This window comes from Pezoporus occidentalis, unplaced genomic scaffold (assembly GCF_034315485.1).
Source record: "Pezoporus occidentalis ecotype Australia unplaced genomic scaffold, CSIRO_AGI_Poc_V1 ctg84, whole genome shotgun sequence".
Taxonomy (NCBI): domain Eukaryota; kingdom Metazoa; phylum Chordata; class Aves; order Psittaciformes; family Psittacidae; genus Pezoporus; species Pezoporus occidentalis.
The window spans coordinates 1230891-1519248 of record NW_026916203.1 but is presented as its reverse complement, the minus strand read 5'-3'; the positions used below and the strand labels follow the sequence as shown (position 1 = coordinate 1519248).

At 38.4% G+C, this 288358-nt stretch overlaps 1 protein-coding gene across 4 annotated transcripts; it reads left to right on the top strand.

Annotated features, from left to right (window-relative positions):
* Positions 1-75741: 75741 nt before the first annotated feature.
* Positions 75742-189524, top strand: MAN2A1 (mannosidase alpha class 2A member 1). Of its 4 annotated transcripts, none has more exons than XM_062604229.1 (22): positions 75742-76234; positions 86624-86884; positions 97436-97580; positions 99897-100068; positions 101721-101848; positions 103328-103501; positions 105811-105997; positions 110777-110954; positions 114850-115052; positions 119481-119666; positions 121035-121149; positions 124133-124200; positions 140154-140319; positions 142338-142568; positions 142681-142803; positions 147778-147892; positions 151933-152066; positions 153123-153264; positions 158458-158591; positions 179021-179215; positions 185529-185639; positions 186556-189524. In XM_062604229.1, the coding sequence occupies exons 1-22, from the start codon at positions 76100-76102 to the stop codon at positions 186706-186708; spliced, it is 3456 nt and encodes a 1151-aa protein (XP_062460213.1). In that variant the 5' UTR covers positions 75742-76099; the 3' UTR covers positions 186709-189524. The 4 variants fall into 4 exon arrangements, with proteins under 4 accessions (XP_062460213.1, XP_062460214.1, XP_062460215.1 ...); XM_062604231.1 differs by lacking the exon at positions 75742-76234 and adding an exon at positions 87514-87856 and having other exon boundaries at positions 86804-86884; XM_062604230.1 differs by lacking the exon at positions 86624-86884.
* The last annotated feature ends 98834 nt before the right edge of the window (positions 189525-288358 follow it).

Here is a 288358-nt window from a genome sequence, read left to right as displayed (position 1 = left end):
AGATTATGAAAAATATGCAGAACCTAGACAAAAGAATATATAAACCACATGGAGTTCTGCCATAATTTAGCTATGTTACAGAAAGAGTTGTGCACTATTTAGGCCTTCAGAAGATAAAAGAGGAAATATAGTAATAATGCTTTAAATTTAGACTTCTGACTACTTTCACACAGAGTTGCAGGAAGATCAATTGGTTTCTTTGTTAATTTTATTTCTGTGTGTCTGTCATACCAGTCCATCAGCATACTCCAAAAATCTGTAGGAATGAAAGTTGGAGAGTGTATTGGTTATCTTTCAAATGGTATTTCTTTTGTTCCACCATCAAGCCAGACCATAAGCCTATAGATAGCTTGTTATTTATGTGTTTCAAATGTCTATGATATTTAACCAAATTGAATGTGTTGAAAAAAAAATTCAGTAAACAAACTGACTTTGTAACCCTGCTATATTCAAAAGGTTATGTTAACTTTGAAGATAAGCTGAGATATACTTTTGCTATGTTGTGTTACAGAGGTACCCTGACAAGCTTTGTATAAACCAGCTTGGGTATCTGAAACAGGGTAGCTAAAGCAAAGCTTCATATGTTTAACCTTGCCTTCAAAAAGGCTGTTTAAAGTGTACTGTGGTATTACTATACTTGTGGTATACTAAACTGTTCTTTTAGTTAAAGGAGATTTTTTTTTAATTAATTTTTTTCTCCTTGAGCCATTTGCTGCAGGAGTACTTGTTTTTTCTTTGAAAGCAACTGACACTACTGTCAGAGCATTGCAGTTCCAATGAAAATGGACTATTTAAAATTTTAATGCATATAAAGGACAGTTGACTTGGTTATAAAGCAGCCTGGTATATGAAAAAAAGGTTTTTTTTTACTCCAGAGGCCAAATGTTGTCTAAGAACTCTATGAAATAGAATCATAGAATCACAGAATAGTTGGGGTTGGAAAGGACCTTAAGATCATCTAGTCCAACCCCCTGGCCATGGGCAAATACTGTTATGTTTTGTCATATTTCCTTCATGTCTTGCATCTTACATTCCTCTGTAATAGTCTTTCAGAAAAGAAATACAAATTACATCTGGTATATTGCAAGTACTTTAGAAAAAGTGATGCAAATTATGATGTATTTAAAAAAAAACCAACAAAAACCCCCCAAAAACAACTATGTAAATTGCCCATAAGTGCATACAAATGCAAGTGCTAGCCTATATCCCAAACAAGCTTATTCAGCACCCCAGCTGCCAGTGGGACAATGGTTAAAATTCAAACAAGAAGCTTCAATTAAAAATATGATGCTCCCTAGTTGAACTGTTTTGCCCTACCCCTATGCTTCACAGCAGGACATCTCTCTGGAATTTTCATCTGCTCTCTTGTCTGGCTTCTCTTTATATAAAATCAGTCTTTCCTTGCTCCCTCAAAGGCAGGTTGCAGAAATAGTAATCACTTTCCAAAGCAGTGGGTCAGATCTCTCCATTAATATTATTCCATCCAAACCCAGTATAAAACAGAGCAAAAGTTAAACCTACTCAGAATTACCTGTTTTGCCACCTGTCTCAAGTAAGCCCACTATACACTGGTGCTGACCTGTGAAGGACTGTGTTCATGCAGGATCACCGTAAAAGAAGGAGCCTTACAGCTCTGTTTTGCGTAGATAGAATTTCTATGTATTTAGACATGAGGGATTAACAATACCTAGCTACATTTTTCAAAGTTTGCTGACTGGGTCAGCTTTTCACTTTATGTTGTTGCCTGTAGTCTGCATTTCCAGTATTCCAGTAGTAAAGGAAAAAAAAAAAAAAATTTGTGTATTTTGGCAGGGGAACAGGAAGACTACAGAAACCATACTTGAATTTACACTGCTCACAACAGAATGTAACAGCAATATTCACAAACATTCACACCCAAGTAACAGTAGCATTTCTTTACACCTTTGGTGTTCCTCAGCTCTTGCAAGGGATCTCTGCTGGAATTTCTATTAACCACTTTTCCTCTACACTTGGATTGCCTGTCAGCTGCTGCCGGCTCCATGGTACATTTAAGAGAGAAATTTGACATTTGAACTAGTAGCTATGGTTGCAGGCAATCTGCTTTGTTCTTGGTCTAAAGGAGCCACAAATTAAGATAGCATTACAGCATCTGGATAAGCATTGCCTTTCTGTATATGGAACATCCATCTTTATTGTGACCACATTTACTGGTTCCTGAACACATTGCAAATTTGCATAGATCAAGTGAGTCAGTAGAAGACACATTATACTTTCTGTTTCGGGAAAATCTTTACTTTCCTCATCTGCTTGAGGATTACAATTTTATTCTTTGCACTCATCTCTTTTCAGTACCATAGAGATGCTTTATTTTTACACAAATTAATACCTTGAAACAATTCATCTGAGGGGTGTTTCCTTATAACAAACACTGGGTCTGAGTGTTTCTAACTTTAGAGATCTGTTTCAATCCAAATATGGGATATGCATCACTGAGAGGAGCAAACTAGAATAGCAGTAAAGTATCATGTAATACTCCCATGATGGCTTTAAAATTGGTACTAATGAGAAAGGAACTGTTTATCATTTTGATCTTTCTTTGAAAGACACATGTACAGTCTATTAACTGTGCATTACACCATATAGTTTAATGAGCAAATAGTATGTTGCTCCTTAAATCACTACAAGATGTGAGATATTTTTATTAAACTTTTTTTTTTAAAAAAAGGTATGTGCAGTCCTTGCTTTATATTGCACCAGTACTCTAAAGAGAATAAAGCATTAGTTCCAGTGGAAATGAACAGAAAATGGGAAGCAAACATCTTCTAAGCATGCTTTAGTACCAGGGTGATGTGAACCATAAATTTCAGTAAGTGCTTCTTCTCTCCTGAAACTGACCCTTGAAAATAGATCCCTCATGCCTGTTGCTAGGAGGAAATGGCTAGAAGATGGGTACATTAAAAATTTTCTTGTTCCTCCTCTCCAGTACTTGCTGTTATACTTCCATTGTTAATTTCTGAAAATGTCCTGTCCTTATCCTTAAATTAATTATACCCACTACATCAACAAGAATTATAGCCTGTTGATACCTCAGAAATGATGCTGTTATGGGAGACAGGAAACTTAATATTTTGGTGGATTCAGCCTGTGCTACACATACAGGAGAATTTGAATGCACCTCCCAACAGAGTTACATTAATAAATTATACTGTAGCCATTGAACTATCTGACTTAACAAACCTGATTCTGTATTTAGTCTTTTGTCTTGGTCTGTGTTGGTCTGGTCATTCCTGTTTGGATTTCTGTAACCTGTAACAGGTCCTCTTCCTGTGAGCAATGCGTACGATACCCTTCAGAGCATTTTGGCAAAGAATGTAAGGTACATCAAGTAATTTTGGATAAAATAGCATACTGTTTAGTATTAATGTGTTTACTCTGCAGCAGATTTACAGAACTCCTAAGTCTACTCTGAATTTACTTGAATGAAAAGTTAATAAAAGAAGTAATCTCCTATGTAAACAAACTCCAGATTACCAAGTGGGAAAACAGCAGCTTTATTTCACTAGTGTTTATCCAGATTGGTCTACATATTATACTCAAGATTATTAAGAATTATTCATAGAGTCATCATTGTATGTCATGCTGGTAATGAGCTTAATCTGGAAAGATTTGTGAAAATGCAGTCATTCCCATACCCACCTTGTTATCCTTAATTTGAATTGCAGCCATTAGTGAAGTCTTAGGCAATATAAAACCTGAAGTGACATCAACTGATCATATGGAACAGTAGGCACCAAATTGTGCCAAGAAGGTAATTCATTAAATTTTACAGGAAAGCAAAACTCACCAAGGGGTGTATTTGTCTGTTTCTGTGCACAGTCTGCTGAAGATGAAAAACCAACTGCTTGATGGGTGTTTATTCCTTTGTCCAGCCTACCCACTGAGCTGGTAATTGTTCTTGCTTTTATCTAATCATTATAAGACAAAAGCCAATCCTTTTTCTGCTTTCCTCCTTCACACATCACACATAAGAAAATTTCTGTGTTCTGAATACAGTTTTAATTTCCCCTTGTCCTTCACAATTAATTGTAAATGTTTTATATATACAGTAATTAATACTCCTCAAGAAATAACAGTGTTTTTATGATGCAGTTGTACTGATCTCCTATCCCGTCCTCACAGGCATAGGTCTGAGCAAAAATACCTGGAAGATGAAGAAAAATCATGTGTGTTCAAAGTGTGTCAGATATTCAGGAAGGTATTAAAGAATAAATAGCTAATTCTTTACTTCCTTCAAATAAAGCAAGTTGATTATAGAAATAACACTGAAAAGCAATAATGACAGCTCATTTTAGATTCATAACTGTGAGACATTTAATAAAACATGATTTTATAATCACAAGGCTTGAATTTCAAGAAAGCCTAAATCCTATTGAGAGACTGAAATCCTATTTAGAGAGACTAAATCCCATTGAATTTCCCTTTTAAAATTGTATTTCTGGAGTCATTCAGTACGGACATTATTTATAAACCATTCTGAGTATATAAACTTCATGTAACTTTCTAGTGGAATATGTATACCTGAGTGAAATGAATATATTACAAATTCTTCAAAGCAAAGGAAGTTCCTTTGCTCTGCATCTATACAGAGCTCAGTAGTACGAGGACTCCCAAGCCCATTACACAAACATAGTAACAGCAATAGCAGCACCATTAATATTGTAGTCCATAAGGTAAATTGTATTTCTTTTTATTTTTGTATCTTACATTTTATAAAATACCAGATACTGCATTTTTCAAATATATTAGGCAAAGGGTTTACTAGTAGTAGCTGCAGTATATAGGATATAGTAGTATATATTCCTATATATGGAATTAGAATACAACAGATTACTTCTCCATTTAAATAGAAGAATGCATATATACCAGAAAACAACACAGGTATACTCTGGCAATTCAGAAAAAAAAAAAACAGCTCAGGAGAAAAATTATGCGGAACCGAGTTCTGAGTATTATGAATTTGAATGATCATGTTCTGAAAACATTGATTCAAAACGTCCATGCTTGAAGAATGTATTCATTTTTGGTTTCTCCTTGTAAAACCAGAAATGGTTAAAAGACATGGAGTATTAGGAGTATGTTAGCGATCAATATAGAGATGTGAAATGAGAGAAAAATAGAAGTTCAGGAGAAAAAGGAAGAAAGAAGAAAGGGAGGAGTGAGAAAAGCAAAAAGGAAAGAAATTCAATATGATGAATGTTGACTGTTCAGTAAAGAAAGAAAGCAAAGCCAACCCACCAGTATTTATGATAAAGATTTCTGTCTGAAGTTGCTTTTGGACTATTTCTGTCAGCAGTGTCTTATCCTTAAAATATCCTTCCTAGCCGTAGAAATCTTGCAGATTGTTACTGCCAGAATTTTAAAACATCTCTCAGGTTTGTGTCTTACTAGTAATCATTACTCCTCCCACAGAAGACTAGTATTTTCTTTAGCTTACATAGAATCTTATAAGCATCAAAATTTGATTAATCCTCTTTAATTGTTTGTGTATGAAAGGTACTGAAAAAGCATTTCCAAATTCTGTTAATAAATCATCACAATAATACCCTCTCCCCATGAAATCATGCTTGAATTCATATTAATAATATTCAAAATTTCCTTGGTACATCTATATTAAAAGTAAATAAATTAATACGTTAATGGAAGTAATCAGTTTTAAAGTAGAATTATAAACAATTTGTGATATATCTAGAATGTCTACCAAACCCGAACAACAGAATCAAAAGCCAAAATTAAATGACTCATGCAGAAATGCTGAGAAACAACAAAGCAGCCAACACCCAGAAGAGAATACAGGGAAACCACATGGCTTGAAACAAAAGGAAAAAAAAACTGGGTAATGGAAGGCATGCTATGCAGAACAAGCAAATGGGAACAGTAATGTACAGAAATTACTGAAATAGGATATTAAATACAAGAAAAGGATCAATGAAGCAGGCAGAAAAATGGGCTCAATTAAGTGCATAGTAATAATAATGAAATGGAATAAGGAAATGGAAGAACAGTATGGCTGAATCAAATGTGTTTCACAGAATCCCACTGTTCCACTGTTTTTGCTTTGACACTTCTTTAACACAAACAGGTTTTTGTCTAGGGGTGTGATCTTAGGTATAAGGCTAAGAAAGCAAAACCTTTGCACCTGATACCCTTCTGTGAAAAGACAATATAGAAGACTCATTCTGAGAGCATCCACTTCATGTGAAGTGCAGTATTTTTACATAGGCATCTTTCAAATTGCTTCCTATTGAAAATGCAGTCGAAGTATCTGTTTGACAAGACAGAAGGGTATGAAGGAACCTGTAGAATAGTAGAAGGAGGTCACTACAGAGCTGTTGGAAGAAGCAGAGTGCCACTAGTCTGTTTTCAACAGCAGTTTCGTTTCCAAACAGACTCCTAGTAAAAGGTGGTCAAGCGTATTTCTCACCATCCCAGACTGCAGAGAAATTTGCAGACTCCAGCAAAATCATCAGACTACAGCTGAATGATGGCTGTACAAGGAGTATGGAAGTAACTGAATAGACCCTGAAAGTTTCCAAGTATTGGTATGAAAATGATGAACTGATTAATTACAGCAACTTTAATGGCTTTAAGAGATCAAGAAGATGCAGGGCAAGAAACAGGTGAAAAAAAACAAAAATTTCAATCAATGATAAAAGAGCTACTTAATCTAGTGAAAGTTTTACACATAAGTCCCCATTTCTACAGCTCAAGTAGAAGATTGTCCAGGATTTTTAAAATCAAATTCTAACTTTTGTAGCTATTTCATGAATAATGGAATACTGAATAAATAATGAATAAAAGTAACGATGTTAGAACCAGTGGCAGTATAGATCTGCGAAGTCTATGTTTATTAACATACTGGTGTAGAATGATAAAAACGCCAGCACCCTGTGATTTATCTCTTCCTTAAAAAGGTACCTCACATGAATCAGAATGATTCACATGAGTCAGAAAATGAAGACATGAGTACTGGTAAAACAGATGTTAAAATCCTGAAGACAAGAAGGAAGGAAAGAGGAAGCTTTTGTCTCATTGCAGTTTTGCTTCTCTGAAGGTTACTTTGAAGGAAAAGCAAACCAGATGTGTCAGATCACATGGGCATTTCTGACAGTAAAATTACAGAAAATACGGAAATTCTGACGGCTACTGAAAACAACAACAACAACAAAAGGGTCAAGGTGTTTGCACCTGCTGTAAAGATAAAAGTAGCTGTTCAGGCATGGTCTGAGGACAGAAGCCTGCATCTAAGGAAGGGGGAGCAGCATTTAGACAGCTCGAGAGTATAGAGTTCCCACCAGAGACCAACTGTGAATGGGAGAAGTGGAGCCATCTTCACAAATCACCAGATTTCAGGCAGAACCATAGGACCTTGCTTTTCTTACCCCATAACCACATCTTAGCATCACCTTTTGCCCAGCCATCTCCTAGGTACTTGAGAAGTGATCTATGATCCACTCTGGTCCCTGTCAATAATGGAGAAATTAATTCAGCTTTGTTTTCTTTTAGAAGGCGTAACCATACAGAGGACACAGTAGGCATAGTTTGTTTCAACTCTAGGACTGCAGATATCATCTTGTAACTGCACATGCAAATAGAGCATTACATCAATCCATTGTCACAAAGTGCTAGATACGCTGCTATTGTGGTTATACCTAGCTTTAATAAGAATCAAGCCCACATAGTACAAGTCTGTGTTGACACTAGCAAAGCCAATGAAAACAGAAAATGGTGGAATGGAAAAGCTGTTCATTATTGGACACATTAGTGGAACTAATTTAATGTTGAAATTTCTGTCACTTCATTTTAATTCTAGTTGCTTGCTATTAATGGAGATTTAATTTATTGTAACAAACCTCGAGGACCTTTTCATTCAACTTAACCAAATCTGTCACGTACAATCCCTGTGTTTTGTGAAAATGCAATATTTTTCACTAATATCAAACAATCCAAATGCTTTGTTACTTCAAGTAGGTACCATGTATCACTCGGCTGTTCAGTTTATAATGCAGGCTTATTACCATAGTCATTATTGTGAGTTATGGAAGTTGCCTGGCTGGCCTTCATTAACCATCTGGCACTTAAACACTGATTTGTGTTTATATATAATGTTAATCTTACAAAAGCACCTGAACATCCACTGGAAACACGGATTTAATCTTCTCAGTAATTTTGCAAGATCTCAATGTTTATTCCAAAACCATAGTTTGCTTTACTTTCATTTTTTTTTTTTTTTTTTTTCTACATGGATATCATGCAAACGCATGCATGCAATAACACTCCCACTGCCTGTTCAATAATGTGGTTTTAATTTGTTTAGCCAGTGGCTGTTTTAGTGAAGCCTTGACCAGGATCAGCTTTTCAGACCATGCTTTTCACAAAGTACTAGTTTTTGGTGCAAGACTTTACAGCTTGGCTTTACTGCTTTAGGTAAGTTTCCAAATTTCTTGTATAAGTTGCTTCTGAAACAGTCAGGAAAATATATTTTGAAAATAAAAATATTTCAGCAACTCCATTGTAGTGCCCACAATACACTAGAGTCTAGTTTTAAAGGATCTGAAGGAGAAGTAATGCGGGTTGAACATAGCTCCTTTTTCCTTTTGAATTCTGTAAAATTGTTCTTCATTCTAGGTCTTGATCATTCATAATTTTTAGTAGAAACAAAATAATTTGTAATCACTGCACTATCATTATCAAATATATTAAATCATCAGGGTATCCAAACACCCATTTGAAACATTTCAAAGGTAACTTATGAATACTGTATTATGTTAATAGCTTGAAAACTGTAATGTCAGAATCACTCTCTAAAAGTCTTGGGAAATGTATTAATCTCAAATTACAATGTCTGCATCTGCATCTTCAGCAAAGTCTCCATTTTTCTCAGTTGTACATTTCTTCAAATTATTTGCCTGAGCCTTCTTTTTTCATAAGCTTTTCCAGCTGAACAGTTGCTGTATCTAACTCACAGCCTTTGCTGTGCTCCTGTGCCATTAAGAAAATTCACCCTATCATTGACAATGTATACAATTCCCCAAGACCAGCAAAGTCCCGTACGATGACGCTCAGAGATGAATCGCTTGTTCCTTAAGTTTTCCACAAAAAAAGCACTGTGAATAGGTTCTGTGTGTCTAAGAAAAGTCACTGATCCATTTAACCCCTTTGCAGTGCTAGCTGGTGAACTGAGATACTGGAGTCCTGTGGTAGATTTCTACACCTAAACTGGGACTTAGTGTGTGTGGAGCTAGGATTTTGATCTTAACTCGCTACCTGATCCTAGATGAACCTGGTACTGCCCTTTGCAGACAGATCCAGGCAAATTTTTAGACTGTGTTTCAGAGCACTCATGTTGTTCTGAAATGAGCTATAGTGTTTCCTTCTGTTTTCATATTTGGTTCTGTTCTCCCATCAAGAAAATATAAACACACTTTTTATGCCTTTCTGAAGAGTCTGCTGTGTATAAGCAAACTTATGGTTAGAAGAGTAGGCAGGTGGGAAAGTTGCTGAAGCAGTGCCACTGTGCAGGAGAAAACAAAAGAGGATATGTGCCATCTTGTGAAATACATAGTTGGAGGCCTTAGATTCACCATGCCTCCACGTGTTTTCCTCCAACATATTTTTTATCATGCTGTACATATTGTCATGGATGAAGTCATAGGGTAAGCTCTCAGTGGCACATACTATTCTGTTCCTGAGGCTGTGCTTGGAAAAAAGCCCTATTAAGAGCTTTTGAAGACGGGCTTTTGGCCTGCTTGGGAACTGATAGTAGCAGAAGGTGATGTCTCCAAAGGACACGATCACATTTGCTTAACTTCAGCAAAGCTTGTAGACCAGCTGTGGATGTTACCATGAGCAATTTGTTGCCTGTTTGCCCTCTGTTGTCCTACGTGCCATTCAGGACATTCATGATTAATGTCAGCTGGATTCTGTCCTCCATTCTTGGGCTAAGCAGCTAATCCAGCTTTTACGTGGCTGCATTACTAGCAGTAAGGGGGTTTCTTCTTTCTGTCTGCAAACTTCCCTCCCTCACACCTGTGGGAGGCATGTGATTTTAGAGCAGATTGCTATCCAACAGGAATGAAGCTACCAGTGTAATAGCCTAGTTACAATGCTGTCTCAAAAAGCAGTAATACAATAGTAAAACATAGTATAGAGGAAAATTAGATAAAATTATTTATTGTCCAGGTTTAAAGGAGGTAAGGTCTACTCTTCTGCGTTTCCCCTGAACCATGTTATCAGGTAGATATATTGGCCATTCTTCTGCTGGGAACATACAATTTATTTAGAAAGTTCCTGATTATTTTGGCCTGGGCTTATAAGTTGAACAATAGCTATTCAAATATAAGACTGACATATTCATATTATCAGTATTATCAGTAAGGCTGACAATAAACTAATCTTAATATATTTTAGTTGTATATTGCAAACAGACTACAAAAGCATCCTTTTAAATTTAATTACTATTGAGATGCTGCATTAATAATCTCAGCAGGTATGCCCTATTAATTGGCACCATTAAGCAAGTAACATTATGTAAGGGTAAGTGGTAAGACCTGTGAGAATTTGTGAGCAAACTCTTGGTTGTCTGACACCTGGTAAACTTGTCTAGGATTCTGAGTACCTCAGCAAGGTATAATATTGACCATCCAGACCAAAACTGAACAGGAGTTTGTTCCTAATAAGTATGAGAGGGAGAAAGCACTCTACAAAACATGTGTGAGGTGTTAACAGTTTGGGAATAAAGCTCTGTGTGTTTTTCAGTTATCAGATTGACAAAATACAAGACCTAGTATTTAATCTCCTTCAAAAAAAAAAAAAAAGTAAAAGAAAGCGAATACACTAGAAACAATTTCTTTGTGCAGGCACCTGCTTCCTCTGAGGGACTTTCCACTGTCTTTTGTACGGACAGTGCTTTCTGTACCAAAGCTGTTGAGCAGGGAGGTGCTGCTGCTGACCCTGGGCTGTAGAGCTGCTGGTAATATTTCCCTCCCTGGCTCTGCTCTCAGGCCCTGCTCCAGCTGCCTGCCTCTGACCTCCATGAGGAGGTCCAAGCAGGTGGGTGGATTGAGACTTTGAGGCTTGTATTTCATGTCCTACTGAGCTTTCTCCGTAGAAGAGAGAACTAGCCTAATTCCTTATTTAAATAACATAATTTTAACTAATGCTTTCATTACCTCCTTTCTCATTTTAAGTTCCCACTTGTTAAATTCTACTGACAGTAGGAATAGCACAAAGAGCGTTCTTTCCAGATTCTCTGTTTGTACGACAATTATTTAAATTAAGGCTGTATATGACCAGTTCATTGCAAAAGACAGAATAGATTTCCATTCATTATAACACCTAATAATTTTTGAGCAATTTTCATTACTTGTCAGCCCTTGTTCTGCCTTCAGAATCTTAGAAGTCAACACTTCAGAAAAAGGATTTCTGCTCTTTGCTATACTAATACATACAATTAAGCTTAGAGGCTAATAGGTCTTCAGATTGTGGTGGCATTTGATTAGCTATGCTATTCTTTTGGGTAAGTTGCCAGACTGATAGAAGCATGATGATAGAAATGAGAAAATTGGTTGCTTAAATGAAACTGTGCTTCTCCATCTTGTATTATTATCATCAGTGGTAGTAATAGTTGTGGAATAGAAGGAGTAAACATTGTAGGAGTAGCTGTATTTAATAACAATAGAAAAAAAATCAGTTTTTATGTAATCAATGTGTACTGAGATGTGCTTTCAAAGCAGCACATAAGCTGGTTTGAAATGAGGATTTCCACAATGCTGTTGTCTGTTTCTCTTAAATCAAGACCCTTTACTTCTTAAGTCTTCTGAAATATAGCATGGGTTTTTATACAATCAGAACTGAACGATTAATTTAAGCACCTTTGAAACATGAATTACCATTTAGAGTAAATAACTGCCAAAGAATTAAGCCCCTCATGTAGGTATATACAGAACTTTTCAATTACATTTTATAGTGCCTACTGCAAACCATTTTGTTCTACCAGAAAATCACATTCGTTTCTGAATTGTACTGTCACTTTTATTGATCTTTATTGCTTTAGTCACTGCTGCCATAGACTCTCTACCTTATTCAATAAAATATATCAGTGTAGTCTTCCCTTTGAAAGAAGACGTTTTATTTTGTCAGAGGTTAAGGCTGTCTTTGTATTTGTTGTTACTGCTGCTGTAAAACTTGCCTATTTGAAGACTGACCAGTTGTTCACATATTTGATCTGAAGCAATATGCATACATTTTCCAGAAATTGTTGTTATTGCATGGATAAACTTCAAATTTATTTCACTATTATTCTGTGCAGCTGCACATTGTGATTAGGTGGCAGAAGCCAGTAATCACTGGCTCAACACTGCCATGTTTTGAAATATCTCTTTTTGGAAGTATTTGTGAGAGCCATTACAGCAGACATTTTTGGGGAGATAGTTTTCAATAGGTGCCTTAGTCATTGCCTTGATTGTGGTTTTGTACAATGTGTTGTGTGCTGTCTTCAGCCTGCAAGGTCCTGGACAATGGCTATTTATTTTGAATCCTTTATGTATACCATGTCCTCTGGAGGACAGCAGTATTACCAGTGCTGAGTGAAATTTGCCTTTGCATAATTACGTATGTGTTTTTTTTAGATAACACTTGTTCTGCTTAATCTTGCACTGCTTGCCAACTTGAGGTGAAAGTATAGTTAAGGCAGAGTGTTATGGTGCACAGTCTCTGTGCTGGCTCTGCAGACTTCCCAGTGAGTCAGAAAAGGTGTCTGTCAGTGTTTTAAAATCTGGTCTTGGCATTATCATGGCATCAGTAGCTTTTTCTCATGTTCCAAATGAACATCAAACTGTTAAAAGTCAGGAGATCAGCTTCTGTCTCCATCTGTGGACAAAACTGATAATAAATCAACTAAGAATTGCATTGTTTTGCAGAACGCGGACTCTACAGTCTGGCCAGGTTGGCTGTAGGAAATAGTTTCATTTGAATTACAGGTAAATAGTCATCACAGCAAGAATATATATCAAAATTTGCACTGCTTTTCTTTGCTTTTATCTGTTGAATGGAATATATATATATGTATGTAGTAATCAATTTTTAATCTAGTATTCCTTTCATGTTTAGGAATGCAGTATGATTGTAGCAGGCATTATTATCTTCCCTCTTTTTTATTCCTTCTTTTTTGGACATTTTGCAAATTGCATACATATATATCATGTACTTCATCCTTATACAAGTTTTTAATGAAATACAGAGCCAGCTCAAACTAAATTGCATCAGAAAACTTTCTGTAATTACATAGCATATTTAAATACGACATACATTATAAAATAAATGACTCCCCTTGCAGTTCAGTAGATTGTACTGGCCTTTAGGTTTCATTTACAATGGTCCAGAACATTGGTAATTAACTTATGAAGCCAGTCCATGAGTATATACAGTTGGAAGTATCTGCTATCTTGAGGAGGCAGATTTAAAGGGAAGAGAGCACAGAAAAGGACACATTCATTTTTCTCTCATTTTGATAGCCAAAATATCTAAGGAGATTGCTTTTGTATATGGAAAAACACCCTTAAGAAAGGCTGCCATATGGATACTGAATAGTTGAGAAAAGACATCCAGCGATGCTTCATTTTAAAATATTAATAATTTTTTCCTGCCACTGCTAGTTCATAGTGGTAACATGAGAAACCACTTTTTAAAGCTTCATATAAACTTTTGAAGTTTAGCATACATTTCTTGATTTTTTCTTCTTTGTATCTGGAAATGTTATGGGTGCCAACATCCTATTGCTCCCCTGCCTCCCATCGCCTCTCTTGCACAACAGATCTATCTAAAAGCCAGATTCTGCAAGGTACAGAATATGACGGACAGCCACCAACAAAATAGTTAAACGTGCTTGGCTGTCAATGAAGCCAGTAGGATTTCAATGTATTTAAGCCCTTTGCCAAGAAGGGAACTTTGCAGAAATAGGCCTCGCATCATTGTTAAAGAGTTCATTCCAACTCCTTCTATTTATTCAAGAAGTTTTATTTATTCACTCCATTGTCTACCCTCCTGCAAAAAAAGTCATTAAAACTTGCTTTAAGTGCTTGTTCCAAGTAATGATATGAGCTCTGGGGACAATAAAAACAGGAGCCACACATATTAGCCACTCTAGAAAGCATAAGTGCTAATTAGAAAACTTTGCAACTTTGACTGAAAATGGTGTAAACCAAATTAAAAAAAGAGAAATTGCTACTGAATGGGGGCATTTTTTGTGTGGATAGCTGTCAGTGCATCCAAAATAGATGAACAAATGGTGATGATGCTCACTTCTTCACTGAATATGGAGCAGATTGGATTCCAGTGCTAGTACTAGGACGAAAACAGTAGGATTATTTGTTGAAAAATTTCCATCCAGACTGAAACCATAGATTTAGAGAAAAGAAAGATGTAGGCGTGGGAGAAGCTCTGGTTACCAATGACCCAGGGAAAACAGCTCACTGAATATGAGTGTGGAAGATAATCTTCTTCACAAGGGAAAGTTGAACAGTAATTTATTCCCCACAGGTTGGAAAGAAAATACTACTGGAATACACGATCGTCCTGGGCCAGTGAACTACAACAGTGAACCCAGTGAATCAATATAGTCTAGAAAATAAAGTATTCTAATTTTATTGGACTGAAAATTTACCGAGTTGGTAGAGCCAATGATGCATTAAAGTTTTTCCCCAAAGCCCTCACCAGCTAATTACTCACCCTTATCAAAGCCCTGCTACCAAAGACCTCTCTCATCCCTTGTCTTCAAGAACTAATGGCAATCACAACTTTTCCCCTGTTAATAATGCAGTTTACTCTTTTATGTAAGCAAGGGTTTTTTTTCTCTCTTTTTGTTGTCTTCTGATTTTATAAGTGGTTGAAAATTATTTTTTTTAAGTCCTAGCAGTTGTTCCCAGCCTGAAAAGAAGCCTATTGTTTCTCTTTTAGATTTGAAAAATAGGTTGTATGTCTGATAGTCTGTTTTTTCCCAACTGCATCAGTTAGTATAATATGTGATGTAACCTCTCCCAGCAATCCTTTTCTCATTCTGGTCCACAGGAACTTCAAAATCCATTCAAGTACACTTGCTGAATTATGGGTACTGTGCCTGTAAGACACAGATGGACACGTGAACTGTTTGTTTGTAAAATTATTGCTGTACCTAACAGCAGTCAATCACTGGGCGGACACTGTCTAGATTGACAGATGAAAAAGCTTAAAAAATTTATGGGGACATTAATATTGTCATAGGCAGCAACAGGCTGTCAGTTTACTGTGTTTGGAGAACACACTCCTTAAAATTGGCCAACCTGAGAATCATAAAGCCATTTGACCATGTAAGCCATAGATAAACCACTGCAACCAGATTTTTTATCGGTCACAAATTTGTCATAAAACACGCAGATCTTATATGTGGTTCATCAATACAGTATTATTTGTATGTAATTTATGTTTTTAAGAATCCTATGTAATGCAAAAGCTTGTAACTTAATTATTTTTTAAAAATACAATATTACAAAGCTTGCACTTCATGTATTTTAAAACAAAACCTGAAACCAAAAAATATATAAATATAAAAAAATATTTTTTTCTGTAAAACAAGAAGTAAGGGTTAAAAAAGTATAGATTTAAATATGGCCTCCCTGTTGTACCTAAATACATTTTATAACTCTTCAGGGCTCCTCCATTTAATAGCCAACAGGCTAGATATGTACAGTTTTCTGTAGAAGTAGCTTATTACAGGAGTTATTTCTCCTGTTACAAACTACATAAAGTCATGGCCACAGGTGTTTTTTTTCTGCTCCTATTCTATTGGTCGATTCCTGAAAGCACTTACTCCACAATGTTTTAATTCTGTAGTAATTAAAAAGAAAGCAGAGATTCTGCTAAAAGCTAAGTTTCTTTTTATTTTCTTCTGTTAATCATAATCTGAACAGCAGTACACTTAATGGCACACTGAAAGCCTGTTGGCTAAGAGTTCCTGTTCGGCACTGTATTTTAATGTCAGCCTGTATGAGTACTTTTCCATGAATCTGCACAGAACTCAAATATTTGCACATGCAAATTTAGTAAATCTAGTAGCTGCCTAAACAAACATGAGCACACTATTGAAACTTCCCATGAGCTCTTTTAGAAAATCTGCCATACAAATCTGATTCAAGGTCTAATTTTATCTGACAAAATACTCAAAGTCCATTAAAACCAAAAAACAACACTGTTTTTATGCTTATTCAAAGGCTGTTTTGGTAGGCCTTGGTAAGTATTTTCCATTCTACTATTTATTATGCATTTATAATTCCATGTTTATTTATTTATTACATATATGTATTATTTTGAGTGAATCATACATTACTGTCTCACTGATATCTGGCCCTACTCCAGTATCCCTGCATGTAGCATTGCCCTTTTCCCACCCCCACCTCTGATCTCTGTATCCCTCTTTTCCAGCCGCCGTGAACCTTCCTGTCCTACACTTTCATTCTCTTTCGACAAGATACACCTCTGTGGAAAGCTTTTTATTCTCCTTCCATCTGCAGAAGGGAAGAGAGGAAATAGCGTAGTAGTTCAGGACTGCACCTGTCTTTTAGTGAAAATATTTACTTCTTTTGTTCCACTTCTCCCCTCTGCTCTCCTCTCTTTATTCCTGCCAACCCCTCCCTTCTGCCGTAGGGCGGAAACTACACTAACCAGGTTTTTTGTTTTTTTTTTTTTTTTTTTGTTGTTGTTGTTTGTTTATCTGTGGGAACATGTGATCTCTGTCAGTGAAGAAGCTGCATACTTTTAAAAGCTTTGGGCACAAGGAAGAAGAGAAGAAAATAACATCACGTTACTGATTGACCAATATGCATCATTGTTTAGGCTCATAGCCAAAGCCACTTAGTCCTATTACTCAAATACTGGAGCTTCAGAAGCACTCTGTGGAAAACTGCTGTATTCAAAACCAGTGAGACCTGCAAGACTTGTGTGCCAGTGTGTGGTCTGAATGGATGAACAGCACAGATTCTGCATGTTAAAGGTGACATGATATTTTATGTACTGCAGACTGACAACATCGCTGTAACAAGGAACAACACATTTTTAATATCCTACAATTCTTCAAGGCTGATATCCCTGACTATCCCATCCAGTGACTCTCTGTGTGTGTCACATAACGAGTTTTCTTTCCGGTAGATAGAAAACCTTGCCATTATGAGAAATGAATTCCTGGCAATTGGGTAATAACTACTTCCTACACTAATTTGCTGGCATCCATGTCCATGGAACAAGTTTCTTGCTGGTGTGGGCACACCATGGGAACACAGAGGGGAAGAGGAAGATGGTGCTTTACATGTGCATCTGCGTGTGTGTGCAGACATACCTGACTGTGTCTACAAGGACTGTTTGGGTCACTAGAAAATCCTCTCATGCTCAAATTCTATAAAACACAGCTTTTTTTTTTGTCTATGAAACGTGCAGTAGCCAACAAGGCATGATACTAGATACAATCATCAGCCATAGAATTGTCTGATTTTTGTATTTTCTGAAGAGGTTATTTAATCATTGAGGTGTTTCCTGTTTGTATAGAAGTATTTTCTCAAAAAATGCTACAGTGTGCTTTTTATTCTTTTCTGCAGTTATATTTGTAGACAATAATACTAGAAATCTATTCAAGTAAGGATGAAGACTACTTTGTGTTAGACAGTTCTCCACTAGTCATCAAGTCCTCTATTTATGCCATGAATGGCCCCACTAGGGCTTTGAATAGCTCTACTAACATTTGAAGCGTCTCAGTGAATGTTGCATGTTACAGATTCACAATGGTATTTTGAATCGCTACGCTTCAGTCTCTGATGAAAATTAATCTTTTTTACCACAAAGGTAATTAAGCTTTCTTGTAACGATTTTCAAATGTGATTGGAAAGAAGACAAGACTAACAAGTGTATCTGAAGTTAAAAAAAATTGTTACAATATGGCTGAATTTTTCCTCCTTAGCTTCTGATTTGCTGATAGAAAAGTAACTTGCTTTCATGAAATATATCATGCACTATTTTAATAAAAATGTGAAACATCCAGCTATGTATGTATATTCATACTTATGTATTCTATAAAACATATTTCTTGAGTGCTCATAAAAACTGAGGGAAATATGACTTCATGAATCTTAGATGATAATCAGCCAGGGCTTTTTTTTTTGTGATTTCTAATTATTTTAATAGGTAATTTATCGAAAGAATTATTTTGAACAAAAGCTTTTTACAAATATTATGATACACATTTCCAATAGTAATATATAAAAGCATATAGATGCATAGCTGTGCATGTTCGCATATGAATGTGCATACATGTGTGAAGACAGAGTAATATCAATGCACACGTATAAATGGGTCTGCAGTGCCCATTCACACTCAAGTGTTTTGGCTGCTCTGTCAACAGTAATGTGGTCTGACTTCTTGGTTTGGATACTTGCTTAATCAAATCATTTGCTTCTAGTTTACAGAAAATACATTGAAAATAACTTCAGAAATAATCTTAGAAGCTTCTTAGGACCTGAATAATTTTATACTCATATTTTAGAACATGACCCTGAAAAACTTTTATATCTTGAAGTCCACTGAAGGCTTGAATGATAAATATACCGCACCTTGGAGACAGAAAAGCTGTGAATTTTTCAAATGCTTTGGCACAAAGTGATTTGTCAGAAACAATAAAGGACTTAAATAAGTCATCCAACATGAAGTAATTGCTCTCTAGGTGAACTTCTCTAAAAATCACATGAAGTCTGTGCTAAATTAATCCAATAGATTTCAAGTACATAATGTTACAGGTGAATATGACCTCGTGAATGTAAAGCTATGATTTCCCCTAAACTCACAATCTAGAGATTCTTAGTGGCAGTTTTGAAGCTCAGGCTCTTTCAGCACTGTTTCTAGTGGTTACCTGTGTACATATGTAAGAAAAAAACTTCAGGAAACAAAAAAAACTTTCCTTGATAGGAGGAAAAATGTCATGCATTATTTTTTATGTTATTTTATAACAGTTTTTTAAAAGTCAGTTCAAGAGTGCTGTTTAATTATGTTGAATTTGAACAAATTTGCTTTTATTTCCTACATGTCAAGTGCTTGATTCTGCACGAGAAGAGCACATCATGCCCTGAAAGATCCTGCCACCCTGACCTGCAAAGAACTGGATGCAAGGACCTCTTCTTGGGAGTTATCACTGCACAGTTGCCCTGCTCTTGTTTTGTCCCTAGACATCTGAGTCTAGGATGTAGGACAGGAGACAGGGTTAAATGGGCAGGATATTTTGTCTAATTCGTTATGTCTGCTTTCATTTTATGTTCTCCTAATCCATTTGAACTTAGCCCAGATAGCACGTAGCTCTTCAGAGAGACAGCTGCATTTATTCCATCTGGGGACTTGCTGAAGACAGTTTTAACTGAAATCACTGCAAGGAAAAGCAGTAATAGACCAACTGATCTCCTTACCCTGTCACTCCTCCATAGGCTTCCTCAAAATTGCATGTATAATGTCTTACAGAGGCTGTATCCTTTTGAGGATCTTAGTGGGAGCCATACTAGAGAAAGTTTTCTACTCATGATTTCAATTAGTAGACTGTCTCTAAATCACAACGGTCCAGTTGGATATATGCCGCTAACTGCTGAAGCTCTTCCAAAAGAGTACCCCTATTTCTTTACTCCATACTCATAGATACATAATTATACTTTTGAAAACATTTGCCTGATGTTGGCTACTATAAGTGATTACCTTTATTTGCTTACAATCACTTTCAGAAGCCCCCCCATCATGAATTCGTGACTGTAGGCATAATACAAGCTTCTGATATTTTTGCTTTGCTGCACAGAACTACACTGGCCAGGAAATGTCAAGTCATCATAGCTGCTTGTGCATTAAGGTACTGCTCATTGTGAAGAGAACCACTGATCTGAGCATATTATGCATAAAAATAGAACTGTAAATTTTCTTCTTAAGATTATTAATAATATATATATGTAAAGATTTTACTCTCTGATCTGCTTCATAAATTAGCTGAAATGATACTAATGTTGCAGAAATTGTAAACACAAATTAAAAGCATGCTTTTGGCTTTGATAAGATGCTAGAGGGAGGAGGATAATTGTTTGTATTCTTGTCCAGGTAACAGAAATAAACCATTCTTAACTGTCAGGCAGAACTATGATTAAAAGTGTTGGTCAGTCTTGAAGTCTGTCAACAAAAGATGTATGTACAAAAGCATACAAAATACAGTTTTGCAAAATAAGTAACAGAAGATGTCACATGCTAAGTAGGCATTTGATCACAAATGCATACTAGGTAGGTATTGATTTGTGTGATGAGGGCTATAATTCATGTCCAATTTTGCCATAAGTATCTGGTTGTCTACCTGCTGAAAACTGATTGTTTAGTATTATTTCAGAAACAAAAATCTTTTCCCATGAAAACATACATTTAAAGGTTTCTCAACTTTCCACTGTCTACTCACCATTTCTGTGGAAATTTCTCATGACTACAGGATATAGTACACTCGATCTTTAAAATTAACCTTGTAGTTTTGCCAAAAAAGGAAAGAACAGGTGATGCTGGAAACAGAGGGACTGGCTCTAGGATTAAGGTCATGTCTGCCCAGTATGTTCCTACTGATATGCCTAAAGACCCTTCAGTCCTGTGGAGATAGCATGAGGGCTGTAATCTCCACATGATGGACATAACAGATGACAGTACTTTCAAGAATATGGTTGAATCCTTTTTATATATCTTTCATGTGTCCCTCTGTAACTCAAATAACGACAGCTAAGAGACAGGCTTTGTGAAACAGATTTTTACAAAAAGCAGGAAAAATGATTCTGTGGGTTTTTCTTTTTAATATCTTAATCAGGCCATGGCTGATTCTTACAAGCATGGCCCCTTGCAGATTTCACATCCAGGCTACTCCAGCACTCTACTGGTGTGCAACAATCTGATTAAACTATCTGTTAGAAAATAACTATCAGCTCAGTGGCTACAACTACTTTCATTGCTCAGGTCAAGAAAAGTACTGAATATATTTGGGAAATGTAAATAACATGCCCTACTTGAAACACTTCCATTAACACAGAAGCTCCACCAGGCACAAAAGCAACAAGAAATACTTGACAGTCAATTCCATAGCAGAGGAGGACTGAAAAAACTACTGAAACTTTTTCTATGCAAGTCTGAGGACTTTGCATCTCAAAAGTTATGCATTCTTACACTTAAATAGTAGCTACTGTCCCAACTTAGTCTTTTATTAACCAGTGAAGAGAAACCAGGCATGCATAAAATACTTAATGTTTGGACCCTGCAACTTGAAAGGCTTATTGCTTCTTACCAGGTATCTCTGTCTCGCTCTCACTGCATTGGGAAGTTCAAGTGTCTCCTAAAAAGTCTAAAATCTGTTTGTGAAGGCCAGAATTTCTACACATAGTGCAACATTTCCATTACATTTCTACATGGAATTTGTTGCCAAGCAATATACCACCTTCTGGTGTACTTTTCTAGTGGACTTTTACAGGAAAAATGCTAAGAATAAGCTCAAGCCTTACCATTATTCATCTTTAAAACACCTGGAGTCTGCAAAAGCTGTAACCCCCATGTTTGGGATATTTGTGATCCTAAAAGGAAACATATCTTCCAGTGTGTTTACTTAGAAGAAATAACTGTGAACTCAAATCGCCTCTGACAAAAACCCTCCTGAAATTAAAGTGAAAGCACAGCAGTTCGATCATATTAGCATTTCAAACCGAAAAGAAGTCTGCTAAGGACTATCAAAGCCTTATGCCATGTAGGTGGAAATATTTTAGTATGCAGATGGTCTACAGTATTTGGCTTGCTATTACAGGGAAAACAGGTAGTTACATAATGATATCTTACATAAACATGTTTCTTTTTGATGATTTACAGTTGTTTTCCTGTTTTCTTTCACTGTTACACGTCAGTTGAAAAGTACATTTGAGCAACTGGTCATTTCAGTCAAAGAGTAAATTCTGCCCTACTAAATGAAGCATTTATTACTCAGAAAATCTTTTCTGAATCTGTTTAAAAATGAAAAAGCTGTTATATTGTGTCTCAAAAGCTGCTTATTACGGTTATAAAACCTGAACTCCAAAAGCACAGTATGCCTCAATCTAAAAGCTAGTTAACTGTAAGCTCTAACCAGGCATACGTACAACCCCCTTCCTGTAGCAGCTAACTGTAATCCACTACTTGACATGGAATATACAATGCAGATGTCTCCATAATGCACTAACTGATGATGATAAATGATGAAATGCTAGCCATTAACAGGTTGGCATAATAAAAATTTGGGTATAACGAAGGTGTCTGCTTCTCTGTAATTCTAAGCAGTCTTGGGAAGATATTTTATTTTGAAGCTGTATTTATATTTCCTCCATATTGAATAATGATAGGTTCCATGCTAAAAGGATATCACATGCATTGTTGTCATTCTTTGATGTGAAGGGCAAAGTTTTGTTAAAAAAAAAAAAGGAAAAAGAAAAAAGCGTGGGTTTTAATTTTCCAAAGGACAAAATACAAACTGCTTGTAACACAATTCTGTGACTTTTGTGGTTTTAGTTCTGGTAGGAAAGAAGTCTTTGTACATCAGAAGTTCTTGTCCTTTGCTACAGTACTTAGCTAAGAACTCTTACAAAGCTAGGGTTTCTGTCATTGGTGGTGCACAGCAGAAAGAAAGAAATAGAATAATATGTTTTAGCCATCAATGGGAAATGTTCTGAGAACAATGCAACACAATCAAATTCTAGTTCTTACTGAAAACATTGAACCAGACTTTTTGAGCCACTTGGCTCTAGTTTGGAATAAGAACCACACTCTCTGGTGAGAGAAGCAGGGTGCTGAGTGGGTAGGCTAATGAAATATTAATTTAGAAAGTTTTTTTTCCAAAGAAAGAGGCAAGAACAAAAGAAAAAGTGAATCATTAATTCCACCATCACTAAACCTACAGCTATGACACTTCCTTTGTAGAGATTATTTCAGATTAATACACATGTTCCTTTTCCTTCCAGCTCCATAGGTAGTTTATGGAGCTGCAACATAGGATACAGAGGGACACTTACAGTATTCACAAGAAGTATCTCCCACATGTGAAGAAAATCTTCATGTAGTACTTGCTGTAGAAGGCAGGGTGATTTTATTGAGGAGACCTGAAGCTTTTCAGATGACATATTTTATGAAGCACGTGCTCTGCAGCACCTGATGTGAGAGAGCAGAGGTGAGAGAGCACAAGATTTCAGCCTGCCTCTGGAGATGCGTGTTGCCATTTAATTTATTCTCCCACTTCCAGAGACAGGGGTGTGAAATGCAGTATCTTCCTGATATTCACCAGATCACAGTATTTTGAAAATTAAACACAGCAGATTTTCCCATTTTGAATCAGATCTTTCTCACAATAATAATAATAATTATTGAGGGTCGTTACTATTATTTGTAAGTATGCCATTTCTGCTTCTTCATCTGACTTCCTGTTTGTGACAGTCATGATCTCTTTACACTACTTGTCTGAAGTCATATCTTTCCTGTTATCTGCTGAACATCTGTTTTCCTTTAGACATTCAAATTTGCCTATGATTGTCCTTTGGTTTACTGTGCACACACTGGTATGTAGTACATACCTTTCCATTCTTTTAGCATAAAGAAGAAAGTCATGAGCACACTTATTGGTTTAGTGCTGTTGTGTAATGTTTTATAATACTATGGAGCTGTTTACTGCAGCATTTGACAGAAAATCAGGTTTTTATGATTCACTGTCATAGTTTGTCGTGTGTCCCATCCCCCCCCCCCTTCACTACAATAATAACTCACTAATTTGGATTATCTGTAATTTATTTTCTGTTATTTCAGTGTACTGGGTTACTTTGTACATACATATAATTCCTTTAACAACTTTTTTTAGTTTCTCTGCTGCAGGCAGCTCTTAAAAATGCCATTAAAAACCCCCGAAAATCCTTATCCAGTAAAGGCTTTGAAATTCAGATATGGATTTTTCCATAAGACATGTTCACTCAGGCATGATTGACAAAATGTAACAATTCAATTTATTTTTGTATAATGACATTCGTACAAGATTTTGTGAAATGCTTCTGAAAGACAAGTAATAACAAGATAAAACCTTGCAGAACTGACAACAGTGTCTTTGGTGCATACAGAAAGTGACAACAAAGTGGTGATTAGAAAAGATTAGAAAGAAATAAATAAAACATAAAATTATATAAAAATATAAAATTATAAATTAAAATATAAAAGAGAGAGGTAAGTATTTTGTAATTGAGTCAAAAGACTAATACTCATATCAGAGGAAGTAACAAAACTGGAGAAGGTGAGTCTGGTCTGTATTGCCTGAATACGAACAGACAGGTAAGGAAGAGATTCAATAAGGGAAAGTGACAAACGGCAAAACTGTGAGAAAGCACAAAGGCAAGAGTACTTCTATATAGTCATGGGAGAATCAAAAGGAGACCAGGATGACGGAAGTAGAAGTAGTTGACTCTCAATTAGCAGGGGCAGGATGGGGGAAATCTAAGGGGAAATTTTGTACATGAGAAGGGGGAACTTGCCTTTGTTGTGGTAAAGGCTGGAAGTTCCCAGTGGTGCACCGCTGTTGCCTGAAGAAGAAGGACCTGGCTTCGGTATTACGAATTCTTTAAATGTAGGGATTAATATCTTGGCTGGATTAAGACAGAAACTTGAAATATCACATAACCCTGTAATAACAAAGGACAGTGGTTCTCAAAGCAACTGTGTTCAAGCATTCAGGACTGGAAGAAGAAAGGGGGAGCCAGAGAGACATTCATAGCCATAATCTGCATAGGGAACTCTGAGAAATTCTTGTAGATTAGCAAAACAGAGATAGTTTGCTATTTTTCACCTGGATTCTCAATGTATCTAATTTTCCTATATTTTCTCTTTACTGACTGTTGTGGTCTGCACTATATTGACTGAAAATACCAGAGGAGCTCTGGCTGACAGCTGTCAGGTAGCAAATGCTGAAATTCCTCTTATTCCTTCTCCTTAACTTCACAGAGCACCAGGCCAATTTACTTGTCCCTCCAGTAACATCTGTGGCCATCTTCTCTAAGAAAAGACAATAAGAGGTGAACATAAAGCTCTGTCTCCAGATGCATGAGCAGTTTTTAGTCACCCGCCCAGTGACTCTGCTGACCAAAGGGTCAGAGTTTGCTGGGGCTGAGCTGGTTGCTGTTACACATCATACTTAACATGCAGAACAACTCTTGTCTGTGCTGTCCAGGTGTTCCAGGGCCTGGGCAGTGATGAAACAGCACACATTGCACTGCACCCCTACTGTAATAGCAGAGGAAAAAAAAAAAAAACACAACAAAACAAAAGCAGAAATAGGTAGCAGCATAGCAAGAATAGATTTTAAGGCTTGTGAGAGCAAGTAATGAAAAAGGAATCCTTAAAACTCAGGAGAAATGAGTGTTAGAAGAGAAGAAGAAACATCATCAGTGGTCAAGGTGGAAGGTACAGATGTTAAAGAGCAGGACTTTCAGAGCTGGGAGAGCTGACCTGGCTCTAGAGACAGAGTGATGAAGGAGCTGGACAATGGATGTTTGGGAGGAACAGGAGGAAGAAGTGAAGGTGAAAGATTTGTACATTGTTTTGTGTAGAACCCATTGTGAAGAAAGAGGATTGCCATTTCTTCGTTCTGTTCAGTTTATGTATCTAGAATATTGGTACTGGTGCTCCACAGATCTTATATGTCTTCTTTTTGGTATGTGGGTTTTCTTTTCAAAACAGTGTGTGTGTTTTCTGAGCTGTTCTTCAGTAGGGTTTTTGAATGTATATGCATATTTATGTCTTCACTTTCCTGAAACTACTGTGGCTTGCTATGCAAGATACTTGGAATCCATACTGAAATTCAGCCTATCCATTTCAGAAGACTGAATTTGTCAAATTGGAATTACATGAATTCACAAAACAGACAAAACCAAGCATTCTTTGTAAAAATAACCCTAGAGTATAATGGAATTGTTGATTACAGTTTAGATCTCATGTAACATACCCTTAAAGTTTGTGTGCAATATTTTGCACATATAACAGCATTGCAGAACTAGATTATAATCTCTTTAATTACACAAATACTTCCATTGATTTATGTGAGATGCTTCATATAAATAACCATTAAAAAAAATTATGTCTATTCTCCATGCTCACATTCTAGCTTGTAATTTTATAAAGTTACAGTAGTGCAAAGTGCTTGCTATTAAATCCTTACTGTCAAATGAAAATGAGGAGAAGGTTTATTGTACTGAGCAAATTGCAGTGCATGCAGACTAATAAAAATATGACTTACTGGGTTCCATGTCATGTGTGTAGAAGAGCAGGGAGAATTTCTGCAATTCGGGGGGGGGGGGGGGGGGGGGGGGAGTGTCTCTGTTAGGAACAAGTTTATGAGCCCTTATGAGATGGAAAAGTACATGAGTTATGGTCTTCTCTCAAAGCACTGCTATTTGCAGCATTAAAAAGGGCCAGCTTCCCCAACTGCATGATTTTCATACCTTACAGTCCTCAGTGTTGAGGAGAAAGAAAAGACTGCAAAGATGCCATTGAATGGAGACCTGTACAGACTGGAAGAAATGGCCAACAGGAACCTCATGAAATGAAACAATTCAGTGCAAAGTCTTGCATCTGTGAAGGAATAATCTCATGCAGCATACAAGGCTGTCAGCATGTTGGGCTGTATTGATAGAAGCATGGACAGTAGATGGAGGGAAATCAATACCCCTCCTACTCAGCACTCTTAAGATCAGTAGGTACTGCATCCAGATATGGGGCACCAAATGCATAAAGACACTGATCAGCTGCAGTGAAACTGGTCTTGTTCGGCCTCAAGAAGAGAAAGTTTTTGGGGAGACCAAATAAAAATCTTGAAGAGATTACTGAGAAAATGGAGCCAGAATCTTCACAACATATGACAGGAGGATGAGAGTCCATGGACACAAATAGCAACAACATAGGTTCAGACTTCATAAAAGGAAAATACACATTTTCCTCATGAGGACAGTCAAGCAGTGGCACAGGTTGTCCAGAGAGGTTGTGCAGAATTCATGCTCATTTTCAAGACCCAAGGTTTTCAAGACCCAACTGGATGAAGCGCTGAGCAACTTGGTCTGACCTCAAAACACAGCCTGCTGTGAGCAGGGGATTGGACTGGGGGTCTCCTGAACTCTCTTCCAGCCTGCTTTTTTTTGTTTGTTTTTTACTTTGTGATTCTTCATGGTTCCCAAGTGGTCATTGCACCACTAATGATGGTAGTTGGACAGGATATGTACCTGCATCCTGGGGAATACCTCTGAGAGACATTAGCTGTTCTTCCTTGTTCACTTTATGCTACAAGGAAGGATGTGGAATACCCAGCAGCTCACTGCACCATTTGTCGTGTCTGTTAGCCCTGGTATGAGAGACATCAATGCATTAACATCCACAGTCTTGCTATGCTTGTGCTATGGTTTATAGCACAAAATGAGAAAAAAACTGTAGCAGTCAAGGTGGAAAGCCTTGTGTATTTCCTGTCCTTACAATGTGATGTTAGAGGGAAGAATGCTTACTGCTACCAGAATTAAGGAGATTGAACTTTGTTCCTCAGCCTAAGAAATGTATAAAAAAGGAGTACATGACTGGGGAAAAGATCATAAGCCTGGGACCTATGTGCACTCAGCACCCAAGCCTGTGAAACTTTCACCAGCAATACAAAAGGGCTTTGTGTCCCCTCTTCCTTTTACCCTGATTATACTATAGTTAGGATGTTTGATTTTTTCACGGCTCCTTTTTATCATGGTCTCGTCTAACTCGTGTAGGTCCACTCAGTGTTTCAAAGTGTATTACTTGACCTACCAAATATTTCTTAGCTCTAGGAGTCAAATGTTACATGAACTTTTTTGGGTACATATTTGTCTTTGGGTCCATAACTGGTGTACGTAAGCCTTCTGTCCTGAAGTGAAGGCATTCATTACCACTGTATAGAAATGTTACAGAGGCATGTACTCCTCTGTAAAGCTCTACAATACCCTTCTATCATTTGAGTGTTGGTAGTTCTGGAGAGGTAGCAGTCTTATGAGTTTTAAATATTCACTGAGCAGGTACATACCTCTCAAAACTCTTGGATTCTGTATTTTCAGGCATAGGTAACCTCTTTTTATGCTGTGTGAAGGGAGGCCCAAGGACACCCAGAGCTCAGCATGTCCTTCAGTGAACATGGCTGGCTGAGCAGTACAGACATGAGTGGCCTGGACCAACTGGGTACCAGGGCTATGGAATATACACAGCCACCAGAGTTTTGTCTTGCGAGAAAGGATCATGATAAAACACCTAAAAAGAGTTGCAGTATTCATGCAGCCAGGAGCTAACAAAGTCAAAGAAGTGACTCTGATAAGCCTATGGTAAGCCTCAGATGCACAGTTAAGGAGCTCTTAATCAATTCAGTGGCAGCAGCTATTGCAGTGGGGCTGCTTGGAAGAACACATACTCTCTGCTTGCTATCTGCTGTGCTAGCCAAATTCCCATTCTGACTAATAGATTACATTCACTATAACATTTTATTAACAAAAAGTCTTGCTCTATGCAGTCTTCAAAACTGGACAAAACATAAGCAGGTATAAATAAAAATACGCTTTCTAGCATTTTTAGAATACTGGAGAACAGTTTGGCAGTGTAATAGTAGGCACAGTGAGAAACCTATTAACAAATTCTGATCAATTTTGTCCTTTTGAGTTAAATGTGGTTCTTGCTCCAGTGGAGCCTTTCCTAGAAAGAAGTTTATGCAACATACTATTCCAGAAAAGTTATATTGAAGTGAACAGAAAATTATTTAGCAGTAATATAGTTCCTTAATGATTTTTATTTAAAAATTGGAATAATCAGTTTAAGGAAAATCTCTTCCCATTTTCTTTTATTATAGTTAATGGCTAAGTTAGATCTGCTATTCAGTAATTTTAAATAATAAGTCTAAAGACCACTACATGAATACAATTATATAGAAAGAACTGATTTTGCACCTCGTCCTGCTTTAATAATCTTTGTCAAGTGAACAGAATAATTTTTGCCATTTATGTTTCTTATTACAGTATTTGTCATTAGAATGAGGCATCAGGAAGCATTTAGACTGTCTCACATTTTATAAAATAGTGTGCCATACTGTTGTGACCTTTTTAATATTCTGCATTTTCCTCTTTTCCTTGGTGTTGCTCTCTTTGTCTGCGTATCTTCTTTATACTATGACAGGAAGCATAAACTTACAGACAAAGTATGAAGAAGCAAAGGGAACAAACCAGTATGTCACATGAAAATAATTCAAAGGTGAGTATTTGATGCTCTGTGGCCTTGCAAGCTGTAGACCTTGCATCAAAATAAGGTTGCAGATATTTCAACAGCACTGATACAACAATACTGTGCTGCACAGTGCTGCGAGAACATGCCGTAATTACCAGGCAGGACTTACTGCCAAAAGACATGGAAGATACACAGAAGTTTTGGACTTCCCTACAGGTATCAAGTATACATCACAGTTATAAAACTGTTACAAACAAACATAATTGGAAAGGTTAACAAAAATCTCTTTATTTGAGGTTTAAACTAGTAGATGGCTATGAAACATCAGGAGGTAATTTATCTCACGTTGGCTTAGTAGGAATCTCTTTTGCATTGCAATACCTAGTGCTTGCCAGTCTTGGAGGCAGTATTACATATTTGAGCTGCAGTTTTTATCTCACTCATATGGCTAACAGGAAAATAGCCTGTAATTATGGTTCAGTCAAACTACATGAAGTCATGGTCCACCCATGACACTGTTAAGAGGAAAAAGAACTGAACAAGCAATGTATTTAATTATATAATTGCTAACAACATCTCTTTAATTTATATGTAATTTCAAATGCCACCTGAAACAGACAACATGATTGATGACTGCTTGTCTCACTTATCCTTTCCTTCACAGTTGGATGATGATGGAAAAATGGTTGCAGAGATCACAAGAATAGTTAATATGATTTAAAGCTTCCCGATTAAAGACAAATATTAGCTGACTGACAGCAAGATGCTCTAGCAAATCCTGAACACTTTCATCCACTGTTTAGTCTCTGAATGTTCTTTCCCTACAACATGGATATATCACAAGAGGTACAGACTTAATATTTCAAAGGAAATACAAATATCTCACACTTTAGCCAACATCGCCAAGGTATTTGTCAGAACAAAGCAATAACAAAACACCTGCTCTACTGGTCTAGACTAGATGACTGTCTGTGCTTTGTGTCAGACTCACAACAGGAAGGCACTAAACTGAATACTGTTTGCGTCTGATTCAGCCTGGAAAATCTTGCAGCTGACACAATAAACCCATTTCATCATATTCCTCTTGCTGGCTGCTCTGATAGTTTACTTAAATAAGTTATTAGAATTGGCTTCCAAATCCTAAGTCTTACGAGTCTGGATCACAAGTTTCACACAGCAGTAGAAAGACATATGCAAACCTCAGAGTGACCAGGTAACTGACGACCGGTCCTAAAAGGCATGTGAGATTGGGTACAAGATAAAAAGTCTAATAGAAACAGGGAAACTATAAAATATATGTAGTGCTGAGAAATACTGAGAGTGTTGCTCTGTTATAGGAGCAGCACACGGAAAATGGCAGGATCATAGTCAATGGTGCATGCATGGACAAGACTGGTGGACAGAAGGGAGGACAAGATCACACATTCCTTTTCATAGGAGGAAATGGAGGCAGGAGCAGGGAAGACTGCTGAGTACCTTGCTCCATGCCTCCCCTCCTTGCATAGAAAGAGCTTGTATTTCTCTTAAAATAGAAGTTTTTATATACCTATATTAATCCTCCTTCCACCTCTGATGAATCCCCTCTAATTTTCCAATATCCTGTTTGATATTAAATGATATAAATGAAACTAGACTAAGTAACTACCATTTTGTTAATTTAAATTAAATTAATACATTTTTTAAAGAATAATTCAAAGCTAAATGCAAAAGCATGATAGTCTTCAGGTCTGAAACTACTATAGACCTGATAATATATTTTAATAGATCAAGTTATGTGCTAACTTCTTTAGATATGAAAATTAAAGGCTGCATAAATATATACAGAACCAGAAAACTGGAAAACATTTAATTTTTTAAGTAAGCTCTAGCTTTGTGAGTATGTCCTAGTGTAATATCTTAGTTTAGCTTTATCATTTTCAGTATTTCCAGTGCATCAAATCTGTATATGTTTTACACAAAAAAAATCAAATATTTTTCAATCTTCATGTGCAGAAAATATTTTGATGTAGTAAACTATTTCAGGGTGGTTGTTTTGTTTTGGGTTTGGTTTTTTTTTTTTTCATTAAAAGCAGTTATTCAAAAGCCTGGAATCTGAAGAATCCAGAATTCTCTTTTTCTTTTTCCAGATGATGTATGAAAAATAGGGTGTCTGTGCTATCACTGCAAGGGCACTCTGCTGACTCTTGTTCAGTTTGCCCACCAACACCTCCACCTCTTTTTCTGCAGATCTGCTCCCTAGCCAGCCAGTCCCCTGCACATATTGTTGCATTGGGCTATTATATCCAAAGTGTAAAACTTGGCGTTTCTTTCTTGATCTTCATGAACATCCCTTTGACTCTCACGACCTACAGTCTGTTTAGCAAAATACTATAGGTGACTGTATAGGAAGTCAAGATAAATGAGATCTGTGACAGAAGCAAATCAGGTTTGTAAAGCACAAGTTCCCCTTCATAAATCCATACTGTCTGTGCCCAACAACTTTTCTGTCCTTCCCATGCTTTGAAATGGACTCCAGAATGAGCTACCACATAAGGACACCCATGTACTAAGGTGAATTTGACTGTCCTGTACTTTTTCAGATTTTCCTGCTTGCCTTTTGATGTGTTTTAACATTTCTTTTTCCCAGTTATTAATCCTTTTTCAATCTTTTGTTTTAAAAATGTATCAATTTCCACAGTCTTTCCTTAGACTAATTCAAAATACTTTTTTTTTACATTTCAGTTGGATTCCTATTTTAATCCAAATACAGTTTGACCCAAACTTAGAATAAATAACTGAATGCAACTAAAAAAAAAAATAAATTATAAATATTAAAATCTAATAAACATGGATGAATTGTTGAACACTGTCTAGAATAATGAAAAGAAAAAATTAATAATGCTAATAAATATATATGAAACTGTAGAATTATTTATTGAAATAATTATAGATACAAGGTGTTACAATGTTCAGCAAAGAAAGCAACCAAATAAATGTAAAGGTTCCATGTTTTAATGATTCTGTAAGTCAATGGGAATGGACAACTATTCAGGAAAAAATACTAAAAGTACAAATGCAGAACTTGGTTAAATAAAAATTTGTTTCTTGTTATCAATCTGCTTACAAGAAATTATTTATTTTTTTTCATTTACCACCAGTACTCCAAACATCTGCCCCAATCTTTTTAGCAGAATCTAATTTCCCTATAGTTCTCCTTATTGCCACTTCTTATATTTGTTTGTATCTTTTTAATTCACTATCTGCAGCTTTTTGTTGTTGTGCAGTGGAGAGTAATGCCCATGTGCCTGTTAGTATATATAATTTAGACTTTATACATACAAGTAGCTCTTTTTTTACCCTTCAGCGTGCATTACTCCTGTATTTATCATCACTGAATTCCCTCTGTCATTTCCAGCTGCTGTGCCTTTCCCATGACCTCCTGGGAAACTCCTTGTGTTTGGGATTTTTTGTTTTGTTTTGTTTTTTTTTGTTTTTTTCCCCTAACATAATTAATGTAATTACCTTGCTCTCTGTATACTAAACAAGGATTTAATATAGACCTTCTTTTTATCTTTCTGTTATGATAAAGTGTATCCTTTCATATTTTTTGCTTATCTTTTTCCTTCCTAGCTTTTGCCCAAGGCAGTAACTTGTCTTCTATGTTTCTATCTCCTCATTTTCTTTAATATGTGCTTGTGAGAGTCTTTGTTAATTTACTTGAAAAAAGTTAATTATATTACCTGGCTTCTTTTTTATTAATTTTTAAAACATTTCTGTGGTTGCAATAGATTACTGAAAAATCTCTGCCAGTATTGGATTAATTGGTAATGCTCCAGCAATTCTGATTCTTTTTTAGAAGTATATTAAAGCTGTTTACCTGGTGGTTATATGCTATGTACATATGCATGAGCATGATTTTTTATATCTTGAGCAAAAAATTAACTTCACTGCTACCATTAATTCATATTTATTCATATATCTGAGATAAAAATGACTCATCACTATTCCTTTATAGGGAAATTTTGCTTGGGATCATGATCAGTCTATGAATTTTAGCACCAGTGGTTTATGTAGATCATGCTCTGGGAAGGGTTGTGACGGCCTGATCCTATGTTCCTGCCTGTATGGTCTGGTCAACCTGCTGCACTAGCCTTGGTAGTGACCCAGAGGAATTACTCGCATAAGTGCTAATTTTTTTACAACACACTTTCAGGTTTTCTAAAATTTTAGATCTACTATATTTTAACTAAATTATAAAATGTAGAGCAATACTGCTACAAAGATTTTTAAAGATAATATTGCAATAATTTATAATCAGAATCTGATATGGGCATGTTACTTGGCCTGTCTAATAATTCCAGATGAATGTGGGTCCTAACTTTAGACAACTATATACTGTCAAATTGGTATAAATTTATATATACTTATATACATACAAAATCAGTTCTTCTGTAAAAGCTCACAAAATTTTAAATAATACATAAGGCCAAAGTGTTTATTATTTTTGCATCCTTTCATTTAGCCAAAACTAGCTACATGTCAAAAATGACAAAACTTATATGGACCAGATACTCATCATTAGGATAGGCTTTTCTGTCTATAAAAATAAAATAACATGGTCTTATTTCTCCTACATCTAGGAAACAGGTTGCTAGTTGCTGTTGCTGTTCCTATGTTCTGATGAGTGCTAACATGGTATCTATTTTTAGAATACTAGCCTTTAAGTAATCATTTTGTGAGTAGACAGCACTTCAGGTAAATCGAAAACTAAATACCAAGTGCTAATAGGCAGATATTATATGTAATGTATATGTCAAACTGATAACTGGCAGGGCAACAACATAACAGCATGCATAACCATTGAATATCAGTCATCCTCTGAACTGTGTAGAATTTAATTGTTTCTTTTAAAGACATAATATCAATTCTGAGATCTACTATGATTAGAAACTCATTAACTGATATTTGAAACATCTACTTTATTGACTTAAAGGTTTGTTTAGCATGTATTTGTCTTTTAATATGTGTAAGTTCTTTGGTTCTTCTTAAATGTGGCCCTAGTAGGGCAATCAGTTATGCAAATCAGATATTTCTTTGATGTTATCTTTTTTTTTTTTTTCATATTGAATGTACCTGAAATCTCTTTTCCCTGAACATAGTATAGGCAAACAGCCACACAAGAAAAAACCAATCTCCACAGTCTTCCCTTCATGCTTGCTTTTGTTGCCTACCTCATGCTCATGAGCATTCAGACAATCAATATCCGTAGAAAGGGTCACTTTATGTATTTTCTAGGTGGGAGCTTATCTTTATACCAATATAACTAGAATGACATTGTGACATCATGTGAGACTAAGTTTTATGCAGCTTCAGCTTGCAGCACATGTGGCTTCACCTGAACACTACTCCCTGAATTGCTTTGGCTGTAATTCTCCCCAGGCATTCCCAATCACATGCTGTACATGTCGTCAGGTTTCCCATACGACCTAGTGGTTATCACTAAATAGAAAGGCATTTTTGCTTTTTCTGCTATAATTCAATCTACCCATAAGCTATATCCAGCTCTGTGACTAATAGTAGCAATTAACGTTTTCCTATATAAAAGTGGCATGCCACATGACTTTATGTACATTTTACGTACATGATTTTATGCTGAGACAGCTGACCTCTTAAAAAAAAAAATCCAAGATTCTGTCCAGATTGGCTCCTGAAAATATAGTAAAAGGAGTGTATCTTTTGACGGTCACGTATTCCTTCAGCTTTACTGAATACTTAGCATGCAGGTACAAATGCCAGTCAGCCTAAAGCAGGATTATTGTGACTTGCTCACTCAGGTCAAGAACAGACAAGAGTGAGATGGGCCAAACTAGGAACTCCTGCAACTAGATTTACCCGTGCCTTTGTAAAATGATCGCTGAGAAAGGAACTACACCAAATTCCTAACTGGCACAATTACACAAAGGAGAACAGAAACTCTGCAAGGGAGCTTGAAGGTCCCTAATCCTCATCAGTGAACTTTTAAAATAGTGCAGCATTCCCCATGCCATGTGTCTGCTAAGAATGATTTCCCCATTTCTCATTATGTATGAATGCCAGTGCACTCTGCAGCTCCAGTGCACAGTTGATTAATAAGGTCAGAATTAGAAACTGAGAGCTTTCCTTTTCTTAGCATCTACTGCAGTTTTCCCTCAACAGGATTTTCTTTGTAGATTTTCTATGATCTAAAAAATAGAACTTACTGGAACAGAATTTATACATTCTATCATGTGATGCCCTGAATACTGTGTGGTATTCTACAGTGTTTTACAAGTATTATATGTTAGGTTTTTAATAGGTTACATTAAAATCTCATGAACAGCATAAAATATTTTTGCAAAATATATTACTTGTCTGAGGAGTCCTTCTTTTTTTTTTTTTTTAAGTAGATAATTACTGTATATTCAGACACCATTTTGGTTTGTTTCAGATGAATTAAGTCTTGGCTTTATCTGATTTATGAATAAAGCCACTCAATGTCTTTCAAGTGTCACAATGCTATTAAATCCAGTGCGACTGAATTTCTCTTCCATACAGTGATTAAAGCTGTGATTTTCAAATCAATTCCAAATTATTTTAGCTGGTTACAACATACACAACCTTCTTCCCACTACTGCAGCCAACCATATACATGTACAGCTAGCTAACCCTTTATCCAATTGTATTTTTATAAGTCTATTTTACAAGCGTATTACCAGGTATTCAATAGCTTTTCCAAACAGGATCCTGTGCAAGGGTTACAAATGTGGGGAGGGGAGTAGGGTAGTGAGTTTTTGCTTGGTTGGTTGGTTTTGGGGTATTTATTTCGGTTTGGGTTTGTTCTGGTTTTTTTTTTGGTTTTGTTTTTGTTTTTTAAATTCCTCCTGGTTTGCTTTGAGATTATGCAGTTTTTATTTCTGTGACATTAGCTATAGCAATTGGTCTGACACTTCCAGTTGTTTTATCTTCAACCACCTAAGATTTTTAGTTTGAAAAACTTCATGGAAAACAAACAGAAAACTGTAATGTTCACCATCAACCTGGCACATAAAAGGAAGGAAAGATATATGAAGCTTCTCAGGGTCCATTTGGACTGAAGCACTCCTGCTGGATGTACCAGCAACTCCCTCTGGTTTAGTTTTGTCCACAGATCTGATACTGATGTGTTCTTGTCTTGTCATCCAGGTCACTGACGAAGCTGTTGAACAACAGAGATCTCAGTACAGGTGCCTGGCTAAATAGGTATTCCAGCCAGATGTCAAACTATTGATTAGTTGACTGTGATTCTAGTTGTCCAGAATTACAGTCCATCTAACAGTGTGTTTGTCCTGCCTATCTCAGCTCAGCTTCCAAATGAGAATGCTATGGAAAGCAGAGTACAACGCCTTACTAATTTCAAGCTATTTTACATCCACCACCCTCTCCTTATCCACATAGGCAGTCATTTCATTGTAGAAAGCAGTCAGGCTGATCAAGTTCGATTTTCCTTCAGAAAGTCCATACTGACTTTTTCAGATTAATTTCTTGCCACTGCCAAACTAAATTCACAGGATATATCTTTTTGCAGAAACAGTGACTCAAGAAGACATTTGCAGATGACCAAGTCAGCTTTCAGTTTCTGACAGATAAAAATAGAACCCACTTTGCAATGAAAAACTGCTGTATCAGCTGTATATCAGCTGTTCCCACATATAAGAGTTGCTGCCATAGTTTGGAAGCTGGCCATGGAGACTGGCTACTGAACCTTGCAACTGATCTTTGGGCTGTATGGGGACACACTACAGTAATAATACAGCAAAATAAGTGCTAGTCAAAGCAGTCAAATCACCATGTACTTAAAGTAATAAACTGGTAGGAGTGAGCTGCAAGGACAATTTACTAAAACTGTATCTTGCACAAACACTGTTGCACAGCTTTGGATATGGGCCTCTGTTCAACTCCTTGAATAATTTTCTTCGCTACTTCATTTATTATGGCTTTAAAGTACATAATTCATTTTAATGCTTTCTATATGCTATAGGCACAGCTATATATTCCCTGGTTGTCTCTAAAATTAAGTAGTTAAACCAGGTCATCTACAGTTCTTATTAAAGTAAAACATATGGGAACAAGAAATAGTTTTACACTATCACTGTCTTACAGGCTTTCAGGTTGATATGCAATATTAGAGCAAAAGGGGCATGGTGGAGAACATATTCTGCATTATAACAGAACATTCCTCACGGCATGCGAGCTATCATTTTCTGTAACTGCAATGAGAATATCTCTAGATTTTCAGAATAGCAGGAGAACAGACCTCTGTGCTGTTGAATAATCCAGTCCAGGTTTCCAATATACTTACATCTTGTCTGCAGAATTTGACATAGATTAGTTTAGCAGAAAAGGGTAAGACAGAGCGCTGTTTCTGAAATTACGCACCAAGTTAAACAAAACACTGGGTAAAAATCCTTTCCACATTGAAAGACACATTATATGTATATGGACCAAGAGTTCTCTGGTTATCAACAGCTTCTTTTGATGATGCTAAGAAAATACTTTCTTCATTTTGGCTTGTTCATATAGTTCAGTCCAAAGGCTAGTTTCATAATTATGAAGCTACAGTGAATTTAAGAAGCAGATAAGACTTCTTTTTTCCACTTTCCTCACCTACATGATGAAAGGGTGAAAAGATAGGACTTGCTCATTTTAAAAAACTTCACGGGAATATTAATTCCTTCAATCTACTATCTGTATGTAATAATTTGTTTTCATTATATCAGATCAAAATGAAAACTATTAGCATATTAGATATCTATATTATTTAGATTACTTAAAGATATCTTTCCAATCATGTACAAAATTATTTATAGTATTGCTTCAATGTTTGGGTTTTTTTGTTGTTTTGTTTGTTTGTTTCATTGTGTTTTCTTTTTAATTCCATTTCATTTTCTGCATTCTATAATTTGTACAGATAGAGACATAGCCAAAGAAAAGTTGAAAACTCTTTCTCAGGAAAGTAGAGGAGAATGATTATCTAATAATAAAAGAACACTTAAATGTTCTTTTATCTTCAGATAAAATTTATTTTAAATTGTACAGGTGCTTAGACAAATATTACAGATCCTTCTGGAAAGCAAAAAATGTCATACTTACTATAAATTCTGTATTTGTCATAAACAAGCTGTACAACAGTTTTACTATCTAATGAGAATCAACCTTCCTTTGTGAAAGTAACTAAAAATTACTCATAAAAACCAAGGTAATAATGCAAAATAAACCATTAAAGCAAAATTTCCTGCTTACTGATTTAAATTATGATTGAAATTACGTAAGTTCCTCCACCCTGCTTCCTTCCCTGTCAGATTCTGCTATTGCCATTATAAGTATGGGGAGTAATAAGTGCTCAAAGAAAATGGTTTTTCTCCTGGAGTAGACACATATTGAAGATATTTTTTGCTTTCAGAAGTGAACTCTTAAACAGAGTAAGGTAAAGGCCAGGAGTACAGAGTAACTTGGATGTGTTACAACTCCTGCTCTTTTTCTGTCTATGTCACTTTGTCAAACAGTTGAAAAGACACTGAGCAATGATGAAATTTCACCATTTCTTTCTGTTATTTTCCTTTTTGCCTTTGTTGTTCATTTCAGTCAAACTTTTTGCTGTTTATTAAGATGACTTACATTTTGGCTGACAGCTCTATCCTGCTCTTCAAAAGAAGGCTAGGTTCTCCTCTGGTATTACAGATATTCATAAAATATTCTACTCTGTGGAAAATTCAAAGGCTATTTTTCTTTTCTGTTGCAAGCAGTCTACTAAACTTTCCCATTCACAAGCTGATCAGATCACTTCAAAGGAGATTATGACTGCATTTGCCAGAATTAAACTCACCTTGGATGTACTTTTCATTCCAGGCAGATCTCAGCTTTCCTTCAGGGTAAACATGTTGTCCTGACTTCTATTCAGCAAACAGATACTGGTACAATTTTTTACCTTGCAGTGGCTAATGACTTACAGAACAATGTAAATGGGCTAAATCAAAGTGCAGACTTTTTAATAGTTTGGGTCTTTTTTTTTGTGCAGATGCACAGCATGGTGGACAACAACATCTCTAGGAACTAGCATCATTAAGCACATATTGCTCAGAGAGCTGGACGCATTTCAGGTACTAGTAATTAATTATTCAGATTTGGGACAAAAAAGAAGGAGACATTTTCCAAAGAATGTCTGAGAAGGGAAGAGTTGCAAATACCACAGGCTCCGGTTAAGTGGAGACACTGGGAGATGTAGCAGTTCCCAAAAAAGCTCTGGAAATCACATTGGCTGGGATCTTCATGTCCCCAGTCTGACATATACCCTCTGCAGTCCAGTCCCAGGATATACTTGAATGAATCTTTTGCTTTGGATCAGATGTGAATCTGATCAACTACGTGATCAACTACGTTGAGGTGAATCTCCCGTGCATCCCCACCTGCTCCAATTCATTCAGTCAGCTGATGGGAGCTAGCCCAGCTAGAGCCGCAGCCGGCACGCTTCAGCGACCGCGAGGGTCAACGGAGATGAGGAAAATCAGAGGGGATAGCGCAGAGACATCGCGGCTCCCGACATCTCCCGATCCCCCAAGCCCCAGCAGCCCTTGCGAGAGAGCGGCTGACGTGGCGGGGGGCGTTCCCACGGTGACGGCGACCACCCGCCTGCCCCTTGCCTCGGAAGAGCCTCAGGGAAGGCAGCGGCTGCCCACCGGGAGCAGGGAGGAGCGAGCAGGTCGTGTTGCTGACCCTGTTGCTGGTGTCCCAGGCTGCTGACCAATGTGGTCGCCTCCAGAAGGAGAGCTTGCAGTAAGGTGACTGCAGCAACTCAGACAGAGACCCCGTCCCAAACCGTGGCTGTTCAGGTCTCTGGGTGCAGGGAGTGCCAGAGCCTGCTGCTGCCGGGGGAGGAAGGACAGCATTCCACCTGCGTGAGGTGTGAGCAGGTAGAAGATCTGCTTAGCCTGGTGGCAAGACTTAAGGAGGAGGTTGAGACGCTGAGGACCATCAGGGAGTGTGAAAGGGAGATCGACTGGTGGAGTAACTCCCTGGCGTGCCAGTCGGAACGGTTCCAGGGAGATACCCCCAAAAGGGGAAGGACCCCCTGCCCTCTCACACAGAGGGGGATGGCCCAAGACAGCCCCTGCCCTGTAGCTGTTGCACAGAGGTAGGGGACCAAAAAGACGACGAGGGTTGGAAGCGAGTTCCAGTTCAGCATTGTGGGAAACCCTCCCCCCTTCCTGCCCTGCTTCCCCAGGTGTCCCTCCGTAATAGGTTCGAGGCCCTGGATCTTGAAGGAGAGGTAGATGAGAATGTGGGGCAAGGCCAGCCCACAAGGCCACATAGGAAAAGGCGATCGACTTCTCACCTCAAGACTGCCTCTGATAAGAAAGAAAGAAAGAAGGGTCATTGTAGTAGGGGATTCCCTTCTGAGAGGAACAGAGGGCTCGATATGCAGAGTTGACACTCATCATAGGGAAGTGTGTAGTCTGCCTGGAGCCTGGATAAGGGATATCACTGGGGCGCTCCCCAACCTGGTGCACCCGACAGACTACTACCCGCTGATGATCTTCCAGACAGGTGAGGGGGAAGCTGCTTCCCGCAGTCTGAGGGGGATGAAGAAAGACTGCAGGGCCTTGGGGCAGATGGTGAAAGAGTCTGGGGCTCAAGTGATCTTCTCCTCACTCCTTCCATCTTCCACTGATGATGTGGGAAGGAATAGGAAGATTCAGTCCATAAACGACTGGCTTCGAGACTGGTGCTACAGGCAGGGCTTTGGATTCTTTGATAACAGCTGGTTTTATAGGGCACCAGTCTGGACAATGACAAGTGGGAAAGGTTTATCTCACAGAGGCAAAAGGATGCTGGGGCACGAATTAGCAGGGCTCATTTGGAGAGCTTTAAACTAGATTCGAAGGGGGATGGGGTTGTAGCTGGGCTTGCCCCAGTGGGACAGCACTCCAGAACTGATGAAGACTGGGAGGCCTCCTATAATCCTAGGGTGAAATCGGTGTGCTCAGCTCGCTCCCTGGAATGTCTGTACACCAATGCGTGCAGCATGGGAAATAAGCAGGAGGAGTTGGAAACCTGTGTTAAGTCAGGAGACTGTGATCTGGTGGCAATTACAGAGACTTGGTGGGACAGCTCACATGACTGGAATATAGTCATGGAGGGCTATGTCCTTTTCAGGAAAGACAGGCCAGCCAGGAGGGGTGGTGGGGTTGCTCTTTATGTGCGGGAGCAGCTACAATGCACCGAGTTCTGTCCAGGGACAGATGACGAGCGAGTTGAGTCTGGGTGAGAATTAAGGGGCAGGCTGGCAGGGGCAATACTGTTGTGGGTGTCTTACAGGCCACCAGATCAGGGTGAGGAAGTTGACAAGGCCTTCTACATGCAGCTGAGGCCATGGTCATCGTGGGGGATTTTAACTTCCCTGATGTTTGCTGGAAGGACCACTCAGCAACCCAGCCACAGTCCAGGAGGTTCCTCCAGTGTATGGATGATAAATTCCTCCTGCAAATGGTGGATGAGCCAACCAGGAGAGGAGCGCTGCTGGATCTCATCCTCACTAACAAGGAGGGTCTGGTCAAAGCAGTAAGGGTTGAGGGCTGCCTTGGTTGCAGCGACCACGAGATGGTGGAATTCAGGATCTTGTGTAGTAGGACTAGTAGAATAGCAAGTAGAATTGATTGCAACCCTGGACTTTAGCAGGGCAAACTTTGGCCTTTTCAAGTAATTGCTAGGGGAAATCCCATGGGCAAGGCTGTTTGAAGGTAAAGGGGCCCAAGATAGTTGGTTGGCATTCAAAGATTGCTTTTTCCGAGCCCAAGATCGGAGCATCCCGACACGTAGGAAGTCAAGGAAGAGGGCCAGGAGACCTGCGTGGCTAAATAGGGAATTGCTGGGTATGCTCAAGTGGAAGAGGAGAGTTTACAGGTCATGGAAGGAGGGGCTGGCCACTTGGGAGGAATATAAGGCTGCTGCTAGAGGATGTAGGAAGGCAGCTAGGATGACTAAGGCCTCCTTAGAATTAAACCTGGTGAGAAGGGTCAAGGACAGCAAAAAGAGCTTTTTCAAATACATGGCAGATAAAACTAACACCAGAGGCAATGTAGGCCCACTGATGAAAGGGATGGGTGCCCTGGTGACAGAAGATACAGAGATGGCAGAGTTACTGAATGCCTTCTTTGTCTCTGTCTACTCCGCTGCAGGCAGTCCTGAAGAGCCCTGTACCCCTGAGACCTTAGATGAAGTCAGGTCGACGGAGCGGTTTGCCTTAGTCGATGAGGAATGGGTTAGAGATCAGTTGAGCAATCTGGACATCCATAAATCCATGGGTCCAGATGGGATGCACCCGCGGGTGCTGAGGGAACTGGGGGAAGTCATTGCTAGACCACTCTCCATCATCTTTACCAAGTCTTGGGAAACGGGAGAGGTGCCTGAGGACTGGAGGAAAGCAAATGTCACTCCGGTCTTCAAAAAGGGCAAGAAGGAGGACCCGGGTACCTATAGACCGGTCAGCCTCACCTCCATCCCTGGGAAAGTGATGGAACACCTTATCCTTGGTGCCATCTTAAGGCGTATCAAGAATAAGAGGGTTATGAGGGGCAGTCAACATGGCTTCACCAAGGGGAAATCATGCTTGACCAATCTCTTAGCCTTTTATGAGGAAATAACACGGTGGATGGATGATGGCAGAGCGGTGGATGTGGTCTACCTTGACTTCAGCAAAGCATTTGACACAGTCTCCCACAGCATCCTCACGGCTAAATTGAGGAAGTGTGGACTGGATGATCAGGTAGTGAGGTGGACTGCGAACTGGCTGAAGGAGAGAAGCCAGAGAGTTGTAGTCTATGGGGCTGAGTCTAGTTGGAGGCCTGTAACTAGTCGAGTGCCTCAAGGGTCAGTACTGGGACCGGTATTATTTAATATATTCATCAACGATTTAGATGAGGGAATTGAGTGTACTATCAGCAAGTTTGCTGATGACACTAAGCTGGGAGGAGTGGCTGACACGCCAGAAGGCTGTGCTGCCATCCAGCGAGACCTGGACAGGCTGGAGAGTTGGGCAGGGAATAACTTGATGAAATATAACAAGGGAAAGTGTAGAGTCCTGCATCTGGGCAGGAACAACCCCAGGTTCCAGTATAGGTTGGGAAACGACCTGTTAGAGAGCAGTGTAGGGGAGAGGGACCTGGGGGTCCTAGTGGACGACAGGATGACCATGAGCCAACACTGTGCCCTTGTGGCCAAGAAGGCCAATGGCATCCTGGGGTGTATTAGAAGGGGGGTGGTTAGTAGGTCGAGAGAGGTCCTCCTTCCCCTCTCCTCTGCCCTGGTGAGACCCCATCTGGAATATTGTGTCCAGTTCTGGGCCCCTCAGTTCAAGAAGGACAGGGAGCTGCTGGAGAGAGTCCAGCGCAGGGCAACGAAGATGATTAAGGGAGTGGAGCACCTCCCTTATGAGGAAAGACTGAGGGAGCTGGGTCTCTATAGTTTAGAGAAGAGGAGACTGAGGGGTGACCTTATTAGTGTATATAAATATATAAAGGGGGAGTGTCACGAGGATGGAGCCAGGCTCTACTCAGTGGCAAACAATGATAGGACAAGGGGTAATGGGTACAAACTGGAACACAAGAGGTTCCACTTAAACTTGAGAAGAAACTTCTCAGTGAGGGTGACGGAACACTGGAACAGGCTGCCCAGGGAGGTTGTGGAGTCTCCTTCCCTGGAGACATTCAAAACTCGCCTGGACACATTCCTGTGTAACATTATCTAGGTGTTCCTGCTCCGGCAGGGGGATTGGACTAGATGATCTTTTGAGGTCCCTTCCAATCTCTAGCATACTGTGATACTGTGATTCGTGGAGGGCACATGCTTCTTTCAGATGATGCTAAACCAGAAAGGTAGCTCAGGGTAGCAGCTTTGGTACTGCAAGACTATCAGGCACTAAGACCAGTTCTGGTCTGAAGTAAACCCCCTCTGAAATGCCTGTAGCACAGGCGCCAGGCAGTGTGGCATATGACCCTCTCCAACTTCCCCTTCCATTTCACAAATACCAGTGGGTATTTGATCTCAGATGACTTTTCAGAGATGTTTTACTTTTCCCCCGCATTAATTAAGTACATGTTGCAGCAGGCATTTAATTTCTCAGAGTAAATGTACTATACAGTTTATTAACTGTGTGCTATTTGGCCATTTTGCGTTTAGCTAGCTATTTCTTTACTGGACTAGAGACTCATTAAAAGCCTTCACTGTAGTTAGGGAATGGTGCTAACGAATGACATTTACTTCATACCCACTGGTTTACAATGGTTGATGTGTGACTGTGCAGAAACAAAGTGCAACTGTTAATCTACATCTGTGATATGTTGTGAGTGGTGAGAGCAATTAATGTCATTCCTTTCATTCTAATGTCCAGCCTTATCCTCTCCATTTGACATTTATTTACATCTACCTCACATATGGATTTAAAAAATGATAATGTGTATGTATAACTATTCTAACGTAGCTCCTCTGTAGAGCAAAGAGAAGACTGGAAAATATTTTTCAATTTTCTTAAACATGATAAAGGTCGTGATGCAAATTCTGTGTCACTGACACTCTTGGATGTCATCACATTTACTTTTTTCTCTTAAGTCAAAGGTTGCCAACTACAAAGGACAAGAAGTGCTGATTTAAATTTTAAGCTCTGGTTACATTAAAAATACATCGCCCACCCAAATCGTCATCCACTCCTACATACAGCCATGTAGATTTCATTAGTTTGGCTACAAAATACATCAAAGAAGCACTTGTTTCTATTTGCCCTTTTCTTTTAGTGCCCAGAGGAATTCTTGGTATTTTCATTATGTGCTTAATTCTCCAATTTGTCATGTCCCTTGTGTATCTGATTAGTCAGAATGTTTTAGCTGTACAGTGCTTAGCTGTGAATATTCATTATCAATCTGTTAAACATTTGATTGTGTTGCCATTACGTGTTCAATAGACCCATAGTACAACATAGAAAGCTATTATAAAGCACATTATTCTAGATAAGTCCAACTGAGATAGCAGTACAGGCAGTCCTTGAATCACACTCACTCAAGTTCAGTTATCCGTAACATTATTTTAAATTAATGTTTAAATACAGAATGGGTATTTAGGTGGGCAACCTGATGAACAACTGTTTTAATTTCATTAAATCTGTACATTCAATTGAGAAATATAGCAAAGGGAAATACAAAATAATGATTTATATGGTTTTACTTTTTACAAAGGATTGCTGAAACAATAAATTGCTGTATCCAGTAAGAAGTGTGACATAAAACATAAGAAAGGCACACTGATTTTGCAAGATTACTATATTATGTCTGTTCTGAATTTCAATGTTGTCATATGTTAAAAATCAAACCTGAAAAGTAGATGATTGCTTTATATTGCAGTGTAATACCCTTTTATGTATTTAGAAACAAATGAAACAAATATTTTTTTCCCAGTAGAGAGAGTGGATAAGACTGTTCACAAACATTATGGGTTTTATCTTAATCTTTTGTTTGATTTTATTTGCTTCCACATTTTCAGTTTTCTAGAGCAATTTTCTGGCGTAGAGATAATAGATTTTGCATTGGGGTAATACAATTCAACAGTTTTGTCTCAAATTTTGTATGTAAATTTATTGAATATTATGTTACATTTTATCTAATAGTTCTTCAGTTTTTTCCTAGTAAAAAGTCCTAGTCTCAAATGCTTTGGTTTTAATTTATATAATCAAAAAGATCTGAATACTTCATCATAATATCCATATAAAGAATGCTTAAAAAGAAGTAAAAGCAATTCTGTGAAAGTTATTCATGCACATTCAAAATTAAATCAAGACTGTTTATGAAGAAATCAATTTTTCATGTCTCAAGTTAAAAATCAGACATAATGCATGCATCTGCTGCCATACAATTGAAAAGTTCATGAATGAATAACAGACAGACCTGTGTGTGTTTCCCAAGCAGAAAAAAATTGTGGGGTCATAATCTGATATATTGATATAAATAATATGGTTCAATTCTTTGACCAATTTATCATCCTTATAACTGATTTGATGTGTAAAAATGAACACACCTGTGTACATGGATTTTACCTAAGGCTATGGCATCTAATTAGTAATATCATTAGTAGCTGATTATCTCATTAGTAAATTTTTAAGAAACAAATATACTAGATTTTACTCCATGATATCTCTCTAGATCCAAATTTAGATTTATGTCCTTATTTATGTCAGTATCTATATCCATATCTGTACCTAGCAATCAGGCTGTATATTTCACTGATAGTGTTAATCAGATATTTTTATTAATGAATGTTGTTCACACTTCAAAATATATTAGGTAAAGGGAAGAAGACTAAGTTCTCACTTAAGTTTCTATTTAGTATAGCTGAATTTCAGTGCAGAAAAACTATATTAAAACTTAATTGAGTTAGAGAAATTATTTCATGCTTGTTTTGCATCAGTCACTTAAATACTTTTAATTTAGGCTTATTTTCAGTCTTTCCATTTTCTATGATTAGTCATGTCTTTAGCTAGTATATGTTGACAAAATCGGAAGTGCAGTCAGAATCACAGAATGGTTTGAGTTGGAAGGGACCTTAAGGATCATCCAGTTCCAATCTCCCTGGCACGGGCAGGGACAGCTTTCACTAGACCAGGTAGTTTCAACCCCCATCCAACCTGGCCTTGAACACTGTCACAGGTGGGGCAGCCACAGCTTCTCTGGGCAACCTGTGCCAGAGCCTTACCACTCACAGTAAAGAGCTTCTTCCTTATATCTAACCTGAACTTCCCCTGTTTAAGTTTGAACCCATAACCCCTTGTCCTGTCACTGCAGTCCCTGATGAAGAGTCCCTCTAAGGCATCCTTGTAGACCCCCTACACATATTATCAAATATTTAAGTACTAGATTTTATTTCAAGCAACAACACATGGCATATGTGGGCAATGTATATGCATACCTGAAAAACAGGCAAGTCAGCCTGTTTTTTTTTTATATACAGTAATCTAGTAACATTTTATAAAAGATGTATCATGTGATATGTTGTGTACATTCTTACTCTGTATGTCATATACCAAAATAAGTTACAGTACTTAGCTAATTTACTGAGTGTGTTGATTCCACAGCTTTAGAAATTAGAAGAGATCCTCTCTGAAATGGGCTGACCTGATAATCCTGCTGTGAAATGAAGCTTGGTTAACCAACTGTACATCAGTCATGGAGGTGATGTTTCTGCAGGGTGGTGCTAACACCACCAAAAACTCATGTGTCCTCATGAGGTCCTTGAGGATTTTTAAAAGCGTAGTTAGTTCTCAAAGAGCGTGATGCAAAATTGCATGCATGTATTTAGTCCTGAAGTAGTCGTATGACACCACTAAAACAAAACCAATAAGCAAGAGGGATATTCACTAGAGGTACTTTTTACTTGACTATGTCTCAAGAGTACATTGATTCCATGCTGTATACACTCTCCTTTATCAGGCTGTTTTCTTCTCCGAACAGTATTTCTACAATAAACAGTACTGTAAAAACACCTACTGACAGCCCCTGTTAAGCTCTGCCCAAGTAATCAGCCCTGCAGCCAACATTCATTTCATAGGTTTTATAAACCTGCCCAGAGTGGAAATAAGCACATGATAATAAGCTTGATAGGTGATTGACATCCTGAGTGGCAGCAGAGAGGCTGAGAGGGCAAGGAAACACAGTCATAACGGTAGGCTGCAATTACTGCCATGTCGCTCAAACAGATGTCCTATCTGGTCATGAAGCTGACTGAATCCTTAGATACCATAAACAGCTGCTTTGTGAAGCAGTTAGAAAGAACACCTCAATAGGAGAAGCAACATCTCAGCTGGTCCTAAGTATGAGATCTTGTTCGTAACATTACTGTACAAAGTCACAGATATCACTGGGTACTGGCACTTAGTATTTCTTGCAGAATCTACAAAGACAAAAAAATCTCACACCTATTTCAAAGGTGCATAAAAACGAAATTTGTTAAGAGAGGACAGACAAAAAATCTTAATGACACAGACAATTAAAACTCACTCTCAGAGAGGACAGAATGAATATTTACCACGCCTCACAAAAAAAAAACAACAAAACTTTAAGAATCCCATAAGAAAGCCTGCAAGTCTGAACAGCAGAGAAGCAGAGGTAATAATACTGAAATGCACAAAATAGAAAGAATCGTGAGTTCTTTTAAGTTCAGGACAGAAACATAAGACTTGAGAAACACGCAAAACTAGTGATAGGCAGAGGGCTGGTAGACAAGATTACGGAACAAATTGCTTAAATGCACTAAACTAAATAGTAACAGATTGCTAGGATCAGCTAGTATTGACCCATCAGGTTCCAAAGGGAACACTAGGAATTGCCAGCCAGTGTAATATCCTACTAAAAACTGTCTGCATACCAGAGACTGGAAAGTAGTCAATGTGATGCTAATGTAAAGATTCTAGAGGGGGTCTGGGAAGCCATAGACCTGAACTGTGTTACCTATATGGGACAAAGGAGCAGAAATGCTTTTAAAGAATAAAATTAATTGGCACATCAGATGTTGACACATATCAGACACATTGAGGAAGAGTCAACCCGAATTTGTAGAGAAATCACACCTCACACAATGCTGGGGTTCCTTGAAGGAACCAAAGTTCATAAGGATGCCAAAGTCAAGCACTTAAAGGAAGTAAACTGTTATAAATAAGAAAGTCAGATAACACACAGTTAAAATAGAAAACTAAAGGTCAGAATGCATGTTCAGTTTTCACACATACAGAATAAATGTTTGGATACCCTCCCTTATGCAACACAAGCTTATTTAAACAAAATATTGTTCAGAACAAAAATCTCCATGGTTCAAAAGCGATTAAGAAAATCTGTTAGATATGCTTGTGGTTTGAACTAAATTTTTCTTGGTTTTAGAAATACAAAAAAAAAATATACTGTATCTAAAATTCCTCTCTTCACATGGATAGGACTTCTGATTTTCTATATATATGAAGTGAGTCTACATAGTTCAGGGAAGTGCAGTATATGAAGATCCCTTACCTACTGTTTATACAGCACTTAGAGAATATAAAATACTCAATTGTAAAAGGAAGAAACAAAAAGAAGCTTATAATGATCTTTCACTTACTAAGTTTATGAATTCTTTATCCGCTTCAATCAGTGCTCACCTTTACCTAGCAGTCAAACTCCAAATACAATTAAGGAAAAGTCTTATCTTCCTTGAGCCATCAAAATCACCGACTACATTTTTTGAATGTCTGTGAGGACAGAAGCAGTGTCTGACTTTTAAAAAAAATCTAATTTTTTCTTGAGAACTCATACACAACTACTTCTTAAGATCACTGATATTCTATGCTCTTCAAAGGAAGCAGTAGAGGAAAAGTAAGAACTTATGAAAAAGCAGATTAAAACTTCAGATAATTGGCAAGCTGTTGTCAAGCAGAATCAATCCTTGTCAGCTTGAATTCACTCTTGCTTTCTCACTCTATCCCCTCAAGCATATAAGGGTTAAGACTCAGGCTTAGTGAAAGAAGGAGGAGGTAGTAGCTACAGAAAAGTTTGGGTGGATTCCAGCTACAAACGGCTGCCATCGAGCTCATGGTCTTCTTAAAGAAGACGATTTAGGCAGCACAGTCTGCACTGGTAGTTTAATGTCTCTTCCTGTGCATGCACATGGTGATATGGTCATACTGGGCATTCCCACAACTCTCTCTGAGGAGGGCCATGAAGATGCTCTAAGGACTGGAGCTCCTCTCCTATGGAGACAGGCTGAGAGAGTTGGGTTTGTTCAGCCTAGAGAAGAGAAGGCTTGGGAGACTTCAGAGCAGCTTCCAGTGCCTGAAGGGAGGGAAGAAATCTGGAGAGGGACTTTTTAACAAGGGCCCGTAGGGACAAGACAAAGGGCTTTAACCTGACGAGGGGAGACTGAGATGAGATACTAGGAAAAAAAAAATCTTCTCTGTGAGGGTGGTGAGACACTGGTATAGGTTGCCCAGAGAAGCTGTGGCTGCCCCATTCCTGGCAGTGTTCAAGGCCAGGTTGGAAGGAGTTTGGAGAAACCTGGTCTACTGGAAGGTGTCCCTGCCCATGAAAGGGGGTGTTGAACTAGATGATCTTTAAAGTCCCTTCAACCCTAACCATTCCATGATTGTCTGAAATACCTTTCTTTTTATGCACAACCATAGTCAGCAGCTATAGACTATAGCTCTTGACTGACAGAATCCACAGGACTGATTCTTGAAACTCTGATGATTCTATCAGCCTGCAACAGTTGCTACTTCTGTCATCACAGAGTTTTGCACACCGCAGCAACATCCAACCAAAGGAAAAAAGTGTGGACTTTCTGGGGAACAGCAAACTGCCTGGAATTCAAGGGATCAGGAAACATTCTGCATTTGAGGATTAAAATGTTCTCTCCCTTCTTTTCATCGTCTGTCAAGATGAAAAATCAACAATATTCAACTGTACAATAAAATGATTGAAAAAATGGCTTTCTCACTTTTTTTTTTACTGAGAGAAAATTGAGTATATGAAAAACAACACAAGTGTGGCATGCAATATACTGAGAACAATGAGTTTCACACTCTCTCACTTGTTTGAAGTGCCTGAATCAGCTGCATCAATATTTGAAACAAAAGAAATACTCTGAGCCCTAAATAGGTTATTGCCTATATTTCAAGTCTCAGAAATAAGGATCTGAGGGAAAAATTTTAATCATGTTTAAAGTGATGAATATTGAAAAATGTCTAAATTGTTTGTACAAAGTCAATATCACTCAGGCAAAGCAGCACATAGAAGATTTATGTGACTGTAATAGGAAGTTAATCCTAAATTGATTCAACAAATTACTGCACATAAGAATAAGCTGAATAATTTAAAAAATCAATATGAATAATGTCAGTAACTGGAGAGAACCTGAAGTGTTGCACAGGTTAATGTTTATTGCACATCTATTTAGTGACAATCCTGAAGCAACAGTTGTTGAATTAAAACATGAATATTAGATATTAAGTGTATGAGAGGAGAAAGAGAGTAAGGGAGGCAGATAGTTTCTAAATGAGAACACTGCAATACAGCGCTAATATCCACATACACTTTTGCAGAGTTAATTTGCAAAATTAAAGACCCTAACTACTTTTCATGCTACTTCTGTGCAATAAGAGAGACATTGTAGATACAAACTTAAAAATGTTTCGGTATGTAAGGTCATTTGAATTTAAAAATTATCAGCCTCAATACAAGTACTAACATCACTCCAGTAGCAAAGATGTACAAATATTGATTGATTGATTGACTGATTGATTTAATATCTTTCATTTATTCATTTACTTCTTTTAAAATGTGGCAGTTACTCTTTTACTTTAGAATTCAACTGAAGAATGGAAAAAGGAACAGAATAAGATCTATTTTTAAAATTTATTTAAAAAAAAAGTGCCTTTGTTTCCTGAAAAGATAGTTCTAATGCCTTGAAAAACTAATTTGAGATTGTTTTGGATTTTAGAAAAAATATGAAACCTATGGTTCAATATCATGAAGTGAACTTTGCACTGTGAACTGGGTTCAAACTTCACATTAGCAAATGATTGCTTCTATTTTCTAATATTACTTTAGGACTAGCAAAGGGCCATGAGGGAAGAAGTGCTGTAGCATATACACATACTGACTGACTTAAATAATTTTGGTTGTGGTTTTGGGGTTGTTTTTTTTTGTACTCAAACAGCTATTTCAGGGTTTTTTGTATCTCCTGAACTTAAAAGCTTAAATCTTCTCTGTGCCCTCCAGAGAGAAGGGAAAATCAAGTCAAATCATCATTCCCAGTTTTCTATTATTCTGAAATTTGTATGCACTGTGATGTTAATTTTAGGCAAAAGACAAATAATTAAGAAGCTTTATAATACTTTATGATCGAGCATGCCTTACAAATCCCTGAGAGTGAAAAAAAAGGTGATCCACTGTTGTGCTTGAATTCTTTAATTATGTCACCAATGTAGTAAAGAAAAGTCTACCCCTATTTCCTTAAAGTGTTTGATTCTGTACCTGAGAAAAGTATCATATTCAAGAAAAGTCAGAACACCACACAGAAAGGTAGAACAAAAGATAGGACTGGGAGACACCATAAACATGAATCATTTGATCTGATATGTTCCTTCTGACAACACCCAGCACTCATGTAACTCACTGTTTGATCTCAGGGCACTTTATACATGAGGGGAATTTGGGGTAAAATTTATTCTCAGTGAAGATTTTTTCAACTTTTTTTTTTTTCCTTTCCTAAAGAGCTTACACCAAATAAGGTATTTACAGCCCGAACAGGCCAGTCACCTGAAGAGTGAAATGTTACATCCATTTCTCTGGGAACCTGTCCCCTGCCTAGAAACCTTCTTCTTCCATGGAAACATAGCTCAGTTTGGGATCCATTATTCAAGATGCTCCATACACATGGTGGCACACCATGGAGCTGGCAAAGATATCCATCTTTAATAAAATTTATTTCCCTGAATGTCCATTCATTTTGACCTTCCCGCAGCTTGGCCAATTTCCACTCAATTTTCCCTTTCAGGTCTATCATGCAGAAAAAAAAACAAAACTGTATTGAGTAGGTGGATACAGTAATTTATTTCTTTTTTTTTTGTTTTTAATTGAAGCTTTTGAAATTATTATACAAAAGTTAAAAAATCAGGTTCTCCCACTGGCATGCTGTTATGAAAAGATGGCTTTCTTGCTTCAAAATCATCCTGGAAAGGACATGAATTTATTATTCCTTTACTAAGGCTAGGTTAAAGGTCAAAAAAAGAAAGGAATAAAAAGAAAGAAAGTCACAAACAAGACTGAAATACACCATATGCCCTTTTAAATTAACCACCATAAGGTGCCACCTGAGCAGCTTTATAAAGTGCCTCATTGTACTTCTGTTTTGTGGGATATTTCAGCTGTAAGTGAATTCCATTGCTTTTAATCTATCTTATTAATATTCTTTTATTGCAGGTTTCTTTTTGGACATAAATGACCTTGAAGGGAGTATGCAATTTCAAATGTACCTAAATTTGCCGATAATTCTAAATTGGGTTTCCTCAACATAATTTCTGATCAGTTCCTGATTCTGCGTGCTGCGTGTTTAGCAATGAGGTAAAAGAAATCCACCGTACCCAGCAATAGCTGTTATTTATGTTGTAAACCTTTGGAGTCCTAGTCGTGAACCGGCTCTCAATTTGCCATTCACAAAATAAAAACCTGTGTCAACTAGAAATGACCTATTAAAGAATATTTTATTTACATGTGTACCTTTTGATGACAAAGAAGTTCTGAGGGTAACTCATTTGCTTAACAAACATGATGGTGTGCTGCTGCCATGTAGCCAGTTTGATGTTCCAGGTTGAAGTTACACAAGATAGTTGAAACGATTTAAAAAGGAGGAGATCCTGCTTCCTGCACCTCCTCTTGCTCTTGCATTCCATCTCCATTCTCCCAGCCAGAGGATTTCCCTCCCTGCCTTACTTGGGCTCTGGGCCCTCTCCCAGACTGCTTCAACTCATCAGCCTTGCAGGAAAGTATTTGGTTCACTGTTAGGTTTGTTTTCTCTCAGTTTAGGTAACTGAATCAGCATCATGCAGGGCTGATGACTGCTGGAGGTGGCAGAAGGCAGGTGTGGAGAAGGAGGCTTGCAGCCAGGACCAGGCTGCCTGTGGATGCTCATTCTATTGGCCTGCACCACAGAGTACAACTGTGCTCCTAGCCCCTTGTCCAGCTTCCCTGGGCAAGAGTCTGTGTGCGTCAAAAGAAATGGGTTTTACACAGTGTCAGAGAATACATGGCAATGCTGCATTTCCCGATAATAAAGTAGATCTTTTCTAGAAAAGGGGAGTCAACTATTAGTAATCCTGCTGGGTTGCATACAAGTCAAGTTTAAATTGTCAAGTAAAACAAAACAGTTGACGCACTTCTTTCCATCTATAAAAGAAATACGAAGTCTGCCTTTCCTATCTCCCAGCTTTTCATCCAAGAAAATATTTTCATTTTGTCTAACTTGGGTATTTTTTAATATTATAAACGTTCTGCGTATTTTTAAATATTAGACATGTTCTCTGCCAATCAGTACTTCTTAATTTAATTGGAAGAGTGGCAGGGATTTAAATAAATAGAAATACAAGCTTAGTTTCACTTAAATAATACCTTTAGGTCAGTCTACTTTTAGTTTATAACCAGCCATAATCTTTAAAAGATCAGATGTTATTAATTCTTTTAAATAACATGAATTAAATCCTGTCATATTTCAATTAAATCAAGAAAATAAAGTAAGTCTTTTTGTTTGCTTCTAGTGTGAATTGAAGACATTCTAGAATATTTTGGTTTATTCAGAGGCAATGAAATGTGTTAAAAATAATAAATGAAGAAAATGGATGATTATTTGGAGAAGTATAGGAGCAAACCAAAATGAACTTTTTCTAAAAAAAAAAACCCCAAAAAACCCAAACCAAAAATGAAATAAAAAAAAATCCAAGCAAGTGTTTTTCTTCATGATCTTTGTGTTTTCTTTCTGTATCTTTGTTTTTTGTGTGCTCAATGTGCTCCATCCTTCATACCATTCCATGAGAATTGCTGTTTGTTTGGCTAAGATCAAAAGAATTTATGTCTACATATTGCTCCCCCCCCACTGTAAAACATAATGAATACTACTGACAACATAAGTCTAAAAACAGATTTAAAAATACGTTATATGAAGTCCAAGCAATTCCCGTTTTCCAAATGATACTACAGCTGAAGCACATTCAGGTTCTCACAGAGATTTACTTCATGCATGTGGTTGCCTCAAAAGTTAACGCTAATGGTAGGTAGAAATGTACCTGCAACATTTTTTCTGTCAGGTTTTTGCTGATGGATAGAACACTAGAGGTGAGCAGCTTTTGGTGCATGTGTACAGTGGTAGTGCATTCTTTGATCCAGTCTTGAAAATAACTGACCCAGAACATGGTGTCTAAGGGAATTGACTGTAAGTCTGTACAACAGGAGCACACAAAGCTTTTAACTCTGTTGCTTCATGGAGAAAATTAATGAAAATTGCTTTTTATCCTCAGAGCTGAGCATAACATTTATAGCCCAACCAGTCTGCCTGAAATTGCAGGAGTTTCTGCACCCCCAGAGGCGACTGATGCCCTCAGCTGGGGCAGCCCCCAGCTGCCCCTATGGCAGTCCTGTTCCCCGCCTGTCCCAGAGGAATGACTTTCAGCCCTTGGGAAGCATCCTGGTGCTATCTGTGTGGCCGGCAGAGATGGGAGCATTTTCAGTAATGATTGCCATAAACAGAAAGAAGTAGTAAGGGAGACGTAAAGGGGTGAATTTTTGCAGGGTTTTATAATCTGCCACGTTCAGGATACATTTCTGATTAGTTTTACCAGCACATTGATATTTATTAGATGAACAGGAGACCAGGATGCAGATTTATTGTGGCAGGTGTTTATAACATGAAAATCTAAGTGAAGTCTTCGATAAATTTGTATTTTGCCTGAATGCACAGCTTAGCTAAACTTACCCAATGCCACTTTTCAAGACTGCTACAGTGTCCTATTTTGGGAGGGGGCAGAGTAGAGGAGGACTGGATCATTTGGTATGTGTGCACACTCAGAGACATATAAAAGTGCTTGCCGGAGCTGTTCTTGTTTGCTAGACAAGTACGCTTGGTTGTTTTTACAGCACTAGATGAAATGTAGTGGCAGGACCCTGCAGTGTGCCCTAGCTGGCAGCTAAGGAGGTATCTTTCAGCAGCTGGCCCTTCTCATTCTTCCTCACTGGGAGGCAATGAGTAGAAGAGCTCTCAGACTCTCACTTGTGAAGACCCAGTTTTCATTGATCATAGGAATCCCTGAGCTGAAATTCACCTCTGGGTCTGATGATACTAGCAATGATGTCAGCAACAACTCCTCCATCCAGTGCTGGTGTGATCTCACTGGAAAATGGTACTTGATATGAGAAGAGATTCCTGAAGTGTGGTCAGTCCTTTGATTTCCATGCCTTGCTTATCATTTGGGAGAGTCTTCAGTACCTCCCTCTGAAGATTCGGTTCACCTTCTGGAGATTCAGTTCAGCACAGCTCAGTGCTGACCCTGAACCTTGTCATAGGCCAAATGGAGTTTCTTTAGTATGTCTGTGCATGCTTTGAAACTTTACCACTTCCACTCATCTGGAAACCGCCCAGTAAACAGAGAACTTAGAGCTCAGTATCCTTGATCTTGGCCTTAGGAATGCAAAGGACCTACCTTCCCATGTCCTTCTACGGTCTACAGCTCTGGTCATATCTGTCTTTGAGAAAGTGACTGCTTTGCAGTGGACTACAAATTGATTGATTGATTAACGGCTTGGCTTCGCCAGCAAAGATTTAGGAAGAGCTTTAACCACACCTACTACAAGCACAATGACCAAGGGCAAGTGGGATATGCAAATCTGGTTGGAAAAGGGTGCTTAGTTAATCTGGGAGCGTCCGCCCAGGACTGACATCTCCTGAGCGATCTCAAGCTACCCATGGGCTGGTCCGCCCCCATGCAAGGTTGGATCTGCAGCTTCCCATGCACCTTGCCATCTGCCGTTTCGACCCTTGCCCGTCCATACAGACAAGTGAGAGTGAGCCCTTCCAGCCTGCGCAGTGGATTTGTTAGGTGAGGCACAGCTTGTGCAGAACTGGCCCCACCCTTTACACCTCAGGTTTAACAGCCATGGCCTAGTTAGCTAGGACGGTGACAGCAAAGTCCTCAGGTCGTAGGCTTTGTAAGAGTGTCCTTCTCTGATGGAAGACCTCACAAGGCTAGACGAGCTCCATCAGCCCAGGTTTGAAGATAGGAGTTTTCCTTCTCCTATGAGGAAGGCCTGTCTTCACTAACGAAGATTCAGGAAGGGCTTTAACCCACACATTCTGAGCAAGACTGTCATCTCCTGGGTCAATCTCAAGCGACCGCTATCGCGAGCCCACCGAGGTGCCGGCGGCGCTGTGGTATCACTATGTCTAGGTGGGATTCTGACTTAGAGGCATTCAGTCATAAGCCCGCAGATGGTAGCCCAAGCTGCTAAAGCACAGCCTGCATGATGTGAAATGATAGAAAGAATGTGAGGGACAAAAGACAGTGAAGATCAAAAATGACAAAATGGTACTGTCTTATCTGGAATACTGAAAGGAAACATTCCCTGGAAGTTTCTCAATTATGCCAGCAAATTATTTAGAAAGTGTATTACTAGAAATATGCCAAATCTGTGCCAGAAAAAATAATAAAGTTTATTACCACAGACTACAGCATCCAGCTTCTGGGAAATGTTCCTAAAACTACTGGACATGTCTCAAAGAAAGGGCAAGATAAACCCAACAGGGTACTGAATGATATCAAGGGATATAAAGCAGCTCTGTGGATAACCTAAAGTCTAGTAACACAGGAGCCTCAGACTAATAAGTTACTTTAGTGTACTTTAGATTGCTAATACATTTATGAAAATACAGAGCGGATTAACCAAGGCTATTTTAAAATAATCTCAAATTCACAGTTTTATAATGAGATCTCTACATAAATAGGTAAAAACTAAGCACAAAACATAAATAAGACAAAGGCTAAATCAGAGCACAGGGCTCTGGATGAAGAGGCATCCAACCTTCAGGGAATAGGAAGAAATCGGTATTCTGCCTTTCCAAAAAACCTTCTCTCCTGCAGAACCTTTTCCCCTCAATTGAAGCCTCATACTTGAGGGAGTCAGATCATGATCCAAACAAATTTATAATAAATTCCAGAAATAATGATTCTTTTTTATTAAAGTTAGGGTTTAACAAATGTTTAAGTGTATTTTGTTGTCTCCTCCACATTTCATAGTATTGTAACATTTATGACAACTATAGATATAACAACTGTTGCTTTTGCTATACATCAAAAAATAAGCCACTGACAGGGAAAAGAAAGTGTTAAGCATCGCTGTTCATGTACTCCTAATTGGATCTATCCTAATTTTATACATCTTTTGTTGCTCAATAAGCATTGTTCCATGATTGTTCCATTAGGTTTAAAGAGCATTTCTCTTTCCTATACAGGAAAGACCAGGCCTAACCAGAACAAACTTATACACACGCTAGATGTTTGACTTGGCCTGCATAACTCATAGCTTGTTTAGTGGTAAAGTGGGGCACAGCCAAAGAGAGAACTAGCCAACAAACTGAACAAAGGTCTGAAAAAAATTCCTCAGAAAAGTTCCCATGCTCTTGTTTTCATGTTGAATCAGACCCTAGGAAAAACATGTGGTGCTGAAGATACAACTGACAGAATTGACTTCTAAGAGGGGAAAAAAATTCAGAATACTTTATTTTGTCCTTTACTAGGCTAATTTCTGCATGAGCAAGTTGCTGATCACATCCTCACAGGACTGATGTGCAAAAGGACCCTAGGAATGGTCTCAGTGACTCAAGCTAGACAAATTACTACAGCCAGCATTGACAGTAATGATATATACAAGAGGCTTACTCTAGTAAAATTTTAGATAAACTTTAGATAAACTAGATACTTTTAGTATCCAGTTTAATGTTCTTGATTATTTCCATAACATGAGCACTTATATTAAATACGTCATCACACATTTAAAAAATGACATAATTTATTCTTTAAATGCACCAGGTATTATACAAAATGATAATACAATTCATAAAAACATGAGCAAAAAATGTAGCCTTCTGTTTAAATTCACATAATAAGTATTCAGTTTTTATGTTACCCATAATAAATCCAGTGTGAAGAAAATATATTCAACATCAGCAACACTATAAGGACTGTTAGCAGGAATGTATTGTAAAGAAAACCATAGGTAAATACTTTCCTGTTTTAATTTCATTATTCAGTGGACAAGATCAAAACAGGAAGCAAGGAGTAGTTTTCTATGTTCAGTGGATCAGCTACTCAAACACCTGCATTATTTAGCTCAGACCTACAAGATCATATGGGAGGTTACACCTTTCTCTTATGTCTCAGCCTGTGGAAGTCCAGCTTATTGAGAAGTACTGAATGGGCCTTTCTTCATTATCGACTTTCTTAGTAAATGGTACCTGATAACTGAACAAACAGAACAGATGGGAAAGATAAAGGCAGTTCATTAAGCATGAGCTACAGAATGTAAAAAAGTAACACAAGTTAATGCAGTATGTAAAAATATTATTTATCATGTTATAAAGTTTGTGCATCCAGATAACATCCAAAAGACTAAACTGCAAGCCAGTGCCATTTCTGTTGACCTTTTGAAGCACAGCTTAGTTTTCATAATTCAGAAATACAAAAGCTTAATATCAATAGTGAATTATTGTGCTGCAGTGGAGGTACAGGAATATTGGATTGGGGTTAGTCTCTGAATGCAAATGTGATATAGTTCGTGTCTACAGCCTCTCCAAACCTTTCTTACTATATCAATTTCTCCAAATGACACTTTTGCTGATTCAAAACACCAACCTTTTAGAAAGATAGTTATGCTAATGCATACCTCCTTGGAAATTTTTTTAGGCAATAAGTAAATAGTTAAATAAGCTTGCTTTTAACAGAAGGATTTTTGTCAAGGTAAACTCACTCCCTGCTTAGGTTCATCAGATAATACAGTTTAACTGTCATGCTCCCAGAATGAATGTTTCAAAATGTGAAAAAATTAAGGAAAGTTGTCAGTATCCTAACAGTCCCATCTTTCCCCTTCTGTCAGTAGTTCCACCAGTATTTTTCACCAGCATTTTAAATACCGTATTTTTAATACTGGTGAAAGATTGAGAGAATATTGAAGAATCATATTCTTTTCCCCAGAGATGTTCCTTTTCCAGTGCTGCTTGGATCATATAGTTCAGTCTAAGAAATGCTTGTCTACTGTCTAGGAGGTTTTTACCAGCAGACACAGTGAAGCTAGTATGGTTCTTCTGCTAGGGTGTAATCAGAGCTGACTGCCTTTCCCAGATTCATCAAGCCCTGGGAAAAAAAAGGCTATAGAAAAAGCTACACGGCTTCGGGCAAGGGTGTCCTTGTGTCTTACAGGAGAGTATATGATGCAGTATCCTGTGGGTTGTCTTTTCTCTGTATTCCAGTTGTTACAACATACAGCACAGCTCCACAATATCTGCCACACTACTTCAGCAAAATTCCAAGAAATCCATCTGTTTCTATTCTTTTTAGTGTCATTTATCTTCCTTAACATGTCTTGCTGCGAGTAACATGAATGCTGTATTGATCAGTGGAACTATCTTATACTGAAAGGGTGAGAGGTACTTTTCTATTTGCAGAATGACAGCATCAGAAAAGACAATCAGCATTTTCAGAGTAAGATTTAACACTCACTTCAGCACAGGTTGTGACATGTCTCTTTGGAAGACAGAAAGAAGGCTAAAAATGCCTTACACTTAGGACAGTATTACAGAAAATATCCCTCATGCTACTGTGGCATGATCACATTTCATAACATTTGTGAGGCCCAGAGGACATTCTAGCTCCAAGGCTGATAGTAAGATATTCAGTTTGCCTGCTGACTTCAAGCAATTGAAGATATGCCAATATTTTGCTATGTGGCCGAGGTAAGATTTAAAGGATGCTTTGACAGGACATGAAATTGTATAAAGTAAAAATGTGAAAAGGTATAATTGCTTTGGAAAATGTTGACATCTGTGTGTATCTCAGGGCAGAGCAAATACACTCCTCTTTTCTTGAACTAGAATTGTCAAGAAAATGCTACTTAAAAGGTGAAAGTATTAATATACAAGATTCTCAGTGTATGCAGTATATGTTAAAAGATCATAAGCAAAACATGGGCTGTCACAGCAATTGCTCTGACTAGGCCAATACAAGGACTGGAAGTAATGACTGTAATCACAAAAAAAACAATGTCAAGAAGTAAAAGCCAGACCAAAGGCAAGACAGGAGCATGCCCAGCATACAGTTTAGCAGCCAGTAATCCTACAGATTAATATCACAAGGCAGGTCCTGAGACATCTTGTGGGGCAGACATGAAAAAAGCTGAAGGCAGATCTGTGCAGTAGTCATGACTTGTCAGTTAGGAGCCCCAACAGGGCCCCAGAAAAGGGGCTGCTACATTTATGGTCCCGATGCAAAGATGCATACCGAGTAACACACTAGCAGTGGAACTAGCATGGATATCTATCACTCCTTTAGGCTAAATGGCCACCCTTAATTTCTTACAAAATTTGGTCAGGTTATCAAGATGTGAGAGAATGGCTTCTGCCAGAATGCTATCTGCCATTTAACAATGCACAAAGAGCACAGTTGCTGCTGACAGTATGTTTATTCATAGCAGTTCTTATTATTTTCTGCCAGAGTGAGATTATAGGTATACTTCTAGGAAGACTGAAAACCTGATGAAGAGTTTTACATTACCTGGATAGAAGAGATTTCTTTTTTCTGTATTGTCAAGCCTGCTGATATTTTGATCAATAGTGCACTCTTCACACTTAAGTCTTTCACGCTGAAAGACGCAAGATCTCTTTCAGTACTAAAGATCAGTCTTTCGTACTCAGTTTTATAGTATAACATAACTACTTAGCAAACATCTCTGCAAAATATGTCTCATTTTTGACTGCTATCAAGAATCATGTTATAATGATAGTAAATAATCAAGTTCAAACAAGGAATTGCATACAGCTATCATTTTGAGAAGAAGGTGGAGAAAGGATTTTGGAGAAAATAATGGGTCTAGACTCATGAAGCAGCCACTTCTGCATCACATATACTCAAATTCCTTTTTTACTGTATCCACAGACATTTCGAAACATTTAACTCCTGCTCTCAACAACATCTGCATTTACAGCTTTAACATTCTCTTCCACAAGCACCATTTTAAGGATGTCTTACAGTTCAGATTGGATCACTGGCCATCATCACTAATAGAAGGTACCATGGTTCCAATTTAATGTGTCAGTGGTGAATATTTAAAAAAGCATCTTAATAGGAATATTCAAGTTTATATTATAGCTCCTTAATCTTGGTAAATCCGGTGCACTTCATTCCTCTTTAGTTGGCTGTACTTCTGGACTTCGCTGCCTCCCATTTCAACAAAAAATCCACACTCTTTCTGATACAGTATGTCTACAACAATGTTTTAAGATAATAGAAGATTTTTTTCTAAGCACATAACAGCATAAAAGTGAAGTGGAACATGCACCATTACCAGAAAGCTGTCCTGGGATTTCACAGTCAGGCTTTCAATCACATTTTTGTCCTGTGAAGCATAATTAAAGCATTGGACTAGTGAAGTTTCTTTTGCAGTAATAGCTGTGATGTTGGCTTGCTGGAGGAGAACTGTTTAAACTGCAATATCATTTTGTCTGCTTAGGCACTGCACAAATGCAAATACACTAACAGAGCTCTTACTTTGAGAAACAGGTTTATATTCACTGGTAAATGCGTAAGAATTATTTAGAGAACTGTATGCAAAGAGAGATTGTGCTGAAAGAAGTCGAGTATAATTGATAGATCTCTGTAGTAATGACCAGGCTGACGATAACACTGGGAAATATAATTTAGATTCCATAATCCTTGTGTTAAGACTTCAAGCAAGTGTGCCAACTATGATGAGTAAATTGTTTTGTTTTGTTTTGATCATAGGCAAGCTGTAAGATTACACATTTAAAATAATTCACTTCAGAAATGTAATATAACTGTGACATTTTGTCTTACTGAACAAAGATGGGTCCAGACTAACTGTGATGCAGAAAAAGAACCTATACAGTGACAATAAATTATTTAAAATAACTACTGATAATCTTTTTATCTATTCAGATTTTCTTTTCAACTTGTTGATATTCCTTAAAATATCTCCCTTATACTACACTTGCCATTATCAATATTAAAAAAAATGGAATTGTAAAGATATTCTAAACTATTTGAATGCATAGCTTTCTAATTGCCACAGTTATTGTGGTATACATTATTTTGTGTCTTTGCTAAGATTTACAGATACATATTTAAATATTTCTAGATGCATATGAAGCTCTTTTTGTAACTGACAAGTAAGTTTATTTTACAACACTAAAAATACGTCTATTCCCAAACTATTGTTAGATGAAAAATAATGTTTCAGTTAGAAAATAGTACAAGAGTGACATGCCCTCTGCTTTGTCTAATCACATACAAACCTTCTGTTCAAAAAAAAAAAAAAAAAAGAAAAGAACATGATGGAACATACTAACTTCTACTTATTTTAAGTTCTACTTATTTACAAGGAAAGCACAGTCTTTTTTTTCAGAACTTGGGAATAATCAATTGAAAACTGCTTTGGTCATAGCTCTATTCCATCTGTGGTCAAATATGGCTCAAAGGTTTTATCTTTCAATTTTTTTTTTCTTCCTTTGAAGAAAGACTAGTATTTGGTAGTTGTTGATTCATTTGGATACTGAAAGAAACCTAAGTAAGCCTAAGAGCATGAGACTCTATAGACTTGTAGATGCTACTTAAGTTTGTGTTTTGAACAGTTATTGTTGTCCAGCTATTTTTTTCAATAGAAAAAGTTTAACAGCTTATTTAAGTCAACAAATTAAAGGTGACTGCTCCATGCACCCAACTGTATTAAGACTTTATCTCATCCCTGACCAGAGGCAGCAGTAATACAGCTTCAGAATTTTAGTCTTTTATTGACAGTTAACTCTGAAAACAGTGACAAAATATACGTTTCCCTAAGATTTGTCAGATTTGTCTCTTTTTATTGCAAATTGGATAGTTTCAGAACAAATATTGTACATATCTTTTCAGACACCTGGCATAGGGTCAAGGTTAGGAACTGGCCTTTAAACTGCTAGGTAAAAGGACAAGCAATCTGTTGCTATTTCTTCTACCAGATTTTTGTGGTTTTCAAATGTGTCTTAATTAATTCATTCATTCCATTCCAGAACTTAAGCTATTTTAAGATAGCAAGATTCACTGGACTAGTTTCACTTAGTTTCACTAAGTTCTGTGCATTTTGGAGAGTGTCGTGGTTTAAACCCAGCCAGACCGCTTATTCACTCACTCCCCCTCTTTCTTCCCTCTTTCTTTCCTTCCCCCTACTCCTGGAGGGACAGAGAGGAGAATCAAAAAGAATGCAACCCCCACGGGTTGAGATAAGAACAGTTTAGTAACTAAGGTATAACACAAATCACTACTGCTACCACCAATAATAATAATGATAAAGGGAATAACAAGGGAAGAGAATACAACACCTCAGCACCAGCCAACCGATAACTCGCCCCCCCCAGCCCAGCCAAGCACCGGCTGATACCTCATCCAGCCCCGCAGTCTCTAACCTTTCCAGGTAACTCCCAGTTACATCCTGGGCATGACGTGCTGTGGTATGGAATACCTCTTTGGCTAGTTTGGGTCAGGTGTCCTGTCTCTGCTTCCTCCCGGCTTCACCTCCTCCCTGGCAGAGCATGAGGCTCACAAAGTCCTTGGCCAAACCAAAACATCATTGTTATCAGCTCTGTTTTCAGCCCGAAAGTCAAAACACAGCACTGCACCAGCTACCAAGAAGGAGAAAAATGACTGCTACTGCTGAACCCAGGACAGGTGGTTTCTAAACTGCATAAATGCAAAAATCCTCTGTGATCAGAACAATTCTGTTGTCCAGCATAATAGTCAGCTTCCTTCAACTTATTCTGGATGCCTTCTAATATATCGTGTTTCTTTCAAAGAAATAAGAGAACTCCAGAAATATAATCTTATGTTCTTCCATGATGACAGTTTGAATTCAAATTTCACATTGTTTTCTTTCTTGGCCTTGGAAATCTTGGCTTAAGCTGCCCAGAGAGTACCCTAGCTCCGCAGAGGGCAGGATACATCAGAAGAACAGAATTATCAATAGCTTTTCATTAGTCACAGTAACCAAACAAATCCAGGACCCAGTAACGAATTTTAGTCTTGTGTATTTGACTGTTACACAGAATTCAGACACACACAAAATTCAGATCATTGCACCCCTGGGTTAAACTTGTAAGTAAATTTATCTTTATTGCCAGTTAAACTGCTTTACAATTAAAGGTGTGGTTTAACATTAAGCTTAAACTAATATAAACCTATGTTGTTTTGCTTACGCCATCAAAAGTATTTCTGCAATCAAAGGAAAAGTTGAATTCAGGAACCCAGCTGTCTCAAAACAGATTATTTTTTGTTTCCTTAGGTATCACCTTCATTGCTTTGCCTGGCTGCACTGACCATGCATCATCATGATCTCTAATGCTGCAGCACAAGGTAGGTGATGTGAATTCAGGAATGCACCAAACATCACAACTGACTGTTAGCATTAGTGACTACTTAAGTAAACTTAAACTGTACCATTAAAGGCCTGACTTCCCACTCTGTGTCAGCTGTGATTCACTAAACTTAATTATAACTCTTTTGAAATTATGTAAAGGTTGAAATGCTAGCCCTTAAATATCAGTTAAAATACAGGTTAGCATTAGCACAGTAGAAATAAAATACATGGAAAGAAAGCAGGATGTCTTAAAAAACAGGGAAAGAGAATTGTTCAGTCAAGAAACATATTATCTAGACAAAGATTTGCTGCCTCAGCTTAACAGTGAAATCAATTCTGGAATAAAGCTATACTTTTCCTTGTAAGAAACTTTTTTGAAGCAGTATCCCTAACACCTCTTTTATAGTGACAATGAAAAAGAGGTTCTTCTTGTTAGGTGATAAGAACTTAAAAAACACTAATTCATTAGTATTCCAGATTCACCACTTTTCTTCCTCCTAAATTTAAAACAGGTTGAGAAAATGTTACAACTCCCCCCCCCCCGGGAAGATTGCTTCTATGTTATTAAGTAAATGATAGGGGTAGAAGTGTCCAGCTGGAGACCAGTAACGAAAGGTGTTCCTCAGGGATCGGTGTTGGGACCGGTCTGCCTCAACATCTTTGTCACTGACATGGACAGTGGGATTGAGTGCACCCTCTGCAAGTCTGCCAATGACACCAAGTTGTGTGGTTCAATTGATACTCTGGAGGGAAGGAATGCCATCCAGAGGCACCTCAACACGCTTATGAGGTGGGCTGATGACAACCTTATGAAGTTTAACCATGACAAGTGGAAGGTCCTACACCTGGGTCAAAGCAATCCCCAGCACAGCTGCAGGTTGGGCAGAGAAGAGATTCAGAGCAGCCCTGTGGAGAAGGGCTTGGAGGTGTTGGTCAGTGAGAAAATGAACATGAGCCGGCTTCAGTGTGCGCTTACAGCCCAGAAAGCCAACCGTATCCTGGGCTTCATCAAAAGGAACATGACCAGCAGGTTGAAGGAGGTGATCCTGCCCCTCAACTTTGCTCTCATGAGACCTCACTTGGAGTATTGTGTGCAGTTCTGGTGTCCTCAACATAAAAAGGACATGGAACTGTTGGAACAAGTCCAGAGGAGGGCCACGAGGATGATCAGGGGACTGGAGCACCTCTCGTATGAAGACAGGCTGAGAAAGCTGGGGCTGTTCAGCCTGGAGAAAAGAAGGCTTCGTGGAGACCTCATAGCAGCCTTCCAGTATATCCAGTATATGGAGACCATAGCAGCCTTCCAGTATCTAGCCAGTATGGGGATTGACTCTTCATTAGGGACTGTAGTGATAGGACAAAGCGTAACATGTTAAAACTTAAACAGGGGAAGTTTAGATTGGATATAAGAAGGAAATTCTTTCCTGTTAGGGTGGTGAGGCACTGGAATGGGTTGCGCAGGGAGGTTGTGAATGCTCCATCCCTGGAAGTGTTCAAGACCAGGTTGAACGAAGGCTTTGGGTGATATGGTTTAGTGTGAGGTGTCCCTGCCCATGGCAGGGGGATTGGAACTAGATGATCTTAAGGTACTTTCCAACCCTAACTCTTCTATGATTCTATGATAAGCATAACAGGCAAATTAATCTAGCCTTTATAAATGCAAGAATAAAATGACACTGTGAATTTCTGTATGCAGATCAGACACCTGTATTACTTGTCATCACCACAGAGAGTGCCAATTGAGTCTTGTATCTTGCTGACATTGGCAATGTGGTTATGGAGCAGACATAGTCATGTTGACAAGCATATGACTGCTTGTGATGCAGTCAGCATGCTGTGAAGAAAAAGCTATAGAAGTCACTCCTCCCCTTGTTGCCTCCAACAGAGAGGAGACTGGGAAATATCTTCCCTATCATTCACACATTTTTCCTCACAGCAGAAAGAAAGAGATGAAAGAGCTAAGGAGCTAATTAATAATTAACTGTAGGAATGCACCATCATTAACAGAAAAGCCAAGATACAATGTCAGGATGTTATCACAAACTACTTAGTGATTCCTGTTTAATGTCATTTGACAGATGTCTTAGGACCAGTGGCATTGAGTCTGAGGACCGGTTGCAATATTTGATAGCACACATTTCTATCACCACTAGTTTCCAGTCTTCTGTGCTGTGGTTGTGGAGGGCACTGCATTTATTATTTAATCCTTATATGTCAAAAAACAATATTTTATCAAAAATCTCAGCACTGTTCCTTATTTAATGAGGAAAAAAAAATTCTTTAATAAGAAGACTCCTGTGTCCTCTCTTCTGTAAGTTTTAAAGGTATATCAATCAAATATTACAGAAAAACAGTGGTAACAAAGATGTTAAGAGTCTTACAGAATTAGTAAGAATGGGCAATCATCTAGAAGACAGACATCTGATTAATTCCTAAATGGAGAAGTTTCACAATTAGCTTAACTCCTATTTAAACCTAAATAAGGTTTCCTGAGGGAAGATAAGCCAATAAATGCCACCATTGAGGAAAATGGTGCTTGTCCTGTATTAAATTACAACAAAGTAAAGAAAAGGGAGCAAAATGATAGGAAACTAAGTCTTATTTGTTTTGCTGCCAATAGAAGAGCTTCTCCTTTTCTTCCTGCCTTTCTAATATGCTGTAACTGTAAGACAGCATGTCACAAAATTTTCTTTCATGCGTCTCCCACAGGAACTGTGGGGCCATCCTCACCAGAACTGTATAAATAGTGCTAACATATTTCTTTGTTTTGCTTTCTAAATTGTGCCATGAAGTAGCGTAACCAAGTAGGCAACCTCTCTACAATTTCGGTCATGTTCTGCAAGGTTCATACAAGCTTGTTGCAACATGTTACAGCATGTAAAAATCTTCCCTTTTTTCCCTGGGTTTTTTGGTTGATTAGTTTTTTTTTGTTTGTTTGTTTGTTTTGTTTTGTTTTGTTTTGTTTTTTCAGTTAACACTTCAAAATCCTTTAGAGTTCTTGCACAGGGGTATTGCTGCCCAGGAGGCCTTAGTAAGGCATCGATCGCCTTGCTGACAGTGTTGGATATGGGGCACATCAGTAAAAGCACAAAAATGGACTGGTGGAAGTTCAAAGGTACTTGACATGTAATGGACATTCTTTCTGTTTTCCAGTATATAACAAAATTCTCATCTTGTTCATTTTTTCCCCTACAGTATTTTTGATTAGGCGTCCACTCCTTCATACCGCACACACATTCACTGCAAAAGTTTCTGTTGAAGTCTCAACCAGCTGAGCAGCTGCCACTACCTCCTTCAACACCAAACAGCCCAGGCTGTTTGGCTTTTCCCAGCCAAGGAACACACTCCTCTTCCACGGGGCATGCCTGGGACAGCTGGGGCATACTGTCTATCACTTTGGGAAGTGTAATATTGTTAGCTTTGTGCAGTCAGAATTAACCTTTAGCACATGTGTGAGATACATGCGTGGGCAGCATAAAAGGTAGCTATTTTAGGGTTTCTTAGGGAAATTTAGAAAAGCCAAAAGGGTTAGTTTTGATTAAAGAAATGTAACTGGTGAATCTGTACTCCTGTGATGATTGTTACTCTTTATTCATTTTTGTCTTCTGCTTTTAATAACTTACGGGCTCTTTAGAGTTGGGCTGCCTACACTTTTTTTTTTTTTTTTTTTGGTTGCTTTTTACAGAGGCTCACACATTAAGGACAATTTTTTACAAACTTCTTGCCAATAGTCAATTGCATCAGTCAACAGAAAAAAAGTATTTTTCAAAAGGCGAAGTTGATTTGTAATATTCTTTTCATGTTTTACTTTTCATCTGAATTGAAAAGGGATCAAAGGAAAAAATAAGAACCAGAATACCATCTGAAAATACAGCACACTTTGTGCCTGCAATTTCAAAGCTTTATATTTAAAAGGCAGTAAGCAACAATAGACTTATGGAAATTTTGTTCCACATTGTCAACATTTTTCCAAGAAAAGGAAAATTGCAAATATATGCTGTGATTTAATTAGTTTTCATACCAAACATTAGAAATGTCCAACATTGTTAGGGATGTTTGCATTTGAAGTTACAGTGAGTTACCTGTTCAAATAAAGATTTAGAACTTCTGTAGAAATGAATAGTTATTTTCTGTCAAGCTGGGACATGAAATAACACATTCCCATATAGTCGCATACACTCTGAGGCATTGCTCCAAAGCACAGCAAAATATTCACTACCAAATGTCCTTCTGACTATTGTGGCTGCTTAGGCCATTACTGCATAATGTGAGAGCATTGTAGATGTGCTCAGCTTCTTCCTTATAGCACATGGTTTAAAACTTGTGGATTCAAATCACGTAATTCATAAGAGCATTAGTGATGTTCCATAATCATAAGTTTTTTGCCCCTGTTAAAAGTTCAGAAAGAATGAAACATGTCTCTAATACATTTAATCTTTGTATGAATATAGATGACTGATATTTGACCCATTTTTTGTACTGTAGAGGCTAAGTCATATAGTCAAGGTAATATTTTATAGAAATGTATCACAGCAAAACATAAGCTAAGCTTGGTTTACATTTATTTCTGTTACTAAACTTATAAAACAGACTTTCTGAAGTAGTACTAATTTTACACTTGTAACAGGCCTTTTTAACAAGTATAACATTTGCCGCTCTGATGAACATTTTAATTACTGTTTACTTTTTAATATTTATTAGAAACTAGTTCATTAAAAATCTAAACTGATATTACTCTGTGACTTCTTACAACATATCTGAGACATTGCTTTTTACTTTGATATTACTAATGCAGAACCTTATCTCCACCCATTAGTTTATTCCCCTTAAACTATGTTTGCATTTAAAGATTTGCATTTCCCAGAATGGTTTCCCAGTTGTGAATAACTCTAACAATAACTAGGATAATACCGTATTTTTTTATTAAATACTGCCTTGCTATTATGCTTCCTAGAGATGGCGTTATTACATTTAGGATGCTTGGAGGTGCAGAAAACTGGCTATACCTTGTTTGGAGATGAGATGTAACTCTAGTATTACATGATAACTCTGATCACTGTTTTTATTGAGGATGGAATGACACCAAATGTTTCATTCTACAATGTTCATATTTCCTTTCCTTAGTTCAGCCTATGATTTACTTTTAGCCTATGCTTTTAGCCAGTGTTGCATTGCTTACGATAAAGGCTTTTCTCTCTGTGCTGTACCTTTGCTTTGTGTTGAACACTGAAAGAGTCAACTTTTATTTTGAGAATAAAACATTCACTGTTCATTTTTTCTTGTGTTTTTGTTCTTTTATTAGAAAATGTCCATATAATTACAGACATGAATGAGTACAAGTAAAAACCCGATATCTGATAGCATTCAGCAAAGAAAGCATTCTTTTGCTTTGTAAAAATACATTGATGCATTGTGTAATGGCTAGATACATCATGAACAAACAAGCTTGTCCAACACCAATTTTTTTTTTTTTTGTTATTCAAAACTTTGATTTGAGTGCTTCTTGTTATAGAAATGATTGTTCTGTAATAATTTCAGTAAACTTTCATGTGCTTTTACACCCATTCAGCCAGTTAAGAACATGTGGCTTGTCACAGCTTACTTTCAGACTACTGAAGATATCTTTTTTTGTCATGCCATTCGCATTAAATTAACATTTGTTGTGCCTCTCAAAATCCAGCTGTTCTGACCCAGCCAATCTATGATTAAGGCAAGACTGTTCAGTTCAAGGTTCTCCAACAGAAAAGGGCTTTGTTACAGATGGTGGGAAAACAGGCCATCCATTATGAAAAATTACGTCAGCGTTCAAGGCAAACATCCTTTACACAGCTTAAGACATATGGCTCATGAAAAAGATTGTAAGGGGGTGTCAGCACTTGGTGAAAGGGATCCTGTAGTTCTAACTTGTCCTATAAGAATGTACATCAAAATGTACTACTCATAATTACTATACCTTGCAAGTTCTCCCCATTCTAGTATCATGTATATATGCATGTGCTATTATCTCAGTCATTTTTGTATAATTAAAAAAACACTCACAAAAAGCTTAGTATACAAAGGAACCTCAGAAGAAATAAAAATTTCTGAATAACCACAACTGTTTTTCAATACTCAGTGGAACACACTGAGTTCCATTTCCATTAAGAAATATCTCAGGCAAATGAAAAATATTCTACCCCTCTCTAACATACTCACAAATACAACTACCTATCAAATACCGTATGTTATGGACCTAAGAAACTGTCTCCTTTTCTCATATTGCAACTGTTGCTACAAAGGATGGGACATTAATGTGTAAGCATTTAACTCAAGAATAAAATGAGAAAAACCTGTTTCTTGAAGATGAACTGCAAAGTTTGCCAAATTCTTATATCACTACAAAATTTCTGAGGCTAGTTACAGTTTTCAGATAAGCAACTATCGATGACTTGTCCAATCCAATAGTAATGGTTTTATATCATGACAATAAATTTACAATACCCTGACCAAAATAATTTGTCCCTAAGCACTAAATGCATATTTATGTACATAGAAGTTACATAAATTTTAAAACAGACATAGTATTTCTCAATCTCATTATTTAACATTCATTGACCTGGTGTGGAAACAAACCCTTGCCAGTAAATATTTTTAGATTTTTTTTTTACAATATTATTAATAACAATAATTGTATATTTATGCACTCTTACGAGTAGCATGCAGTTGGAAAATGGTAAACATTAGACCCATACAATATTTCTGTATTTTCTTCCTTGTTTGGATGGTAGATTCCTTCACTTACGGAGTTTACTTGACTGTACAGTTCCTTAACAGCTAGAGATAAGGTTTCTGTAGCCTGTAATAGAAAATGTAATTTAGATAACAGCAGCCTGGTCACTAAGGAAGTAACTATGGAAAACCTAGTTTCCTCTGTTTGCTATTAGAGGCTAGATCCAGAAAAATAATTTGTCATGTAAGGAAGGGATTAGACAAACTTTAGGTGCCCAAATCCAAAACTGAGATCTAAAAGAAAATCTACTCAGCTTAAGACATGTCTGTATTTAAGATGAAACTTCTTCATATGACTACAGATCTGGTACTGCACTTCTGCATAAGTTTGTCTCAGCCACAGTACTCAGGTTCCCATCTAACCCTAAATGGGTAACAAAAACATAGTCACAATACTGAAGGTAAAACAAGAAGATTGCATTCATCACAAAAGGAAATTCTTGACACATAACAATAAAAAAAGTTGGCAACTTTGCCATGTCCACCTTCTATAGTGTATCCTAGAAGACAGAGTACTACATGTATCTAATGCAACAGAACTAAGCCTGTATCTAAACAGGTATTGTCTAATCTTAAGTGTCACCTAAAAAAAATTTGTGACCACAATAATAGGAAGAGTCACACAATCAGAACCTGTGAAAACGACATGTCACAATGTTGCCTACAAAACCCAAATTGGTCCATATATATATATCATGACACAGTTTTATAGAAACCTGTATTTGCCCCCTCAAACAAATACACATCATGATGCAGCTTTAAAGTGCAAGACCAAATACCACTCTGAGTTTGGGCCCTGGTTTCTTCACTGCTTTACTATGATTCTGAAACTACTATGATCCAAAATACAGTTTTATTGTAATCCTAAGTTGTGACCTCTCATGCTACTCCACATACACCACTGAAACAGTGAACCAACAGAAGAACAGTTAATTTCCTTACAGTTCAATGATGTTCTAAGAAATTAGTTTATTAATTACAAACATTACAGTTTTTTTGTGTAAAGGATCCTTGTGAGGGAAGGTCTAAGCTCATTGCTTTCATTGGCCTCAGTTGCAAATACCAGTTCTGCATATTTCTGCAAGTTAAATCACATGTGTCTTGAGAAGGAGCCCAGAAAGCAAAAAATTCATTTCGGCTTTCTGCAGGTATTTCAGTGAATGACTTAGTATCACCCAGAAACCCTCTAACAGCAAGGAGAACAGGGTCTGATGGTCTGTGGCAACATTTGTTCTCCTAGCCACCTGACCACTACTGTCTCTCTGTGGTACTTGCCTCATCCATCAGTTTTTGACTTTTTTTAAGAAGCAAGACAGAAGGTCTGCAGAGGACTGGTTTGTTCATAGTCCTGTTTTTTTCCCTCCAGGCACCCTACTACTCTGTTCAATGAATCAACCAAATATTCCATGAAAAAAAAAGAAAGAACAAAGGCTTTAAGAATCAACCTTAATAATACGTATCCCAAATCCTGAAGCCTTTTTTTGTAATCTAAGTGTTAGTTTACTGTAGATTTAAATATAATTTCCCCCTTAAGAAAAAAGAAATTTGGAAATTACATCTTATGTAGATTATGGCAAATCTGGATTTTTTGATTCACATTAACAGAACAAATTAACTACATTAACAGAACAAATGGTGTAAGAAGCATTGCATTTTCTGTGGGAATCAGCCACTAGAAGGGGAATAGAGTAAATATGAAATGGTGAGATCCTTGAGTGTGCAGCTTTTTGCTGAACAGCACTGTAATGCCAAGTTTTAAAACTCCTGATTAAAAACCCTAGATTCTGTACAGGGCCATCTGCATCTTTCCTGTATTTTGCCTTGCACCAAGTGTTGGCATTCTTTACCCTAACCTACTTCATGTTTTATTCCTAGCTTTTCCTGGTTGACAGTCCCTTTCTGCTCCTACACCAGCCCCCATTTTTTTGTTCTTCCCCAGATTACTTCCTGTATAGTCCCCACTGCTCAGATGATTTTTCAACTGCTCTTTCTCATTCCCCTGTGTTAAAAAAATGAATTAGAAGCAGTCAGTACGTACAGCAGCGCACCACGGATGAGAGGTGGTTTCTCAGCTGTCAGCAATGCCCTCCATAGTAGCTCCTAACGTCCATCCCCAGTAACTGCAGGAGTCCTGCACCACCTTTCCAAGACAGAATTAGACATGTGGAAGTTTTTGCCCAGTGGGAGAAATGGAGGGAGAAGTTACAAATAATCAAGACCTCAAGTAGGCTCTGTAAGATACTGGAACGAGCAGGTTCTGCAAGATACTGGGAAAAGGTCCAAAGATGGAAAATCTTTGCAATGATCTTGGCTCCTGCAACAGTCTACTGTGCTTCATGGGCCGAATTTTTCTGTGTTATTACAGTCTTACCAACTTTTTGGGGGATTTCATGTGAGGAGAAAAGAAAGTAGTGATGCTAACACATACATCCTGACTTCAAGTCGCAGGGGTGTGTCTCAATGACACGCTTTAAGAAAGAAGCACACCAACAGTGGTAAAAGATGCGTTCAGCGTGTTCACAGTAGTAGTCAATGCATCTGAAGTAAGGTATCATGGCACGACCGTTTTCAAACCTGGGCAGATTCAACCTCTGAAAACTAGAAGGGGCTAAATTGCTGTGGAGTGTGAGGCAGACCAAATGGCAGGACCTCTGCCAGCCTGCTACAGCCATGACTTACTCCTGCGGGCATGCTCGGTGCTTCTTGCAAAGCCTATGATTTGTTTGGACACAGAACAGCTAGACCCAAGCTGGGGCCTGACAGCAGCCAGCCACTGCATCTGATGCTGTTAGCGGAGACACAGGGCTGGCACGGAAAGGTGGGATAGGGCTGGTGCAACGGCTCTTTGCCACACGCCACGAGGAGGCTGGGCCTCACTCGGGGCCGGTGGTCTCTTCACACCTCCCGTCTCCTCTCTCCACTCCGCCGCAGGAAACGGCAAGGGCAGGGAAGGCCGGCGGAGGCCCACCTCAGCCCTCTCACCTCCCCCCCGAGCCGCCTCGTGTTTCCCGGCGCAGGCTGCCACACACCGCCCCCAGGCGGAGCGGCGGCAATCTCGGGGAGACCGCTATGCGGCACCTCTGGACAGCAGCCCGCTCCTCGCCGCAGGAAGATGCTGCTAGTCCCGGAGGCGACCACAGCGGCGACCGCGCTCCCCTTAGAACACTGCGGCGGCGCGGTCCCTTTGGGGAGGAAGCGGGGGAGGCGGGGCTGGGCGCCAATGACACGCGCTAGGCACCGCCCCTGAGCCCGGGCGCGGGGCACGGCGGTCCAGTCGGCTGCGGGCCCGGCAGTGGCGTGGGGAGGCTTGTTGGGCGCGCTAGCGGCCCGCGGTGCATTGGGGGCGGCGGCGGCGTGTGCGCGGGTGGGGCAGCCGCGGGAGGAGAACGGGGAGCAAGAAGGAAGCCGGGAGCCGAGGTGCTCGGTCGGCCCCACAGCGCTGCTGGCTCTTGCCGCCGCCACTTCCCTGCTGGGCGTCAGCCTACCCGCGAACCTGATCCGCCGCCGGAAACTCTGTGTTCGTCTCTCGGCGCGGCGGCGAGGTGTCGGCGGCGCGGTGGGGGCAACTTCTCGCACTTCTCCGGAGAAGACTCGGGGCCACTCCGTGCCGTGGGCCGCCGCAGCGGGAGAAGTTCCACCCCCTTCTCCCCCCCTTCCAACCCTCGAGCGCGGAGCGGCCACTGTGGCCCGGGAGCAGCTGGGTCGGGCGGGCGGCCGTGCCGATGAAGCTGAGCCGGCAGTTCACGGTGTTCGGCAGCGCAGTTTTCTGCGTGGTGATCTTCTCCCTCTACCTGATGCTGGACCGCGGCCACTTCGACCACCCGAAGAGCCCGCGGCGGGAGGGCACCTTCCCCAAGGTGGGCAGGGCGTGCTGATGGCGGAGGGGAGGGCGGCGGTGCCGCCGCGGGCGCCCACCCCCCTCTTCGGCGCGGTGCTGCGGGGGGGGGTGTGCCAGGGCTGCTGGGCCTGTGGGGCGGTGGGCGAGCGGTGCCGCCTCTGGGCGGCGCTGCCGCCTGAATGGCCCGGCTTGACCCGGGCGCGGGGCCTCGAGCGAGGGGCTGGCGGGGATTCCGGCGCAGGAGCGGAGCGGGAGAGCGGGGCTTGACGGTGCCGAGGTCGGGTGGGAACTGACGGGGAGTTCGAGGGCAGACCTCAACGGTGGCATCAACAGGTAGACTTGGAGGAACGCTGACTTTATGTTGCGGCGTTCCCTTTTGTTAAGCCTTGCTTTGGGACCGTAACTGGTTGATACCTGACGTCACCCTATGGTTAAACGAAGGAGTTCTTTAGTTTTTCCCTTTCCGTCATCTGTGTGTGGGAGAGAAATTTAAATGCTGTGTATCATGGTAGTGTGCTAATAAGGAATGTTCAACCACGGTGAAAATAAAGTAGTTCCGAGCGCACATGGTATGCTGCGCAGAAGAGCAGAATTCTGCTGTGTATAAATAGCTTTGTTTTCTTATAGTAATAGACCACACACACAGAATTATAGGAAGTAAAATTATGGCTTATCTATGCTTGCACTGTGGTTATTTTTGGGGAAGCAAAACAAATGAAACTGTCTTTAGTACAGCAGTGAGACTTCAGGTAAATGAAAGAACGCAAAAGGCTGACATTAAAAGTCACAGTGATCTCTCTGATAGAATCACTATTTTTTGTCGTTTAAATCAAAAGTAATAGTTTATATCCTTTTGTTAACAGTAAAGATTAAAACCTTGCTTAAATGTAAAGAAAGAATGCAGATCTGTTTTGCCTTTATTCCTTCAAGTTACAGTTCAGAGGTTAGCCACTAGTTTTTGCAGGAACTAAGACAATGGGAAACAAGCGCAGAAGAAGAAAGCAAGACAAGGCTGCCGGCAGCAGCTGTGCCTGTTCAGTATGTCGCTCTAGCAGAAGGGTAGTGGCATGTGTTACGCGCGTAACAGCTAAGTGCTGCTTTGGTGATATGGGCAGTATCTTATTTGAGGAAATTACTTCCTGTGTCTTTATGCCACCAGTTGAGCTTAATCCAGGTGAAGTACAGAACAGGAAAGCGATACGTGGGTAAGCGTTCTTTTTTTTTTTTTTTTAGTGTGTGTGAATTTGTTTTTGGTTTTGCATTTTGTTTTGGGTTTGTTTTTTTTTTTAAATGTTCGATTTTGATTTGAAATACTTGTGTGAACAGGGAAGATTTATTAGACATGTTTTGTCTTCTACTCTCAGTGTCTGCAGTTGAAATTCTGTTTGTGTCCTCAATGTAACACTGCTCTGCTGTGTAACACGGTTTTATCCCTTGTGACCAAGGGTTTAGTACCTTAATCTGTTGTTGCACCTTTTCCTCCTATGTGATCTGATCAGCTAGAGATGGTAATTTCTCCTTCCATCCTCTTTCCTCCCCTCAGTGTTCTGGAACAGTCTGTCAGTGTTTTTACTCTTTTTGCCTTTTCCATATCTAAATTTCTTTGAGGTTGCTGACTGTCACTGGAGAATTTTCTGCTTATCGTTGTTTTGGTCCTTCCTTATTGGGTGAACAGTTACCGTTTCCTTCTTTACTGCTTTATTCTTTGAGTAAGTTACAGGTGAAAATGATGTGATTTTTTGTCATTTCCTTCGGCTGCCCATAGGTTAGAAATTTTTTCCACTTCGTTACAACTGGAAAACTCTGACGCCTAGCAAACGCTTTGAGAGCCCTGTTACATAACATCACTTTCGAGCAAATGCAGAAGATGAACTGTGGAATAGAAGCCACCAAAATTTTGAAAAGAAACAGCTTTAATCCTACCTCAGTGACATTGTGTCAGTGTAATGTTGCCACTACACTCGGTGAAGCTAGCTAGTTACAGATGTAGAAACTTCAAGGTGTTTTTGTTTGTGATAAACTACGGCAGCAGTAGATGATCTGTCTGTAAACTTAAGAAGGCATTCTGTTTCCTGATGACAAAAGTCAAAACATTTTTTGCTTAGAAAAAGAAATTGAGACTTTTTCACGTTTTTTTTTCATTGATTCACTTCATAGCTCTTTCTGTTCTGATAGTGTGCTAATTTTTCAGCTTTTTGGTTCCTCTGTGTTGTTCTGGTAACAGCGTATGTCACTTTTCATGTCTTGAAAGTTGCATATCGATTAGTGTCTTCTTCCTGACCTGTGCGGCTTCAGCTAAGCTCAGAGGAAAGAAGTGGGTACCACTGGAAACAGTCTTCTGTTTAATTTGCAAGCATTTATCGATCTAGGATTCTTGTTTATTTCTGCTAGCATTAGTGTTGGAATTTTTCAGCTGACAGTGCCTGCTGGTCTGCGTTCACCTAAAGTGCCATTGTACCTAATACCAGTAGTAAGATAAATGATCAGGACTGCTGCTTCACTTTCACTTCCACTTTTTCTTCTAGACAACAACTTCTCTTTGCATGGTCTTGGGATAGATTGCATCAGATTCAGTCTTGTGAACCTGTCTTCTTCCAGGCTTATCTGTCAGTATAGTCAGGAGCTGTCTTTCTGGAGCTTGCATTCTGGTTTGAGAGTTTGGGTGGTGGTGTTCAAGGTGCCAGCAGAAGTTTCTTGCAGAAATGATTTTTGGACAAGATCTCCTTCCCAAGACAGGTAAATATCCATGGGCAAAACCCTTAATGTACTTTAACCAAATACTTGTAAATAAATGCCTTTCATAGCTCTGCTAAACAGCACTTGTTAGCAGATGTCACCACAGGTGGGGCAGTGGGGACATTGTGTCTTTATAGGTGTTGAATTTGCCAAAGCTGGCAGCAGTAATCAGTTTTATGGTGAATGTTATCCACACCTGTCCATGGTAAGGTAGCATTGTAGCAACTGTAGCAGAGCTTGAGCTGAGGTGATTTATAGCTTTGCTGTCAACTGGTGGTGCATTTAAGTCATCATATTAGAAGATCTGTATGTTGCCATAGAACTGAAATCTCTGTTAATTTGGGGAAGATTAGGTACCCGTAAATTCAAGGAGATCAAGACTTACTGGCCTCTTCTCTGTAATTCCTGCCTGTATCTTTATGGATCCTGCTTGGTTGTCAGGTGTATATTATTCTTACCATGGCCATATCACATGCTCTGTCTTTCTCTCTGAGCCTGTTCCTAGCCGTAGGATGCTTCTGTCTCAAGACAATTCTCGGGTACAATGTATTCCAGTGTCCTGTTTCAGCCTAGGAACAATGTTACGACATTGCACAGGGACAAGCTTGAGGTGGAGGAATAACCTTGAGTCCATTTTTAAATTATTATTTTACTAGTGTCAGTTGTGTAAGAGTCTTCTAGTGGAATATAGTGGAAAATGGCTGAGTATATTGATTTTGTCAGTAATAACACTGAATTCTCGGAGAAATCTTGGGTGACTGCAGAGCAGAGGGAGGTTCAAGAGTGGTGATGAGTCCTATGCAATCTCTTGTGCAGCAGGTGTTGGGTGCAAGTGGTTTGTGGGCTAAATTGATAACTAGTAATTGAGAGCTACTTTCATATCAAGTCTAAAATAGAATCAAGTCCATATGCAGCTCGCCTTGAAGAACCTGTATTACTGCATACAGATGAATACAAATAATAATAAGCCCATATCAATCTATGCTGTATTTTGGACCCAGATTGGGGGGGGGGGAATAATTAGCCTAACACAGCTTTTCTCAACTAATTTTGCATTGACCTATAATAGATCCATAAAACCTGTTCAATGACAGAAACTTGTGGAATATTTCTCTCAGTTCTAAATTGTGCTAGATTCACATGTAAGTATGCATGGTAAACATTAAAAATCCAATTAAAAAAATATGTGGAGGATTAATTTGTAATAGCATCTTGCTTCAGAACTATATGGCCTTTGTGTAGAGAGTTCATTTTTTAGTGAATTTTATGCCTCAGCAAGGCAAAACAGTAACACAATGTGGCATTGTCTGTCACTACCTGATAGGTGATGCTTTGGACATGAGCTCTTTCCTCTAGCCGCTTTTGTGTGGCTTGGTTTACCTTTTAGGGGACGTATGTGCAAGGTTATTTCTAGAATTACATTTTATAAACTCAAGTCTGCCATGATTCTGGTTGATAACTTGAGTGGCACCAAGTGATTGCTCCTTTTTATCTTTGGTCTTTCACTCAAACTGTATTAAAAGGCAAAGTACAAACTTTCATCCTTACAGTTTTTTCTAAACAACTGTTTCTTGAATAAGGTCTCTCGTTCTCATTCTACTCCCCCTCCCCTCCCTGCCTTTGACCATCATTATTACATGAATCTTCTCATTACCTGCTTTAATGGGCTCACTAGTTGCATTACATTGAGGAGAGGTGATCAGGTACAGTTCTTCTAAAAGCAGCTGGCTTGTTCTTTTGTTTCCGGTGTCTTTCAAGGAAAACATTAATTGGCCTGGCTGTATGTGGTATGGCTAAGGCTTCTTTACTGGATTCATGCTTTCAAGGCATCTACATAATGCATCAAATACTTCTGCACAAATGTTACAAGTGGAGATTGTTGCAGTATGGAGTGTTGTTTCATCTGAGCTTGCCAGTAATTTGATAGTAGTGCCACCTGATCAAAGTATGAATCATGGTAGCATGGAGCAGTAACAGTAGGCTATTGGGACCAAATGCGTGGCAGAAACACCAGCAGTTCTCTGAATCTGTGTGTTGAACAAAGGCACCTTGTGAACTTGACTCTGGAGTACTTCTGAGGTACTACTTCCCCTACTGTATGGAAGCACTATTTGCAGTCAGCCCTGAGTCTCCATTAGGTGCCTGTAACTGCAGCGAATCAGCTCATGGTTGGTAATTACCATGCCCCAATTCTGTGTAGTGCAGACCTTGGCTCCCTCCAGTGTCAGTGAGTCTGTTGACTTCCTGTTTTGAAATAGCTCCTGATACCGTGTAAACACATTTTCCAGATAGGTGCTTTGCTGTAGTGAAGTAGTTGCAATCAGTGGCTTACATGTACACATTTTGTTGCGGCATATTCTTGGTAATGGGTGTAGCTTTATGAGTGTGTTTGGGAGCTTTCAGATGTAAGAAGGTGAAAGACTTCTCTTCTGCAGAAGTACTGGAAGCAGCATGATCCAGTATTTAGGAATGTGTATTTTACTCTAAAATGTGAGTAGTGACAGTTAAGGTTGTATGTAAGTTTTAAGTTGTAATTTTCTGACTTCTGATAACCAAAAAATTGTGGACTCAGTGAGTTTTAGTAACATTTTTGAGAATTTTACAGCACAGAAGGTTGAATGTTGAGAGAAGAAATCCACAGACAGAATCATAATTTTCCTGGTTTTGAAACACGTTGACTTATTTAAAAAAAGCCAGCCAAACAAAACCCTATTAACAATAACAGTCTGTTCACAACTGAAAAGCCTTTGACTGTCACAAGAATGATTTTGAGTGCAAGCTAATGAAAGTTTAGGATTTCTTCTGCTGAACTTCTTGTACATTGTAAGGGAGGAGGAACTGTCTCTGTGAACATAATTACAGGTCAGTAACAATTCTTTGTACTTTCTAATGTTCACAGAGTGTATCTGCCTTTGTTACTTGCACATTTTGTGCAAAGTTTTGTCTAAGCAGCAGTCAGGCAGAAGCTAATAACCCCTCCTGCTTTTGCGCTTTAAATCTGAGGCAAAATGTTGAGCAACATGTGTTTTTCGGAGAAGTAGTAACTGCCTGTAAATGAGCACTTCCTCCTGCTACCTATAGTCCATGCCTCAAACTATGTAAACTAAATGTAGAGAGGTTTCCTAGTTTGCTCTTACTTGACCTTTTCTGTGTCTGACACATGATTTTGTTGTTTCAAATTTTGACTTGTTCAGGTAAAACTAAATACTAGCAGAATGCTCGTAATCCTAATGCCATGTAAGCCATGCTTCAGCTTTGTACTGCTAGCCCTTTAAATAAAGATTCAGTACAAGGCAGGGAAGGGAATCAAAAGGAAATGAGCCTGAACATGTCAGCCAGAGAAGTAGTGGATATTTTTCAGATTAATTGACTTTGAACAGGGAGTATTTCTAGTTTTGTCTCCATCTCCCTTTCCTTTCTCTTTGCCTTCAGATCACTGATTGTGGTGTCAAATCAGTCCCTAAAAGCATGCCTTATACTTACGTCTGTAAATTATGTGTAGCTTAAAGCTAGGATAACAGTACATTAAACATTCCCATTTTTCCTGCCTCTGGTAAAACAGAATGTGGAAGCTCCATTGGCATCTTAGAATTGGCTTCTTAGGCTACTCCATCTTTGTAATAGAGCTTCCTTATGTTTTAAGAGACCAGACTTCTGTAGTTCAGCTAATTCAGAAGAATTCCAGTGTTTTCATAAAGTGAGCTAGTTTTGAATGGTACTTTAAAGGTAGGAAGTTTTTGACAAGGTGACTTACGTAATCTTCATCATCACAAATGCACATAAACCTTCTGCCCAGATTAATAAAGGCTTTAAACCTTGACTTGTCCTTTTGACTGGTGCATTGTGTGCTTGACTTTTTGTTCTATGTCCTACCTTGCAATGTAAATACATGCTGATAGAGTGTGTTTAGATATTAAGCTTTGATGCAACATCATGTTGTGGTTTTAACTTTTATCTGCTTGCTTTTTCTGAACAGCAGGTGACCATTTAATTCTACATTTAATAGGTTCTGTTCACTATACAGTGCTTTAACAGTGAACAAAGGGAATGCTTTCTGTTCTTACTGTCTTAGTATGTTGTCATCTTTTTAGAGGCTTGTCTCAGGATTTTAGTGAAGTTAGTATGTGATTTCTGAAGATATACCTGGAAATAGTTATTGACAACACAGGTGCAGAAAAATTACTAAGATGACCACCATTCAGTACAAACAGAAAATAAGACTTTTTGAGTCCAGTTTCCTCACTGCTTACTGCAGTAACTGTAGGCAATGATCTTGACCTAAGTTTCACATTCCCTGGAGTACTCTTCATTGTGGTACTCTGCTTTCTTGATCACAGCTCACTGGTGCACGAGAGCCTCGTATGCAGAACACCTGCTTATCATGTAGGTGAGAAGGAGGCTAGGCTCTGGCTGGTTTTGAACTTGGTGGTTGCTGGCCGAGTCTGGATGCAAATAATCGAGTTCCAGGTGACTGAACCTCATAAGTCTCTAATGTGGGTTTCTCTCTTCTGCCTGCCTGTTTCCATGAGATTTCTTCGTCTGGGGGCCTGTCATACTCCCACTTTGATTATTTGAGCTAGCTGTCTTTTTCCTGGTGATCAGTAGTGGTCTGTTGAAAGTGACTACATTAAGGGAATGAGTGAATATTCAGAGAGCCCTTGCTACAGGTCAGACTGGTGTTGGAAGCAGAGGACAGGCAGAGGGCAGTGGGAAAGCAGGCGGCTTTGGAGTATTTGGGGCATGAAAACTGCTGAAGGGTTCAGACTGAGTGAAACGTAAGAAACTATGTAGCTGGTTCATGTGGTAGCGCCAGGGTGCTCAGTACAGCTAGCAGGTATGGACAGTTTTTGCTCCAAATCCAGATGGGAAGAGGGTCTGCTGATCTTCGCATGGGAAGATTTTATTTGTTAAGTCCAACCCTATGTAACCATGGGGATGGTGAACAGATGCACTGCTCATGTGATGCCATTCTTCTACCAATGCAGCTGTAGCTACTTTTGATACTGTTGGATTTGTCAGTATTTTGCAGTTCCTATAGAAATAGTTCCTTTTCTGTGAAGTAACAGCAATGTTGCTTTTCTTTTTAATAAAATTCTTTTGTGCACACTCTCGTCAACATATAAAAAGGCTCTGCAAAATGAAAGAAAAAGGTTTTATACCAAAACTGTTCTAAATTTTTTAATTGGTGATTCATATAACTTTACATTGCATTTCTTTACCTTAAAACGGGTATGCAGATTAACAGAGCATCATTTAATGATGATTGTTTAGACTAAGATGTACTTAATTGGACAGTGTACCTCACATGTTCTTATGAGTATGAACAATGTTTAAGCCACATACACACTTGGTAACTTTGGTGAACTGTAGTCATGTGCGGTGAAGCAGATAATAATTTGTATAGATGGCAGCTATACTTCAGCTTCATAGGAATCTAAAGGTCAGAGCCTCTATATTGAACAGCCTGAAAAGCCCCAATCAGTATTAGTTTATATATGTTATTTTTAGAGTGAGTAACATAGTAGGCTGTTAGTTTTTGGAGTAGAGAAGCATTTTTTTTTTTTAAAATGTCACAGACAATGAAAGAGAAAATACTAATTTTACACAAATGTATATGCTATCTTTAATGTAGTACTTGGAAGATTTCAGTCTGATTGGTTGTTTTTTTTTGTGCCACCAGGGGGCATGGGACGACAGGTTTTTTTCCTTCTAGTATCCCATCGTCTGCATATTTGTTTCCTTTTGTTTTCAGTTGATCTATTTTATAAGTTTCTAGTATTTGTCTTTAAGATATTGCGATTCTAGGATGTTGGCTCTGCGTCTCAGTTAGCTTAACCTGGTTTTGTTGTCAAAATATATTCATGTCTTTTGGAAAGCAGTAACTGTTTGTGTGTGTTGTATTTTAAAACCTGTTACTGTTTTCAGGATGTATCAATCTAAGAAAAAACCCCAAAGCAGTGGGTTAGCATTTTACACAGAGCAGAAAATGAGGGGTTTAACTTACCAACAGCTTAAAAAAATACTAAAACATATCTTCTGAAGAATTATAAAGAGCTCCCATAAAGATGGAATTACAGGGATGACGATTTAGTAGTATCAAAAAGGTTCTCCTAAAGGCTATTTTATGTGTCTTGGTAAAGAGTATTTTGTTTTTCATTCCCACAGACTTCTGGAATTGAACAGAATTTAGAGAAAAGTGCACATCACAATTTAGAAAGGAGGCTTAATCCTTTGTAAACTACAGCCTAACTACAAAAGTTGGAATTAACTTGGTATTTGAGGAAAGCAGTTTGTCCCTTAAAAGGAAAATGCAAAGCCGTCAAGTGAATTATTGTTAAAGGGGAAAAAATCCTTGTGTACAGATATTGTTTCTAATATTATTCTGTATTACTTAAAAAAATGAAGCATTGGTGCCAGGAAAAAGTTTTTTACTTGTAATTAAAATCGTAGGTCACAGAGTAGGTGTCTACTGAATTCAGCTAGTTGTGTTGAATGTAATGGGTAAAATGTAAATGCCTGAATCCACAGTGGGTTTTGTTGTAGTGACAACTTCCGAAGAAAAACTTAATCGTATATTATATATTTTGGGGTCTGACCACAACTTTAATAATAGGAAGTAGCTGTTTTTTTGTTATCTATCTTCTCTTATTGTTAGGTTGAAGTCATTCTGAGGAAAGAAGTAAATTACTGTTAAGATGAAATATCCCTAAAGCTGTGTTAAATAATCTGGCCTTAGTGATTCTGCAGGAACTAACAAATTCATTTCTAGAAAAAAGCATACCTCAAATAATTTTGAAGGAGTGGCTAGTACATGAGAGGGCAGTAGCATTTCCAGGCATCTTATTCTGCTATGCTCCTTCCAGTATTCTAACAATACTGTGATTAGATGCTATTAAATTGCTTTGTGATATCTGTCTCTCCTTGTAAGTTACTTTGGGAGATAGGATGACTTCTTTCAGTTCACACTGATGTTATTCTGTATCCTTCCTCTTGCAGTGCACACTAGAATCATCTTACAAAATCCTGTTGTTTGGCAGCTGAATATGACCTTCTGACTGAAAGTGCTATTAGTTTGAGCTGTCTTTTACAGGACTGTTTGTAGTAGTGCAGTTTTACAGATTATTAGTATGGCAAGGCTATTAAGGCATATTTTACCTCCAGTAATTTACCTCCAATTTCTCTCTGAATTTCACTGAGAATAAGAAGCTCAGTATTTATTGAGGTACTATTCTACATGTACAGGAAAAAAAAAATTATCCATCCTGTTAATCCCATCATGATGTGACTTCCTCCTAAAAAGTGGCGTTCGCTTTGATGTTTTGATGTGATGATAAATGATCATTTTTTTGCAAATCTGTAAAAGATATGAAAAAGGTTGAAGTTTGCATAATTGCTACTTGAAACAGCATGACCTTTTATGATTATCTTTGTATCAGTGATTAAATATTGTGCTGCAATTTGGAGTTCATAGTGGAGATACAACTTCCGCTGTTTTCCTAAATTCTCAAGGGAAGAGGTTTCATATGTTGGCTCAATTTTTGATTAGTTTGTCTTTACATAAAGTAAAGATTTTTCTGTGTGATCATCTTACTATATTCTTTTAGTTCTATCATGAATTGATCTGAGAAATAATTAAACTTTACTGTGTGTGTTGCTTTTTTTTTTTTTACAGGGTCAGCTTTCAATATTGCAAGAAAAAATAGATCACTTAGAACGCCTGTTGGCAGAAAATAATGAGATTATTTCAAACATACGAGATTCTGTGATCAATCTGAGTGAATCAGTAAAGGATGGGCAAAAAAATCCAGAGGCTATAAACTTCAGTCAAGGATCTGTCTCTGAGCTCTTTCCTTCTGCTTCAGTTTTGCTTGCAGTTGATTCTGAGGATTGTTTGTTTGCTTCAAAAAGTGGAAGTCATGGTTCAGGTGTACAGGTAAGCAGTATGTCATTCTCTCGTCTTCTCCTGAAGTCCTCAGTGTCATTACTTTTTAATTCTGAAAACGTCTGATTACCAGTAAAAGCTTGGTACTGAGTTCCTAATCTAAGATTTAATATAATTATTCAGGTGACTGTTGTGTTTAAAAGGTGTTTTGAAACTGTTCCTTTTTAACTTTTTTAAACTGTCTAGAAATTGAGTAGTGATTATGAAGACCCAATGTTCCAGAAAGTAGTTCTTGAGGAAAAAAAAACCACCAAAAAACCACCCCCCCACCCCCCCCACCCCCCAAAAAAAAACCCAAAAATCCACAACAAAAAAACTCCTAAGAAAGCAGTGATTATTTATACTCAGATTATTGTCCAGTACTATCAGAAGTTCTTTGGAAACAATTTAAAAGTCTCCTTCAGTTTCCCCAGATTGTTCTGTAACTGATGACAGATAAACTGGAAATAGTGGATGGCCTTGATTTAAATAGGTTTTACTAGGCATATGTGTGTAGATGGGTCTTGATGGGGAGCTATAGAATGTTCAAGAATAATTTTTTTAAAAATCTCAGGTACTGTGTTCCCTTTTGAATGCCTTTTCTGTATTTGAGCATTCTTGTGTGTCTGCTGTTTGTATAGGCACTTCGGTCAGAAAGGAGGAACATATACCATGTTAACTGGTTGGCATGAACTGGAGAGGTTGAAGATTTTAAAGTCAGACACTTCAAGTTGGGTTTATTTTGCGTTCTGGTGATGCTTGCAAGTTTATGGACTCTTACATATTCAGTTTTAAATGGAGTATTTCAGGAACACTGAGAATATGGTCTGAAGTTTGTGATCTGTACTGTTTTGGGGAGTTCTGTGGGAGTACTATAAATATTCATAGTACCCTAAAGCAAAGATTAGATTTTGTATTCCAGCTTTCTCATTCTAGAAATGCAGGTATTTCTATTGCAGGAGAAAGACAGTGGACTCAAGCTGAGTAACTACACACATTAGAGCAATTGTAACCTCTGATGTAGCATTCGTAGTGCCTTTAGCTCCTCAGGGATAGGCACCCCCTTAACAGATCTTAAAGAGAAAGTAGGCCTTTTTTGTCCCTGTTTCTAATATACATTAAGACTTCTGTGATAGAAAGTTAAAGCATGTGAAACTATGATTGCGTGTTTTCAAATTACTGTATTGTTAACAGGTATTCTTTATACAGTCTGGTACCATATTAAGTTATGTGCTTTTCTAGGTGCATTAGAAATAAGTTAGAGTAAACGTGAATTATGAATTTTGGGGAAATGCGTTGGCTTAAATTCTTGGGCATGTTAACCTGTTATGAATGGAAAGTTAAAACATGATTGCTTGAAATGTTCTCATTAAAATGTTTAGCTTCACATTTGCAGAATATCAAAACATACACTTACCTACCTAATGGCAGGCTGAAGTAGCTAAACTGCTTTTGGACAATTTACTTTTAAGAGTATATGCATGTGCCTAAAGGTAACAAATGTAGCAGGGTATATTCTTAATACTGTTCCCCTAATCACACGTTCTTTCGTTGCCTTGGGATAGGGAGGGAAGGTGGGCTTGTCTAATGCTTTTCATGTCATTGCATCAGTACCTTGTACTCAGAAGGTTATCCACCATCATCATTAAATCACGTTAATACTGCTTCTGTATACAGTTTCTCATCCTTCAAGCCTGGCCTGCATTTCAGTTACGAAATCTAAGATGTTGACTTCAGTGAAATTCCTGTAATACCACATTACCAAGCTGATCTAAATTACTATATTTGAATACAGTTTTACTATTTAATACTTTGCCAAGCCTGATAAATTAGCTGAGCTTGTAGAATACATTTTCTTCTAGTTTGTTTTTTTTTTTAATTGAGAAGACGAAGAAATTGAATAGATTATTCAGAGCGTTGTTTTTTTAAAATTACTTTTTAAATTCTAAACCAGCTTATAAATGTTAATTATGTGATGTTCATAAATGTTAACTTAAACCCACAGATACGGACCTTACTTTTCCTGTTTGTTTTTTAAGTGCGTGTATGAGTATGAAATGAGACTAGAAAGAAGTAAGAGTTGAGACATAGTGTTCGGATAAAAATCACTTTAGAGATTTTTAAGAGGCTTTACTGAACGAATTATGGGAGTTCATTATAGTCTTTATAGTCAGAAATATTACCAGGACTTGTTACTCAGATTTCTTTATTTTTTTTTTTCATAAACTGGACAAAACAAGTTATTAATAATATGAGACCCAAAAGATACTTAAAGGATGTTTCTTATCAAGAAAACACCACCTTTAGTGGCAGTGTTTGTAAGTAGTTAGGAAATTGTAATAGAGCTGGCTGCTAAAAATAATGCTAAATTGAGAATTGATATAATTCAAATTAAATAGAAGACTAATGTGTACATTTTTCAAAAGATAAATGTGGAGCTAGGTAATTAAACCAACAAAATGAAGAACTCTGGATTAGATATGGTTACGACCTGACACTTTTCTAGGTCAATAGTTCAAGAAGTAACTGGAATTTGTGCTCAAAGAAGATAGAATTCTCAACATTCCTCACGCTGGAAGGTCTTTTAACTGATATAGTGAGATATCTCTTCTCTTGTCCCTTTCAAATACTGAAGCATCTAACATTGTTCTTAGTAATGTTGCTCCTTTAAAAATAAGGCATGAATCAAGGTGGCCTGATGAGGCACAAACTGTGCTTTTATTTTTCCTCTGCAGGGGCTTAGGTTTCACTGGAGTAAATATTGTGATGCTTGCCCAAGAGCTGCATTACTTCAGCAGTTTGAGTCCCTTGGTATAGAGAAAGGATGATCCCATATAGAGAAAAAGACCACTGATAAGTTTTCAGATGTTTTAATTGAACAGCTTTGTAACAACGTGACTGTCTTCTGAAGCAGCCATAATTAAGACAGTCAGCACCCTTTCTGAATTTGTTTGCTATTTTTACAATGTCCTTGCTTATAAGTATTTTATCCTTAGAAATAAAAGGAAAAATACTGGAAAATACTTGTATTTAACCTTTTTATAATTCCAGTAGAAGTTTGAGTCCTTTTTTTTATTCTCCCTGACTGCTTTTGATTAACATTCAAATCACAAAATGTTTGAATGCTTGAGGTTGGGAGGGACCTCTGAAGGTCATCTGGTCTAACTCCTAACTCCTTGCTCAAGAAGGGCCACTTACCCAGTTACCCAGGACCATTCCCAGAAGGCTTTTCAGTATCTCTGAGGATGGAGATTGTACAGCCTCTCTGGGCAACCTATGTCAGTGCTTAGTCACCCTTACGTGGACAGCGTTTCCTGATGTTCAGCAGGAACTTGTGTTAAAACACAGGAAGTTTGTACCCATTGCCTCTTGTATTGTCATTGGGCACTATTGAAAAGAACGTGGCTCCTCCTTCTCTGCACTCTTACTTCAGGTATTTGTGCACATGGATAAGATCCCTGAAAGCCTTCTCTAAGGTAAACAGTTTAAGCTTCCTCAGCCTTTCCTCATGTGAGAGCTGCTCCAGTTTCTTCATCATCTTCGTGAGCCTTTGTTGGCCTTTGTCCAGTGTGTCCATGTCTGTTGTACTGGGGAGCTTGGAGCTGGTCACGGAACTGCAGGTGTGGCTTCATCAGTGTTGAGTAAAGCGGAAGGACTCTTTGCCCTGCTGGTAGCGCTTCTCCTTAATGCAGCCCAGGGTGCCACTGGCTTTCTTTGCTGCAAGGGCAGGTTGTTGTGTGTTACAATGTTCAATTTGGTGTCCACCAGCATTCTGAGGTCCTGTTCTGCCAAGCTGCTTCCCAGCTGGGCAGCCCCCAGCATCTTCTGGTGCTGCAGTACTTTACTCTTTGCCTTGTTGAACTGCCTGAGGTTCCTCTGGACCCCTTTCTCCAGCCTGTTCAAGTCCTGCTGGATGACAGCACAACCCTCTGGTGTATCAGCCTCTCCTTCCAGTTTGGTGTCATCTGCAGACTTGCTGAAGGTGCACTCTGCTGATCATCCAGATCATTAATGAAGATGTTAGACAGTAGCGAACCCATAGCACACCACTGGTTACTAGCCTCCACCTAGACTTCATGCCACTGATCGCCATCCTCTGGGTCTGGCTCTTCAGCTGGTTTTGGTCCATCTCATTGTCAGCTCAGTGCTGAAGGCCTTACAGAAGTTATGGTAGACAATATCCATTGCTTTCTGTTCATCTGCCAGGCCAGTCATTTTGTTATAGAAGTTTCTCAAGTTGGTCAAGCATGACGTGCCCTTGCTGAATCCATGGTGACTACTCCTTTTGACTTTCTTGTCCTTCATGTGCTTGGAATTGGTTTCCAGGGTAAGCTGCTTCCTCACCTTCCTAGGGCTGAAGGTGAAGCTGACCAGGTGTAGTTCCCTGAGTCCTCCTCCTTGCCATTCTTGAAGATAGAAATGTCATTGCTTTCTTCCAGTCCTTGAGCAATTTGCCTAAACATTGTGATTGTTCAAAGATTCTTCAGAGTGGCCTTGGGGTGACATCTGCCAGCTCCCTCAGTACTTGTGGGTGCATCCCATCAGGGCCCATGGTCTTGCACATACATAATGTGCAGTTTGTTTAAGTATTCCCTGACCTGGCCCTTTTCCACCAAGGGCACATCTTCCTTGCTCCAGACTTTTCTCCCTGGGGCCTGGGATTCCTGAAGGCCAGTAAAGACTGAGGTGAAGGAGGCATTAAGTACCTCAGCCTCTTCCTCGTCCTTTGTCGCTGTTACCCTCTGCATCCAAAAAACTTTGGAGATTGTCATTACCTCCTCTTGCTAATACAGTTATAGGAATAGTTTTTGTCTTTCACAATCTGCCAGTGGCCGGATTAAGTTCCGGTCCGGCTTTGGCTCTTCTGATTTTTCTCCCTGCATAACGTCATGACATCCTCCCGAGTTGCCTGTCCTTCTTCTAAAGGTCAGAAACTTTCCTGTTTCTCCTGAGTTCCATCCAGAGTTCTCTGTTCAGTCAGGTCGGTGGCCTTCGCCGCTGGCTCATCTTTGAGCACATGGACATGACCTGCTCTTGCACCTCCAAAATTTCCTTCTTGAAGAATGTCCATCCTTCCTGGACTCCTTTGACCTTCAGGGCTGCCTCCCAAGGGACTCCATCACCTGGTCTCCTAACCAGGCCAAGGTCTGCCCTTTGGAAGTGCAGGGTAGTAGTTCTGATGAGCCCCCTCCTTTGCCAAGAGTTGAAAACTATCATTTTGTCATTGCTATGCCCAAGACAGCTGCCAGCCATCACATCACCAACAGTCCTCTGTGTTTAAAAACAACAGGTCCACTGGGATATCTCCCTTGACTGGTTTACTCACCAGGTGTGTAAGGATGTTATCTTCCACACATTCCAGGAACCTCTTAGACTGTTCCCTCTCTCCGATATTGTATGCCCAGCAGATATCTGGTAAGGTGAAGTCCTCTGTGAGACTTCTCCCAGCTGCTTACAGAGTATTTTGTCTGCCTCTTCATCATGATTGGGTGGTCTGTAAGACTCCCACCATGATATAGAATCATAGAATCATAGAATAGTTAGGGTTGAAAAGGACCTTAAGATCATCAAGTTCCAACCCCCCTGCCATGGGCAGGCACACCTCACACTAAACCATATCACCCACGGCCTCATCCAGCCTGGTCTTGAACACTGCCAGGGGTGGAGCATTCACAACCTCCCTGGGCAACCTATTCCAGTGCCTCACCACCCTAACAGGAAAGAATTTCCTCCTTATATCCAGTCTAAACTTCCCCTGTTGCCTTGTTGACCTTTCCCATGACTCTTACCCATGAACACTCAACCCTTTTATCACTATTGACAAGCTTTAGACAGTAAATATACTCTCCAACATACAGGGCTACCCCATTGCCTCTCCTTCCTTGCTGATCCCTTCTGAAGAGTTTGTAGCCATCTGTTGCAGCATTCCAGTTGTGTGAGTCATCTCACCATGTTTCTGTGATTGCAGTTGCATCATAGTTTTTTGCTTCCAGCTCCTCCTCTGGCTTGTTGCTTATGCTCCCATGTTATTGGTGTAGATGCACTTCAGTTGGACTATTGAGCCTATCCCCTTTTTGGGGGAAAACTGTCACCAAAAGTTGGGAGAATAAAACTCCTTAACACCAACGTAGTATTAAGAAGCAGGCACTTCCTGATTGCAGCACTGGGTGCTAGGTGGAATTTCCACAAATCAGGCACACCGAGTGCCAATTTCATCATTACATTTATACGCAGAAGTTACAAGATAGTACACTCCCAGTTACAATGATCAGTTAGTGATTTACATACAGTTATAATACCTGCAGTGTCGTTCTCTTTTGCTTGTGTGGGGGAAGGGTCTTCTCGATTTGTGAGTGTGTCTTATAATGAAGGCAGTTTACTGCAGGTCACATTAAAAGTAGGTTTTGTTGCCAAGTTGGCTGCCTAGATTTCTACCTTGCCAGGTTGTCAGGTAACTCATCCTATATACAATAGACCCTAAGTGCTTTGGTTATGCTCTAGAGAGTAAGGACTAAGGCTGGCATTTCACAGGGAACAGGGAGTTCAAGCAACACAGCTTCTAATTTCAAGTAACACAGCAACCTGTGCTAACATAGAGGCTAACTTCTTAAATCAAGATGTTTCTATAGATAACTTTCACAATCTGTCATGGTTCAAGCCCAGCCTGTAACTCAGAACCATGCAGCCACTTGCTCACTCCCCCCACTTCTTCCTCCCCCTGTTCCCGGAGGGATGGGGAGGAGAATCAAAAGAGTCTTAACTCCCATGGGTTGAGATAAGAACAGTCCAGTAATTAAGGTATAACACAAACCACTACTGCTAACACCAGTAATAATAATGATAAGGGAAATAACAAGGGAAGAGAATACAACCGCTCACCACCCGCTGACCCATACCCAGCCCGACCTGAGAAGCGACTACCCCTTCTGGGTAACTACCCTCAGTTTATATACTGGGCATGACATGCTGTGGTACGGAATACCTCTATGGCTAGTTTGGGTCAGGTGTCCTGTCTCTGCTTCCTCCCGACTTCCCCTCCTCCCTGGCAGAGCACGAGACTCAGAAAGAACTTGGTCAGAGTAAACATTACTTAGCAACAACTAAAAACATCGGTGTTATCAGGGTTGTTCCCAGGCTGAAAGTCAAAACCACAGCACTGCACCAGCTACTAAGAAGGAGAAAAATGATTGCTACTGCTGAACCCAGGACACAATCAAACACAAAATATAGACATACTCAGTAAAACTAAAGATAATCTGCAACAGAGCCCCTAATTCCCATATGACCATTCTTAGATGCTTCCATGGTTTCTACCATATGAATAACCCTTTGCTGCTGCATGGATCTACATCCCCTAATTCCACTGAGATGGCAGACTGAAGGACCTTGTCAGCACACCCTTAATCAAATGTTGACATGCTGCCCTCTGCTTACCTCTAGGAAGCTTGGTTTTATCCCTTTCTCCCTTCAGATCCACAGGCAGAGCTCCATGCACACTAGCTGCTGTTTTACATAAAGGCCAACGCTAGCTCCTTGTCTTCCTTGCCTGTCTTTTCTTGAGACCTTGTATCCCTCCATTGCAACTGTACAGTCATTGAAGTTAACCCATCCTGTCTTCATGATACTGACAAGATCATAGGCTTTCAACTGCACACAGATCTCTAGCTCATCATGTTTATTCCCCAAGGTATATTCATTAGTGTTCTTCTGAGAGACAGATTCCCAGAAGGGGTTTGGGTGACTTCTCTGTAATTGTGTCTTTTTGGCACTTCCTTGCTTAAATGTGAATGATGGATGTGACCCTGAATAAGCCCCGTTTTGTTAATTTATTTTTTTTATTACTATTATTATTTTTTTAATCCTTTGATGTCACATGACACCTGTCTATCACTTTGTCAAAGGGCTGCTGATAATTCTCTTCTCCCTTTGTTTCTAGCTAAAAGTTCTTCTTAACAGGTGAGCCATCTTGGCCTTATAACTTTGCCCCACTAGTGAGTTGGATCCCATCTCTCGTAAGAAGACACTGGTGTATGGTCATAGAGCTTGTTGCCAACACCAGCTCCAAGGCCAATTATTGACCTATGCTATCAATGTCCGCGTCTCATACCCCTGCCCCTCACTGGTGGGATTGAAGAGGACAGCGCTTAGGCTTCCATGACCTTGATCACTATCCCCAGAGCTCTGTAGTCACTTTCAATGCAGTCTGGGTTGCCCCTGGAGGCATCATTGGAAGTACAACAAGGGGTAGTCGTCAGTGAGTTGGACAAACTTTGATAATTCCTTTACAGTATCCTGGATCCGGGCACCTGGCAGGCAGAAAACCTCTCTAGATGATGGCTTAGGTCATTGAGCCAGTTATTTCAGACAACTCTTGATAAAGATTCCAAGATTTTTCCTGAATTGCAGTTTCCAGCTCTTGAACTCATAAGCATTGGAGCATGGTTTGAGGTAACTGTAAGGTAATAGGTGTTTGAGAAAAAATTATATGTTATGGACTGTAAAAATTAATATCTTGCAGACTGGAGAAAGTTGCTTGTGAAATTCAGGCTCTCTCCAGAAGAAAAACTCATAGGTAATTCCATGAATTGTTGCTTCTTAAACAGATGTTTTAATGGTTGAAATGTCAAAAGAGTTTATCAGTCTTAAGGTCAATCATTGATAGCTGCCAAATTTACAGAGTATGCACTTCATTTTCTTCAGAAGGTTGCATTTCACAGAAAAAAAACAGTTCCTCAAAATAAAATTTTAGAAAAGCAAGAAAATATGGTATTAGGCTGATTTCAGTGTAACTCTTGCTTTGTCCCTTCAAGCTGGGCATACTGAATGCATGTATCTTCAAGTATTTGTATTTTATATTCAACATTATTGTCCAAAGATGGAAGCAATCGTGGTGAAGAAGTGCTGCGATAAGATCTTGTGCAGGCCATAGGTGTCTACTGTATGGACATTGTAGGCCCAGCTGAGGCTGTACTGTTTCTTGGGTTACAGGGCTTGCATTCCCATGTAACATGACTGAATCCTCTTTCTGTCTTTAAGATGAAGGCCTCTTGTGGGTTGATCTTGCTTGGTTGTGAGATGCCAACCCAGCCAGGGTCAACCCACTGTGGTCCTTTATGGCATCTCACCTCGGGCTTGGGGAAGGAGATCAGGACAGTAATTGAGAGTGGTAGTGGGCAAAACATGGAGTGGACTTTGTCAGAGTTAAATAATATGTGGGGATTCTTTTGTTGTTGAAATGAGGTGAAGGGAGAAGAGGTGGAGTTATATCGTTAGTGTAAAATTTCCACTTTTTCAGTGTTAACGTAATTTTTATTTTGGTGTGGATTTTTTTTTTTTTTTTTTTTTTTTGTGGATGTAAGTGGAGTGATGGACAGATCACAACCCCTGTACCCCTGCACTATTTGGGGTAAGGGTACATAGAGAAGTTGGGAACAAAGGAGTGAAGTTGAACTGGCCTAGCAAAGGGGTGGGGAAAAGGTGTTCTAGTTTTGTCTTTGTTACTTCTTGAGCCATATATTTGTTTCAGGTGTCTGTCTTTTTTCTGAAGTTTGCTAGCAAGACAGAAGCCAGATTACTGCTAGAAGATTTTAACTCTTGTGTTGTTCATGTAGTAAATGACTCCTATAGGCTATTTCTGTGAAGGTGAAATGTGTGTTGAAGGTTTGTCAGGTGTGCAGTTGTATTCTGACATGGGTTTAGAACTAAACTGAAGTTTAGTTTAAGTAAGTTCTTCAAACTGTAGTGCCAGTAAAAGGCTTGTCCAGGTAATAGTTCATGTTCATAAAGTTTGCCTTCTTTCCTAAAAGCAGACCAGACCATTACAAAAAAAAAGAACAAAAAAAAAAAAAGGAAAAAAAAAAGAAAAAAGAGAAAGAAAAGTGGGTATATAAACTTTGATCTGAACTCACATGAGAAGGTTGTCTTTGCAGCTATCTGGTGATATCTAAATTTCATAAGAACTTGTTAAAGTAACTGTAAAGTTACGTCTGGCCTTCTTACTTGCATTGACAAGTGAAATACGTCCTCATTGTATAATTAGTGTGCTGGTTCAACAGTAAATATATAAGGAGCTTTGTTATATTAATTGACTGTAGTTCTGAACATTTCTTTCAGTTTCCTTTTGTGAATTTGTCTTTTGCCGCTATCTCTCATGTTGTCTCTTCTTACTGCTTGCTTAGCTTGTCCTTTTCATTCTCACTCCCATATTTAGTGTACTGTGCTATTCTGTATAATTCTCTCCCTACCCTCCTGACCTAGTGCCATTGTGAGTTGTCATAATTTTTGTGACTTAAAGCTTTTATTCCTACCATTTATCTAATCCATTTAGTATCCTGAGAACAGGGCCTGCCAAATGCTCCTCTTCCTCCTAGCTGTGTCTTGGGTGTCATAGTTGTGACTTGAAATGTACTCTCATTCAACAGTTTTCTATTCATTTGACACTTTTCCCTGTGCAATGAACAAGCTGATCCATTTTTAGTGAAAGCAGCTTTAGTTTGTAACAGCAGAACCGTTTTTGTGAATTTGTGTTTAACATTCTTTTCACTCTTTTTTAATTTTTGTTAGATGTTGGATGTCTACGACATTCTTCCTTTTGATAATCCAGATGGCGGTGTGTGGAAACAAGGATTTGATATCACATACAATGAAAATGAGTGGGACAATGAACCACTTCAGGTTTTTGTTGTGCCTCACTCACATAATGACCCAGGTAATATTTTAATTGTACTGATTTGGGTATCTGGAGGCTTTTGAATTAAAAATATGTTGCCATTTTTTGTTAAGATTTTATGTTTTTTCTAAGTATGCTATGTAATATGTTAGATTTAAGTCTAGCAAGGCAGTTAAGTAGATTATAATTGAAGTGCTATTGACTTCAAGTGACAACTGCTACGATAAAAGTTGTACACGTACTTATTTATTAACCAGAGTAGGACTTCTGTATTGATATTGGAAGCTAGTACGGATTTTCATTGTTCATCCTGCTGGTAACCCCGCATGCTACATTAAATATGGTCTGTTCATAGTTTAACTTTTTGGACTCTCATTGATATTTAACCCTCAGCCTGTGCTAAAGAGATGTGCTTTTTGGAAGATGTGAGGGTTTTGGCTGAAATTCTTTCTTTACTGCTTTGTTCATGCCCCCAACATACAGTGAGATAATATGAAGTCTAGATTTAAACTGAAACCTAGGTTTGCTTACATAATTTGCTTTTTGCCTCCCAAGTGGTGGTTTACTGTGTAATAAATAAGATGGAGATGTGTCACTTTATTTTGAAATGACTGTAAAATATACCAAAAAGCAGTGAATCATGCTACTATAGTATACTCCTTCATAGTACACTGACCAGGAGAGGGTAGTGAAGCTGCTTGTTACGGTGGAAAGCCACAATTTGAGTGACTTTAAAATTTACTGCTGTGTATCTCACTAACAATTTAATTTTCTTTGAAGTACTGTGGCTCTGAGTGAAGTAAGATGCAGTCGTTTGAACATAAGTGACTTATTCCATTTATCTAAAGTCTTTGAAGAAAATGATCTCTGGAATGTGAATTGAGTATATTGTCCAGTTGTGACAGCTAAAGCAACAAAATATGAACATAGTAATAGTACTTGGGGGAAAAAATCAGACTACAAACTTTGATCTGCCTTTTTTTAGAAGTGTCTTTAAACCTGTCCATTTATTTACCCTCTGGTTGTTCTTCTGAAAACTTTCCTAGAAATATGTACTCTACAGTCATTTTATTAATCTGAAAACATCCTAAAGGATGTACAGAACTTACAGTTCTCTTGGTTCGTACTAGAAAAAGGTGTGGACTTTACCTCTCTCCCTTCTTTCTGCTGACATCCTCTCTATAACATTTTTCCATCACTTTGGGTTCTTGGTCAGTGCTTAAAAAAAATACAGCCAAACGACAAAAATCCCACCCCAAACTCCCTAAACAAATACAACCCCCAAACAAACAAATTAAATACCCAAACACCCCCAACCACAAAAGAAGGAAAAAATAGCAGCCCCAAATGAAAAAAAAAAATACCCCACAAAAAATCTTTCCCCCCTGAAAAAAAAACAAAAATGGCCAAACCCCGCCACCCTACCACCCCCTCCAACAAAAGTTCTGAGTCACCAGAATTATTAAACTCCTTAGACAAATGAAGCATAGATATTGCTTTACAACAACAGGTAACTTCACCAACCTTTTCCCATTAAGTCTGTGTTATGGAATTTCCTGTACTTTCCCAGTAGGAATATTGTACTTGCCCAGGAAGTGTGTTTGCAATGTGTCTGTCTATCGCTTAATTTTACATCTGAATGATATCTGTTGGTTCACTTGATTCTATTTTGCCCTTTCCAGGACTGTTCTGGGTCTTTTCCAAGCATAGGGTTGTGACCCATAATGAACTTAGCTTCAGAGGTGGATTTTTACTAGTACTGAGGTATCTATCTTGAGGGGGTGTCAGTCATTAAATCTATAGTAAGGTGCTTGTTCTTCCAGTTTGCTGAAAGAATGCTCTGTAGCTGCACCTTCAATACTAAGATTTGAAGAAATCTGAAGTTACAAGAGCTGTCTCATCTTTCTGTTCCAAGTTTTTCCCTGCTTATTTCCAAGAGCTTGCCCAAAGTATTAATCGTGGTGTTACTTCACCTTTGACAGCTGAATTTCTTACTGATGTCTAGTTTTGGTTCCTAAAGTGTTCCTCCTTAATATCTGCTTCATGTCTTTACTATAAAATTAGATCTGTCCTTCCACGAGCAGCAATAACATAAGAAATCTGCATATCCTCGTGTACAGTCTGCATATCTTCAAGCTTGTTTAGACTTTTCAGTTGATATCAAGTAGAGTTCAACTGAGATACAATCCTGGTAAATGTAAACTGTTCCATCTCCAAAGATGCTTGTGTGAGGCTGGTTATTAGTTGGTGTTACAAAAAGTGTTATTGTAGAAATCTCCTGACTTGATACTGCTTTGATAAGGAAGAAGACAGGCTAAGACTGTTGAAAGATACTTAAATTTCTTATTTTCTTAGGTTGGCTGAAGACTTTTGATGATTACTTCAGAGATCAGACACAGCATATCTTAAATAATATGGTTATAAAACTGCAAGAAGACAACCGAAGGAAATTTATGTGGTCTGAGATTTCTTACTTTTCAAAATGGTGGGAAGGAATAGATAGCCAAAAAAGGGATGCCGTTAAAAGGTTTGAATACTGAACTATTTATTATCTTCCATGTGGCATGTGCTGAGACACTATAGAGGTTTCACTAGTTGTGATGCAGAATTGCTAGGACAGTTCACTACTCAAATTCTGATTTTTTGGGTTCACTTTTTTCCAGTTACAAAATGAAATTCCATTTAGAGAAGTGAAGCCAAATTCCTGAGTTGCTGGAAAAAAAAATTACTAAAGAGTTTCCATGTACAACTGTGAAGATGTCATTCAAATTGTAATGGAATTGTGATTATAAACTTTATTTGAACTCATGTTTAAGTGTTGGTAATGGAGTAAAATAGTCTTTCATATTAAATATTTCCATTTGGCTTTTTTTTTCTTCAGTTATGATACAATTATGAGATTTTTGTTTTTAAATATGTGTATTTTTTATAAGCTTGCCACTGCTTAAATTGTGAACCAGTACTTATTCTGCACCCTTGCTTATAGTTGTTTCTAAAATCACAAGTGAAAATATAATACAGAAGTAAAAGTCTTGCTTAGACATTGAGACAAGAAAGCGTGCTGGTTGGTGAAACTTGAAGTAAGGATCTAGTTTGAGGTTTTCAAAAAGCTGGCGGAATTTTTTTTTTTTTTTGCTGGGGGTGGTGGTACTTCTGTGATTGTGATGTCCTTCTTTTCGTGCTCCTCATTAAGAGGCATAGGTTGTAGTATACATTCTGACTGTGAGAGCCTAATGGCTGCAAAGGTTAGGTAATGCTGGAAATCTTAGGCATGACATAGAAAACTATCAGTTTAAAAATGTATGTACAATGCATGAGTGTTATAGCACAGCTGTTGTTTTTTTGAGACTAAAAAGATCTCTTGGAACACAACAAACAGTAAATGGTAGTCACTAGGGAGCTGCGTGCTTTTTTCAGAGGAAACAGGTAGTGGTTAAACTGTTGTAAGACTTGAGTGAAGCTGCACTAGAGATTATTTTTGCTGTATGTTGTTCATTACTCTCATGGGTATTATCTGTAATGTGACTAAACTTTGATAAGTTTACTGTATTTCTTTCTTGAATTCATGAAACATTTGTATGCTAATGTATAAGTGTTGGAATTACGTATTTAATTGTAGGGACGACCTGATGCTGGAAGCATTACGTTCACTGGCATGTTACTAGAGAACCTGGATTATCCTGTTGTCTTTTTCAAGAAGGCATTTTAATGAGTGAGATGCTACAAAGGCTGTATAGATACAATAAACTTCAAAGCTCTGTCGGCTCACTAAAACAGTAAAAATTGTAGATCAGAGATAGGAGATATTAGTAGTGCTTGAAGCGTGCAGTGTCTAGTCACCTTGCTCAGATGGCCTTCAGTACTGTGGCAGATACACTCATTTTTGTAATCTGTGCAGGAAATAGCTTTCTTTCTCATTAAAAAAAAAATAAATCAAATATTATGGCACATGCAGTAGAGCTTGTAGTTTGCGTTGCATAGAGGTATTAAAAATTTCACTGTTCATCTCTTCAGTCTTTCCCTGTTTGATTAAAGAAATGTAGTCCAGTGATGAAACTAGCACAAGTGATTGAGATTTTGGTACTGTGTCTCTGAAAATGCCTATTGGGTATTCAGAAATAGATTTTTAGGAGTATTTTTCATATGCAAGATTCTGAACACAGTTTATGTGTTTTTTAGGTTAATAAAAGGTGGACAGTTTGAAATAGTAACAGGAGGATGGGTCATGCCTGATGAAGCCTCTCCTCATTATTTTGCTTTAATTGACCAGCTGATAGAAGGACATCAATGGCTAGAAAAGAACCTCGGTATGTAACTTGATGTAGAATTTAACTGTGTTAATACAGGAAGTCAATTAGGAAATGTTTTTTTTTTTGTATTTCTGAGGTGCTTAGAAGGCTCTTTCTACTCTGCTTTCCTGAAACATTAAATCAAACTGCTTACTGGAAGCTATAGAATTGAGTCTAGTATTTGCAGTTACTGTTTGCAGATAGTTCCTCAGTGAAGCATATTTAAACAATTTTATGTTGTAATATTTTGTCTTGGTCAATGAAAGATGTGCATAATATATTAGCATAATAATATGTAACAATTACCAGTTGCCATTTCTGTCTTTTGAATATCATGAAAAAGCCTTAAAATGACTTAAAAATTTTTATTCCCTTAATGTGTTTACATCTGTTCTGCAGAGCTTCATTAGGTTTTCTTACATAAGGCTTTCAAAAAATAAATATGAAGTTTAGTAGTAGTAGTTCTAAAACTCAAACCCATTATAATGTTACTATATTTCAAAATAAAAAAGGCAGACTCACTTTTGAAACTTTGAGGACTTAGTGACTGCAGTAACATTGGCTGAACTGTTTTGGTAGCTTTGGGAGGGTGTTTTTTTGTTTGGTTGGTTGTAGAGATAATGTTCCATAAGTAGAGATAATCCATTTACATAGAAAATGTTTGTACAGTGATTTTAATGTTAACATCACTTCATCTAGTTATCTCAAATTATTTTGAAAAGCTGTTCCATTAGGTTTTCCATAAGTTGCAATTCCCATAAACAGAGATCATCACAATTAAGAAATGGGGGAAGGGAAGGCCTAATAAAAGGGTAGTGCATTCACTACTGGGTTTTGGATGGTTTTTGTTTGTTTGTTTGTTTGTTTGTTTGTTTTGTTGTTTTTTGTAGGACAGTAAAAGTGTGTTTTGAGAACTGTGTTGAATAATCAATTAAACATGAGTTGATTGTCTTATTTGGTAGTATGAAGTTCAGTAAAAATATTGTATTAGTCAACATGATTCTAATGACTGTCAACCAAATAAATAAGAAAAGGCAGTTCTAAAGCTGACAAAGGTTAACATTATTTAAATTACAGTGAAAATTCAACATCATCAATCCATCTCTATGCATTAATTTTCGTTCAACTTTCTTTCGCAACTGTAACATGTAACCTCCTGAAAGTAAAAAAATTCAATGTTTCATTACCATTCCATGTAAAGATGTTTGAGACACAGTTGAAATTTGGAACAATGCAGAATGCTAATCTCAGGCTTTTCATGTAGTTACGCAGAATGCCTTTCCTTGAAGACATTTTATTTTTTTCTAGTTATTAATTGTTCATCTGTTTATTTCTAGCTTGTTGATTACAAGCTTGTTGATTACAGTGGTGTGTTCTGCAGGAGGCAATACTTACCTGTATATTTTATCTTCTTGGAAATTTTATTTTTAGTGCTCTTGATACAGCTTTCTTTGAATGAAAACCAAAACTTTATTCCCTTTTTACTTTTGTCAACAGGAGTAAAACCAAAGTCTGGTTGGGCAATTGATCCTTTTGGGCATTCACCAACTATGGCCTACCTTCTGAAACGCACAGGATTTTCCAATATGCTTATACAGAGAGTTCATTACTCAGTTAAAAAATATTTTGCAACACAGAAGACGCTAGAATTTTTTTGGAGACAGAACTGGGGTATGTTTTTGTTCTTCATGTCAATTTATTTTGCTATTTTACACAGGTAAAATACAGAGAGAACTTGAATAAATATATGGAAATCTTTGAAACCTTTACAGAACAGGTTATTTAGAGAAGTTAGTCTAGACTTGAAAAATTTCGATTTGCAGTTTTGGTAAAAAATGTCCTGTAGGTTAACTTTTGGGGATTTTTTTTGGTTTTTTTTTTTAATAGCAGGGAATGTGAGTACCTGTGTGTTAGGAATGAGGTTAAATATAAAAACTGTATTATTGCCATTATTCCTCTGATCTTCCTGTCTCTTCACTTTCATTTGTGCTTTTCTCTTTAACTTGCTTCTCCCACATTTTTTGCAAGTATATAGGAAAAAGTGAATGAGGTGGGATATTCTTGTGCCTTTTCTCACTTCTTTGTTTTAATCCTCCTATTACGTGGAAGTAAAGTGGAGGAGAAGGGACATTTCTGTTGGAGAGAGGAAAAAAAAAACCCTAAAAGTGAATATTTGGAGATCAAGAGATCTGTGTTATGTTCTTACTAAGAAAAAAAAAACATCCAGGCAACCAGTTCTCTTCAGCTGGTGTGATCAATAACTTCCAGTATTGACAGTAGGTTTTTATGGACTTGAAATTTGTAGTTATCTTTAGTCAGAAAAAAATAGATAAAAAGACATTCCACCATTTTAATTTGCAGTGAAATTTTAATCTAAAACCTTATTCTTAGAATAAATACAATTTCCTTTTTACTTTTATTTATGCAATATGAAGTTTTTTTAGGTAATGTAGTGATTATACCTTAGTAAACTGATGTGTCTGTAAATGAATATACTTTTCAATATGAACAGTTTGATTTTCTTTGTACTGCGCTAACATTCCAAAAAGGTGTATGATGAATGTGTGTAGTCGAGGTTTTAGTGTTTCTGTTTTTTAAAAGTAAGATAATATGTCACTGGGTTGAACAAATGTATTTAGTACTTCCTCTTGAAATGTGATGGTGATTTTGAAGCTTTTCCTCTGTGTTCTTAATTAGAAGTTGTTGGAAGAAGGATATTCAGAGAAAGCAATCTGCTGTACAAGTAAACTTGAGGAGAGCATACCACTGTGAAAGAATTTCCCAGATACTGACAAAGAGATTTTTCTCTGAACATTGGTGTATGCCACTCAGTGCACACAGTAGTTATTATGCACTGTTTAGTTGCATAAGTAAATCACATGTGATTTGGTCCTGTGTTTATGCTTCACAAAAAGGCTTTTCAAAATGGATCAAAGATTACTGCATATGCATCTGGCATGATATGTAAACATAGTACCTGAGATAGAGAACTCCTGTAGTTGAAAAGTAAATGCGTGTATTTATGGAATATTACCTTTGTAGTAATACGTAGTAGTAAGATAGGAGTTTTAAAACAAGCCTTGTATTGGAACTGTAAAGACGCTGTTAAGATTTTGGGGAGTATTTTCATATATTGACATAGGAGCTGGGTTCCGTGGCACATCCTATGACATTCATCAGATTTTTCAGCATAAAATTAAGTAATTAATGCTGAAAATAGGTAATCAGCATTTAGGGGTTTTACCAGATGAGTGAACTTCAGGTTCTCTTTAGTTCTATGAGAACTTAAGGTTCTCTTTAAAGTTAAATCTTGAAAGACCTTTTGAGACTTGACAAAATGTGTGTAGAGCTCTGCTTCTTGTGGGTTAAACTTTATGGAATGGTCTGACTGGATGGAAAAGTTAGGATTGCACAGATGGTCTCAGAAGTGTATAGAACTCTATGTAATTCTGTGTGCAAGCTAATCTACAATAACATAGAATCATACTTTAAAAGTTATGTGCTCAAGAAATTAAGATATTGCTAAACCAAACTAATTTAAATGTGCTAATGAGGTAATGACAGCAGGTTGATTTATTTTTGATTCAGGCTTTGTTTTTTGTTTGTTACGTGTTTTTTTTTAATTGACTTTGATGCACCCCAAGTTTTGTTCAGCTCTAAAATTCTGGAAATAAGGAGATTTATCTAAGTAATAAAAAAAAAAACCAAGCCAAACCATGTAACATTTTGTTCCTATCTTCCTCAACCAGCTAGTGCTTGATTAGAACATTACAGTCTTGGTTGTATCTATGTTTTTTAGCTTCTCTATATGTAAGGTACATACAAAGGTAGACTCCATCTGTGGATATTCAAAGCAACAAATTGTCTTTGCTTTTTCAATACAATTCTTGGGTTAAGAACTGATTAAGATGGAACTGATAAAGTTCTGGCAAATCTGAGAGGGTTTATTTTAACAGTGTGATCTATGTATTTCATTCCAGATTTAGGATCAAGTACAGATATCCTTTGTCATATGATGCCTTTCTATAGCTATGATGTTCCTCATACTTGTGGTCCAGATCCGAAACTCTGCTGCCAGTTTGATTTCAAACGTCTTCCTGGAGGAAGAGTAAGCTGCCCATGGAGAGTTCCGCCAGAAGCCATTCATGCTGGAAATGTTCAACACAGGTAAAATTTTTACATGTTCTGCGAAAGAATGCCTTAAAAAAAAAAAATCTTACTGGTCAAAGATGGTATCTAGAATAGCTTGGTAAACATACACAGTTTTTAAAATAAACTTGTTGTTGGAAAGTAATACTTACTACTTCATCTAGTGTTTACTCATAAATTCAGAACATGACTGACAGTGAAATTTGAAGGTAGGTTATAAATTCAAGTTTACACTTTTACAAAACTACTTTTCCAGTTTGGGAGGAGGGAAAAGGGAAAAAAAAATAATAAAGATAGAACTGTAAAGAGAACTGTAAAGGCTTTTTTCCAGAAAAAAGATTTTATTCTGTAGTCCTATTACTGTCTTAACACCTTCAAACCATTCACAAGTTCAAGAATTAGAAATTTAGGTAGGTGTTAACAATTGTTACAACTTGCTGTGTATAACAAATATATTAAGGGTAGCAGGGTGACTTTTTGCTTCTAGTCTTGATGCTGAAGTTTTGAAGTGGTGATATAACAATGATTCATGGGTTGCTACATGTTAAGTGCATGTCCTTTTTTCTGAATATGAATTTTGCCAAGCATCTGGAAAACTTCACTTTGTCAGTAAAATTCAATTACAAATTTTATTAAAGGTAAAACCTAAATAAATAGAATCCATCACAATTATCATATTTTAAGGTAGACATTTGGAATGATTATAGGGAAAGTAATCTTCTTTGAAAGTATAAGAATGAAGGTGACAGGAGAGCGGTAGAGCTGATAGAAGAATTATTATGACACACCCAGAGCTTGTCAAATGTGAAGGAAAGCTCTTGCGTTCAAATCAGAGTTGTAAAAAGGAAGATCTTATATGTGTATCCCAATTAGCTGAGACAAATATTTGTAGAACAGTAACAGCTCGTTTAACAAATATCTGGAACATAAAGGCTACAAAGATAATGTAGAGAGCCTGCTCAGAATGCTTTTTGATGTTTTGGTTTTTAATTAGATCATAATTTATCCCTTCCCTTGGATGCACTCTCAAGATGCTTGCACTTCCAAGATGCAACCTTTGTGTAACGATCCAAATTAGACTTCGTAAAAAACGGTTCTTTCGCTGTGTCATACACCATTCACAGAATAAGAGAAATGGGGTAATTATGTAGTGAATATATGATAAAGTTGAAGAGATCATCTTCTCAATGTGGTCTCTGAAACTTAATTCTTTTGCATGAACATTAGGTAGATAAAAATAATTTTGGTGTCTAAGAGATGAAACAGCAGTATGTTAGGTGATACATAGGGGAGAAGTACAACTTACGCATAGTCTTTGAGGTGGGAGCCTGGATTACCTACATTTGGAACACTGGAAGGAGCACAGGAGCTGTACTTCGAGAGTGTAGTTTAAAATAAGTCCACTAAAACATAGGAATTAGTGTTTTGCTGGAAAATGCTAAAAACGCTGCTCATCTTTTACAAAAAGTTGGGATATTATAGATAATGAAAAACTCTGATCTGACCTTCGTAACATCACAGGTTTTACACTTCTTATGATGAGATGTATGAGATTCAGAAGAAAACCTCTCTTTACACTGTAAGCTTTCCAAGGTTAAAAGTTGTTAGCACAGTTAATTAATCTCTCTTCTCGTTGAGTGCTTTGGTTTTTAAGACTGGAAAAATATAGATCTACACTAAATGGATCTGAAAAAAAACATTAAATACGAGCAATTTAGAGGCAAGGTTTAGATCACTAACCTTTCTTCAGTGCAAAAGCTTCAACAGAATAATGGAAAGACAGATCCTGAATACTCAGCTGGGACTGTTGCTTTTGATTTCAATACTGTTATGGCCATATATATAAATATCTTGAAACGAGATTGAATTAAAAATTTAAGACTAGTAGCTGTTGATTTGTCATTGCCTTACCACTTTGGTGGTGAATGGCAGGAAGGAATGGAACAGCAGCCTGATTGAAAGCCTGTACTTGTTTAATTACACTTCGTAACTGCTTAGCGTCTAAATACCGCTGTTGCACTTGCCTTGGTTTGTAGCGGCATCCTTATCCGTATGTTTGAATGCTGAAGTTCTGGCTTTTTGCACTAGCAACAAAAAAAAACTATTTTTTTTCCTTGAGTGGGAATGATTTGTTTTGTTAGAGGAAGCACAGCTTCTTTTGGTATACGTTTCTCTTTCCCATTCATGGAAATAGGAAACAATCTGTACTACAAGAGATGCGCTCAGAGAAGGAGCAGAAAAGACACTTTCCTGTTCACCCTTTACTGGTCAGGAGCCCAGTTGCACCCTTCAGCTTTTTTCTCTTTATGGTTGTCACATTGCACAACATGCAACTGATTGCTGCATTCAGATTGCTGATGTGGTATTGGTTAATTTTTGTGATTACAAATGTCAGGAATACATGATCACCCCCCTAGGAAGGTCTGCATATCCACCTACTCCTTAAAATCATCTGAATAGGAAATTGCTAATCCACCAAAAGGTTTTGTTTTCTGGTTTTAATAATCAAGCAAAGAGTGAGTCCCTAATGCTTCATGTGCTGTATAGGCTAAAGTAGTGGGGCTGTACCTCTCATGACCACTGTCATTTTGCTGCTGCAAAATTTCTTGTGATTCCCACAGTTTGGGATGCTACTGCTCCTTCTCCTTTTATATAGGGGGGGCAAAACCACCCACATTAATTTTAATATGTTTTAGCCAAATACGTGGACTTTTTGTGTTTAAAAAAACACACTTGTGGTATGAAGGGGTTTTCTTCATTTGCAAAAGGTCTTAAGAATTCAGTGATAATCTGAAAGCTTCCCAAAGAAAGGTGAAGAATTTTCTTGATGCTGTTACTGACAGTGTTGATACACTTTAGTGCTGCTAAGCAGGATTGCAGTTAGGGTTGCTCTGAATATTCAGAACTACATAATGCATCTTCTTTACAATTTCAGGAACTTCTGATTGCATAAACCCCCAGATTTGGTGTTTGGGGTATTGTTTGTTTGTTTGTTTGTTTTCTGCTAGCTCTTTCTCATTGCTGTGAGAAATAGTGATTTAGGAAGCTATGTGAGAGAAGGGAATATGCCTGACTTGAGACATCTAATTTTTCTTCAGCGTTTTTGCAATTCAGAACTAGCTTGCAATGCAGGAAGATCCTGCTGCCCTCTACAAAATGTATAATAATGTATAATGTATACAAAATGTATAATCCTACAGTTATGTGTACTTTGAAGAAGGGGGGAACCACACTGATGAGTTTTGCAGTAGGTTTGCAAAGAAACTAGAGGACTTTGAAGAGAGATGTCAAAGTTAAATATTCTGTTAACTGTAACCTTTCCTGAAGTCCTGTATTTTTCAGGGGGCTCTAAAATAAAGTATGTTTCCAACCATAGGCTGTCTGTGGAAAACTGAAGTAAGGCTGGCTTCTTAGAAGGTAGAGCTACAAAGTCTTCAGTTGTGCCAGTTGTTCTGTTAGTTGTGTGGAGAGGAAGTCTTTATGTTCAAAACAGCAATGTTTTGAAAGTAATGGAAAACATTTGATTCTACCATAAATACTTGGTAATTTGAATTTTGAATCAAACTATAGACAAAGAAGGGGGAAGCTACTGGTTGGGTCTATTCTGGTCTCTGCAAAACTATGTAGATCCTCAGGAAAAGATGTTGTATCCCCTTTCTCCCTCCAGAATGCAGTCAGGCCTGTGTTAACTCAATAAATTTATAATTCAATAAACAAATTCGAACTTGCTGGTCAAAGAAATACGGGTTTCAAATATATTGGGCTAGATTCAATTCTCATATAAAGGTTTACTTAGAAATCCTCAAGAGTATGAGTTGAAAGGAGATTTTGGGCAGACAGTCTGCTGAAAAGACTTGTAGAAACAAAAAACTCACTGGAATTTGTATTTTTCTGTAATTTTCACATTAAAATTTTATTTCTGTTTCCATTTTCTTAAATGTGTTACTGTGGTTTATACTACCTATTGCCTGAAGCTTTTGATTGTCACTGTGGTTGGGAGAAGGAGAAATTGACCTTTTCTGTAACCCAGATGTCAGGCTTGTAACTATTTTACCTGTCAGTGAGTTACTAGGTGCCAAAGGATATTTTTACTACCTTTTTTTTCCTCTTGCATGTGTACGTGGGTATTTTGTTCAGGTTTGTTTTTTTTTTAAAGGCAAAAAGCAGAAAACAGTGGGTTTAGTTTTTCAGGGTATGGCTCTGTGACAAGTAAGAACCTGGCTAAAGGGAGAACAGAGATTATGGTTTTTTTTTGGTATTGGACTTTCTCCAGATATGTTTTCTTTCTTCAAGACTAGAGTTCCTCTAAGATTAATTTATGGCCAGTTTTTCTGCCAAGGACATGAAGATACAAAGCAAAGTATCCAAGGGAATTACCAGAGGGGGTGAGAAGAGCTTTCTTATTATTGTAAGTAAGGGACAGACAGGATTAGGATTGTTATCGAAATACAAAGCAGGTAAACATAATTTGAACTGAAGGTTAGTTTTGGCACAGGAACAAATTGGTGCAGACTGCCCTACTGTTTTGAGATGGAGCTTGATAAGCTTATGGAAGGATTTAACAAGCACAGTGTTTGCAACAATATTAGGTTGAATATTGTGTCCCAGTGTGGGGAATCGCATCCATCTTTTCGTAACAAAATGAGATAGCAGAGTTTTGTATGTCGTCTTGTTTAGGGTCACCCCAGAACTTGCAGAACTTGATATCTTAAGAATTGTTTTGTCAAATGTTGATCTTTATTCTAAATGGCTTTGCTTGTTTTTTGTGGTTTTGGTTTGTTTTTTTTCCTTCTCAAGGGCTTGGCTTATTTTAGATCAGTACAGAAAGAAGTCAAAGCTTTTCCGTACTAAAGTTCTGTTGGCTCCACTTGGGGATGACTTCCGCTACTCTGAGAGCTCAGAATGGGATCAACAGTACCAGAATTATCAGAAGCTATTTGATTATATGAATTCTCATCCTGAGTGGCATGTTAAGGTACATACAACACTTTCTCTAGTTTGTGGCAAAAACAGTATTTCTCAGTATTTTGAGATTCTTTATGGGAAAATGTTTTGGTGGTGTGTTTTTGTTAAGGTTTATTTATTTTAAGTGGTCAAGCTTCATGTATTATTTATAAGAGATTGGTTTGTCTTGGCAGATTACATTTTTTTTCCTTTACTGCTTGCTCTCCCTCCAGAGCAGCAATTTTCCTATTAGTAATATCTGCTTGAAAACTATAAATAGTATCCAAACTAGATTATTTTAGAAAACAGCTATTAGGTTTGATCATTTTCATGTGCTTCAGGCATTATTTAAGGCTCATAGGCTTTTTTATTTAAAACTATTGTATTTTCTCATTAGAAGTTCAAGCAAATTTTGTTGCTTTGCTTGGGTCTTCTTGGTTTTATGTCTCAAACAAAAAAATCCTAAGAGGCAATATTGCTGGCACATGTTGTTGAATGCAATAAAATCTAAGAGCTTGACCTAGCCATAGAAGGAGCAAATATACTAACATGATTATCAGATGAATTTAGTGTGAGGTGTCCCAGCCCATGGCAGGGGCGTTGGAACTTGATGAGCTTCAGGTTCTTTCCAGCCCAAACTATTCTATGATTGTATGATTCTGTGAAGTATCACTTTACATCATTAATGATGTTTGAGTGTTAATATGCACATTCATAAATTCTGATGTGTAAGATGAGTGCTTTAGAGACTTCTTGCACTGTAGATGGTCACTGTACTCACCTTTTCATCATCTTTCAGCATGGGAATAAGAAATATGTAACCACAACCTTGTGTTATCTTGAGTATCACATGAGAGAGCACTATTGCAGCTTTCGCATTTAGGCTTTCTAAATATGTCGGGTCTCTTTCAGATATTGTGTGCATTTTTGCCTCTCACCTTTTCTAAGACCTTTCCTCATTCCTCTTACTACAGATTTGAGTAGTGACTGTAGTGTGTTTGTTCTTCCTGCTGACTTCTGGGCTTCTGTTCTGCATAAGAGAGATGATCTTTTGGAGTTGCAGCTTGTCTGAGAGCTGGATTTTCCGTCTGTTTCCTATGGGGTGTGGTAGACATGTTTATGAATGCCTGCTGTGTCTTAGTGGAGGGAGATAGACCTGGAGAGTATTTCTTCAAATCTAAAATCCATCTTTTAAATCTAAAGCTTGTGCTAACACAAAAAATGGATACAGTGTGCAGGTAGTTACTCTTTATATACTAATGCAGCATACTTCTGTAGTTTCCATTTCTGCTAACCAGGGCTAGATGATTCCTTCTCTGAGACAAAAACTGAAGGCTCCAGCTCTGAGGTCATTCAGGACCACTCCTGTCCTGAGGCATCTGAAGGATCCTTATCTGAAAGATTCTGCTCAGCGCATTATCAAATATTCTAGGAATCTACTTCCTTAGCCCTGGCTTGCCCACCTGGATTAACACCTTGGGAATCACACCAGCCCTTGAGGCCCTCTTAGAAGTATTCAGCCCTTTTCTGGTTCTTGATACCCAGACAAGAATATATGCAATCCTCTGATTCAGCCCTTTCATACCTAGGGTACTTTGCTTAGAGGGATCACTGTTGACGCTTGAGCATGTCTCCTTATCTGTGGATATATGAGGTTAGGTGGAGAATTTTCACATTCTGCTGCACCTTCCCCAGTGATTTGTAACTCCACAGGTGAGTAACCTAGATTATATAAAAGAAGAGTTCACATTTCTTCCTAAGTGCTGAGATGCATAGGATATTACTACTTACACAGGGGACTGCCTTCTTTGCCTGATCCTATGAGAAATTACCCTTTCGAACAAATTTCACTTGTTTATCTGTTTACCTGTTAGCATTCACATGCCAGAAACTATTCTGTGTTCCTAAAAGTAGATTATTGTAAAAGATATCTGTTTTGCTTTCAGGGAGTTTAATCTCCCATTTGGAGATCTTCTTTACATCTATTATGCATAAATTAAGGTGAGACTTTTTGTATGCCAGTAGAAGAGTCTATCAGGTTATTTCACAGTTTTCATTCACCTGACATTAGCATGAGTTTTCTTCAACTTTACTGGTTCCTCTGGTGAGTTTGTTCCTCTGATGTAACCCAGGATACAGAAGGGAGGCTGCCTATGCCTGATTTTTCTTGGTCCTTTGGTACTTTTGTTTTCCTTCTGAATTCTGTCTTGTAGGTGTCTATAATAGTGAAGGAAAAATCCAATTGTCCAAAGACCTAAAAGTGTCTGATAAGGCAAGTATTACCAAGGTTGAGATTTCTGTGGCAGTATGTCTCTTTCTCTGCTTTACTGCCACAGTGGCAAGTTGTACTGTTTCCACCTAACAGATACTTGGATGTTCTGAATGATTTTGAAGAGTGGATACTGTTTGGTTTGCTTTTTCAAATATTGAAATAGTGTGTCTTTGTTGCAGAGTAATAGTCCTTATGTTCCAAGTGATTTAAAAAAGATTTTAATAAAAGCTTATTTTCTGGTGTTGTAAATTGTGGCATGATACTTTAAATGCTGCTTGTTAATATATATGTATATAAATGATTCAATTTTAACATTGAAGAAGTATCTTTATAGTTTATTATGAGGATATTTGTGGTAAAGTGATCTTCTGTGCTGTTCCCACGTTCACTAATTATTTTTCCACTCTCTTTCAAAATCTGGTTTGCTGTGCCTGCCTTCTTTAACAGCATCTTGGTGCTGGCAACCTTGACATCAGTCCCTCTCCCTTTTTATTTTCCTCCTTTTTTTGTACTCTTCAAGCTTGAGGTTATCACCTTTTTACCTACCCTGTTAAGGGCTTTTACTGCCTTATTTAGCTGAGAATTTTTAAAATTGACCGGCAGACAATGATTGTTTTGTACTCCCCCCATGTTACATCTCTAAACACAGTTTCTTTGTATAAAATTTAATCCCCCTCACCTCAACTTCTGAAAGCAATTGCTAATTTTTTGATGAATAGTAATCTTGGATTAAGCATAGTTTGGAGATCTGGAGAACTACAGAGTTAATTTTGGAAAAGCAGGATTAATTCAGCTATGCACTTACTGCATTAAAGTAAGTTTTGTACTTAGTCCAGGCATCTATTTACATAATATTGAGATATTACTTACCTTATGAGAGACTTACACATAAGACATGAAAGAATGCTTTTCATATTTGTTGAGGTTCATTTGTATTTTAAATGCCACTGTGTATGTGTGTATATATATATATATATATATATATATATAAGTATTTCATATGTCATGGGTCGGAAGGGATCATGAAAAGTTCCTCTAGTTCCAACCCTCCTTGCCATGAGCAGAGACATCTTCAACTTGATCAGGCTGCTCAGAGCGTGGTACAGCGTGACCTTGAATGTTTCCAGGTATGGGGCATCTGGCATGTCTCTGATCAACCTGTTCCAGTGTTTCACCACCTTTGTTGTAAAACAGATACCTTCCTTATATCAGTCTACCCTCTTTTCATTTAAAACCATTGTCCCTTGTCCTATTGCTACAGGCCCTACTAAAATCCTGTCCTTACCTTTCCTATAAGCCCCCTTTAATATTGAAAGGCTGCAATAAGGTCACTCCAGAGCATGTTCTTCTCCAGGCTGAACAATCCTAAGTGTCTCAGCCTTTCCTTCTCACAGGAGAGGTGTTCAATCCCTCTGATCATTTTTGATCGTTCCTGTGGATCCTGTCCGTGTCTGTCTTGCTGAAGTTGAAATGCTTTTGGAAGAGCTGTTCAGCTTATGTGAAAAATATTTAGGGAAGCTTTAAAGGTCTTTAGGATAGAGTTTCTGCTATGGCACGTTTCTGAGATGTATATGAAAACAAGCTTATTCATTCTCTTCATATGTCTAAATCAAGAAAATGGAACTATGTTATAGTGATCTTAATTTTTATTCAGGCCCAGTTTGGAACTTTATCAGATTACTTTGAAGCTCTGCGCAAAGAAAGCAGTTTGGGTGAAAAGAGCAGCAATTCATTTTTCCCTGTTTTAAGTGGCGACTTCTTCACCTATGCAGACAGAGATCATCATTATTGGAGTGGGTACTTCACATCACGACCCTTCTATAAACGGCTGGATAGAGTCCTGGAATCCTACTTACGGTAAATACTGCCATAAGTAAATTCATAGCGTGTGTCTTGGAACATGGGAGAGATGAATGTATAAGTACTCTAAATATGCTGGACAGATGGAAAAGTGATTTATAAATGCACAGTTTAAGTTTACTTTTAATAAGAATAACCCCAGTGCCCCCCAGCTGTAGTTCTTGACACAAGAATTAATTTGTGTATCTGTTTTGTTTGTTTTTTTTTGTTGTGTTTTTTTTTTAGTAAATTCACAGAAATACAACAATATTTTTCTGCCCAAACAGATAAATTGTTCTAAAATACTATTCAAGGGATCAGCAAGTCCTCTTTAGATGAAAAATAGCAGGTAGTATGCTTTTATTTTTGTGTCAGATTTGGGTAGCTGTCAGATCAGTCTGTCATTATGGCTACACTGTGAAATCTTAAAGGGAGAAATATGAAGGTGGAAATTTTACAAGGGTTGTTAGGGGCAATTAAGAAGTAGTCAGGAATATTGTGTGGCAAATGATCTCAGATTGTAAGGAGCTGCTCTGCTGAAAAGTCTTTGCATCTTTGAAGAAATAAATTACTGCTAAATTTTGGTAATGAAGTAGTGGTTCTTGTAGCAGCTGCAGATGAGACATTGTAAAACCATTTTACTGTATTTTAAGGCTCCAGAAAGAAATCTGGGACAGATGCCATATGATGTAAAGCCTAGATATTTCATCCATTGCCACAACTTTGAAACTCTGTTTCCAAAACATTGTTTTTCCTAGGATTCATAGTAGCAAAGACATGTTTTGTCTTCTGGAAGGACACTTTAAAGTACACCTGTTGTAGTTCTTTCAGACCTTTTTCTATTCTATATTCTATTCATACTTTTTTGTGCTAGAGAAGAGCTTCTGCAGTGCCAAGAAATCCTTCCTTAAGGCATTGCATTGCCCAGGAAGGAGAAGTTTCACAAATGGGAAAGCAGGGAAGAAAGAAGCCAAAGACTGTCAGGAAGGAGAAGGAAAATAAGACCAAAGCTGAGAGGAATGACAAAACGCAAGGCTAGGATCCCTTTGGCAGAAGAATGTAAAAATAATATAATGAGAAGTTGACACTACTGCCTTCGGCAGTATTTTAAACAAAACTTTGGAATGTGTTTCCTTTATTGCCATTTTTCTGGAGTTTTTTTTCTTATGTATGAAAAATGTGACTTTACTTACATTTGTAGTATTTACAACTTTACGCTGTTAAAAGATTTCTTCATGTAAGAATTTCACTTTAACTTCTGATAAATGGGGCTGGACTTAGAGGTAAAGAATCGCTGGAAGAAAGCTAAAAACCTTCAGTTATATGAATTAAACCAAAACAAAGCATGTTTCTAAAAATGTGCCTGGGAAGCTTTTAATCCTTCATGATCTACTATGAATAACATGTAAGAGAAAAAACTATAGGTGTGTTCTTGCTGGTTTTAATATAATATTTAGGGACAGTTTTGTTTTCATAGACTTGGAGAATCTTTGAAGATGGCATATTAGCTTTGAGAACAGCAGAGTTCAGAGTTTTGTCTTTCATTTTTTAAGTCAGAGGAAATACATTATGATCATCTTTAATAACACTTTTTCCCCAACCTCGGGATTAAATTTTCCACATTTTTTTTTTTTTTTTAGCTGACTTGTATCTATCTACTGTGTATATATAAGTGTATGTATATATATGCCAGAGAATGAAACATGAAAATGAGGTAAATATGTATGTGTGTATATTCTTTACCAAGAATAAATGCTTTTAAGTTCCAGCAGTATCGAGAGTAAGAAGTTCTTTGTGGCTACTTAATAGCCAGGAAACATTGTTCAACCTCAGGACCTGCTATGATGGCTGGTCATTTAAGTAAAAAGAGTTGGTTGGTTGGATTTCTCCTGCTTTTAAAAAAGTTTTGGGGTTGTACATTAAAGAAAGTGCAAGAAAGCTTAAGGATTTTGTAATAGAAATTAACATTATTGCTGACATAATAGATTTTTAATCTTAAGTGAGAGTTGGATGAATTGTAGTTTGAAGGGTGATGAACTCGATGACCAGAAGTTTGCTTAATGTAATAATTAAAGATGCAAAGAACAACAGCATATTTGGGGACAAGGTAGGAATGCATTTTGTGATTTCATTTTTTACCAGTATATCAGGGAAAAGTATCGTAAGTCAGCCAAAAAAAAAATGGTTGAAATAATTCATAAGTAGGACAAAGCTACAGTGGCTGCAGTGGTACTTCTGACTCTGCAGCTGGATAGAAAAGACCATATCTTTAGAGTTAAGAAACTCTTGGTGGAAAAAAAAAAAAAATTATTCAGGTTGGATATAAAGTAGACCTAAAGGTAACCTAATGTAGGCTTTGAGCAATTATTGAAGGAAATTTCAGCCTATTTGCAGTGTCCTATTCGGTAGAAATACAGTAACAAATTAAAGTGATAACTACTTGAGGTATTCTGCAACAATTTGAAACAGAGGTGGAAAAAAAACCAAGGCTATATACAGGTTTTATGGAAAGATACTGGAGAGAGAAAAATGCTTAGTTAGGGTTGAAGTGCTTCCTAACAAAATGTTTTTCTTTTCGGTTTCACACCTGAGGATCTTTCATTGACCAGTGAATCGTTACAATGTTTAGAATAATATTGTAACTTGAAAAGAAAATTCTGCATCTAAGAGACTGATTTACTTAAATGGATCTGTAAAACAGAATCAGTTATTTTTCTGAGTCAAAGAGTTCTAAGTGTTCCTTATAGACAAAGTGGGTTTAAGGTGAAGCGGTGTGTTTTTTTTTTTTTGAAAAGAGGTACTGACGTGGGTTGTAGGAGAAAAATCTAACCAGTAGTCTGGGGACTGAAATTTGTTGTTCTCTTTATAGCTGCAGTTAGGCCAGTGTTTTGCTGCTAGGTCAAATTTTTTAAAAAAGGTGTAACACTCTCAGGCTTTATTCACTAGATCAGTCTGATGCTTTTAACTGCAATATACTTGTTTTCCTTTCAAGTTCAGCTGTAATAGAACAAAGTGGGAGGAATGTGCTAAGAATTACACTAGGCCATGTCAAAGTCACAGCCATTAAGTACACTAGTAATAGAAGGAATTGCAACTTTTAACACCTTGATTTTTCTGTGTAGCTTCTGAGCAGTTATCTTACCTGTAAGAGCAAAATCTCATCCTATTCCTCAAATATTGGCAGTTTGAAAATGAATTGAGCAATTAATATGTGCAGTGAAGTACATATGAAATGAATATGTACAGTGTACCATTTAGTTTGACATATGCCATTTACAGTTTTTATGTAATTATCACCTGTGTGATTGAAAAAGAAACTAAACTGAATCCAAAGGAGCTTCTCATGTTAACAGCTAATATAAATGCACAATCTGAAAACCGAAGTCGAGTATGGTTATAAAATTTGTTCCTGTACCTAGTTTTAAATTTGAACATGTGGAGACTCTGACAACATGGTGTAAAAGTTAATGTGTTTTGCTTTTTTTTTGTATACATGCTTAGATGTTCATTTTATAATTGTTTCAAGAACATATGGTAATTTGCTTTCTTAGCTTTTTATAACATTAACTTATGTCTTCCTGGTTTCTTTGTATGCTTGAGAAACCTTCATTAAATTAATCAATCTGAGATTTTTTTGACTTACAAAAACTGAACTGTAATGTTTTAGAAAAATGAGATAAAAAAATTAACAGATGGTTTCCTAAAATTTCTACCAGTATCTTTGTTATTTAGGTAGTCAAAATTCCTGGCAATTTTAACTGTTTTTTTTATTTATAAAATAAATTTGGATTGTCATAAAGCAAATGATAACCTAATGGTAATATTTTGGTGGTAGGCTTTTGCATAAGTAGTGGGAGAGGCTCTGCAATCCGTTTGGTCTACGGGTTTTTGAATCCTGTGTTCTCACTGTTCAGGTGAAGGTATAGTGAGAAGGTGTATGAACTGCCTAAGTCTTTAGGAGAATTTAGTTTGCTTAAAGTACAGATGGCAGAATACATATTATATAGAGTGTATAGATTAATATATTTCTTTAAAATAATTATTTTTTTTTAAGTTGCTTTTTGAAATGGAAGTTGTCTCATGTAAGGCAGTCTATTGTTAATGTATCATTTTAAGGTCAGATCTATACACCTCACACATTTGTGAAAATTATATGTTACTTTGAAATATCATTTTTATTTTAAACCTGTATTTTTCATCACTGAAGCCTTGAAAGAAGCTTACAAGGTATAAAGCCAGTTGATGATGAAGCGTAGCAGTGATTTTAAACTGTTTGAAGCTGGAAACAGGCAAAAAAGTACAAGATTAATGTTTAAAGAACTTTTGGAACTTGGCATGAGAAAATACCTAACAAACAAAAATCAGTTTATTATTCAGATAAAATGTGTGTTGCTTTTTTTGCTTTTTAAATCTATATAAATATTTGATTCTTCTCTGCAATTCCAGGGCAGCTGAAATCCTCTACTCCTTGGCTTTGGTACAGTACAGTAAATATGAGAAAATGAGAGTATTTCCTTCAGTGGATAACTATAAATTGCTGACAGAAGCTAGGAGGAACCTTGGACTCTTTCAGCATCATGATGCTATTACAGGAACATCTAAAGATTGGGTAGTTGTGGATTATGGCACTAGGTAATTTATCATACATATGTAAAATTGAATCTTAACTTCCCTTTCTTTTATAAAAATAGCAGTATTTATTCCAGAGATGCAATTTTGCTATAGCTAGCAACATGCTCAGTAATGCAAGTGCTGCTGTACAAAAGAAATTGATGTGATTACCTGTGTTCTTTGATCATGAAATATTTTTAATCCTCTGAATCAAAAATTTGATGTTCAAAAAAAATTTCTGAGGTTTCAAAAGAAGCTAGGTAGACACAATACCAAGAGTTCTTTAATAACAGGACTATTATTTTATGCAGTAGCTGTTATATATTAGAACATTTTATATCTGCCTTGGCTAAAGCAATGATGAGAAGACAAGCTAATTTAAGTATATATTCCTTGGAAAATCCTACGCTGATACCTAACTTTCTTCAGTGTGGGAAATCCTTTTCGTGGTGCTGGTCTTCTACTTAATTTGTCTGTTGTTCATTGCTGTTATATCTGGTGGGTAGTTGTTTTCTGAGCATTGACAAATTATTCTGCTAGCTACTTTGTGGAATATCTTTGAAGACCAACATACATAAGTATGTATATATATGTGTGTACATAGATACATGCTTTAATTATGAGTTCAGAAAATTGGTACATATTGGAAAGTTAAGTACTAGTAAATTTGACTAATTGCGGTAGGTAATGGTAGATGGTTGATAGTAGAGCTTGTCCATTAGATACCTCTAAAATACTCTTTCTTGATTTAAACTACGGTATTCATTACAAGTATTTTTAAATTCCATATTTTTTTTTAATATGGCTACATATAACCAAGGTATAAACCTGTGCAATGCACTTGGTTATGAGAGAGTAAAATAAAGGCTCTATCACTTTACAAATAAAATGACACATCTCTGTATTTAAGAATTTGTAAACCTTATGTTGGTTGAAGCAATGGAAATAATGATAAATCTAATTTTTTATGTTTCTGATTGTTATTCTAAACTTGCTTAAAGGCAGTCCTTGTGCAGTGTTCCAGGTTTTTTTTTTCCCCTGGAACTATAGATACTGGAAATCAAACATATAAACCACAAACTTTTGTAAGATTGGCATTTTGAAAAAGTACTTGGTATTTGGGAGTATTCATTTTTTAGTGTAAAAGTGGGGTGGAGATGCACCTCATTTTTGGTATGCAAGGTAGGAATACAATGAAATTCAGAATATTTGTGTATTCTGCAATCTGGTTACCCACTGCAACTAGCTGTGCTTTATTTCATGCTATAATGACTTAAAATATTTTTCTGTAACTCAGTACTTTTGAGTTCACTAATCTTTTTAAATTTTGATGTTACCACATTAAATAAAAACAACCAAAAACTAACTAAGACTTTAAAATATTAACAGGCTTTTCCATTCAATAATGAACTTGAAGAAAGTGATAACTGACTCTGCTCATATCCTTATCCTAAAGGATAAAAGTGCTTATAATTATGACACATCAACTCCGTTCCTGAAGATGGTGAGCTATTTTTCTTGATTTCCTCCAAACATGAAATGTGAACTATGTCTTTTCAGTACAGTTTGAATGGCCAAGGAAAAGTTGGAATAAAATTTGCTGCTAATACCTGCTCAGAAATCTGCTACTAATGAGTTTCATACTAATTGAAGTTATTGAAGGAAACTTCAGCAGTTAATACTGAAAACCCCCTGGACATCTAAATTGAATGGGGTTATTTTGTTCCACTTTGTGAATCACATACTAAACCCAGGTGTTCTGATTTTTTTGTTGGCATAGATTTGTTGGTGACTTCTGAGGCATGAATATGATAAGTGAATAGATAATAGCATCCTGTAATTTGACTTCACTTATTGCTTACAAATGGAGGATGAGGAAAATTTCTATCCTATGATGAATTTGCAAGACGAGGTCTAGACAAGACCTTGTGTTTTTTTATCTTAGCTGAAATCATTTAAAGGAGAAATGTACCAATGGTAGTTGGCAACAGATGCTTCCGTAACAGTTTGAGACCCATTTTACAGTGAAGAGCACCTTGAAGAAACACACTTGCTAATATTGTTTCCTTTTAAAATTCTTAGTTTTTTCACAATAGCTCCCTGTTGAGTTAGCTAAGTGGTCTTGGGAATCCTACTGAACTCCATACACCTGGAATAGAGAGAAAATGAGATACTTTAATTTCTTTGTGCATAAACATGGAAGTATCAAGGCAGGTTTTTTTATATGATTATCTCAGACTTCTGGCATAACTTGCATGACATTTATTCTGCTGGCTTAAATGTGCCAGATATGTTAAACCTTGAATTACTATTCCAGTCATGTATATTAAAAAAAAAGTCATGTATATTAAAAGTCATGTATATTAGAAAAAACGCGCAAAAACCTTACAAACAAAACCCTCACCCCCGCCCCCTCACCCCCCCACACAAAAAACTCGGAACAGCACAACCCCTTTTCACCCCCCCCATTTTTCAGAGGTTTTATGTCCTTGATCCTAATTGTACACACGTATGTGCTGCATAAATGTGCCTATGGGTGTGTGCTATATGGGTGTGCCACGAGTATGTAATTTTTATCCTGGCTGGATAAAAATGAATGTGCTAACAAAATGAATATGCACCTTCCTAAAGTAAGAATATTTTGAAGCTGTTCTGAATTATATAGGAGAATGTTGTGATGTTACATTTTGCTGAACTTTCATTGTTCCTGTTCTTCATGAGATTAATGCCACTGAATTGTATAAGTACCAGTTGCTGGTTAAACTGTAAATTGTCTAGGAACATGCTAAGTCAAACCCATTAGTACCACTGTGAAAGCAGAAATAAAAAAGAAAATTCTTTTTTCAATGAATTTTTTACTTATATGAAGCAGGGAAAAAAAGGGTGATTACAAAAGTAGATGATGATTTATCTGTGTGATATACAGTGACTGCAGCATGTCATCAATCTAATATTCCCTCAGTACTTTGGTTACGACACAAAATGTTTTTTATATGTGATTTGTAGAATGCTGATAGGAGAACTTCAGGATGTTTACAAAAAACCTTTTGCAAACCATGAGCAAGTAGAAAGTTCAAAGGCACTTGTTTTGAAATATCATTGTGGTATGTTTGTGGCTGATGGAAGCTGACATCAAGAGTTGCTTGGAGATGGGCATTTGGAATGAATGCCAAGGATTTTGAGACAGACAAATGCAGAACACTTAAGATTGAAAATGGCTGTTGTCTTAGGGGGTGTAGAAGAAAAAAACATGTAGTCAGAAGAGTAGAGCCAGACTGTAGCAGCATTCCAGTAGATAGCAGGTAAAACCAAGAGAATATTTAATATTTCCCTTCTTCAAGCCTGAAAAAAGGAAGGTGGAAATGAGACATGATTGAAAGATTCCAGAATGAGACTGCTTGCGTTACACACAAAAGCATCATGTTTTTCTGAGCTGATAAGTGAATGCTTTGTACATCATGTATAAGTTTTACAGACTCTACATTAGTAAACAAACAAAAACTAGATTGTTTGGAAGACAGTATACTCAAAAATAGAATAAACTTAGATATCCCTGAATGATCCAACCAATAAGATGAGATCCAACCTATAAAAGTAAAGCTATTTAACCGTTGCACCATTCCTTATTTCTTTGTGTGCAGAAAAAAATCTTTAATGTAAGTGGCAATACTTGGATTGAGAAACATGTTTTTAAGCATGTTTTTGAGTATTCTGAGGAACTGGGAGCTTTATACTTCAGTTGCAAAGTCTATGGTTGTCACCATTATATGAACCAGTAAGAATGTAACAGTACATTATCAGCTTGGCTGTTCTCTTATATAAAGACTAATGCAGTAGTGACAGCAATAGTGTGTCACTACCTTTTCTCACTTGAAGTGAACTCTGCGTCATACTGTATTTAAGAAAAGAGAAAGGTAAGAAACTAGTGAAATGTAAGAATTCATCAGTATTATGAAACAATTCGTTAAGTAGTTAATACCCCATAAAAATCGTACACACATTATAAATCATGGTTTTGGAAAATTTTCTTCTACCGTATAAGGTAACTATGAGATCTGACAAAAAACTGAACTCTAAATCCTTGTAATGAATACATAGGAGTCTAGAGTTTCACAGAGTAACTTTATAGTAAGGGAAAGCTAATAAAGATATGAGAAGTATTTGCAAAATTTGAAGGAAGGTAGCAATTATCATGTATGCAAAATTAAAACATGGGGATGATGATTTGATACTGGTGTCAAATAAGAGACATTAATAAAAGCAGATCTTTCTCAATGAATTGGTTAAATTAAGCCTTTTATTTTGTCAGTCTGAAGTACTTCATAAACTTTTGCGGTCGTCCTGTGTTAAGTGCTAAAATAGGTCTTAATTTATGGTATGGTTTATGGTCAGGCTATCATGGTTTTGTACGTCATAAAGGTGATATAATAGACAAAGCTCATATATGTTTAAATGTATTCAAAATCAAATTCAATGTTCTCTTGTAGGATGACATTCAGTCTGGCCAAGATTCTTTGCCACACAAGACAGTTATAAAGCTGACATCGGAACCAAGGTAAAAAAAATTATATTTTACTTAGTGTCTGAGATTCTTTTAGTAATGTGTGTGACTTTACTACCTAGTAGGTTTTTTATGTCACTTAATTTTAATGTCACTTTTTTTTTTTAACTTTTTTTAACATCCCTGTATTACTCAGAATATAGATAAAATTTAAAAAAAAAGAAAAAAAAAGGTGAAAATGTAGTTTGGCATATTCTGCTAATACTATTATGTCTAGTTGAAATAGGACACGGCACTTTGCAGAAGTTTCTCACCACTAATTCAGCTGCAGCAAGTAAAATGGGCTGTTTACTGTGTGCTTTTGAAGCATTGTAATGCTTAATAAATCATGCCTGAGAGCAGCAGTAGAAAATTCTAACTAAAATAGTCACACGTGGCTCAGTACTGTGAGCAAAGCCTTAGTTTTTATAAGACCTAAAAATTGCAATATATAAATTCTGGATTTTCTCTAAAATTAAGGTAGCAGATAAACCAGGACTCTGTTTTCTGAACTCGAACTTTCTATTACATTAAGAGGTCTTACTTCTTTGTTTGTAGTTCGTGAGTATTCAGTTTAAACTGACATTCTATCATGTGTAGTGTCCAACCTGAAATAACTTGAAAATTCATTGAAAGTCAACTAGTCCGAATCAAGTGAGTAAGATGTATTGGATATGAGAGCTGCTGTGTGTGTAAATTAAGTAATATGAGTTGTTTTGCTTACAGACCAGAAGACTTAAGATTCATTTAAAAAGTGAATGCTATTTTTGCTGATGTTAGTATTTAATTTCTCTAGTTCTAGCTTGTGCCAAGCTAATAAAACTTACTTGCCTAATTCATGAAGGTGTCGGACTATTTAGCACAGTTAACTTCTACTGTTAAAAATTTATAAATAGATTCTTTGGAAAAATATGCAAAACTTAATCCTTGTCAGCTTTTGGGGGGAAAGCTGTCTTCAATCCTCTAAATTTAAATGAATATAATATGTTGTGTACATTTAGTATTAATAATGCTTTTCTGTAGAGCAGTTATGCAGACCTGCATACTATTTATTTATTTATTTATTTATTTATTTATTTATTTAAATAGGATTTTTTTCTCTTATTGGAGTTCTAGATTAATAGATTATGTTAAAGTTGTTCAAGGTGACTTGCTATGTATTTAAATAATGTCTTTTAACATTTTCAAAATATCCCTTCAGATTTCTCCACTGGGAGAGGATTGTATATAAATATTTGGCTGAAGGCTAGTTTTCAAGTAGACCTTCCTTGCCGTTGGAGAATGGCTTTAAGTTTTTTGCTTTCCTCGCCTAAGTTAGCTGTTGAAATTTTCCCCATATGCTTTCCATTCCCCGATATGACTTTTGTTTTCATCCACTGTTCCTCTTATCTCTCTGCCTAGAATGCTAAGTAAGTTCTTTCATTTCTGGTGTTCATGCACTTCAGGCATTTGCTTGGTTTTCTCTTTCCTCTAAGTCATATATAAAGTACATACACATGTCAAGCATTTTTATTTTAAAATTATTCTAGTAGCCTTTTGCTGCTATTATCTAAACTTACTAAGACGATAACATTGGTAGATAATTGCTAATTTTAACCTGCCTGGTACTGTAAAGATTTATGGGAGATAGAATAAAGAGCAAAAAATGTGTGAGGCAGAAGGGGAAGAGAAAGATTACAAGGGAATATTGATATTGCTGCCTGAAAATATGGTGGTCTTATTTTTTGTAATGACTTACTGTTGTAAACACTTCCAAAATGATGCTTCAATGCACAGTAATTCATGTTTCCTTTGTAAAATTTTCATTTCAGTATCTGTCCAATTATTTTCTCTGATAAAAATGAGCTTACTGTTTCTAGGCTTCTAAGTTTATCTCTTCTTGTAGTCTGAATATGTCCACTAACATGATTACCATTGTGAAAAGTGGTGTGTAAGCTGAGTCAGTAACTTTGGCTTAAATCTAGTGTGTGAATGTTATAACTGTGCATCTGAACTTTTTAGTAGCCAGTAAAGATGTGAAATGTTAATTTCAGTAGAATATTAAACTCGATACATTTTTCATTAAGGATTACTGTGCTTAAAGTTCAAAGTTTTAAGTTCTAACACAGAAACTGATTTTTCATTTCAAATTTTAACGCATCAATACTGTGAAAATACTCATTCTTTCCAGAACTTTATTATTTGGTTATCATCTATTCATAATTATCTTTATTGTTCATGTCTGTAGCATGAAATCTTTAGGTTTCTTTCTGTTAATGTATTCTAATATATCATTATGTGGGATAGAAATTAAGTTAATGTAACTGGCAAGGTGTTACTTTAATTGGCTGAATATTTAGCCTTTTGTAGTTTTGCATTTCCATGTTGTGATTTTGAAACAAACAAACAAAAAAAAACACAATAAAACAGCTATATTGTCAATTGACTATTCTTGTAAAAGTTTGGTTCATATCACCTATAATTTTAGAGGAGAGCTACTGATGAGAAGCTCATAAGATAATGCCTTTCTTAGTATTTTCAATCAATTTTCCTATTATTTCTTATTTTGCTGAGTTGATACTATCAATTTCAAATCTGACCTGCTTTTTAACAGGAAAGTAGTTGGTAGTATGCTTTTTGCTCTCTCATCCAACCTTTGTTTCTGATGTTTTTTAGTTAGGTGCTCTGCTTGTGAATATCTTGGTCAGTGTGAAAACTCCTGAAACTAACAGCCTGTACAGGAAAGCTAGTACAACTTGATTACATGGGGGAAAAAAGAAAAGAAGGGAAAAGTCTTTCAGCAGTCATTGTTTTAGTGTGAAGTAGCTCCAGATTACGTAGATAAGAAGTATCTTTCAAACTGCTCCTAAGTAGGCGTCGCTGTTAATATATTTGATACTGTTTCTGGCCCCCCACTTATGCACCTCTTCTCTGTAGGGCTCTGATAACATCTTTTAGTAATCTGTAGTTGAAAAAAAAAAAAGAACAAAGTGTTAATTCCAGGGAAATAGGAATGTAGAGTATTTAGTGTCTTACTGTGACTTCGAATCTAAGTGGTCTTCCAAGTCAGGCTTTGGAGTGTTGAAGTTATGGTGTCTTAAATTACATACAACCCCTTTAACTGATAATGAATTTGCATGCCTTTTTTTAAAAAAATGCTACTTCCATCTGAGAACCAAAGCTTTCACAAGATGATATCCAGACAGATAAGGAACTGCTTTTGTTGTCTTCTGAAATTAACAGTTATTAAAGTGTGTATTGGAGACAAAGCCTGTGAGTTTGCTGTTAAGTTGAATGCTGCATCATACTTCTATGACAGATGTGTCCTTTGATATGATCATTGCTTCTTGGGAATAATCAGTCAGAGTTCATACTTCCCAAATGGCAAAAGATTTGCACCCGCTGGACTTTGGGGAGAGAGGCATGGTGAAGAGGGAAGGGTGTGGGTTTGAACCTCTTGCTGTTCAGGTTAAGCTGCTGGCTATTGATAAAGGGTATGTTGATAAAGGGCATGATGAAGAGCGAAGGGTGTGGGTTTGAACCTCTTGCTGTCCAGGTTAAGCTGCTGGCTATTGATAAAGGGTATGTTGACAGTGTGAGGGGCAAGATTCCTAGCTATTTCTGTCGACAGTGTTCCTGGAAACAGCATTGCAGGGGAATGTGATACATGACAAAACAGCTGAATTGGCTGTCTGTACCAAATTGGATTTTGTAGTAGTATTTTTTAGCATAACATGGTGAACTTAGGACCAAATGAGATCTGAGTATCAGTGAGGCTTCCTCCCCTCCCCCTTTTTTTTTTCCTTCTGAACCTGGCTGGGCAGTTTCAGTACTGTGCTCCATTGCTCAGCCTTTACAAGCCTGATGTAAGACATTACATCTGAACTGAAGATACTGTGATATTGAAAGATTTTTAAGTATCATTGATTTAGGATTTTATTTAGTGCTAAACCAACAATACTTATAATTTACCCACAGGTTACTTTTGTCAGCTAATCATACAGGAATAGTATAATACCCTACTTACCAGGCTAGTTTACTAGCTTAGCAGACACATTTTTCTGTAGTTGAAATATTCAGGTTACCTGGGGGATTAATTCTGAGTAGGATTCACAGTAATCAATGATTTCTTCAAAGATCTGTTGAAGCATTAAGCAGTTTAGGGACATCTACCTTATAAAAGAACATTTTATTTTTCCAGATAGAGGATACAAAATTATCTGTGCTGTTATCCTTACTTCAGTATCTCTGAGCAGGTTTTGGCATAAGGTTGTGATTAACAGAGTTGTGGCATAAGATATGTTCACCCTGTTAGGTCCAAAATTTGTAATCTTTTTTTGAGAAATGAAATTATGATTTAAGATTTTGCATGTTGGTTACCTTCTCAAAAATTCCCTTGACAGGTATACCCACTGCTTTCGCAACGCAGCACTATAGTGTAGATATTACAGCTATGTTATTAAGTTTAATGTGCAATAAAGAATAGTGAGCAAAGGTGAAAATTCTTGGCAGAGCAGTGTATGTTACTGTATTTGGTTGGAAGTTGAGAGCCAGGATAACTTGCTTAAGAAAGAAACTTTGTTGGTATGATATGCCAAAAGGGAAAGCTAATATGATGTGAAGCAGAAGAATAAAGCTTCACATCAAAGGAACTGTGCCTTTCTGATCTTAGAAAGTGTCTGGATTTGGGGTATTGTTTTAAGATTCCCATTTGGCAACTTCAAAATTGGTGGTGGGTATTTAGCTGTTTTTTTTTGACCTGTGTTGCCTGTGTTGGTGCAATCAATGTAAACGATTGTTCTCTCCTTTGGTTAGAAGGGGAGGATGCTCTGAAAGCATTTGATACTTTAGTAATACGCATTTTAATTACCTTTGTGTTTCTTGATTTCTGAGGCGTATGCATTTCTAGTTGTATACTGAAACAGTTTTTAAAACAGGCAGTTGAAACAAAGGTATTTTCAAGTGTCAATGAGGGGAAAAAGGCTTAAAGAAAACAAGGAACAGAGTAACATTTAAAATGAGACCAAAAATACTTGTTGCAGTTCATATGTAGTTAATAAGCATACTTTTTCCCCTGTAGAGGAAAGAAAACCAAACCCGAAACAACAAAAGCAAAGCAAAACAAATGGCAAAAAAACCCACAACCGAACAAAACCAAACCAAGTTTTAGATTTTTATTGGATGAAATAGTGATCGCAATATGCACGACCTCGTTTTATTTTTGTCATTGAAACTCCTGTATCAGTAACTTTACGGGATATGGACAGGATGAATGGTTGTTTAGAGCTGCACTTAAACCCTGGATGCTTAGGCTGAATACAGCCTATTTTTTTTTTATTTTTTTTTAAATTACTTTGTGGTGTTAATTTCAGTGTTCTGCTGCCTGATCAGTTTACTAGAATTCGGGTGATCTGTGACTGCTATGAGCATGTTCTGTTTGTAGTCAACTCAAGGTCATTTTGACTAAATTGAATGAGTATTTAGAAAGCTGTTGCAAAGGCAATGAAATGCTTGGCTGACACACAGTAACTCAGTCCTCTGAATCATGAAACATCAGTTAATGTAAAGTTGAAATAACTATTTCAGTAGCAATTATTCTAAAAGAAGTTACTTTAAAATTACGAAAACCAAAGGAAGGGTATGGTTGTTCTGCTTTATAGGTGGAAGTTAGCTGTGCAACTACCTTTATGACAAAACATGCAAATTCTCCTTTGACAGTATCTAATGGGAGAGGAAGTGAGGGGTGAGGCACATTGATCTCTTAATTCCTACTCTTTCTGTAAGGTCACTGGAGTTTTTCAGAGATTTCCATTTTTACCATGTAAGTTTCCTGCTTATGTTAATCACAACTACATGCAGGCTTATCTCTGAACTGACTTTCGGTACTGGTGGTTTACATTTCACTCCAAGTTTTTCTGGGAACTTTGGAAACAAACCAGCAAGTAAGCTAAGAGAGGAATGCCTGTTTTGACATCAGGAATAGCTGTTTAAAACTGAACTGTTGTACATTTTTTGAGGAGTTAGAAATTTTCATTATTAATAGGAAAAAAGCGGCTTTGATTTGCAGTTCATAGCACTCCAGAGCTTTCTGTGGAATTAATCTTTATTTTTCAAAACTCAGTTTTGACTGTCATGCTTCTGAATTCAAGTTGTCCTAAAAGTTGTTAAATTTCAAACTTCTAATCATTAATTTTTCAGTGCATAAAAATTCATATAAACCAGACTTTTCAGTTATTGGTCTGTCTTTTTTGATAAACCAATGACAGCCTGTTCTAAATATTTTTGGTTACTGACTGTTTTGAATTTGCAGTTGCAAAATTAAACCAGTAAACAAGTTAATACTGTTTATAGCATTTGTAGAAACTTTGCAGCTTCTCAAAACTGTACAAATTTAGGATTTCCATTTTGGTACACAGAATATCAAGTTTTTGTTGGGTTTTGCAGTACCAGCACAATCACAATCAGATTGTGAAGTTGCAAGAGATTCCTGGATTTCTCTGAAAACACTGTTTGTGATGAAAATGCAGAAAGAATAGATTAACTAAGCATAATTTGGAGGAGGGTTTGTTTAAAAAAAAAAATTTTAAAAAATCAAGCAAAGAAAAGAAAAAAAGGAAGAAAAAACCCCACCAACGAAGCTGACAATCAAAAAATAACCCTAAAAGTCATCATCATGAAGGAGTATGCTAGTAAAAAATTGAATACAGCTGAAAGATCTTCATTGTATGCATGTACCTGTTGAAGCGGTTTTGGAAGTAGAAGATACACATTTTCAGTATATTAGTATATTTGTATATTATTTCTTTTTTTCCAGGCACTCGTCCCTTCAGCCTCCTTGATTAGCTTTGAGGCAATACTGTAGTTAGTCCAAGGCTCTCAAGGCAAAGACTGAAGTGGTATGGCATATATAATATAAAGTCTTTCTGCTCTTCTGAACCAGATTTTTTTTCCCTTCTAAATGCAGATTTATAAAGCCTGCACTACAAGAGGAACAAGGAAAGGATTTTAGTGAAGGTACTTCCTGATCCTGAAAAGTCAGGGGGCTTCAAGCCCATCTTGGACTTCAGAACACCTCACAACTTTGTGGTAAAAGAAAAATTTAAAATAGTGCCTTTGGACTTAATCCTTTTATCCTTAATTGGAGAGTAGTATGTGCTCCAGGTTAGGGTATGTGTGCCACTGCAATCCATCCAAATCATAGGAAGTATGTGTATTTGGCATATGTAGTAGGTACATATATAAAAGTCTTGTCTTAGGTTAATGTTGTTTGTGTTTTTAGAATTTATAGTTCTTGCTGTGCTTTGTCTGTGTTTATCATGAATGCCATTTTCTTGAGGGTGTTCCATGGTTTGTTCTTGAGAAAGCTACGCAAAGGTCCTGTTACGTGTGAGAGCAGAGGAGTGGAATATGTGCCTGTCATCTGCCTAATTCTCTGCCTTTTGCATGAGCAATGAATATTATAAAGATACATCTGTACAGTTATAGAAAGAGATTTAATAGGAATGCATGTGTCCGAGTTCTCTCACCTTCACTAATGAATCTAAAGTTTGCTTTGGGTTTGTCATTAGGAATGGCATTCCTGGAGTGATTCAGAGCTCTGAAATGTCAAGCTAAGATAATGGAACCTTTTTTAAACACAGTATTTGTTTTTAATTATTTGTATGTTAATCAGAACTGTTAGCTATAACTGCTTTTAGAAAGAATATGTAATTTAAAAAATATAGCTCTATTTCTAAACTACACATTCAATTTCTTCAAATGCTGTTATAGTCGTAGCATCATTCTGTTTTGTTAGTTGAAACTACTGAATTATTGTGAATTTATTCATTAATAGTGCCTCTTTCTTATTTCATGATGTGACAAGTTTGATTTTATAGTGAAAAGCTGATCTGTGAATAATAGATTTTGTTCATACCTTTGTTTTTATATTTATGAAAGCAACACAAATACATATTGTGTGCTTGAGGTTTCAAGTTGAGGTTAGACTCACTCACACTGATTCTTCTGCAGGATTCTTCTTTCATAACCTGGAAAAGATGTTTTGTTTAGGAAGAGGCAAAAATTTTAAGGTTTTTCATATATAATCATATTCAAGATTAATATTCTACTCTATATTAAATAGTTTCATAAGAGTTGCTGATTAGATATAAACTGGTTTTTTTTGTGTGTGTGTGTTTGTTGTATCTGTGACAATATTTTACAAGAAGCTCAATAAATAAATTTACAAGAAGCTCAGTGGGATGTGATGCAGAGGACCATGTTAGCATTGTTTATCTTATAAGCCAAAAAATCTCTGTAGACTTTATTCAGTCAATGGAAACTTTATCCTATCAACTCTGTCAGCCAAAAGCCTGCTGGGAAAGTATCAGGATCTCCTTTTGGCGAGAGTTTGTTTTGTTTTTTTGTTTTGTTTTTTTTTTTTTTACTTTATAGAGAACTGTTTTCTTAACTTAAACTGCCCTGAATTTACATCTGGCAATATGTCTGAGACTGAGCTTTTTGATCACAAGGTTTGCCTCACAAAGGACTTCTCTGTTTAATTGAATGTTTAGGATTGTATACTTACAAACACTAATGGTTTCAGCATCTACTGTATCTCAGAGGACGTGAATGTTAAAGCTGTAGCAGCTATTGAAATTAAGCCTTGTAATAGAACTAGGTGTGTTGATGCAGTTTAAACTGCACATAATGTGCAGCTTATATTTAAAAAACTCCCCACTAACCCAAACTGGAATATTGAAGTCCCCCCTTTCTTTCAAAATGGAAAGCAAAAGGCATTCTTGGCATCATGTTTTAATTCCACAACTTCATTTAATTTCTAGTCAGTTTGTTGTAAATGCATTCACTCAGTTAATAGACTGGCTGGTTGCCTAACTATGACTTAAATGCTCATTGATAAATATTGGATATGACGTACTACTTGACTTATCCTTAGATACCCATCTGAGCAATTTGGAGGTTTTTTGTGCAAAGTGAGGCTAAAAACAAGCAAGAAATTCTGTAGTGCAGATCATAAAATCACAAATAGTATTTTATTTGTATCAGTCATGCTAACAGAGTAGAATGTAAATAGATAATAAAATTTGAAGTCATACTGGGAGCAAACATTCTATGTAGGATTAGAATTTAAAACTGTCTTAGTAAACTGGAGCAAATATTTCATAGTCAAAGAATTAAATGAAGCAGGCAAGTGGAATTCTTACACACCACGTGGTAAAATGTGGGGACTAACCAAATAGAAGCAGCAGAAAAAGACGTTACAGAAGATCAGATTAAGAGAGTTACTCGTATGGTGTCAGAGGCAGTTTTGCTTTTGAATGGTTTAAATAGAACACAGCTGAAACAGTGTGCTGTAGAGTTATGAAATCTTCACCAAAACAGTGATAGCTAGCGGGTTTTTTTGAGTTTTAGAAAAAAATTAATTTGCTGTCAAGGAGAGTGTCATTCATGATCATGAGCTTACACATTTATTTGGCTTTTGATTAGTCTTGTTTCTAAAGGAGTATTAAGAACATAGCTTGAGATATTGGAGAATGTCTAATTTTTTTAGAATCAGTGAAGTAGCATGATTTCATGAGAAGCAGATGATTTCAAATCCTTTTTTTTTTTAAAGAAAAAAAGGTTGGTTAAAAGACACTTGAAGTTGTATATGCGCGTTTATATGGCATTTATTTTCAGAACACTTATTTTGTAGATTCTTTCCATCTTCAGTAATTCATAGCAGAAATACATACAAACTTGACCAGGTATAGAAAAAAGTGGATGAGGGGATCTGTACTTAAAATGTCACTTGAATCTTACTTTTGACTAAGGGAGCCTTCACTTTCAATGTGAGAGAGCATAAGAGCTTTGAGCAGAACTGAGTAACTTGATATGTTTTTTTTGCCTAGTGTTTTGAGTACTATTTATCAGGTTTTCTTAAGAAAAAACAATTCTTATGGTTAGTTTTTGTTCAAAAATTCCCATGGCCCTCTATAGCAAGGAGAATCCTTCGTAAGTAACGTGAGAGTAATTTTTTTGTCATGCAGTTATTTTTAGTTTTGTTCTGTATTAAAAAATTGAGGAAAGTAAGTGTCTATTACATGTTTTCTTGGGCTTCAATGCAAAAATCACAGAACTCTTCAAGGGAGGTTGTATATATTTGCAGTGGACAAGTAAGTATTTGTTTTAAGTAGGTAATCTTAATTCTCTGTTCAGTTTATCAGTATCCCCATGAACCACCCTTGGCCTATGTAATGTCAGTTCATGGAATACTTTAGGATTTTGGCTTTCTTGGGCTTTTCTTTTGTTTGTTTGTTGGGTGGGGTCTTTTTGATAAGCTGCCAACATACAGCAGAAGTCACATAGTTTTGTTTTGGTTTTGTGTTTTTTTTAAAGATACCTTTGGCAGCTACAAAAAGCTTGTTTTAACACTAATACTAATCCCCAGTTTGTTTCAATCTCATATGCATCAGTGTTTACTAATTAAGCAATGTTACTAGCTACTGACTCTTCTCACATCTTTTGAAGTAAGTTATTTTCGCATATTTATAGATATGCGAAAATTCAGTTGTTGTTCTCTCCTGCCCCCCCCCCCCCCCCCCATGTGATTTTGGAGAGTTTTTATTGTTTCATCATCCCAGTGAGATGACTTTGATAGAGAAATTAAGTTTTGTTAAGAATTCTAAAATTTTAGTCCATCGAAGTCCATCAACTGCCAAGATCTCAGAAGACCTTTCTAGCTGAGTTCTGGTTTCCAACTCACCAGTCCTTCTGGTGATTTTTTACATATGTAGAGTTATTTCTGTTCTTTTTCTTTAAGGATTCAAGCATTTTAATTCTAAGTCTGTTCATGATTTTCCACTCTCTTTCACTTCCTCCCACCCCTTTCACATTTCAGGAGAACTTTAATGCTTCTGTTTTTTCTTTTTTGTTCTTCAGTGGAAGCCTGATGATATAGTATATCATTTGGCTTCATGGTTTGTATGGTTTCTCAATTGTGGCTGTACTTGTAGCAGTTTTGCTTTTTTCACCACTTCACTGTTTTTTTAGTTTAGCCTCTGTTGTATCAGAGGGGAAAAAAAAACGGCTAGTGTCAAAGGTGCTGTTCATGTAACTTTCTGTTGAAATGGTGTGTATGTCCAGAGGCCTGATTCTGATGAATTACAATGGAGAACGCTCTAGTCTATGACGGTTTGTCAGTTTCTAATAAAATTGATCAGTCTGAGCTGGAGCACCTCGAGAAATTGGTTCTCAAAGCAAACTTGAACAAAGATCCTCTACTGGGCAATTAAAGCTGTTGTTCGAAGCTGTCGTGAGTGTGTTTTGAAGAAGTGGTTTTTTGAATAATCCTTTGTCAGTGATGATCCTCTGACATTTACTGCTTCTGGTTTCTCACATTATTGGAATGGGTTGCTTGTGAAGGCAGCATTGAATGAGCTTTAGAAGAAAATGTAATTGTGCTGCAGGTGTTACCAGTGAATGTATGTATGTCCATATATGTATGCACGTCAGCAAAACAAAAAGAACAGTGGTCTGAAATACTGTAACTTTTCAGTTTAAGGAGCAAAATTTACAATAAGAAAGAAAGTATTCACAGTGAGAATGGGGGAGGGGAGCTTTTATTCAGCTGTGGCTGAAAATGCTTCACAGAAAGCTAAATCTTTACAGGACAGACTAGTTAAAATATTCTTTGATGCTTGGAGGTGCATCTTTAATAGAAGGGTTTATTAATAGCATATGCAGGTTATATAAGGAAAATTATCATGCTTGTATGAATAAAAGATACCTGTTTGAGGTTTCAAAGACCCAGAAAATTATGGGGTAAAAAAATTCAAGGTATATCTAAGAGTGTCTGAAAAACTGGTGTCAGGATTTGCTTTTCTGAAATTGCAAATATTTGCACATCAGAGATGCAAGAGCTCAAATCTGCATGTGTTTCTCATTTCTTTGTGGGGCTGAGAGCAATTTACTCCTGCTCCTGATGCACAGGTGCAATATGTGGTCTCTGTGTGAGTAAATTGGATGTGGTTTATCTGTAGTTATATTATTTCCTTTTGTTTCTATACAGTTTATATTAAAACAGTTTCAGAGTTCTTCGATCTCTTTAATGAATGACAGAAATGATAGCTGAGACTTGGCCATAATAGGGTTTCTAAAGCAAAATACTTCAGGTAACTATTCATCTGAGTTTTACTAGTAAGTATGAAAACTCCTTCCCATTTATTTGGACAAAAGATGTGAGCTTTCGTAGTTTTCTTGGTGCTGTTGCCAAAGACCAGTGATCTCAATAATGAAAGAAAATTTGATTACTGCTTCTGAAAGACAATAATATTCATGGTTTTGCCTTAAAATCCGGAATAGAAAAGCTTTAAGTACTGTTAAGTTGCTTCTCTGTGTAATGTAACCACAATACATTAAGCAGTTGTACTCTGCATTTGTAGATATCATTCACTGTAATGATACAGCTTAAGTGTAGCTTTTGTGTTTCATACAGAATTTAAAATAGTTATAGTATTTAAGGGTGGGAGTTGAATAGTACTTCAGAAGTGATGTGATTTAATTACATTAGTCAGTGCTTTTGTATAGGCACCAGCATTATATCCTGAGTATAAATACTTCAGTCCTGCTGCATTAAAATTTGAAAGCAAAATACTGCAACCTGTGCAAAATTCCTGCAGATTTCCTGCTAAAAATCTGTCCTTTCGTTATTAGGTTCATTTGACTGCATTATTACTTTACATACCTATAATGCACTTAAAATACCTTGACTCTAGAAGTATAAAACATATGTAACTGAATACCACAAGAGCTTTGTTTTACTGACTATTAAAAAAAAAAAGTCTGGTGAAATATAGTGATGATACGGCAGTTGCTAGGGTCTTTTGTCATGGGTAAATTTGTCATGTGACTAAAGTTATGAAACGTGCTTATATCAATGGGAAGGTGAACAAAGTTTCTGGAAATATTTTTACGGTCATATTTATTTGGCAGATAATTTATATTTAAGGAGGATGTATAACATTACTGGAAACAGATTGTACGCGTTAGCCAGCATTTTAGTTGGAGGCATAAGAATTGAGGAAGTCCACTGTAGAGAAACAATAAATTAAAGATTTTTATGGTGTTCTGTTCATGAATGAGAATGATGTTTATTTTTAGCTTTGGTGTTGGATCATCTTGTAGATCTCCATTGTTTCTGGCACGATTCTTACACGGTATATGAGGAGTTCTTAGAGTATTTCACTAATTTATTTATATTTTGTCTTCCTACATTTTAAGGGGTCTGGAGTGGGACCAATGTTGGTTTAGTTTGGTTTTGATTTCATAACTGCTGTAAGAAAATACATTAATAATTAAGTCAAAATTTTATCCACAAAGAAGGCCTTTTCAATTAAGCAGAAGTGTAAAATGACCTACCCAAGTCCAGGGGAGGCTGTTACAGAGTCTTGCACAGGTTCTTAAAGATGCTGAAAGCTGACCAAGAACACGCTCTACTATTGTGTTGTCTAGTAATCTAGGAGTCTTCAACATGAAACGAAGCAGAAAAGAGAGCATGCCAAAGTGATTTTTGTTGTGCTAGGAGGAAACTGAGCACAAACTGAGCACAGTTAGATGTGCAAATATGCAAGGAAAATAGTTGTTACGCACATGAGTCATGATTTAGCAGTACTTACTTCAGCACAGGAATTTTCCTCTAAGGTGTTGAAAGTAATTTTTATAGGTAGCACATCCTATGCATGCAGGTAATCCAAAGGATCTTGATAGAAAAAGCGAACACAGCCTCTGTGTTTAGTTTATTTAACTAATGAGAAGTTGGAATTGACCTTTCCTACTGATTGTGAGGTAAAAGGGTAGCGGTGAATTATAAAATTGAAGATGAACAGCCTCAGTTTGATGCAGAAAAAATGGGAGCCAATGAAAATATAAGGGGAAAACTGTAGCCTGGTTAATATTCATAAGGATTCTGAGTGTCCATAGAGTAAAACGCATTTGTTAAAATTATTGTTGTAAAAAAATCAAAGGATGGGATGGAAAGAGATTAGGTGACATTTTTCACCAGTATGGAGAAAAAGAAAATTTTTTCCTCTAGGTTTCTGTATTGCCTCCATAGTTTAGTGGTGGATTAATTTAGTCTCTGACTTACACTAGAATTGTGTAGAAGTCCTCTCTTTCACAGTAAGGAGGAGTTAAATTTGTATTTTCTTATTAACTAAGCAGTTTGTTGCTGCCTGTCAGCCCTGAAATGTTGTGGTTTCCTTATTTCCAAAGTATCATAGCAGCAGTTTTGTCCACTGCCTGCCAGACTTTATCTACCATAAGAGAGACCTCACTCTCCTCTGGCATGTGTGTAGAGAATGGCTACCCTCAGTCAGTTTAGAGCTGTGTTGGAAAAGAGAAAAGTTTAAAGGGTTTAGCTAGGCAAGTGACTTGTTAGCAGCACCTCAGTTGTACTGTAGTGCTAGGCTAGCAAATAACGGAGCATCGAGCATTTAAGTGCATGAGTAAGGAATCTGGAAGGCTAACAGTCAGAATGTGAGATTATGGAACGAGGTTCAACCTCAGGTGATGTGTGCGTGAAAGATCTGAGTGACAGTATGAGTTTTCTAGTTTGGGTGGAAGGAGACGATTGTAAGTGAAGTGGTTTGATCTGTGAAAGTGATAATTTAATTTAGAAGGTTAAGATGTGAGAGAAAAAAAAAAAAAGAAAAAAAAAAAGAAAAAAGAAAGAAAGAAAACCACTGACAACCCCCTGTGTAGAAAACGGAGCAGAGAATGAAGAGAATCTACTTAAAAAAAATTCCAAGGGTGTGATTTCATACAGAAGAAATGGGTATCATGGAAACTGATGAAAGATAAGATTTCATGAAGGAGTAAACTGTTTTACAGTGGGAAGGGTCAAGGAAATTGAAGACAGAATACTAGTTCAGCTGTGTATCTAAAAATTTGTTAGAAATTTTGGCAGGAACATTTTTCATTGTTAAGGACAATTCTTTCTAAAAGGTGAAATGGACAGAAGCAACTGTGAGGGAACAGGTTGTAAATAGTGCATTCTTTGAGCTTGGCGATGAAGAGGCAAGAAGTACAATGATAGTGTTACGTGGATGCATAAGGGACAAATGTTTTAGTATAATTTTATTTTTCTGTATCTTACAATATAGAAACTTGTAATTAAAAACAAAATAAAACAAAGGAAAAAACCTAATGGAACCCGAAACAAATGCAACAACAAAAATGCCCAAAACCAAGTGAAACCTGTTGGCTAATAATGTTGCTCTATTTGATTTCAGGGCTGATTCTTTTGTTTAGTAACATGATCTGTGTTCCAAGGGAAGAACACAGATTATATAAAAATTAGCTATTCTGTATGTACGTAATAAAAATATTTCAATGTACATGCAGAAACTTTCCATGGGGAATTTTGGTAAATCTATCATTTAAATAAATTTGAATTTTCCTTTATAGCAGAGAGAAACTAGTCCCTTTAAAGAATGTGTATCATATATGTGCCCATGGCAGAGGGGTTGGAACTAGGTGATCTTTTAAGGTGCATTCTAACCCAAAGCATTCTATGGTTCTATGTATATACAACAGGTATTGTCCATTACTTAAGTGTTTCTCTGTTACGTTAAAGGGAAGACAACTGTGGATGAAAGTTTAATAGTTCAGCCTGAAAAGTAAATTCAGAATGCCCTTAAATATCTTGACTGTGCTTGCATTTGTTAGTAGCAATTCTTTAGTAGGTAAAGTGGGAAATACATGTATTTTTAGCATAAGGTATTTTCAAAATTGCTTTGAAAAATAATAGCATTAAGAAAAGAAGATCTGTCAAGAATTGATGTTAAATATCCATTGTTTCCTGGTTATGTTTTGCATATTTATTTGTTGTGGTATGTACTTGTTCTAACCTTGTTTTAGTGCTCTGTTTGTAAAATTTATGTGAATAAATATTAAACCTGAAGGAGGAAATTTGTTTGCCAAAAGATAATTTGTCAAATATGTTTTTGCAGATACCTTTTGATATATAATCCTATGGAACAAGAGCGATTTTCAGTGGTTTCAGTCAGTGTGAATTCACCCAGAGTTAAATTACTATCTCCTTTGGGAAAACCTGTTACTGTCCAGATTAGTGCTGTTTGGAATGGAGCAACTACAGTATCACATGAAGCATATCAGGTATGCTACTTCAAGTAAAAAGCATTAAAGTTGTATTTTTTGACAGACACTATAGTTTCACAACTGAAGAAAATGGAAAGCATATTTCAAATATTGGCAGTTCTGTCTTCTGCAGATAATGCCATTCAACATAAACATTTCTTTTACCCATCACAGAAGTTTAATAACAGTTAAAGGATCAGTTTTAGCTATGTAAAGAGAAAATACTGGTTGTGTGTGTTTTCTCCCTAATTTGATAAAGCTTTTTCCTTCAGGTGGTAGTCTATACACAGAGCTATACACAGTCTGTATGTGCTGAAGCACTCCAGCGGAAAGGTTTTCTAAGTGCAGTGGCTTAAGCAGTTAGATCTGGGTTTTTCAGTGTTTGGTTTAGTGACTTGGGATTTCTTTGTTTGTTTGTGGGTTGTTTTTTTGGGTGTTTTTTTTGTCATTTTGTCTTCTAGATGCAGAGACTGGATAGCAATCTCCATTACTCCTCTACTCATGCTAGACAGACAGCTTTTCTTGGTTTTGGTTTCAAACAAAGTTTTGGATAATTTCTGAATCCTGCGTCATTATAGAAGATTGTTGTCATTGATCACACATCAGAAACTGTACTTTAAATTCTTAGTGGTATATAGTACTGTACTACTGTAATAGTACTGTATTACTTTTGGGCTTACATTCTCACGTCCGATTGATTCTGACCTGGGAGCCAAGTTGTACTTGTTTTAGAATAATATTCCTGCAAAAGATAATTCAGTAAGTGTCTCTCAGTTATCTTACGAAGGGATAGTTATTGTGGTTTAAACCTGGCCAGCAGCTCAGCCGCACACAGATGCTCATTCACTGCCCGCAGTGAGATGGAGGAGAGAATTGAAAGGTAACAATGAGAAAATGTGTGCGTTGAGGTAAAGACAGTTCAACGGGTAAAGGAAAAGGCATACACAAGCAAAGCAAAACATTCATTCACCACTTCCCATGGTCAGGCAGGAGTTCAGCCATCTCCAGGAAAGCAGGGCTTCATTACATCTAAGAGTTATTTGGGAAGACAAACGCCATCACTTCCAACATCCCCCCTGTTCCTTCCCTTCCCCCAGCTTTATATGCTGAGCATGATGCCATATGGTATGGGGTAGCCCATGAGTCAGCTGTCCTGCCTGTGTACCTTTCCAGCTTTTTGTGTACACCCAGCCTGCTCACTGGTTTGGATGGGTTGAGGAGCAGAAAAGACCTTGGTGCTTCATAAGCAGTGCTCAGTGATAGCTAACACGCTGATATTAAAACATCACACCATATGAGTTACTATGAAAAAATGTAACTGTTAGCCAAAACCAGTACAGTAATTAACACAGTTGCCTGAGAAGAAATAAAATTACATATCTGTACCTCAGATTTTAAGCAGATTGCTTTGGAGATTTGCCTTTTATATAACTGTTCCTTCTGTGCAATTATAGCTCCTAAATAACCAAAAACTAAAATTGAGACAATTGCCTTATATTTTACTATTTAATATTGTGGATCTTTAAATGCAACTTATAATTTAAATAATTTTGAATTTTGCCTTACAGCAGAGAGAAACTAGTTCCTTTAAAGAATATAAATCATATATGTGCCAATGGCAGACGGGTTGGAACTAGATGATCTTTTAAGGTCCATTCTAACCCAAAGTAGGGTCTGTGTGCACTTGATACACCATACATGCATCTTCAATGCACAGTAAATAAGCTCAGAACTGCACATCACAGCTAACATTCTTTTTAAAAAGGCTTCAAAACCGTTATTTCATTAATACAACAGTGATCTTGATGCTAAGGAAATTAGCAGTGCAGACATTTTTGTTTGCTAAATTTTATTAATATACTTCAGCTGTTCATTTTAGAATGTCGCTTATAATTTCATATTCATTTATGCAATATGGGAAAAATTCAGCTATCCTAAAATTCCCAAAGCAAAAGGAGTTATGCTGAGCATAAATACAGTATAAAAGGTTGTCTCTTTGATATTTTTAATAATGCCTTCTTATTTGCTCCCAACAGATCTCTTTTGTGGCACATCTACCACCTCTGGGGCTTGGAGTTTACCAGCTTTTGGAGGTTCAGAGTTCAGAAGCAGTTTTAGCAGACTATAATATATATATGAGGAAGAGCAGTCAGGAGAAACCAGATAGACTTTTCAAAATAAAAGAGATGGAGAATTCTGTGGATAATATAATCTTGGAAAACACTTACATGAAACTGTGGTTTTCTGGAATGTCTGGATTACTGGAGGTGTGTTGTATTTTATTTCAAAACATAATGTTTTACTTTCTAAAGAACTTCTGGTTTTATATAGGGAATCCTAAATATGTTATCTATTTCAAACATGGTTCTCTATCCTTAGAAAATAAGTACTAAAGAAGATGGTAAAAATCATCAAATGAAGGTGGAGTTTGCTTGGTATGGAACTACAAGTAACCGGGATAAAAGCGGAGCTTATCTCTTCTTACCAGATGGAGATGCCAAGGTAAATCTCCCGTTTGAAGAGAGATTCTAATCTTGGAGTAAATTCATGCATTCATAAAGATTGGAAGAGCTAATTTCACCAGCAATGAAACAGAGCTGTATGGCTAGAAATAATGACATCAGTTATTGAAATGATTGGCAGAACTTCATACTTCATAATCCTAGATTTGGGTAAAAAGTGAGCATTAATTTGAAAATGTACAGAATGTTTATGATTCACCAAAAAAAAAAAAAAAACCATGCTGCACCTGCAAGATACCAAGTGAGATGTGACTGTTCACTATCAATAAAGTAAGTTCTTTCACTTCCTCTGGAGAAAATGTATAGGACATACTTGATTCATCTCTGCATTTCTTCACTTTTGTAATTCTTAAGATTTCTTTAATTTGTGAATGAGGAGGTTCCAGTTCATAGTGTAGCACTTATTTAGCGAATATCAGCAAATGTATTTTGCTACAGTAATTAAGATACGGAGTTTCAATTACAATAAATGTGAAAACAGAGTTGTAAGCAACTGTTCCAATTTGGTTGTCTAGGGTTATCAGTATTTTTAGATGCATAATTATGAGGAGGGCAACAGCATAATGCAATTAGTTTTCAAGTTGGAAATTCAGATGCGACTGTGTTCTTACACTGACCTAATTACCATATGGACTGTACTGTACCTTTTCTGGAACTGGAAAGGTGATATTTCAGAAAGCAAGTGATGAAATAACAATTTTAAGAAACTATCTAGTTTACAGTATATTTCTGTTGCCCAGTTTCTCCTGGGGAAACTTAAGTTTGCAGGATCACAAACTAGGAGTGTATATCTGCTGCTTCAGGAATTAAGAAAGGGTAATAACTCTATTTTGTTGTTGTTTGTCCTGGGTTCAGCAGTAGCAGTCATGTTTTTTTTCCTTTGTGGTAGCTGGTGCAGTGCTGTGTTTTGACTTCCAGCCTGAGAACAGTGTTGGTGAAGCCGGTGTTTTCAGTTGTTGCTAAGTGATTTTTACCCTGACCAAGGACTTTGTGAGGCTCATGCTCTGCCAGGGAGGAGGGGAAGCTGTGAGGAAGCAGAGACGGGGCGCCTGACCCGGGCTAGCCGGGGAGGTATTCCATACCACAGCACGTCATGCCCGGGGTGGGGGGTAACTGGGAGTTACCCGGAAGGACATCGTATTCTCTTCCCTTGTTATTTTCCCTTATCATTGTTGTAGTTGGTAGTAGCGGTGGTGATTTGTGTTGTACATTGGTTGCTGGACTGTTCTTGTCTCAACCTGTAGGAGTTGCACTCGTTCAATCCTCCTCCCCGTTCCTCTGGGAGCAGGGAAGGGGAGAGCCCTGGTGGCGGGGGGGGGGGGGGACACGGACCTCGATTGTTGTCAGCTCGGCGCCACTCACTGGGAGTGAGTGAACAAGTTACCTGACTGGGTTTAAACCACGACATATATGTAAATGAGCCTGGAAGTGAACAGAATAATATTCTTTTCTCTATCAGTGTCTCGTAGAGGCACATGTTTTGAGGTTTGTGATTCTTTCTCAGACAGCTGTGTCTATGCACCCACGTATGTACTAGTTGCTGTAAGTACTTATATATTAACAGACTCCTAAGAGCTTTTTATTTTTTTCCCATTTTTATCCTGCAGGATCTCTAATGCTAGAGCTTTTCTCCCTTTTTATCTCTTCACACTTTGTCTCTGTGGTTGGACTTCCTTTACTAATGCTGATCTCTGACTTGCATAGCTAAAGCTGCTGCTACTAGCTGCAAGGAACTTTTTTCACAACAGTCCCTTTTTTAATCTGCTAGGATTATCTGTTGCGTCTGTTCCTTGGCAAAGAACACATACCTGACTTTATCTCAATTTTTGGCCTTCAAACTGAAGGAAAAGATAGTGGTACTTTTCTGCATTTTTTGTAAGTGAGATTTGGATGTTCCGCTGCCAAAAAAGAATCTCCATTCTGAGTATCCGTCTTTATCCACCTTATCTTCTCTCTTGACTGGCCAGAGGATCATCATTCAGGCGCAGTATTCTTACTTTTAAAGCTTTCCCTGGTTTTGCATGCCTGATACAGGAAGAGACAAGTATGCAGGCACCATTACCTTGAGGGTGCTCACAATACTGAAGAATCAGCTGCCTTGAAGTGTCTGTTCCCTTCTTGGTGCTACATATGTTCCCTTAAGCATCACATTTATCATTTGAAAATCTGCTCACGTATTGGTGGGGTTGCTTTTGGAGACAAAAATATTAAAATTACAACTGTCTCTTTCTGGCCACATAATTCCTACAACACAGTTATTGAGAACTCATAATATTTGACCCACCCACTCCTCCCGCCCAGTCTAATCTCAAATGCTGCCAAATGAAGGCTTATCTGTTATTCAGAAGCAACTTGAAGGTTTTGTCTTGAGGTTTTTTGGGTTGGTTGGTTTGTTTTGTTTTGTTTGTTTTGGTTTGTGTTTTTTTTTTTGTTGTGTTTTTTTTTTTTTGTTTTGTTTTGTTTTGTTTTTTTGGTTGGTTGGTTTTGGTTTTTGATTTTGGTTTGTTTTCCACCAAAATCTCAGGCATATCAAAAGAAATTCAGTCTGTGGTAGAAAACTTTCCTCTGGGCATAGTTTATTTGACTTCTATGCCAACAGAGTGTGCTGCACTGCCAGAAATTTCCAAGCCATATAAGATGGTTAGTAGTGCTTCACTTGACTACAAGGGAGGAGGCTTATTGCCTGTGCTTTATGCCTTTGAGCTGTAACATTCCATGACAGTTTCTGTGCCAGTAAACCTTCAAGTGAAGGCATTTCTCTAGTTATCCTGTGTCCCATGACACTTTGGCACCCAATTTGAGGCCAAGTATTTTAAGATACCCTAGGGAGCGATGGGATATTATTTTGCTCCAAGTATTCCCTTAAAATTTCTAGCTTTGCTCTCCCCCTGCACTTCTTTCAAGGTGAGGTTGTCATATTTCTCTTGAATATGATACTGAAAAATAGTTTCTGGACCCTTTGACCCATATTTCTGTTGTTGTTGTTCTGTTTCTGAAAATACTGCTTTCCAGGCTCAATAGAACCTGCCACAGGAAGCTGCTGAATCTCATGCAATGGAACTCATTCCAGGGGCGGTGAAGGGAACAGACAGATCTTGCAGTAACTACTAATTTTAACCATTTAGGAAGTGGACAGTATCTGCAAAATGACAATTCCTTTTCTGTCACCTCATCTTTCCGTATCGTTCCCATATATCTTCAGCTGGGGAGCAGATCTGGCTACATGAGCAGCTTGGAGACTCTGGTGTGTTAACTTAGCATTTGTGGCAATATCCCAGAATCTGAGAGCTGTTAAATGTATCTCGCTTCTGCTGTCTACTTTTATGGGAACAATGTATTCTGGTAGTTGTCAATGTCACCATCATGTTTTATACTAACAATGGAATGGGGTTCATTCATTATTATTTGTTGTGGTGGTGTTGTTGTAGAACTGTAATCCAGGTAACTTTTTTCTGTTTGTTTTTTTTTTTTTTTTTAATAACGGCACAGCATTTTGCATTCCTTCGTCACTCATCCAGCATCTCTCCATTTTGCTGGTTTGGTCCTGGATAGTTCCAGTGAAATTAACTGGATAAAACATATCTGTAAGATCATCAGTAGAAAAATCCCTCTCTTCCTGAAACAACCCATCTTACTGAAGTGTTAACAACTGTGATTCCTCTTCCAAACTCCTGTAGTTGATAGCTGCAGAGTTCCCTCTTGGATCTTGTGCAAAACTGTTATTTAACAGGGTTCTGTCTGAAGCTGTAGGAATAAGTATGTGAGTAGAAAAGCAAACTTAGTCTTTGAAAGTCACTTTCAGTTTCTTCTTTTTTTTTATAATATTTTTTGAAATCTTCTCCATGAATATGCATTGTTACATTGTTGAAGAAGATACGATGGTATGGACCTGTACTTCTCTTATCTTCTCTGACTTTTCTCTGTGTGTGTATGTAGTCTTTATTTCCTCTCTTCCTCAAGATACATTTGATCTTTGATTTTCTTGCTGATGAAGAAAGAGCATATTCTGTCCTGCTTCAATATTAGTACGTACAGGAGGAAGACAGCCTCCCTCTAAAAGCTTTCTGCTTATATTATTCCAAATGACTTGGTTTTTGAGTATTTTGTTGGGGGTTGGTTTCAGTGAAGTCCTTACTCATTGTTGTTGCCCTACAGTAGTAATAGCATGTGTTGTATTTTCTGTATTTTCAGTTTTGGCTTTGTACACAATATTTAACCCATTTTTACCTTTGTAGATATCCTTGTATTTCTGTATAGTGTATGCAGTTCCATTTGGGATCAGCTGTTTCAAAAAAGTTATTGTTTGCTTATATGGCAGTCACAAAATACTGTAACTACATGGGAAAATAATATGCTATATCTCTTTGGTTTGGCTGTGGATAGGTGGAATTTCTGCTAGTCTTTGAGAGACATTAGTAAGAAGACAATACTCCTTTTGAGGTCGCTTAATGGTTTCGAACACTACCTCACATTCCAGGGGGCTCCCATGGCATCTGCAACTGCTTTTGATGAAGAAAAAGCTTTCTCTTTTACACTGAAAAGGATATGCAAACTGATCCACAAGACAGTATAGAGGAATCTTTCCTCATGCAGTGTGCACCACTGATGCAGTAGGCTGTGAGCAAACTAAACACACAGTTAAACCATCTGCCACAGGATACAAAACTACAGTGTTTGATTACTAGTTAGCAAGTATGGTTTTGCTAGCAAGAAATAGCAGTCCAGATGTTTGCAAATATTAATACGTTGTTTGTCTGTAGGCCTTGTATCTATTAATCCTCATAATCCTTACAGTAAGATATGTAATGAGGGTTATCCTAATTTTAGCTAAAGGAAGAGTGAGGCTCTGAAGAGAAGTTGCTGAATTTCAGGTTGGGTTTTTAAATAATTCCATTTATTGGCACTACTTTTATGCAAAGCTTTCAACATAATTATTCTAACTTTCTTTTTCTAGCCTTACATTTTTACAGACCCACCTACCATAAGAGTTGCTCATGGAAGGATTTTCTCAGAAGTTGTGTGTTTTTTCAACCATGTGACACATACCATGCGACTATATAAAGTCCAGGGTAAGAACTGTAATATTTTGTCTGTCTCGTTAGTTATTTTTCATCATTGCAGTCTTGGCTTTTACCTGCTAGGGAGTCCTGAACTCTGCTGGGTGATCTGAGTGCTGTAGGTAGCTGTAAATTATGAAAATGGCAAGAAAAATAGAGGTAGCAATACCTCAGAGATGAGGTAGAAACATAGTTTCTTTTATAGCTTCAAACTTACTGATGGAGGTAGAACAATATCTTCTCTGAAGTCACAAAGAATGTAAAGATTATTTCTTAAGGACATTAATAGTGAAGCCTGGTTTACTCCTTAACTGTAGGCATGCTTTAGTTATCTATGAGCTTCCTCTTTACGTCCATTATCTGCTTGGAAGATCTTGTGACAGAGTCAGCACTAAACACCGGCATACTGACTTCTGAACTGAAATGAATGGAACTTCATTTTTGTTTTTCTTGCTTTTCCTTCAGTAACGCTTGCATTTTTTTCTTTCTGTACCATTCAGCAGCTTGTTCCCAAGAAAATTACAGAAAGTAACTTTTGAAACTGTGCACTTCCAAACCTGGTGATTAAATCGGCCAGTGAAGAATGAGAAAGAGGGAGGAAATCGTGGTGCAATTATATGAAGTAATTTTCTTGAAAATTGACATAAATCATAGAATCATAGAATAGTTAGGGTTGGGAAGGACCTTAAGATCATCTAGTTCCAATCCCCCTGCCATGGGCAGGGACACCTCACACTAAACCATATCACCCAAGGCCTTCGTCCAACCTGGTCTTGAACACAGCCAGGGGTGGAGCATTCACAGCCTCTCTGGGCAACCCATTCCAGTGCCTCACCACCCTAACAGGAAAGAATTTCCTTCTTATATCCAATCTAAACTTCCCCTGTTTAACACATTACGCTTTGTCCTATCACTACATTCCCTAATGAAGAGTCAATCCCCATACTGGATAGGTACTGGAAGGCTGCTATGGTCTCCATGTACTGGATATACTGGAAGGATGCTATGAGGTCTCCACGAAGCCTTCTCTTCTGCAGGCTGAACAGCCCCAACTTTCTCAGCCTGTCTTCATACAAGAGGTGCTCCAGTCCCCTGATCATCCTCGTGGCCCTCCTCTGGACTTGTTCCACAGTTCCATGTCCTTTTTATGTTGAGGACGCCAGAACTACACACAGTACTCCAAGTGAGGTCTCATGAGAGCCAAGTTGAGGGGCAGGATCACCTCCTTTGACCTTCTGGTCATGTTCCTTTTGATGAAGCCCAGGATACAGTTTGCTTTCTGGGCTGCGAGCACACACTGAAGCCGGCTCATGTTCATTTTCTCATTGACCAACACCTCCAAGCCCTTCTCCGCAGGGCTGCTCTGAATCTCTTCTTTGCCCAACCTGCAGCTGTGCCTGGGATTGCTCCAACCCAGGTGTAGGACCTTGCACTTGTCATGGTTAAACTTCATAAGGTTGGCATCAGCCCACCTCATAAGCGTGTTGAGGTGCCTCTGGATGGCATTCCTTCCCTCCAGCATATCAATTGAACCACACAACTTGGTGTCATTGGCAGACTTGCAGAGGGTGCACTCAGTCCCACTGTCCATGTCAGTGGTGAAGATGTTGAGGCAGACTGGTCCCAACACCGATCCCTGAGGGACACCTCTTGTTACTGGTCTCCAGCCGGACATTGAGCCATTGACCACAACTCTTTGTGTGTGGCCATCCAGCTAGTTCTTTATCCGCCGAGTGGTCCATCCATCAAATTGATGTCTCTCCGATTAGAGACAAGGATGTTGTGTGGGACAGTGTCAAACGCTTCGTGCAAGTCCAGGTAGATGACATCAACTGCTCTACCCCTGTCCATCAGTTCCGTAGTCCCATCATAGAAGGCCACCAAATTGGTCAGGCAGGATTTCCCCTTAGTGAAGCCATGCTGGCTGTCACCAAGCACCTTGTTGCTTTCCATGTGCCTTGGCATGCCATCCAGGAGAATCTGCTTCAAGATTTTTCCAGGCACAAAGGTGAGACTGACTGGTCTGTAGTTCCCTGGGTCATCCCTTTTCCCTTCCTTGAAAATGGGGGTTATATTTCCCTTTTTCCAGTCATTGGGAACTTCACTGGACTGCCATGATTTTTCAAATATGATGGCCAGTGGCTTAGCAACTTGTTTTGTAATTGAAGTAGGAAACATGTATTTTCAGTTGTTAATCTATTTGGATGAAATTTTTCTGAAATACATCAAGGTCAAGTACCATAATCCGTCAGTTTGTTTATTACAGAAAGAATTATTATAAAAAGGAAATTAGTATAAACAAGAGCTAGCAATAGGACAGATCAGAAAAAAGATAGAAATGAAGCAGGAATTCGGGATACAGAGAGAGACAGTCATCACTGTGGATCCAGTGGTGTCCCGTGGGTCCACAGTAGTCATCCTCGGTGGTGGGAGTCCTCCAGGATCTGTAGTCTGCATCCCAAGGGTCCATAGTAGTCATTGGAGGTGGTATCCCCATGGAGGGTGTCTCTCATGGTGGTTACCTTTTTCCCCATATATTATGAGTTGGGGGGAATACCTCTGTTCTTCATGTCACGTACTGCACGTTCCTGGTGGATCAGTTTCATTGGCCTTGCAGCCAGGTCTGCAACTTCACATGTCTGTAGCAATTCTTGGGATAATGGACAGCAATTGCTCACACCACTCCTTGAGATAATGGACAGAAGAGTCTTATCTCGGCTCTCTCACTCATCTCTCAGGCAATGGACTCTGGAGTCCCATTTCAGTTCCTCACACCCTTCTCTCAGGTAATGGACATTGAGGTCTTAACTCCTCCCACCTATCTCTCAGATAGTGGACAGTGGACTCGCATCTCAGCTTTTCACGCCAATCTTTGAGACAATGGATAGTGGAGTCTGATTTTTTCAGTTCAGTCTCTCACAGCATTCCATTGTGTGAAGTTCAGTGTTTGGTTCAGATTTCAGCAAAGTAAAGACCTTAAGGAAACTTCAGCATGTTCTCAAGCAGAACTGTTAATATAATTTGAAAACTGTATGTGTAGAATGAAAAAGAAGTCCTAACCTCTGTCCACGTGCTTCAGAATTTAGGAATAATATTCAGAAGTATTTTTCTGTCATAGATGCTACAGTTCAGGACCCAGAATGATGCTCAGTGCTTCTGGGTCTTATGTGTTGACTGAGAAGTTTTAAAGAACTAAGTTGGCTAATCAGTCCCTTACTTTCTACTATTGTCTGTTTACAATCTGTCAAATGAGCACAACGTAATCTGTCATCTCACTACAAAGAGGTATTTTGTATCTGTTCTGCTTGGCAGAATTCTGTCCACAATTTTCAGTCCCATTATACTACAGAAAGGGTAGATGCGGTTATGCTGAATGATGGAATGATTCCAATCCAAACTGTATCTCAGACTATTTGAAATGGTCAGGTTATTATTAAAGGTACTCAATTTTCAGTGGGACGCACTGTAGAAAAAAAATCTCACTGAACATCTGTCTGCATTTCAGTTACTTAATCCTTATTTTAATAATTATGTGTTTGTTCCCCATCAACAAAGACTTTTGTCATGGTTGTGGTTCTCTGCAACTACTTAATTCACTGTCCCCATTTTGGTTAAAACAGCTGACTGGCTTAGTGGAACAGTTGCTGCCAAGAAGCTGATAATTTCATCCTTATCTGTGGATAGTGACAGCCACTTAAGAGTCAGGAAAAGCTGTAAATGACTAGGTCTTGCTCCAGTGTATTAAATGCTAAAGATAGAACTTAATAGTTATGTGCTCTTTCTTACTAATTTTCTGGAACCCACATTGGCTATTTTCATTAATTGCTTCTGTTCTACTTACATGAAGGTTTCAAAATCTGTTCCATGAGTACTGAATTAGAAGTACTGTTGTACATAACTGAACCAGCTTCAAGTATTTGGTTAAATACAACAGAAAAGAAAAACTAGCAGGAGAAAACTATATCACTGTGTTCTGGGAGCGCAGGCGTTTTTATATATCTGGCAATCACTTTTTAAAATTGAGAAGTTTTAAATGCGTCTTTTTTATGTAGGTTTGGAAGGCCAGTCTGTTGAAGTTTCCAATATTGTGGATATTAGAGGAGAATATAATCGTGAGCTTGCAATGAGAATTTCGTCTGACATAAACAGTGAAAATAAATTCTATACTGATCTTAATGGATATCAGGTAATTATAGTCTATTAACTGTAAAAGTCTAGGGTGTCAGGTTTTGGCTGCCTTAATACTTCTGATTGTAAAGAGTTTGAGTCAAATTTAGTCAAACTCTAACATTAAACTCCATTAATCATTTTAAAGGAAAGCTTTAAAAATATATGCATTATAAAATTTGGTTTAGATGAGATAAAGTAGCAACTGTTTTCTTTCAGGAATTTTGTTAAATATTCCTTTATATCCTTTTTAACATAAGAGTTGTAAACAGCAAGTTATGACAAGCTACTGTGTAGTTGCTTGTATATCTGCATGTCTTCTTCCCCTCTGCTTTGTCTATTTAATTAGAGGCCTTTGGATAGCACAATGCCAGATGTGCATAAGGTCCAGCAACTCAGACCTAGCGAACAACTGCTTGCTGCTGTGGTGGAAATAAGTGATGTATTTGAAGTGTAATAACTTCTCCTATTAGTAATGTGTCATGTGAAATATAGTGTGAGCATTTCTTGTCTTGGACTCCGCAGCACGTACAAAAGAAAGCAAATTTTCTTTTACTTACCTTCTTTTCTTGCTAGGAATAGTTTTGCGAATAGATTTGAAAACCATACCTGATGGGTAAGAGAGTACTTTTTTTCCACTTAGTGCGTAGTACTGCATTTTGCTGGAGACAGAAAAGTGAATATTTAAAATTGAAAATAATTTTAATACTACTATTCATTTATCATGTACTATTCAAGAATCCCACTACTGCTTTTACAAGCCAACAATTCATTTTCTTCTGCCTTGAATCTATTCACTGCTTGGTCTCCAGAGGAGAAAAAAAGTTCTCTGTCTTTAACTGTGATTATTCCTTTTTTCTAGGTTCTCTTGATGAATCTAAAAGTACACTGAAGTTGTCATTTTCAAAGTGGTAATTTTAGCCACAAACCTCTAAAAAGCTAAATAATATAGTCAAGTGAGTGCTTTGGTGCTGGTTTTGCTTCTAAAGCACATGGGACAAATGTCTGAAAAGGTCTTAGAAATTTAAATGCATAAAAAGAATGTGTTTTATTTAAGTTCATGTTCATATGGCAGATCCAGCCCAGACTGACGATGAGCAAGTTACCTCTTCAAGCAAATATCTATCCTATGACTACAATGGCTTATATCCAGGATGCTGGTGTTCGTTTGACACTTCATTCAGCTCAGTCTCTAGGTGTTGCAAGCTTGAAAAATGGTAAGTATAAGATGATAGATACTATAAAGGCCTATCTTTCATGGTTGTCTGAAATAGTTCATTCAGAGATTACCATACGTACTAGCATTTGAGGAAATACCTTTCTCCAACTCTGACAAGTTTTAGAATATGTCAGTAAGGGAGGACGTAGAGGTTGTTCCCACATGAGATCCTGTCATCTTCAATGGAAGATCTGTCTCAAACTAGAGACAGAGGAAAGAAGTTACGAAAAGGACAAAATGGGCAATATGTTTTCAGAACCAGGTATTTTTCACTTAAGAACTCTGATGGAACTCAAGGAGGAAACGGTGAAACTAAGTGCTTTGTTCTGTTTTGTACTGCTGTGGTAGCAGAGGGCTTAAGATGGATAATGTGATGCTGATCATGTGTTTTGATTTGTTTGTTTGCTTTAAGGTGTAAAGCACTAGTCTAAAGGTATATGCAAGTATAGCCTAACATCCCTGTAGAGGAAAACAATAGCAGCTTTTCTAAGACTAAAATTAGGGAAATAAAGGATAAAAATTACCCTGGCTAATAATCAGCATGCTTCCTCTGAAGCAAAACCATACTTCGCAAATTTAATGGAGTACTTTGAGAGAGTTGATGAATATGTTGACAAGTAAACTTAATTCATATTAAGAATTCGAAAAGGACACAGTCTTGTCCCTCAAGGCAGAGAAAGCTATGATGAATGACCTGGAGGGATGAAAGAGTAGTCAGTTGTTCAGTCTATGCAGCTACCCATTCAAATAAAACTAGCAAGTAGTGGGAAAATAAGGTATGCAATTAATAATTTAAGATGTATAATTCCTTGCTGTAATATATTGCGAGTTTAAATGTATATGGTTTTGAAAAACAATGAAATAAATACTTTGAAGGAAAAAAGTGTATCAGAAACTATACCAAAATATACTTCCCAGTTTCTTTACAGAAAAATGTCATATTAGTGTTCATTCTGACAAAAGGTGACTACTGCATTAGATTGATGGAAGTATTAAAAAGCCTAATTCATTTTGAGGCAAAGAGTTAATGCTGGCCTGTAGGCCAGTGCTTTCATGAAGCCATGTTGGAAATATCAGGCTTTTGTTCCAACACCACCTGATGCAAGACCCAAACCACAATTTTTTTCATGCCTTCCACTGGGAGAAATCACATTTCCTTTAGCCTGATCTTGTGAATGAGCTTGACACCACCAAATATTTGTAGTCTCTTGCTGGGTACTGGAAACTAAATTAGCATGCAGACGTTCTGTTACCTTGTGATGGTGTCTGTTCATTAACAATCCTAGCCTCTGCATCACAGAATAATGCAACATCTGGTGTGCATTCACAGCCTACTGTCCTGGGCTGCATGAAGTGTGACCAGCAGGTTGAAGGAAGTGATCCTCTCCCTTCACTCTGCTTTCATGAGACTACAGTTGGAGTACTGTGTGCAGTTCTGGTGTCCTCAACATAAGAAGGACAAGGAAGCTCTTGGAGCAAGTCGAGAGGAGGGCCACAGGGATGATCAGGGAGCTCGAGCACCTCCCGTTTGAAGACAGGCTGAGAAAGTTGGGGCTGTTCAGCCTGGAGAAGAGAAGGCTGCGTGGAGACCTCATAGCAGCCTTCCAGTATCCGAAGGGAGCCTGTAAGGATGCTGGGGAGGGACTTTTCATCAGGGACTCTGGGAAGTTCAGGTTAGATATAAGGAAGAAGTTCTTCACTGTGAGGGTGGTGAGGCACTGGTGCCTAAAGAAGTGATAAATGTTCCATCTCTGGCAGTGTTGAAGGCCAGGTTGGATGAGCCTTGGGCAACCTGGTCTAGGGTGAGGCCTCCCTGCCCATGGCAGGTGGACTGGAAATAGATGATTTTAAGGTCCTTTCCATCCCAAACCATTCTATGATCTAAGTCCTCATAGACCTCCAGTCTCTGTCTTCATGTTATGGAAGTTAAGGCTAGCACTGTTTGACACATTACAGTTAAGTATTAGGAAGATACTGGCTTTCTGTGAACATTCGTTTCAACTCAGTCAGACATTAGAGGCTTTTTCCTTACTCCAGTTAAATAAAAAAGCAAAAGATGTATCCCATACTTGGTCATGACATCAATTTCTTAATTATGTCACTCTTTGGCAAACTTAGTCATACAAGGTTAACAGTTAATTAGCAGCATCAACTGTTTACTCTTCCTCCACTAAAAAAAAAAAAAAATGTATTCATCTGACTTGTTATCATTAGTAATATTTTATGAAACAACTCTTGTTTATTACATTTGTTCTGTGGGCATGTTGGGCTCCTTAAAAGAGAATAAAAATGAACCTGAAGGCTCTGTAGCTACTGAAAGTCATATGCTTCATGACGCTTCTTTTGAGGGCCCTTCAGTATCTCAAAGGGATCCTGGAATAAAGTTAAAAAACACTGCAGTTTAGCCAAGTGCCTTTAGTAACTGTGTGTCTCTGTGTCCAAGGCTGTCTGACTCAAGGCAAAACCCATCATCTGAGATTTCTATGAACAGATGGTTGTTTCTTATCTCATTCTTGGATTAGAGACAGGTTCCTTGCTATGGAACACTTAACCCTTAAGCTATCAGATGATCTCAGCAGTATGAGTAGGATTTCTCATTTTGTTGTCATCAGTCCTCAACATCAGCTTCTGAGAGACTTGATCAAAACTGTAAAGTACATATGCCACAAATTTATTTCTGCTTCCTACTTTCTCTCTTCCTGTTTATGGAATCATAGAATTGTAGAATGATTAGGGTTAGAAGGGACCTTAAGATCATCTAGTTCCACCCCCTCCTGCCATGGGCAGGGACACCTCACACTAAACCATATCACCCAAGGCCTCGTCCAACCTGGTCTTGAACACTACCAGAGATGGAGCGTTATCAGCCTCCCTGGGCAACCCATTCCAGTGCCTCACCACCCTAGCAGGAAAGAATTTCCTCCTTATATCCAGTCTAAACTTCCCCTGTTTAAGTTTTAACCCGTTATCCCTTGTCCTGTCACTACAGTCCCTAATGAAGAGTCCCTCCCCAGCATCCCTATAGGCCCCCTTCAGATCCTGGAAGGCCGCTATGAGGTCTCCGTGCAGCCTTCTCTTCTCCAGGCTGAACAGCCCCAACTTTCTCAGCCTATCTTCATACGGGAGGTGCTCCAGTCCCCTGATCATCCTCGTGGCCCTCCTCTGGACTTGTTCCAACAGTTCCATGTCCTTTTTATGTTGAGGACTCCAGAACTACACACAGTACTCCAAGTGAGGTCTCATGAGAGCCAAGTTGAGGGGCAGGATCACCTCCTTTGACCTTCTGGTCATGTTCCTTTTGATGAAGCCCAGGATACAGTTTGCTTTCTGCGAGCGCACACTGAAGCTGGCTCATGTTCATTTTCTCATTGACCAACACCCCCAAGTCGTACACAGGGCTGCTGTGAATGATATGATTTAATGTCGTGCTTAAAGAGCTATTCTGAACTGAATGGCAAGTTTACAGTTCATTATGAACTCGGAACTTCATACTTGGTGCTCACCTGGTGCAAAGTACTTTCATACTCCCACAAGTGAAAATATTCTTACGAGAAGGAGTAGTTGTAAGCATTTATATACTGTATTGCCTGCATGGTTTTCCTGTGTCCGCAATATCCACCCGAGGGTGTTAAGAGAGCTGGCTGATATCCACCCGAGGGTGTTAAGAGAGCTGGCTGACATCCTTGCGAGGCTGCTCTCTGTAAACTTTGGGAATTCATGGAGATCAGGGGACATTACAGAAGGCTGGAATAAGGCAAATACTGCCCCCATCTATAAGAAGGACTCAAAGGATGATCCAGGAAATTATAGGCCCATCAGTTTTACAACAGTCCTTGGGGAAATTATGGAGTGTATTCACCTAGGGGCTACCACAAGTCGAAGCGTAGGATTGGGAAAAGGCACCCTGCAGGATGACCTGGATACGAAGAGTGGGCTAACAAGAGCCTTACGAAGTTCAACAAGGACAAGGTTATGCACCTGGGCAAACCCAATCTAAGAGTGCAGCAAGGCTACCTGGCTGAGGTGGAGCTCTGTAGAAAGGGACCTGGGTATGTTGGTAGACAACTAGCACAATAGGAATGATCAGTGTGCACCTGTGGCAAAGAGAGGCAGCAGGGTGCTAAGTTACATCAACAAGAGTTTCACCAGTGGGGACAAAGCTGTCATTATCCCACTCTACTCAGCACTTGACAGGCCGCACCTGGACTACTGTGTTCAGTTCTGGTCCCTGCTATACAAAAAGGATGTGGACAGTCTGGAAAGGGTCTGGAGCAGGGCCACAAACATAGAAGACTGGGAAGCTGTATGAGGAAAGGCTGAGAGGACCGGGTTTGTTCAGCCTGGAGAAAAGAAGTCTCAAGGGGGAGCTTATCACCATGTCCCAGCATTTAAAGGGTGGCTACAAAGAAAATGAAGACTCTCTTTTTACAACAAATACATGGAATAGACAAGGGGTAATGGGCGCAAGTTACCCCTGGGGAGGTTCCAACTTTACACGAGGCAAATTTTTCACAGTGAGAACAATCAGCCATTGGAATAATCTCCCCAAGGAAATGGTGGATTCCCCAACAATGGACACACTCCCCAACAATCCAGCTGGACAGGATACTGGCACATCTAGGTCATTTTTTGCCAAGAAAGGTTGGACCATATGATCCCTGAGATCCCTTTCAACCTGGTGTTTCCATGGTTCTAATGTTCTGTGATTCCTTCTGCCTCCAACTGTGAAACAAAAACAAAAAAGGAAAAAAATGTATCTGGGAGGTGCGTTTTTTAATGGAGTAAAAGATGATGATAGTTCCTCTACAGAAGATCCATACAGCTGCAGCTACTTGGGCTGATTCTTCTCTTTGATTCTTTATGTGCCAAGTATTATTCTTACAGATACTAGTTAATAGTAGTAACTTTTCATGTTAAACTGCTATTTAGACTCTTAATAAAAATTTGCAGGACCTTCTGCTGAAAGGCTTGTGAAAATTTTTTTGAAGAATATTAACAGCCAAAGCCCAAAGGTATTAACTGTTTTCATACTCAGTCCTAACAGTATTGATCTGCTATTACTGTTGCATATGCAAGACAAAAAAAAAAAAAAAAGGGATTCTTTAAGTTATATTTAAGGGTATTTTTCTTATATTTAATACAAGCTTTACATGTTCTGTTTACCAGTATAATCCTTGTATTGCTCTTTCAGGTCAGTTAGAAGTGATCATGGATCGTCGACTTATGCAGGATGACAACCGTGGCCTTGGACAAGGTGTCCAAGATAACAAGATTACAGCTAATGCCTTCCGACTTCTGCTGGAAAGAAGACATGGAACAGATGTGGTAAAATTCATTGTCTGAATTTTTCTGGCTAATTAAGGTTTAAATATTTCCGTTGCAGCAGCAGTAACTCAGTGAAGACATTATTCCATGACTAGTAGAACTAAGGAAACATAGCTTGCAAGGGAATCTTGTCAACTTGCTTGAATATTCTCATTGTAAAGACTTCATCTTTCACAACAGGTTGCCCAGAGGTGGTGGCTGCTCTATCCCTGGAGACATTCAAGGCCAGGCTGGATGTGATTGTGGGCAGCCTTATCTAGTCAATGATGACCCTGGTCATTGCAGGCGGGTTTGACTGGATGACCTTTGGGGAGCTCTTCCAACCCAAACTATATGATTCTACTCTTCACACAAATTACCTGTAGTGTCTGCTTTCCCACTCACACTTCAACACATGACTGGGGTACTGTTGCACTGTTGTTGGGGTAGTGTGTACTGTTCTTTCATTCTATTTTTTGTTGTTTTTTGTTAAGAAACTTATAAAATTACTAATTAGGAAGACTTCTGCTTCTTAGCAAAATCCACTGAATCTGGAGAAAGGTTGACAACATTATTTCAGATGAATGGGTAGAAAGAAAACATCTTTATAAAAACAGGTTTTGTAGGAAATAAGATTTAAGTGGAAGTGTTCACACATATAAACCTTTTAATTTCATTCTGATTCTGGGAAAGCTGAGACCATTTTGCCTGGAAGGAGATATTTTTGTACTTGCACAGATCTTAGTTTGCCTTTTTTTGCATTAGTCTTGCGAATAACTCTTTAGTTCTCTATCAGTTCTTTGTGTTTTCTCCCTGTATTTTTTTTTTCCTATCATTTTTTAGGACAAAATAAGAAGTACATCTTCATACTAAGGCATTAGAATCATGTTGACAGCATTGACTACATGTTAAAATCATCACAGAACTAAAGATGAGAGGATGTATCCTGAGCTGCTAATGAATATTCAGATAAATTGGAATGAATTCTGTTTTATAATGGATTTTATTAGCCACTGTGAGAGGATGATAATACCAAGTTTAAAGCTAATTTCCACCACCTAATGATTGTCAGTGTTTTTTTCAGGTTGTACGTGTCACTATGATTTTCTAGTTCCTCATCGTGTACAACACAGGCGGCATGTTAACTGCATTTGTCAGTGTGGGGTACAAATGTCTGAGCTAACTTGAAAGAAGTGTACTTGAGTTCTGCAGCAGTCTATCTTTGACAACCTGCATTGCACGGGTTAATCTACCTTTGCAAGAAGAAACCTTCAGAGAGTTCTTTACTACTTTATTAGCCAGGGTAAATTGTATTGTATTAAATTAGAATATGAAGCTGATAAGTAGGAATTATTGGACACAGAAATTTATGCTTAAATTAGCAAATAATTTGAAACAACAGGAGAAAATCAAATCAATTAGTGCCATGGTGCTTGCATTGATACTATGTGAAGTTCTGGTATCTTTGAGAGAGACACAAATTTACTCTCCGAAATGTATCTCTGGAAGTCTTCTATTCCAGTCACTGGTCAGAGAAGGTCTGTTTTTCTGTCAGAAGAAGAGACTTTAAAAATCATCTATCCAAAGGATTAGTCGTCTGTTCAGACTGTAATGGAGATGTGAAGGGTTAGAGCATGTTTGGTGCATACCTCCAGCGAAGCTTCTTTGTTACTTACTTCTAAAAGAAAACTAGCGCATGCACATTGAGACTCCTCTGCCAACTAGCACAGTGCCTGGTTAAGTGGGTTTAGTCATAAGTTTAATTTCAGAATGGTGCTGCTGCTTCAAACCAAAACATGCCTCTGGAAAACAGTTTGATGTTTCCTCAGTTATAAAAAACTGCAGCGTAAACAACTCCGGGGTTGTCAGGTTAGTGAAACATTTACATGTGTCTTTGCATACATTTACCAGTTTGTTTGGGATACCAGTCAAACATCAGCTTCATAGAATAACAATGTATTTGCCTTTTCTTATTAAAATCTTTGTCCTTTTGCTACATTTTTTGAAAGATTCTGTGCAAGTTACTAAGAATCTTTCAAAGGAGAAGGGACAGTTAACCTGCGTTGAGGCATTTTTTGGGTACCTGTGTCTGAGCATCTACCTTCCTTCCCCTGACCTTTCCTGCTGAGCTGATAATGCAGTTTAAATAACTGCAGAGTAAGCCTTTGAGGGCAGTTAGTTCTTACACAGTTCTGTAGGGACTTGAAGAGGATCAAAGCTATGGGGGAGTGGGCACACCCAAAAAGACACGCTGTTGGACCAAACGATACAGTGTGCACAGCCTCCATGAGCCAAGTAAGATGTTTTGGATCAGTTGCTGAAATGAGTAGCTCGAGGGAGCATGCCTTCAACACCAGAGCGGGGGGGAGATCAGCGTCCAGGAGCCTCAACTCAGAGTGGCGAGAGCCACTGAGGGAGCCTCAAGTCCTCGACAAGACTTTCCCATGAGCTGGCAGCTCAGCTGACGTGAGCAGGGACTCGCAGGGGCGTAGCCAGGAGCAGCGGCACCAGCCCTCACTGGTTAGAAACCTGCCCCAGGGAGCGTGAGTGACCAGGAGTAGGACGTGGCATGGCACAGCAGTTCACGCGGGCAGGTGAGCACTCGCCTCATGACCAGGGCCCTCACTGGGATCTCTGCTCTGGCTGCCCCAGTGGTGGTAGTGTCCACACCAGACAGAGCCGATGAGAGGGGAGGCTGCAGTGCAGAGCTCGGGGTGTAGAGAGTGCCTGCACTGGTCTGGTGAGGGGAGGGTGCACAATGGGCAGGCCTGCATTCGGTGCGCCCTGGTGGAGGTCCTCCTGCAGCAGGGGCTGAGCTGCGGGATACTGTCAGTAGGCTGCAAGAAGTCAGGGAAGCTGGGAGGAAGCAGCACTGCTTGCTCCAGGTCCAAACTGTGCAGGGGCCTCAAGCATCCACTGTAGCTCATGGAGGAAAGAAGGAGGCTGTTAACCTGGGAAGATGGGAAATAGTGACAAAAGAAACCAATAAAAAAAGGAGGAAGAGGACAATTAAAAGCAAGGGGCTTCCTCCTAAATCTGATGTCCCCACCCAGAACCACTTCACAGTTCTGCAGGGGGCTAACGAGGAGCTACACACCTCACAACATGAACAACTGGCTGATGCACTCGTAAAGATCACTACTGGTGCTGCCAGGAAAAAGCAGCGGGTCATAGTAGTAGAGGGCTCTACTTTGAAAGGCACAGAGGCACCCATCTGTCTGCCTGACCCATTCTCAAGAGAGGTGTGTTGCCTACCAGGGGGTTGGATCAAGGGTGTTGCTGAGAGGCTGCCTGGTCTAGTAAATCTGACTATTACCCCCTTGTAGTGATTCATGTGGGTGCTAGTATAGGCAGCAGTAGACCGGAGAGCATAAAGAAGGAGTACAGAGCCCTGGGGAGAGGTGGTTAGGGGCTCTGGAGTTCAGATAGTCTTTTTGTCAATTCTCCAGGATAGAGGGGAGGACCTTAAAAAGGCTAGGCGAATTGGCCAGGTTAATAAATGGTTAGAACAGCGGTGCCACACTCAGGGGTTTGGGTATTTAGAAGATGGGACTCAGTTTGGGAGGCTGGGTCTACTGGAGACTGGTGGAGCTGGTCTGACAAGGGGAAGAGCGATTTTGGTAGGAGGCTTGCCAGACTGGTCAAGGAGGCTTTAAACTAGATGTGTTGTGGGAGGAGGGCATCATTCCATCCCAACACTCTCAGTCAGTTGCCAGCACCTATAATAAATGCTCGGAGTGATGTAGAGATATTTCAGCTGCTCCAGCCAATGAGCTGGCTTCATTTGGAGCTCGGCTCAGATGCCTCTATGCAAACGCCTATAGTATGGGGAGCAAACAGGAAGAATTAGAGATGTGTGCACATCTATGAGGGTATGATATAATAGGTATCGCAGAAACATGGTGGGATGGCTCCTGTGACTGGAGTGTTGGAATGGAAGATTATGGGCTCTTTAGAAAAGACAGGCCTGGCAGGCGGGGAGGGGGAGTTGCTGTTTATGTTACGCATAGGCTGGAGAGTATGGACCTCTGTCTGGGGACAGGTGAGCAGTCAATAGAGAGTTCGTGGGTCAGGGTTAAAGGGAGAACAGCAATGGGAGACATTGTGGGGATCTGTTACAGACCACCTGATCAAGGAGAACCTGCGGATGAAGCACTCTACAGATAGGAACAGCCTCACGCTCACAGGCCCTTGTCCTCATGGGTGACTTCAACCACCCTGATATCTGTTGGAGGGACGGAACAGCCCAGCACAAGCAATCCAGGAGGTTCCTCAGTTGTGTGGAAGACAACTTCCTTCTGCAAGTAATAGAGGAGCCGACAAGGAGAGGTGCCATGCTTGACCTCGTGCTCACCAACAGGGAAGGGCTGGTTGGAAATGTGATGCTCCAGGGCAGCCTTGGACGCAGCGACCACAAGATGGTCGAATTCGAGATCCTCAGTGAGAAGAGTGTGCAGCAAGCTCACTGCTCTGGACTCAGGAGAGCAGACTTTGGCTTCTTCAGGAACCTGCTTAGTAAGGTTCCATGGGATATAGCCCTAGAGGGCAGGGGGGCCCAAGACTCTTGGTTGATACTCAAGGATCACCTGCTACAAGCTCAGGAGTGTTGCATCCCAACCAGAAGGAAGTGCAGCAGGAGGGCCAGGAGACCTCCTTGGATGGATAAGGAGCTGCTGAGGAAAATTCAGAGGAAAACAGAGGCTTATAAAAGGCGGAAGAAAAGGACAGGCGGCCTGGGAAGAATACAGGGATGTTGTCCTGGAAGCTAGGGACCAGGTTAGGGAAGCTAAGGCCCAGTTAGAATTAAACGTGTCTAGGGATGTGAAAGATAACAGGAAGGGATTCTGTAGGTACGTTGTAAATAAAAGATGGACTAGGAACAGCGTGGGCCCTTTCCGGAAGCTATCAGGAGAACTGGCTACACAGGATTTGGAGAAGGCTGAGGTTCATAACACTTCTTTTCCTCAGTCTTCACTGCCAAAGGCTCTGACCACACCACCCAGGCCTTAGAAGGCAGATGCAGGGACTGTGAGAACAAAGACCCTAGGCCCACTGTAGGAGAGGATCTGGTTCGAGAGCATCTTAAAAACCTGAACATGCACAAATCCATGGGACCTGATGAGATCCATCCGCGGGTCCTGAAGGAGCTGGTGAATGAAGTTGCAAAGCCACTGTCCATATTTGAAAAATCATGGCAGTCCGGTGAAGTTCCCAATGACTGGAAAAAGGGAAATATAACCCCCATTTTCAAGAAGGGGAAAATGGATGACCCAGGGAACTGCAGACCAGTCAGTCTCACCTCTGTGCCTGGCAAAATCTTGGAGCAGATTCTCCTGGATGGCATGCTAAGGCACATGAAAAACAACAAGGTGCTTGGTGACAGCCAGCATGGCTTCACTAAGGGGAAATCCTGCCTGACCGATTTGGTAGCCTTCGATGAAGGGACCACAGAACTGATGGACAGGAGCAGAGCAGTTGATGTCATCTACCTGGACTAGATGCCTTCAGCACTGTCCCGCACGACATCCTTGTTTCTAAATTGGAGAGACATCAATTTGATAGGTGGACCACTCGGCGGATAAAGAACTGGCTGGATGGCCACACGCAAAGAGTTGTGTTCAATGGCTCCATGTTTATGTGTTCAATGGCTCCAGTGTTTATTCTGACAAAAGGAGACTACTGCATTAGATTGATGGAAGTATTAAAAAGCCTAATTCATTTTGAGGCAAAGAGTTAATGCTGGCTTGTAGGCCAGTGCTTTCATGAAGCCATGTTGGAAATATCAGGCTTTTGTTCCAACACCACCTGATGCAAGATCCAAACCACAATTTTTTTCATGCCTTCCACTGGGAGAAATCACATTTCCTTTAGCCTGATCTTGTGAATGAGCTTGACACCACCAAATATTTGTAGTCTCTTGCTGGGTACTGGAAACTAAATTAGCGTGCAGACGTTCTGTTACCTTGTGATGGTGTCTGTTCATTAACAATCCTAGCCTCTGCATCACAGAATAATGCAACATCTGGTGTGCATTCACAGCCTACTGTCCTGGGCTGCATGAAGTGTGACCAGCAGGTTGAAGGAGGTGATCCTCTCCCTTCACTCTGCTTTCATGAGACTACAGTTGGAGTACTGTGTGCAGTTCTGGTGTCCTCAACATAAGAAGGACAAGGAAGCTCTTGGAGCAAGTCGAGAGGAGGGCCACAGGGATGATCAGGGAGCTCGAGCACCTCCCGTTTGAAGACAGGCTGAGAAAGTTGGGGCTGTTCAGCCTGGAGAAGAGAAGGCTGCGTGGAGACCTCATAGCAGCCTTCCAGGATCTGAAGGGGGCTTATAGGGATGCTGGGGAGGGACTCTTCATTAGGGACTGTAGTGATAGGACAAGGGGTAACGGGTTAAAACAGGGGAATTTTAGATTGGATATAAGGAGGAAGCTCTTTACTGTAGGGGTGGTGAGGCACTGGAATGGGTTTCCCAGGGAGGCTGATAATGCTCCATCTCTGGCAGTGTTCAAGACCAGGTTGGATGAGTCCTTGGGTGATATGGTTTAGTGTGAGGTGTCCCTGCCCATGGGAAACAGGAGCAGAGAGTTTCGGTCAGTTGGTGGCATCTTTGCCATTACAAGCTTTTGTGTATTCCAAAATAGTTTATTCTGAGTTTTCTCAAACAGTTCTGAAGAACAGGATGTTTCCTGCTCTTTGGGAAACTTCCCATAAAAGGAGCCTGTGTGAGGTGTAGGATGTGCAGTTCTTAAAACAATAATTAAATGTGCATCGCTTTGATGTAATTTAGTGTGGAGTTTTTTGGCTATGACAATATCAACTGAAAGTTTCTTTTAATTTACATCTCTGAAATACTTTTCTTTCTTCTCCTACCCCACCCTGAACAGCATATTTTAGTGGCAGTTGAGCTACATTGATGTGTTGTGGATAGGGAGAATTCTTAAATAATCACTAGCATAATCAGGTAGCCTGTATTCTATTAAGTCCCTAAACCTAACATTACCTCGTTTTTGTCTTTTGAATTCTAGCTCATCTAGCTAGTAGTAAATACGCTGATATGTGCAGAAGACTTCACATTTATTTGTTTTGCTGAAGTCTGTGTAAGTGTCCCCCCAAAAGCCAAACTGGATACCACAAAAGACGTATTCAGAATTACCATGTTGTTCATTAGGTAAGCTATGTATGTAGTAAAATCTGGACAGATCACTTTACATTATACTCATCTGATTTATTGACAACCATGTCCCTGAGACCTCTGTTGATGTTGTTACCTTGTTTTGACACAATTTCTAGATGCATCTTTTTCTTTTCCTAAAATGTAACTAGTAACTTAGTTACTAGATGAAACTAAGTCTGTTAGTTTTGTCTTTGCAAGCATTTTTTGGCTGTGCATATCTTTTTCTCTTCTCTCCTAATATTAATTTTTCTTTCTCCTCAGATTAAGCAAGAACTCGATTTCATTTTTAAGTGAAAGGATTATTATTTAATTGAGAATGAAACTGAGTACAGTTACGCATATTTGCTTGTCAAAAGAGTAATTGTTTCTTTATATTTGAATAGATAGACTTCTGCAGTTATTCTGACTTTTGGTAAAAGTAAGCATTGATATCTTTTTTACTTTCCAGGCCTTAGTATGTGATATTGTTAGCGTCGAGACAAACACATAACCACCGGGATGGTTATATGAGGTGCTTTATTGAGGCGCCGGGAACCAGGGGTACGCACCCAGATCTGGTTCCGATTCTCGTCACATCGCGTTCACAATTTATACACTAAAAATTTCGTAACTAATACATATTCAACACAGATTACATCATTGACTAATACATATGCATCAAAGATTGCTACATCAATCTATTACGACATCAGCCTCTTCTGCGCTTGCGCCGCCCCCCTCTGGTGGTCGCCCTGATGAAGTAAGGAGTCTTCCTCAGATGAAGTAAGAAGTCTTCCTCAGGTTGTCCTTTTCACCTTTCTCTACTTGGCCAGGTCCCAATCGTCTTGTGGACGTTAGCATTCTCTTATCTTCACCAGGATGCTTCTGGTATGCCCTTTTTGGCTATCTTAAACTTAGGTTCTGCTTGGGTAGAGTTTTACAATACATACCCCCATACTCCCCTCACCATATGCAGTTATGTTAGCTCTTGCTACCAGGACTACCATTGTGTCATTTAGTTACAGAGTAACTATGATACAAAACGGCAAAGTTACAACGTCTTCTAATATACAAAGCCTCGCTATTGATTTATAAATTTCTCAAATATAATCATTTTACTATTTTATATGATTATTTTATTGTAAAAACTTCACCGTCTCTAACAATATTAGTATAATAATATGAATAAAATGGGATTTATAGGATGTGGTAATACGTTTATTTCATCAGTGACATAGCTGGAGAAAAGATGCCCTGTCAAGCACACTTTCTGCTTCAGATTCCTATTTTATGCTTTGCCTTGACTTATTCAATTTATTTAAATGGATTTTAGCCTACTCTCAAGCAGAGAGGCAGGATCCAGTGGCTCAAATACCTACTATGTTTTGGGAGAGATTGTTTAGAATGATACAGACAGTTAGTAGAATCACAGGTATGTTGCAGTCAGATAACAAAATTCCTTTTATTCTACCACATACATCTACTTTTTTCCGATTAAGTATCTGTCAATGTCCACTTTTTCTGAAAGCACATGCTCGGTGATACAGCCATTTCTGTCTGATTATTGAGTTGTATTTACCACTTGCTATGCATATTTGCATGCATGTATATGTTTCACGTACTAGCTATATGCTATACTGTGCATTGCTATGCTATGCGTAACCACACCTTAACAAGTATAATTGATGTTTCAGAAAAGCAGAAACTCGACATTGGCTTAACTATTACCATTTCGAAGCATTTTCAAGACCATGTGTGACAACCTCAGATATTCTAACAGCAGTTTTAATTATGACTACCATAGTGAACTCATTAAATATATACAAAAGCTTGAATTTTGAAGTTTTGGGGTGTTACAGAGGCGACAAGTAAAAAAAAGAAGGGGGGGGTATTTCCCCCTTTTCCTGCTACACAGAGCACAGTGCATCTTCTTCATAGCCTTGCTACATATATTTAGTAAGGGAGGTGCACTGGTTCCATATGAAGAGAGAGTTGGGTATATTTTAGTGCTTTACAGGTTTCCTTAAAATACTACATCTAAATCAGAATTACTGCTACTATTTTATAGATGATACTCTGTTTCTTATTCTGAAAGTTTGTGTCTGCTGCTCAAGAGCAGTGTTTCCATCTTTTATATATCTATAGACACTATCTGCTTTCAGGCCAACACTGTCCTCATTTTTATGCCAGGGAACCTTACAGCTTAATTTCTTTCAGGTATTGTTTTTTCTTGACACTGGGACAAAGATGTGTTGGAGAAGGTTTCTAAATAAAGACAGAGTTGTCTCCAAGCATGTGATAACTGCACAAAGCTATAGAGAGTGAATGTTCTCACCCTACAGCAGCCACTCACTATAGCTGGCTTATGGCGAAGTAGGGAGTACAGAGGATTGCCTTCCTCTGATTTCTGGACTTACAGCTGTGTCTGTTTGGGGGGGGCTCTTTTTTTGTTTTTATTTTGTTGGTTTGTTGGGGTTTTGGTTTGGGTTTGTTGTTTTTTTCACCATGTATGTGTACATAACTCTACAGTGAATCACATTGCTTTGGTTGTTTTAAATTGTCTCCATTTGTGAGTACCTGTCTGCCAGCTCTGTTTAGAAAGAAAATATTTTACTTCTGTAGTATGCATGGTATTCAAGCTTAGTCTGTCCACTTTTAGCCAATATAATTCACCAAAGCAGGAGGGTAGGCCTCTGTAAGGTGTTTTCTGAGCTTATGTGAGCTGTTGCAGTTTGAGGTCATTACCACTTTGAGGAAACTGTGAGCTCTGGCAGTAGGCCAGAATCCGTCTTAGAGAACAGAGAAAGGTTGCAAGTACAGGGTCTTACTGTATTCTCCAATGAAATAACTCTCTAGGGATAATCATGAAAAAAGGTGTTTCCATCAGCTGTTCTCATGTCTTCCAATGCAGATAGCCTCTCTGGAGGCCAAAAATTAAGATATATCATTGTGTAGTTTCTGTCTTTATTATCAGTTTGGTGACCTACTTCCTCATCAAGGTAGAACTTCAGAAAATTTCTGATCACTATGTTCTGTTATCTTTGAGAAAAGGATAAGCTCTTCTCAGTTAACAGGAAAAAAACATGTCCCTTCTACAGCTCTAGCATGGGTTAATGTAGTTAGGCATTATGTTCCTCTTCCCTTCTCCTGTACCAATATAAACAATATGAGCACTGGAAGAAGAATCAGAAGATAAGAAATAAAATTAGTGGGAGATGCTATAACTAAAGTATAAATTAATTTTATTGTTGAGAAAAGCATTTAATAATGTCTGCATTTATGATCTCTTTCATCCAACTATATTGCTGCGTGTTTGTCAGCCTCAGTAATTACAGTGGTGTGCTTATGGTCATGGGGACTAGGTAGTTACCCTGCCATCTGCACTCTTCTGGACACAGCGAGCAGCTGTTCTCCAAATGAGCTACACAATTGCTATCATGGCATGTGATTAAAGACTGACTAAATTAAATACGAGGACCTGAGAGCCATCGAAGGAAGAGTGATAGGTGGATAAAGTGAAGGAACTTAAGCAGGGAGGAACAGAGCACACTGAACTGGCAGGCTGCTCCTGTGGCCATGAAAGAACGAAGATGACTCAGCAGAAACCACTTTGTGAAGACTGAGGGCATTATTGCTTAAAGAGATCCAGGACTTACAGGATTTGGAGGAGAGAAAAAATCTTGGCCTTGTTTTTTTAATTTTTTTTTTAAACAAGAGGCTTGTTATGGGATGTTGTGGGACATAGGAGGGGAAAAAGAAGGATCGACAAATAAGTAGGGAAAAATTTGAATAAATGAGGCATAAAAGGGTTTACATTAAGTCCAGTGCTTGACCTCCACAGCCTATCCTGTATTCTTATTATTCTGTGTGAGTATGCAACATTTTTCTAAATCTCTGTGAACCAATAGTCATCTTCAGGTAAGACTAGGAAGCAAGTAGAAGCTCCAAATTTACTTGGATTTGATTATCAGTAGCAGTCCCAGGTTTCCTCACCTGCAGCCTTAGTGCCAACTGAGAATCCACAGGCAGTAGAGAAACTCTGTGGTGGTTTTAGAGTCACGTTGAACTAACACAGCTTGCTGGGTATTTTACAATGCCTCAGAATTTTCATTTCTATGATCAGATCTTCAGGGACCTTTTTCACCTAGTGTAACAGAAATGCATTTTCTGTGTAACAGCCTCCCAGTGAATTGATAGAAACACTTTTTGTCAGCTCAGTTGATTCCTCCTATGCTGGTCTCTTCAATGGCTATCAAAACCCCTAAGCATTCTAGATCATGGTTCTCATGATCTAGAAGAACTTGAAACACATGGCCAAAAAAATTTATGCTTTGATGTGCAAAAATGTAACTTAAGTGATGAATATTTCAGTGTTGACAAAAATACATATATGAACAATTCAAGCAGATCCAATACTTATATTTTTCAGGAGTCCGTCCCCGTCCCCGTCACCCCCCCCCCAGGGTTTCAGGAAAGTCCAGTGCTCTAGTATATCAGAAAATAATCTGGCATCAGTATTCTTGTTTACAGGCTTTGTAAGATTTCAGGATAGCTGCCTGTTAAGTCCTCACATTTGTGGCTGTTATTTCTGGTTGCAATTTATCCAGTTTTCCCTAAGAATCTAATTCATTGTAGAGGGCCTGGTGTTTTTTATAGAGATTACTTGAAGAGTGTTCTGCTGAAGATGCTTTTGCATCTGAGGTATTAGGTGTTCTGACTCCCATTGGTCAGAAAAGATCTTTGTATCACCTTTTTTGACTAATATACAAAATTCCCTCTGTGACCACTCCCCAGTTTGAAAGCTGCTTGAAGTGATGGTCAGTGTTTTCTTTGACACATGGTTACATCGGCATTCACACAGTATCACACACAGTATGCTAGAGATTGGAAGGGACCTCAAAAGATCATCTAGTCCAATCCCCCTGCCGGAGCAGGAACACCTAGATAATGTTACACAGGAATATGTCCAGGCGGGTTTTGAATGTCTCCAGGGAAGGAGACTCCACAACCTCCCTGGGCAGCCTGTTCCAGTGATCTGTCACCCTCACTGAGAAGAAGCTTCTTCTCAAGTTTAAGTGGAACCTCTTGTGTTCCAGTTTGTACCCATTACCCCTTGTCCTATCATTGTTTGCCACTGAGTAGAGCCTGGCTCCATCCTCATGACACTCCCCCTTTATATATTTATGGACGCTAATAAGGTCACCCCTCAGTCTCCTCTTCTCCAAACTATAGAGACCCAGCTCCCTCAGTCTTTCCTCATAAGGGAGATGCTCCACTCCCTTAATCATCTTCGTTGCCCTGCGCTGGACTCTCTCCAGCAGCTCCCTGTCCTTCTTGAACTGAGGGGCCCAGAACTGGACACAATATTCCAGATGGGGTCTCACCAGGGCAGAGTAGAGGGGAAGGAGGACCTCTCTCGACCTACTAACCACCCCCCTTCTAATACACGCCAGGATGCCATTGGCCTTCTTGGCCACAAGGGCACAGTGTTGGCTCATGGTCGTCCTGTCATCCACTAGGACCCCCAGGTCCCTCTCCCCTACACTGCTCTCTAACAGGTCGTTTCCCAGCCTATACTGGAACCTGGGGTTGTTCCTGCCCAGATGCAGGACTCTACACTTTCCCTTGTTACGTTTCATCAAGTTATTCCCTGCCCAACTCTCCAGCCTGTCCAGGTCTCGCTAGATGGCAGCACAGCCTTCTGGCGTGTCAGCCACTCCTCCCAGCTTAGTGTCATCAGCAGACTTGCTGATAGTACACTCAATTCCCTCATCTAAATCGTTGATGAATATATTAAATAATACCGGTCCCAGTACTGACCCTTGAGGCACTCGACTAGTTACAGGCCTCCAACTAGACTCAGCCCCATAGACTACAACTCTCTGGCTTCTCTCCTTCAGCCAGTTCGCAGTCCACCTCACTACCTGATCATCCAGACCACACTTCCTCAATTTAGCTGAGGATGCTGGGGGAGACTGTGTCAAATGCTTTGCTGAAGTCAAGGTAGACCACATCCACCGCTCTGCCATCATCCATCCACCGTGTTATTTCCTCATAAAAGGCTAAGAGATTGGTCAAGCATGATTTCCCCTTGGTGAAGCCATTTTGACTACCCCTCATAACCCTCTTATCCTTGATACGCCTTAAGATGGCACCAAGGATAAGGTGTTCCATCACTTTCCCAGGGATGGAGGTGAGGCTGACCGGTCTATAGTTACCCGGGTCCTCCTTCTTGCCCTTTTTGAAGACTGGAGTGACATTTGCTTTCCTCCAGTCCTCAGGCACCTCTCCCGTTTCCCAAGACTTGGTAAAGATGATGGAGAGTGGTCTAGCAATGACTTCCGCCAGTTCCCTCAGCACCCGCGGGTGCATCCCATCTGGACCCATGGATTTATGGATGTCCAGATTGCTCAACTGATCTCTAACCCATTCCTCATCGACTAAGGCAAACCGCTCCGTTGACCTGACTTCATCTAAGGTCTCAGGGGTACAGGGCTCTTCAGGACTGCCTGCAGCAGAGTAGACAGAGACAAAGAAGGCATTCAGTAACTCTGCCATCTCTGTATCTTCTGTCACCAGGGCACCCATCCCGTTCATCAGTGGGCCTACATTGCCTCTGGTGTTAGTTTTATCTGCCATGTATTTGAAAAAGCTCTTTTTGCTGTCCTTGACCCTTCTCACCAGGTTTAATTCTACAGAGGCCTTAGTCATCCTAGCTGCCTTCCTGCATCCTCTAGCAGCAGCCTTATATTCCTCCCAAGTGGCCAGCCCCTCCTTCCATGACCTGTAAACTCTCCTCTTCCACTTGAGAATACCCAGCAACTCCCTATTTAGCCACGCAGGTCTCTTGGCCCTCTTCCTTGACTTCCTACGTGTCGGGATGCTCCGATCTTGAGCTCGGAAAAAGCAATCCTTGAATGCCAACCAACTATCTTGGGCCCCTTTACCTTCAAACAGCCTTGCCCATGGGATTTCCCCTAGCAATTGCTTGAAAAGGCCAAAGTTTGCCCTGCTAAAGTCCAGGGCTGCAGTCAATTGTACTTCCTATCCTACTAGTCCTACCACACAAGATCCTGAATTCCACCATCTCGTGGTCGCTGCAACCAAGGCAGCCCTCAACCCTTACTGCTTTGACCAGACCCTCCTTGTTAGTGAGGATGAGATCCAGCAGCGCTCCTCTCCTGGTCGGCTCATCCACCATTTGCAGGAGGAAGTTATCATCCATACACTGGAGGAACCTCCTGGACTGTGGCTGGGTTGCTGAGTGGTCCTTCCAGGAAACATCAGGGAAGTTAAAATCCCCCACGACGACCACGGCCTGTGACTGTGAGGCCGCTCTCAGCTGCCTGTAGAAGGCCTCGTCAACTTCCTCACCCTGATCTGGTGGTCTGTAACAGACACCCACAACAGTATCGCCCCTGCCAGCCTGCCCCTTAATTCTCACCCATAGACTGCAGTATAGGACACTGAAAAAGAATTAATCACCTCAGAAAATTAATCAAATTTTCATCAGTGACTGGTTGCTATTTGTTGCATTATGGTTATAAACCCTATTATCTAACATTCTTCTACCTTCCTCCTCAAAAGCACTAGGAGTATTTAGAGGCACACAAAAATCTGATTCCAAACATTGACCTCACAAGAAAGATACATCCGTATCTTGAGGACTTTCAGAACTTGTGTAGACTTTGATTATACTTTTTGTCTTAACAATGTGCAACTTTGGATGAGTTTAAAGCAAGCACATCTGACTTTGTGAGGTCACAGCCAGGCAGTCTTGCATGTAAAGCCTTGCAGCTAAGTTGAAACTATTTACTGCTTGATGTCAGTTTCATGAATTTGACTAGTATCAGTCCCAAATAAAACCTTATCCAAGTTGTGAGCTTCAGGGCAATGTGTGTGAAAGAATGTAATGCAATTTTCTCACTTTCTTCTTGCTTACAGATACCTCCTTCCTCAAGTGGGGAGCATTCTACATAGTTAAATGATGTTGTCTCCTGTTTCTCACCTATAAGCAGGCTAGCACAGTATTACCCCATCTATTCTCACGTAGAAGCAGGATCTCATCAAACATGCAGATGAATTATCAATCTTTGTGTTGTACTTAAAGAAAAATTTTTTCATTCCATGTTTATCTTCAGGAAGTTTTAGACTCTTTGGCTGACCATCTTGCTTGCTGTCAGTTGCTAGATTATGATTGAGAGATTTATTAATATCACCTCCCTATACCAATGCTCTGAAGAGTTTTTTTTACTCCACAGGTTAGATTTTCCAGTTCAGAAGCTGCCTTTGAAGAGTGCTGCCAGTTTGTTTTCTGAACCTGTGACAGAGGAATTGATAACAATTTTTTCTTCACACTGTGTAAAAGGGAGTTGAAAGCCTTTTTCCTTCCAAGAGTAGTCTAGGTGGTTTGGTATCAGACTGTTTTTATCTGCATCCCTTGATTTAGCAGGCCCAGAATTCTGTCTGTTTTCCAGATTTTGAGTGCACTGAGACACCAAGTCAGCATCTACATTTCAGCATGTTTGATCAGGCAGTTTGGATGTGGTGGGGTTTTGGAGTTATAATTAAGTTTCTTTCCTAGCTAGGGCTGTACATGGCAGAGTCTAAAGGAGGACTAAATAGTCAAGATTTGGGATTTTATATTCTTTTTGCCTCAGTTTCTTTTTCTTTCATATGGGAAAGTTTAGACTACTAGTCTGTGCTTAAGAGTTAATTGTTTCCCCGTTAGCTCAATTGAACTCCAGTTACCAGCTCTTCAGCTTTACTTTCTTCTCTACAGTATTTTCCATTTCTTTCTTCCATTCAATTACTAAATGATTTCTGAAGAGTCTAATTGGTGTTTTCCCCCTCTAATTAAGGACCTAATTTCCTCAGTTTAAACTCATGCCAGAAGACCCTTTGAGTCTTTTTTTTAAACTGTTCCATCTTCCATTTATCAATAAAATAGCTTATTTCCAAAACAATTTCCAATACAATTTCCCTTTTTATAGACAAGGCTAGTCTTAAGACTTGTTGAAAATTTTTAACCTAAGGTGTACTGGAGTGTGATTTGTTTGTTTATTCTCAAAACTGAAAGAGTTATTCAGTTTACTTTCAATGACAAGGAAAGATCCTATATGAAGATTTGTTTGCAACTATTGCACAGTCATACAAGAAGCTGTATTTCTACTCAGTTTTCAATTGGATAATTGTGCACAAATGTGCTGTAACGTAGTTAAAAAAAGCAGTGTTTGCTTTGATTAGAGCTCATTAAGCCAGCACTCAGCTATATTAGTGGCAGTACATAATGTTCATAAGGCTGCCAGTGGAGTTTCATTCACACTTTGAGTGCTAAACACTGTCATTGAAGTTGAGGAAATAGTGCCATGTTTGAGAGAGCAGTACTTTAGTTAGATAGAGACTGTGGGACTGCATCTTCTGACTTAGCATGAGCAGGATACTGCTGAAAGCCACCCACACAGTGAATATGCATATAGTGTAACTGTTTTTCCAAATTTGTTGTCTGTATGTGCAAACCCTTTCCATCTTTCCCATTCCCCAGAGTCCTGTTTAAATTTTGGATCACTAGGTTGAGAGAGGAAAGAAGTAACCTTTCATTACTTCTTTTGTGCCTAGGAGGTAGTGGGATTTAAAGTGTCCCTTGTACATCCTCTGTGAGAGCTTGTCTTCACAGTGTTTCCGAAACCCTGTTTCCACTGCTCTTCTGGCAGCTTTTGACATCTGTTGTGTTCTCCATTCCCATTGCTATTACATATTACAATTCTGTTGGTGCAGTCATCCCAAGCTGACTTGTCATCCAGATGTGGGAATACAAGCTTTTCAAAGTTTTGAAGTAGATAGTACTTAAGTACAATGCTGTGCCTATGTTAAAACATCTAAATACAGCAGGAGCAAGAATAAGACAAGTTGGATCAGCTCTGCTTCTAGTATTTCCAGTGCCCTTCAAGACTGTGTTTCTCTGCAATCCTCGGTGATTTCTAGAATCTGACAATTGAGGAGCCACACTAGTTCTGCTACAGTTTATCTGAGAATTTTGGCCTATTGCGCATGAATAGGAAATTGTTATCTCCTACCCACATTCTTCTTCAAAGTTTTCCATGGCTTTCCTTTGGTAATTCCTGTTTTCTCAGTTGCAAAATGCATTACTACATCTTTAATAATACCTTTAATAATACCTTTTTTTTATTCACATTACTTCCATTAGCTTTGGAGAGGGTTTTGAAGGATTTAGTCCTAGGAGATTGACCGTCCTGTGCTATCTTTTCCTAGACAATGCTGAGGATTGATCTGATAGTTTTATCATGGCGGTTTGTTTAATTTCACAGCCAGTATACAAACTTGCTCCCATTTTTTCTTCTACTTTTCATCTCTGGGATTTGGGCAAGATTTTGACCCATGGGCGTCATGCTTATGTTTTTGTACATGGTATTGTTTTGTACACGTAACAGAAGTTTTCAGAAAGGTCTCAAGTCCTTCTGCTCAGGGGTACTCTCAATCCCTTCATCCCCAGACTGTATTAATAAAAGGGGTTGCCCCCACCCAAGTGCAGGACCTTGCACTTGGTCCCATTGAACCTTCTGAAGTTCACATGGGCCCAATTCTTGAAGTTGCCCAAGTCTGTCTAGATGGCATCCCATCCCTCTGTTGTGTCAACTATACCACTCAGCTTGGTGTCATCTGCAAACTGATGCGACCATCCAGACAATTCCTTATCCACCAACCAGTCCAGCCAACACATCAATATCTCTCCAGTTTAGAGAGAAAAATGTTGTGGGGGACTGTGTCAGAGGCTTTACAGAAGGCCAGATAGACCATATCCATAGCCCTTCCTTTGTCCACTGATGTAGTAACTCCATCATAGAAGGCCACTAGGTTCGACAGGCTGGCTGTTGCCTAGGTGAAGCTGTGCTGGCTGTCTTGGATCACCACCTCCCTGTCCTCCATGTACCTTAGCATAGCTCCTAGGAGGATCTGTTCTATGATCTTCTCAGGCACAGAGGTGAGCTGACAGGCTGGTAGTTCCCAGGGTCTTCCTTTCTACCTTTTTTTTTAAAATGAGTGTGATATTGCCCCTTTTGCAGCCACCAGGGACCTCTCCTGATTGCCATGAATTCTCAAATACCATGGAGAGTGGCTTGGCAAATACATCAGCCAATTCCCTCAGGATTCTGGGATGGATTTCATCAGGTCCCATAGATTTGTGTATGTTCGGGTTCCTCAATGGTCAGAAACCTGATCTTCACTTACAGTGAGAGAAACTTTGCTCCCCCAGTTTGTGCCTTGCAGTTCATCCACTTGAGAGGTGTGGGGAGAAAGCCTGCCAGTAAAGCCTGAGGCAAAAATGTTGAGTACCTCAGCCTTCTCATTGTCCATTGTTACCACTTCACCAGTTGCAAGGGCTTTTGAAACATCATATATACACATATATATATAAAATAATGCTATTTTAAATATTATAATAGGATAAGTTATTTGCCTGTTTCATGTACAATTTGAAAGAAATTCTAGAAGACCTTTTTTTTCTTCCCCCTAGTTCTCAGGTGCAAGCAGTCTACTTATTTCACAGGGAAAAAAATTAAAGTAAGAAAACTGGTGATAAAAATGCTAGACTGACTCTAGCATTTCTATGGCAACAGAGTAAACTGTGTTCCTTTTGGTGTGAAACAGTGAATTTTTCTTTGAAAGAACATGTATATGCACATTTCCCCTGTGGGTAGAGCATGCATGCCGTCACTCGAACAAAAGACTTTAGCTTTAGCATACTTAGAGCAAGCTTGCTCATACTTTAATTGGGAAAAAAGGAAATAATGATAATGAAGTTTGCCAGTGATCTTGAACTATTCAAGGTAATAAAAAAAATAAGGCTAACTGAAGAATTGGAAGACTCAAGACATTAAGCAAGCAGTAAGGTGGCAGATGGAATTCAGTGTAAACAAACGTAGTGAGGTGCATGGAGGAGCAATCCTCTACAACTATCAAGTGTTACCATTTTTGGAAAGTAATTTGGAGGTCATAATAAATCTGTAAAATTATTAGCCTCAATGCTTAGGAGCTATCAAAGAGGCAGTGTAGTCATTACAAAGAGAAGCACCAAGAATAAAACAGAAATTAACCAACTTGCATCAATTCAACTCTGGCATGTTTTCAGTTCTACACTGTCAGATGTATTTAAAGATGCTGCAGAGTTATAAATAAATATTCATACATGCATGTGCACCCCAAAACCAGGAATTACTTTTATGCATGTCCATTATAAGCTGTTAAATAATCCTCCCTTTTCCTTTTAAGTATCTCCCATTTATTATTTCCATGTTTTCAGCCTATCATGGAAAGCGAATTTTAAGATATCAGTCTTTAAGATACTCTTTTTTTCAGTAAACTTTCTGCAAAGTTTTCCCTAAAAATCACCTCTTTAACCTTAAACAGTGATTTATCTGATTAAGTATGCAAGGAAAAATAAGAGCAAAATAAGCTTTCATCCATTTCTGCTGTATCTTCACTGACATCCTGTAGCAGAAAACAGCTTTTTAAAGTTTCTTTTATTTTCTGGCTTCTGGGGACCTTTAACTAGCTGTTGTGAATATGTAGGACTTGGTCACCTCAGGTTTGTAACACAGCTTCTGCAGCCATGTAAAAGCACTGCAAATACCAAACTTGGGAAAGCAGAAAACTTGTCAAGTCTCAGGGGAGAAGTCCATTCAGTTCCTGCTGGGATGACATTGAATAAGACTGCTAAAAGAAATCTTTTGCATTGTAGGCCTGGACAAAAATGCTAGTTGCAATTTCTTTCAGCAGGCAGTTTTAGAACTTAGATTTAAAAAGAAAGAGGGATGTAAGAGACAAGTTGGGTGAATCTGAAAAAATAGGTAAGAAATACAGGAAAGAAGATCTATGCAGAAAAGGAAGCCTGCAAAAGATTAGCTGACTGTCCACACTCAGGTTGGTACTGAGTAGTGAGAAGCAACTTGCTGAACTAGTAGCTAGCTTCTTTCTTTAAATGACATTGTTTACGCATCAAGGGCTAACATATAAAAGTGAGGAATGTCGTAAAGTGGGGTATTGTCTAATGATCATTTTGAAAGATGTACTGATGATCTGTAAAAACGGGACATATACCTAGTACTAGAAGAGAAATAGTGGATGATGAGAAGTTTCCAAAAGTAATTAAATAGTCTTCAAATTAATTTTTTCCAGTGAATTAATCGAATCATATAGACAGTGGGTTTTGAAATTTAGACCTGATGGTATATTAACTTGATTTTGCAAATATTTTCTGTTGTATTTTGCAGAATCAAGAGAAGGCATCAGTCAGTTTTCCATCACTTCTTAGCCATATGACTTCTTCTTTCTTAAATCATCCTGTAATTCCAATGACAACATATGCTGATTCTCGTGTCCCAGAGATGCTAAATACTTTTTCTCCACTTATGTCATCCATGCCTTGTGACATGCATATAGTCAATCTAAGGACAATCCAATCAAAGGTAAGGTCATGCTACTATTTTTATGAACAAACATATGATATAGCTTACTAATACAGTGTAATCAAATACTTTATTCTAGGAAAGTAATTTGGAGGGGTTATATGGTATGAAAAACTGCAGCATGGTGACTGTTTTTTATTAAATTTCCAAGAACTAGAGGCTTGTGTCTGAGTAACATGAAATACAGAATTTTTTTTTCACAACATAATAATAAGTGTTGTGCATTATTTTGTCTGTGGAGGGGGCACATTTCAATGTGTTCCCAAATTTTAAGAGCAGAAGGGATCATATACCATATGATATCATGTATCATATTGGCCTCTTCTGTATTAAGAATTAAATATAATTTGTCTTTTAAATAAAGCATATGTTTTTTTTTAGATAATTCTGATTCCATTTTGGAAGGCTTCAAGAAAATCTGCCACATACTGAAATCTACAGGAGTAAATTATTTACGCTTAAAAATATTTTAACACAATACCTATTTTAATTTTTCTGACATCAGCTTACAGTCCTTGGTTCCTGTGAAACCCTGTTCTGTACTCAATACTTTTTTCCTTGCAAAGGAACCTACACAATTGTAACCACCATATTTCAGTTTTCTTTTTAATGAACTATAAAGTAGAACTGTTTGTACATCTTGTGTAAATTCTTCTCAGTTTTTCAACACCTTTTAAAATGTGTGTGTATTAGCTATGTGATGTATTGCAGTACCACTCACCAGTGCTGTTATACTTGGATATTTACGAACTAGTTGTCCCTTCTCCCTTAGGGTCTCCATGGTGGCTGGTAGAACTGCTCATCTCTAATAACCTCAGATTATATTCATTTTATCATATTTCATTTTTAGTCTTAATCCTTATATTAGATTTACAGAATCAATTGACTTTGTCACATTTTCTCTGATGGTAATTCAGTCTCATGTATACCTCTTCAGCTGTGACTGTTTCTTAATTTCAGAGTGGAATAATTCTTAGGCAGGTCTATGCCTTTGAATAGTTAGGAGGAATCTTTGTATTGAATTAATCTGCATGTGAAATGTATGTTCCACATTTCACTGTAAAATCTTTTCGTTTCATGAAACATCTTGTTTGCTTCAGCATGTCAAGTTTAGACCTTCAGGAACATGCAGCCTCTCGCTTTCAAAGGCCTAAACTTCCTCCCCTTGTTTGTATCATGTGGCCATGAAACCTGTAAAATGGAAGGCGGGTTCCATCTGCTTTTTTTGAGTTCAGTGTTCGTACTCTTAAGTGAATCTACAATTTTATCTGGGGTATACCATTCCCACTATCCCAGCTGGTATAACACTGTTTGAGGTTATGATCTCTTTGGTGTCCGCAACTATCTTTCAAAGATTACTTGATAGACAGCTTTAATGTGTGCACTTCAAAATGAAAGCTATCAGTAGTCTATAGGAGCACTATCTTTACAGACAGGACAGTTCTTCCCTACAGCAGTGTCGTGGCCAGACAGCTCGTTCACTCACTCCCCCCCTTCTTGCCCTCCCCCTACTCCTGGAGGGACGGAGAGGAGAATTGAGTAGAATGCAACTCCCACGGGTTGAGATAAGAACAGTTTAGTAACTAAGGTATAACACAAATCACTACTGCTACCACCAATAATAATAATGATAAAGGAAATAACAAAAGAAGAGAATACAACACCTCAGCACCAGCCAACCGATAACTCGGCCCCCTCAGCCCAACCAAACACCGACCCATACCTTGTCCAACCCCCAGTCCACTAGCTCTTCTGGGTAACTCTCAGTTACACCCTGGAATACCACCCTGGTATGGAGTACCTCTTTGGCTAGTTTGGGTCAGGTATCCTGTCTCTGCTTCCTCCTGGCTTTCCCTCCTCCCTGGCAGAGCATGAGGCACAGAAAGTCCTTGGCCAAACCAAAACATCAGTTTTACCAGCTCTGTTCCCAGGCCAAAAGTCAAAACACAGCGCTTCACCAGCTACTAAGAAGGAGAAAAATTACTGCTACTGCTGAACTCAGGACAAGCAGAAATGTTGCTATACCTTGAAAATAATTTCTTGCATATGAGACAGTCTTTTTGAATCATAGAATCATAGAATAGTTAGGGTTGGAAAGGACCTTAAGATCATCAAGTTCCAACCCCCCTGCCATGGGCAGGACACCTCACACTAAACGATCTCGACCAAGGCCTCGTCCAACCTGGTCTTGAACACTGCCAGGGATGGAGCATTCACAACCTCCCTGGGCAACCTATTCTAGTGCCTCACCACCCTAACAGGAAAGAATTTCCTCCTTATATCCAATCTAAACTTCCCCTGTTTAAGTTTTAACCTGTTACCCCTTGTCCTATCACAACAGTCCCTAATGAAGAATCCCTCCCCAGCATCCCTATAAGCCCCCTTCAGGTACTGGAAGGCTGCTATGAGGTCTCCATGCAGCCTTCTTTTTTCCAGGCTGAACAGCCCCAACTTTCTCAGCCTGTCTTCATACGGGAGGTGCTCCAGTCCCCTGATCATCCTCATGGCCCTCCTCTGGACTTGTTCCAACAGTTCCATGTCCTTTTTATGTTGAGGACACCAGAACTGCATACAGTACTCCAGGTGAGGTCTCCCTTTCTTGATCTTTAAAGAAACTGGATAACAAGTGTCATGATTCTGGCTAATTGATATATTGCAGTTTTTTCCAGAAATGTAGGCTACTTCATTGGTTTAGCTGTCGATTTTCAAGAAATTGTATCATTGCAATTTCACATAAAAAGAGTACTGAATTTAGAAAAGTATTAAGACTTAAGGTAGAAATCAGAATGCATGAAAACGCCTTAAAGCATAAATGATAAAAAAATGTGAGGGGTTTCCTAGTTACCCTTTAAGTTCTGTTCCTCTCAGTGGAAAGAATATTGGCTGTTGTTCTACGATTGCAAGATTTGTGCTCTTGTAATGGAAGAGTCAAATACCTGAGGAATATAAAACTTAAAAACTGGAGCTGTATTTAAAAAATTCTTTGAGTTGTTTGACACAGATTTTACCTGCTATAAATAGACTGTCTCGATATAAAAACTGAGTACATTTGTCCATTCATACTAAATATAAATACATTTTTTGTCACATTGCTTAAATGTTTCAGTGCATGTCTTTTAGCTTACAGTAATCAGATAAAAAACATATAAATGTTTTTTCTTTCTCTTCAAAATTTTAACAGTATTGCCATGGGATACTGCTTACAAGAAAGCCTAGCAATTTTTTTTTTTTTTTAACCTAGAAACCTGATGTGAGAACTGCATTTTTGTTTCTCAGAGATCAAAATCAAAATAAATTTTGGCAGCTCTTCCAGGAAGGGTAGTCAGAGATTTGATAGTAGTTAGGGGATATTTGTCATATGAAAAATGCTGTCGAGTTTTAGAAGGTTAAAGATGTTGTTTATTGAAAATAGAGAAATTTATTACAGGTTTTCTTTCTGTTAGCATAGTCATGTTTAGAAGTTGTATTTGTTGCAAACTAGGCTAATCCTTGCTCAGACATTTCTTAGGTTTGTATAAACTTAATCTAATTTACCTAGAGATCATATGAGAAGAGGCAAGTTAAAGTAGATGCAGCGGCTGTAGCAACTTAGTCTTACACATGCTATGAGAGTAGCTTAGAACAGCTTAATTGATAACACATGGATGCTGTGTGCATGATAAAGTTCTGGGAATTCTAAAAGTTTACCTACTATATCATTGATCTTTATAGTTACCAAAACTTTTTCTGAAGGCTTCATTAGTTTATTACCTTTCTATTTACATTCTTTTGAATCTTAATAATACTTAATTTAAAATTAGGAGAGAAATATTCATGCCATCATTTGAAATGCACAAATGTATTTGTTATGCATATTTCTACTAAGTAATTCTACTGTAATAAGAGAATCTGTAGTTACCCATTACTGGCTTGTCATTTTAACATTAATTTACCCCATAGGAACTCAGGCTTTTGCGATATGAATTTTAATATTTGATTAATCTAATGTTTAACAGACGGTATTATTTCATGTGCATAACTGTCTGCTTTTAAGTGCAACACTGTTGCATCAGTAACAATGAAAACAAAGTCGGGTATTTCATAGTTGGAGATGGAAAATAATTTTGTCACATCATTGTTATTTTACTTAATGTAAATAGTGGTACTAGTGTTCCAATAAATAGGATAAGAGCTTATTCAATTATCAGTGATACTAAGTACTGTGAGCTTGTTTGAATATGGTGACTGTAGACACCATTCATTAATTAAAAATCTGATTTTAGGTGATTATAAGCTCATGTCTATCATGAAAATCTCAACATAAGTTTTATTCAAGATTTATAAACCGTGCAAAGTTTTTAGCAGTCAGTATTTTACTGCAATATGTCTCATTTCAATTGAAGATACTGTTAAGTTTTTACTATGTTACATTAGGAATTTACTTAGAAAGCACCAAGTTTATTTTTTGCCATGTACCAAGTTTACCATTTTTTGTTTTCTGAACAAGTACTTAATATTATGAATTTGTCATATTATGAAGCTGTGTCATGCTGGGTTTCAAAGAAGCTGGCTCTAGCTGTTCCCAGATCTCCTTTACTAAGAAAAAAATTGTTTGGATTCAAGACCAATTAGGTTAAGACCTCTCTGGTTTGTTACACCTTCAGGAGCTAAAACATCAGAAAGTGCTTGATGCTTGCTGGCATAGATTTCTACAAGGCAGTAAGTACTTACTGAAATAAACAAACTTAGCTTGTGGCATTTTTTGGAAAAAGCACTAGTATAAAAACAAGTAAATCAGAAATAATTTAGAGAAAAATAGCCTGAAAACCTGGCTATTTTGGCTGTGGAGAATACCATCTTTTCTATGCCCTTATTATGTATGTGACAGGATGGAAGAGCTGAATAATACAAACAACAAAGAAATAATGTAATGCATTATAGAAAACAAATGATTAAGGTAAGCATAGTGATACAGCTGCAAGACAGACATGGAGGTGCTGGAATATATCCAGAAAAGAGTAGCAAATAGCTGGTGAGCAGTCTGGAGAACAAACCCTATGCAGAGTGACTGAGGGAACTGGGATTGTTTAGTCCAGAGCAGAGAAGGCTCAGGGGGAACCTTGCTGCTCTCTACAACTACCTGAAAGGAGGTTGTAGTGAGGTGAGTGTTGGTCTCTTCTTCTGAGTAACAAGTGATAGGACAAGAAGAAATGGCCTCAAGTTTTAGATTGCATAGTAGAAATTTTTTTTTCACGAAAAAGGGTTGTCAAGCACTGGAAGAGGCTGCCCAGAGAAGTGGTTGAGTCACCTTCCCTGCAGGTGTTTAAAAGATGTTTAGGTGTGATGCCACAGTTCAGTGGTGGACTTGGCAGTGTTAGTTTGGTTGAACTCAGTGATCTTAAAGGTGTTTTCCAACCTCAACAATTCTGTGAAGGGAATCTTATCATTCACCACTCGTGTGGTGTCAGGATGGCTTGCATGCACATTCATCATTAATGTGAAGAATTTATTTTCTGATACTCCTGCTGTACAAGAGTAGTTTTCTGCATCGTAATGTAAAAGAAAAAAAAAAATGAAGTTTCTGTGTAAATTGGAGTTACCCAGCCGGTTCTAGGCTGTGGCTTTCAATTCTGAAGTACCTATCAGAAAATGATTCTGATTTGAGGCACTTCTCTGCTATCCTTGTGACCACTTATCCTGAGTAATTTTACTGGTTTGGTCCACACTAGGAAGTTATGGTTGTGGATTACTCTTGGGTTATTCTTTCATGCCTAATAAGGTTCAAGAGCACTTTATGTCTTAGAGAAACAAAAAAAAAATATTTAATATTTGCTTTTTAGTGTGAAGTTTCATGTACACCTTAAGGTGTTAGATTTTGCAGGGCAGCTTTGCAGAATGAAAGCTTGATAGAACATAACAATGTTCTAGTTCATAGTCACATAGCTAGTTTTCGCTAGCTATTGTAATTTGCATGGGATCTCGTTGGTTTTGGCTTTGCCAGATAATTTTTCTGGGAAGCCAATTAATGAAACTGTGATTAAACTTAAATTCTGAGTCTGTACGTGTGCATCTACTGAGCCTTGAACTCCTTGGTTAACAACTTACATTTGTATTTGGGTAGGACTTTGTATATGTAAACTGCCTTGCTGTTTAGGTCTTTCTATGTTTATAGTCTTCTAAATATTAAAAGAAATATGAGAGTTTAATCTATGCTGAACATTGTTTAAAGCATAGATGGCTCCATCCCTGTAAGGTGATGATAATTTTATGAAGTTCTAAAATGTTCTTCTAGTTCTGCTACTTTCTGACTAATCTTTTGTTTGTTTGTTTGTAGGTAGATACTGAGCCATCTGATGAAGCTGCTCTGATTCTTCACAGAAAGGGATTTGACTGTAGATTTTCAAACAAAGACATGGGTCTGCTCTGTTCCACTACTCAGGGAAAGGTAAACTAACATTTTATAGGTATTGTAGAAACACTGATAATTAAGGCAACTAATAGATGAAGTCTGGGTAGTTATGTCTCAAGAGTTACACTTTCGGGATAATAGCTAAGTTTACCTTGAAAGCTGTTTTCCATTTGATAAAGATATGGATCTGCTGGTATGTGGGAATGACCATGTAAGCATTAACAAGTAAACCTGTAGGTTAGTTTTAATCTCATTAACTTCCTGTACTTGTTTTCATAAAACATGGATCAGTATTTTTCAAATAATTTTTAATAGTGTTTTAGAACTTTACCATCTAAAAAGAGTCAAGTTACATATTCTGAAGTGTATCTTTTACTATTATTAACATATCCACAAACCATGTGACTGTTACTTTAAAAACTTGCTTATTATAGCATGTCCTTTGTCTACCCCTGCTCACTTACATGACCTACACCACTGCAAATATCTGAGTGTTTTGCAGTTGCTGTAGAATTGATGTGATACATAAAATTATGAAATATAAATCATGAAACTTTGAGGGTTACAAATGGACTAGGTAGTTACGAATCTGTATAAATTTTGTAATGAAATTTTTAAATTGGCTTAGGATTATCTTTTAAGCAGAAGAGCAAATGTTGTTTTATTTGGAAACAAGATAATTTTAATCCAAATGTATCTAATCAGTTTTTTAATATATTGATTTAATTTACTTGCTTTGAAATGTGGCAAGTAAACAGTGCCTAAGAAGATTTGATTTATTGTGTAGCAGTTGAGACAAGACACTTAAAAAGTTCATATTTGATGTGAGAGTTGCTGTGCTGATACCTGTAAGGAGGGGTATCATTTGGATCCTTGTTGGAGATTTTGAAGGTATTTTCTAAACGTAGTAATATAATATAGTTCTCTTTTTTTTTTTTTTTTTCCCTTCCAGGTAAAGGTGCATAAACTCTTTAAGAAATTCAAAGTGGAAAGTCTTACACCCACATCTTTATCTTTGATGCATTCACCTCCAGATGCCAGAAATGTAAGTGAAATAAGTATGAGTTCTATGGAGATAAATACCTTCCGAGTTCGGCTAAGATGAAAGCTGGCTTTAATACTCAGATAAAGAGAAATCTGCAGTTGTATCTTCTCTAAGTTTTGCGTGCAATAAGAAGCACATTATTATTTTTCCAGCTTCTGGATGCTGTGAGAGAACCATGCATTCTATAATTTTTTTTGACCAACACAGTGAAAAGCCATGTTGCAAGCAACTTACTTTGTTTGGCTGTTTTTTGTTTCTACTTACCCCACCTCCCCTTCCATATAATAGCAACATCAGTATAAGTTAATGGAGCAAGTGAAGAAATTTCTAAGGATGTTAACCTCTCAACAGATTAAATCTCAGGTTAAATGCTAACTAACTATGTTTCTGGTGTTTTAATTTTCGTAAAGAGGGGATTGGATTTTAAACAGCCTTCTTTGCTGATCCTTGATGAATTTATGTACAGATAATTCAGTGTAGAAGTCCTGATGCAGCTTGTGAATAAAACAGAATAAAATGTTCTTACACAGTAGCTAATGTCCAAATATTTACAATTGTTTATATAAATGACAATAATCTCAATTTATTCCACAATTAATTTCAATTTACTCAACAAAAAGGGGATTATTAATTGTGGTAAAATGAAAACCTGCAGTACTTGTAATAAGTGATGGTAGATTTAATGGTTCTACCATTCACCTGAGTTATGTAAATACAAAAACATGAACCTACAAAATAATTTTGCAATGGAAATGTTTAATAAAACTCCCATTTTATTACTTGACACACTGGGATATGTGCAATTATTCCATTATCATGTATAATGAGAAATGTCAATAATTGTCATGAATACAAGGTTTTTTTATAAAACTCAGATACAGTGTTCTTTGAAATGAGTTTTCTATTTCAAGGTTACCATATCAAGATTAATGTGCCTTATATTTTGATACGTCTTGTTACAATTTTGGTGTCTATGTTAATGTTTTTGGGGAAAGGTAGTTTATATAATACTTAAGCTGTGTATCTCCTATTTGACAATGCTGGCCACACTCTGATCTGCACCATGTTTGTGCTATGTTATTCTGAACATTTTGACTATTTGAATGTATTAAAATGATGTCATAACATGAAATAGACAAAAAATAATCACTGTAAAATCTAAATTCAGCTGCTTTCATAGAGAAATTGCAGCTTGATGCAGAGAGTTGATACTAAGCAAGGCATAGTTCGTGAACCCATCAGAACGTGCTTGCATATCGCAGACTGTGGTGACCTGTTAATTCAGAATCATGTGCCTATATTTTAACATTTTTCAAATTTTCAACCTCACTTACATTGCCAGTGTTCACCTTGACAGTGTTCACATTACTGAAGAATGGAGTCTTACTTTTGCTTTGTCTTCACTTAATTCATATTTAGTGCGGAAGCCATTCAAGTGTGAAAAATATTTCCCTAAGTAGAGTTGCTTTTTACAGTTAATGTATATAAATATCCACTCGCCTATGATCCCATTTCCTAATCTTCATTTATTTTCACAACTTTCTTCTATATCTTGCTTATGAATTACTTTTTTGTACATTACTTTTGCATACATCATTGCTTATGTTTCATACTAATGCATGAAAAGTCATCGTAACTGGTAAAAAGATGTGCTATTTTCTAACTCTAGTATCACTTACAGTTATTTAATTTCATCATTGTTGTTCTACAGTGTATCAAATTATATCATGTAGCTACAGGCTATCTTAAGACAAAACGAAAGTGAAACTTTAATTTCATGCATTGTCACAGGTTGGATCTCTGAGATCTATAGATTTCCCTACTTACTTCAATCTACTGTGCATTTTGTAATTAGTGGAATACTTGCTAGGATCTGGTGCAAGTTAATAATACAAGAACCACTAACCACAAGTGGAAAATCAGACAGATCCAGTAAATAAATGTTTTCATGCAATAAACATGTACTGTAACTTTTATTAGCTGTAGTATTTGAAAATACTGTTTTTTGTTGGAACTCAAAGCGTGGTAAGCTTGCCAGCAGAAAATTCCCATAACATTTATTTTTTTGCATCCTCAGAATTAAAATGCTTCAGAGACTTACATGTTCTGTACAAGAGCACGTTCAAAGTACTATTTCAGTTTTGTTAGACAGAAAAGTTAAATTTTGATGCAATAATATTTTAAAGTATTTTGCCTGTTAAAATTGCTTCCAAAACATGTTTCATATAGCATTCAATCTTTTCTTTTATCATCAGCTGTACAATCAAGATGCCTTCCTTAACCAGCAGATTTAATCTTTGTTCCTTTATCTTGCATTTTTTTGGTGTAACAATTTGGGATCCTTTCCTGAAATCCTTAACTAAGCCAAAACTGCAGTCAAAGTCTGATAATAAATTTTACTTTAATTGGTTCAGAATGTGACTATTTATGGGGTTTGGGATTATTTTTAACAATTTAAAATAAATTCCTAGGCTGTATTTTTTTTATATTGGATATTTCAATTAAGTTCTTGACTTTTTCTGTGCATTGGCCACCTAATTTAATCATATTGTTTTATTTTTTTTTCTATTTTAAAGCTGCTGGGTTTATAACTACTGGTTAAGCGAACCAAGCATCCTTTCCTTCCAGTAGGGTTTTAAAGACAATGTTGTTTAAGAAATGGGTTTAAATCTTGTAATTACTTTCCATACCAGAGTTGTACCTGTGCGGAATTTTCTTTTACATTCCTTTATCTTAAATGTCTTTGGTTTATTTGCTCATATTGTCTGAAATAAACTGATTTCAACTGAAGGTTTTGATACTTTTCTCTTGGAAGGTTTTATATCTCATGGGGATATGTAAAATATGATCTCTAATAAAATACAGTGTTATTGTGATATGTGTTCAGTGTCATTAATGACTTAAACATAACTAAAGAAAAAAATAAAAAGGTAAAAACAACAAGGTTGATATATCGGTAGCTTTTGGGGGAATGACAGTTATCTGTAGTGAGATGAACTGATGAAAATGCAGTCTATTTCACAGTTGTTAAACAGAAAGATGCTGACTTCAGAGATGAAAATGTGTGATTACACAGTACGGGAAGGGGATGGGAAGCTCTTCTTTCATAAAAGAAATCTTGCACTGACTTAGCAGCAAATAGAAGGTGTAAAATTCTAATTTATTTTTACTTGAATTAATCTAATTTCTCCTTTAAACATTTGAGAAGAATGGAATCTGTTCATGTAAATTAAATTAACAAAGACACCATTAGAAAATAGTGAAAATAACAGTTCAACTGAAATTAGACAGAAGACTTTTAAGAAAATATAATGCTAATACAATATGCTGTAATTAAATATGACAAATTGAACAGGCATACATGCTTTAAAGGTTTGCTTCCCAAAGTACTGTTGGAGCTTGAGCATAGTAAGTTGCAAAGACAATTAGTATAAATTTCAGTTAAGTGACTGAAGCTTATTTGATATTGGACTGGATAGTCTTAGCTATAAATACAAAAGTATGTATATCCATAATTTTAAAGCTGATGTTTCCAGATGAAAGTGTATGACATCACAGCATCCAACAATGTGTATGGGTCCAATTTAAAGCACCCCTTCACTTTTTTAAGGTCATCCTACTCTGGGATCCATTATCAGCATGACCATCTGGATAGAACATATTCTACTAATAACAGTTACCAAAGAAATAATCTTCTATTTTTTGAAACTAAATTGACTGTGTTTGCATGTGTGTCTGCTGTGTTTTGAAATAACAGGTGCTAAATTTCTCTGCACATCTGCACTGATACTGACACAAAAATACATTGCTCAGATTTAATAGGTGGTTGGTTATATATATGACAAAATATAAAATAGAAATTAAATTTGTTGTCTATTGTAGGATAACTATTATGTCATAACATGAAGAGTTTGCAACAACAAGCCAAAGGTATTAATTTTGTCTTCTAGAACAAGGAGCATAGAAAAAATTAACACATTTTCTAGAATAAGCTGAATTCATTGGAGAGCTTTGTTATTGTCAGTGTTCTTACTGATACAGAGTTTCTCTATCTCCAGGCATTTCTGTAAATATTAAAATGTGGACCTGTCAGTCTTTTATATGCTTGTTTTATGAGCTAATTAGATATTGAAAGTCCAGATTGCATCACTAGCTTTTGTCTGCCAGAATTTCTATGTTGTATCAATAATGTGTTATTTATGTTACTCTCCCAGCTTGAGTAAATTATTTAGTAATACTGAGGGTAATGAGAAAGTTATTAAATAAACCCCAAAACATCATATATGTAAACTTGTGCTGTTTGAACTGTAAATACAGGGCAATCTTTAACCATGCATTTCAGAGCTTCAGGTTCTCAATATAACATATGCTTCCTGCTATAGAGTGCCTGTTAAAGGGATGTCCATTGACAGTCTTAAGTGATTCACATTATGGGTATCAGTGAACTGGAGACTTTAATCCCAGCAATATCTGACCTGCTTTACCACCAGCACTACTCCCTGTGCATCACACACATTCACCATACAGGAGAGCATGTACTTCTTCTCGAATCATGACCTGCAAAGTAACTTGTGGTCTTCTCAGCTATTCTAGTTTTATTTCTGTTTCTTAGTTATTCCTTTTGTGCTACCTTCTCCTTCCTTAGCATACCAGCCAAGTGTGTAGTCAGTTGTAGGCTTCAGCATGTCCGCAGCCTTCCAGCTCTGGCCTGTGTGTGCTACAGGGCAGACAGCCTGCAGCGTCAGTCAAAGCATGAGAAGTGTGGATGCGAGCTCTCAGCTGTTCAAGAATTCCATGGTTTTAATCTACAATAAGTATGCACATGGGGCACATGCCCTGCTTGCTTGCCACAACTGCTTCACAACACTAACCTGTTCTTCAGGAACATGTATTTTTCTAAATTTCTAAAAATTCACTTCAACAGTCTTTAGTGCCATTCTCTTTTTTTCTCCTCTTCACTTTCTTTTCCCAATTTCTTGAAATAAATTTGTACATTAGTGAGCTGGAATTGTGTGTGATCAAGAACCCAGGAGTTCCTGGTACTCATCAAGAGAGATGGGGGAGTGATGAAAACTCTGCTCTGTCAGAGCTCTGCTTAGGTAGAGGGGTAAACACGTTTTCTATTTCAGGACCTGTCAGTCATCCTCAAGTTTGCCTGTAACTTTGCCTGTAACCCTTCCATAGGTCCTGAATGTTTTCAGAATTAATTGATCTGTCTTGATCATAGAATCGTAGAATAGTTAGGATTGGAAAGGACCAAGAAATAATAAATCAGAGACATTTTGCCCACTGTTATGGCATGGAGACCCTCTTTGAGTTTCATGTTTCCTAGCTGTCTTTTCCAGAAGCAGGCAGGCACAACCCTATTGATTTAACTACTCTGAAAAAAAAAAATCTCTAGTTCAAGTAACTGTACAAATCTCAGAATGAGATGCAACCCGAAAGACTTTTTACAGCTTTTTCTTTAGAACTCAAATCTTTTTAAACCATAAGCTTCTTACTGGAAGAAAGATTGTACATTCTCCATCCCTAGCAATACTCAAAAGCCATCTGGGAATGGTCCTGGGCAAAGGGGCCCTGCTTGAGCAGGCGGTTTTACAAGATGACTTCCAGAGGTCCCTGCCAGCCACAACCGTTCAATCGTTCTGTGATGCTGCATGCCCTGCTCCTGTGAAGGGGAAGAGACTCTTCATTTGATAACCAGAATCTATACAAGATCCAGATGCGTGTTTTAAGATGTGAGGCTAAAAATGATAGCTGAAAATTGAGAGATGGAAAAACATTTAACAGAAATGGTTTTCCTGGTTCAATGTGCAGCACTGAACATTTCCAGGAAAAAAATGGAAAATGGCAAGATTAAAGATGAATTTGGTCTTGCAGTTTAAAATGCTTAATGGAGGTAAAATACATCCTAAGTAAGCTGTGCTGTCTGAATAACTTGCAGCAGGAAACTGAGAGAAATAGCTTTGCAAACAGATGACCTTTGTTCACAAAACTCTTCGTTAAATACTTGCAACAGTGAAAGAAGCATTTTTGTTCCATATGTTTTGAATTATTTAAAAAAGTAACCCATTCCAAGCTAAAATAAACAATATGAGTTTAATGGAAGCAATTCATATCGGCAATGATTGTGTCAAAAGATTGAATACAGCTGCTAGAAATATATAGATTCTGAATGGAACATGCTAGTAAAAGTCCTTCGCCTAGATAAAGAATTAAGGTTTGCATACCAAAAGGAAGTGGTCTATTTTGACAGAGCTAGAATCAGTCCCTTTGCTTTTGCTTGTGTCTTGGTAAATGAACTCCACTAGCTTGGCTAGCAGACATGAGAAAGAAACTATGAAAGCTCAAATGTAACTAAGGCAAACTTATTCAAATGGGCTTGGCACAAAGATCAACAATCTATTCACCTAATCGGTCTACAAATAGACAAAATGTGTTGTGAATTTTCAGTCATCAAAACCTGGGCCTTTGCAATATGAGAAAGATGCTAATAACTGCATTGAGTTGGGTTTGAAGATAGCTAATAAATGTGTATTTGCTGGTAGGAAGCTCGTCTTTAGAGAGATGGTCTGTGTGAAACTGATGATTTATGGGCTATTAGTAGCTTTCCAGTACCGAATACATGAGGAGTAGCTGAAATGAGAAACTTATAGTTTGGGGATTTTTAGCAGTTAAATCTCCTACAGATATGTATAAGAAATGGATCTCTGTTCATTTTCTGAATGTTTGACAACTAGTGAAGAGGTGGTAGGTTTTTTTATTTTTAATATATAAGATATGAAACAGAACCACCTAAGTGCTAGCCAAGAGGAAAAAACAAGTACTGATTTCTTCCTTGATGACATACATTTAAATGGGGAGAACCAAAAAGCTCTTCCAAGCTGAATGCAAGAGCAATCTAAATCCAAGTAAAACGATGTCTATGGTTCACTGACTTAACAAGAGTCTGGAATGGGTGTAACTGTGATACAGATACCACCTAAGTAAACATCAGTAGCCAAAAAAAGTACAAAGAAGCATTGAGATCTCATTCCTCAGAGCTTTGTCAAAATCTGTAGGGGGTCTTTAAGCAGTTCTTGTCATCTTCCTCATGTTTCAATTAAAAATATAAAGCAAATAAGAAAACCCACCCTAAACATACATCTATTTCATCCAGTCTCTGGGAATATCATATCATCTCAGTCATGATTTTTAGAATTCCACAGTATAATGTCTATGTAAAGTCCAGTTCACTTTTATATTGTAAACTGTGATCAAAACTTGGGTTTTGCAGGGCTTTGTAGACACTGCTTTCACATTAGCACTGCCCAAGGCTTTAAGTGGCCCAAGCCTTCTGCTATGGTGACAGCAGTTTGGATGTGCAGGTCACAGACTCACTGAGTTAGAAAGGTGGTGGCTATGTGGTAATGGGAGGTGTGGAGCTGTGAGTGGTCAGGGTGGGAGTTTATACAGTTCCTCTAAAAGTGAGGGCAGTCACCAATTCAACACCACCTTACATTTGAAACAAGTTGAAAACTTGAGAATAAAAGGATTTTTATTGATTGGCAGTGATGCATGGTATCTTGGCAGAGGTGTTAGGTTTAATTTTGTATTCTACACTTGGCTTTAAAAGTAGGTACTGGTAAATGGAACTTAATCTAAATGTCAAAGGAAAAATGTTTTTGTGGTAATGCCAGAGCTGTGATAACATAAAGTAGTATCTCTTGTCTTACATAATGCCTCAAACCAAAATCTTTGATGGCTATTCCTTGTTTGCTGAAAGATGGTACCTTGGTACGTATTACAGTCTTTGAACAAGGATTGATATGATTTCAAGTGGTCTGTGAAAACACAGGATTGTTGATATGAACAAATATGAAGAAATGTGAATAATTAAAAAAATATATAATTTATTTTAGCCACACAATCAACAACGAGAAAATTCCATGGGGGGGGGGGGGGGGGGAGAACAAAACATAAAAACCCCACAAAAACTGAGAATGCTCAAAACTGGATCATTTTCCAGAAAGCCACAGGTAGAAGGAGTTTTGCTGGACTTTCCTCCTATTATACATCATCTGCTTGTGGGTTTGCCAGTTTTTCAGAACACTTTTGTGGATTAGATAGCACCAATTTATAATCTCCTGGCCGAATTTGCTAATGAACAAATCTGAAATTTGACTTAAGTCCTTAAATCACTGCCCTTCAGGAAAATAGTAATAAATATGATATGGAAAAGACTAGGTTCACTCTGGAAGATGGGATTTCTGTCTGCGGTCTAATGATTAGAAGAAATGCAAGTATTTCTACTGCTGGGAAATGGGTATAGAATAGCAGGCTTGCACACAAAGACAGCAGATTTTTTTAAGAATATGTCATTGTTTTAAACTGTTGGACATTCTGCCGTTCTGAAAACTTCAGTCAAGGTAAGAGAGAATTTATCTAGGGGAAAAGAAAAGGAAATTTGGAGTGGAAAACGTGCAGAGAATGGAGCTGAGTGAGCATATAGCCAAGAGCAGCTCACTTGGAGAGCAGCAAAGTATGTTGCTTTTAACATATCTGGCACTTCAAATTTTTTAAGAGGTCTGAAATTTCAGAAATAGAAAAGCTTACAGTGAATGCACATTTTTTTTTTATCAATCGCATACCAAGGGAGAAACAGGAACATACAGCGCTTTGGCAAAATTGAGATAATTGAAATCTAAAATATACTATCTTAAGAGTCTTCTGTAGAATTTGGAGGGTACAGTGGGTATTGGCATGATGACTTTTGTAATCTAGTGCTGTAAAGATGAGATCAACATACATCTGGTTGCTCAACAACAGTAACAATCAGGTTAGCACACAGCAGCAATTCTCATAGCTGAGCATCAGCAGACAACCCTACAAAACTTGTTCAGAGATCTTGGAAAGCACAAATGGGTTTCTGTCATTTGGGCAGTGTATGGATCCTGCCAACATAGACTGATAAACCTTTCAGTTCGAGTAGAGAAAATGTGATGGTGACTTCTGACAAACAAATGGAGAAGCCTTCTTGAAAAAAAGAAGGTATTATTTCATTTGTTTCACTCTGATAAGAATAAACAATACAAGCCCATATCTGGAGAGATAGGGAAAGATCTCATAACTATTGTGACCCACGCAGCAAAACAATGTGTAAGTTGAATGTAGGTCTCAAGGATTTACCTAAATTTCTGCATTAAAATCTGATTTAAGGCAGTTTTCTGTCTTAAGGGCAGTGCTACTAACATCCTTAATTTTTAGGTTTTAGCTGAGGAAATACTGAAAAACTTCGTGCCTGTGAACTAAAACAGCAAAGAAAGAGAATACATTTTGGAAAAACCACAGCATTCCTTGGGTCTGATTTGAAAGATGACGTATGCTAGCAGTGAAGGCAGAAAGAGGTTGGTCTAGCTTCTATCAGGCATTTGAATGTTTCATCTTGATTGAAATTCTAAGTTTCCTACTATCATCGTAATGCCATGGAAATATCTTTTGAATGCTGTTTGAAGTTAAGAATCTTGAAAATTAGAACTGAAACCTTGGAAAGTCTATGATGTAATGGACCAGTGCATAAGGCAGAGGATGTGTTTTGACATGTTTGTGGTAGACTTTATCATAAAGCAGAGGTATTAAAAGCATTCAGTATTTTCATAAGGGAGAGTACTCCATGGCAGCAAACATACAAACTAGTGTGATACAACGATTTAGTGTCAGTAAAGACTGTGAGATTAACGCTAGAATATAGGCTGTATCAGTTATTTGTATGTAGATATCTTCTGTCACAGAAGGATGGGCTGTGGCTAAAAGTTGCTGCAATGACTTTGTGAACTCAGTCTCCCACTTACAGCTGGAACAGAATCACACTTTTTCATTCATTACTTGATTTCATTAAAGCATGAGAGCATTTCACTGATCAATCACCTAATGATAGAAGAGTGACTATCACCTGCATAATGCTGGAGTTTTGATATGCACCAAACCACCAGATACCTTACAGGCAGCATTTTGGCTGGTGCTGCAAGTATAAATCGCCTGTGAGATTTGGTAGCTGAAAAGCCAGTAGATTATGATACAGGTTCACGTCACTGTGTGGTTTCTTTCTCCACAAAAGAATTTCAACATTTGCCTATACGCAATATTGTTCCAGGTGGCACACAAGCGTGGAAGTAGGCATGGCCAGCACTGCAGAGGAGGCAGAGAAGAAGCCAGCAGTCCAGCCCTTGTCAAGCAGTGAAGGACAAAGTGGTGCCAGGCAGGCATGTGCTGCTCAGGCACTGGAAAGTATGTTGCTAGGTTGGGAGCTCATTTGGCAGCAGCTTCCCACTGACTTGCTGAGGAACCAAAGATTTGGTGTTAGGCAACAGCTAGAATTAGCACAGTCAGGATGAATGGCTGGTAAGACTGTGTCATGTTAAATATGGGAGAAAAAAAATACTTCTCTTTAAGCCTAATGTGGTAATGTGTATAGTTCCTGTGAGCAAAGAAACAGCTGACTCAAGAATCCCAGCTTCTAAATTAAAACACTTTCAGACTTTCTAATACTTCTTGGATATTGAATGTGTTAAATATTCAGCACATCATGCTTGAAAATGTTTAATGTATTCTGCAAATATTGGTGGATCGTAATACAGGAATATTGGATCTGTGCTTTTCCAGAAGCTTTTTCAAAAGTATGTAATCCTCTTTTAAAATAAAAAGGAAAAGAACACTGTTACAAATCATGTACTTACTATATTATTTAGCGAACTTTTTACAGTTTTTTTTTTTCAATTTATGTTTTGTATACTATAGTGTACAGGTACATATGTTCTGGTTTTTCAGTTTCAGGAAAGAATTTTATTCTGATTAAAAAAAAAAATCTGAAAGATTTGATGTTTATGTAATACCGGTACATGGTTCCTGAAATTTATATCTTTATATTAATTAATACACAAATCTTTTTCTCCAGATATTTTTCCTTGCAATTTTTTTCTCCAGAATTTTTGTCCTTGCAATTTATATAGATTAATATATAATTTAGAGGTGTAATGACAAACCTCCAGTTTAGATAGATAATTTTCCCTAACCCCTTAGAATATAGGCAACAGGAGCATTTACATCCAATTCTCGTTGCCGTGACAATGGCTTTAGTCCCTTTTCTTGTACTTAGAAGAGCTTACTTTCTTTCACCATGCCTGATTCTCAGCGTGCTCCTGCTCCAAATTCCTACTTGAAGAAAGGTAAGATTAGGTTAATAGAAGACTAACAATAAACAAGATAAGAAAGCATGTTTGATTGTAAGTATGCCTTCAGATACAATTGAGAAAAAGTTGTGAATGCAGAATTTCTTAAGCTGTAGGCCTACACATGGCCAAACTTGTCTGACTATACATCTGTGCTTTTATTAAAAGGGTAATACATTTCACTGGAGGATATGAGAATTTTGATATAATTTTCACTGTAATTTAAAATGTGCCTGGAGCCAGCACACCAAAAAGAAGTCATTTACATTCCTGAAGCTCTAGTAAAGTCACTGTCTTGGTGTTGACATTTCAGACAAGAGAGAACTTTGCTATTCCAGCTCACCTTCTTCATTGCTCACTATTTAGACATTTTTGTTCAATCACACAAGCTATCAGCTAGTGCAGCAACATCATCACTTCAACTGAAAAAGCAGTTCTCCAATCATTCCCCTGCTAGTTACTCCAAGTCTGCAAATGCGAGTTTAGGACAGAAAATGTCACCATTTCTTCCTCACTGACTTAAGACTTTTTACTTTGGTGTCCTCTACCACTTAGCAGGTATTGATTGCAACGTTTCACTGGCAAAAATCTCTGCGTCCAGAGAAGGGCTGATGGCACATCAGAGGGCTGGTGCACGTCTCCTGTGAAGACAGGCTGAGAGACCTGGGCTTATGAGCTTCTCCTGGAGAACAGAAGGCTGTAGGGAGACCTTAGAGCAGCTTCCAGTACCTAAAAGGGGCCAACAAGAAATCTGGGGGGGGATTTTTGCAAGTGCCTGTATTGAGAGTTCAAGGGGGAATGGCTTTAAGCTGACAAAGGGGACAGTTAGATTAGAAAAAGTTCTTCACTATGAGGGTGGTGAGGCACTGGCACAGGGTGCTCAGAGAAGCTGTGGCTGCCCCATCCCTGGCAGTGTTCAAGGCCAGGTTGCATGGGGCATGGAGCAACCTGGTCTAGTGTGAGGTGTCCCTTCCCATGGCAGGCAGGTTGGAACTGGATGATCTTCAAGGTTCTTCCAACCCAAACCATTTAGTACATGTAACACTGTTATGGTACTTTCAGTAGCAAATAATAGTAATTCTCGCAGATGTGGACCACATTCATATCTTTGCTCTTCACCAGTTATTCTACTAGCAGTCATATGCTTGTTTTCCAACCTTTTATTATAACTTGGCAAAACTTTTCTGAGAAAGTTGAACAGAGAAAACTACCTATGTAAAAAGTTCTCACCCAGTTTAGGTATAAAACATCCTCAAACGTGTTTATGAGTTTAAGAAAAATAATCAGTGCTTGTAGCTATCGCAATGCAATATTAGTTGTTGGATTCACCCAGAGGATACATAGTATAAAGGCAACACCATTAACCTTCTGTTCAGATCCAATAAAAAGAGGAATCTAGCTTCCTAATCCCTTAAATATTGCTGTATCTGATTTTCTAGCTGTAGAGATACAGCCAAAAGCCATAGTTTGTAATAGTAAAGCCAGAAAGATCTCGCATGTTGTGATCATAACCACTTGCATTACAAGTCAGTTTTGGTCCAGAGAAAGTAGGGAGAATTTTGCATATCTATTCAGTGTTCTGCAAACTTCTCTGCCATTTGCTGTATTCAGAAATGGTATTTTGGGATGGCTATTTGTATTTTTCTGTCTAAAATTAAGTCTAATGTAAGCTATTATGAACCGTGGAATGGCAACATGCTGCCCCTCAAAGAAATGAAATGCTGGCGGTATTGCCCTTTGGCATGAAGGTGTTCTTGGCTTTTTCTGAGTTTAGACCATGTTCATCTCTCATAGATCTCATTCTTTCAAGATGACGTAGCCCTCCATTGCTGACTTTGCTGCATGCAATTTAAAACTGTTTGTGTGCTGACTTGAGATTGTATTGTGGTTTAAGTCATTAAGCAAGTGGCTTGAGGAGAATATGTCTGCTTTTTCTTGTCCTAAAGGAGATATACTGTGCGTTTTCTGTGAGAAGCTTCAGCTCACTTTTCAGAGGGCTCTGCCGTTCACTATTTGCATCAGACAGTAATGAGCATAAGTTGTAAATGTTCAATTAGTTCAATCAGTGCTTTGTGATTCTAGGATTCTCAGCCACAGATTGACAAGACTCTCTGAACTGATCTTGAAATATGTATGTGGTCTTGAATTTCACTTCCAGATTCAGACATGGATATGCCACAAGGGCTGTAGAGGTAGAAAAACTGTAATCCCCCACAATTCAGTTTAGCCATCTCATAAACTTAAGTCTCATTATTCATTCTGCTTTCTAATGTGTACTTTTCAGTGACTCTTATTCTGCTAATCTCCTTTATGAATGCTAAATGAAATCACACTATAAAAGTGGTGTAGGTATAATTTCTAGCAAAAAAACAGTATCATTCTGGCAAATTATTCTATCACACATTAGATCCAGAGTTTACCTTAGGGCTTACGTAGAGGTAACTTTAGAAACAATCAGCAATAGTTGTCTAATAAGCATTCTTATGTGGATGTTAATTTATAGGAAGATAAACAACATAACAGGAATGCGACCCTTAGAGGTAACTCTGAGGAAATTTGTTTCCCGTCAGCTACTGATGTTAGAAAGGACATCATTTTAAGAAAGGTTCCTCCTCTATGCCTCCAAAAAATACTGTCCCTGTTGCAGTGTAAAAGTTCTTCCAGCCTGTCTGGTACCGGAAGGCCAACTATACAGAACTTGGAAAGCATTCATGCTTTTGGAGACTCAATTTTCTCTTCTCTTACTAGAATATCCTGCTTTTTAAAGGCAGAATACCTTATGACTCTTCAGAAATAGAAGTATATTAACACCTCTTGTGAATCTTGGTATTTTTTCTTATTGCCTTTGTAAATAATATCCATTAATATGAAGCTGTTAGTCATGGCTTAATTTTTTATCAGTGCAAGGGAGAACGTTGCTTGTTGTAGATGACAAACCAGATCTGTTCCTTAGCTGGGAATACAAAGTGTTGCTCTAGAGCTCCAGGGGAAAGGGAGTAATATTGTGAACAAATGTGCGTATGCAGCACAACCATGAGAGGCATTTTTGGCACAAATTGCTAAATCAGAGATCCAAATTTTCAAATTCTTCTACATTCTAGATGAATGTTCAAAGGAGATACTTTTCTCATGAATATTTTCCTGGGCTTAAGGTTTCAAAATATATAGAATTTAAAATGTATACAAATACCTGGATGCCCTCACTTCTCTTTGTCATGTGGCTGTTGAAAATGAGCTGGGTTGGAAATAGGAGCCTGCCTTGACTCTGAGGAAGGTTTTTAGTCAGTACCAAGATATTAAAAACTTTGTTGCATGATAATTGACACTGGCCAGCAAGTGAGTGATGATGGAGCAAAGAATCATATATATTAGAAAATGAATGTAAGGTAAAATGAATATCTATGTATGTATTATGTGTCATTTACCACAAGACTCTGCTCTTTGGCAGCCCAGACATCCCTTGACTGTAATTTATGTTTACTGTAATTTTAGCTGGTGGGTCATGCAATGTTGTGATTTGCACTTGTTCACCAACTAACTAATTTAGGAAGCTACTGATTTCCAAAAGGCTGTAGATTAGGCAACTAATGAAGTAAATATGTTTCATACAGGTTCCTGAATGTCTGCCTCTTGGATGATGACAGAAACTGATAATGGGATATGAAAATATGTAACAGATAATTCTTAGTAACTGAAGAATTACCTTCTGTTAGTCTGGAGAGTCACGTTTTTCCTCATAGGTAAATGTGACAGAATATGGTTAATCTCTGCTGCCTCAGCGGTTTCACCCAGAAAAGCCTAGTGGTTGTCGGTTACTCTTGTCTAACCTGGTGGTTCTCCTTGAGTTGCAGAAAAATAGTTAATTCTCTAATTCACTAAATGTTGATGACCCCTTCAACTGCGATCCCTAATATTGCTACTGAATACATTTGATCCTGACTTCTTGGTGTGTGACTAACACCGAAAAGTGATCTGATATGTATCAGCCTGGTATCAGCTGCTTAGATGGCTGTTCTGCTTTATTCTACAGAGTATGTGTAATTTAAAGGTATCCATTTGCACTGTGGTATCCTTCAGTTCTCTTTAACTGCTTGTTTAAAACTCTCTCTGTCATGTGTATTAAAACTGATGCCACACTTTCTTTGCTTTTTTTCAGGTTTTCCTAATTCTTAAATGATATTTCTTGACAGTTTTTCTTTTTTTTTTAGGTAAGCTCAGCAATGAGATCAAGCTTTTGAAGAGATGTTAGATAAAAAGAAGAAGTGCCCAATTTTTGCCACTAGAACTCCCCACATAACACTTTTTGGGGAGAATGAGACGAAGAAATGGGTTTTAAAAGCAGTAAGCCATGGCTAGTCTACTAAGGAGATATTTTAGGAATCTTCCCCAATATGAATACATCCATAGATGAACACTCAAAGTGAAGAAAAATAAAATACTCTGAAAACTGCTCTTTCTTTAGAGAATTTATATTTCTGTATAAATTGAAAACTAGAGCAGGAGGCTTGGACTGGCCTAGAATGGATAAGAATATAAAAGTCTCTGCTTAATAATCACAGTATGCTTGTACCCATAGCATGAATGTGTATAAATGGATACAAATCCAATTCATGGTGCATTTTAACAGTAAGAACAAAGCATAAAGACTTTAAAAGAGAGGCTGTTGTACATATATCTGTCCTCCTGTTCCCTGGAAAGCTTATCATCTCCAAATGTCCAATAGTGTCTGTGCATTTCTCTAGTGTGTTATAAAAGCTACCACAGCAGCTAACCTCTTCTCCTTTAAAAAACAAAAAAGAATCACAGTGGTCTTTCTGATCTATTATATCATCAGTCTTGTCCTTTCATAGGATTTTCTCTCACGTCTTTATTGCTAATGAGATGTTAAGAAGTTATTTTTGATTTCTTTTTCCTGCTTCTTCCAACTTCTGTGTCTCTATATTATTTGCCATTACACTAAACCTCTATGTTCAAAAAGAAAATACCCCATCACCAGATTAATTATATTTATAAATTATTAGCGGGTAGTTCTGTTTCTGTTAGATTCATGACTGATTATTTCTGAGTTCATCTCTTTAAACTCACAAATAAGCAATAGTATTTGTCTATGATTGATCTATAACCTAGCAAAAGGTACCTGTTAGTGTTTTTGCAAGCATCTATATGGTGATGAGTCTTCAGAAAAGATTTGAAAGGAAAAAAGATACCTTATTTATCATATGAAATATTCATTGGTTTTCCGAAAGGATTACTACATAATTCATGTCAATATTTCCATCACATGATCAACAGAGAGAATAGAAAGTTGTTGGTTGCTATGAAGATATGCTTACTTCTGTGTATGCAAATTAAAAATTTGATTTAATTGATCACTTCTGATTATAATCTATTTTAATTTCATTTCAACTAGCATTTGTGATAAAAGGAGTGGTCTAAATTACCTTTAATTTCTATCCATAAAGAAAGGTGGTTTTTTTTTTGTCAATTACAAATATTTATTTAAGGCCTTTCAGGTTTTGTCACCCATCTTTACTGAGATGAATGTGATATAATGGGCATGTGCTATCTATTAGAGAAAGTGTCTTCTCAGAGCACTTTTCATTCTAAATACTGTGCTTCTTGGACTGAAAAAAAAATTCAGAAGAAACACATATTGTGAAGGATAATTAAAACACCCTTCCCTCATTTATCTGATTTGGTGAAATTTCTTTGGTATCAGATCTTTCTGACTTGAATGTCTCTTTCTTCAGTAGCTTCAGGCCTGCAAGATGATTAAATCCTTTTTAATATTTTCACAGTCTTTCTTTCAATGTTTTTGAGACTGGAGTCTGTTCTGTGAAATAATTCTGGCATTTGTTATAACACTTTGTCCAGACTTTTAACTAGACTTGCAAAAAATATTAGTAGTGTTGATAGTCGGTATCTTCCCTCAAACATACCTTCTCTATTAGCATGTAAATACATTTAATCAGAAAAATGTCTTTCGTTTTGACATCTATGCGTATTGATGTTTTCGCCATAATTCTCATGCTTTTATATTCTTTTGGCACCACACCTATTATTCAGGATTAGGTATTGCCACATCTAAACTAGAGGCAGGACAAATGGCCTGGGAGATGAATTTCAGAATGAGTAAGTGCATATAGGAATCTATATATATATATATATATACAGAATGACTGGCTCTACATTAACTGTTCCTGAAAAAAATGATCAGGAGGCACTGAGTACAGTTCTCTGAAAATATTAGTTCCAGTGCTCAGGAGCAGGCAAGAAGAAAGAGCATTGTGCATTACTGTTAAAAGGAGAGTTGAGGAGCAATTAAAAAAAAACTCAACAAAACAAAACAGAAAATACTGCTGTGAATTTGCACAAATCAACAGTATGCCTCTCCTTAAATATTGCCTGTGGTCCCAACTTTTTGATCTTTAAAAAGATATAGTATAAATAGAAAAGTAGTGGATGCTTAACAGGGATGATTAGAGTGGCTCCCATATAAGGAAAGAGCAAAATGCTAGGACTCCTCAACACAGAATAAAAAAGGTGAGAAACAGCAAAACTGAAAGAATAAAATTATAGATTTGTGTGGATACAGCAAATAGGAAATTACTATATTTTTACCTCATAAGAACTAGTTAAGACAGAATGAAATTGCTGAGTAACATATTTAAACAAAAAAAAAGGAAGGAGTATAACTTGTGGAAACTCAATTGGTAAACAGAATCAAAAAGAGGTTAGACAAATTCAGAAAAGGTAGGTCTTTCAGTGGTTGTTCTGAAAATCCCTAAACCATTTTTATTGGGAGGCAGGAGAGTAAAGCAGGGTAAGGATTATTTTATAGCTGTCCTGTAGTATTGTTCTCTTACAAATAATACATTGACTGCTGTTTTTTATACTGCATACACCCCAAATCTGATCATTCTACCAATTATACAAAATTGCTTGCACAAGGTATTAATCAAGTATTCCTCTCCCTAAACCACTTTATGGCTATTCTTATCAATGGCATCCATTTATGCAGCATTACACAGAATAATTTTAAAGCAAGATTCTACTGAAATGATGGTTTTAGAAAAATAGGTGCAATTCATATACACAGGCTAAAAGTTATAGATAAGCATTACCTCCCTTTTAGCTAAAAATAAATAAAATGTGTAGCCTCTTTACATCACTACTAAAAATATTTTAATGACTCAGTAAGTGAATCAGCAACAAAACTGCTTTTACTGAGAAATAAAGGGTTCTAGTCTATTTTATGTACATGATATAGCACAATATTATAGTTTAATTCTCTTGGCAAGATTGATAGTTGTGTAGAGTAACAGACTTCTATATTTGGAGTATATCGTGACAGTCAAGCTTACCCAACTGCCCACTATTATTTGCCATAAATCTATGTAAGAGTTTCCAGAACAGAGGTATGACTCCAGATACCTCACAAACCTCAGTGTAAGGAAAACAAAATACCTACAAAATGCAGAGAAAAGAGATTTATTATCACTTTTTAGAGCCTAAAAGGAAAGTTTTGCTTATCCGTAGAACTGCACTGGGAAACTGTGTTTCCTTTTGGTTTTGACTATTCACAATTTAAAAGTTGTAAATCTGAAAATCCTAATCTGAAACACCAGCAAATATGTTTTTCTTGAGCCCTCAAAGATCATCCAGGTTTGAACTCCTTTGAGTTTAGAAACAGAAAGTTACATTTTCTGTGAGGTTGGAATACTTGAGAAGCACATGAAAGGTATGTATCATAGTATCACAGTATCACAGTATGCTAGAGATTGGAAGGGACCTTGAAAGATCATCTAGTCCAATCCCCCTGCCGGAGCAGAACACCTAGATAAGGTTACACAGGAATGTGTCCAGGCGGGTTTTGAATGTCTCCAGGGAAGGAGACTCCACAACCTCCCTGGGCAGCCTGTTCCAGTGTTCTGTCACCCTCACTGAGAAGAAGTTCCTTCTCAAGTTTAAGTGGAACCTCTTGTGTTCCAGTTTGCACCCATTACCCCTTGTCCTATCATTGTTTGCCACTGAGTAGAGCCTGGCTCCATCCTCGTGACACTCCCCCTTTATATATTTATATACACGTATAAGGTCACCCCTCGGTCTCCTCTTCTCCAAACTATAGAGACCCAGCTCCCTCAGTCTTTCCTCATAAGGGAGATGCTCCACTCCCTTAATCATCTTGGTTGCCCTGCGCTGGACTCTCTCCAGCAGCTCCCTGTCCTTCTTGAACTGAGGGGCCCAGAACTGGACACAATATTCCAGATGGGGTCTCACCAGGGCAGAGTAGAGGGGAAGGAGGACCTCTCTCGACCTACTAACCACCCCCCTTCTTGGCCACAAGGGCACAGTGTTGGCTCATGGTCATCCTGTCGTCCACTAGGACCCCCAGGTCCCTCTCCCCTACACTGCTCTCTAACAGGTCGTTTCCCAACCTATACTGGAACCTGGGGTTGTTCCTGCCCAGATGCAGGACTCTACACTTTCCCTTGTTATATTTCATCAAGTTATTCCCCGCCCAACTCTCCAGCCTGTCCAGGTCTCGCTGGATGACAGCACAGCCTTCTGGCGTGTCAGCCACTCCTCCCAGCTTAGTGTTATCAACAAACTTGCTGATAGTACACTCAATTCCCTCATCTAAATCGTTGATGAACATATTAAATAATACCGGTCCCAGTACTGACCCTTGAGGCACTCGACTAGTTACAGGCCTCCAACTAGACTCAGCCCCATAGACTACAACTCTCTGGCTTCTCTCCTTCAGCCAGTTCGCAGTCCACCTCACTACCTGATCATCCAGACCACACTTCCTCAATTTAGCTGTGAGGATGCTGGGGGAGACTGTGTCAAATGCTTTGCTGAAGTCAAGGTAGACCACATCCACCGCTCTGCCATCATCCATCCACCGCGTTATTTCCTCATAAAAGGCTAAGAGATTGGTCAAACATGATTTCCCCCTGGTGAAGCCATTTTGACTACCCCTCATAACCCTCTTATCCTTGATATGCCTTAAGATGGCACCAAGGATAAGGTGTTCCATCACTTTCCCAGGGATGGAGGTGAGGCTGACCGGTCTATAGTTACCCGGGTCCTCCTTCTTGCCCTTTTTGAAGACTGGAGTGACATTTGCTTTCCTCCAGTCCTCAGGCACCTCTCCCGTTTCCCAAGACTTGGTAAAGATGATGGAGAGTGGTCTAGCAATGACTTCCCCCAGTTCCCTCAGCACCCGCGGGTGCATCCCATCTGGACCCATGGATTTATGGATGTCCAGATTGCTCAACTGATCTCTAACCCATTCCTCATCGACTAAGGCAAACCGCTCCATCGACCTGACTTCATCTAAGGTCTCAGGGGTACAGGGCTCTTCAGGACTGCCTGCAGCAGAGTAGACAGAGACAAAGAAGGCATTCAGTAACTCTGCCATCTCTGTATCTTCTGTCACCAGGGCACCCATCCCGTTCATCAGTGGGCCTACATTACCTCTGGTGTTAGTTTTATCTGCCATGTATTTGAAAAAGCTCTTTTTGCTGTCCTTGACCCTTTTCACCAGGTTTAATTCTAAGGAGGCCTTAGTCATCCTAGCTGCCTTCCTACATCCTCTAGCAGCAGCCTTATATTCCTCCCAAGTGGCCAGCCCCTCCTTCCATGACCTGTAAACTCTCCTCTTCCACTGTAGCCTTAGAACACATTATTAGAGGCAGAGTCACATGTTGTTCTTGTTCTTTAACAGACCTATAACAAAAGGAAAATGTAGAAAGCTGACTGACTCAAAGGAAAAGCTGTTCTAATAGAAACCTCGTCTGTATACTGTACATTTAGTTTGTACCAAAACAAAACTCAACAGAAAGACAGTCTAAAAGTTATATTGATCCAAGGGCATTATTTGTACATCAAGAACATTCCTGAGTAGGGTATTCACATTTTGCTTTCCCAAAAGCCTTATTAAGTAGTTTAAGTCACATAACTTTTGGCAACAGGAGCAGTTAAGACTGCAGCACAGTATTTCTTCCCTATTATTTTTCTTGGCATGAATGTCTTCCTCTAATCTGTGAGTAGGTCATAAGACAGGATATTATTTCCCAAGGGACCCTTGAGAAAGCCACTGGTAGGGATCTGCAGCCCTCCCAGGATATTCACCAGCCCTCCCCGCAAATAGTCAATGGATCTGTGTCTTGTTCCCTTTTCACATGTGTATGAGCTTGTTAAGAGCAGTGGTGCAGAGTGGGCCAAAAGCCAAACTGTTTTGGCAGCAGCAGCTTATCATGTAATGAAAAGAAATCCATATGGCCTTTTTTATATTGTAGCTGGAATGTGTCCATGACCTGATAAAAGAGGAATACATTGCACTGGAATATTGCATTAGCATACTCCTACTCTTCTTCCAAGGTCATTGACAAAATTATTTAAATACCACCAGTTCTATAAAACAATACTTGAAAAACTCCCTAATTGCCTTTCTCCAGCCCAGTAGTTCTTCTTTCATCAGAGCTCCATGCCATCTCCAATTCGGGCAGTTCCTCAACCATTTTTTAAGTTCGTATATGAATTCCCAATGCTCCCTAATGCTGTGTATTTTCAGGCTGCTTAATTTCATAAATTCTGTATCTTTAGATATATATATGTATTTTTCTGTCACCAAATAATGGTAAAAGCCACTTTGTGGTATACTAAGTCATAAGACTCCTATGATGCTTGAGCACGTATCTCAAGGGATCCAGCTAAACTTAAAATGACCTATTAGTAATTGCTAAGAAAAAAAATAGCTAGTAAAGTAAAAATGTCACACCTATGTTATTTAAATGAGAGGAAATTCACTTTCACATAGTTTTCTATAGTTAATGAAATGATCTGCTTGCCATCATATAGTCAAGATTAGGGACTGGGAATTAAAAAACTCAAGGGACACAACATTTGAACAATTTTCTGGGTAAACTTGAGTGAACAGAATTGAATCTATTCCATCCTCCTCCTGGTACATAATGCTCTGTTGTGTTGTGGGGCACAAAACAAGGCTGGCACAGGAAAGAGAGGCAGATCCATCTCCACTTCATTCCCCATGGCATCTGTGCCTGCAAAAAACACAGTACAAATGGCTGAAGTAACTTTAGCAAGCCTGAAGGGACTTGGATCGTGCATAGTTGGAGAAAAAAAGATTGTGTACTAGGTCTGAATTTATGCTATTTCTTAGTTGCTGTCTTAGCAGCTGTGTTATAGCTCTACATATGGTCAGTACTTTACATTAGTACCGTAGATTACGATTTGCAGCCTCTTTTGCAGAGAGGATTTGATACTGTTTATATCATTACTTTCACCTTTATCCATTCATTTTACTTTGCAGTTCCAGGAGACTTAATAGGATTTTTGTGTTGGATGACCCTTTTACAAAAGATTTGTTGAAAATCAGTGGAAAGTACGTGCAAAACCTGCAACTATATTCTAAGTGAAAATGTAGTTCTGAGTGGTGTTTTGTAAAGCGAAATTGCCTTGGAAAATGTAGAAGTTGAAATACGGGACTAACAAAGGCTAAATTGCATTGTGTACTCCCAAACAGCCTGGAGGTGAGGTTCAGATTCATTTCAAGTAATTGTATGTCACAGGTATTGTTTTACTTGGTTAAAATATAACTGCTATAGCAAATAAATGTATCACAGACCTTTATGTCTATTCTTTTTGTGCGCCCTCTGTAGAGAAATGGTCCTTTGTTGTAGGCTTTCTATCCATTTCTGCCAGCAGCTTGGACCTTCCAACCTAAGCTATATTATGTTTAACCTATATTAATGCAGCACTTGGGAACATAATTCCTACCACCATGAGGGAAAAAAATCTGCATTGATGGAGAAAAATTTGTTTTGTTTTGTTTTATTTGCAGGAAATGGGGTAGAGGTCTGCATGTTTATAAATAAAATTAACTTATGTGTACTGCTGCAGAGAAACAGAACAGGTGCCATACATCTTTTGAAAATATCACCATTTAATAAAAGTGAAACATAAGCACCATGACTTCAACAAAATTAACTTCAATTTCCCCACCACCCAGAGAAGAACAAGTTCAAGATTAGTTATGCATTAAAACACCAATTCATTGAAACTAAAGAAGGGAAGACCTTGTAAATGGAAGTCATGCAAAAAAGGAAAATGATTAGTCTTTATATTAATATTCTGTTCATGATAATTCATATTTTTGTCATTCATTTAATAAAGAATGCAAGTCCAATCTGAAATTCATGGACTAGCAAATGGCTTTCTGCTAGAAATTAAACACAAAAAATCTCTGTCTGTACACATATGTATAAATACATAGAGGTGTATTGATAAACAATGCCATGCCAGAGCCTTCTCAGCTTTGGCTGGTAGTTGTGCAGTTTGTGCTGAAAATAGCGCCTAAAAAGATGGAGGATTCTTCTGTGCATAGGTGGAGGTCTTTAAATTATAGTGCAAGTCATAGTCAAAATGTAAACTGAACATTTTGTAGGACCAATGTGTAGGAGGTTTTTCAAGCTGTATGGATTGTATGTTAGTTTAAAGAAAGAATGATCAATTTTGATTAAGGATTAGCCAAACTGTGTTTCATATAGGGGTCAGTAAAATGTTATTCAAGATGCTTTGACTATTATAATGCTCATTCATCTAAGAAACTATTTATTTATTTTTTTTTTAGATTTATAATCCATGTGTTCACATATTCAAAAATTACTTCTAAGGTTTCAACAGAAAACCAGTTTAGATTCTGCTCCAATTGATAGAATTAATTAAAAAATTAGAATCCTTACTTTTAAAAACTTTACCAATATTTAGTTCAAGAAGGTAGTAAACTTATTTTTAAAGTGGAGATATTTGACATGAAATAGTGTGCTTGCACAAAGGAAGGTTTATTAGATTGTTCAAGAGAAATTTGCTGAAAAATCCAAGTACTTCTTACAGACTAGACTGTTTTATAATTATATATTATGTATATTATATACATAATATATATATTATATTTTTATACTACCTACTAAAGACTTCTGAACCTAATTTTAGCTGTTTTGTGTAAAGAAGTTTTCCCAGCAGAGAATCTTTAGCGGTTTTCTAACTCCAAAAATAAGTATGATTTAAAGATACTGTGATATATTCAATCAAGTTTCACTGATTTTAGCTTGATATTTAAACAATAAATTGGAAGTTATGGACAAACTTGTCTCATAGATTTTAAAGGAGAGAAACTTCCCTGCATCTCTGTTAGGATATGAATGCAATGACTCATTCATGAGAAGAAATATTTGCCTATTATTATCTTATTTCTACAGCATTTGGAAAGATGTGACAGAAAGGCAGTTAGTGAGACTTCCTGAGGAAGAATATTTCTTCATCCAGATTCAACAATTTAGATGAAATGCATTTGTTTGCCTACCTACCATCTTTCAGTCTGGAATGAACCAGATATAATTTTGTGATTTGTTTTTATTAAATATCCAAAACTAAAGAACAAAAGACCCTGCTCTGTGGAGAAGTGTGCTGAAGACATGAAGAGAGGTAGGACAATTTAGTGATATAGATGATAAAGCATGAGGTTGATGGAATCCAGAATCCTAAAGTGATCAAATATTCATTCTGTGAAGTGTTTCTGACAAAGATGGAGAAGACGAACTCTTCCAGTCTCACATTTGCATTGCTTTGGGGAAGGGAATTCCTCAGCTGAAAAGACTGCACATACTGAGTACAGCGGCACTGTGCAAGTATTCACTACTTCACTGATTTGTGCGGAGCACTGATGTACAAAAGAGCGTGTTGCCAGATGTAGTATTTAATTAGTGTTAAGAATAAGAACAAACAAGGTATGGGTATAACACAGGTAATACTATAAAAAAAGCATACCTGAGACAAAAATCACCCTCAAAAGAAGAAAGCCTAGGAGTAGCACAGAGAGTTACAGTTGTTGCCAGTTATTTTGCTCCAGCAATGATCCCCTATAATATTATGCTTCATAAAAAGTGTGCTTAATCTAGCTGCTCAACACAGTAATCTGAGAATGCTGGGCTTATGTCCTGTGCACATTAAATAAAAACCTTAACACAAAATAAAAGAAGCTGAAGGAGTTAATTAAGGAAGCAGCAGTGGCCAGGAACAACATGAGGAAGAACAATTTCATTTGTCTACAGATTACTCCAAAGGCGGTAGTAGCACAATCCTCTTTTGTGCAATGTGAAAACTGCTGCTCAAAACTGAAGACCGTTGGTCTGTGAGTGGGGCAAGTGAACAGAAATTAAGGATTATAAATTAAGAGGAATATATACAAAAGACTTTAAATCTTTATGGAAGGTAAGCGTTACTCAAAATGGAGCAAAGATCTCAAATTACTATTGCCAACAGGGGACTTGAAAATGGGCACTCTCACCTTCCCCTGTTCCTTCCCCTGAGAGAATATGGAGAGGAATTTCTTTCTTTTCATCTATACAGGCTGACAAGGGTTCTTAAAATCATTGAGAGCAAAACTATTCTTTACATAAGTATTTTCCAACTACTTCATTTGGAGTCCATTTTTATGTCTGAAAATTATTTCTAGCCCACAGTATGTCATTATTGCAAATATTATAATTGAAAACACCAGATGCACTTGGTGACAGCTACAGTCTTTCTGGCATTTAAACATAATACAGTGGAGAAAAGTCCAGATACAATATTGGTTAACTTGCTTAATAAGAATAAAACAAAACCATAAATTGGATTATCACAGACTAAGGTACTATCGTGGCAGAGAGCACAAAGAAAGTGTTATACTTCGTAGCATGGGCAGCTGTGAAAGTGTATTCCTGGGTTGTGTTGCAAGCTGGAGTGGAGAGGAAGGTGTTTTCATTTTTTAGTATTGTTTGGTTTAACATAAGAATGAAGAGTCATAAAGTGTTATGAAATGATTTGTGTAAAAAGGTAAATGAAGGTCTCCATGGATGAAAAGTCCTCAGAAAATCTAAACATATTTTATTGTAGCCTTACATGAACAGTGTTGAATTTTTTGAACTTCACTATAACTAAACAGGCCAGGTTAAGTTAAAGCCTAAATTAGTGCCATAGGAAAAAATTGTTTTGAGTAGTAAAGCAAATATAACATTATTTAGATGGTCTAAAAAACACCATGTCATCTACAGTGTCATTTTCGCTTCTGTGTGTAAATATTCCCATGGCAAAGACCATACCATTATCTCAGAGAAGGTGGGAAACTAACTCATCACAGCAAAGAGCCAGTCTGTCAGCTCAGCAGTGGTTATGTTCCTACCTATGTCTTGCTCTTGCTTCAGCTAACAAATGCTTTGAAACCCAGAAACAGTGAAACCCACTCAGTGAATACTGTGTAATATTTGATTTCGTCTGAGAATAAGAAAAAAGCTTATTTTGGCAGCAAGTGTCATAGGGCTCTTTCAGCAGTGTCTGTAAAAACAGAAAGAAACCTTTTCCAATGAAACCATATTTGGAATTATGCGGAAGCATGACACAGAAGCAAATGCTCTCTGGGAAAGGAATACAACCATCCCACCAAAATATGGCACACATTGCTTTTGGTTAAAAATATACTATATACGAATCTGAGCAGCCAGAATTAAGGTGACTGGCATACTTTGGGATATATATGTCTCTCCACACTAGCTCTAAACCAGGCAATTTTGGAAGCATTGTAGGAAAGGATAGTCATAGATTTCAGGGCAAAGAGAGTCACATCTTGAGCAGGTCACCCAAATTTCCGGCAGCCTTGCACTGAAGGCAATAATATCTTAACACAACTGGGTAGATTAAGGCTAGCATGAGCAAGCCTCCATGTGCTTAAATCGCATATTCAAATTCAGGGTAGGCGTAGGACAAATGGATCGTGGTATGAAGGCATTAAACACACGTGGTTCAAGACAAACGAAATGGTAATAAAAACCTGAACAAACAAAATCAGTATGATGATTGCAAGAAGGGATTAGTGTCTGAATGTAGGCAGGATCACAAATTGTAGTGATTTAAAAGGAAGGGAAAGACAGAACAAAATGTTTTGAAAGGAAAAAGTAAGATTCAGCAAGACCTGGTCAAATCAGGTTTTGGCTGTACAAGAGATTTTATTTTTTTTTTAATGTGAAATTGAAGGAAGCAAGTGTAGATAACCACATGAGCTCTTAGTAAGCTTTGTAGTGTGAAAAACTGGCTGTGAACTTTCCTTTCTCTTCATTTAAAATCTTTTGTCTAAAAGCTAGTGGGTGTCCTCAAAATGATTTCTAGGATAAAAATGTTTGCCTTTTTACTTTACAAGAATTTCTTCCTTTATCTTAACCCTAAAGACAAGCTAGAGTCCACAGCTTTATTAATGTGTAATAATGGGTAAGAAAGAATAAAGTGCCTATCTCGGTCTTTTGCAATACTGTTAAGATGAAGAATTCATAGAGATATGCTATCAAACGGAGCAAGGTCAAAGGTATAAAGCTTTCAGTAATGTCAAAAGATTCCAGGAATTTATCCACGTCTTTCACTGGTTGCTTTATATTTTGATGGTAAAAAAGCTATATCTGGTTTCCAGGTGCATATTCTAGATGGAAAAAACCAACATGTTAGTTTGATCATAGTAGTAGAGTTTCTGAAGATCTTCTTGAATATACACAATATTGTACAGAAAAACTCAGGGAAATAAGGAGAGGCAATTGTATGAATCAAAAGGAAAAGCGGGGCAGCTTATTTCAGTAATAATTACAGTTAGCAATATGTGACACAATAATTTGAGGCAAAACCCTCTGGAAGGATCAGGATTATATTTCAAAAGCTTATATAAATAAATGCCATGTGTTTCTTTCTCCATTTCAATGGATGTTAATCAGAAAAGTTTTGAAAAACAAAATTTCTATGAGTAGCTTAAATTCATCCATACTCATTAGATGCTCAATTAGGCAAAACAAACATTTCATCGTATGCCAGAGGCTTAATTTAATTTTCCTAGGATAAGCAGTTAACCATATCTGTAAAGCTCCAATTTTTTGTTTAAATTAGTTCAGGATAGTGAAGCAAAAACTGTTAAATGCTGGAAGGCTATAGGCAGACTAAAATTCAGCATTGTTTATCCTAGATCTAAGGGTATTTACTTCAAGTATTTGTGTAAAAAGAACAGTAGATTCCATCCTACACAGTTGCTCATTGACATAAACTGTCATCGATACTAGGGTAAAATAACCTTCTATTTGCATTACAGGAGTGTACTTTAGTTGTTTTATGATATTTTAGGAAGAATATTGTCTTAAAGGTACAGAGTCAGAGAACTTTTTCCAGTCATTCACAGTCAACTGGCAAATAATTTCTTTTCAAAAGGGTAGATAGTCACTCTCCCTCCCTGGAGGCAAGGGGAGATGTTTTTTTACAAGTGTAATGTTTTAATTACATCAGTTAGGTTTGTATGCAGTATCAAGACTGATGAATGAAACCAAATTTCAATGAAGAGAAGAATCCTTGCTGAGCTAAAGCAGGCAACTTGGGATTTTTTGTTGTTGTTGTTTTTGTTTTCTTTTCTTTCTTGTAGTCAGTATACTGCTCATACCTAAAATATAACTTTGAAATTCAACCATTTCTCATATGATTGTAAAGCAATCCTAATTGGATCCTATTTTTATAAAGACTTGGAAAGTTTGGCTACTTTACCTTATGCCCTTCTATGAAAATATTTTATGAAATGGAGTTATCACTAATAAAAGTATATCAGCCAAAAATTTTAGAACAAGAAGGGACAAATCAGTTGCAAATACCAGTTCAACGGATGGCTACACTTGTCAAATAACCAAGGTTTTTCTCCAGGTTTAAATGGCTGTACATTAGATTACCTCTCTGCCATTAGGCACGAGGGCAACGCCACACATTTTCAGCAGTCTATGAAAATCACCTGCAGCTGATCAATATCCAGGATTAGATTTAAATTTAAATTTAAAACAGTTTTGGAAAACTCTTTTTGACCAATATTGCGTACATAACCTCAGAAGCAATGTAGCATTAACATGTCTAAAGTTACTCCCATTAAATAACTTGCTGTTCCTCTAATAGGGCTCTGATGTGTATTTGCTGTCTTAAAATTAAGTTTTGCCCCGATGAATACATATTAGAGAGGTCATTACTATGATCATATTAATTTGCTTGCCCCAGCCCTGGGGTACTTGATGGAGTATAGGCAGCCAAGAAAGATGTTACCTCTTGCTGCTTAATTTCCTTCACCCGATTCACTAGCTTTGTTTTGAAGGTACGTCTTTTATTGGGGTCCAGAGTAGAAGAAGGGTAATGCGTTGTAGAGTCATAGAATAGTTTGTTTGGAAGGGATGTTTAAACATTACAGAATTCTAACTCCCCTGCCATGTGCAGACACATCTTTCACTGTCCAATCTGACTTTGAACACTTCCAATGATTGGGCACAGAATAGCCACAGGTTGCCTCACATTCTCTGGGCAACCTGTTCCAATGTCTTCACCACCTTCATCATATAAAATTTCTTCCTTAGATCCAAAATTAATATATTTATCCTCTTTTAGTTTACTCTTTGTCCTGTCACTATGGGACCCTATAAAAACCTCTCTCCATCTCTCTTGTAAGACCCTTCAAGTACTGAAAAGCTGCAATAAGCTCTTTGGGGAGCCTTCTCCTCTCCTTTAGCCTTTCTTCATAGCAGAGGTGTTCCAGCTGTCTGACCATTTTCATGATCTTTCACTGGACATGCTCCAACTAGTCCATGTCTTTTCTGTGCTGGGGATAGCAGACACAGAGTACTCCAAGTGGGTCCTAAGAGCAGAGAGGCATCTCTTTCAACCTGCTGGCCACAATTCTTTTAATGTAGCCCAGGATACAATTGGTTTTCTGCAAGTGCGCATTGGTTGCTCAGGTCCAACTTTTCATCCATCAGTAGGCCCAAGGCATTCTCTGCAGGGCTGATTTCAATCTGTTCATCTCCTATCTGTGTCAATACTGGGGATTGTGCCAATCTGGGTGCAGGACATTACCCTTGATCTTGTTGAACTTCAAGAGATTTGCATTTGCTTCTTCAAAGTAGTTAGTATGTCCCTCTGGATTCGATTGTGCTGAGAACAGTGTTGATAACACAGGGATGTTTAAGTTCTTGCTGAGCAGTGCTTACATAGAGCCCACACTTTTTCTGCTTCTCATCCCACCACATCAGTGAGCAGGCTTGGGGTGCACAAGGAGTTGGGATGGGGCACAGCCAGGACAGCTTATCCCAGCTGGCCAAAGGGAATGCTTATTGTTCCTTGCAATTGTAGCGAGGTGGGGGTCGGTCTCTTCTGTCAAGTACCAAGAGATAAGACAAGAAGAAGTGGCCACAAGCTACACCAGAGGAGTTTCAAATTGGATATTAGGAAAAATTTCTTGACAGAGAGGGTTGTCAGGGCCTGGAACAGGCTGCCCAGGGAAGCGGTTGAGTCACCATCCCTGGAGGTATTTAAAAGATGTGTAGATGTGGCACATGGGGACACAGTTTAGTGGTGTATTTGGCTGTGTTAGTTCAATGTTCGGACTTGATGATCTTAAAGGTCTTTTCCAACCTACATGATTCTATGGTTCTATGATTCTATGCTATGTACACTGTAATCAGCCTGGGGAGATCACTGGCTTAAAATGATGCCATTAATTACATTTGTTACCATAGCTAACTTAATTATGTAGGTGTAATCAGGCTTTTTGCTTCAGGGTGTAAACTAATTACCAACAAGGGACATCTGCAACTCATGGGCGACACTACAAATTTGGGAAGTGTGTATATCACTCTTCCTCTTCTTTTCAGAGACCATTAACAATTAGTGTTAATCACTAATTGGACCAGAAACTGACTTCACTTGTGCTAAAAAGCTTTCTTGGATGCAAATTACATGGAAACATGATCTATTCTACTGCTGCATAAATGAAATGGTATAATCATCTGAAGAGCTTAGGTCTTTTATTTTATTTCAGGAAGGGAAAAAAAGTGATAAGGTGAAAAATTCTAATGGTCTAGTGCTGCATAAATCTGTTAGACAAAACTAACACCAGAGGCAATGTAGGCCCACTGATGAACGGGATGGGTGCCCTGGTGACAGAAGATGCAGAGATGGCAAAGTTACTGAATGCCTTCTTTGTCTCTGTCTACTCTGCTGCAGGCAGTCCTGAAGAGCCCTGTACCCCTGAGACCTTAGATGAAGTCAGGTCAATGGAGCGGTTTGCCTTAGTCGATGAGGAATGGGTTAGAGATCAGTTGAGCAATCTGGACGTCCATAAATCCATGAGTCCAGATGGGATGCACCCGCGGGTGCTGAGGGAACTGGAGGAAGTCATTGCTAGACCACTCTCCATCATCTTTACCAAGTCTTGGGAAACGGGAGAGGTGCCTGAGGACTGGAGGAAAGCAAATGTCACTCCAGTCTTCAAAAAGGGCAAGAAGGAGGACCTGGGTAACTATAGACCGGTCAGCCTCACCTCCATCCCTGGGAAAGTGATGGAACACCTTGTCCTTGGTGCCATCTTAAGGCATATCAAGGATAAGAGGGTTATGAGGGGCAGTCAACATGGCTTCACCAGGGGAAATCATGCTTGACCAATCTCTTAGCCTTTTATGAGGAAATAACACGGTGGATGGATGATGGCAGAGCGGTGGATGTGGTCTACCTTGACTTCAGCAGAGCATTTGACACAGTCTCCCGCAGCATCCTCACAGCTAAATTGAGGAAGTGTGGTCTGGATGATCAGTTAGTGAGGTGGACTGCGAACTGGCTGAAGGAGAGAAGCCAGAGAGTTGTAGTCTATGGGGCTGAGTCTAATTGGAGGCCTGTAACTAGTGGAGTGCCTCAAGGGTCAGTACTGGGACCGGTATTATTTAATATATTCATCAACGATTTAGATGAGGGAATTGAGTGTACTATCAGCAAGTTTGCTGATGACGCTAAGCTGGGAGGAGTGGCTAACACGCCAGAAGGCTGTGCTGCCATCCAGCGAGACCTGGACAGGCTGGAGAGTTGGGCAGGGAATAACTTGATGAAATATAACAAGGGGAAGCGTAGAGTCCTGCATCTGGGCAGGAACAACCCCAGGTTCCAGTATAGGTTGGGAAACGACCTGTTAGAGAGCAGTGTAGGGGAGAGGGACCTGGGGGTCCTAGTGGACGACACGATGACCATGAGCCAACACTGTGCCCTTGTGGCCAAGAAGGCCAATGGCATCCTGGGGTGTATTAGAAGGGGGGTGGTTAGTAGGTCGAGAGAGGTCCTCCTTCCCCTCTACTCTGCCCTGGTGAGACCCCATCTGGAATATTGTGTCCAGTTCTGGGCCCCTCAGTTCAAGAAGGACAGGGAGCTGCTGGAGAGAGTCCAGCGCAGGGCAACCAAGATGATTAAGGGAGTGGAGCATCTCCCTTATGAGGAAAGACTGAGGGAGCTGGGTCTCTATAGTTTGGAGAAGAGGAGACTGAGGGGTGACCTTATACGTGTCTATAAATATATAAAGGGGGAGTGTCACGAGGATGGAGCCAGGCTCTACTCAGTGGCAAACAATGATAGGACAAGGGGTAATGGGTGCAAACTGGAACACAAGAGGTTCCACTTAAACTTGAGAAGGAACTTCTCAGTGAGGGTGACAGAACACTGGAACAGGCTGCCCAGGGAGGTTGTGGAGTCTCCTTCCCTGGAGACATTCAAGGCCCGCCTGGACACATTCCTGTGTAACAGTATCTAGGTGTTCCTGCTCCGGCAGGGGGATTGGACTAGATGATCTTTTGAGGTCCCTTCCAATCTCTAGCATACTGTGATACTGTGGTACTGTGATACTGTTATCATGATTTAATTGATGAGTTATCAATTTCAAATCTGTTCTGAATGTGGAAATTAACATTTTTCCATACTGAACTGGGACTCTGTCAACATCAGACAACACTTTTCTGTATAGAAATAAACTGAATGTACTCTTAACAGTTTAACATTGCTAAGTTACACACTTACACAGAAATCAAATAATGTGCTTGATGTCTTTTCTGGTGTAAAAGCCCTGAACTTTTGGATCATGCTTGACTGGGGAAGAGACCTTTTCAGATTGAATGAAGAATTGTGAGAACTGTGTGCTCTGTAAAGAGGCTGTCTCTTGCAGAAAACTATGGGGAAACCAAGAGTGGCTTATGTCTCCAAAATTATGATGATGACCTTTCAGTTGTCTCAAGATGCTTTCTAGTAACTTATTCTTTTCCTGTGCTCTTTTTTGTTCTCTGACATACCAATATTTAAGGGATTGACTTCTTAGGAACTGAGCAGGGTTAAATAACATACTTAAGTGTATCTTTTCTGCTAGAAGTACAAGATTTCAGAAGGATGACAAATCAGAGAGGTGAAGAGCATGTGAAATGGCACAGTGATCACACTGGGGGGAATGGTTAAAGAGTCAAAAATGGGACTGCGAGATGCAGTTTGGGGTTTTTTTTTAATCTTACAGGAGCCACTAAACTTCTCCTTATATCATTGTCCTCTACCGCAAAACTAAAAGTTCATCTTTAGTAAACTTCGTGAATTTCAGTTGTTTAGTGTTAGTGTTTTGAGACACATCAGACAAAAATGTTCTGTATGCAAAAAAATGCATGTTTTTATAAAAGGTCTTAATAAGATATTTCAAAATGTATATGAAATTTGTAATAAAATACATTTTGTATATAATGTAAAAATTATGTGCCCCTCTGAGATGAGAGAAGGATTTAGCTTCAGGAGAAGTAATGGAAATTACCAAAGTTGAGTGCTGCAAGTTACCCAACAGATGGGATTGTTATAATTATCATTTTCAAACAAGGTACTCAATAAGTTTCAGCATTCTTCCTGCTTGAAAAGTAATCACTAGGATTCTGTCTATCAAAAGTCAATATATGGTACCAATAACCTCAATGCATTTTTAGTTCTTAAATGAGCTTTAACCCTAATTGTCTTGGCAAGCTTTACAACGCAGTCCTAACAAACTAAAAGGTTAAAAAAAAATCAGCAAAGAGTGATGAAGCCACAGCCTTAGCTCCAGTCACAGAAGACTCAATGACAGATAGGACCTAAAGCAGATACAGGGCCGCAAGCCCAGTGTGCATCCTGAATGGGGACCCAAAGTAAGTTTGTAAGCAAAACTGATCCTTGATTAGATCTCAGAAACACATTCAAACTCACAAATATTAATATCACAAACTATACATGGAAAGTTCATGTGCCTCTGTCAAGAGTGTCAAAATAAGACATGAATACAATCACCTGATTGGTTTTTGAGGCATTTCCTCTTGCAAGCAATTGCTCAAGTCCCAACAGTTATGTGAATCAATGAAACCCTTATATCTAAAAAAAACTTATCATTTTAGGCGCATAGAAACATCCACCTCTAAAAAATTGAGCTGATTCCCAAAAATGATACTTACGTGTCGTGGTTTAAACCCTAGCCAGACAGCTTGTTCACTCCCAGTGAGTGGTGCAGAGCTGACAACAATCGCGGCCCCCCCCCCCCCCGGGGCTCTCCCCTTCCCCGCTCCCGGGAGGAACGGGAATGAGGGTCGAAAGAGTGCAACTCCTACGGGTTGAGACAAGAACAGTCCAGCAACCAATGTACAACACAAATCACCACCGCTACTACCAATGACAACAATGATAAGGGAAAATAACAAGGGAAGAGAATAAGATACCACCGGCCAAGAAACGAGTCCCACCCAGAAGCCCGTGTCCTTCCGGGTAACTCCCAGTTACCCCCCACCGCGGGCATGACGTGCTGTGGTATGGAATACCTCCCCGGCTAGCCCGGGTCAGACGCCCCATCTCTGCTTCCTCCCGGCTTCCCCTCCCCCCTGGCAGAGCATGAGCCTCACAAAGTCCTTGGTCAGGGTAAACATCACTTAGCAACAACTGAAAACATCGGCTTCACCAATACTGTTCCCAGGCTGGAAGTCAAAACACAGCACTGCACCAGCTACCACAAAGGAAAAATATGACTGCTACTGCTGAACCCAGGACAATCTCCTTGGTTTCAGTGAGGTGAATTTTTCCACCCAGTCTGTCTAAAACAGCCTAATCCTTTGCATTAAGAGAAGCCACCTTATTTGGGTCTCATATTCTCAAAGTATGGGCTTTTATGTCAGAAACATAGGAATTGTATAATACTTTTCTGCTGTGGTTTTTGTCACAGAAGGACTGCCTCTTCTCTCTACTTTTCCCTCTGTTTGAATGTCCTTTCTCTATTCTTTTCCCTCATAACTTCCGCAGCTTGTACTCTTAGATGTCCTTTGACTGGAATTTCAACTTTCTTCCAATTAATATGGAAGAATTTGTGTTGTACAGACAATTGCTTTCAGACTCATGACAAACGGTTTTAGTCCTCTGGGTCTCTGTTCACACAAATATCTATACAATTTGTCAGCGGTATCCATACAGATATCCATAAAGTTGGAACTCGATGATATTTAGGGTCTCATCCAACCCAATCCATCCTATGATTCTGTGAAACACGACTGCCAAACTACCAAGAAAACCATACTATATAACTTCTATCTTAACAATACAATAACCTCTGCTACTGTAGTGTATAACATACACTGTAGATGTATAACATAACATACTAGTACAATGAACTCTGAAGGCTGGAAAGGATAAACATGAAATAACTGGACTGTCATTTCCTTAGCAGTAATGAAACATTGCCATTAACAAACTGCCAGAAACATACTTAAACAATATGAGAAAAGTAGCTTGCATTCACACTATTTACAGAGTCTGTACAAAATTAGTACAAAAGATATAGAAGTCTCAGAATTTCTGAGCATACCTGAAAAGTCACCTGTGAAAGAATGCTGGCTAAAATGTCAAACATGGAGAAAAGAAATACTCTTCTCCTTTCCATTTTGTTCTCTGCCACAGCAAACATCCTCTGTTTGATCTGCAATTTGTAAAGCTTCTTTGACATCTTATTTGTGAATACTCACTGTGTTACAGCTGCAATCAAATCACAGATTAACACCCTCATGATCAGGCAGCTGTGGGGACAACTCTCATACTATTATTACTTACCTGCAGAGTAACCCTCCTAAAAATCTTTTTTTTTGCTGATAATGTATGCAAGAAAGTAATTTTAATTTTTTTCCAATTTAGCATTTCTAATGCTACTTGCAATGTTACACTGTAGCCTAAAACTGCCTTGAACAGCAAAGGATTTTTCACTCTGGCCATGCTTTAAACCAGGTCCTCAGGCTGAGCAGCTGCAGAACTTGATCTAGCTTCTCAGTAATTAATTCATTCACCTCATTCAGATGCAAGTCATGCAGAAGTACAACAACTTCAAAGTAAGACCAAAACCAATCTATTTAAATGGAGTGAATGTACAGTAGACTTAGCTTGCACAGAATCCACAGAGGATTGCTGTGTTAGTGAATAAGCTACACACATTGCAGTTAAAAAAATTCTTTTCAGTGTTGTGATCTAATTCTTTTTTTTTGCCTACAAAAAGTTATCAGTCATTGCTGTCCCTCTGGCAGAGGGATGAACAGCTGACCACCAATAGCACCCCGTAAGCTGGGGTCCTTTGTAGGGGGCTGTAGTGTGTAAGCACAGGTGTCCTTACAGAGGTGTAAGGACATCTTGCTTCTTGCTTGCTGGCTGCACTCTAACCAGGCTGTTAAAGAAGCAAATGAGCCCCTTTTTGGGAGTCTTCAGTGCATGCCAACAAGTATCTGTCTAGCACAGGGCTTTTCAGCAGAGCAAACTTTCTCCTGGATAAGCTGGGTCTGGCGCAACTCACCCAGTACTACAGGGAGGATCTCTGCAACAAGCTCATGTCAGTATGCTCCAGGGTGTAGCTGGAGTGCCTTCAAGCTCAGAGCTTTCTTGGGTTTTATTGGTAGGGAAGATAAAGTTAAAGGAAGGAAGGTTGGAACTAGGTAGGAAAATGATGCGAGTGTGGGCAGCCACAAGACACTTCATCAGATCAACCAAGAATGTTTTATCAAGGACTGTGGTAAATATAGCCCTCAAATGTCATTCTGCTCAGTGCTACAGATATGGTTATCTGTCTGAAATGTATCTTTCCTCTTGTTATTACTGCCAGTGGTTTAGATTCAAAATAAATTAATTTTAAAAGGTAGTTACAGAAGTCCTACATAATTTTTTGCTCCTTTCATAGATCCATATCATGATTAGTGGTACAGGCACTTCACAGTTTTGCTTCACCTTTATACTGGACTACATATGATTATTCTTAAAAGAGTGTATGAAAGCTTTGTGAAGACAATTCTGATAGATGAATGCTTTTGTCACTGGAAATGCTAATGTATTAGGTGAAAGCAGTGTTTTCCTTTAAATGTCATCTTTTGTACAGCAGTAACTTCTTGATCTTGTAATAATTTCATTCTGCAAATTAGGTGGTGTGCTTCGTGGAAGACTCTAGTTTATTTCACAGTCAAAGCTACATACTTTAGAAAACACTGAATAGAAGGTCATGAAGAAGCCATCTGAAAAATTGCACTTGTTTATTCTATTCCATGTGCATAAGTGTTACTCTGTTGCATGTTCCAAAAAAGCGCTAACATTATATTGTCCAGTGACAGGTTTTTTGGTTTGTTTTTTTTTTTTGTCTCAACTTTAGTTCTTTATATATTTAAATAACTGTTTGGACAAATACTGAAATGGAAAGTCATTGTCATTCTGAGGGGATGCAGGTGTGTCTGTGTGGCTTTGTTTGTCAGAAGTGCCACTGTTGCCGGGGTACTCTGAGGGAAGATGTCAAAAGACAACAAACTGAAAGAACAGGCTACCTGGACTGTACCAAAACCAGGCCCTTGCATAATAACAAATTTAGGGAGTGCTCATTTTTTCATTAATTTAAGAACAAAATTGGGCTGCTAGTTTCACTTAGGGACAAGCTGGAAAGAATCCTGTGAGGCATTGTTAGATTTCTGACACCAAAGAGACAGTTAACATAGTATGTCTGCTTCCAATATCTTTTACACTTCTGCTGGATGTAGCTAAATCACCAGTACAAGAAGCTTGTAAGAATTGTTTGCCTTTTGAATGGATTTGGCTGTACGGTGTTTTCTTGAAGTGAGATATCTAAAAAGTGTAGCTTTAAGATCTTAAACTGTTCAGATACTGATCAGTTTTGGTTGATGGTACAGGATACAGTTTAGGCCATGATGCTATGCCCTCTTTAGCAGGCAGGTACACAAGTCTCTCAAAGACCCAATGGCCTAATATGGAAATTATTCAAATTCAGATTAGAAAGATGATAGACATTTAACTGACAACAGTGTAACTCTTTCTACAACTTTCATAAAGATGTGTGGAATCATCTTTGCCTGAAAGAGGACCACTGAATTTCTTTATCAAAGAGATACCTACGGCTCAGAGGCAATAAGATGTTTTTGGCATTAATAATGATGAATCACAGTACAAATCAGTGCTCTAGACGGCCCTTTTTACAGCACAGAGAGAATGTGCCCAGCTGTGCTGCCATACCCAGCAATCTATATTCAACTGTCCATACTGTGGATCCTCTTTCATTTTCTCTTTACTTACAGCTCATTTTCCCATGCTCCTAAGCCTCTCTGTTCACCCGTTGCTCACTCCCACACTTATACAAGCCTTGCAAGCCACACAACAAACTTTTCCCTTCCTAGGTCTTGCCTGCAGACCTCATACGTAAACCTGCCCCACTTCAGACCTCACAGGGTCTGCAGTCACTGCACTTCCCTTCCCTAGTAGCACAGTGATATTTCATACTAGCTACATGAGAAACATTCACATCTTCCTCTCCCCAGAAAAGGAGCTCCTAACTACATGTATTGCTGCATGCTCTCTGATGAGGGCAAAGCAAAAAAATTACTGTTAGCAAAGGCAATAAAGAGCTATGTGTGCAGCAGCCTGTTTCTTGACAGGCTGGCTGTCCCTGCAGTCACCTATGTTTACAGACCTGATTCACGACATCACTCCTATATGCCTCCATTATAACGCAGTCAGCAGAATAACCTTGATAGCTGTGCACCTCTGAAACTGACTGCAGGCTGAGAAAGCACACAGTGAGCATATTGTGTCTGCCCCAGGCTTCCCAGGCACTCTTCTTCTTCTGCAGCTTATTTATGAGTAGTGAGGGCTGGACACAGTGCAACGCTGCCAGTGCCATCAAAACAGATTACAGAAGTAGAATAGAGATGTTACTAGACCCTCCCCCTGAGACTGCACTGTTTGCTTCACAGGAAGGCACCTTTCCTTGTTTTGATCATAAGGAAGTATTTTTGTTCAAGACAGAATCCACAGGTTTCTTTGTATTCTGTGGAGAAAATATAGTCTGAGGTACAAGAGCTTATCACAGGTTGAGTAGAAAATATTTAAGGCACATGAAGTAAGCCAAAATACTGAAATTAAAATAATACCAGGACTACCATGTTTTTAGTCTGTGTTTCCTATTGCTGGTATAATAAACCAAACCTGTTTATTGAATTCTTTTGAGAGGCAGAATCTATCATTAAAGGTGGCAACAATTACCCTCTATTTAAGTATAACACTAGCATTCAAGAGGGTGATTCATTAGTACATATCTCTTATTCATCATAAAGCATAAACAATCACACCATCAAAGCATTGTGTTGTCATAAAGCTTCAGCTACACCTCACTGAAATATTCATTCTTCTGTTCAGTGAGCCTTGTGTCAGACCCTTTGTAAAACAAAAATAAGGCTTTTTAGACTTTCTACTATGTGTTATTCAAGCCTTCTTTTTAAGTTTATTCTATATGAAAAAAGATGTTTACAATAGTGGGAAAATAATGTAATATTCACACTGGTGTCATTTACTATAATTTTTAATAAGTCATTTTTTATATGAACAGTTAAAGATTTGGTGTGTCTCAATATGTAGGGTTGAGACATTCAGAATAGGTATGAAACCCACAAAGAACATTTAAAAAGCCCTCTTTTTCTCAATCTTAATGAAAAAGATAGTCCATAGAAATGTAGAATTGTGCTTCTAAAATACAGACTGAAAGCTGTGTAGCAGTACACCTACAACCGAAATTGGAATATCCCCTCATAAAGATTTCGAGGCTACCATGAAATTAAACAGCCATACTATCCAGAGGCTGAAGTCAGTATTTAAAATGAATACTCTTGTTCACATGTAATGACTGTACAAAACAAGGGAATTTGCTCTGCCGATTAAGTTTCTTCATATGGAACTCCAAGGCTTAAGGCTGCCTATGAGTTGCAATTCTTTTTTGGTAAAACACTTAAATATTAGTGTTTTATGTCATTAGTCACTAGTATGACCAAAGTTACATAAAATACTTTAGAGAACTGCTGCACTGACTGAAAACTGCCTGAAGCCATAATGCATGTGAAATTTAACTTCCAAAATGTCAGTGTAACTTCTTATAAATGGTGGATCAGAACTACACTTTGGGCATTTGGAGTTTAAGACCCTGTCTTTTACAGGCTCAGCTATTATGATTGCTAGATAGTTACTAGGTCTTTGTAAATGTGAACATTTTCAGAAACTGTGGTCGCAGGTAGCAAGCTTTATTATTATCAGAGGCAAAATTACAAAGATAACTGAGGAAAAAAGAGCTTTGAAATTAAGAATCTCAGATTGCTCCAAGGTTACAAAAAAAATTAAATCATAGTCTAGCCACCCACCAGCTATTTTTGTGCCTTGTTTCTTGCTGCCCCAGCTATGTTTAGAAATGAAAAATTGAAGGAAAATATTTTGTTTGTATAGACCTAAGGGTATGTCTGTATTGTGGAAAACAGCATGTCACAGAAACTTCTGGGCAAATGTGGCATAAACTAGCTTCAGAAACAACTGGTGTAGTCCCTTCAGATTAAAATGGTGCCAAACCTTGTGAACACTGTGCTGTACTATTTTGGCAGTCCATCATGCACCGAGCTGTCAGCCAGGGCCCTGTGTTCTGTACTAATGTTCTTCATAGACACACCAAAAAGACATCCGCTGCCTTAAAGCACCTGCAGCTGAAGATATAAGACCTGCTTTTTACACAAAATCATTCTACCAATGCTTTCAATGCCAGTGGTATTACCATGCTCAATTTAACAATACATTTATTGTACAGTCAATTGATTAAAATGATTCATGGCAAATAGTAAATAGGATTTGATATCAAAAATGGAGTAGGAGGAAAAATGAATACAATTAACAGAAAACACACTTTACATAGCTTCATATCTTAGTTATTTCTCTTTAGCAATTCACAATGTGATGTCAGTAGGTCAATCTGAATGTGGTATATACAGAACAGTCAACTCTGTTTTCTTACATGATCAGAAGTGCTTAAGGTTATGCACCATGAGAAGAAAGAAAAAAAAGAAAAAATGGAAAAACCCTGATCTTGAAACTAAAGCTTGGAAGTTTGTGTTTGCTCTGGATTGCAGGAAAATATGTTGTACCAAAAAAATATTAACAGAATTTCATGGCTAAATGTGCAAGTTAGTGTCTGATACCCTGCTGTAATGATTATCTTTCCCTGAATCCCCAAGGATATACATTAGTCTTTTAAATTCTCTAGTAAAAATACCCCACAAAACTTAAAGTGACACATTTCTGGGAAAAAAAAAGGACTAAGCTTAAAATAAGAAAATTAAGTTTTTGTTTTGCAAATGCTGTGTTATGGAGTTTTGCATCCTAAAAAAAAACAGACCAAGAAGAAATTCTGCATTGCACAAATGCGTGTCATTAAGCAGTGTGCTCCAAGCTAAACTTAAGAAAGACTGAAAAACAATTGCAGGGTACATACTGTCACATGGGAAAGACAGGCATGACTTCAGAGCATGGAACAAGGCATCAGCTTCCTGGATGAGGCTAAGGAAAGGGTGTTAAGCTTCCACAAATGCTGCCTTTATAGCATTTTTTAAATACTAGTCAGAGAGTTACTCTCCACAGCTCACCCATGATTCTCACCAGTGTCTCCATTTGTTCTATTTCTTCTTTTATTTTGCTCTCAGAGTTTACAATTCCTTTTCTCCTCTGCATTCTGGTTTCCCTTTTCAAATAACATCAGGTCCCAGACATGACCTTCCTCATCAGCTGGAGTGGCATTCTCCCCAAACTGCTTTTATTTCATCTGTACTTACTGCCACCGTATCCCTTCTGCTGGAAGGTCTGTTTCTTAATTTTCTTCTTTCATTTTACATGGCGCCCTGTGCCTTTCCTTATGAGTTTCTGTAATGAATGCTCAATCTTTATGAATTCTTAATTACCATTTCTGAGGAACTGAAACATTCATGACCTTTCAGCTTGCTCTCCTCTGCTACTGCAATTCTGGAATCCCTGTGTCACACACACTGACATGGAGATGACTTCAATTTTCCTCACACAGAGAATTATTAAGCCAATGGGCTTCTTCATCTCTTTCCACTTACTGTCACCTATGGCTTTGCAGCTTCTCTCCCTTTTCTCATCATCAGTCTCAAAGCCTCTTTTCTCTATATGCTCTTCGATATACTTAACCAATTAGCAGGTTTTCTGGAGTTAAGTTCTTTGGCTTCCTAGTTTTTTGTCTTTTGTGATAGTGTGTTAAGCTCATCTATGATGATGCAAGCCTTCACGTCAATGATCAGTCCACCCCTGCTCTACACATTACTTCACCCTCATATTTTAATATAGTTAGGAGTCTTGGTTTCACCTCCACCCAAAAAGCTATTATTTGAAAAGTCTTCATCAGGTGCAACTTTAAGTTAGCTGTCTTTTCCAGCAGTTCAGCTTTGTAATCATCCTTCAGTCTTTTTCTACAGTAGCTGCCTGTATCAATTTTGTGCCCTGGCCTTTAGCATTTCTGTGACTTTCTGTCATTCACCTTCTATGATTTTTCTGTTCTCAGCCCATTCTTCCATTTTTACGTTTTTTTCTCCTTCAGTATGATGACTGAGCTTCTCAGTGCTCTGCATTTCTCTGTCCACAACTCCCATTCATCTCTTGCCCACTGGAAGATCCATAGTACTAGCCACTACGTAACAGGCCTTTCTTGTGCTCTGCTGTTGCCCTTGCCCTTGCTGTGGAAACCTTTTAACCAATGTAGCTTCCTCTACAGCAGCTTCATTCTCCTTAGCGCTTCTCCTTCTGGATGATGTGCAAGCTTCTTGAGCAAATGGTAACACATAGAGTGATTATAAAACAGTATTTCTGAAAAATTAACTTATAAGGTGGAAATAAGTCAATATAACAAATCATTCTTATAATCAATCTCTGCCAGTAATATTTGCTCTTCAAAGCACTTTTTTGAAACTTTATCTTTTTCCAAGAAACTGTTTTTGTTGTCCTGTGCAGAATATGGAAACAAAGGTTACAGGCAGTTAATAAGCTTGTTGGATATGGGCAAAGGCTCACTAATAACTGTTTTGTGATTTATTATTATATCCAATAGCTCCTAAATCTTTGTTCGACACTATCCAGCACCTTCAAAAGGAAAAGAATGTCGGCGGATTTGAGGGCAAAGAAGCAGTCAGCGCAGCTACTCCAGCTCCAGGCTCAGCAGCTTCACCACCCCCAGCGACAAGTACAGTTGCTACTCCAACTTTGGCTGCAATGAACAGCGCAGCTACCCCAGTGGCAAGTACAGCAGCTGCTCAAACTTTGACTGCAACAGACAGCGCGGTTACCCCAGCTCCAAGCACAGCAGCTGCACCACCCCCAGCAACAAGTACAGTCGCTACTCAAACCACAGTGATAATCACTGCAGCCAAACCAGAGGACCACTTTGTACCAATATCGGTTGCCCCTGTACGCAAGAGAACAAGCAAAAAAGAGGCAAGAAGGGTGAAGCGAGATGAAGAAACAAGGAATTCACCACCCGGTCTAGAATCTGATCAGGAGTCATCATCACATGACGAAGAAGAAGAAGAAGAGGTAACTTCTCGACCTCAGACCTCAACGGAGCTACGGAATATGCGAAAAGATTTTACTCATCAACCAGGGGAGCACATCATCACCTGGTTGCTCCGATGATGGGACAATGGCACCGACAGTCACGAACTAGAAGGTACAGAAGCCAAGCAGCTGGGATCACTTGCTACAGAAGGGGGAATTGACAAAGCAATTGCAAGAGAGAAAAAGACCCACAGAAGTATAAGGCTCTAGTAGATACCGGTGCACAGTGTACCCTGATGCCATCAAGCTGTCAAGGGCTGGAACCCATCTATATTTCTGGAGTGACACGAGGATCCCAAGAGTTGACTGTGCTGGAGGCTGAAATCAGCCTGACAGGGAGGGAATGGCAAAAGCACCCTATTGTGACTGGTCCAGAGACTCCATGCATCCTCGGCATAGACTACCTCAAGAGAGGGTGCTTCAAAGACCCAAAAGGGTACCGGTGTGCTTTTGGTATTGCTGCTTTGGAGACTGAGGAAATTGAGCAGCTGTCCACCTTGCCTGGTCTCTCAGAAGATCCCTCTGCTGTGGGGTTGCTGAAAGTTGAAGAACAACAAGTGCCAATTGCGACCACAACAGTGCACCGGCGGCAATATCGCACCAACCGAGACTCCCTGATTCCCATCCATCAGCTGATCCGTAGACTGGAGAGTCAGGGAGTGATCAGCAGGACCCGCTCGCCCTTTAATAGCCCCATATGGCCAGTGCGAATGTCTAATGGAAAATGGAGACTAATAGTAGACTATCGTGGCCTGAATGAAGTCACACCACCCTTGAGTGCTGCCGTACCGGACATGCTAGAACTTCAGTATGAACTAGAGTCAAAGGCAGCCAAGTAGAGAGCAGTGTAGGGGAGAGGGACCTGGGGGTCCTAGTGGATGACAGGATGACCATGAGCCAACACTGTGCCCTTGTGGCCAAGAAGGCCAATGGCATCCTGGCGTGTATTAGAAGGGGGGTGGTTAGTAGGTCGAGAGAGGTCCTCCTTCCCCTCTACTCTGCCCTGGTGAGACTCCATCTGGAATATTGTGTCCAGTTCTGGGCCCCTCAGTTCAAGAAGGAGAGGGACCTGCTGGAGAGAGTCCAGCGCAGGGCAACAAAGATGATTAAGGGAGTGGAGCATCTCCCTTATGAGGAAAGACTGAGGGAGCTGGGTCTCTATAGTTTGGAGGAGACTGAGGGGTGACCTTATACATGTCTATAAATATATAAAGGGGGAGTGTCACGAGGATGGAGCCAGGCTCTACTCAGTGGCAAACAATGATAGGACAAGGGGTAATGGGTACAAACTGGAACACAAGAGGTTCCACTTAAACTTGAGAAGAAACTTCTTCTCAGTGAGGGTGACAGAACACTGGAACAGGCTGCCCAGAGAGGTTGTGTAGTCTCCTTCCCTGGAGACATTCAAAACCTGCCTGGACACATTCCTGTGTAACAGTATCTAGGTGTTTCTGCTCCGGCAGGGGGATTGGACTAGATGATCTTTCCCTTCCAATCTCTAGCATACTGTGATACTGTGGTATGCCACGATTGATATTGCCAATGCATTTTTCTCAATTCCTTTGGCAGCAGATTGCAGGCCACAGTTTGCTTTCACTTGGAGGGGTGTCCAGTTCACTTGGAAACGACTGCCCCAGGGGTGGAAACACAGCCCTACCATTTGCCATGGACTGATCCAGACTGCACTGGAACAGGGGCAAGCACCAGAACACCTGCAATACATTGATGACATCATTGTGTGGGGTTATACAGTGGAAGAAGTCTCTGAGAAAGGGAGGAAAATTATCCAAATCCTGCTGAAACCTGGTTTTGCAATAAAACGGAGTAAGGTCAAGGGACCTGCACAGGAGATTCAATTTTTGGGAATAAAATGGCAAGATGGACGTAGACAGATCCCCACAGATGTGAACAACAAGATAACAGCAATGCCTCCACCAACTCATAAGAAAGAAACACAAGCTTTCTTGGGTGCAGTGGGGTTCTGGAGAATGCACATCCCAAATTACAGTTCGATTGTAAGCCCTGTCTATCGTGTGACCCAGAAGAAGAATGATTTTAAATGGGGCCCTGAGCAACAACAAGCCTTTGAGCAAATTAAACGTGAGACAGTTCATGCAGTAGCCCTTGTACCAGTCTGGACCGGGCCAGATGTAAAAAATGTACTGTACACTGCAGCTGGGGAGAACGGTCCTACCTGGAGCCTCTGGCAAAAAGCTCCAGGGGAGACTCGAGGTCGACCCCTCGGCTTTTGGAGTTGGGGATACAAAGGATCTGAGGCCAGCTATACCCCAACTGAGAAAGAGATACTGGCAGCCTATGAAGGGGTTCGATCTGCTTCAGAAGTGATTGGCACTGAAGCACAGCTCCTCCTGGCACCCCGGCTGCCCGTGCTGGGCTGGATGTTCAAAGGCAGGGTCTCCTCTACACATCATGCAACTGATGCTACATGGAGTAAATGGGTTGCACTAATTACACAACGAACTCGAATAGGAAATCTCAGTTGTCCAGGCATTCTAGAAGTCATCATGGACTGGCCAGAGGGCAAAGATTTTGGAATGTCACCAAAGGAGGAGGCGGTGCATGCTGAAGAGGCCCCACCATATAATAAACTGTCAGAAAGTGAAAAGCAGTATGACTTGTTTACTGATGGGTCCTGCCGTATTGTGGGAAAGCATTGGAGATGGAAGGCAGCTGTATGGAGTCCTGGACGACAAGTTGCAGAAACTGCTGACGGAGAGGGTGAATCGAGTCAGTTTGCCGAGGTGAAAGCCATCCAGCTGGCCCTGGACATTGCTGAATGAGAAAAGTGGCCAGTACTTTACGTCTATGCTGACTCATGGATGGTGGCAAATGCCCTGTGGTGGTGGTTGAAGCAATGGAAGCAGAGCAGCTGCCAATGCAGAGGTAAACCCATCTGGGCTGCTGCACTGTGGAAAGATATTGCTGCCAGGGTGCAGAACCTGGTGGTGAAGGTACGTCATGTAGATGCCCATGTACCCCAGAGTCGGGCCACTGAGGAACACCAGAACAACCAACAAGTGGATAAAGCGGCTAAGATTGAAGTGGCTCAGATGGACTTAGATTGGCAACATAAAGGTGAATTATTTTTGGCCCGGTGGGCCCATGACACTTCAGGCCATCAGGGCAGAGATGCAACATATAGATGGGCCCGTGACCGAGGGGTGGACTTAACAATGGACACTATTGCCCAGGTTATTCATGAGTGTGAAACATGTGCTGCAATTAAACAAGCCAAGCGGTTAAAGCCTCTTTGGTATGGAGGACGATGGTTGAAGTATAAATATGGGGAGGCCTGCCAGATTGACTATATCACACTGCCACCAACCCGCCAAGGCAAGCGCCATGTGCTTACCATGGTGGAAGCAACCACCGGCTGGCTGGAAACATACACTGTGCCCCATGCCACTGCCCGGAACACTATCCTGGGCCTTGAGAAACAGATTTTGTGGCGACACGGCACCCCAGAGAGAATTGAGTCAGACAATGGGACTCATTTCCGGAATAACCTTATAGATATTTGGGCCAAAGAGCATGGCATTGAGTGGGTATATCACATCCCCTACCATGCACCAGCCTCTGGGAAAATCGAACGGTACAATGGGCTGTTAAAAACTACACTGAGAGCAATGGGTGGGGGAACTTTCAAGCGTTGGGATACACACTTACCAAAGGCCACCTGGTTGGTCAACACCAGAGGATCTGCCAACAGGGCTGGCCCAGCCCAGTCAGAACTTTTACATATTGTAGAGGGGGACAAAGTTCCCGTGGTGCATATGAAGAATTTGCTGGGGAAGACAGTCTGGGTAATTCCTGCTTCAGGTAAAGGCAAACCCACTCGTGGGATTGCTTTTGCTCAGGGACCTGGATATACTTGGTGGGTAATGCGGGAAGATGGGGAAGTCCGATGTATACCTCAAGGGGATTTGATTTTAGGGGAAAACAGCCAGTGAACTCAATTGTATGCTGTTGCCTGCTGTGTAATGCTTTTATAGCCCATCAACTAGATGTCTCCAGGTCACCAGCGACTGGCCCTGACTTGCCTCCAACCATCATCCCAACAGAGAATGAACTTTGAACATCATGGACCGAATGGACTCGGCAGCATTATATGGATTGGTCCATGCACTAAGGAAATGATCTTTTCCTCTTGGTCTGTATGTATATGGATGTATATATGTGGGAGAGCGATGGTGTATTGAAAATGTGGGATCTGAGCATGACGTGAATGGTATGGAATAAGGGGTGGATAATGTCCTGGGTTCAGCAGTAGCAGTCATGTTTCTCCTGCATGGTAGCTGGTGCAGTGCTGTGTTTTGACTTCCAGCCTGAGAACAGTGTTGGTGAAGCCGATGTTTTCAGTTGTTGCTAAGTGATGTTTACCCTGACCAAGGACTTTGTGAGGCTCATGCTCTGACAGGGAGGAGGGGAAGCCGGGAGGAAGCAGAGACGGGGCGCCTGACCTGGGCTAGCCAGGGAGGTATTCCATACCACAGCACGTCATGGCTGGGGTGGGGGGGGACTGGGAGTTACCCGGAAGGACACGGGCTTCAGGGTGGGACTCGTTTCTTGGCCGGTGGTATTGTATTCTCTTCCCTTGTTCCCTTGTTCCCTTGTTCCCTTGTTCCCTTGTTCCCTTGTTCCCTTGTTCCCTTGTTCCATTGTTCCCTTGTTCCCTTATCATTGTTGTCGTTGGTAGTAGCGGTGGTGATTTGTGTTGTACATTGGTTGCTGGACTGTTCTTGTCTCAACCCGTAGGAGTTGCACTCTTTCGATCCTCCTCCCCATTCCTCTGGGAGCAGGGAAAGGGAGAGCCCCGGTGGGGGGGGGGGGGGGGGGGGGGCTCGAGTGCTCCCGGCCTGCACCACTCACTGGGAGTGAGTGAACAAGTTGCCTGGCTGGGTTTAAACCACGACAGAGATGCATAAAGAACACTGTGACCTGCAGTCTGCATCTAGGTTCCTCACTGCTGATTCCCTATAAGTGAGTGTCCTGGGTTCAGCAGTAGCAGTCATTTTTCTCCTTCTTAGTAGCTGGTGCAGTGCTGTGGTTTTGACTTTCAGCTTGGGAACAGCGCTGATAACACCAATATTTTTAGTTGCTGCTTAGCAATGTTTACTCTGACCAAGGACTTTGGGAGTCTCATGCTCTGCCAAGGAGGAGGGGAAACCAGGAGGAAGCAGAGACAGGACACCTGACCCAAACTAGTCAAAGAGGTATTCCATACCACAGCACATCATGCCGAGGATGTAAAACTGAGGGCAGTTACCCAGAAGGGCTAGATCACTACCGTGGTCAGGCTGGGTATTGGTCAGCAAGTGGTGAGCAGTTGTACTCTCTTCCGCTGTTATTTCCCTTATCATTATTGGTGGTCGCAGTAGTGGTTTGTGTTATACCTTAGTCTCTGGACTGTTCTTATCTCAACCCATGGGAGTTACATTCTTTTGATTCTCCTCCCCATCCCTCCAGGAGACGTGTGGGGAAGGGGGAGAGTGAGTCAGAGACTGCATGGTTCTGATTCACGGCTGGGCTTAAACCGTGACAGTGAGAGTTTACTATTGTTGAACGAATTTCACCAATAACTTCTTTCTTGATAGAAGATGATGACTAGGCAATAAAGCAACTAGCTTAGATGAGTGTCATTTGTATCAAAGCTGAAACAACTTCAGTATCTAAATTCTGTTAAAAAGTGATCTTGTCTTTATTGATCAAGATCACTGGGCAGTGTATAAGGATCAAATACCATAAAATCAGAACAGAAATTGTTGATATATACGTTTCAGACTTCACTGATATAAACATAATATTAGTCATGGAGGATACTTTGTATTTACTGGTTGTTTTTCAAAGGTAAGATAGCATCCAAGAGTGGCTTATTTCTCACTACTGAAGACACTGACTATCTTGGTTAGAAGTATTTCTCACCTGTGGACCAGAATGTTTTCTGGTAGCATGGCCTACTTTCAACTGTAAAATACTTTAAAGACCTTATCTAACTTATCACATATGTAATTATTCCTTTAGCTCTTGTTCACATACAGTTCTGCACTGTTATTTTGGGTAACTGAATATAGTTTCATGTGATTTCTATAGTTTCTCTTGATCTATGTGTACTCCTGAGAAATTATTCTAGATGAACACGATGTGGTACAGTACTTTTCAGAGCTCCAAGTTACATTTAAATCCACCTCCTTGAACTTATGACAGTAGCAGCAGCAGGCTGAACCAAAGCTAGCAAGTGTGGTAGTAAGACTTCGAGGTTGTGTGGTGGTTACTGCTTGTGTACTTCAACAAAAAATTAACATAAAATATTTTCCTTTAATATCCAGTGAAGTAAAAATACCTGAACTTTTCTCAGTTTACTAGCAGTGGGGGAAAAAAAGAAAAAGGAAAAAAAAAGGATAGTATCAGCTTCACCGGCTGGCTTTCAAGGCTCCCAGCATTATTTGCAGCCATGTATTCTCTGTATTCTCTGCTTTGCTGTCAGGGAACCTGTAAACTCCCTGAGGACTTTTCGCTTTAAAGTTTCAACCTTGTAGTTAGGAACCTGAGCACTTTGGCTCTATTTGAGGTTCTTACTAGCTTTCTGCTGCTTTTGCTGTTTGGTTACCTTCATGTTTTTCCAGCCTTTGACATGAAGCCACCTAGGAGACAAATCTACCTGCTAAGCTGCTGGAGGCTACTTGTGAGGTGTGGCTGGAGTCCTGTGGGACAAGAAGTTCTCCAGCACTTGGGAACTGGAGCTTACACAGCTTCAGAACTGTCATGTCACTGCAGCTACCTGTTATCTGCTGCTTTGTTTCCCTAATCTGCATGGGGGGATTGAGAAAGCGGCTGTGTGGGGCTTGGGTGCCAGCTGGAGTTAGACCACAAGTCTCTGCTCTGCTCTGCTTTTTCATGTATAGAAGTAATTAAAAGTGTGTTTTAACCCTAACCCACTGCATCTGCTGTGACAGAGAGGGAAAGGAATAGTAATGCTCCTAATTTCACATAACTCCAAATACATACCCAGATCAGAGTTGCAGAGTCATGTTGCTGATCATTTTGTCATTCTAGTCTGAGGTATAAAAATATCTCCAGTGGTAGATGGGAAGAATTTTAAATTAGTTCATGTTTCTGTCATGCTCATTTCTTGTCCCTCAAGGACTAATCTTGAATGTGCACTAAAACCTATAGAAAAAATCATATGGCTGATCTTTGGTTTTGGAAATGGACAGCAATACGTACACCATCTAGGCTTGGGCTGTACTAAAGGAAAAGTAAAATTGTAAAATATATCAACAGTGTTCTGAAATACAATTTCTAAGTCTCTCCCCATGATGCTGTCAACTGCTTAGATATATGTAAGTTCTTGGCAGATTCAGTGATAACCTTTAAAGAGTTTGAAATTCTGTGGGCAGCTGTACAATGACAAAAGACAATTGTATTTCAACCTGTTTTTCAAGCTGTGTTTGAATCCCCTTCTGTACTAACAGTGTCTCTGAACTTTGGTTCAGAAGCACATAACACTGTATCATGCCGTGATCATTAGCAAAAATATCCACTATGAGATGGGTTCTAAAACTTCTGGGAAGTCCACTAATTTACCTCCCAACAGGATGCTTTTTGGTTTTGTGACCCTCCCCATAGGCAAACACTCTTTTTTTTTGTTATTCTTGTGACAATTCCTGCTTTTTCCACTTGACCAAGTAGTTACCTACACAACATTGTGTCAAATTCCTCCACTGAGCAGAAGAGACCTAATGTGTCTTCCTTGTCCAGAATATTAATTACCTTTATCTGTGAAAAATGCTTGATAAGATAACCTGGCTTTCTAACATTTGCATGTTTAATCCATTTTCAGCTTACCCACAATCCTTCGAGACTAATTATTGCAGAGGCTTTAACTTTATTGACTGACTTCCAAGGTTTTCAGCATCAGTTTCATCCTGCCACAGTATGCAGGCTGCTCTGAAGCTACTGACCCTGCAAACACTCAAGTCTTATAACCTTTATACCTGCTTGTGCATTTTCTTCTCCCCCAAGTTTTGTTCTTCCTTTTTGTTTTTAATTATAGAGGTGGTAGTTGAGAAATCTATTTTAAATTCCTTTGACAGGTTTAACTCAACTATTCATGTATTCGCCTTCTTTTACCTGAATAGATCTTCTTTAACTTGTGATATAATAAAAAAAAAAAACTAAAAACCCAAGAGCTAAGTACATTGTCCTTCTCTATGATAGGAAATATGCTTACTGTTAGAGATTCATTATCATTATTACTACTAACAAGACAGAATTTTGGGTGTTTGTTTAGAGATTAACCACACACAAACTTTTTTTTTTTTTAATAAAGGCCAAACTAGAATAAATACATCCTCCACTCTGCTGTTTTAGCAGATTGGCTTGAGCTCTTCTGATTTTTTGTTTTTTATTTTTTGATTAAAAACTCAATTTGAATTAAATACCACAGGGACATGTGTTATGGACTTGCTGCATTTAGCTCCTGAGGACCCAGTAGGACATAGATTCTATTTTGCAAGGCAGTACATTAAAGGACCTGTCCTTGTGACAAAGATATTTCAGACAAAACAGGCAAGAGGAATCAGGTCAGAGAGTCAGCATAGGCACTGAGAGAGGTTACATCTGATTTTATAGGACTAAACCAGTAAAAAAGCCAGGAACAAGATAAAGTTCTTTGAGCATCTTCCCAGCTTTGTGCCTGCTGGGCTGGTGGTGTTCGGTTGTACACCATATGTAACCACAGGACAGCCGATGTGCCCAAGTCACTGTTTTGGTAGCTTGTGCCAGCAGCTCCCAGAAGTGTTTCTGGGATCCACAGTCCTGTACATCAGCAGATACATGTGCTCAGCAATCACCAGGTTACAGACTCCATGCTGATTTAATCATGAGTCACATGATTAAACAGCTCCAGACAGGCATTGAGAAAGCTCTTGCACCAGCTCTTTCTTGTTGCTGTGGGTGCAGGTTCTTTCCTGAGCCCTGGACTTGCCAGCTTCCCTACCTAAAGGTCTCCAGAACATGTGTCAAGGGTGGGCTGGCAAGGCTGGATGAGACAGAGAGCTCAGAACAAGCTATGCCAGGGTGACAAAACAAGGAGTAAGACCTGTTTGTGGTAAGTTGAAGAGATGGTTGGGAAAAAATGGTGGTGGGAACCTGGGGAAGAAGGAGGATATGTAGCAGGGAAGAGTGGATGGAGATGCATTCCTTTTTCTCTGCTGGACTTGAGCACATCTGTGCTTCTATCTTGAAAATCAGGCTTGGGAATTACTGTGTTAAAACAAGCATCAGTATAAGCTACTCAAAGTATCCTGCCAGCTGTAAGTTTAGGAAAGTAGGAATTTAAGGTAGATGAAACCACTGTGCACTAGTCTCTGAGCAGCATCACAGGAAAAGCCACATGCTGTTCAGCACTTTTTTTTCAGATCAATGCTGCCCACTTTTCCAGACAGACTGGCAGGTTAATCACCAGTTTGCAAGAGGAGTCCTACTCTGCAGTATTGAATTCCACCCTGGGAAACCTAGATTAAGATAGAATCACTTGACCACTGCTGGCTTGTGTTGTCTTTGTGCACCAATCAAATATTACTTCTCTGATTCCTAACACCTGCAACTTCCTTTCAGGTGCTAGAATGATAGAAACTGTTTTGCATTGTGTGTTGTATGAAGTAGAATGCTGCAAAGTAACCAGTGACTGTAGTAATCATATGGCCAAATGGTTTACAGTTCTTTATTTGAAAGATGGGATTTCCTGACTGATCAGAAGGTAGCTAGAATTATCAATGGCTTATTGTCTAAACAAAAAGGTTTATCGAGCAGGTTTATCGAGAAGGATTCTTCTGGGGACTGTCCTGAGTGATGTGCTGGTCAATATTTTTATTATGATCTACATGATGGAAACAAAGGCATAGTTATTACATTTGTGAGCAGTGCCAAAACAGGAGGGACAGCAAGAACACTGAAGAATTCAAAATAATATCATCAAATTGGAGTCACAACCCTTCTCAGCTTCAAAAGCCACAGGATACATGAACATTCCTTAACTACCCAGTACAGTTTTAAGTTACAGTGTCTGCCTTGGCCTTACTTATTTAATGAGAATTTACCATGTGTAAAGTTTGAGTGTTGCATGCTTTTAAAGGACTGTGTTTTTACTATTTACATGGTAATTTAACATGTATCTTAAAAAGGTATTACAAATGTCTCATTTTAGAAAAGAAAAAGTAATTTACAAGCTCATGAGATTGAGCCTTTAGTTGCATAGAGATGTACTAATCAGATCTGGAGTACAGTTTAAACTGGATCTGTGGCTCAGTGGAACATTTTCATAAAAACCCAAAGAGAGAAATGTTGACTGGTTTATACCTACACGAATGTTCCAGTTCTCTTCAGACAAAAATCGAAGCAGTAACAGGATGAAACAACTTTAATGCCCTAAAGACAACTGAAAGCTGACCTCTTGTCACTAAATACTGAAGAGAATATAGTTGTGGCTTAATGGTAAGAAACAGTGTGCAGTCACTTTCTTACGAATATGAAATAAATCTTTACCACTTCCTGAGATTTCTTATTTAGCTCTTTTCCTGTCTTGAATAGCAAAACCCTCAAACCCATTACAAGGAGTCTGAATTTTCTGCATTGTATCAGAGCACCAGGTTCTGTCAGGCCTGCTTGAAATGGCTATTTTTTCCCCACCTTGCTATACTTTAAAAGCTGCTTCACAGATTAGTTTATATGGTTTGGATTATTAGAAAGTCCATTTAAGTACCTCTAGCTGCAAAGCAACTTTACTTAACATTCCAGCTCTGAGGGAGCTGCTTTACCATGTCCACAAGAAGACTATCTGAGAGCAATGGTTTTGGTACTGCATCCTAGAGGTGTAGATTGTATGCCAGAAGAAAGGAGATTTTCAGTAGGTTAAGGTAATCTGTGGTCTGCTCCTTGCTGGGAAAGCCTGTAGATCTGCTGCACTCAGATTCTTCATGCCAGCTGCATGTCATCAGGAAGAACCCCTGCGTGGACACTTGCACCAGAAGGAAAAGACAACAGGAGACAGGATTGTGTGGCCAAGGTCTGGGGTGGAGTGAGAAGTGTGGGTTAACAACACCAGGCTGGCTTAGTTAAATACCTGTGGAGTTGAGGTGTTGGTTTACCTGCTAAACAGAGTTAACCAGGCTATCACTGTACAAAGATCTCATGAAAATAAATAAATGCACTTAGAAATTTAGGTATTTAGTCCTTATTGCCCTAAAGGACCCCAAAGGGAGATTAAATATTCTGTCTTCAGAGCAGGGCTTGAATAACATTGTATCTATGTAAGAACAATGAGGAGAAAAATTAAATATTGAGCAGCTGCTTTTGAAGTAAGTACCATCCATCCTGTGCAGTGAATAAATCAGGGATATCTGGGAAAAAAATGGTATGTGATTGTAAGTTTAAACTGTGCCTTACTTTATATAATGCATTGTAGCATTGCATTAGCTAGATGCTGAAACTTGTAATCTAGCAAGCCTTGTATACTTGGTTGCATGATGTAACTAAAGCTTTGTGTGAATTGTGATTGCCTGTTTGTACACACACCTTTTCCTTTAATAATTCTCCTTCTTTTCCTTAGAAGAAGCTGCCACAACACTGTAGGATGCTTTCAGCACCCCTTGGCTAATCAGATTATGAACATCCCTTCCTGGGGCTCACAGGAGCTTTGGAGCTTTGATAAACCTCAGGATTTTGAGTTGCTGCTCTCCCTGAAGAATGGGGTGAAATCCCCCCTTGGCAGGCATGCGCAGTTTGGAGGACAGCGGGGGAGGACACTGTGTCACCCAGCCACCCCACAGTGGGGGGAGATCCATTTCCTTCCCCACAAGGATGTGTCCCATTGGCTCACAGGTGCAGAGTTTGCTGCTGCCATTTTGGGAAGGAAAATGTTGCCTCTGATCTTGCTTCTTGCACTTCTTTAGTTCTTAGCATGGCTCTGAAGTGGTAGATCCCTAGGTGGTGGGCACCTAAGGAGCTATGGACACTTCCCTTACTGCTGCTGCCCTGCTACAGGATGGCCCTGCCTTCAGTAACAAGCCCAACCCATGTCAGTGACAGCAAACAGTGTGCAAATGCACTGATGAATGGCAAACTTCAAATAAAGAACTCTCAAAAGTATTCAAGGAAAATAAAGAAAACACAGTAGTAAAACAGAGGTGTATAAAAATAATAAATTACATATTTTTTACCGCTGAAGAACATTTCTGCATTTCATGTTGCAGAGTACAGTTGTCATGGTTTAACCCCAGAAGGCAACTGAGCATCACACAGCTGCTCACTGCCCTTAGTGGGGTGGGAAGAAACGTAAAATCCATGGGTTAAGATAAAGACATTTTAATAGGTAAAGGAAAAGACACACAGACAAACAAAACAAGCCAAGGAATTTATTCACCACTTCCCATGGTCAGGCAAGTGTTCAGTCATTTCCAGGAAAGCAGGGCTCCATCATACGTAATGATTATTGGGAAGACATCAATGACATCACTCTGAACCATCCCTCCATTCCTTCTTCCTCCCCCAGCTTTATATACTAATCATGACACCATATGGAACATGTCTGTGGTCAGTTGGGCTTAGCTGTCCTGGCTGTGTCCCCTCCCCAGCTCCTACTGCATCCCCAGCCTGCTCACTGGTGGGGTGGGGTGAGAAACAGAAAATGCCTTGTCTCTGTATAAGCACTGCTCAGCAATCAAGAAAATACCCCTGTGTTATCAATGCTGTCTTCAGCACAAGCCCCAAACTTAGCCCCACACTAGGTACTTTGAAGGACATTAACTATCCCAGCCAAAACCAGCACAAAGGTCTGTTGTATCACAGTAATAATCGATATAAAATAAGTTGCATGTTACAATACAAATGTCACTTAATGGATCAAGTCACTGCTTGTACACATTTACCAAAACAAATATATCTGTCAATGAACTGACTTAGTCAACAGGTCATCCCTACCTCTGCCTTTTAGAGGAAGTCAAATCAGTTCCCTACATGCACCCAGCTGTGGTAAGGGAGTATTGAGCAGGGAGCTTATTATTCAAGCAGCTGCTATTCTGCTTCTGTCTGAGTGAGAAAACAGGATGGTTTCAACAAGCTGCTAGTAACACTGTGTATGTCCTGTGTAATGAATTATACAAATGCATCTCTTTAAACATTAATTTAAGGTCAGTTTGGAAAAGTGCCAGTATTTTTATAGACAGTTGAGAAACTGCTCTGTGTTCAGATTAGTGATACTTTTTTTAGTTTATTATTGAAACCCATATTAAGCGATTTGATCTTATAATTGCTAATACCAATTTTCTTACATTTTCATCACTTCAGTATTTATTAAAACTGTACCAGCCTGTTCAGTTAATAAGTGACCAAACAAAAGCCTGCACTCAAGTTAACAGCATCATTTTCTTACTTGTGTAACCGCTATCAAATAGTGGCCAGCTGGGCTCATTATAGGGCTGAATGATCAGAGTTTCCAGGAATGGCAGACCAAAAGAACGCTATATAGGCTGAGGCCAAGTGGTGTTATGAAGATTTGACTTGAAATGGCATGCTACATGTTCATATTTGGAAAACAAGAAGCCTGATTATCTCTGCTGAGATCAAATTGTGACTAAACTGGTAGCTAAGGTGAGGTGCTTGTCAGGAAAATGTATAAATTGCCTTTGTATTTTGGCTGCTCTTAGTGAAGTGATGAGTGTTGGAAGATTGCATTAAAGAGCTGAAAGTCAGAGGATATACAGATTGCAAAGTATCTCAATGGGCTTTCACAGTTACGTGGCATCGCACATGAGCTAGCTCTGCCTGGAGGGCCTGCTTAGTTGGGTTAGCCAACTTATTAAGAAATGTGCTAGAAGACTAAACCAGCATGAAAGAGTAACATGCATTTTTGTGCTTTTTGGGGGGCACCTGAAGCTCATTGGCATTGCTAGACTCAATAATATTATCATTTGACTGATAACATACTTGGTATTGGCAGTATGTTCTTTGGCATACTGCTTCACGCAGATCAATTAGGAACTTGGATCCAGTGCCAATCTAGTCTTTGTTTAAGGCTACATTTCCTGCTTTGTGAGAGGCAGACTAGAGGCACTGAATGTGAAGCTGCTTTGCCAGTTTTAGGGGAAATGTGTTATGAATGAAGTAAACACCAGTAATCTCTTAGGCTGTATTTGTCTTACTGTGCTTAGAGGTCAAAAGCATCAAACATTTGAAGGCTTAGGTAGTGCTAGTGATTTAATGGGTTGAGGAAGGAAAGGGAATATAGTCTCATCGCACACAGATCTTTTGTCAGCAAACTTCTATATGTGATGTGGATGGTCATATATGCTAGTTATTTACTGTTGCAAAAATATTCATACAGAGTGTGAGCTCCACAGAGTGATGAAACTCTTAAAGCACAAAATTTCTCCAAATGATAGTGGAGATCACGGCAAGAGTTCTGCAGTCAGAACAGTTAATTTTCAATGAAGATCCTTCACAAAGTTCCTGACTCCAGTCAGCAGTTCAGTTTGTGTGCACTTATTTCTGGCAGAATGGATGAGGAACACCTCCATTTGTGAATACACCCAAAAATAGTGTCTACTTTTAAAATTTTCCAGGGTTTTTGACTGTCAGGAGCCAGTCAGCGTCGAAACTTTTAATTTCTTCAAGCTTGTCAAAACTCAAATAATTGCAAATAGCTCTTATTGGCTGGTCTCTAGAATCCAGTAATATTTGCATGAAAATATGAAAATTGAAGTGCTGTCCTCAGTACCTAAGACATGGTCCTTGTTTCGGCATGAAAAAAAATCCAAACACTTGAAATGCAATAACAGGTATAATTAATTGTTTTGAGGCACTCAGAGGTTCCGAATTATGAAAAGAAACACTCTTCAAATTATTCCAAAGTAAACAAACCCCTAATAATGTTAGTTTGCATTGTTTATGATGAGAAACAGAAAGAATCCTTAAGCTCTAGAGTCCTCAGCACAGGAAATGCATGGACCTGTTGGAGGGGGTCCAGAGGAGGCCACAAAAATTATCAGAGGGATGGAGCACCTCTCATATGAGGAAAGGCTTAGAGAGTTGGGGCTGTTCAGCCTGGAGAAGAGAAGACTCTGGGGAGATCTTATTGCAGCCTTTCAGTTCTTAAAAGTGGCCTATAAGAAAGATGAGAGAGACTTCTTAGCCTGTTGTAATATGATGAGGGGAAATGGTTTTAAACTAAACGAGGGGAGATTCAGGCAGGATGTGAGTTAAAAATCGTTTACAATGAGGGTGGTAAAATGCTGGCACTGATTGCTCAGAGATGTGGTGGATATGCCGTCCTTGGAGACATTCAAGGCCAGGCTGGATGTGATTCTGAGCAACCTCATCTAGAGGTTGTCTCATCAAGACATCCCTGCTCATTGCAGGAGGTTGGATTAGATGACCTTAGAGGTTACTTCCAATGCAAACTATTCTGTGATTCTATGCTTATGACATATGAACATAAAAAATGCATGAATGAAGAAATTGGCCAACAAACAGACATTGGGACTGATCTTTCATGCTTTTCATTGTATCTACTTCTTTATTAAGTTTGTTTAGAGTTACTTACCATGTCACTTACAAGGGTTTATTTAATCACTTTAACCATAGGTTTGGTTATAGCTATTCACACGCTTTCTCATATTAGTAACACTGTATCTGTCCTTGTATCACAGTATCACAGTATGCTAGAGATTGGAAGGGACCTCAAAAGGTCATCTAGTCCAATGCCCCTGCCGGAGCAGGAACACCTAGATAATGTTACACAGGAATGTGTCCAGGCTGGTTTTGAATGTCTCCAGGGAAGGAGACTCCACAACCTCCCTGGGCAGCCTGTTCCAGTGTTCCGTCACCCTCACTGAGAAGAAGTTCCTTCTCAAGTTTAAGTGGAACCTCTTGTGTTCCAGTTTGTACCCATTACCCCTTGTCCTATCATTGTTTGCCACTGAGTAGAGCCTGGCTCCATCCTCGTGACACTCCCCCTTTATATATTTATAGACACGTATAAGGTCACCCCTCAGTCTCCTCTAAACTATAGAGACCCAGCTCCCTCAGTCTTTCCTCATAAGGGAGATGCTCCACTCCCTTAATCATCTTGGTTGTCCTGCGCTGGACTCTCTCCAGCAGCTCCCTGTCCTTCTTGAACTGAGGGGCCCAGAACTGGACACAATATTCCAGATGGGGTCTCACAAGGGCAGAGTAGAGGGGAAGGAGGACCTCTCTCGACCTACTAACCACCCCCCTTCTAATACACCCCAGGATGCCATTGGCCTTCTTAGCCACAAGGGCACAGTGTCGGCTCATGGTCATCCTGTCATCCACTAGGACCCCCAGGTCCCTCTCCCCTACACTGCTCTCTAACAGGTCGTTTCCCAACCTATACTGGAACCTGGGTTGTTCCTGCCCAGATGCAGGACTCTACACTTCCCTTTGTTATATTTCATCAAGTTATTCCCTGCCCAATTCTCCAGCCTGTCCAGGTCTCGCTGGATGGCAGCACAGTCTTCTGGCGTGTCAGCCACTCCTCCCAGCTTAGTGTCATCAGCAAACTTGCTGATAGTACACTCAATTCCCTCATCTAAATCGTTGATGAATATATTAAATAATACCGGTCCCAGTACTGACCCTTGAGGCACTCCACTAGTTACAGGCCTCCAAGTAGACTCCGCCCCATAGACTACAACTCTCTGGCTTCTCTCCTTCAGCCAGTTCGCAGTCCACCTCACTACCTGATCATCCAGACCACACTTCCTCAATTTAGCTGTGAGGATGCTGGGGGAGACTGTGTCAAATGCTTTGCTGAAGTCAAGGTAGACCACATCCACCGCTCTGCCATCATCCATCCACCGTGTTATTTCCTCATAAAAGGCTAAGAGATTGGTCAAGCATGATTTCCCCCTGGTGAAGCCATTTTGACTGCCCCTCATAACCCTCTTATCCTTGATATGCCTTAAGATGGCACCAAGGATAAGGTGTTCCATCACTTTCCCAGGGATGGAGGTGAGGCTGACCGGTCTATAGTTACTTGCCCTTTTTGAAGACCGGAGTGACGTTTGCCTTCCTCCAGTCCTCAGGCACCTCTCCCATTTCCCAAGACTTGGTAAAGATGATGGAGAGTGGTCTAGCAATGACTTCCCCCAGTTCCCTCAGCACCCGCGGGTGCATCCCATCTGGACCCATGGATTTATGGATGTCCAGATTGCTCAACTGATCTCTAACACATTCCTCATCGACTAAGGCAAACCGCTCCGTCGACCTGACTTCATCTAAGGTCTCAGGGGTACAGGGCTCTTCAGGACTGCCTGCAGCAGAGTAGACAGAGACAAAGAAGGCATTCAGTAACTCTGCCATCTCTGCATCTTCTGTCACCAGGGCACCCATCCCTTTCATCAGTGGGCCTACATTGCCTCTGGTGTTAGTTTTGTCTGCCATGTATTTGAAAAAGCTCTTTTTGCTGTCCTTGACCCTTCTCGCCAGGTTTAATTCTAAGGAGGCCTTAGTCCTCCTAGCTGCCTTCCTACATCCTCTAGCAGCAGCCTTATATTCCTCCCAAGCGGCCAGCCCCTCCTTCCATGACCTGTAAACTCTCCTCTTCCACTTGAGCATACCCAGCAATTCCCTATTTAGCCACGCAGGTCTCTTGGCCCTCTTCCTTGACTTCCTACGTGTCGGGATGCTCTGATCTTGAGCACGGAAAAAGCAGTCCTTGAATATCTACCAACTATCTTGGGCCCCTTTACCTTCAAGCAGCCTTGCCCATGGGATTTCCCCTAGCAATTGCTTGAAAAGGCCAAAGTTTGCCCTGCTAAAGTCCAGGGTTGCAATTCTACTTGGTATTCTATTAGTCCTACCACACAAGATCCTGAACTCCACCATCTTCTGGTCGCTGCAACCAAGGCAGCCCTCAACCCTTACTGCTTCAACCAGATCCTCCTTGTTAGTGAGGATGAGATCCAGCAGCGCTCCTCTCCTGGCCGGCTCATCCACCATTTGCAGGAGGAAGTTATCATCCATACAGTGGAGGAACCTCCTGGACTGTGGCTGGGTTGACGAGTGGTCCTTCCAGCAAACATCAGGGAAGTTAAAATCCCCCACGACGACCACGGCCTGTGACTGTGAGGCCGCTCTCAGCTGCCTGTAGAAGGCCTCGTCAACTTCCTCACCCTGATCTGGTGGTCTGTAACAGACACCCACAACAGTATCACCCCTGCCAGCCTGCCCCTTAATTCTCACCCACAGACTCTCAACTCGCTCGTCATCTGTCCCTGGACAGAACTCGGTGCATTGTAGTTGCTCCCGCACGTAAAGAGCAACCCCACCACCCCTCCTGGCTGGCCTGTCTTTCCTGAAAAGGACATAGCCCTCCATGACTATATTCCAGTCATGTGAGCTGTCCCACCACGTCTCTGTAATTGCCACCAGATCACAGTCTCCTGACTTAACACAGGTTTCCAACTCCTCCTGTTTATTTCCCATGCTGCGCACATTGGTGTACAGACATTCCAGGGAGCAAGCTAAGCACACCGATTTCACCCTAGGATTATAGGAGGCCTGTGCTGTGGATCTTTTCACTACAACCTGACTGAAACTTTGAATGTCTGGTGCATATGAAGTTCTGATAGGTCAATATTTGTTTCCATATTGAAAAAAGTTTAAATGCTTGATTAATCAAAAGTTTTAATTTTAAGTTTTTAAAAAGAAGCAGTAATCTTGAAATATCAATTACCTTTTAGAGGCTGCAAGGAAAAAACATATGTATTTTAACAGAAAATTCTGCACCTGTTCTTTTGTTTCTACATTCAGTTTTGAGAAACAGCAAGAGATACCAGGCATCTTATGCAGTGCTTTAATAAAAACCCCAACTACGTTCTAGATAGAATCACTTATGTAGATTAAAGAGTTATAGTCATTTGGACAGAAATTTTAGAAAAATATAATGCAAAGGATATTGATGAAAAACGAGTCTCACAAAAATTGTGTTTTGTATTACATCACAAGGAATAAGACTTGGTTTTGTGTATGTGTGTGTTAAATAAAACACAAACAATGAATCAGTGGTAAATAAAGGTTCTTTGCAACATTCTGCTCATTCCTTAATAAATGACAATATCTTTTCCTTAAGTGCTTGAGGGAAATATGGGCATAATTTTCCTATGTTCATTAAACTTTAAATTTTCAACATATGAGTATACCTCTGGAATAATTTGCATTAATGTCGGTTTACCTCTGTGGAGGAAAATATGTATGTGTGTATTTATTATTTGAAGCATACACTGCACTTTCTCAGATAATGATTCCCAATTTGAGAATGCTCATTCTGTTTCCAGCTTTGCATAGGGAATGTGGTGCATGCTGCAAAACTGCTGATCAATATTTAATGAATATTAATTTCCAGCTGTCACCTGGATGCACAAGTCCCTTTTTTTTTTTTTAGTTTGTTAGGGTTTTTTCCTTGTATTTTTCTAAAGCACTACATCTTCACTGGCACAAACACTCAAGGAAAACAAACAAAAAAAAGTACTTAAATATTACAATAAAATTAATTTCAGTCGCCTCGGTTTTTGTTCTTCTGTATAACATTCAGATGCATCAATTAAAGTTCACACAGATAATGATTTTGATATCAGTTGTTCTGTTAGGAAACAGACAATATAATCTCTGCTATATTTATGAGCAAAACAACATAAATTAGGTGCTAACCAGAAATTTGCTGTGCTTACCAATAATTTTGAATAATGAATGTCTGAGGACATTGCCGTTTTTTAGTGGCCAATTTGCAAAAAAACAGGAATACTTGCCAATAAATTGTGTATTATGAATCATATGATCTGTTCTGCTTGGAAATGAGGTTGGCTTCAATAAATCTGTCGTTTGAAAACCACTGAACTATTTCAAATTACCAGTCTACTACTACTTCAGAGATTTCAGACCTAACATTTCTTCAATGCTGATTTTACAAAAAATCAAAGGATATTTCACATTTTTTTTGTTATACAAAACAAATATCCAGATATTGTGGAATCATTGTTTAGAAGTGTTTTCTAAAGAGCAATATTTTTCTTCTAATATTAGACATTATGCAACATTTAATGGAATCATGTGTTTTCATGGCTTACATTTGAGATGATACCTTTTTGTGCTGAAATATTTTTAAAAAGTATAGAGTGTATATGTATAATATACAGTGCATACATAATAATTATATATGATAATACACATAATATGAATTTAATATGTAAAATATATATTTGTATATGATTATATGATATACATGGTACTTTTCAGGGTTAGTTTAGAACTTTGTCAGAGTATTTTCCCAGAGCCTACCCTGCTCATACAGAAAAACCTCTGGCAAAGGTTTGAAAGGTGATCTTAACATCTTAACAGACATAAATAGAGCTATATGCTTCAGATGGGTTTATGTCCTGGAAATCACATATGCTGGCTCAATGTTTTTTTTAACCTGTAAGCTTGAATACCATTTCTTCTGCACTTATATAGGATTTAAACAGAAATATATGCTCTTAGTTCAAAAGAGGATGTAAAATTCCCAACTTAAGGAACTACGCTCATTTTGTAGGGTTAGTGGTCTTGAAACATACGGGATTACATCTATATGGTTTGTGAAGTTACTTTCTTAATGTCCCTTTTCTTGCTGTGTGCTTTCACTTTCAAAATTATCTGTATGAATGACTGGAAGGTACATGTGGAAATTATCCACATAAAGTGTTGCTCTTTTCTGACTGTCACAGACACCAAATCCATATTAGGGGAAAGAGAATTGCCTAAAGAGTTCTCAGGAACTTCATAATTAAGTTCATTGTAAATGATGGTTAAATAATGGCTTATTCTACCTGAAATTCATCCATTCCCCATATCTTCATCCAAAAGTCATACATACTGCTGTATTTCTTTCGTTCCACCCTACATTATTACTTTGCCTAAAAAAAAAAAAAGGAAAAAAATCTATTGGTCAATCTTGCATATTTTTTCATCATATCAGTACTTTGCCAGCTGAATATTCATTTTGGAATTTTGCTTTGTTTTCTTTGAAAGTACATTTGAATACTGCTGCTGCAAATAATTGATTTCTACTCCGTTGTTTCTGACATTATGTGGAATGGAATAATACAGCAATTCTAGTTTCTGAGGGCAGCATTTTGTAATAAGTGACCTAAGTATTACAGAAAAAAAGCTTTGTAGTAAATAAAATATATATGAGTGTGTGTTATTTATTCCAAAATCAGGGATGATTAAGGTACTGCAAATACTACTTCAAAATGATTTCTGTTGAGCAGTTGCATAGGAAGAAGCAGTTTTATTTCTCAAATCATGGTGTATTTTTAACATTAGTTTTCATTTTGAATTGAAACAAAACATTTCATTTCAAACCAGTTGTTTTATAAAATAGATTGGAGTGAGCAGATTAATTTTTATGTAGTGAATGACAATGTAATGTAAAAAAAGTAAAAAATAGAAAATTTTAAAGTGAAGTTGAACACTCTCTCAATAAGATCGATATTGTGTGGAGACAGTGTTCTCACGGGAGAATGGATAATTGGTGCATAAACTCTGAAAATCTTGAAAGATACAGCAAGGCCGTGAGAGGCCAAAGGAAGCTTAAGCAAGCAAGATAAGAAGAAGCTAGAATTCATTGATGTAATGAGAACTGTGGACTGTTGGCAAGCTTTCGAGGTCAAGTTCCCACACCTGTGCTTAACCAATTATATGCTAGTTGCAAAGGGTCTTCAAGACATGTATCCAATCATAATATGCCAAATCACTGTAAGTGCATGTAAGAAATAGTATTTAAGGGGTTAAGGATTTGTAATAAACGGCTTTTTGTCTGATGATATTGATCTCTGACTGAGTCCATATATTTTCTGCGGCAAATGGCACCCGAACAGGGACCCCCCATATTTTTCATATTGAAACTGAAGGAATTAAAGCACGTGGCACCAAAGAAAGTGGAAAACGCGGAGCTGCAGGGACGTCAGTTGGGTTCGTTCCGGCAGGATCAGGATTGGGAGGTAGTCACCTCGGAATGGAGCCTTGTGAGCCTGGAAGACACTGCGCAGTGCAAATAAGGTAACAGCTGACGGGGTCTGGAAGAAGGTTAGGATGGGGAATCAATTAAGGAAAAAATGGTCATCCTTAAGCTCTTCCAGCATATCCTCTCAGTGAGAGGGATAGAATATGACGATAATCTGTTAAAAAGATTGTTGCTCTGGAGTAAAGAAAAAGAGCTGATCAAGGGGGTTAATGAAGCTTTTGATCTCGGGACTTGAAAAAAAAATTGGGGCACGCCTGTGGGGTCAAGATACTTGTGGGTTTAAGGAGGTGAAGTCTCTTGCTGCCCCCTGGTTACTACTAAAAGGGACTCTAGCTGCAATGAAGGCTGAGAAACAGGCGGCAAAATCCGTTTTTACAGCTCTCTCTGACTCGCCTTCACAACAGCAGGGCTCGGCACCTACATTAGATTCAGCTCCCGGTGCTACAGCCATGGTAGTGTCGTCTGTTTCGGGCATTAAACATTCTGGTCAAAAACCGGCGCGCATGTTTGAGGACCCTGTGCCTTTCCCCCATCCTGTGTCAACAACGCCTTTACCAGCAGTAGCTCCAGCTGATACTCAGTCAGTAGCGGCTACTGAGCAACCGAAACAAACTGATGTTAACCCTTTTCGTGCTGCTACTGCTCCTGAACTTAGTCCCCAAGAATTTCTGCCGAGGTGGGAGTCTCCTGAGGAGGAGAGTGTAACTCCTTCACAGCTCCTACATTTTAAAAGTGGGTTTGAGGAGCTTGCTGCAAGAGCTGCAGATGAGAATTCAGAGTGTAATCCTCATCACCCTTTGCACAGTGTTTCATCTGAAATGTGATTGGGAAAGGGACAATTTCACCCCGATGGAGTACAAGCTTGTATGAAAATTGAAGTTTTACAGCAAGCACAGCAATTGGCTTTACCTGCTCTGAAAGCTGTGCCGGAAGCAGGAAAACCTAATCCTTCATATACATCAGTAAAGCAGCGACCTACTGAGCCATATATGCAATTGATTGACAGATTGACAGGCTATCGAAAAGAATATTGATCTGGCATCTAATGCTAAAGAATCGATGCTTATGTCTCTGGCTATGGAAAATGCTAACCCAGCTTGTAAGCGTATTTTGCAGGTTTTGCCAAAATCTGCTGGTCTTCAAGAAATTATGGATGCATGTTCCAAAGTGGGCACAGCAGAGGAAAAGGCTGGATACATGGCTACTGCCTTCGCTGCTGCTGTTAAACCCCTTCTACAACAAGGTCAGGGTGATCGTGGGGGTACTAAAGGACAAGCTATTATTGAACGAACACCTCAAACTTTGAAACAACTGTTGGAAAAACAAAAAACAGGGGAAGAAGGACATACACTGGTAGCAAGGATACAGAAAGCTGTATATGTTATGAATTTTGTGCTATTGACAGGAGACTTTAATGACCCCCCTGCTATAACACATGGTCAGGCATTAGGTTCAGGTTATATGGCTAAAACTCTGAGTATTTTGGTCCAGTACAAGGATTTGGAAACTGGCATTTGGAAAGGTCCTGCGGAAGTAAAACTAACTGGTCGAGGTTATATATGTGTAATTACAGATTCCGGTCTGCGGTGGGTGCCAGCTCGGTGGCTGAAACCCTGGAAAGAGTCAGCACTACCCCAGGACACCCCCCTTGTCAGTGATTGAATTAATTGAAATTTCAGCTTAGGACTTCCATCTTATGGATGTTTTCAGTCCTTCTTAAAGTGAAGGGAGCAATCTTTTTTACGTTAAAGAAAAAAAACCACCGCCACTAAAAACAAAAAAAAAACAAACCCCCAAGAAACAAAAAAAAACACCGCCAGCCCCCCCCCCCGAACCTACAGCGAGACAAACACGGGATGCAGGCATATTGTGTGCGTTTTCGGTGGGGGGAAGGTCTTTCGTATGCTCTTATCAGGGGTATTGGGCATACGGTGTCTCATTTAATACCGTCTCTCTGTGATACTTACGAACTAGAAGTTGGTAAAAATAAGTATGTCCAGGTTTCTATCAACCTTTGGAGACCTTTGTAGATATTTCTGTCCACTTCTTCCAACATAGGCTGGCCACCTGTGTCAGAATGAGTGTGCATTTTGGTCAGTATAAAAGCCCAAGCCTCATACGATGTGCAGGAGGCAGAGCCTCTGCGGGGACCCACTAAGGGTTGAGCCTGCCACCTCGCACTGCAATGATGCTTCTCGGAGCTGGTTTCCTGTTAGTCTCCACAGGGTCCTTGTGCCACGTTCTGTACATGGGACTGTAGTGGGAGTAATGGTTGTCTGGATTTTGTGCTTCAAATATTGTAGTTGCGTGGAGTGTGCTTGTGGGATCCCGTGTGTGTGTGTGTGTGTGCGTGTGTGTGTGTGCGTGTGTTGAGGGCAATCGGTGTTTTGTGTATTGTTGGGTCCATGTAAAAGTTTTTAACGGGTAGCTGTTTAACATTTCGGGCATGAAAGAGTTAATGTAAAAGTGCGGCTGCCGGCAGGTATTTGTAGTTGTTGCTGAAGCAGGCAGGCGGCTGTAGCTGCTGCCGAGCAGGCTGCCTTTTGCAGGAATCCAAAAAAAAAAAAAAAGGGGAAAAAACAGCAATGATGCAGCAAACTCCACGACAGATAACAATGTGCAGTTTAACCTGTCTGCTTCTCAAGAACTGATAACCTGGGGGAGGGGGTATATTTGTGTCCTCCTGCCTACAGGTCTATGGTGACTGCCTGCAAAGTTTGTCAAGCCTTGCCATGAGCTGGACAGAAGAATGGAAAAACCTGATGTCTCAGCTACAGGAGCTGACCGTGAATACCCCAAGCAGAATGAGATAGAGGTAGAGAAAAACGAATGATTGCAAAACATCACTTGGGGGCAACTGAAAAGTAACAGCCTGAATATGTGTGCTTGTAAAGCAGCTATTATTAGAGGCTGTGATTTTGTGTATAAAACCACCTGTATTTACTAGCCAGTTGCTAATAAGAAACTACACCTTGTATTATATAGATTTGTCACTTGTAAAAGAGATGTTAGAGTATGCAAATTTGCAGTAGCTGCTAGAAAATGCTAAGGCAAAAGCTGGAAAGATTCTAATACAATGGTAGTGTTATAAAGCAGGTGATGGAACAAATTAAGGGAGAATTCCACTGGTAAGAAATTTCTTTGGCTAGCCCTTCACTGCCATCAGCATCTTCAACATGCTGCTGCACCCTGTAATAGTTACTCTGCTAATGTAAATGTGTGTGTGCCTTGCTGTAGTAGCGACTTGTTACTGGATGAAGCAGGTGAAACTCTGCATTGACAACAAGGTGCATGGACTGAGGCTACCAAAATGCCTGCTACCACAGTCAAGGGCAAGACTGGGTTGGCCTCTGTGTTTGCCACCAAGAAGAACCTTTAGCTCCGCTGTTGGCTGCAACCCAGCAGGCGTGGAGCGATGGGGACACATGCCATGCCAGACCTTGATGTGAAGGATGGCCTCCCCTGTTATCAGAGAGCCATACAGGAGAAAAAAGGGGCAGACCCAGCAGCCTGTAGTTGGCATATGTTGGAGGTATAATTTAGCCCAAATCCCCTGCTCAAGTAGAGTCACCCAAAACATATATAAAACAAAAAGGGGGAGATGTGGAGACAGTGTTCTCATGGGAGAATGGATAATTGGTGCATAAACTCTGAATAATCCTGAAAGATACAGCAAGGCCGCGAGAGGCCAAAGGAAGCTTAAGCAAGCAAGATAAGAAGCTGGAATTCACTGATGTAATGAGAACTGTGGACTGTTGGCAAGCTTTCGAGGTCAAGTTCCCCCACCTGTGCTTAACCAATTATATGCTAGTTGCAAAGGGTCTTCAAGACATGTATCCAATCATAATATGCCAAATCACTGTTAAGTGCATGTAAGAAATAGTATTTAAGGGGTTAAGGCTTTGTAATAAACGGCTTTTTGTCTGATCATATTGATCTCTGACTGAGTCCATATATTTTCTGCGGCAATATTGGAATATACTGACCTTTTCAAATTCTTTCAAATAATTGAAAAAACATGTTAACTCAGCTTTAAATGTATGCATATTAAGAATTATATAGTTATAAATCAAATTACATATATTTTAAATTTGGAAAACATAACAATAAAAAATTGAAGTGTTATAAAGTTGTTACAAAGACTATTATGGCAATCTTATTGTATGAGATTGCATAAGTGTGATTGAACAACTTCATTATATCATATTAAATTAATATTTCTAACATCAAATATCTTTTTTAAGACTCAGTAAGTACCTTTCTGCTAATATGATTATTTTTCAGCAAACCTTACAGAACAAAAGGACTTTTGGATATGAGAGCAATATATGTTGTTTCCTAACTTGCTCTGTAAATCACGATGACCATGTTAGTATTAGATTGGACACATGAAAAATTTGGTGCTTTTGTTGTTTTCCCTCTAAAAGAAAGCGTAACATCTACCTAAAGAACTACCATATCAGGATTTTTCCCAGCAGGTTATGCCAGGTCAGTCTGAATATAATTACTTTTCTAGCAGCTGTAGAATATCAGATTTTTAATTTATTGGGGGAAATAATAACTACTCAATCATGAAGTGTGTCTGACATTGACTTGATCCTGGTATGATTTATGAGGTGATAACTTTGATTTAATAGCTGGTACACTCACTGAAATTCACTGAAAGGTGACTGGTTTGACATACCCTTGTTGCATTTAAAAAGTTCTCTTTCAGTTGGTTTTCTAGGCTTAAGAGAGAATCCACATAGTTAAAAGGTGGATGCCACTATGCCACTGGAAATGATGACTTCTGCAAAGGTGGAATGAACTTTAAAAACGTGACCTCTGTACAAAATACTTGCTTTGATAGAAGTATCCAATTACTGTTCTGGTAGGAGATGTACCTCAGTATATTTTCATAGAGTTGATTGATATTTGATATTGCCTGAATGCAGACAGTAATTTAAACCTGAAGCGTGTTTTAGAATTTTAGCATTTCAACTTCAGCAGTACTACAGTACCGTAAATTTCTAACCTAAAAGTACCATGAAATTGGTAGTCTAGGATTTTATTTTGTCTGTTGTTTCTGTAGCAAGAATGCTTACTTTATACACAAAATGATATTTGTTACCAGATTGGAAACACTGCAGGTTCAGTTAGATTTAAAAATGCTCCCTCACATTAGAGGTTAACCATCTTGAATTTCTTTGCTAGTAAGAGAAGAATAAATAAACCTCCACTTGACCCTGTGCTGCCCCATATTATCCTGTTCTCAATTACAGTTATAGAAAATCCACAGAATTTATCAAAGGGTGTTTTGTTTTGGGTTTGTTTTTTTTCAAGTAATCAAGTAATATAAACATTCTATATTTTCTCAGGAAGGTGTGCTTAAGTTATAACCATATAAAACTGCCCTGAAGTTAAATATCTTAATTTTTTATTACTCATGGCTCTTAGCTTACATACCTCATTTGACATGCTTTCTTTGAAATATAGTTATATGCCTTGACCTTATATCACAGGGTCACAGAATATCTCAAGTTGAAAGGGACCTATAAAGATCATCAAAGTCCAACTTGCTGCTGGCTAAGAGTGCTGTTCAGATGCCGACAACTTGGTGCTGTGACTACTTCCCTTAAAAGCCTGTTCCAGTGACAGACCACAATCTCAGTGAAGAGCTGTTTCCTAATGTCCTATCTGAACTTTCCCTGATGCAACTTCATTCCATTTCCTCATGTCCCAGGCCAATTAAGCACTGGAATGTTAGTCCTTTTGATGGAAGTATCATTGCACCAAATAGCAGCTAAAGTGAGGTAAATTGTCTGAACCTCTTGGTCTGTTTTTAAGAAATCAGAAGTTATAATGCATCAAGATAAAAACTGAATTCTGCAGATTTTTTGCTGTTGCTTACAAATCATCTTTGGGTCTGATATGGTGATGAAAGATTAGAGGGCAGACTCATGTTGTAAGCCTATGAGATTTAGTTTAGAAAGAGTATTCCTAGGGTCACCTAAAGACCAGCTGCATTAGAATCTCTTCCAGATCATAAGTAAAGTTGTATTTGACAGAAATTCCCTTTGCTGCAATAACTATTAATTGTTCTTTCTTTTTTATTCAATCAACTTCTATATTCAATAAGGTAGCTAGAAAAGCTACCTTAAAATCTAGTTACTAACAAATTATATAGCGCCACTTACCACACTATATAGGTCTAATCCTCTTGGCTGCATCAGAGTAGAATCAGTTCAAAAGTTGCAAAATATCTCTTTTTTTGCATTGAATTAACATAGCTATACATTTTAAATTGGTATAATGCTCCTGACATGAACAATTTAAAACATTCTACAAATCTGAGATATTTTGCTCAGGCATATCATGTTCATTTGCTGTAATTATCACTGCTTCCAGCAAAATCTTATTGTAGACCAATAAATAACAAAAAATATAAAGCAATTCTTGATAACTAAAATAATTAAGTAGTAAGAGCAGGTTGAAGATCAGCATTCATTTTTTAAATTAAATTTAAAAGTCTGCAGTAGTTAGAAGACTGGCAAGTTTTACAAATAACATCACCCAGCCTTTTAGAGAGAAACACAGCCATGTTAGAATGGAGTCATTAGGCAATACGTTTATTTGTGGGTATCATTTCTATTTCTGGCAGATTTGTAAATCAAGTTTGGATTATGAATAGCTAGTTTTAACAAGGGGGGCAGATTTTGATCTTAAATCAAGGTTACAGTAGATTAAATTTTTTGCCAGAATGGAGTAAACCACTGAATAGTTATTCTGAATATGTGTCCGTTTAACTGAGAAGACCACTTATGCTTATTTTTTTTAAGAAAATGAGGATTTAGTATTTAATGTTTTACAGTTCTACAAAAACCCACATTCCTTTAGTCATTAGTATTCATAAAAAATATTTTTTTTGGCTTCCCCACCTTTGCTATAACAGATTATTATTTTTTTTTTCATTGTAGAATTTTCCTCTTTCTGAATAAATGGGGCTATCTGTGTTGGTAGCTTACCAGGCATGTATCAAAAGAGACTCTGCTCTTCAAACTTAATTTTTCTTTGATTTTCACAGCTTAGCATAGATATCAGTATGGAAAAACACACAGTTTTTTAAAATATGAATATACTGCCCCTGGATAGGTCAATATTCCCAGAGGCTGGAACATTCTCTTTATTCACTGAAAACAGACAACAAAATTCAGGAAAGGTTTGTCTGGCTTCCTGGTGCAACTAAACAAAGGGCTGACATTGCAGTCTCTAGTAAGAATATTTTATGTTCATTAAGATTTAGGCACCAGTGTTGAATATACTGAGGAAAGTATATTTATGTAACATGTGTGCTAACTGTGTGGCTGATTCATTTCTATTGAGGCTGCTAAACAACCTTCTCATAAATAGAATCTGTGGATTACCATTGATTTAAACTGAATTTGGATGATTAAATGACTCATTCATTTTCTATTGATTAGAGTCTGGACAGATTGATAATCCAGGATTGATAAAAAGTAGACCTGTAAGTAAACTTTTTTCATTCTTTTAGTAATGTGCATCCCTCTAGATTCAAAGTTAATATCCAGGAGCCTTCATAGTCAGACACTGTATAAACATGGAAAACCCCTAAATGTCCAATGGGATCCTCACCTTGGATTGTAAAATGGTTTCCTTTGGAAGGGACATTTGTAGGTCCTACCTAACCAACGTAAAGCAGGGATACTTTCCAAGTTAGTATGTGTTCTCCAAGGTCTTTTCCAATTGAATTCTGTAAACTATGCAAGAATCAAAGTTCCATAACCTATCTGAGCAATGTGTGTCTGCACTTACCTGTTCTCTCTGTGGAAGGTTTTTCCACTGGTTGGAGTTGCAACTTTGCTTCCTGTCTGTGCACTTCTGAGCAGAGTCTGCCTCCGTAACACCCTATTAGGTAGCTGATAAAATCAAACTCAGATTCTTCTCTAGGCTGAAAAATATGGCTTCTTCAGCCTCTTTGTGCCTGAGATAACCAAAGGTACTAATAATTTAAAGCCAAAGACACAAAGACTTAAAGTACCCAGATCTTACTTGGTATCTCAGTACGAAACTTTTTTTTCTTTTTTTTTTTTTTTGAAACTGTAGACAAATGCCTTTGTGGATTTAGCCTGAAAATTACAGGCTTGCTTTCTGGTTTGGATAATTTCTTAAGCTACTATCCAACAACAGCGTAAATGAGTATGAGTTAAAGTAACAGGTTAAGAGGAGAGAAATTGCTGAAATATTTCCACAGCTATTGCAGCTGTAAGTGCATCAAAGGAGACGGTATTGAATCATTTAAAAGATTTTTCTTTTATTTCCTGATGTAAATGTATTTTTTGTATCTTATTTATTGCTGTGTTCTTTAATGTGCCACTTTAAAACAGAACAAAAGAAAGCAAAAATTGATTTCACATTTTAAATAAAATTCTTCTTGCACATGCTGTGGAAAAATAAAAAAAAAAAAACAAAACCAAAACCAAAAAATCTCATAAAAAAGGCAAAAGAAGCAGATCTGTCATTCCAAACACAGCATTAATCCTGCCAGTATTTGTAGAGAGCTGCTATCCATAAATGTGTGTGCAATAGTGCAATAGATGGTTTTACTGCTTCATTCATAGATGCAGGATATGCATTCTCTTCCTTGGTGACATCAAGGTTCATGATGTTTCTTATTCACTGTATTTCTTGGCAAAGATCAGGGCTGTATATCTATCACAGAAGCATCTGCTTGCATTAAACATTCTTGTTCTTTTCCTGTTCAAGTGATTTATTGTCATGTTTGACAGTGGTTGTGTTTGTATCACCTCAATGCTGTCCAGAATCTTTTTCTTATAATTCAGTAGTTTTTGAGCACTTGTCACTTCTAACTGCATTGCTTAACCCCCCTGTTACCGGCATTGTCCAAACTGGCAGCCAAACAACTTCCTAGAAAGATCTGAAATTTTGAAGCCTTAAAAGTATTGCCAGATCTGCATGTTATGTCTGCATGTTACTTGTGATCACTGGTGGTTTTGTACATTAGGAAATAATAAATGATGTTCCTGCTGCAGGAGAGAAAGCAAAAGATAAAATGGCAGGGGAGTGGCTGATGTCTGGTATATATTTTTAAAGTACAAAAGTCAAAGCATAAGCAATTTAAAACAGATTACCTTTCTGGACTCCAGGGTTTCACTAGGTTTCCCCTCTCTCTCCTTTTTTTTTTTTTAGTAATTTCTGAAAATTCTCAATTTTTTTTTTAATTGTTTCAAGTAGTTTCTTTTTCTTGCATTATTTTTTTCCTACAGATATGCATATTTTCTGTCCAAATAACGTGCAAACCCCCCAAATTCAAATAACAGAATTGTCCGCAGAGATGAAAGCTGGAATATTTAATAAAACCATAGAATATTAAAATAGTTTCTGCTGGAAAGGACTTTAAAGATCATCTAGTTTCAAACCTTTCAGCAACTGAAGAATAAATCTCTAATGTCCAAGATAATGGAGATAAATATTTTTGGTTATTGTAGCACTTAAGCCACAATACTGCTCTTAAAAGTAGCTTTATTTGTCCTTGTCTTTTTAATTTGCCCTATTTTTTGTTTATTTACTTTCTTTTCCTTCACTCCTTCATTTTTTCACCTTTATTCCTCTCACAAATGCCTTCTTTAATATTCATAGTATCTTTTGACTAGGTCATCTTTCTAAGTTCCATTTTCTTCTTTTCACTTTCTCTTCTTCTAAATCCTTTTTAAGAAAGGTACCTTTTTCCCTTGTCTTGTTTTTCCCCAGTATATCATCTGCGTGCTCTTATAATTTATTTTGTATATATACTCTTTCTTCTCTTTCCCAGTGTGTATTTATCTCACCTTGTGCAACTGAAAGGGCAACACGAGTACTTGTCCTGCTGCTTTTTTCTAATGTTCCCATATAAACAGGGAAGAAACAGGAAGAAAAGCTAGCTTTAACTCTCACAGGTTTTGATGCCTACTTTTACAGAAAGCATTGTTAGCATCCACTCCTTTTTTCACTCTCCAGTGCTTATCCTACTAGATTAACCTTAAATTTACTCACTTCTGTGGTTCATCTCATCTGGATTGTATATGTATATCCCCAAACACTGAGTCCGAGGAGATTATTTTGTGGAGGAGTAATCTTTGCAAGCCAGAAATGGGTTTTCTTCTCTCAGGTTGATAATTTTTTGATTACTGAGGCTCATTCAGAATTTATGTATTAGGTGCTAGCCTAATGATCTCATGAAAAAATTGTGAAGCAACATCTAATTGCTTGACTGGGAGGCTCATTTCTGTAATTTCTTCCTAGAAGCACATCTTCAGAATTGAGTATTGCGTTTGTTCTTAGTTTGCGCAATTGTGAACACATAGTGCTTGACCTGTTTTACTTTGGCTGACAGTGGACTGGCTTTAAATCACCTCGGTGGGTTTTAAAAGCCTTTTGTGAAGCAGGATGTGTCTGTATCCCTTCCTTGCTGATGGAAACACCACACCATATACCTCTTAAAAATGCATCATTTATGTCAGTGTGTGGGTAAGCCTTTGCTGGATTGTGCCTTAAAATGTAGACCTCAGTCACTACTATTTATATAGTTCAAGGTCTTTGTCCTCCACTGTGAGAAAAACAACTAAAATACTGTATTTTAATTGTACTCAAACAGCCACCAGAAGCACTGTAGTTTTTGTTTATCCTCCATACGCTCCCTTGATCAGTTTACTGTGTTTTTACTTAGAATAATATTTTTTTTGTTTGTGTTGTTTTAATGCTGTCATTTGAGTGTGAATTTTAGTTTTCTATGGAGCTGAACTGTGCTTGTGGAACTGCTTTGTGGAAATGAAGGCATTCTTACTTGGGAAAGCAATCAATAACACATTCAATTTTTCATTTGTTTAGTCAGTCTGATACTAATGTACTGTGTTTGCATAAAGACTATTCTCCTAGTAGTTTCCTTTCTGTACATTAAATGTGCTGGACTACCAGTTAGCTTCTGCCTTTATTTATGTACAGGTATTCTAACTACTGTAGTGCATCCCAACAAAATAGCTTGATTATGCCTTAGTCATCGTTGAATGGTGACAAAGGCAAGAGGCTGTTATCTGCTTAAATGAACCCTAAAACCTTTGGAATACCATGTGGGCCACACTGTCTGTACCACTCAACTGTGCTGTGCCCTGCACCACCTTTGGAAGATTAAAGATAAAAGGTTTTGCTTACTATGGCTGAAAACATTTATTGACATGAAGGTGCCAGTCATCTGATAGGAACACAGACTTATCACCTGTCTGGACTCCTGCTTGCTTGAGGAATGAAGCACCGTAAAAAGAAGAAAACCAGCTTCTTATGCTAAAATTCAGATACCTCAAAGTGGGTTATTGTCGGTATATAGCCACCCTTTGTTTACCACTCAGGATTTTGGGGGTTTTTGTCATATTCTCTCAAAGTCCCCTATTTTTTTCTAAAAAAAAGCCCTATGCTGCGCAGCTGTTGTTTAAAAGGAAACTGTTTCATACTTTCAGCTAAAGGAAGTTTGAATACCTTCCAGTTCTACCATATCCTGTCTGAGATAAAGAAAGCAGAACTGCAGATAGTATTCACGGTTCATATGCAGCATGGATCTATGTAGAAAAGCAATTATGTTGTTTCTTTTTTTTATTTACTAATCCTTTCTTGACCTTTTATTTGCTTGTTTGTTCTCTTAATTTATCTCTGCTGACTGCTAAACTGCTTACCATACTACTCAGGATTAAAGTCTTGGGGTTAAGGGACAACCAAGAACAATTCTGACATCACATGTCAAAGTCTTTCCCCACACCTCCACCCCCCACCTAGTTTTACATTTAGTCACCTTGAATTTATTTGCCATTTTAGAAAATTGCTTGGTCATGTTAAACACAACTCATCTCAATCATTCCTCATCCTTTTGACTGAATAACAGGACTGAAAGCAAATTTTGCCACCTGTCCTGGGTTCAGCAGTAGCAGTCATTTTTCTCCTTCTTAGTAGCTGGTGCAGTTCTGTGGTTTTGACTTTCAGCCTGGGAACAGCGCTGACAACACCGATGCTTTTAGTTGCTGCTCAGTAAAGTTTACTCTGACCAAGGACTTTGGGGGTCTCATGATCTGCCAAGGAGGAGGGGAAACCAGGAGGAAGCAGAGGCAGGACACCTGACCCAAACTAGCCAAAGAGGTATTCCATACTACAGCTCATCCTGCCCAGCATATAAACTGGGGGCAGTTACCCAGAAGGGCTAGATCACTGCTCAGGTCAGGCTGGGTATCGGTCAGTGGGTGGTGAGTGGTTGTATTCTCTTCCCTTGTTATTTCCCTTATCATAATTATCATTGGTGGTAGCAGCAGTGGTTTGTGTTATACCTTAGTTACTGGACTGTTCTTATCTCAACCTGTGGGAGTTACATTCTTTCGATTCTCCTCCCCATCCCTCCGGGAGGTGGGGGAAGGAAGTGGGGGGAGTGAGCGAGCATCTGCGGAGTTCTGAGTTGCCAGCTGGGCTTAAACCACGACAGCCACCCCATTGCTCACGCATTTTTTCAGAACATGTACAGAAATGTTGAACAGCCACATCCACCTGTCCATCCATTTCAAGAATTCGAGAAAAAAAAATTTATTGTTTTTCTGCTTCTTGTTTTTTAAAATATTTTTTGTTTATGCAAGGACCTTCCCTATTCTATCATGGTTGTTTACTGTATTAAAAGTCAGGTATTGTGATGAGTCCTTCTTGACATTCCTGTCATGGGAATCCTCATAGTTTCTTCTTTGAAGACAAATGTGAAGAATTCTTTTGGCCTCAAATTCCATGTGACTGTACTTGATGAAGTGTGGTAGGTGAATTTTGGTTTCACCTTTATTTCCCAGGACTTTCAATTGCAGCCTCAGGATACATACATAAGCCCATGCACAAAATAAGATTTCATGTGTGCATTAATCCTTCATATTTCCTCTTGGATTTCTTTGGGTTCCCAGTGCTCAGTGTGTTGGCTGTTAGCATTCTTGAAGCAGTCTCATAATTTATTGCTGTTCTAACTGTAAGAATTTTTGTTTCATGTATTCCAGTCCCTGACCTAAATATCCATTAGTATTTCCAGTGGTGAACCTCACAGGGCCTCAGGCCTTTGATTGATGCCTGTGTTGGGAGTTTATAACAAAAGCTTTTGCCATATAATAAAAAAAAAAAAAAAAGGATGTGAATAAGCAGCTGGATATTCTGGCTGATCACAGAGTAACTGTGAGCTGTCAGCAGGAAGCAGCCTTGAAAAAAGCAAGTATGAACCTAAGGTGATAGAAGAAGAATTCATAGGAAACAGAAAAGTGTTAACTTATTAATGCTGTTGTTCAGGGCTTGGGTGAGAGGTTTTTCTTGATTTCATGTTCAGTTTTTGTTTCTTATATGAAAAGACAAATCACTAGAGTAAGTCCTTGTGCCAGTGTGATAAATGCTTGTTACATGTGATTGCCCATTATTTTAGAGCTTGGCAATAGACTTCATTCAGGAAATAACTATCCAATTAGGATTGAACTTCAACAAAAAGTTCTTCTGTGCCTTTTTTCACAGAATTTATTATTGTGAATTTTAGATTCTATATGAAAGTATATATTATATAAATATATATAATATAAATATTAACTTTTTAAAAAAAAAAAGAATATGAAAATGGCCTATTTTAAAGTAGTTCATCATAAATTATAAAAGTAAGAATGCGTAAAAATTCTCAGAGAATTTTGGGTTTACTCATAGATTACATAGTCTAAATACAGGGAATTAAATACTTTATGCTTTTAATCCTTAAATTTCTCTAAAACCTTGTATTCCAGACAAAATGAAATATAGCTTCATCATAAGATTGTTATAATATGTTTGTAATATATTATAACTTCATTTAGGAATTGAACAACATCTTCACCTTCTTTGTTACTTATTTTGCTTAAGGAAGGTCTTCAAGATTAAGTTACTCATTTCTCACTGGCTTAAAATTTTCCAAGTAGTTCAAAAACAAGTAGAGCACAAACCTGTTTTATTCTCAATACAAGCTAGATTTACAGATTATTTTCCTCAGGCTCATACTGTTTTAAAAGACTATACTCATTGAGTGACTTAAAAAAAAAATCACTGTATAATTGCTGAAGCATTAAATATAAATAATTAATACCAGAACATTTCAAAATGAGTAATCTGAATTCAAACTATAATTAAAGGATTGCACCCATTCTTTTCATGCAGAGTCACTAAGTTAAGATGACTTGTAGAAATCTTATGTTGGACTTGTTCAGCTTTACTTACATTCTCTTTTTCTATGCCCAATATAAACCTGAGTACAATACAAGTACACCAAGACAAATTGTGTATGTTAACCACTCAAACAATTATATTATGCTTGCATTATCTCATTTTCAATTTTATCTGTAACATTGCATGACAAATAACAATTACTGATCTAATGAAGGAGAAGAATTAACATCTATGGAACATCTGATCAACAACAACAAAAAAAAAATCAAATTCTTAATCAAGTCTGAAGTGTCTTTCCTTTCTTAGAAAATTCATCTCCTCTTCCTCCTTCAGAAACCCAACATACAGATGACGTCAGTTCTCTGATCAGAGACCACTTTAGGTCTTTAGCATTCTGCAAAAGAGTCATAGCTAATCTTGCTATCTCTGCTGTTTAATCAATCAAACCTCCTCTCAGTTTTGAATAAATGCTTTGCCCACATTATACAGAAGTTAGCTATTTCTCCAGTTACCTGTCTGAGTACTTAAATTGCAGCTGTCTTCTGCTCAAAGTGGATTCCTGAATTCCACAAATGAATGCATTTCATATTGTCACATGTACTACTAAGAAAGTACCAACTACAGAGACATTTTTACTGGGGGGGGGGTTGGGGTGGGGAAGGGTGAGTGAGAGGGTTGTTCATGCAAAATATGCATTGTGGATGACATTTTGTTTGTGAATACATGGGGGAGTTTTAGTAGACTACTTTTAAGAATATAACCTAGTTTCATTGAATCACCTTTTTGGAGGGTGCTGCATTTCCCCCTTAGCGGTGTAGAACATTTACTTTCTAACTTTGGTTCTCTGAAGTAGATGAGAGTGTGCAGTGTGCTAATTCTCTACAGTGTCATTCAACTCAGTAAATGTAGATGATTTCCAAAAATCCTAGAGAATTTTCAAACAATGTCTATAATATTGAGAATCACTTAATGATCACCACACGCGTGGTGCCACGCGTGGGAGAACCATAGCAGGTATGAAACACTGTATCTCACCATCATTCAAGTGTTGAATTTACCCAGAGAATTCAACAGGTGTCAAGTAACTTTCCTAAAAGTTATAATGCCTAATGACAGCAGAATCTCAAAAGTAAAAACTGTAGCCAAGTTCACTGAATCAGCGTAAGGATTTCTGAACAGGATACCTATTCATTCCCTTTATGTCACTATTTCACTACACAGCTGTTGATGACCGTGACTCTGCTGATCTGTTTCCCTTACCTTCAGTACACTGAATTCTTTGGATGGCAACTTGATTTATTTCCTTTCCCACAACCAAATGTGTAATTGTTGCTCTCGTGAAAATATAAAGGTCTTAGTACATTTTCCGAAAGTATGCCTTCTTTATAAAACTGTTTTGTTGTTTTGTTTCTTTCCATGTATGGTTACTTTAGTTTATGAGGAGCAACAGACCAAGAAAGAACTAAGTAAGCTCTTCCAGTCATAATTTTTACATATATTTTAATTTTTTAAATTTTACATATATTACATATTTGAAGGTTTTATGTGTTTAGTTCTGCATGCTTGCTCAACTATGCAGGAAACCACAAAATGTAGCAAAGAAAACAAGATACAAGTCTATCAATAAGATAAGCCAGTGTAGAAGTCTAGCAGGTCATAGTGTCTGAAACTGGCAGAAGCTTCTTTTTCTACAGTTTTTCTAAAAGCTTGGGAATTTAATCAACAGCTTGAAGAGCAGTCTATGACTCTGCAACTCTGTGTTTGAGCATGTGGACCTGAAAGCCTCAAATCCATACAAATATATAAACCAAGTATCTTTGAATAACACAGAAAATGCAAATATCCCAGAAAGGCATCAGGTTTGTTTCATGTGGAATACATTTATAGCATCGCAAAAATTACCAGAATTCAGTTCTTCCCGAATCTGTACATTATCCACATGATAAAACTAGCTACAGTTTGGATTTTGAAAGTATAAGAAATATGCATCATGGAATATATAGCTGGAGGAATGTGCAAAAGAGGCTTACTAAAGGAATCTGAACTGAATGAAGAACATTTGGAGATGAGAGAATTGATGAAATAGAAAACTAAGCACATGAAATGAGAAAAAAGCAAAGATCTTCTCAAAGCTTTATTTTGTCTTGGTTGTTGGTGCTTACAAAATCTTTCATATTGCTATTTTTGTGTTTTGTTGATTTCTTGGTAAAGAGGAAGCTAGAAGGCTTATTGGGGAAGAAACTACCATTCTTAAAGAGTAACAGAATAAATTTACAGAGCTACTTCATAGCCAAAAAAAGCCCCAAACCCAAAAGTGATAACAAATGTAAGAGCTGTGTCTCTTTGGGTTAAAAACTTTTTTTTTGCTATTGTTGTTTTGGTTTGGTTGGTTTGGTTGTTTCAGTTTTGTTTTTTTTTAAAAAAAAAACATAACATGAAAATACAATTATTATATTTAATTGGTTTGCTACTGAGGTGATAATTATATTACATTGTTTAAGCCTCTTTATGGAGGGGGGAAAACCCCACGTATGGCAATAAAGGTTATTGCTAATATGTCAGACAATATGGTACTATATCAAAGCCAGCTGAAATTAAGTGAAATAATGGTATAATGAAGGTGAGTCATAAGGGACCAGAAGCACCTTGTTTCCTTTTTTCTTTAGGAGACTACATTAGAGATACGTTAACTAGTCTTCCTGTTTGCATGCAAGCTTTTTATTTCCTTCTAAAGAAATGCTGAAAGTCCTTATGTATCATTGTATTAATCTTTTTGTGCATAGCCCTGTCCATAGCTTTTGTGTAAAAGTCTGATCCTGTGAGTGCAGTTTGTTTAGCCTGAACTGCACATGAAAACGATTCAAGGGGCTGGAAAAGGCAAGAGGCACCCATCCATGTGGAAAACTGGTTTTGGAAGTGATCCTTTACTAAATGCAGCAAAGAAAGTGTGTATGCATGCCAGGAATGAGCTTTCTTTCTTTCTTTCTTGGTGTTTTGTTTTTTTTTCTTTCCCCCCCCCTTTTCTTTTTTGTTTAAAGGAAATTTTGCCAAAATTTACAAGTCCTGGAGTTTTATTATTCAAAATAAAAAGTCACAATGTACTTTATCAACTTCTTCAATTTTCCAGTTCCCAAATCGTGCTTTTCCCTATATTCCCTACCACCACACAACCATCTGATGTGGTTTACAATTAATGGGATTGTTCACTATACAACAAGTAAATAGTGCAACAACATTCAGGTAATTACGGCAATAGCCTTCTTTTAATATGCTATTATTGCAAAAAGTCGGTGCATCTTGTGTTTTTTGCTTGTGTTACAATGAAATCAATATAGGACTCCATTGGCCTGGCTGAATTTAGACATATATGATTACACTTCTATCTTTGTTAGGAATACAGTAGTGATCTCTAGGTATACTACAGAGTGTAAAATGCACTGGCCACATCAGTATGGCACTGTGCCAGGCAGTGTCCGTGTGCACTTGCTTCTTACCTTTCTTAAGACTCCTGGTACTCTAAGATACACATGCATATCCTAGGACTGACTTACTACGTTTTTTATTAGATGCAAGATAATATAAAACAACTTTAGTTTTTTTGGTTTTCACTCTAAACTTGGTATGAGGCTATGATCCTTGCTTCTGCCATCATGACTGAAGAAACAAGGTAGGTGTTTCTCACCTTGCAGTCATCCACACTGAGACATCAGGCGCAGGACTATGCTTTCAGTTTTAGCTCTATACCATATATAATGCTAAATGGGATCAGGACAGTGATTATCATTGATTGCATACTAGGCTGGGAAGTGGCTTCACAAAATTGATAGTTTTTATGCTTAGGTTTGCATATTTCTTCCTCTTTGTTTTTCTCACCAACTGATTAATCACTTGCAAAATACAGTCTTTAGCCTAGGCAGTCTCAGGGCCTTCCAGCCATGAAGGCTCTTAGGTGTAGGCTCCTGCCTACTATGCATATTGCAGTGGACCCAGGAAATGCTGTTTACTCTGAAGGATCAGTGGAGGTTTTTTTCCATTTTGGGAGGGATTGTTTTCATTTTGGGGTTTTGTAAGCTTTGAAGCATCTTGTGCTTTTTGAGCTTTTTACACACTTTTTTTTTTTGCTGTATTGCAGCTTTGTCTCAAGCTGCAGACTACAAAACCAGCACTCAAACTGTTATTTTTGAAAGCATGAAATGCAAGATTGTGAAGAGGTAATGCAACAATTCTTAAAAGTACAGATCTCAAAATGTCGAATTCTCAGGAGCTTTTCAGTTTTGACACTGTGAAGTGCGGCATTTTCAGTAGATGTGTTGTTTATCAGAAAGGTCTGAAGAATTTAAATTTGGAAGCCTAAAAATTACCAGCCTGACTAAGAGCAGCTAAATAGTTTCATTTTGAAGGGCTCATATCATCACCAAAATCTGCATATTTTTTCCTGCAGTGTTTCTTCCCTGTCTCTAAGTAAGATAAAATCCTCAGCCACACTCATATTCAGGTAATTTTCTGTGTTCCCTCAGTCACAGCAGCAGGTAAAAATGTACAGATACACCTTGCCAACAAGGCAAAAAAAGAAAATTTAACTTACTAATGGCTTCTCAAGCACAGCAAAGAAAAGGTAGGAGAAATCAGAATTCTGCAGTATCTTACAAATGGCCAGATGAGTATGTGAGCATTTACCCACATGGCTGGCAGACCTGCTGTGCCATTTGAAACAACATAGTTAAGTAAATATTGCAGTAGTTCTACAAGCTTATTAAGGCATAGCTGAATGTATTTCTTTCTCCAAATAGTTTATTCAGGTTTGGGATTTTATTAACCTCTATATTGAAATGCTGATTGTTAGAACAAGAGATGACCTGTTTCATGTACAGTAGGTGGGGGGGTTTGTCTTTATTTTTCTACATCTTCAGATATTAAAATGTCAAAAGGTACTATTTTAAAAACAGGAAATTATTTGACAGCTCTTCTTCTTCTGCTCCTTAGCAGCTCCCTATATGTTGCTGTATAGTATCAGTATTGCCACTGCAGCACTTCCAGGCATGTTAACTGGAATTCAGATTTCTCTTTTCACTGAATCTCTTTGCTTTAGTAATGGACACAGAATTTGCATCTCCAGAAACAGTTGGGGATTTTTTAGTATCCTTCACTGCACAGTCTGCTCCCTGGGGCATGCCTTTACTGCTATGGGCCTATACATGCAATGTAACATGCCAAAAACTCAAGAATAAAGATTGATATATAGGAAGGAACTATAGGATGACTTGTGCTCTCCAGAGGGAGGTCTCAAGCCAAGTGCATTTGCAGCTTGTTAATGCATCTTGGCAGACAGAGATACCTAGGCATACTGAGGTCTCAAACATGGATTTTTGAATGATTACACACTGCTGCTACTTTTGTAACTATCTGGAAGATAATTTTCCAGCTGCCTTTTCAAATGCAGATCTTTCTTCCATTTCTGAACAAAAGCAAACAAATTAACCCTCTGGGACCTGAAAACAAGGCAAACCAGATGTTATTTCTTATAACAAGATTATGTGTTTAATTCCCATATGAGTGTGTTTTATCACATCATGACTGTAACAGCCTAAAAAGGCAAGAAGGAGCACTAGGGCTCTTTACTGGGTTTTTGTACTGTCTGTTATGTATATTGAGAAAGCCCACTATGTCTGTGCTTAGTGGCGCCTAATATGAAATATCACCTTTGCTCCTAATGAAACACTTATTCTTTTGAGATTTCATTTTCTACTGTTGAACTGCAACTGCCATGAGAATAAAAATTATCAATGCTAGGAAACCAGGGACACTTATTTTGCTACGACTTCCACTTTGCTTCACACATCTTACTCTGCTGCATGATGTCATTTTATAGATGAATGAGACAGGAGAATGATACCAAAAGGGAACTAGGTTGTTCAGCATGTAAGTGCTAAAAAAAGATAGAAAACACAGTATGTACCAGTGTTCTTTGCCAGGATCAGTCACTAAAGGCATACATTGAGGGTGTGCACACTGTTGCTAGGGAAAAATGGTTATGTGAGTCTCTTACATAATGCCATTTTTATTTTGTTTTGAAACACTGCATTCTTGTCATCTTGCAGCTTATGTCTCTAATAGCTAAAGCCCTTATTTGAGGCACCTGGTGTGAAACACATGAAACAAAAGGTTGGTTTAGAAGGAATAATGAATAAGCTACAACAGAGGAGAGCAGATTGTGGTGTGATTGAGATTAGCTGGTGCTACCTTTACTTGTTATATTCCAAAGAGATGAAGGGAGATTGAATTATTAATTTGCAACAGTTTTATTGATAAACCAGAGTATGTGACTGTTTGGCATAAGACACATGGGAGGAGGGGATAAGTAAAGGGAAGTGAAGGAGAAGTTTCTGTGGTATCCAGATGACAACTCAAAGTCGTTTTATCCTGTGCTTTTCCAAAACTGTAATTGTTTAGGCATTTTAGAGGTATTCAAAGCTATGCATGGTAGAAATACTTAGCTGAATACATGCATATAATCTTCTCAAGATTTTTTTTTTTTTTCCTAGAAGTTGAATGTGTAAGGGAATGCTTTATTATTCTAAGCTCTCATGCATTGCCTGAACTCTTCACTGATACTACATTTTCTTGGGATGATCATTATAAACAAATAGACTTAATTAATTGTAACAAATGAGGTTAAAATACCTTTTAAGAGACCTAAAATAATAAAGAAAACAACTCTTGGTTGTCAGCTCTAGTGTGGGCATAGTCTTCTGTTAAAGCTTACCAAGATGTGAGAAAGGTTTAAGATATTATACTGTTGATTGTAGAAAATGTGTAAAGATATGTTTTTAGCCTATCAACCTACAAAACTACAATCTACAACCTACAAACACTACTTTACAAAGCATAGATAAAACTCTCAAGCTATGAAAAGCTGTGATAGATGTTTACAAAACAAAAATAAACAAAACCCCACACACTTTAAAATAAACTTAATGATATAACTGATGACATTTGAATGCTGACGTTGCACACCAGATTCAGGATTAGTGAAAAGTTTTCATTATTCTATTCACGAAAAGAGCTGCAGTCCTCTCTCCTTTAACTCGTGAGTATCATCCTTCAAATTCTGCTGCGTGTACTAACAGCCTATGTTATCTGTACATGGGTATATGCCATAATTTGCCTGCTCTGAAAAGTGGGTACAGGACAATCTTTACCCATCCTTTGACTCTTTGTCCAAGTCTACCATTGTTTTTCTAAGTGGTGTTAGAAGATCTGAATTTGACTAACAGAGCCAGTCTCAGTCAGAATGTTTCATAAATGCCATTCTCTATTTCAGCAAAAATGTACAAGTATATACATTTTGGATGATTATTTGTTTTTCCCATAAGGATGGTACTTAATAACATGATTGCTAGACAAAGTGACAGTAACAAAACTCATTTGCAACAGGATAGACAAAGATACACTACCATGACTTCAGAATCAATTTTAAAGAACACTGTTGGAAGCTTTAATATTTGTCTTCATGTGAAGCCATAAAGGATCTCATCCACCTGCAGACTTAGAAAACACAGCTGACTGAAAAGGATGCAATTATGTTATATTATGGGTATCTACATTAAAGATGAGTTGCAATGATGAACTTTAAATTTGTATCAGAGGATGTGACAGGTAGGATACATATCCCTAGGACACAAAGTTTGCATGGATAGACAATTCCTTTCACAGTTAACTGCAAACACAATATTTAAATGCAAACAGATTAAGTTTGTCCCAAAATTATGTAAACTCCTCTTTTGCCAATTGATGAAAACTTGCACAATCTGTAAATGCATTCCTGTATCTGCCCCTAAATTGCCATGAAAGACCTGGTGATTCAATTAACTTTTCTGTGCTGGAGTTCATTTGCATACACAATAGACAATGCCAGTTGCTGAGAAAACATTTTAGAACTTACCAGACATTGATGTTTAAACAGCATGAATGTCACTATTCTATTATCTTATGACAGAGCTGTACTTAGTTCATGTAGAATCATAGAATTATAAACCAGTTAGGGTTGGAAAGGACCTTAAGATCATCTAGTTCCAACCCCCCTGCCATGGGCAGGGGACACCTCACACTAAACCATGTTGCCCAAGTGTCGTGGTTTAAACCCAGTCAGGTAATTCGTTCACTCACTTCCCCCCCTTTCTTGCCCTCCCCCTGCTCTCGGAGGGACGGAGAGGAGAATCGAAAAGAATGCAACTCCCACGGGTTGAGATAAGAACAGTTTAGTAACTAAGGTATAACACAAATCACTACTGCTACCACCAATGATAATAATGATAATGGAAATAACAAGGGAAGAGAATACATCATCTCACCACCAGCCGACCGATAACTCGCCCCCCCAGCCCGACCAAGCTCTGACCGATACCTCCTCCAGCCCTGCAGTCTCCCAGCCCTTCCGGCTAACTCCCAGTTACCTCCTGGGCATGACATGCTGTGGTATGGAATACCTCTTTGGCTAGTTTGGGTCAGGTGTCGTGTCTCTGCTTCCTCCTGGCTTCCCCTCCTCCCTGGCAGAGCATGAGGCTCACAAAGTCCTTGGCCAAACCAAAACATCCTTGTTATCAGCTCTGTTCCCGAGCTGAAAGTCAAAACACTGCACTGCACCAGCTACCAAGAAGGGGAAAAATGACTGCTACTGCTGAACCCAGGACACCAAGGCTCTGTCCAACCTGGTCTTGAACACCTCCAGGGATAGAGCATTTGCAACTTCCTTCAGCAGCCCATTCCAGTGCCTCACCACAGTTACAGTTACATGCACCCTATACACTCTTTGGGAATCTAAGGTTGATCCCTAGAATATTGTGGCCAGAATTGAAGCACTGCAAATGGATGTTTTACCCAGTTTTGCAGAGAAAGTAAATCCAAAGACAGGCAGCTGGTAACTTGTCACTTTACCTACTGTTCAAACAGAGCAGTGCCTAGTATTCAAATAGTGATCCGTGGCATGCTGGTAAGTCCTCTGCATTGTTCTCGCTGATTTTGATTGTGCTAGTAAGCATAGGTATGCAATACTGTAGAAAGGGGATCCAAACACCAAGCAGTAGTACACTGCCATCAACTGGTTTTAGACATTTTGAAGCAAGTGATTTGCCAAACATTACCTAGGCATGCTCTGTGGTAGAAGGAGGGTTAACATCCGATTTTTTATGGCAATATTTTACAGCCTTATCTTTGACTGACAGATTTTAAGGCCAGAAGAGACCATTAGATCCTCTAGTCAAGCATATCCTATATATTACAGGACATTACAATCCTTCCAGTGACTCCAGAATAAGTACCTTTCCTGGAAAAGTGCCTTGCTTTGATTCTTGTGCACCAAGTAATGGACCATCTACCATTCCCTTTGGGAGTTTGTTCAGCTGTTAACCACCTACTGGGTTAAATTTTTTATGTTATTTCTATTTTGAATTTGCCTGCCTTCGTTTCTTATCTATGGGTTTCTGTCTTTCTTTGCTAGATTAAAGAGATCTTTAGTTCTTTGTGAGGGTACTTATACACTGGAATCAAGCTACCTGTCAGTCTGTTTTTTTTTATAAGAGAAACAGAGTAGTACTTTTAAGTCCTCTCTCACCTGAATTTTCTGCAGCTTGGAATAACATGCAGCTTTTTTTCTACATCATCTCGAATTTTTCAGTGACATTTTTAAAAATGAGCTGTGTGCAGTATGCAGAACAGGAGGCAGTTTGCCAGTATGAATCTCACCAGTGCTATCTAGAGGCATAAAATCAACACTGCCTTTCATTACTCTTTTTCCTTTCTTGCTCCTTCGAGGTTTGCATTAACCCACATTGTCTCTATGTGTTACTGAGAACTAATTTTTGTTTGTTTATCTGTAACGTCCCTGATTTTTTTTTTTCCAGACTTGCCCCTATCACAAGATAGCTTCTCATTGTGTAGATACATACTGCATCCTGGCAGTGGAGAATGGAGAAGGAAAGGTGTTTTTGTTGCTCTGTAAAAAAATGCGTAGTGTTTCAATTTCAAGGCTAGTCTCCTTGGCCTTCCCCTTGTACTCTGGTTTCATGTAGCCTTCATTGTCGTCTTCCACGCTGATATAATACATACATCTGTACCTTAAAGAGAAGTATGGGGGGTTATACCACTCACCTTTAGAAACAGTCCCTGTTTAATGTTAATTCCTTATTGCCAGCTGGTTTTACAACTAATCAATTAATTATCTGTCCTTTTAAAATATGCTTTGTTGCAGTGTTTATAGTTACTTTGTTAAAGCGTAAGAGATACTGAGCCAAAAGCCTCATAAAAGTTACATTTGTGCAGTAAATATACCAACCAAAATTCTGATCTCACCAAAGATTGAATCTGATCTGATTTACAAGAGTTTTTTTTTTTTTAATCTTAGATGGAATGAATTGACCTTATTTTATTATTTTCATTCAAGTTTTACTTGATATAATCCACACCAGCTTTTCTGTGTTTTTCACTAGTGTGACATAATTACCTGCAATCTCCCACTGGAGCATTCTTAATAATTTCTGAATCCTCTAGAGCATCTTCAATATGCCAGCTGATGTAATACTAGTAAAGTCCAGAAAATTCTTCACCCAATTTACTAAAAATGTGTGGGTGGAAGTTACATAGGCTTGTTGATGCAAAACTATAGAATTCTAATATATTCTCTTTAACATTACCCTAGTTATTAATAGATTTAATTGAATCCCTGTGAAGTGATGTTAGTAAAGCAGTGTGTTTCCTTCCAAATCCTGAGCAGAAGTATTTGATCTATTTTTTCTAAACCATTATTTACAATTCTATTATATTCTCTGTTAAAACATTCATAGTATTTCTTTATTTATTGGAGCTCTTTCTTAAAAGCTCCTCGCTTTTCTCTTATTATGTTAAGAAGAGCTGCTTTCCCTCCACATGTCTATCTTCTCATACATTTACTATTTACTTTTTTTTTCTTTCCCACATTATGCATTTTCAAGTTTCTTATTACTGCTTTTATCAGACCAGCCTTTCCCATTCATTGCAGCATAATCTGCACTCTGTAATAGAAGAAACTGGTGCTCTACAAGGCAGTTTTGTTCATTATACAGTTGCATTTAGCAACAGCTCTGATCCATCTATGTGCTGATGCCGGATACCGGTATGTAATGCAAAAATACAAAAAAAAATGTGTTGTTTGCATAGATCACACTACTTCTGACTTCCATTTCTCGATAGGCACTTCTTTACTAGTCTTTTATATATATGTTTAAGTATATATATAGTTTTATGTGTCATCTGGTTTGTTTGGTTTTTTTTTTCAAGAAAACGAAAATGGAAACAAACCTCCAAAAACTTATTTCTGGACTTCATAGTGGCACAGAAAAAAGTCATCAGCAGGATTAGAATTGGTTCAGTCTCCAGAAAGACATGTAAGTACAGCTGAGGGATAATGGAATGCACTATGTATGCTTGGTCACCCTTGCAGACCATAGAGAGCCTGATCACACTATGTAGCTAAGAGCTGGGAAACACAACTTGGATCTTCATTCATAACTTGCTCATATTTTTCTCAGGTATTACTGCCAGCATGGCAATAGTAAACTGTAGAAATGTAGGTGTCTGTTCCAGGGCACACTTTTCTGTCAGATCTTGGAAAGTATGCTTCAGCGGAAACGGACTTTTGCTGCCTGTCCCAGCTGAACCTGTATTTCTGCTCTAACTGCTTCTACCCTACACCAGTTGCCATGTCCTTTCCCGCTTCTCATCCTGTCTCTTTGCTTTGAGGCTTCTCATACTAATTTCTTTCCCTCCCACTCAAGCCTTTTAACTCCCTATCTTTTCTGTTTTCTCCCACTTCTCCCATTGCTTGCTACTTTGATTTTAGACTTTTTCCTCTACTAGCTCCCCAAATGATACTGTTCCCAAATGCTATCAATCTTAATTCTTATCTCTTCTTTCTGGAGTCAGTATCTAGCTTCCTTAGTCAGCCTCTCTCTGCAGAAGCTTCTCATAGAGTCATAGAATAGTTAGGGTTGGGAAGGACCTTAAGATTATCTAGTTCCAACCCCCCTGCCATGGGCAGGGATAACACACACTAAACCATGTCACCCAAGACTTTGTCCAACCTAGCCTTGAACACTGTCAGGTATGGAGCATTTATCACTTATTTGTGCAACCTGTTCCAGTGCCTCACCACGCTCACAATTTCTCTGGTTTAAAACGTAGTGTTTCTGTTAGCATGGTGGCAAGAGGGCATACAGAACTATTAGGAGGTGCAGTCTCTGTGAATTGCAGTAAGGCTATGGCAGAGGAGAGCAGATAATTTTCTCAGATGGGGTTCATGGGCTTCTGTTTGTTGGCAAGTCTTTGAAAAATCCTCAGTAGTTTCCATGCTCTGCTTGTCACCCTAGATTTCTTAAACATTACAAGATTGACTTTTTTACTGTCAGAAAAAAGGAGAAAGTGGGAAGCAAAAATAATATTGAAGCAAAAATAATATTAAAGCAAAAGGATAGCCCTGCTGTATTTCAGATCCTCTCTGCCAACATCCCTGGTGACAGAACTTTAAGACTCTTCAAAACATTAATAAGAGGACAAGGTATTTTCATAAATCCTTTATTTGAAATAAATAGCCTAAACTAGCCAAAGCTTACCCCTCTGTCTGTGCAAAATAGACTTGCTATGAGAATATCAATCTTATTTTAAGTTTGTAAACCAGACCTGCACACAACATGCACTTAATTTAGTCATTAACATTATTGCCAGAAAGTTTAGATAAAATATTCTGATTTTATTCAGAATAAGTGAATGCTGTAAAAATTGACCTAGAGGACAAATGCCTAATATCTCATTTATACCACTGTTCTGCTTGTAGCTTCTAAATCACTTATTGCATATCAGTCTGCCACCATGTTGATGAGTATTTTTATAACAAATAAACAAAAAGGCAACCTAATGTATGAAGTTGCTAGGTTTTACAAACTGAAAGTAGTAAATTAAAAAATATCTACTTTTTACATGAGTATCATGAGATCATGAAAAATATATAATTGTCATGTATTAATCTGAATAATCATGAATATCGATTATTCATAAGATCATGAATATATTACTAGATATTCATTAGATATTCATTAGATATTCTCTGGGCAGGCACTATAGTTGTGCTTGTCTTTTGGAAGAGTCTTCCTTAAAAAAACAAATATAGCATTAGAAAACTAGTTTTCAAAAGCATTTACCATCACCATAATAGGACTGACAAATGCGCAGGCATGGTAGATGCTGACTTTACAGTTTATGCTTCAACTGTACTTATGTATCTAGATACTCTTGAAAACTGTGATACATCTTTAACCTTTCAAATAGTTCTGAATACCTGGATTGTAGATAGCTAAAAGGAACAAGCTGAAATACCAGACTTCATATGAATATGGCCTTTGTGGCTTTAGAAATTTGTTATTTCAGATTTTTAAAAATGAAACAATTAATAAGAGAACAAATAACTCACGAGCCATTAAAACAGATCCTCAAGGAAAATTAGGAACTCTATGAACTGTAAGAAAATATTTAACACATCAATATCTCTTTAATTAAACATAGTTCTTGGCTGAGCCTTTAGATACCAATTTATGACAACAATTTTCTTCATTTTGTCGAACTATAAAAGTGTTTGTAATGCAGATTGGCTCTGGGATATGTAGCAATAATAATGGAGATAGATACATTTGCCAGTATAGGGAGTCAATGCATATACATGTGTATGCATGCATGCACACACACACACACGGAGTTTTGTGAAGACATGTATGCACATACATCATGTTTACTCCTACTATTGGTGAAATTTTCTTCATTGTACTTGTAAATATCTGTGTAGAACAAGAGAAATATTTTTTTCTATGAGAGTCTCTAGTGTCACAGCAAACAATATATAGCTTGTGGAGAAATTGTGATGAGTTATGTGTGTTATACAAGATAAATTTTAATATTTTTTAAAGAACGCTGGCTGAATGAGAAATTGAACGAAATGTCTGATAAGTTGAAGGGGAAAAGATTTTTTTTTTCCTTCTCTGTCCTTTTAATTTTTTCATCTTAAATCCCATTGTCACCTTTCCCTAAATCTTTTCTCAGTTCCATTCCATCAGCCAGACTCCCTGTTTCTTTCCCTAGGTCTCATCTACATCTCATCTGCTATCCGTCACACCAATATCTCATCCACAATGACTTGATAATATGAAGATCAATAAGATTGGAAGGGGTAAACCCCACAAATAGAGAAGTGTGCCTGACATTTTAGTCAAGCTGAAGAGGAGTCAGCACAATTTTCAGCCCTGCTAATACGCAAAGGAATTGGTGCACTTGGAGACAGCACAGGGACCCCCACTGCCTCTCCAGGGAATGGGGCTACAGAGCTTTTTCTGTGTTGAGAAGACTGCATTTAGAGCAGCCACAGCAGATCCATTTCTCTGAATTTAAAATCTTCTGCACTGATGTTTTCACTTTTCAGACATATTAAACATGATTTAATTTCCTGTAAGTTTTTCACGTTTTGTAGCACTTGTGTTTTCCCAGAACACGCTAGGTACAGAAAATGTCCCCAGTCTAGAAAAATGAAGACAGCTTGTGTTTTTGTCGCGATGATAGACGTACAAGAAATATTAGAATGATAATGGATAATGTGTTTCAGTGTTTGCTTGACCCTTTAAAAAATTAGTCTGCTTACTTATCTGGAATTGTAAAATTTTTCTACTGTTTATCCTTTGCTTTGTCAATTTCTCTTGTTTCCAATTTAAAAAAGAAACAAACAAACAAACACTCGAAACCTACCACTAACCTTGCTATATAATAAATTAAGGTTTGCAGAAATGTGGATTGCTATTTTTCCCAAGTTTGTAAATGGAGAGACAGAAATATTTTTTTATGACTCTCTTAAAAACGTTTGTTTCAGCTGTTGCATCTTGTACAACTTTTGATGTTTCAGAAAGCTTATTTCATCTAAACTTTCATTAGGTATTTTTGGCATAATGACCTTGTTCAACACTGTAAGTCATAATACTGCTATATTCTGCTGCATTATTTTTTAAGTACTATTTTTGTCCATACATATGTCCATAATCTTATAAAAATTGCCATTAAGAGGTATAACTCTATTCAAATAAATATTGGAAATACCTAATTGCATTCTTGTTCTTTCTAGTGAGCGCCTTTCTTCTAATATGAAGCAAAATTATACAGTATAAAACCATGCATATTATTGCAAGTAGTCATGACTGTGATGATGGTATACCAGTGAATAAAAAGAGTATATGACATTCAAAAGATTAAAAAAAGAGGACGCAATCAGAAAAGAAAGCCTTCCTATAAGTATTTTTGTGACCATGACCTGAAGTGGATCAAATAGATAAAATAAAGGCAAAAGATAATTTTAGATATTTTTCTGAATTGAATGCCTGAATGAGACAGTATCTACCTCAATTTTATTTCATTTCACTCCACATAACAATATTAACTTCAGATCAGAGACTAGTGCTCTCAAAGATGCAGGATATCCTCCTGATTAAAAAACCCCAAACGGTCATACTGATGAGTGGGCAGAGCAGTCCTTAACATTTCTTCTTTCAAGACACTAACCTGGTGACTGAGAAAAGTGACTCTCCTGATGGTATTTCAGGTCAGAAAAACTACTTTAGGAGCCTCAGGAAACCAATTCACAATATGTTGTTTTCTGTGTGTTTTACTGACCTTTTTCTCAGTCCTACCAATAATTTTATCAATATTGCCTCAATATTGATAATTCTATATATATACATGTAACAAAACATAGACCAAACCAGAATTTTGTGCCTAGAAATTCCAAATAAATATTATCAAGGCTGCAATAAAAATGAGGAAGAAAAAAAAAAGGTTTAAGTTTGGTTTGTGTCTCTTTTTTTCCAGTGACTCTAAACTGTAGGCAGATATTATCACTGTCTTTTCAACTTCCTGAAGCAAGAGAGGGTGATGTAATCCCATGAGGCAAATGCTGGAGGGAAACTTTTTCTGCAGCTCAACATTAGGGCAAAAACTTCAAGGCATTTCCTACATTGCTGATGTTCCCTGGCATTCATGGAGCAGTGGGTTAGGGCCATTTAATTCCTCTACTGATGATACTTTTTGTTCTTTTACAAGCTTGCTCCCTTTTTGTGAGATTCCCTCTGCAGAGTTCAGAAAAGCATATACACTTTCTTCTCTTAAAGACTCATGCTCAGGATGTCTTTGGCTTAAATAGAACCAAATATGTGAACTCTTTATAGTATCTTATGAATTCTCAACACTAGCTCTCCCTACAGATGGCATTTACAGATTTTACTCTTACAGCTGTGTGTTTCTTCAATGGAATAAACCCTATAATTTTCATTGTAAAAGTTCATCCTGTATGTTATTATTACTTCTCAATGGGGAACCACAAGTCATAGAGGAGGGTAGTGCTTTTGTATTTGACAAGACTGAAGCACAAGCTGAGGGGAATCTTTCGTAAGCTGTAGAGGTGGAAGCTGGGAGGCAAAGGAATCACATTCCTGTAACCACTAATTAGATTGTTTCGTTTTGTACTTAATGTATCAGGTTGTGAATTATGAATTTGACTAGCTATTTCTATGTCTTTCTAAACTCACTCAAGTCTAGAAAAAATCAAATTTGTAACCTTTTAGCCAAACTCTAGTAATGGCAGTGTAGCTTCTGGTGTTTTTAAAAAGCTTGAGAAGAGCTGGTTGTTTGTTCAATTGAGTGAATTTTGCCACATCACATGTCAATCTTTTGAAAGTGCTTCTTCGTCTGTTAAATCATAATGTAACCTACAATGACTACACTGTAGTGCATCCCAGAAAGGCAGCTGCAAGCCTACACCTATGTTTTAAAGGGCATTCCACATCTCCTGTGTTATCACAGTTAATTACAGGAAAACTCATCAGTTTGAATTCTGTCTTTAATGTAAACTCATTTGAAATTCTGATTTGAAAAAGGACCCTTTAGGAAGACAATCTATAAACTCAGTGTCAAGATTTTCACTGCATATATAATGCTTTTTTAGCTGCCTGTGTGTCCTTCTGTACTATCAGTCAGTGCAGGGAGCAAGGAGACTCCTGGTGCATTTTGTCTGACTGCGCTTTGTCGTTTCTATGAAACCACAACAAAACTGGGCTCCCAGCAGCGTGCAGTGTGTGAGCGGCTGTGAATGTCCTTACCCCATACCAAACAGTAAGAACTGCTTAGGTATAACCAATAATAATACCTAAATATATAAATGTTTGGCTATAGCCAATAAACATATAAGTTAGTAATAATAAACCTCTATGACTTTTTATTAATCAGTAGCTCCTTAAGTAAGATGTATTTTTCTGTTATCCCTGAATGCTTCACCTGTCCTATGAATGTGTGACTTTATATACAATAAATCAGGCAAAGACAATAACATCATTGCCACAGAAATTGTGTCTTCCTAGAAACACGTTGCTGTCTTCACCAGAGAAAAGCTGTAAGCTTCAGTGATCTTCAGTCCATGAAGTCTTAATCAAAGCCCTGTTTAAAGCCTCTTCCAGAGGCCTGGTATGCCTTTTGGTCTGAACACCATCAATAACAGGGGGACATGCATGTGCACTGTAAACCATGTATCTGCACACTGCAGCATTTATCTTACAGTGTGGCTCTAATGAATTCTAGCAGCTTCTAACTGTGTAAGAATGCAAAGCAAGCAGCACCAGCAGTTTTATGAACAATTCAAACAGATTTAGCCAGTTGCAGTAGAGCTCCCACCTGCCTTAAAATATGGAGTAACTGCATGCCAGGTATTACCACTTTGTCAGACATGCACAAAATAATTTGATGATTAATCTGAAACCCAGGTAAGTACATACAAGTCAGCACAAGAAAACCAGATATTAAAATGTCCTCTTTGATGTAGTTGTGCTCAGCAGTCTTGGTCCCTTTGTGCGCTCCCAAGACACATCCTTGCTGCCTAGCAGGACAACAACTGAGAGCTGTTTCCCATTTCTCAGCCAAGATAGTCTCCAAGAGGTCCCCATGGAGTACAATTCCTATGCAGACACGAGACACACACAGATACTGGGGCTGTGAAGTGCATCTCTTAGATGATGGAGGGTGTCCATTCTGAGATATAGTGAGTCCACTATGATGAGCTCCTATGTATTATGTTCAAAGGAATAACATAATAATGTTCAAGAAAGTTACTAATGTTAGTGGCTATGTCTCTAAAAGAGACACATCCCCCCCCATAATTGGGGTACCATATTGAACATTTTTTGTTTGTAAATAAACAAATTATTACTGCAATTAACTATCTAGATGTTGTATTTTATCTGAGTTACAAATTAGGCTTGATATATGACACCAAATTCAGAGGAAACCGCAGAGAAGTGCAAATGTTTTAAACAAGGAATGTTTAAGCAATCAGATGCCATCTTATCAAGTTGTAAAGGTAAATTCTCCTGTAAGAAGGAGGTGATCGTGCCCCTCTACTCTGCTCTCGTGAGACCTCCCTTGGAGTATTGTGTACAGTTCTGGTGTCCTCAACGTAAGGACATGGAACTGTTGGAACAAGTCCAGAGGAGGTCCACGAGGATGATGAGGGGACTGGAGCACCTCCCGTATGAAGACAGGCTGAGGAAGTTGGGGCTGTTCAGCCTGGACAAGAGAAGGCTGCATGGAGACCTCATAGCAGCCTTCCAGTATCTGAAGGGGGTCTATAGGGATGCTGGGGAGGGACTCTTCATTAGGGACTGTAGTGACAGGACAAGGGGTAACAGGTTAAAACTTAAACAGGGGAAGGTTAGGTTAGATATAAGGAGGAAATTCTTTCCTGTAAGGGTGGTGAGGCACTAGAATAGGTTGCCCAGGGAGGTTGTGAATGCTCCATCCCTGGCAGTGTTCAAGGCCAGGTTGGACGAAGCCTTGGTTGAGATGATTTAGTGTGAGGTGTCCCGGCCCATGGAAGGGGGGCTGGAGCTAGATGATCTTAAGGTCCTTTCCAACTCTAACTATTCTATGATTCTATGATTCTATGACATTATCCTATGGAACATAGTAAGGCAAACCCCTCTTCTCCAGCCCAAAATCCCATTAGTATTTACTCTTTATTTGTGCTACTTATTTTCAGAAGAATGAGCTGTGAAGAACAGCTTCAGGTAATGAACTGATTTTATTGCTATAAGCTTAAAACAAAGAAAAAGAAGAATGCTTCAGTTTTCATCCAGGACTATATTCTGCATGTACACTACTCCTGCAGATGGTAGGTAAAATCAAATGTAAGTTCAAGTATGGACCTCTTTCAAGGCAATGAAATTTGAAAATCAGTATCAAATCTTTAAAATGCCATATTCTACTGAATACAGTACCATCAATTTCTAGTTTTGATAACAGAAAAGAACAACTGAAGTAGAAAATAATGCAACACTAAAATGTATGTTAAATGGAAGACTCAGAAATAATAAATATGCTCAAAGGGCTATATTTAGATAGACTCATAGAGTGGTTTGTTTTGGAAAGGACCTTAAGTTCATTGTTTAAAGCATAAAATAATTGACACAGTTCTCCAACACAAATATACATACAAGTTTGTTTTTCAAAATTTTGGTCCCTACAAGTAAGTTGTTAAGTAAATTGTTAACTAACTTAAAAAGACAGGGAATTCTCTTGCAAAATAATTTGAATTTAAATCAGCAAGTAACTCCCACTCTTGAAGTGATATCGTTGAGTTTCAATCATATAAGGTACATAAAGTAGTATTTGTTTCCCTATATGAAAAATAACCCAATTATCTCACAAAGTATTGTTTAGCAAATAAAATAAGCATTTGCTGAAAGTAACTTTGCTCACCTTTTTCAGAACGTTTTTTGAAAGGCATAAATAACTCGGAGACAGAGCAATATGGTTATCACTCAATATTTTCTGCATTACACTCAAATTTTTATTTTTAGACACCTTGATACACTTTTCAAAAAAATCATACTCAGAGTAGACTGAGGAGAGACTGGGGACTTTCGGAACTTTCCTTCCTGTTCCTGTATTTATATGAATGTTTTCCTCTCACCTACCAGTCACGTCTTAATTTACTTAGGGAAGAAAGCCCTATATTTTCACTCAAAGCAAGTTAACCATAAGTAGTATTCCACCTCTAAACACCTCAGACATTAAAGGCAGGTAATTTATTTCTGTGTTTCTATTGAGTTTGAAACCAGTGGAGCAATGAAAAGCTTTAAAACTCCTACCAATGAATGAAAAATCAAAAGTACATCATACCTGTGCGTGTGCAGAAATCATTCGTCTGCAGCAAAATAAACACTACTATTACTCCTCTATGGTATTGATATATTATTATATTTTTAAAATTTAAGTCAAGGGATTAATTACCTGAAGACAGAGTTGTTGAGAGTTGTCGACAGTTTTACCCTTTGCAGAAGAGAAAATAAACAGGACTCCCTTTGCCTTCCTTTGCCTTATTTACTGTGTAGTAAAGCAGACAAAAATCCACAAGCACAGGTTACGTTAGTGAATATCATAAATGCTTATAAGGCAGACAATACTTATAGGAAAAATATTTTATTAAAAAAAGCAATATATCCAGAAGAAAGGGCAGAGTTTCATGTGCACATGCCTTTTTCGAGTCTGAAACACAAAAATCCAAATAATCATTTCCCCAGTGGTTACCGTTACTGTGACACAAAAGATAACAGCTCCTTCCTGGAAGACTGTGAAATGTGCTATATCTAATATTTTAATGTATAACCTCTGAGATCATGGTTGTTTTACAAAGTAGAGCCTGTCTTTTCTTTGGATTTGTTCATAAGCAAAGTAAATTTTCACTGAATAATCAGCATATTTTCCTTCATCAGAACCTTAGTTATTATGCACTAGCACATTTTTTTTACTAGCAAGCTGAAGGGAGAACACGGGTCATTTTACACATAGCAGCATAGTAAACAATCAAAGCTAAATTGGTGGTTTTTATGCCATTTTTATTGGGTATTCATATCATGATTGCAATTACATGCTGAAGTCAGAATTTTTGTCATGCTGAGCCAGATACCAATTAAACAGAATACCCTGCCCTACTGAGCTTAGAAGTGTAGCAGTAAGCAGATATTCTGAAATAACTTTCGGTCATACTAAATTCAGGTTTCAGTAATGATATGGGGATGTCTTTCTTCCTGCATCAGCATCTTCTTTCCTTCTAGGAGCTTGGGAGGAAACCCAGATCCTACTGAAGGCAAAATACTGGTTAGCTGATTACTTGGTTTCATTCTATTCT

Bases quoted from the DNA above. Each gene is read 5' to 3' on its own strand.
- MAN2A1 (XM_062604229.1), top strand. From the start codon at position 76,100: ATGAAGCTGAGCCGGCAGTTCACGGTGTTCGGCAGCGCAGTTTTCTGC. The intron at 105,998-110,776 runs GTAAAATTTTTA...TTCCTTCTCAAG, and splicing joins GCTGGAAATGTTCAACACAG to GGCTTGGCTTATTTTAGATC. The intron at 110,955-114,849 runs GTACATACAACA...ATTTTTATTCAG, and splicing joins ATCCTGAGTGGCATGTTAAG to GCCCAGTTTGGAACTTTATC.